This window comes from Xenopus laevis, chromosome 1L, assembly GCF_017654675.1.
Source record: "Xenopus laevis strain J_2021 chromosome 1L, Xenopus_laevis_v10.1, whole genome shotgun sequence".
Lineage (NCBI taxonomy): Eukaryota > Metazoa > Chordata > Amphibia > Anura > Pipidae > Xenopus > Xenopus laevis.
The window spans coordinates 204138092-204426449 of NC_054371.1; the positions used below are offsets into that span (position 1 = coordinate 204138092).

Sequence of the window (288358 nt, forward strand, 5' to 3'; positions counted from 1 at the left end):
GGTGGGGGTCGAGAGGGGTCAGGGTTGTTGTCGGAGGGGTTGGCTTCCAATTTGGGTGCGCCTGTGTCAAATTCGGCGCACTGCATTCATTGTTCGACGGCCCAGTTTAGAACTGTCCATGCCCAGGTTCTGGGCCGCGGCCCAGTGAATTAGTAAACTGGTTCAGAACCAGCAGTGAGTGTCATTCTGAGTGAATCAGACTCACAGTGCATAGTGCACCTTCAAGTGTAAGTGTTCAGGAGTGTAGGACAAGATTGTTTAACTGTAGCGTTACAACTTATCATATACATTTCTGTGCTGCACCAACTATTAGCAGTAATTCCCCAACATACAATGCAGAAAAGGTACCTTGCCCTTAAAGGAGAAAGAAAGCTACAGAGGCATTTCATTGCCAATAGATTAGCCACAATAGTGCAAGCTAGAATGCTATCTTTATTCTGTAGAATGTATTCCCATACCTGAGTAAAAAGCTCTAGAAGCTCTCTGTTTAGGATAACAGCTGCAGTATTAGCTTGGTGTGACATCACTTCCTGCCTGAGTCTCTGCCTGCTCACTTATAGCTCTGGGCTCAGATTACAGCAGAATAGTGGGGGGGGGAAGAGAAGCAAACTGAGCATGCTCACGCCCGGGGCAAGGAGGTTTAAGCTGAAGGCAGGAAGTCTGATACAGAAGCCCATGAGTACACAATAGAAGGAAAGAAATGTGGTGTTTCTTTTGACAAAGGACTCAGAGCAGCATTACTTTGAGGTTTTTATTTAGGTAGACCTTTCTGATAAGGCTTACTTAGTTTTAACATTTCCTTCTCCTTTAATCCTAAGGGGGAAACGCAGAATGATTCAGTGCACTACTTTTCCTGTGCTGTACCACACTCATTAATGCCATCTTTATTGTGTGCAACATCTTGCTAAAGTTATTAGGGACCCTAATATATCTTCAAAGCCTTTTCATATTCTCCTTGGCTAAGGCAAATAGCAGCTATGCAAAGTTGCAGTTATTATACAATATGCTAATAAATATCTAATAAAGTGGATTAGACAACCTTGTTTTTATGCTAGCGGCAATTGCTGGCACAGGCATGTTAATGGCCACATTATAAAAATGCAAGGACCAAGTGATTGGATTGCACTGATCTGATAAAGCCTTACATACATTAGTAAGGGGTAGTAGTGAAAATATAATTGCATAGTGCACATCTGTGGCAATATCACTTTCTTCCAGAAGATGGTGTCATGGAACTATTGGATTTGCTGCTTTGAGTTGGGTGTGCATTTACTAAAGCTTTCTAAACTGATCCCACTTTAACCCTGCAAAATATTTTGCACCAAAATGAATAGTACCAAGGCTAAATTTTAGCTGCTGTTATTTTCCCAAGCGAGACAGCTACTTTTAGAATTCATTTTAGCAAGTTGCAGGGTTTTTGGAACTTATGTAGGTCAACTCCAAATGCTAGTACAGGTATGGGACCACCTGTTCTCCTGAATGCTCGGGACCTAGGGTTTTCCCGATAAGGGTTTTTTCTGTAATTTGGATCTCCATACCTTAATCAACTAAAAAAAAACATTTAAGCATAAACCCAACCGGATCGTTTTGCCTCCAATAAGGATTAATTATATTTTTGTTGGGATCAAGTACACGGTACTGTTTTAGAATTACAGAAAAAAAGGAATTATTTGTTTAAAACTGTGTCTCTGGGGCAAATTTACTAAAGGGCGAAGTGGCTAACACTAGCGAAAATTAGCCAGCGGGACGTCATCTTGGATCTGCTCTAGTGCTACTTCACACCCTTATGCCGGACGAAGTTGCGCTCTGGCGAAGGGACCTAACTACGCTAATTCACTAAGTTGTGGATTTTCGTGAACGCCAGACTTGCCTTTGCCACCTCAGACCAGGCGAAGTGCAATAGAGTAGATAGGAGTTTCTCATAAAAAAAAGTTGAAAAGTCCCTAAAAACGCTGGCGTCTTTTAATTTTTACAGGGTGATAGGCTGAAAAAGATTGTACATTTTCTATCATATGGCACATAAACTATACACTGGGCTCAAGTGTCGGGCAATATAACAACTCTATTTTATTAAGGTTCCCTGGCCATTGTACGTCCATTGTACTTTAACTCCACGCCGTATGCTAATGAGGCATCAATAGCGTAACTTTGAGCTGCTTATCGTATTATGGCTATCGCAACTTCGCAAGCGTTCGGAACCCTGGACGCAACTTTGGATTTTCGTGAATTAGCATTGTCCTGTCTAATCTACGCCTGGCGAAGTGTTGCGATGTCAGCGAAGCCATCGCTGGCGCAATTTCAGAGGTAAGTAAATTTGCCCATTAAATTTTTGGTGAAATTATCATTTACCATCTTACTATAGTGTTTATTGCCGTCATCTTGCTTAAACATTTATGTATCAACGATCCTTTGTCTCTGTGTCACTGATAACATGTCTGAGCTGAGCCATGAGCACCTTTGCAGGGTGGGTCCTTTAACTGAGACTCCTTTATTGGATACACTGAGGACAAGGATCTATTAAAGGGTGATGTTCACCTCCGAGTTAACTTTTAGTAGGATGTAGAGTAAAATTCTCAATTGATTTTCATTTCTTATTATTTGTGGTTTTTGAGTTATTTAGCTTTTTATTCAGCAGCTCTCCAGTTTGCAATTTCAGCAATCTGGTTGCTAGGGTCTACATTAGCCTAGCAACCAGGCAATGATTTCAATAAGAGACTGGAATATGAACAGGAGCAGCCTGAATAGAAAGACGAGTAATAAAAAGTAACAATAACAATAAATCTGTAGCCTTACAGAGCATTTGTTTTTAGATGGGGTCAGTGGAAAGCTAGAAAGAACCAGAAGAAGACGGCAAATAATGCAAAAACTACGGAAAAGAAAAGTTACTTAGAATTGGACATTCTATAACATAGAAAAGTTAACTTAAAGGTGAACCAGCCCTTTTAACAGATTTTATTAGCTTTTTTTAGAATCTGCTGTATCCAAAAAATCCATTCAGTTTATTTATATACTTGCCCAGTTGTTTGACTTATTCAGCCACACTTTATATATCACCTCCAGCTTCAATACATGTCTCCAGTTCTCCCAATCTACCAGGTCGGAGCCCAAACCATAAACCAGGAAGGAACCTCAGACTTAAACATGGAGACACATTATGCCTGATTTTAATAACAAAAATGTGAGTGTAACCAATTGGTTTTTAATGTTATAGAATAAAAAAGGATTTTACACTATATTCTGCGCTTTTTAACTTCTGCTAGCAAGAGGATATTCTACAGCTCCATTTCTGCAAGTTTTTGATGTGCACAAGTTAAAGTTAAACGTTTGTAAGTACTCACTCAAACATCCACACGTGGGGACTTTTAAAGGGTAACTGCACAAAAGGTATAATTGGCAATATATGAGAGTGTCGAACTACAAGTAAATACTACACTATAAATTTTCTATTTTTTCCCTTTTCATCCTACTTCTTCCCCTGAGCTTCATTTAGCGCTGACCTTTTAAACTTTGGATTTTTATTGTCGTGGGTCGGATATTAAAGGGGAAGATCCAGAAACTTTGGTCATTTCTATTGAGCAATATCATCATCATCATTTATTTATATAGCGCTGTCAAGATACGCAACATTTGTACTCCCATTCTACCAGCCAGGTTTTCTGCATTAGAAACATACATTTTTATATTTTTTATTTCTACTTGCCGTATATTATACCCCCGTCAGATCCTGATCTGCCTGATTGTCTGCAGAATTACCCTGAATTCAGAATTCAAAATACACCAAATCAGATTAGTGCTAAAACCATTGTCCCCAGTATTGCACTAAAATGTACACAAAATTTTAAATTTATTTGTGTCAATATGCTTCTTCGTAATTGTTTTTCTTTTACAGACTTGCATTGTCTCGTGTATCCTGTTTTCTGTAGCCGTATCCTGACTCAGTAGTAAGGAAGTTTATGGTATTTATGGTATGTAGTTAATACTGGTATATCAGATAGGGGGGGCAAAGCATTATCTGCAAAGCTGTGTATCAGGAACTGGGTGCTAGCAATGATCATTATCATCAGGGCGGGAGCCTTGAGTGTGTTGTAGAGGTGTGAGTTTCACAAAATCATCTGTGAAATCTGACATGTCCAGAAGTGGCTTATGAATCATAAGTACGTAGTCAGGCTTCCCATATACAAATGAAACAGGAAAGTAGAAGAGCTCGAGAGAAGAAGTTCTGTGCTACACTTGTGCCTGTGCTACTACTTCTCTAACTCCCAGGCTTCTCTAACTCCCAGGCACAGAGAGAACCCCCCGTGCTCTTCATCTGCACAGACATGAATAGCTGTATAATAAGCAGGTAAGTGTGGGGTGCTGTTGTAGAAATTGGCCATTTATTCTCTGTTTAGGGACCCAGTATCACCATGAGATTTCCTGTGGTTTAGTGTATATAGAGGGAAGGGTGGATGGTCCTTCCAGTCTAGGCAGTTGCTTCTATAGTGTTTACTCAGTAACGCCCATCCCTACTGCTAGTGGGAGAATTAAAGTGATTAAGGCTTGGATTATCTGAATCAATATTTATGTTTCCTGTAAATCCAGAAAAAAACACCTTTTTTTAAATGTCATCCAAATACAGTCATCCAAATGCAGTGTATCATCAATTCTACCTACCCCGATTTTAGGTTTTGGTGCATACTACACTGGATTTTTTTTGTTGGTGGTCACACCAATTTTTAATGCATTTCCATGATTTTACACCGCAGTTTTGTCCTTATATTCCCAAATATGGCAGTTCTACTGTAACTGCATTTCACTGCCCTGCCACTGATTTTGGGAAGGATTTACTAAGCAAGTAACGGCACTTGTGCAATTTACAATTTAGTGAATTTTATTTTTTTAACTCTTATTACATCTCACTTTTACTCATGTTGTGAGAGGTGTAAAAATTGTTGTCAGAGGTGTAAAAACACTGTGCGGCCACCACCCCCCAGGGGAAAAAAGAACCTACCTACCTGCTACCTATCCACCGCCCCCTCCTCGCCCACTCACATGCATGTGCTGCTGATAGTTTGCAGGAGATGCAAATTTTCTTTGACTAGAGAGGCTTTAGAGGAAGGAACTACTTCCTCTTTATTTACTCCACTGTTGATTGACCCTACGTCTGACATTGGGGCTCATTTGAAAACACAAATCCGGCGGTGGAGCTGATGGGGTGGTGGGGAGCTGTTAGATCCAGTGCATAGGATGGAACTGGATCTAAATACTGCAATTAAATGAGCCCCAATTCTGTGTCTTTTGCTCATTGCCACTAGTTCCTCTCGGTTACTGCTCGGGTTCATCTGGTACACTGCACTGTATCTATGGGGATGATGATTAACAGAATTCTACAAAGACAAATACAGGAGTATAAAGGAAAACTACCAGCTGCATATTTTGTACATGTTCTTCATGTGTAGCCTTCTCCAAGAGCATTCTGACTGCATGACCTCCCATCATTCCTAACATGATGTGCCGCCTCGGACAAACAGCCATGGGAAGCAGAGTTGGACTGGGGTGTCCGTGGCCACCAGGGCTGCCACATCAGGGGCCCCCACACCCTCAGGGCCCCCAGCTCCAGTTTTGAGCTCCAGGACCGGGCCAAGGTATATTGGCACCCTAGGCAAGGGCATCAATCAGTGCCCCACGCAGTCCTGTATTACCATTTCCCACCTTACCATTCATATTGCCCCGTTCCTGTGCCAGCACCTATCATATGCCCCCATTTGTACCTGTGCCAACGGCAGTCAATCCCTCAGATTGCCCCCAATTTGTACCTGTGCCAGCATAAACCAAAACATCCATCATATTGTTACCCCCAATCTGTACTTATGCCAGCGGCAGCCAAAAAAATCCTTCATATTGCCCCTAATTTGTACCTATGCCAGCAGGAGCCAAAAATCCATCATATTGCCCCAAACATCTGTGTGCCTGTGCCAGCAGCCACCATATTGCCCCATATACCTGAGCCAGCAGCAGCTTATGCCTCATATAGCCCCCAATCTGTACCTGTGCCAGCAGCAGCCGAAAAGCCACAATAGTACCCCCAAATATGTATCTGTGCCAGCAGCAACCAAGAAGTGGGGTGTGCTTCTGCTGCAGTATGAATCACAGGCAAGAAGGGTTGGAACAGGTGGTTTATAAAAATTGAAAAACAATTAAAGGACAAGCAAACCAGAGTTTAAAAAAAAAGTGTGCCTCCCATGATTGCACCCTAGACGGGCACCTACTCTGCCTACCCCTAGTTCCGGCCCTGGTGAGCTCCACCAGAGGCCATACCCACCACCACAACTCTCCCCTGCTGCGCATACCTTCTACTTTCTTCCTTCTGAGTTTCTGGCAAGGAGCAGGTCTGGGTTGGCAATGCCAACCAGGTTTTTTCCAGGTGTCCCACCAGCCTAGTCTGACCCTGATAGGAGTGCATAAAGAACAAAATGGGGACACAACAGAAAAAAAAAAAATTAATTAAAATCACCATGTCATAGAGCTCTTCCAGGTGATTAGAATGAGGGGCCATCTCTGGGGGGTGCTTATGTCAAAAGTTATACCCAATAAAATGGCTGCTGGTGTGCCTCCTATCAAGGTGGGACCCTTTATTAAAAACTGCAGATGTTTCCAACATTTGGAGAAAATCCAGGTGATGTTTCAGAAAGAAATTCTTTTTTTTTTAATATTTAAAGTTTTATTGAAAGTTTTTCAATACAGTAAAGCGTTCAAGAAGTGGTGTAACAGAGAAACATCTACTGCATACTGGTATCAACAATGAATGTAACTTGCTAGTAGAACATTAAACGTTGGTCTCGTGAAAAAGCTTAGTCCGTGACAGAAAGAAATTCTTAATACAACCCAGCTTGCTCTCAGTGGGCACAATGCACACTATCCAACACATTCCAAACTGGCATCATTTTTATCACTGTTATAAAATGGCACTGTCACCTCAACCCTTTTAAACTCATGTCCCTGTTCTAAGGCCAACCAAGTGCCTGTAAGTTTGCAATGTCAGAAATATTTTTATTTGGCATCTGCCCTTTAAAGGGATGGTTCACATTTCAGTTAACTTTTAGTTGGTCTTCATTATTTATTTTTTATAGTTTTATAATTATTTGCCTTCTTCTTCCATCTCTTTCCATCTTTCAAATAGGGGTCACTGACCCCATCTAAAAAACAAATGTTTGTAAGGCTACACATTTATTGTTATTGCTACTTTTTATTACTCCTCTCCTATTCATATTCCAGTCCAGTGTCGGGGCCCACCCAAAAACCTTTAGACCAGGGGCCCACTCTAAGTATTATTTTCTTTCTTTCCCTTACTCAACCTCTTTTCTCCTAGTCTCTTTTCTTTACATACTATAATCTCTTATTCCATCTATTAAGCCTCTTTATTCTCATAGAAATAGGGAATGGCCATGAAATAAGCCAAATGTTTAGAAGCAGGAGGACCCACTGACACCTGGGCCCACCAGGAGTTTTCCTGGTATCCCTGTGGGCCAGTCCGACACTGTTCCAGTCTTTCATTCAAATTAATGCATGGTTGCTAGTGTAATTTGGACCCTAGCAACCAGAGTGCTGAAATTGCAAACCTAAGAGCTACTGAATAAAAAGCTAAATAAGTAAAAAAAACACATATAATAAAAAATTAAAACCAATTGTGAATTGTGTCAGAATATCACTCTCTATATCATTATAAAAAGTATCTCAAAGATTTAACTCAAAGATCTAACCCCTTTAACTTACTTTAGTGAGCTAGGATGCCTATTATTTAATTATCACTGCCTCCCTCATGCTAAGCCTTGACTAATGTCCTTGGGTGTCTACACTGAAGCATGTCAAAGAAGAATGACATTTATATATATTTTTTTCTCTTAGAGCTTTGCTTAGATGGCACCAGAAGGTTGTATTAAGCAGCAAACAGTAAACAGTGGGCTGTTAAAGTAGTAAGGTGCCTTGAGATTTAAAGTTTCTTGGCTAATGGATATTTACAAAAGCCCTAAATATCACCTAGTGAGTTTTATATATATATATATATATATATATATATATATATATATATATATATATATATATATATATATATATATATATATCTATAAATGGCTGGTATGCAGTATAGATATTTTTGCAAATTGCAGTCAAATAATGACTCACTGCAGGAAGCAAGACTATCATGCTTTCATTTTATTAGATATTGTCTAGTTTGCAAATTCCATAGATCTTCAAAGTGTATTTATACACCTGCTTTACTTGAGGAACAAATAAAGATATATGAAAGTGTATTACACACATGCCAAGTAGAGATTTTCTATTTAGGTGGACCAAAAGAAATAAAATAGGATTGCACTTTCCAGACTTTCTGAAGTACCTACAGTTGGACTGACAGCGGGTCACTAAGTCTGATATTCTCTCTCTCTCTCTCTGCACAAGTATTGTATTTCAATTTACTTTTTTAGGTAACTGCTTGGATGTTAAAGTGGTTTAACACAACAGACTCATTTTCAGATAGGGCTAAACTAAAATCATGACTTGAAGAAAGCTGATTGGCCCATGGGTACCACACAGGGGCGCTCCACCAATGAGACACTCGCTTCAGACGGCAGCTCCCGCCTGGTTGCCAAAAATGCTGCTCCTGGTAACTAAGAGCCAAATTCGGCTCTTCTAGTGCAGAGAGCGCAATTGCTGTCTCTGCACTAGCGACTGGCGACTGGACCGCCCACGACCCCCTCCGGCTTAGAAAATTGAGTACCGTGTGGAGGGGTGGCAAAATAAAGGCCACCTCAGGCGGCAAAATGGTCAGAATCGCCCCGGGTACCACAAAATATGTAAATAGATAGTTGGATATAACAGACTCAGAAATAAATGTATTTTTCCAACGCTAACCTCATTCACTAGGGCCCATTTAACGCTGCAGCTGCGGTCGTGTAATAATGGACACAGTTATTGATTCCTTATGTTTTCAGGCTAAAAGAAACACATTTTAATTTTGCCAACAGTGTTATATCCCTTTTAATTAAAAAAAATACAGAACAGGCATTATTAAAAAGCAAAACAATTTGTTTAACTAATGCCTTGTTAGCATGTAAAATTTAAAGAACACGGAGCACCAACGGAAGCCAGAATCCATCCATTAAAAAAGTAGAAGTTTATTGAACATATTTAAAATCCAAACATAGGGTGCCCAGACATATTAGGGGCTGTCCAATAACTATGTTCAATAAATTTCTACTTTTTTAATGGATGGATTCTGGCTTCCTTTGGTGCTCCGTGTATTTTAAATTTTGCATCGCAATCAGCTGTATGGGATCGCGGCTAACGTGTAGCACATCGGAACTCTGCAGTGTCGGTAAGTGCTCCCACTATGTGTATGTTTCTGGACCTTGTCCTACATGTACTTGTATGTAAATATTTGCAATTGCCAACGTCCAGTGACCCAAAATGCATTCAGAGGGAGGAGCACAGGGACTAAGCAGCACTGAGGTACCTCTGTCCTTTTGGTATGATTACTTTTTTTTTTAAAAAAATGTAATAAATCTATAATTGTTTTGTACACCAAATAAACATTTCATGTGTGAGACTGCCTACTACTTGTATTGCTTTATTAATTATTACCTTTCCCCTTAGGAATAAGCTGCAGTTAATTGGATTCATTTTATCATTTGGAATGTTTAAGCAAGGTAGGATGCTGTCATTCTTAGGGTTCATCAATTTATGTTTGAATTATAATATTTTTACAGAATGTTTCTAGAAAAGGAAGAGTGCATGTCATGCTCAATTATTGGTCATGTCTCTCTACTAAGTGCCCATGTAAAAGCTTCAGTCTGCTCCTCCTAAACTGGATAATACAATGGATTCCATCTGTGTAGCGTGCTTACTTTCCAATCGGGCCACACCAGTAGACCAACATGTAACCATTCAAAATAGTGTAGGATGGAGCACACAGTAGGCAGACTCTGCTGCAATAAATTTTATTCAGATCACAACATGTTTCGGATCTGCATGGATCCTTTTTCAAGTGAAATTTTACTTAAAGGACAAGGAAAGTCTAAAATAGAATAAGGCTAGAAATGCTGTATTTTGTATACTAAATATAAACATGAACTTACTGCACCACAAGCCTAATCAAACAAATAATTTATTCTTTCAAAGTTGGCTACAGGGGGTCACCATCTTGTAACTTTGTTAAACATCTTTGCAAGACTAAGACTGTGCACATGCTCAGTGTGGTCTGGGCTGCTTAGGGATCATCATAAACAAAACTGCTTGAGTTCTGCATGGCTGGGAAGTAAGGCGGGGGCTCCCCCTGCTGTTCATAAGTATGATTGTTTCCCTGCTCAGCAGTTAGGGACCATCTGACAATTCCTATCCACAGCAGTAAATGAAGGGAGAATTTCACTGCATACAGTCAGGTTTCTTTTAAAAACGGTACACATTTTTTAATTATAGTATATTGGAGATAGGTTTCTTTTTCATTAAAGAAAGTAAAATTAGGATTCTATTTTTTTGCCTTTCCTTGTTCTTTAAAAAAGAATCCATGCAGATCCGAAACATGTTGTGATCCGAATAAAATTTATTGCAGCACAGTCTGCCTACTGTGTGCTCCATCGTACACTATTTTGAATGCTCCTCCTAAACTCCCAACTTGCAGTTTGAAAAGTTCACTCTTTCACATATAGACAGCATTTAGCAGGTCAATTCTATTATAGTTATTATCCTTAAAGGGATCCTGTCATCGGAAAAATCAGTTAATAGTGCTACTCCAGCAGAATTCTGCACTGAAATCCATTTCTCAAGAGAGCAAACAGATTTTTTTATATTCAATTTTGAAATCTGACATGGGGCTAGACATTTTGTCAATTTCCCAGCTGCCCCTGGTCATGTGACTTGTGCCTGCACTTAAGGAGAGAAATGCTTTCTGGCAGGCTGCTGTTTTTCCTTCTCAATGTAACTGAATGTCTCTCAGTGGGACATGGGTTTTTACTATTGAGTGCTGTTCTTAGATCTACCAGGCAGCTGTTATCTTGTGTTAGGGAGCTGCTATCTGGTTACCTTCCCATTGTTCCTGCTGGGGGGGGGAAGGGGGGATATCACTCCAACTTGCAGTAAAGAGTGATTGAAGTTTAGCAGAGCACAAGTCACATGACTTGGGGCAGCTGGGAAATTGACAAAATGTCTAGCCCCATGTCAGATTTCAAAATTGAATATAAAAAATCTGTTTGCTCTTTTGAGAAATGGATTTCAGTGCAGAATTCTGCTGGAGTAGCACTATTAACCGATTTCTTTTGAAAAAAAAAATTACCATGATAGTATCCCTTTAATTTTAGTTCTGAGACACACAGAGCTTTACAGGGACTGTTCATAAATCTAATTTTTTTGTAACTGTAACACTATTTTTCCAGTTACGTTTCTGCAAGTCGCAATACATACATTTTTAGAGGAAATGTACAATATTTTCTCAGGTTACAGTTGTTGTTGTGTAAATGCAATACAGGGATGGAGTGCTGCTTTCAGTGATACCTGTTTGGTATCAGGCACCTGATACCAAAAAAAATAGTATCCAGGAACAAAACACCAATGGCACATCCAATGCTGTTAAAGGAGAAACAAACCCTTAATAACAAAAACCCTACACATCTACCCTACATAAATGCAGGTCGCAGACAACTGACTGGCCATATTCAATGCCAACCCAGTGCCTCCCCAACTTCTCTGCCCTGTCTCAGCCCCACTACTGATGTTGTATCACTTACATATATACTTGAGCTCTCCCTGCCACCTATGGTGTCATCAGAGATGGGGTAATGTGGGCACAGGGATATAGATCAGCATGGTTGGCCAGGTTGGTCTCGGGTTGAGACAACAATGAGTACAACTGTGTGAATTTTATATTCTCCCACTGCACAGAGAAATCAGCTTCATGGTTCCCTTATGCCAATAGTTGCAGTTGAACAGTATTCATCAGAAAAGGCAGGATGGATAAATAGGCAACCATCTGAAAGTGCTGTTTGGACACAGGTATCTTTATGAATTGCACTAGTATGGGCTCTCCATTGCATCCAATATAGACCACCCACACTGACAGGTGCATCCATAAAAGACCACTATAGACTGAAAATATAAAGCCCAGCTTCACTGACATCCTAGCCCTAACAGTTTATAAACTTTAAATTCCAGTTGATTATTTAAATCCCCTCCGGCATTGTAGCTATTTCTGAGCCAATACTTTCCTGTAATCACACCAATGTTTACAGTATCCTGAAACCTAAAAACCCACATTGGTTTCCACTAGTAGTAACTACCGTACCAGTTCCTCCCCTGTGCAGCTCCACAATTACCACAGTTCAAATATGAAAAAGAAAACTTTCACCATGCTTTGCTTTTGCTCTCACAAGTTTGTAATGCAGTGTTTATGGTTAAATGACCACTAACGGCAAACAATTAAAGTGGACCTGTCACCCAGACACAAAAATCTGTATAATAAAAGTCCTTTTCAAATTAAATATGAAATCCAATTTCTATTTTTTATTTAAGCATTCATAGCTGTCGTAAACTCATTTAAAAATCTCAGCTGTCAATCAAATATTGTCTGCCCCTCCTCTATGCCTGTGGCATAGAGGCGGGGCAGACAATTACTTTCACTTTCAATTCAGCGCTTCTTAGATGTCACTGTTCTCCACACATTCCCTCAGTTCTCTTTACCATATAACTGTGTAGCCAGCGCATGGGGATGGACATCAGGTCCCCCATTCTGGTGCACAAACAAGATTCTGAGATGATGCAAGGCTTGTCTTAATAACAGTGTCCACAAAATGGCTGCTGCCTGCTATAATTTCGAAATCCCAGACTGAAGGCAACAAGATTAAAATAATTTATATAGTGTAATTAAAGTTCATTTTCCTTGACTAATCTGATAAAATCGGATTTTTAATAAATTTTTGGGGTGACGGTCCCCTTTAAAAGGTATTGTATGTATTCAAATGTAACGTTCTGCTTCCCTTCACTAGTAGAAACGGTGTACTTGCCTCAGGACTCCAAAATACACCAAATACATAACGCCAACACCAATGCACATTATAAAATATTATACAGTTGGGGGCCCATTCACTAAGCTCGAGTGAAGGCATAGAGGAAAATACTACTTCGACCTTCGACTACGACCTTCGAATCGTTTAATCGTTTAATCGATCGAACGATTATTCCTTCAATCGTTCAATCGAAGGAATTGTGCAAGATCCTTCGACTTCGATATTCGAAGTCGAAAGATTTTAATTCGGCAGTCGAATATCGAGGGTTAATTAACCCTCGATATTCGACCCATGATACATCTGCCCCTTGGTGTCTTACCCCTTCAAAAATATAGGAATTTACCAGGGTACTCCAAATCACTGTTGGAGATATGGCAAAGATATAGGAGACCTGTTATATATTTGGTGAAAAGATATGAAACGTATGAAACTTTTTCATTGATTGCTTAGTTTACTCAATAAGTTTGAGATGACTCCGGAGGCAATGATACTAAATATATATACATAATACACAAAAGCCATGAATATCTTGTAAATGATATCCTTATAAACGGTGAGTTCTGATGTCATTAGTTATAAACGGTGAGTTCTGATGTCATTTCTGTCACATGACTCACTGAAATTTGTGTATTATAATAAATAAAGTACCCCCAGTTGTAAAATACAGAAAGCCGGTCTCCCACAGACTCTGTTTTATACAAATAATCCACATTTGTAAAAATGATTTCCTTTTTCTCTGTAATAATAAAACAGTACATTGTACGTGATCCCAACTAAGATATAATTAATCCTTATTGGAGGCAAAACCAACCTATTGGGTTTATTTAATGTTTACATGATTTTCTAGTAGACTTAAGGTATGAAGATCCAGATTATGGAAAGATCTGTTATCCAGAAAACCCCAGGTCCCAAGCATTCTGGATAACAGGTCCCATACCTGTACTAAAATTAAAAAAACTGTGTATTTGATTCAGAAGCATTGTTAGGGTTTATATAAATACACTGCAATGTAGCCATTCAGGTGGACATTGGGATTTAGGGCATGGGATATACAGCACATCAGCTCTGTAGGATACAATAGCTTTTATTCTTTCACAGAAAGATAAACAGGAGTCAAATGTCATCCACGAAGTATAGAATGAAAACCTCAGTCTCAATCTTTCACTCAAACAGAACTGTTATCATTTTATGGTCCTTTAAAAGCCATTTACCTTTTATTGCTAATCCAATTATTGAATAATTATTTTGACCCTGTAATATTTATTATACGGCAGAGTAATGCATAACACTTCCAATTGTTTTGTTTTCACAGGACTAATGTGTAAACTTAAAGATTGTATATCTTTACCAGGTATGTTCTTCATTTTTCTTCCTCTGCAATCATCCAAATAATGGATTTTTAATCGAAAACTCCGAATTTATCGGATTATCGGGCTAAATCCAGCGCAGACCATGAAATCTTCCAAATGGGATAGGGACATCTCCCATTGACTTGTACTCGACAGGTCTGAGATGGCGGATTTTCAGATTGAGGCTTTTTTGTAGCATCGGGTTATAATAAATCTCAAAAAAAAATTCAAGTTTTTGCCCTATAAAGCCCAACCAGATTTTATGAGGCTTGGTAAATAACCCCCTAAATCACTGATATATTTTATCACCACATGCTGCCCTACAACAACTAAAGCAGCCAACCAATCGTTGCTTTGTAAGTTGGTTCAATATTATTTTTTTTATTTAAAGGAACAGTAACACCAAAAAATGAAAGTTTAAAGTAATTCATTTATAAAGTACTGTTTCCCTGCGCTGGCAAAACATTGGTAAAACATTTTTTGTTGGTTTCAGAAAGACTACTATAGTTTGTATAGATAAGCTACTGTGTAGCCATTGGGCAACTATTCAAAGGAGAAAAGGCTCAGGTTTACATAACAGATAACAGAAAAGCTCTGGGAACTTTTCAGTTACATAGTTACATAGTTAAATTGGGTTGAAAAAAGTCCATTGAGTTCAACACCTCCTAATGAAAACCCAGCATCCATACACACACCCCTCCATACCTTCACATAAATTCTATACACCCATATCTATACTAACTATAGAGCTTAGTGTCACAGTAGCCTTTGATATTATGTCTGTCCAAAAAATCATCCAAGCCAAGTCATTAACTGAATCAGCATCACAACATCACCCGGCAGTGCATTCCACAACCTCACTGTCCTGACTGTGAAGAACCCCCTACGTTGCTTCAAATGAAAGTTCTTTTCTTCTAGTCTAAAGGGGAGGCCTCTGGTACGGTGATCCACTTTATGGGTAAAAAGGTCCCCTGCTATTTGTCTATAATGTCCTCTAATGTACTTGTAAAGTGTAATCATGTCCCCTCGCAAGCGCCTTTTTCCAGAGAAAACAAACCAATCTTTGACAGTCTACCCTCATAATTTAAGTCTTCCATCCCTCTAACAAGTTTAGTTGCACTTAAGGTGGCCATACACGGGCAGATAAAGCTGACGAGATCGGTAGTTTGGACCGATTAGACAGCTTATCTGCCCGTGTATGGGGGCTTCCGACGGGTCTTCCCGATCGATATCTGGCCACAATATCAATCGGGAAGGTTTGATTTTTAACCGACGGACCGGCCGGAGCCCCTTGGCGCATCGTAATTCGATCGTTCGGCCATATGGCCAAACGTTCGAATTACCCCCGATATAGCCATGCCGTCAGTGGCATATCGGGGAAAGATCCGCTCGTTTGGCGATGTCGCCAAACGAGCGGATCTTTGAGTCTATGGCCACCTTTAGTCTCATCCCTTGAGTCAATGCCCTTTTTTATGCAAGACAGAACTTTATTTGCTTTATTAGCCATGGTAGTTATCTACCATTTAACCTGTGCCTTTTCTCATTTTTAAACTGAATGACTGCCCCCATGGCTACACAACAGCTTGTTTATATAAACTATAGTAGTTTTCTGAAGCAAATACATCAGTTTTACTAATACAGGGCAACAATACATCTTATTTATTTACTTTAAAACACTTTCAATTTTTGGTGTTACTGTTCCTTTAAGCAGGATGGAAACTCTCAATAGCCATTTGCAGCCCAGTCTTGTCTGTGTGACCACCTGCTGACAAGTCTGCTGAGTACTTGCTCTTATAACAAGGGGCTAATTAGTTTAGTCCATGATTTGCAGAAAATGCGCTAACAATTCTTTATTTTCTATTGTGTTTTTCTTTCACTTTCACACAAAATGCAGTCCTTTTTTTTGCAACAAATTAAAAAGTATGGGATCAGTTATCCAGAAACCTGTTATCCAGAAAGCTCTGAACTACAGGAACACAGTCTCCCATAGACTCCATTTTAATAAAATAATTCAGATTTCCCTTTTCTCTGTAATAACATAAAACAGTACTTTGTACTTTATCCCAACTAAGATATCATTAATCTAAATTTGGAGACAAACCAGCTTTATTGGGTTTATTTCATGTTTAAATGTTTTCTAAGTAGACTTAAGGTATGCCATTATTCTGGATAACAGGTCCCATACCTGTCCAGCTATACACATGAAAGAACATGAATAAATAATACCATCCTCTTGAAAGTGGGCTAGGATGAATTTACTTTTGATAAATCTGTACTGTATATTGAAAATATAAAAACAATACAATGATAAGAACAATATGTTTGGCATTTGGATGTTGTGCTTCATAGCTAATTATGATTTCATGGTACAGGGCAGATCAATGTCACAACGTGTGAAGTTGAAGAATTTTCAGGTAAGTGAAAGTCACATATTAGTGCAGGGGGAATGTGTGCGAATGTCTCATCAACTAATCCATTATTTTCCTTCAGCTGTGCCATAAAAAAAAACAGGGGCTGTATTCTCCAATATGTCCAGTCCTTTAGTGGGGGCTACAGTAACTTCTCACCAATGGCTGCTGTGGCTAGCTGGGAGGTTGCTCAGGCTGTGGACCATTGACTTTGGGCCTTCCCAACTACACTCAGTCTCCTTGTGGAGTCTCCCAGGCTGCTCTGGGACTCTTCTGCCTTCTCATATTAAATCACAGCCAGTTGGACAGGTTCTGGGCCGATACCTGCACAAACTATTCAGTCCTGCTGCTACTAATTATAGTGCGAGCAATTCATAGTAAGGGCTCTTACTCATGAGCGTTTTTACCTGCGCTCCCCTGCGTTCCGTTTTTCGGCGTTCAGCCCCAGGGGAGCGCAGGAATAGACGCATTTCATTATTTCAAATGGGGCTGTACTCACACAGGCGCATGTAGTCGCCGAACGCAGGTTGAGACGCAACATGCTGCATTTTTCCTGCGTTCGGCGCCTACACGCGCCTGTATGAGTACAGCCCCATTTTAAATAATGAAATGCGTCTATTCCTGCGCTCCCCTGCGGCTGAACGCCGAAAAACGGAACGCAGGGGAGCGCAGGTAAAACCGCTCATGAGTAAGAGCCCTAAAGATGCGCTAGTGTTCATTTCTGCCTAGCAAAAATTCGCTAGTGATCTTGTGCTTAGGTCAATTTGCATACGGCGGGTAATTTAAAGTTGTATGGACGTCTTTATTATAATTGTTGTCGCAAAAAAAGTTTGTCAGGCAAAAACAGTTTAAGTCGGGACTTTTGCAGGCAATTCCGCTTCAGAAAAGTCACCAGCGTTTTTTGAACTTTGATGCATTTTCGGCTCACAGGATATGATGTAAGTGACAGAAGATTGAGGAAGATTAGCTGCTTTATTGCACTTTGCTTGGTCTGAGCTGGCGAAGGCAACTATGGCAAAAGAGGTAACGTTAAGTAAAATCCGCATCTTACTGAATTTGTGGAGTAACGTTCGCCAGTCGCCTGGCAATAGAGTGTGAATGACCGCTAGCGACGGTCCCATTCGCTAGCGAATTGGCGCCTGCACCTGTTAGTAAATTGTCGATGTCCCTGCGGGGGCAACGCTGGCTTAAAGTCACTAGCGTTAGCCACTTCGCTCTTTAGTAAATCTGCCCCATGGATTTATAAAGAGGTAGTCGGCAGCAGGCCGGGTCGGTTGTGGTGTTACACAGCATCAGGTTAGGGTCAGGGGTGTGGGTCGTAAATGCATCTACTTGCACATCACTAATAGGAACGTATCAGTATTACTAAAGAGTTTTGGAATGAAAATCAAGCTAGCCAAAAGTCCCCAAAGCCACCCCCAGCTGAGTGGTACTCACCCAAGGATTCTTTGCAGTTGGGTCCATCATGCTGGGCTGGAGGCAGTGTGGCCCCTCCATAGGCTGGAATACTGCTTTCATTTGTAATTAACCTACGGAAGGACTCCACCACAAACCCAGAATAGGAAAGTAGTACCCCTGCTGTGCTCTCTGTCATATTTGAGAGGAGCTGGGTTGGGGTGGCTTTGGGGGACTTTTGTCTATACTGATTTTCATGTCCAAAATAATTGTGAATTTTTATAGGAATGTGTCAGTGTCTCTTTATAGGGGTGGTTCACCTTTATGTTAAGTTTTAGTATGTTATAGTATAGCCAATTCTAAGCAACTTTTCATTTAGCCTTCATTTCTTATAGTTTTTGAATTATTTGCCTTCTTCTTCTTCTGACTCCTTCCAGCTCTCAATTGGGACTCACTGACCCCATCTAAAAACAAATGCTCTGTAAGGCTACTAATGTATCCTTATTGCTGCTTTTTATTACTCATCTTTCTATTCAGTGCCTTTTCTTTTCACATTCCAGTCTCCCAATCAAATCAATGCATGGTTGCTAGGGTTATTTGGGCCCTAGCAACAAGATTGTCGAATTTGCAAACTGGAGAGCTGCTGAATAAAAAGCTAAATAACTCAAAAATAAATAAGTGTTTTGATTGGCCATTTGGTAGCCCCTATGTGGACTGGCAGGCTACCAGAGGTGCTGTTTGGCCAAAAATCTGGTTTCTATGCAACTAAAACTTGCCTCCGATCCTGAAATTCAAAAATAAGCAGCTGCTTTGAGGCCACTGAGAGCAACATCCAAGGGGTTGGTAAGAAACATTGCTCATGAGCCATTGGTAGGGGATCACTGCCATAGAGGGTCTTGTTTGAAACCACCCTGAAGGGACACAACTGAGCCCACTGCCTGATCCCAGTTGTCTGAACATGAGTTGTGATATTGAAAGTAAAGTGCAGTGGGAAGGTCTTTAAACGGTTCAGTGGGTGATGTAAAAATGACTAAGAAAGTTCAGTTATGTGGAAACAGGAAAGAAAAGTGTTATTCAAAGCTATTGCTTCCTGTTGTGAGATGTGCCGGCTATGTGTTGTGTTACTATTACATCAGATTTCATTTTCTCTGAGATTCATTTACTCCTGTGCTTCCGGAGACCCTCCTCTGGTTTAAGGTGTCACTTATAATATATGGAAATGATAAATACTTATTGTCCCCAAGATGAGTTTTAAGCAACAAAATAGAAGAATAATGTTAGTGACTTCATTGTGTCTAATGCAATTCATGCAAAGAAGGTCCCCATTGGTTCATTAACTTCGAGTGAAGGAATAGAAGAAAAAATACTTCGAATTTCGAAGTGTTTTTTTGGCTACTTCGACCATCGAATGGGCTACTTCGACCTTCGACTACGACTTAGTCTTCGAATCGAAGGATTTGAACTAAAAATCATTCGACTATTCGATAGTCGAAGTACTGTCTCTTTAAGAAAAAACTTTGACCTAGTTCGCCACCTAAAAGCTACCGAACCCAATGTTAGCCTATGACTAAGTTTTTTTGGCCGAAGGATAATCCTTCGATCGTTGGATTAAAATCCTTTGAATCGTTCGTTCGAACGATTATTCCTTCGATCGTTCGATCGAAGTATTTGCGCAAAATCCTTCGACTTCGATATTCGAAGTCGAAGGATTTTCATTCCCAGTCGAATATCGAGGGTTAATTAACCCTCGATATTCGACCCTTGATGAATTTGCCCCCACATGTTAATATTTGCCTTAGAGGGAGAATTTAGTAGGACAATTGGCTGTTGATTTCTTTCTTTTTTAATATTTCTATTCTGCCATTCTCTGAAGGGAAACTGATACTACTACCTGTTTGCCAGGGTCGTCTAAGCCAGCAGATACATGCTCAGGTTGGATGCTCAGGTTGGACAGAAGGGGGTTCAAGTGTTAATTTCAATTGAAGTCTGCTTCTAAATAGAAATCCCTACACCCCAACTTAGTTCACTGGGCCAGGCTCTGGATAGACAGAGCAGCATCAACAAGCCCAACTCAGTATTGTCCCCTATGGAAGGTAGTCGCTATGACGCCATTGCGCTTGTCCTCATGCACATTGGGGGAGGTAGTTGAGAGGGCCGGCCGGCAATAATGTACTTTGTAAAAAAAAATGAAATGTAAGTAAACTTAAATGGTGTATTAATACTTTTGTTCACACCTACTTTAAACGATGCAGGTATTAAAAGTCAACCTGGAGTACTGGTTCCTGTATGAAAGTTCTCAGCCTTTGGTACTTATGGAGCTCCTTTGTTACTTCTAATATCTGGATATTTCACTGCAGAGAATCCATTAACCCCTATAACTTCCTAACATTCCTTGTTCTAATTATTTGCAGCAAAGTCCAATTTGCTTACAAGAATCAATCTGAGGCAGAAATAGATTAATGGGCAAATTTGTCTGACTTACACATCTTTAAATATCAAATGCCCCACATGTATGGAGGGAACCAATGGGGTTAACTCTCCTACTCACTCAGGAAGTCCCAGTTTCTATTACCACCAATTAGTCCAGGGGTGTTATGACAAATTCCTGCCCATTACAAATATAACAGAAATGAGGGCACATGTGCCTCTTTGGACTCCCCCTTTTAGCAGGGGTGGATACTGTAAGGGAGTCTGGAAGACCAAAAGACCCCAGTAAAGAAGTTGTTCACTGAGGGAACCAACCCATTAGTGTAGTAAGTGAGCAAGGACCCCATGAACGAGGCTTTAGTTAGTGACAGTTACTGCTCATAGTAGACCCCAGTGGAGTAAAACAGACAGGATAGCTTAGCAAGAGCAGCGCTTAGGTCCAACAAGGATTGATAGATTTGAGGTAGATCTCCTAGGTGATACCATGTTTAAAGTGAAGTGACACTTAGCCAGTGGTGTAGCTACAGTACATTTCTTTAATCACAGCATTTAAGTTGCAATTCAACGACACCATCCCTTCCTCCAATCCCCTTCACAAGGGCCCAGTGGTGAGAGAGAGAGTCGGTCGCAAATGCAATGGTCAGGGCCGGAACTAGGGGTATGCAGAGTAAGCGCCCACATAGTGTGCAACCATGGGAGGGCACACTTTTAAGGGAATTTTTTTTTGTTTTTTTAAACCCTGATTTGCTTGTCCTTTAATAGTTTTTTAATTTTATAAACCACCTGCTCCAACCCCTTCGTACTGTGGGCAGAAGCACTCCCCACTTCTCTCTTGGCTGCTGTTGGCACAGGTGCATATTTGGGGGCAATATAATGGATTTTTGTCTCCTGCTGGCACAAGTACATATTGGGGGCAATATCTTGGATTTTTTTGGCTGCTGCAGATTGGGGCAGTATTAATGACTCGGAGCAGCTAACACCGTGATTTGGGCCAAAAAAGTTTTACAAATATATAAAAACTATTACATATAGGAGCTGATGTTATGTACTTATACTGGCAGTTTGGTATTCAGTGTTAGTATCCTATAATCATCAAGAATATGTGCATATATCAGACTGCTATTAGCAACAGCTCTTGCTCCGGAAGGCACTACTACAGCTCTTGCCGCTAGCTTCTCTCTGTATAGTAAGTGTGATTCTGCAAGTGCATAGGTGTGAATGTGTGTGTGTGCATAGTATAGTTTATGTGTTGAAACACGTGGGTTTCCTTGTTTGCATACATACAGTGTTTAATGTATAAGGGTCAGGCCACAAGAGCAGATTTAGGGAGATTAGTCGCCCCATCAATAAATCTCCTCTTCTTCGGGCGACAATCTCCCCGAACTGCCTTCCCCCTGCCCTCAGTTGGCTAAAATGAAAATCGCCTGGGGGAAGGCACATGTGACCCTTCGTTTTCTGAAGTTGCCTCACAACAAAACTTTGGGCGGCTTCGGAAAACAAAGCGCCATGTGTGTGCCTTCCCCCAGAATGAGAAACATTGGGAGTTGAGCAGAGGTATTGGGAAGAAGTAGAGAAAGCGGAAGAAGAGGGAAGGGAAAGAGGAACCAGGAATGCTGAAAACAAGATTAATGTTGAATTTCATTTAAACTGAACTGGAAAGTGAACAATCCCTTTAAGATCTGATTGGCTATAGCTTGGTCTAACCCAGACGTCACCAACCTTTTTTGCCCCACGGACCAGTTTCAAGAAATACAATTTTTATGAGGACAGGGGGAGGGAGATGTAGATGCATGGGTGAATTTCAGGCTTACAAAAAAAACTGCCAAAACAGTATTTTGGACCTTATCGCGATCATTAGAAAGTGCCCATGGCTGCGCACAGGATTTCAGGTAATTAGGGACTTTTTCATTGTTTTTGCAGCTATTATAGTCTGTACTTGGGACCACAAGCAGCCTAGTTTGGCATTGCCCACGGCCCGTTGGTTGGGGACCCCTGGTCTAACCCAAGTCACTTTTAGTTAAAATGGACAGGCATTATTGTTAGTTTCAGCCATACTGTCCCAAAAATCTGCCTAGAATGTACAAAACAAGCAAACCCGCCCATTGGAATATGTTTAAAATCAACCATGTTTAAATTGATGCTTCTGTAGGGAAATCTAAGCAACCATCAGCCAGCAGGGCATTCCAAATCTATTACAATTTCTGGCCTTCATCAACTGCTTGAATAACTATTTAAAGCCGGATTCCTGTTAACTCTTCTAATTTACTTTTGTCCTTCTTCATCTTACTACATTGTACTGAAACTCCAGCAATTACTGTAAGTCAGTCAGTTACCAGAGTAGATACCTGATATCCAGCTTTTTACTGATGAACATGATAAATGTGGGTACATCATATCTCTATATAATTTCCTGTGTATGTCATGCCTCTTCATTTTAGCTTCTGGTGCCCTTCTGTAATGAAGCCTCTTTAACCCTCATGGGGGGAAATTGCTAAAAGTCGATAGGGAAAAATATTTGAATAGGAACATTTACGCCTCGCAATGGGAACATTTATTTTCCTTTATGCAAATTTAAGATAGCTTTTGCAAGAAAGACTGCAATTTGTTTTTTGTTTGTGCCAGTGTGCAGTTTAGGTTATAAAACGTCTTACTGGAAAAGTTTGTTCCAAAAGAGCCACCTTCAAGCATGCGCAATATTACATTGTGAAATGTGAACTTTTAGTCTTATCAATGCACATTTTTCCTCCCTGCAACTTCTATTACATTTCCTACTTTTTTCAGTTCAGTTGCTTTCAGATTGTTCCCCAGAAATAAATCTGTAGGTTCTGACAAATGCCAGAGGGGCTGCTGTAAGGTCCCATAGACAGTCACTAATTAGTGGGCTGGTGGAGGACTATTTGGGCCTCTATGTACTTGGAATGCCAGGGCCTATTTTGACTCCCAGTCCAGGCCTGGTTGTATAGTACATTCATGTCCCAGCAGAAGGTACAGAACAGAACAAACCTGTAAATATTTATGTTGATTTTTAAGTGTATTGCGAACATTCTGCGTAGGCTTCTGTTAGTCGTGCACTAGTATGATACAGGTAAGGGGCCTTTTATCCAGAATGCTCGGGACCTGGGGATTTCCAGATAATCTTTCTATAATTTGGCCTTTGCCTTAGGGGGTTATTTCTCAAAGGTCGAATGATAAAATTTTTCATACCTCGAATGAACTCACAACTTGAATGGTTTAAGAAAAAACTTGAATGGAAAAAAACTCTATTCTGCAAGTTGAGAAACCTGAGAAACATGATTTGATCAAGTTTTCAGCGAAAAAAATCGGAATCGCTCTAATCACCCTCTGAAAAAAAACTTGAACATCATGAAGTCTATTAACATCTTCCAGTCAAGGAACCTCTGCCAATGACTCCTTCATGACCCTTGGTTTAAAATGGTGTATTTTCAAATTAGCGCTATTTCCAAGGTTAGGGTAAAATACATTTGAGAGTTTTTTTTAACCCAAAAATGGGAGTTTTTACCAAAAAAATACAACTCAAACCTTAATAAATGTGCCCCCTAAATCTACTGGAAAATAATGGAAAACATAAATTAAACCCAAATAGGATTTTTTTTGACTTTAATAAGGATTAATTAGATCTTAGTTTAGATCAAGTACAAGCTACTGTTTTATTACTACAGAGAAAAGGAAATCATATTTTAAAATGTGGATTATTTGGATAAAATGGCAACCGTGGGAGATGGCCTTTCCATAATTTAGGGCTTTCTGGATAACAGCTTTTCCAGATAAAGGGTCCCATACCTGTATATAGAGTCTAACTCAGCACCAAGAAGAATGGTTAATAAAGGGCAACAGGTGGCACTTGTATTTTTATATTAATCAATATTAATACTACATGTGCCAAATAAATCTGACATGAAATGAAATATCTTTGGCTAAAAGACAATATTTAGTGTGAGTTTCTTTCTAATCAATGTTTCGTACACAGCCTCAGAGTCCAACAGGATCATTTGATATGATTTTCTATTTACAGGCTGGAATGACAAGTTGTTCTGCAGCATGTCTTTCAAACAAAATAAAATCAGCTCCATTGATTGCTCCTGGGGGCAAAATCCTACATCATTGCCAATCAGCTACACTGTTTATTTAACATGGTAAGTGCCGTATAGAAATACAACATTGTCATGATAATACAGTAAGCAAGTTCTGACCACAACATTCGGGAAAACAAAGGATTCCTGATATTGTGTTTTCAGTTTACGCCATTTAATTCACATTATAATCTGTAGCCGTACAGGGCAGTGCTGATAGCACATAGGAACATAGGAACAAACCAGCTACGTCTGCACTTTCCACAAGTATTCAGTGAGTAATGCCTGTTCCTTTATGTTGTTTTACTTTTGATGGTTGAAAGGAGACATATACAGTAGCATAACTAAAAGGAAAAAAACAATCTTGTAGGCAATCATGAATAATATATGGTGCTGGTTTCACCCTTGGCTAAATGATTTCATTATCTTCAAACATGGACCCTTTATTGGAGTTCCCCAAAGATCTGTTAAGGACCCTGTTGTGTTTCAAATGTGGGGCGGGTATGTCCTAATGGACCCTGCCAGAATCACATTAAGAGGGGGATGGCCAATCACAGTCATGCAACACCAAATCTTCCTTTTCCCCCTGCCTCTCCAGATGTGTAGTGCCGAGTGTTGGTTGGAGGGGTCGGCACCTCTCCCAATGTACTGCAACAAGGAATTACCAAACACTTTAGGCAGGTGTATGCGGGGAGATCCCCTATGCTTTTATTAAAGTCACGTGATGCAATGTTTCGGGGGCCTACCCCTTCACCAGATGAAGGGGCACGCCCCTGAAATGTTACATCGATTGACTTTATTAAACAAGCAGGGGGTCTTGCGCTCCACCTGCCTAAAGTGCTTGGTAATTCTTTGTTGCAATCACAGCCATGCAGTCACACCAACAAAGACAAGCTTCAGTTCCCTATCAGGTCAGCCTAGCAGCTACTCTCCTACAGTACAGTTTACAGCAGCTCCCATGCGCAGCCTGGGAAAGGAGGCAGCAGGATGCTGGGTGGGACTAGTTTTCAAGAAATCAAACAAAAACACTACTTTTCCTTCTGTAGTTAAAAGACTATAATGCGGTGGCACTTGTTTTTAACATTTCTTCTTTATAGTTGCATGTTTATAACATCTCAATTCTCCATCGGTCTCAAATAAACACTTTGGTGCATATGAAACCTTTAAAGGGGATGTAAAATCAGAAACAGAAACTAAAAATAAAACTGTCTCCGAGTGCTCTTGTGCAGTAAAAATTATTTAAAAAATAAAAAAATCCATTTGATGCTGTTAAAAAAGGGCATTGGGCTTTGCATTTCTTTCTCAGGTTCACTGAAATGCTGGGTTTGACTGAATGTGCGTCTCCAATGAGATGCCGCTCTGCATATTACTCTCTGTGTCCCCGTGGGATTTTAGAGCTGTGCTGACAGCCAAGGGGAAGGTGAAGTTTCCATTCAGCCTAGTTCAGCTTTCTAATTCCCTCATTTACTAATTATAAGATCCAGTTAACATAGATGCAATGTCCTTGTTCACTTGCCTTGGGAAATACATAGGTTATTATTAACAGGCTGCTACGTAAACACAAACAGCCCGTTTCAGCTGGAAAAAAATAATATTTTGCAATCTTTGGAAACAGAACAGTTGGGATTTTATCAGCTGCGTCTTGAGTTGGCGGTTGCATCTGTCAACATTTAAACTCTTAATACCACAAAATACCAAGCACTCAAAGGCAGGTGAAGTGGGGACAACCCCTGCACGTTTATTGCGTTAATTCATGTAATGTTTCATGTATGACGAAGGGGTCCACCCCAGAAATGTTACACTAATTGACGCAATAGACGTGCAGAGGTTGTCCCCACTTCACCTGCCTTTGAGTGCATGGTATTTCATATTATCATTAATGTGCAAGAGGTGCCGACCTCTCTAACCAAGCACGAGGCAACGCTACATTGGAGAGGTTGGGGCACAGAGGAATATTGTTTCTTCATGCAACATTTCAACTGTTAACACTGAAAGGGCTACAGAGGAAGCAGACACTGCAGTTGCAGGAGGGCCATCAGTGTAGAGGACCTAGTAAGACCCTAATTAATGAGTAGTTTCAATATATGTTGGTAGAATGGGTCAACTGAGATATGTTTTGGGGGCCTAAATTGAATTTTTCAGTGGGGCCCAGTAATATCCACTGGAACAGAGTTTGCCCAAAGTCTAGTTACTCATAGCAACCATCCCATGTTTCTTTTTTTTAAAGTTCTGCCTACTGATTGGTTGCTATGGGTTACTAGACTAGTCAGGGCTGGAACTAGAGTTAGCGTACAGAGGCAGGTGAAGGGGTGCTATTCTACAGAGGAGAAATGACAAACATCGTGGGAGTAGTGGATGTTGGGAATTTGTGAGTGGGTAGGGGCTTTTGTAAATGGTGAGGGGGCCAAAACAAGGGAGTAGAGAACGAACATCCAGGGCACAAATGGGGTTTGTTGAGTTCTCATGTGAGCATACAGCGAGGAGAGAGAACAGTTTAGGGGGATTTGGTGGAGATAGTGAGAGGGGGCACTGGACCAATTATTGCCTTTGGAGCAAATAATACTTGGCCCAGCCCTGAGACCAGCAGCCAATTTTGCACTTTTTACTGCATTACTGACTACTGTCCTATGGATATCCCAGTGCTCTGCTGTGAGACAGACCTTGGCTATAGCCCTGCCCACTGACTATAATCCTGTCCACCGAATGAAAATCTATTTCTAATAATAAAACAAACCTAAAAATGACAAGTTTTAAATAAAGAAATGCACCTTTTCTCTGTGGTTTCCTTTTGGCCTTTTGGTTACCACTTGTGCTGCTATGTAAGATCTCTCAAGCTATGAATAAATGTATCTGCTCTTTCCTCAGGGCCGAGGTAACAGACTGTAAGCAGTGCGCTCCCACCTCTCCAGCTGTACGGATAAAAAATTCATTTTTGTTCAAAGATCATCAAGCCATTATCTGGCTATCCAACGGCTCGTGCATGGAACGCGTCTCCATCATCACTAGCAGTAACTCATTAAGTTAACTAGAATCCCTCGTTACATTATAGCACTTGCCATAAGTGTGTTACTGTTCCGCCTAATCGCTTTATAGAATTCCGTGTTTCCAGCAGGAACTGTCTATTGCTCAGTTTATGTTTCATTTCCTAGATATCAGTTAATAGATTGGAGCAGAACTTTTTTAAATAGTAAAGGGCCCTTTTCTATAGCACTGCGTAAGGTTTTGGCTCTGTTAGATAGATTTCCTGCTTATTCAATTGACGTTTTTATCACATATTTTTTATCTGATGGAAACACCTAGGTGGTTTTGCATTGAAGCTGCATTACCGGCGATGCTCTTCCTCTCTGCTTGTTACAGACACTATCTAACAGTTGTACTGACGCTACGTTTTATGTTATCCGAACAGTCCTGGAATTGTATTTTTGTCTTATGCCATAAAGGGGTTGTTCACCGGTTAATGTTTAGTATGATGTAGAGAGTGATATACTGAGAGGATTTGCAATTGGTTTTATTTTTTATCATTTCTGATTTTTGCATTATTTAGATTTTTTACAGCAGCTCTCCAGTTTGCAATATCAGCAATCTGGTTGCTAGGTTCTAAATTCCCCTAGCAACCATGAATTGATTTGAATAAGAGACTGGAATATGAAGATGAGAGACCTGAATAGAAAGATGAGTAATAATAAAAATACATTTGTAGCCTTACAAAGCATTTGTTTTTTTAGATAGGGTCAGTGACCCCCATTTGAAAGCTGGCAAGAGTCAGAAGCAGGTGGCAACTAATTCAAAAACGATATAAAAAAAAAAATGAAGACCAATTAAAAGTTGCTTAGAATAAGCCATTCTATAACATACTAAAAGTTAACTTAAAGGTGAACCAATGTTAAACATGGCACTAAATTTACACACTCTCCTCTTACAGAAAACTGCAATACACCCAGCATTATGGAAAGTGAGCACTTATTCAATAGACTGAGATTTAAATTAGATAACGTTGCAGAAATGAGGTATCGAGAGGCAAACTCAACAACCTGGTATTATGTGAGTACCCCATGGCAGCTGCATAAAAAAATCTATTTATTTAATGTTCTGACACTATAAATGACTGGACCTTAGCAGTATAATGCACTACAGACACAAGGAATGGTAACAAATGCCCAGTGATTCATTTCTAGGATGAAGCTGCATTTGTTGCATCGATATAACCTGGCGTCAAATTTGCTCTTTCCATTCGAGGGAATCATCACGATGGTACACGTATGGGATCCGTTATCAGGAAACCCGTTAACCAGAGAGCTCTGAATTATGGAAAGGCCATCTCCCATAGACTCCATTTTATCCAAATAGTACAAATTTTTGGAAATGATTTCCTTTTTCTCTGTAATAATAAAACAGTAGCTTGTACTGGATCCCAACCAGGCCCGGACTGGCAATCTGTGGGTCTTGGCAAATGCCAGAGGGGCTGCTATAAGGTGCCATAGAAAGTCAGTATTTAGTGGGCTGGTGGAGGCTGTTTGGGCCTCTATGTGGGCTGATTGGGCCTCTGTGTACCTGAAATGCCAGGGCCTATTCTAATTCTCTGTCCGGACCTGATCCCAACTAAGATATAATTAATCCTTATTGGAAGCAAAACCAGCCTATTGGGTTTATTTAATGTTTACATGATTTTCTAGTAGACTTAAGGTATGAAGATCCGTTATCCGAAAAACCCCAGGTCCCAAGCATTCTGGATAACAGGTCCCATACCTGTATCTTCAATAGAACATATGCCCCCACATCAATTCATTATTGTAAGTAGGGATCAGTTTCATATTTGGCTCTCTAAATGTATGAGAAGTGGTTATTTACCCCGTTAGAGTTTAAACCTTGCTTCAAGACACCCTAAACACCCTAAGAATTAATTCATATAAACCCTCAGTTTTATTATGTAATATGCAAGAATGTGTTATTGGATTTTTTCTTAATGTAATTCGTTTTCATTATTTACTGTTACAGACATTTTAAATTCCCAATACCACATGCCGTTAAACTGTTAAAGGATCTGATATGTGTCTCTGCCTATGCCAGAAGGGATATGAACTTAAAAATAACTAAATGAAAGTTCTATGCCTACCTTAAAACCTCATATATATACTCATATATATATATATAGAGAGAGAGAGAGAGAGAGAGAGAGAGAGAGAGAGAGAGAGAGAGAGAGAGAGAGAGAGAGAGAGAGAACCTCTTCCCCTATGACACTGCATTAATTGAAACACTGAATTTCTTTGAAATTATCAACAGAAAAATGCAACGGCACTAGAGTTCAATGTCTCGTTACCAGAGCCATGGAAGCACACGTCTGTCATAGCTCAGCAAAGATGTTCTCATGCTTCTTGTTCATACTGTGAATGGGGAAAGGAGACAGCAGTTCCCCACAGTGAGTATATATTTTGATTTAAAGGTACACTGTCACCAATAACCATGAAAACATTTGTGTGGATTATGGTAGAGTCCTGCAGCGGGTTGAGATAAGGCAGTTGTGGGTCAGGTTGGGTAGCATGTCCAAGCAGGTAAAAATGCAGGTTTGAAGGTCTGGGTCAGGTCCAGGTGTCAAAAATTTGTTCCGCACAGGACTCTAGATTATAGCACAATGGAGATTTTGATCAGTATGTATAGAAAGAAATTAAAAAATACTTTGAAAGTCATGTCATAATAACATTTAGTAGTTAAAGGCGTGGTTCACTTTTGAGTTAACCTTTAGTATTTGGAATGACCAATTCCAAACAACATTTCAATTGGTTTTCATTATTTATTATTAATTTTTTTTATAGTTTTTTAGTTACATGCCTTCTTCTGACTCTTTCCAGCTTTCAAATGGGGGTCACTGACCCCAACTAAAATTAAATGCTCTGTAAGGCTACAAAGGTATTGTTGTTGCTACTTTTTATTACTGAGCTTTCTATTCAGACCCTCTCCTATTCATATTCCATTTTCTTATTCAAATCAATGCATGGTTGCTAGGGTAACTTTTAGTCTAGCAGCCAGATTGCTGAAATTACAAACTGGAGAGCTGCTGAATTAAGAAAACGAAATAACTCAATACCTACAAATAATACAAATTTAAAACCAATTGCAAATTGTCTCCGAATATCACTCTCTACATCACACTTAAGGGCCGATTCACTAACTTCGAGTGAAGGATTCGAAGGTAAAAAACTTCGAATTTCGAAGGTTTTTTTGCGCTACTTCGACCATCGAATGGGCTACTTCGACCTTCGGCTACGACTTCGAATCGAACTATTCGAAGTAAAAATCATTCGACTATTCGACCATTCGATAGTTGAAGTACTGTCTCTTTAAAAAAAACTTCGACCCCCTAGTTCGCCATCTAAAAGCTACCGAAGTCAATGTTAGCCTATGGGGAAGGTCCCCATAGGCTTGGCTAACTTTTTTTGATAGAAGGATACTCCTTCGATCGTTCGCTTCGAAGGATCGTTCGATCTAACTATCCGCGCTAAATCCTTCGACTTCGATATTCGAAGTCGAAGGATTTTAATTCCTAGTCGAATATCGAGGGTTAATTAACCCTCGATATTCGACCGATAGTGAATCGGCCCCTAACAGTTGATTTAAAGGTGAACAACACTTTGAAATTGGTATTAATTATGATATATGTATGTGTGATATTACCATACATGTGATACAAACATGGGATAACCTTTGCTTGATTTTTCATGATTTTCTTGTACAAATACTTTTTTTTGTAGAGCTGATTGTTGCACCAAGTATCACAATTACTGCTCAGAAACTATCTCCTGGGAAACAAAAAGTCAGGATTAAGTGGCAGGTATTATGATACATAATTATGATAATAATAATTATGATAAATAAGGGGAATGATTTTCAGTCTCTCAATGCTGGGGAGGGGACACATTATCTGTTGGGCATTTATCAGAAGTTTCTTGGGATACTGGCTCCGTTTGGCAGTTTGCATGAATTTGCTGGTTGGTGAATATTGACTTGAAGATAGAGGATGGTCATTGGGAGTAGACACAGCAATAATTTGTTGATTATAAATATTTAACAGTCGAGGGGACCGGGACCTTCCCTGGTGGGCCCTAGTGTTCTTGTGTTTTTTATCTATGCCCATTAGTGAGAAAGATGGCAAATAGTTAGTTTAGGGGTCAGGGAAAAGCCAAATTAATTTCAAGAGATAAGCAGGAGAACCCAGGGAGGCTGTTAACTGTATATAAGATAAACTGTATATGGGCAGGGTGAGTTTCTCAAGATGAATTTGCACAATGTAAATAGAGCATGAGCCTTTAGATTGGACTGGGATCCAGTAACTGTACTTTCTAGACATAGTGGAATATTCCTGAGTTCACCCCTGAATACTGACTGTGCTTGTGCTCTGTGTCATTTCTTTTGCATGTTTGCAGTTTGCACAAAGTGACCATGCAGATGAATACATTGTAAAAGTTCAGAGGGAACCATCGAGCTGCAGAAACAGCTTTCTATCCGTGAGGCTTCCCAGTACTGTGTCCCAGCACCAACTCAATCTTTCCATGGCATTTTTCAAAGTCTCTATATGTGCCCGAAATAAAGCAGGGGAGTCACCGTCAGCCACTTCCCTGGTCCCTCTCTTGCCAGCACCAGGTAATTTAGTGTCTTTATACTGTTCAGTATGGGATTTCATTTTTCTCTTATTATGAATGTACAACTGGAATGAATTTGTATTAAGCCCATAGTAGGCATGGCATTTTGAGTTCAATGGGAAGCAGGCACCACCACAAACCATTGTGGCGCAATTGTAAGCGCTAGTATAGGGTGACGGCCACCAGCAGGGCTTTCTATCCCATCATGGAGGTCAAAATGCTGTGTGTGGCTTAGCCCTTTCCCTTATGGCATATTTATATTCCTATTTCTCTGGATGCTGCCCTCCTTTGGAACCTCTGCTCCTCCTCTCCTTGCATTATAGTAGATAGTTGTCTATATTTAATTATTCAAAATCTTATTAATGAGCCAGTAGCCATCTAGTTACTCCACTGAAAACTGGCACACATTAAGTATTGTGCTAGGAGAGCATATACATCAACATTAGTGATGGGCGAATCTGTGCCGCGAAATGACAAAAAATTTAAATGCATTGAAGTCAATGGGTGCCAAAATAATTTTGACGCAAGCATCAATTTTTATACGCGTGACTATTTAGTCCAAATTCATTCAATTCAAAGGGCATCGAATATCGAAGTCGAAGGATGTACCGCTATTCCTACGATCGAACGATCGAAGGAATAATCGTTCGAAGGATTTTAATCCATCGATCGAAGGATATTCCTTCAATCAGGAAATTGTTAGGAAGCCTATGGGGACCTTCCCCATAGGCTAACATTGGCCTCGGTAGGTTTTAGGTGGCGAACTACGGGGTCGAAGAATTTTTTAAAGAGACAGTACTTCGACTATCCAATGGTCGAATAGTCGAACGATTTTTAGTTCGAAACGTTTGATACGAAGTCGAAGTAGCCATATTCGACCATTTGAAATTCGAACTTTTTTTCCTCTATTCCTTCACTCGAACTAAGTAAATGGGCCCCTTAGTGTCCACTTTAAAATTCCTGATTTGAATTCAAGTTTTGGAAGCATATGTTGGAGATGTTTACTCCAGCAAAGCCTCCTGAAGTTAAGCAGTCCACATCGATTGGCCAATCACAGCCCTTATATGGCATCCTAAGGAATTATTTCTTACTTGTGTGGCTCTCCAACAATTTTTACATTTGAGTGAGGCTCACTGGTAAAAAAAGTTGAGGATCCCTCTGCTAGACACATAAGGAATTGAGCTGCTGGTGCTGGACTCTGGCTCCTTGGTTCATCTGGTGGAGGTTCTGGACTTACAACTTTCACACTGGGCTGAGAGTTGTAACAAAGTCTGCTAGGACTATCCCAGTCTACTGGTATTGCCATACAATCAATGCAGCTGCCATGTTTGTGGAGGTTTGGAGGCCTATACAAGCAGCTACAGGAGGGCTAAACAAAAAATAAACGTGTGTGTGTGTTGGGGGTATTAAAGGGGACCCATCACACAAAACAATTATTCCAAATCCTATTTTATCATGTTAGTCAAGCAAAATGAACTTTAATTACACTATATAAATTATTTGAATCTTGTTTCCATCAGTCTGGGAATTCATAATTATAACAAGCAGGCAGGAGCCATTTTTTGGACACTGTTATTAAGACAAGCCTTGTATCATCTCAGAATCTTGTTTGTGCACCAGAATGGGGGACCTGATGTCCATCCCCATGCACTGTTTACACAATTATATAGTAAAGAGAAAAGGGGGAATGTGGGGAGAGCAGTGACATCTAGGAAGTTCTGAATGGAAAGTGAAAGTAATTGATTGCCCCGCCTCTATGCCTAGGCATAGAGGAGGGGCAGGCAATATTTGATTGACAGCTGAGATTTTTAAATGAGCTTACAACAGCTATGAACACTTCAACAAAAAAAAGAATTTGGATTTCATGTTTATTTTGAAAAGGACTTTTATTACACAGCTTTTTATGTCTGGGTGACAGGTCCACTTTAATACAACTCACAAAAGTAATCTTATGAGCTGATTATATCACATTACAAGCAACTATCACTTACAAATGTATGAAATACCTTTATACCGTCATACCATATGATAAGCAGGTTGTGGGAGATATCATCAGTCCCCAAAACCACACACATCAGGCAATGTTCTACTTATCATGCATAGGGCCTGATTCAATTCAGTGAGAAAAAGTTATCTCTTGGTTTATCACGTGGGCGAGATTCAATTCGAAGAGAAAAAAAAATATCCAAATTCAGTTCCCGTTTCCCCATAGACTTCAATAGAGTTTTCCAAGGCTAAAGTGTGAGATACGTTTTCTGAATTGAATTGCATCTCAAATTGAATCTCATTATGACTTTTCACGTGATAAACCTTTTTCTCACTGTATTGGCCCATAATGTTAATTGCAAATGCACAGGATATAAAAAGTCAGTTATCACTACTAAATCATATTTTTTTTGTATTTTTTTTTTGAATTCCCAGATCTGCCAGGGAAGATATTTGCTGCAGCTCAAGAAAACAGGATTTTCCTCACATGGACTCCCAAGTTTCTGGATAACTTTTTTGTGGTTGATTGGGGTACTGACCCTTTATTGATGACCAACAAGATAGAAATGCAGCAAATGGAAAATTACTCATTATCAGGTATGTTTATCTGTCATTTCTATGCTTGCAGGTTCAGCAGGGACTGTTCCCCAATACTGATTGTTTTACCAGGACTTTTTTCCTGTGGTCTTTTGAACTTGTCTAGTCTTTACTGCTCAGCTATAATATGGAAACTCAATGGGCCATGTTCATACAGAATGAAGCCCCTAACTATTCACCCCAAAAACATGGTCTATGTTTCTACACCGGTTCTTCATTGTATTTTCCACAGATTGTTGGAAGAGGTATTTGACCTGTTCTCTAGAATGCTCAGGACCTGGGTTTTTTCCCGGATAATGGGCCTTTCCGTAATTTGGATCTTCATACCTTAAGTCTACTAGAAAATCATTTAAACATTAAATAAACCCAATAGGCTGGTTTTGCTTCCAATAAGGATTAATCATATCTTAGTTGGGATCAAGTACAAGCTACTGTTTTATTACAGAGAAAAAGGAAATAATTTTTAAAGATTTAGATTTGGGTAAAACGGAGTCTATGGGAGGCAGCTTTTCTGTAATTCTCTGGATAATGAGTTTCCAGATAATGTATCCCATATCTGTATTATTATATGTGATCCCTAAATACCTGTCTATAATATAATAATATCCACATTAATTGCCTTGTTTCTATCTATTCCAGCTTTAGAACTACATTCTATCTGGAGTTATCTAGAAACCCATCATCAGGAAAGCTTTGAATTATGGACCACCTCAGATCAACTCCATTTTAATCAAATAATTCAATTCCAGAATGCTATGGACCTGGGGTTTTCCAGATAAAGGATCTTTCCATAATTTCAATGGATCCCATACCTGTAGTTCTAAAACTGGAATAGAGGCAATTAATGTGGATTGTATCGGAATTATAAACAGGTATTTAGGGATCATATGTAACAATACAGGTATGAGATTCATTATGGGAAATCAGTTAACCAGAAAGCTCCGAATTACGGAAAGAGTCTCGCATAGACACAGTTTTATCCAAATCTTAATTTTTAAAAATCATTTCCTTTTTCTCCGTAATAATAAAACAGTAGCTCGTACTTTATCCAAACTAAGATAAAATTAATCCTTACAGAACACTTAAAGGGGACCTGTCACCCCAAAAAATTATTCCAAATCCTATTTTATCATGTTAGTCAAGCGCAATTAACTTTAATTACAATGTATAAATTATTTTAATCTTGTTTCCATCAGTCTGGGAACTCATAATTATAACAAGCAGGCAGGAGCCATTTTGTGGGCACTTTTACTAAGACAAGCCTTGTATCATCTCAGAATCGTGTTTGTGCACCAGAATGGGGGACCTGATGTCCATCCCGATGCACTGGCTACACAATTAAATGGTTAAGAGAACTGGGGGAATGTGGGGAGAGCAGTGACATCTAAAAAGTGTTGAATGGAAAGTGAAAGTAATTGTCTGCATAGAGGAGGGGCAGACAATATTTGATTGACAGCTGGGATTTTTAATGAGTTTACAACAGCTATGAATGCTTTAATAAAAAAAAAGAATTTGGATTTTATGTTTAATTTATTAAGGACTTTTATTATACAGCTTTTTATGTCTGGGTGACAGGTCCACTTTAAGGTATGAAGATCCAAATTGTGATCCGTTATCTGGAAAACCCCAGATCCTGCTCATTCTGAATAACAGGTCCCATACCTGTATAATATTTTCCTGGAGGATCTCATATCTGTAAATACAATGTTATTTGTATAAAGAACATTTTAATATGTTGTTTCAGGGACTGGTGTGGTTGTCAATGGATAAACTGAAATCCAAATAGGATTTACTTGAGAAAAATGTTTGAACTGCTAAGGATAAATTTTGTGCATTCATACCAAGTGCAAAAGCTTTATTTTAATTTGCTTAGATATGATACATATAGCCTAAACATAAGCCTGGCGGTGTAGGTGCTGGAAGGTGTGTGTGAAACTCATTTTGTTATGTATCTTTTCTTGAGTGTGGTTGTGTAATGAGATGTGTGAATGAGCCGTTGGAAGGTGGCGGTTTCGGTGACATTATTAACTTTCTTGGTAGATATGTACATTCATAGTGAATTCATCTATGTAAGAAATGCATGGTAAATTATCTTCTACTGCATTTAAAGGTTTAACCTTCGAGTTAACTTTTAATATGATGTACAGAGTAATATTCTGAGACAATTTGCAATTGGGTTACTTTTTTTATTATTTGTGTTTTTTGAGTTATTTAGCTTTTTTTTTTGCCCTAGCAACCATGCAGCGATTTGACCAAGAAACTGGAATATGAAATGTGTAGCCTTACAGAACATTTGTTTTTTTAGATGGAGTCAGTGACCCCCATTTGAAAGCTGGAAAGAGAGATGAAAAAGGCAAATAATTAAATAATGACGGTCAGTTGAAAAGTGGCTTAGAATTAGCCATTCTATAACATACCAAAAGTTAACTTAAAGGTGAACCACCCTTTTAAGCTGATTGTGATCCCTCAGCTTTCATTAAAGCTTTTGAGAAAAACACCCTCATTTCTTATTCAAGTTCCTATAGGGCCTGGGTCGGACTGGGGGGCCCGGGGCCCACTGGGACTACTGTCCAGGGCCCCCTCCGACCCCCCTACCGTGATTCGCTGAACGCGCTCGGTGCACCTTTTTGAAAGTCGCAGATCGGCGTGCCTGCTTGAAAGGCGCCACTCCTGCATGAATGCCAGATGGTGCTGCCTGTGCCTAAAGAAAACTTTTTTTTTTACAAAACGTCGGGAGAGGGGTCTGGCCTGGCGGGGGCCCATTAAGGGTCGGGGCTCACCGTTTTTTTTTTTCCCCGTTTCCCGCTGGGTCCGACACTGTATAGGGCTCATTTACAAAAGCAAGAGCAAGTGCAAGAAGCTAAGAAGTATGTAAAGCTGAATGTGCATTGATGCTATTCAGAAAGGACCTGGAGGAAATTCCAGGGTTACCTTAGTGAGTTGTGTCAATAGCAGTTGTATTGCGCAGTTGTTAATTGCTTAAAGTTCTGTGCTGCTGTCAATTACCTGTGCTTATGAACGGATGTACAAGATAATGACTATATATATAATATAAATGGCATAATATAAGGCCGATTACTAGTAAATAATTCCGATTATTGGCAGCTCACAAACCAGCTCAATTAGCATCAGAATGTAATAATCAGCCCTGTAGCATCAGCTTATATGACAGATGAATCCAAGGAAACTGTAGCACACTGATCCAGTTTTTAAATTGCAAAGGTGATTTATTGGCAAAGTAAGGCAACATTATTTCGGACAACACTGGGCCCTTTATCAAGGCTTGTGGTCCGAAACGTTGCCTTACTTTGTGTACTAAGAGCCAATAAATCACTTTTGCAAATTAAAAACTGGATCAGTGTGCTACAGTTCCTTGGATTTGCTGACCCTGAGCAGGGGGTCTGATAGACTATTTAGCACCTGAGGGTATTTTTTTACAGAAGAACACTCTTATTTTGAGATGAATGTTCTGCTTGATAATTTGCAACAACCACTAAATTTAGCTTCTCAACTGCTGCCCGGAGCGCACTGAGCATGTGAGTGTCACTGACCGAATCCAAGATGGGAAACTCCTGACAAATTTGAAGGCCTGGATCATTACTATTATAGAGATGCTAAATCTTTAGCCCAACACAGTAAGTTTAGTATATAAAATGTAGTATTTCTAGCTATATTGTTCTTTACTGGTTAATAATCTTTTATTGAACTTAGGAACCACAACATGGAATAACATGACCTGTCCTTGGAACAAATTGTATTGTTCCACATTCAAGGTTCTTTTTGTCAATTCCCTGTGCATAGAGTTGTATTCCTTTAGAACTCCTCAGTTCTGTGAGACTTTTTAATAATTGTTATTTATCTTCTCACTTCTTTGGCAAGTCCCCAATGCCTCAAAGCCATACACAATAAAGATACACTTGTACGACAGGCAGACCTGTGGGAATGTTACTCAGGAGACCACATTCGGAATAACGCACATCTACGGAGAAGAAGGAGGTACTGTAATTATATTGTAATTTCATTTATTAAAGGGGTTGTTTATCTTTAAATGAACTTGTAGTACGATGTAGAGAGTGATATTCTGAGACAATTTGCAATTGGTTTTCTTTTTTTATTATATGTGAGTTACTTAGCTTTTTATTCAGCAGCTCTCCAGTTTGCAATTTCAGCAATCTGGTTGCTGGGGTCTAAACTTTCCTAGCAAGCAACCATGGTTTGATTTGAATAAGAGACTGGAATATGAATAGGAGAGGCCTGAATAAAAAGATGAGTAATAAAAAGTAGCAATAACAATAAATCTGTAGCCTTACAGAGCATTTGCTTATAGATTGGGTCAGTGAACCCTATTTGAAAGCTGAAAAGAGTCAGAAGAAGAAGGCAAATAATTCAAAAACTATAAAAAAAAAAAAGGAAAAATGAAGGCCAATTGAAAAGTTGCTTAGAATTAGCCATTCTATAACATACTAAAAGTTGACATAAAGGTGAACCACCCCAGCCTTAGTTTTCTGTAACCTTGTGAGTCATTTAGATAATTGTGTTTCCTCTCCATTGCACTTATTCATGCTGACATAAGCCATATCATGAAATAAGTCATATCATGAATGGAAGTGACTAGTGATATGAGTGGCCTACACAGTCAGTTCTGACACACCACTCAATAGCTATTTGCCACAATATCACTAGTCATTTATCATATGTGTATACACTTCCAGAGGACGGCTTAAGTTGGAAGCCGAAACGTTGAAGTAACTAAAAATACTTTATTTTTCACGACCAGATGCCCTGTGAGTGCGGTTTACTGGTTGTATTGGATATTTATCTGTGTTTCAACCAGCACCCAGGCAGTGACCTTGTTTTTCTGAGTGCACCAGCTCATTGTTTGATATACATCTATATGATATAGAGAGCGCCGGCTGAGCGTGCGCATAGGCGAAATGATGCTTGCATGGATGAATTGACACGCACATGGAAGACCAAAAAGGCGGAGAAATGACACAAAGAGTTGGGGAGAGAGGGGATTGGACTGGGGGTAGGCGGCAGAGAAGATACGTGCCTTGCCACAAAGGCCTGGGCTTAAGGCGGCAGAATAATAGGGGCTGCATGCCGCCCAGCTGCTTACCGGGGAGAACAGCTCCCCAGTGCTCCGGTGCAGGTGCGCATGTGCGCTCACACCCGAGGGGGGTATACGGGTGAGAGCTAGGACCGAGCGGCCTCAGGCTCCCGTCCACTAAATCCGGCCCTGCTAGGCATGTGCCTACTATGCCTACCCCTAGTTCCTTCCCTGGATATAGTTAAAGTTTCCCAAACAGCAGAGATTCTGTATGGATAGTGCCCACCTTACATGGTCCCATTTCATTTAGAACAAGAGCCACAGGTCATGATTAACCCAGAATTAAGACCCTCTCTTATGTTTTACTCAGAGATCTTTAGTTATAGTGGCTAGACAGGTATAGGATCTATTATATGGAATGCTTTGGGGTTTTCCAGATAAGCAATCTTTCTATAATTTGGATCTCTATCTCTTAAGCCTGCTAACACTCATTAAAACATAAATAGGATTTTGTTGCCACCAGTATGGAGTCATGCAGCGTAGTTACCATTAAGTACAAGCTACTGTTTTATTATTACAGAGAGAAAAAAAAGAAAATGATTTTAAAAACCAGAATTATTTGTTTAAAATGGACTCTGTGGGAGAGATCCCCTTTCCTTAAATGGTTTTCTGGATAAGGGATCCCATACCTGTACTATATTCAGAGCTGAGCTGGGGCCCTGTGCTATAAGGGAAAGTCAGAGCCCCAAACAGAGAAAGATTTAGTAAATTGTGAAAATCAAACTTTAACCCTCCTGCTGTAATAAACTATATACAGGTAAAGGATCTGCTATCCAAAAACCTGTGTAACCCTTTCGACACCCTTTTGTCTGTGTTACACTCCATGTGTGGCGCTTACCTGATGACACGGGACAAACCTGAGCCACTCCCCAGTGGTATTGGGAGAGACTGGGTACCTGGTACTTACTAGCGCAGTGCCTCCACCTAGTGGGATCCGGGAATGACCTACGGTTGGCCCCACTAGGAATACAGTAATAACACACACACACTATTGGTTAAACTAAATAACAGTTTATATAAAATAAATGGGCACCTAATACATGCAGCACTCCTAACCAGTGGCAATAGGGCCTCACTAACTAACTTGCTAGCGCAATCTGTCTAGCTAACTAAGAAAAACTATAAAGTCCTTTAATGTCCTTTATTACACAGCCTGTTTATCTTTAGCGCTCTTTAGGGTACTGTCCCTTTAAACAGGATACTCACAAATCCTCTTTGGATACTTCAGAGCTCTCTTTAGGTTAGTCCAGCACATTCAGTCACACAGTGCGATTCAGTTACAGCACTAAGACACAGGCTCTCTGCCCTTACAGGGATAAGTGCAATGATATTGCACGGATTCCCTACACCTGTTATCCAGAAAGCTCTGAATTACTGGAAGGTTGTCTCTTATAGACTCCATTAAAATGAAATAATTCAAAACACATCTCTTTTTTTGTAATAATAAAGCAGTACAGGTATAGGATCCTTTACCCAGAAACCTGTTTTCCGTTTATTTAACCAAAGAATGCAAAAAAATATGTTATTTTTCTCTGTAATAATAAAACAGTAGCTTGTATTTGATCCAAACTAAGATATTAATTAATCCTTATTGGAAGCAAAACCAGCCTATTGGGTTTATTTAATGTTTACACAATTTTCTAGTAAGATCCAAATTACAGAAAGATCCATTACCCGGAAAACCCCAGGCTCCGAGCATTCTGGATAACAGGCCCCATACCTCTACCTTGTACTTTTTCCCAACTAAGATATAATTAATCCAAATTGGTGGAAAAACTACCCTATTGGATTTATATGATGTTTAAATGGTTTTTAGTAGACAAGGTATGGAGATCCAAATTACAGAAAGATCCCTTATCCAGAAAACCCCAGGCCCCAAGCATTCTGGATAACAGGTCCCATACCTATACCAGCATCCAACTGGACATCCCCTTACATAAGTGACCCTTCATGAAATAGTAACTGGGAAAATGAACCCATACAAATAACTTACTGTGCAATTGTTCACAGTACTCTTCTTCCATTGGGATTAAGCACGTATTTTCATTTATTTTTCAGGATACTAGCAGTTCTACACCAATGCTTTAGTTAATTATGCAGAATGCATCTCCTGATGAGGTCCATCCCTCTTGTCCTATTGACTAGAACGGGGCAGAGAAGCTTCGAGAGATGCCTGGTCATCCAGACAGGGGTGCTCCTGTTACAGATACAGTCTAAAACTTTAAAATGCAAAGTATAGGATCCATTATTTGCAAACCCGTTAGCCAGAATGCTCAGAATTACAGAAAGGCTGTCTCTTTTGACTCCAGTTTATCCAAATAATCCAAATTTTTAAAAAATGTATTTCCTTTTTCTCTGTAATAATAAAACAGTAGCTTGTACTTGATCCAAACTAAGATATAATTAATCCTTATTGAAGCAAAATCAGCCTACTGGGGTTATTTAATGTTTACATGATTTTCTAGTAGACTTAAGGTATAAAGATCCAAATTACGTAAAGATCTTTTATCCGGAAAACACCAGGTCCCAAGCATTCTGGATAACAAGTCCCATACCTGTACAGATAAACACTCTATATTATATAAACAAATCACTATTGTTTTCCAATACTATTGTTTTGCATGCTATTTATAATTTTGTCATCTAACTATTTGCAGATGCTGTTACATTATGATAACATATTTGAGCAGTGTCGGACTGGCCCTCTGGGATTCCAGGAAAACTCCCGGTGGGCCCAGGTGTCAGTGGGCCCTCATGCTGCTAACCTTTTGGCCTATTTCATGGCCATTCCAACAAAAGAGGCTAAATAGATGGAAAAATAGAGTATAGTATGTAAAGAAAAGAGACTAAGAGAATAGAGGTTGAGTGAGGAGAGGAAGAAAAATAGTACTAAGAGTGGGCCCCTGGTCTAAGATTAATTGGTGGGCCCCTGGCCAAGATTTTAGGGTGGGCCCCTAGTGTCCCAGTCCGACACTAGCTTCATTAGTCTCTTAGCATAGAAAAACTCTAACTGACAGTTTGAGAAGGGACATTCAGTTTGGCAAAACAGTCAGGTTTAGGAAATTCAAGTAACAATTACTTACAAAAACAGATCTATCAGTGAAAAACGATCAACATGACCTATAGGTTTTGAAGAATAATTTTTTAGGCAGTATCACTTTAGGTAACATGGTATTATGGCTCACCAGTGTTCTCCAGCTGGCAGAAAAACGACCCAAATACGTTTTAAAAGAATCTACTTGGTTATATCTCAAAAAAATCGGCCTATTATTTGAAACAAACAGGCTCTTCAGCAGGATTGCAGCGCTTCTCTGACAGCTGGACACCACCGGTGAAGAATACACCAGGAAAGAGAAATCTATTCTTTTCTACTTCCATTTCACACGCATTGCACAGTCTTCCATTTTGCTGCAGCTTCAAATATGATATTTTTATTTCCCATGATTGATTTTAATTGGACAAAATTATTTTTGCTTCAAAGTTCCTAGAACAGGGCCGGTAAATATCACCATAAGAAATATAACCGCGCACTCTGCGGCCGTTCAGTGGCAAGAGATACCCGAAGAGGAGCGGCTGGGATTTCTGGTGGGATACAGAATATATTTCGCAGACATAACCCGGAACCAAACTCTGTGTAAGGCATATTTCTATTAGCAATTCTATATGTGTTTGCAGAAGACCAAGGTATCTCTCTATGTATTTACAAACATATTATAGGGGTGGTTTACCTTTAACTTAACTTTTAGTGTGTTATAGAATGGCCAATACTAAGCAACTTTTTAATTGGTCTTCATTGTTTATTTTCTATAATTTTTTAATTATTTGCCTTCTTCTTCTGACTCTTTCCAGCTTTCAAATGGGGGTCATTCAGGGGCGATTCTCAACCAGGAACCACCTGAGGCTACTTTTAATTACTTATCTTTCTATTCAGACCCTCTCCTATAAATACGAATCAATGCAATCCTAGCAATCAGATTGCTGAAACTGCGAACTGGAGAGCTGCTGAATAAAAAGCTAAATAACTCATAAACCACAAATAAGATAAAATTAAAACCAACTGCAAATTGACTCAGAATATCACTCTCTACGTCATAGTAAAAGTTAATTTAAAGGTGAACCACCCCTTTAGCATAGGTATTCCTCTTCAAGGTATAGTAGCCCTTTAAGAGGATATTTAACACTTAGCAGTCCATCTGTGTTTTTTTTTAACTAAAATTCCTGGCAGCATCTTATGAGATTGATTGCTACTGTGGGTGGTGGGGACTGCAGTTAGGGCAGAGACAGACGAGAAGATTCGGGGAGATTTAGTCGCCCGGCAACAAATCGCCTCTTTTTCGGGGCGACTAATCGTGCCTCACGAGGAAACTTTGAGGGGACTTCGGAAAACAAAGTGATCCGAGTGCCATCCCGCCCACGATTTAGATTCTAGCCGGCAAGGAGGCAGTTTGGGGAGATTAGTCGCCCGAAGAAGAGTCGATTTGTCGCTGGGTGACTAATCTCCCTGATTCTTCTCGTCTGTCTCTGCCCTTAGAGGTCAGGTGAAGCAAGGACCAATATTCTGCAGTCGTTGTGAATCTCCATTAAACTTCCAGAAAAGAATAAAGTAGAAATATGCACACTGCTAGTAAATCAGGTTCCAGATCTGTAAGCTGCGAGAGAGAAGCATGACAAGCAGTGTGGTTTCTAATGGGCTTTATCTCTGTGCAATTCTTTATCTGCTACATCTGGAAAATTTCACAGTCTCACTCTGAACTGAAACATAACAAAGATACGATAAAAGGCAAATAAACATTTCCATGCTCTGACAGCCACTCCTCCTGTAGAAAATAGAATGGACATGTCCAGCTTCTAATTCACTTGCTGGAGTTGCCCGACTGACTATATGTGAGGGAGCAGCTGTGGGCACATGGTGTGAGTACAGGAGAGAGAACTATTCACAATAGCGATGTGCAGGTCGGGATTTCCTCAACCCGCACCGACCTTAACCCGCCCTAACTTGGCCTGCGCCACATCCGACTTCCGCGTTGCTTTTATAGACCCGCGGTGACCCATTGATGACATCACAAAAGGGGCAGGTTGAGCAGGCGCAGCGTCTATAAAAGATGACGTCGGAAGCCGGTATTTGACAGTCGCCACCCACAAGGAAGAGTGCGAGGTTGGCCGAACCCGCGGATATCGGGCTGGCCCGCACATCACTAATTCACAACATTCCCAGCAGTGGGGACACAAAGCTGGAGCTCAAGAAACAGAAAGATGTCTTAAGGGATAGTTCACACAAGGAGATTCTGGGAGATTTTGTCGTCTGGTGACTAATCGCCTCTTCTAATGGGCGACAATCTCCCCGAACTCCCTCTGCTTGTCTTCCCATCCGGTATAATGAAAAGTCTCCTGCGCTAAAGCACACGCGACGCTTTGTTTTCCAAGTGAGGCAACTCCGGGCGAATTCTGAAAACGCATTTCAGAAGTCGCCAGGGGACAAAATCTCCTCCAATCTCCTCGTGTGAACTAACCCTAATACTGTAGCTCTTGTGTTACCCTATGTTATATGGCAAGATGGGACTTTTTGGAATTTATCATGTAAATATTTACACACACCCCCCCCCGTCACTTGTAGTTCCATATATGACTGACGGTCTAGTCCTTACCAGAATCATTAACCTCACAAGACAAACATTAAAGGAGTGGTTCACATTTAAGTTAACTTTTAGTATGATATAGAATGGCTAATTTTAAGCAACTTTTCCATTGGCCTTTGTTTTTTCCAGCTTTCAAATTGGGGTCACTGACCCCATCTAAAAACAAATGTTTTGTAAGGTTACAAATGTATTGTTATTGCTACTTTTTATTACTGATCTTTCTATTCAGTCCCTCTCCTATTCATCCAGTCTCTTATTCAAATCAAGGAATAGTTGCTAGGGTAATTTGGACCCTAGCAACCAGATTGTTGATATTACAATCTGGAGAGCTGCTGAATAAAAAGCTAAATAGCTCAAAAAACACAAATAGTAGAAAATGAAAACCAAATGCAAATTGTCTCAGAATGTCACTCTCTACATCATACTAAAAGTGAATTTAAAGGTGAACAACCTCTTTAACGCTTTGCCTTCCACGCTCATATGGGATACGTGCTGGCAGGCAAGTGCTCTAAGCACCAAGAAGAACGTAATAGATATGTTCTGCGCTTTAAGAGCAAAACCCACTGCATTGATGTAGCAGAGGGTTAAGCAGTGACACAATCCCCTAGGCAACGAGCCAAGGGGGCTGCGAACTTTGTAGGATCCAACTTCTTACTGGCAATGTCACAAGAAATAGAAAGATCCCAACTTCAGCATCCCCAGTGTCCGCCCACTCACTTCCTGCTGCATAGGCTCTGCAGATCCTGGGACCCTCAACGCTGCCAAGGACCCAGAATGTGTACTTTACAAAAATACATGCTTTTGGGGTGTCTTTGTACTGTTAGGGGGGTCTTGTGGCACAGAATACACAGTCAGGGGGCTTTGTTCACAGAAGTCAAATTAGCAGCCGAGAAAATTCATATGCACTATTTTCACTTGGAGTCCACATTTGCCAGCTGCTTTGGTATATCTATGCATATTGGGAATCAAACTGTTCAGTAGAACATTGGCAATCTTATTTAGGGTGTTTTACCAGTTTACCATTGTATGTAAGAAATTGGGTGAAATAAATCCAGCCAGGGTCGGACTGGGGGGCCCGGGGCCCACCGGGACTACTGTCCAGGGCCCCCCTCCGACCCCCCGCCTCCCTACTGTGATGCGCACCCCTATGCTCAGAGCCACTGCGTGAAGGCGCCGCTCTGCGCTCCTGTGTGTTTTTGTCCAATCCAATCGGGAGAGGGGACTGGCCTGGCGGGGGCCCTTTAAGGGCCAGTCTGACACTGAATCTGGCAAATTGCAGTAGTTGTAGGCGATTTTCAGAAATGTCATAAAAAAAAGATGCCTTTAGCGTAGCTTTGCAGTGTGGTAGTATATGCATAACCAATTTGGATTCAAAGGAATGTGTACTACAAAAATATATGGTTTTCTGGGGTGAATGTACTTTTCTGTACCTTTGCCCCTCAAAAAATGCTGTAAATGTGTTGGTTTTGCAGTATCTGGAATTACAGAACCGATAGCACACGTATTCAGCATAAAACTATTCAGCAGATCCCAGGCTTTCATATTTAGGGTGCTTTATCTGGATAACTAATATGTGGGAGATATGATGCTGTAGACAGGAAGCTTTGAGGTAATTGTTCAAATATTTCATACATTTTTATAAAAAATTATAACTTTAGAAAAGAATTGCAACTTGGTCATTTGGAGTACATAAATATATTTACCCATTTTGGATTTGTCAGAATCTGTTCTTGTGTTGTTTTCTAGGGTAAAGCTATTGTTAGCAGAATGTTTGGCCTTAAAATCAGAAGTATGCAGTTTTGTGGAGCGGTACTTTAGAAATTTGGTAGTGTACTGACTGGAGATTTTGATCTATACAAGTGAGAAATCTCCATAAAACTATACATATTTGGTATTGATGTGTTCAGGTGACACATAACTTTCCAAATCTGCTGTGTTCTTGTGCATAAACTAAATTATGTTTCTGGTATACTGCATTTGTTTGTATTATGGGAAACATGATTTTGTAGACACTTATAAGCCTAAATCTTTTTACAGAAGTGGAATTACACCAAAATTCTATCATATTTTGAAAGCTTAGGTTGTCCTGAAAAAAAAAACAATATATTGTTTTTCTGGGTAAACTTAAAGACCCTCCCAGGAAAGGCCCCTAAATTGAAAGAGTTCAATTTCAAAAATGGTTTGGCAATTACCAAATCAGTTGGCAGTAAAAGGGTTAAATGTATATCTAAACGAGGGAGGGAACTGTGCCCTTTGGTACCAGTCAGCTGCCCACAGTAGCATCTCAGCATCACTGGGAGAAAGCATAATTCTAGCAGTGAAAAACTGGTAATATCATGAAAAAAACATAGAAAAAATCCATGTAAATTGCAAAAATGCTCAGAAGAGCATGTTAATTAATTTTGCATACAACTGTTGTTTAGTTCACCTTTAATATTGTTGAAACTATAATATATAGTTTCAACAACTATAAACTATAATATATAGTGAATAAAGTACCCCCTTTTGTAAAATATAAGGATATTATAAGTTACCGAGGAGTTTCATGACCATATAAAAACACGAGGCCGAAGGCCGAGTGTTTTTATACAGGTCATGGAACTCCGAGGTAACTTCTAATATCCTCATATTTTGCAACTGGGGGTACTTTATTTATTATAATACACAAGTTTCGGTGAGTCATGTGACAGAAATGACATCAGAACTCACCGTTTATAACTGATGACATCAGAACTCACCGTTTATAAGGATATAATTTACAGGATATTCATGGCTTTTGTGTATTATATACTATATAACTATAATGCTGCATCCCTAGATGGCCTCTGTTTTTGTGTAGCCCCAATAGTAAATACCCCTTTAAAGCAGCAAGGTTCTCAATGAAATGAATATGCAAGTATCAGTGCTGCTATACAAAGCTATGAGACTGGTCTGGTTGCTTGCAGTCACCCCAGAGCTAATATAACCAAAAGATACATGTCTCTACACATGATTTCAACATAAACATCTTGGAAATAATTTTTTATTTTTCTATATGTTTACCTAAATTTTTGTAATTTAAAAATTCAGCTGTGACTGCAAAACATCCCGTGAGTTCCTGCACCTAAACACCTACACTGTTCCCTGTTCCTATAGATATCGCTGTGAACGACTCGTCCCAAATGCATTATGAGCTAACGCAACTCAGAAGCGGAAGCGAATACGAAGTAAGGATATCGGGAAGAACCAAGAAGGGTGATGGGATCCCAAGCATGGCCTATGCATTCAGGACTCTAAATAACAGTAATGTCCTTCTCTTCTCCTAAGTACAAAGTATATTTAAAGCAATTGATGCAAAAGTGCCTGACCCTATGATAATGCTCTTCTACATGAGCACGGATGAGCATTTCCACACCAGCAGGAGCCACTCTACACCAGTGATTTAATAAATGGTCCTGTGGACGGCTCTGTTAGATCAGTGCAATTCGATTGACCAATGTGCTGCTAAACTGCACACTATTAGCCACCAGTGTATATCTGTGACCTGTTATCACCTTTATACTTCTTGCTTAGCACAATATATGCCCTCAAGCTCTTAGGGCAGGGGCACATGGGCAGATTCTGCCTCCTGCCGGCTAGAATGTAAATCGTTGGCGAGAAGGCACTCAGAGCACTTAGTTTTATGAAGTCACACAAAGTTTTCTCGTGAGGCAACTTCGGAAAATGAAACGCCCCGAGTGCCATCCCACCAGCAATTGACATTGTAGCCAATGGGAGGCAGTTCTGGGTAGATTAGTCGCCCCGAAGAAGAGGAGATTTGTCGCTGGGCGACTTATCTTCCCAAATCTTAGTGTGTGCCCTGACCCTTAAACTTCAGTCACTCTAACTACTGCACTGCAGGTTGGAGTGATATCTCCCCCCCTTCCCTTTCCCCCCAGAAGCCTATCAGCAGAACAATGGCAAGGTGACAAGATAACAGCTCCCTGACACCTGCATTGCTAAAAATGCTCTCATGTCCCACCTAGTGTTAGATATGAGAACAGCATGCGATACTAAAAATCCAAGTCTGGCTAACCCAACTAGCCACTCCTTCAGTTACACAAGGAGAAAGAAAAGTTCATCTGAAAGCAATTCCATTGTGCAGTGTTGGCTCTTTCTGAAAGCACATGACTGGGCACTATGACCTGAGAATACACTTATTGGTTCAAGAATAGAATTTTAAATGGTAAAATGAATTACATGCAAAGTACACGGTGTAATCTAGTTATAATAACTATACCATAAAAATCATGCCATAATCCCCGTAATAATATGGTTTCTCTCTCCTGGATTTATGTTAGGACAGGGTTGGGCCTTTATGCTCTTTATATATGTAGTCTGCTAATATATCTTCCTCTGATGTATAAAAACAGAACATTGGACTGTACAGGATTTGGATAATCATGCTTATTCCATCTTGAAGGCACCGAATTCTTACCACTTGAAAGTTCTGATGCATGGGTGTCACCATGGGTACTATCTGACATAGCATCATTTTTGTTAGAGAGTCAGAACCAGCTGGGAAATGAAGGATGTCCAGATCCAACAGTTTGCAATAACCCAACTTAATTACCTACAGTGCAGTTTAAAGGACTGTTAGAAGCTAACCTAGTGATGAAGAGAACGCTGTTACTCTTAGTAATTGTTGTATCTTCCTACAGCTCACACAGAATTAGGCATCCTCACCTGGATTGGCGTTTTGATACTAGTCCTACTGTTCGTCAGCGCTGGTGCTGTTTTACTAAGCAAGTAAGAATACAGAACGTGCATTTCTCATTTATATTGTAGAGTGCAGATCTACCTTGCAGCTCTTTATTAAAATATTATACAAGTACTGGATCTTTTATAAAAATTATTATACAAAAACATTTCAGCCCTCCTCTATTCATATTCCAGACTCTCTTACAAACCACTGTCTGGTTGCTAGGTTAACTTGGACCCTAGCAACCAGATAGCTGCCAAAATGACAAAAATGTGCTAAAATATTTAGCATAAAAAAATTAGAAATGATAAAAAAACACATAAAAATTAAGACCAATTGCAAACTTCCTACATCATACTGAAAGTTAAAGTTGAACAATCCCTTTAAGGCACAGCGCTCCATAATACGTTTATGGAAAAGCCCAGGCCCAAGCATTTCAGATATTAGATCCCATACGTATATAAGATAGCCTTATTGTGTGGACATTAGGTGGTTCAGTACAGAAAGGGTGACCATAATGAACAAAGTAGATACTGGGCTATGATAGGAAGACTATCTGAAGGAACTGTGGCAGGTTTAGAATCCTGCTTGGGAGAGGCCCAGTCTGAAAGGCAGTTATGGACATATTTGCTCTTCAAAATACTCCCGAAAAGCCCATCTCTGAACACCAGTTAAAGCAATATTTGAGATGAACAATTCTGATGTCCTAAATATTCTTGGAACTATGGCTGATTGATAAAACAATCCTTTTAAAATGTTTGCAGCCCTGAAATGAGCTTAGAGGGGCTTTGGCTAAATGTTGGGAGTAATATAGGGGCCTAAACTAAATAAGCCAAACAGCCCTTTACTGAGAGCAGACAGTGTTAGTTAAGCACAGTATGTGAACAGCAAAGTTCCTTATGGGGAATAGAATTCCAATTGTGTTGTCTGGTGTTTCAGAATGAAGGACTGGTTCTTGCCAGATGTTCCCAATCCTCAGCACAGTGACATTGTCAACATCACCAAGGAGACTACTGCAAAGGTACATCCCACACGTGTGTTTCATTTAAAGTTCCCCAGGTGCAAAGTAAAGGGGACCATACACTAAAGGTGGCCATACACGGGCAGATTAAAGCTGCCGATATCAGTCCTTTAGACCAATTCAGCAGTTTATCTGCACGTGTATGGGGGCTTCTGACGGGTCTTCCCGTTCGATATCTGGCTACGATATCGATCGGGAGGTTTCATTTTTCAGGAGATTGACCTGTCGGAGCCCATTGCTCCTTGTTGTAATCTGGAATATGTCGCCAAACGAGTGGATCTTATAGTGTATGGCCATCTTAACCCAAGATCTTATTGGATAGGGTTGCCAAATGAGCAAATCTTTTTTTTTACCAACCACAGGTGCCTGTCAAGAAGGGAGTGCCCCCAACATGTTACTTTTCACATAATTCACAAAGGGGGTTACCCATTTGCAATTGCTTTGCTGTGCTGTCCTTTTTCCTGTAAAGTGAATCTGTTAATGTTCCTTTATAGCAACGTGAAAAGGTTCTGTCATTTTCTATCCTACAAGAAGATTGTAGCTGTGATGCTGTTGGAGTGGAAGTGATAGAAAATGACCCAGGAGAATCTCTGCTGTTGGGTTTATCCACTAACAAAAACAATTTCCTAAACATGGAGGAGATCCCATTGCATGCATCAAAGCCAGACTTCAACACAGGACTCAGTGCCAGAAATTCCACTGCCAGTTTCAACATGGCATCCGACTCAAAATCATTAAAAGATGTGCCACTACCAGCTGATCGATCTGCAGGCAGAATGGATGTGACCCTGGGTTCTACTATTAAGGCAATGGCCTTTTCGGATTATTTCAGAGAGATCCCAAGAACAGACATGCTAATGTATGAACAAGCAGAACATGTGCATCTTATCTCTGTGTGTCCAATATCTCACAACTGAGCTGGTATTATTGTTATATTGTCTGTGTGCAAACACCAGAATGAAAAGAGGACTATTGGCAAGCGGGAATACTTGTTTTATTAAACATACAAACAGTATCCCAGGCACTTTTATGTTCGGCATCTTATTCCAGAACTCAGGGAATTAATATGAAGTTGGTTCTCCTTTTGCTACTGGATCATCTTCTACACTTCTTGGAAGGTTTTCATTAGATGTTGGGATATGGTTGGTGGGATTTACTTTGGATCAGCAACATGAGCATTAGTGAGGCCCTCATGATGGGGACCAGGCCTGTCTCACAATTGGCATACCATTATATCACAGAAGGTTTGAGCTCAGGGCTTTAGGCAGCCAGTCAGGTTATTCCACTCCCATCTCAGCAAACCAATTGAGTACAGATCTTGATTTGTTTATGAGGGTATTAACGTAGCGGCAAGCAGGTCTGGAATGGGAGTCAAAATAGGCCCTGTCATTCCAAGTTCACAGAAGCCCAAACAGCCCCCTATCAGCCCACTAAATAGTGACTGTCTATGGCATCTTACTGCAGCCTCCCTGGCAGGGCCGGAACTAGGGGTAGGCAGAGTAGGCACGTGCCTAGGGCGCAAAGCTGAGGGCGGCGCCAGGCACGTACCTGCTCTTTCACCTACCCCATGTCCGGTCCTGTGTCTCCCTGGATGCCGCTGGTAATTTGCGTTTAAATGCGCTTGTGCGCATGCGCGCTGGGGCGTATTTTCGCACATGCGCGATTGAGCACACACTAAGCCGGTGCCCGGCCAGGTTGCCCGGCTCTGTTCCCTGGCATTTGCCAGAACCCACAATTTGCCAGTCCGGGCCTGGTGGCAAGAGACTTCCCCAAACTGTAGCCACAGTATAGTAAGCATGGAAGAATACTGTAGCATTAAAGGAGAACCAAACCCTTAATTATAAAAAAACCCCTACCCTACATAGACACCCTTACGTGCTCCTCCCCCGCCCCAGCCTAGGTGTTACCCCTGGAAAATGCCCCTACCCCTTAACCTTCTCCTCTGTCCAGATTCTGTGCAGCAGAGTTCCCGCGTGCCATCTTCTTCTCTCCGGTAATCTTCGGGTCTTCTTACAGCAGTTCTGCAATTTCAGTTAATTTCGGCACATGCGCAGTTGTCGCGAACCATTGCTCTAACTCCACATGAGCTGATCCACCACTCTCTTCCCAAAGATTACCAAAGAGAAGATGGTGCCTATGAACTCCCCTGCACAGAATCTGCACCGAGGGGTAGAGTCCTGCGGGGATCCATTTTTTGGGACCCGCGTCTATACTCGCACTGGAAATATCAGCAAATTGCAGGTTTTTGCGGGTAACCCGTGGGTACCCAACCCACTGCAGGACTCTACTGAGGGGTATGTAAAGAGGTAGGGGCATTTACCGGGGGTAACAGCTAGGCTGAGGGGGAGTATGGGTAGGGGTTTTTATAATTAAGGGTTTGGTTCTCCTTTAAGGTTTACTTTTACTTGAAGCAAGGACCATAGCCAAAATAGAGAAAAACACCCCTAGGCTGGTATTCCTCCTCCACTAACTTCATAGTTAGCCTCTTACATTTCAGCTCCAATACCATGTTATTTTATTTATATTTTAACTCCATCCACAAAGAAATATCTAATGATATTAATACCATACCTCCCAACTGTCCCGTTTTTTGCAGTTCAGCCCGCAGTCCCGGATTGTTATTGAAATGTCCCGACTTTCTCTTTGATCTCCTGCACTGAACAGCCAGAAAAAGATGCAAAGTTTCTACAATTTGATTAAATAAGAGGCTTTTGGCAGAGAGCCCAGAATACATAGCAGCTGCATGTAGGTACATTTGTAACAATTTAAGATGAGCAAAGAAACAATTGTAACTATTTAAGATAAGCAGGTCGCTTGGGGAAACAGTGACTTGTAGCTTAAAGGGCAATTTCACCTTCATTAGCAAAACTGTAATAACATATAAAACCTGACCCTAAACCCCCCAGAAATTTGTTCAAACTTTCCATAACCTGCCAAATTTTGTAACATAGATGTGGTATTTAGGGGTGTGTCTTTAAAATGGGCATGGTCAAAAATGTCTTTTTGTCCCTCTATCTATTTTCCAAATGTTGGGAGGTATGGAATAGTGTTGCCTGACAATTAGCATTTTAATTCAGCCGACATCTGGTATTAAGGACATCTGGATATTAACACATACGCTTAAGCTTTATGCAGTGGCCTTCTCATTTACTAGTGATGTAAAAGTATAATGGGGAATATAGAACATCAACGATGCCGTGATGTGTAGCTGGGGAATGACTAGAAGATTGGACGCCGGTGATTTAGGTATATATATATATATATATATACATAATGATAATATAATGCTTTTTTTTACTCAGGTCAGGTTTGTATATATATTTATTTGTATGTATTTAAGCATTAAGCCCATAATACTACTGCCCAAGATTTCCCATGATGCCATGGGCCAGTTATTCTACAACAAAGATGTTTTTTTGGAAAAGAGTTCTTAAAATCAGCGTCCCTTCATAGTGCTAATGGGCACCTGCTTTCATTTTCTATATATAAAATCCAGGTATTTGTGAGGGACTCTGATTCTATATACAGTTATGGGATCCATTATCAGGAAACCCATTATCCAGAAAGCTCTGAATTACGGAAAGGCCGTCTCCCATAGACTCCATTTTATCCAAATCTTTAAAAATGATTTTCCTTTTTCCCTGTAATAATAAAACAGTAGCTTGTACTTGATCCAAACTAAGATATAATTAATCCTTATTGGAAGCAAAATGAGCCTTAAGCTGGCCATAGATCCTCATCGTGAGACCACGATTTTCTCGGAACGATCGCACTAATTGACCATCAACTAAAAAGACGAATTTTCCAAGAAAACAACGGGGAGCTGCCTGCTTAGCCCTGCAAACATAGATAGATTGCACTGGGACCGACAAAGATTTTTTAACCTGGCCGATCAATTACCTGACAGATGTCGGCCGAAAAATCGTAAGATGTCGTTCGAATCCCACTAACCGCATGATAATTTCGAAGGATTGGTCGGACTTCGCTAAAATCGGTTGTTCGGCAAGAAGAATCGTTGCGTCTATGGGGAGCTTTACATGATTTTCTAGTAGACTTAAGGAATGAAGATCCAAATTACAGAAAGCTCCGTTATCCAGAAAACCCCAGGTCCCAGGCATTCTGGATAACAGGTCCCATATGTGTATTGAATATCAAGTACAGTATGTGCAGCTATCAGTTTCTTGCAGTTACAATGCCTACAGTCAGGATCTAATCATTGCTGCATTGTACGGATCCCAATGTGCTCAGCCAACAGCTAACTGAGGATAAATAGGAGTTGTCAGTGTTCACAACTGGATTCATGAAGGAAAGCTACTGTGTGCTGTATATTTTAAGTCTAACTGCTAGAGTTGTTGTACAGCAGCAGATAGGGAGCTTTACTGTAATTCTTGGGAAGCTGCCTTATTTGTTGAGCAATTTCTCTGCAATGAGAGCCTTTGCCCCTGAGAGAGCAGATTTACTTGCCCTCTGTACACCAAGGGGTGCTGTGCCACTTTTTGGGGAGCTCCTGTTTAAAGATCTCCATATCTGGACACAAGGGGTTCTGTCATTAGCACAAGTGAATCCGTCTGGCACTGACTGATCTGCTGGAGTCCACACAGGGAGCGCTTCACAAATGCACTGCTGTGATTAGATCTCAGCTCAGTCTCAGAGGTTTCCTGAATGCAGCAAGTACAGTGACCCATTTGGGCACCCCTTAAAGGAGAAGGGAAGGTGAAATCACTGGAGGCTGACAAATATTAGGCACCCCCAGTTATTATATTTAAATACCTGATACCCCAGGCCGGTGCAGAAAACTGTATTGGCCCTGGGTCCTACTTGGCTTTTTTTTTTTTCAAAATCCCAGGGATGCTGCATGCGCAGTAGATTGAAAATGCCGGCTTTTTTGTTTTTTTCCACTCTACTGTGCATGTGCAAGTGCAAGAAGCAGTAGGAGGAAGAGGATCACTCCATGGTGCTCACTGACAGGACCATGAGCCAGTGCAGTTTTCTGGTAGACAAACAGAAGAGATCGTCTTCACTCAACCCATTACCAATATATTAAGGACAATGAGACATTTTGTGCCTTAAAGGGGTTGTTCACAAAAAGCAAAAAGTAAAAATACCATTGTAAAAGCTAATTTTTATACCTATTAACTCAGTCCTTCTCCTGTCTCTCTGACCAGGGGGGCGGTAATTTACCTAGGAAAACGATACCTTTTTTAATTGTTTAAGTGTTCCACTTCTGGAACAAGATGTAGAGCTCTAAATACCAAAAAATTAAAAAGTTATATGTTTCATGATATAGGGATCTATACCAGAAACATATTTTACTTTATGCACAAAAATTCAACTCATTTGGAAAGCCTCAAGCTCATACAAATAGTCCTGGAGGTCGCGTCAGCTGCTGAATAATGATTTTTTTATGAGGTAAATACACAAAATAATACATGGACCCCCCCCCCCCCCAAATAATTTATTTCTGGAAAGTACAAGTGTCGTCTCCCATAGTATCCATTATAATCAAATAATTCAATTTTTTAAATTCAATTCAATAATAAAACAGTAGCTTGTACTTGATCCCAACTAAGATACAATTAATCCTTATAGGAAGCAAACCCAGCCTATTGGCTTTATTTCATGTTTATATGATTTTCTAGTAGACTTAAGGTATGAAGATCCAAATTATGGAAAGATCCATTATCCGTAAAACTCCAGGTCCCAAGCACCTTGATCCCCCCATCTGCACAGTTGAAGTCTCTGCTGCACAAGCCCACACTCCCCCTCCCTCTCACAAACTTGTAACAGTTTCTCTTCACTACCTGAATGCTGCTCAAATTCCCCAGCACAGCCCAGCACAGGAAGTAGTGGCAGATTGACAGCAGACACAGCCAATAGGAGTTAAGTTAGCTGCCAGTACAATGTGTGATGTCATATAAGGAAGTGAACACTGTAGTGTTTTTGGGGGTCAGTGACCCCCAGCACAGAGTCTGTGTGGAACTGAAGGATTAGTACAGGGACACTTCTGAGGTGAATATCTCTTGAACTGTACTTTTTCTGTTAACTATTTCTAATGGAAAAGTTTGTTCTATACATGTGAACTGTTAGATTTGTCGGTTTGTTGCCAGGGATCCCCAACCTTGTGAACCCATGAGCAACATTCAGAAGTAAAAGGAGTTGGGGAGCAACACAAGCATGAAAAATGTTCTTGGGGTGCCAAATAAGTGCTGTGATTGGTAATTTAGTAGCCCCTATGTGGATTGTCAACCTACATTGAGACTCTGTCTGACAGTGCACCTGGTTTTTAAGAAACTGAAACTTGCCTCCAAGCTTGGAATCCAAAAATAATCACCTGCTTTGAGGCCACTGGGAGCAACATCCAAGGGGTTGGAGAGCAACATGTTACTCACAAGCAACTGGGGATCAGTGCTTAAGCTATCAAAAAATGCCTTACCCTTTAAACAAAACAGTTATTGTGTGTCCACAATTTTATCTGCAATTTAACAATATTCTGCTAACAGCAGCACCGGGCCCGGGGTAATCACTTGGGGTGCCTAACTTTCGGTACCCTAAATGATTTTGCCTTTACTTCTTTAACTGCCTCTTCAATAATTCTTCTCCCATCCATGTTCTGTGTCATTTATTTCCTTCCTCATTATCATCTTTCTCTTTTTGACAATGTATCCCCCTTTATAATATTTCTTTTTTTTCCCATCCTTTTTCCTTCTCCATTTTTTGCCTATCCCCCCATCACAACTATTTCTATCCTAGGTTTTCTGGATTTTTTCCTCTTGCCAATACCTTGTTCCTATTATACCCATTTTCCCCACCTCTGACCTACTAAGCTTTTGCTTCTGCACTGGTCATACTATTTGCCTGAATTGCTATAAACGAATCCTTCCGTTCAGGGGCATGACATGCATGAACCTCTCAAGCAAACTCCTTGGTGCAGCCCAGCATGGGATGAAAAACAGCCGAATTCTGCATACCTGCTAGTGCCCAGCATGTAATGTAAAAGCATGGATAATAGCAGCAGAAGTATTCATATTCATGGCTCCATTCATACACAAACCCACAAAACTCATAGGACACAATATTCACACGCTGCACAGCTTGGCAGACCGGAATACTGTATAATCTCTTATCTCCTATCCTTATTTTAAACATCATAGATGCACGGCACCAAGTTTAAAAAAACAAACAATACGCAATTTTATTGTTGCTCATTTATTTTATGTGTACTTTTATACTTTACAGACAGCTTCCAATATTTTCACCAGGGCTGGTCCTATCAAATGTGGGGCCCAATTGGGACCATGTTGGCGGGGCCCCTAGACAAAGTGTTGCTGGCTACTGACACACCAAGTATTTAGGAAAATAAGGGCATACAGGCACAAAATAGAAAGGAAAGGGGCAGACAAGGTAACATAATAGGGGCACACAGGGTAAGAGAGAGAGGGAGGAAATAGGAGAGTGGACTGGGCCAATTAGTTTGGGGCTGGGCCGATTCAGCTTGGGAGCAGGCTTGGTTGGATTGGGGGCAGGCAGGGCCTATCAAGGTTGGAGGAAAGCTGGGCCTATGAGAGTTGGGGGCAGGCTAGACCTATGGATTTGGGGATGGGCTGGACTCTCAAAGTTGGGGGCAGGCCAGGCAGCATCATGTGCTGAGGGAAATATTATCTGTGCTGCCCTGTGGTGCGGGGCCCCCCAGAGGTGCGGGGCCCAATTGGGCCCAATTGGTCCAATTGGCCTAAGGCCGGCCCTGATTTTCACAACTGATATCCAAAATGATTGTCCTGTATGTTACGTATCTTGGAACAATTATTCACTGCTTTCTTCTTCATTTTCCTGCACCTTCCGTTTCTTTATCCTTTTTACAGTTTTTTTCTTTTTCATCACTTTTGTTCTTTCCGGAGCCTCTTCAGCTGCCTCCTCAATTTCATTTGTTGCATCAATAACTTTCTTCTTTTTCCTCTTTACTTTTACCCTCTTTTGGGTCTCTGCCTCAACTTCATCGTTATTTTCATTCTTTTTCACTTTTTTCTTTTTTTTCACTTGTACCCTCTCTTGGGTCTCTTCCACTTCTACCCTCTCTTGGGTCTCTTCCTCATCATTTTTCACTTTCTTTTTCACTTTCTTCTTTCTTTTCACTTGTACCCTCTCTTGGGTCTCTTCCTCTTCTACCCTCTCTTGGGTCTCATCATCATCATTTATCACTTTCTTTTTCACTCTCTTCTTTCTTTTCACTTGTACCCTCTCTTGGGTCTCATCATCATCATTTATTACTTTCTTTTTCACTTTCTTCTTTCTTTTCACTTGTACCCTCTCTTGGGTCTCTTCCTCTTCTACCCTCTCTTGGGTCTCTTCCTCATCATTTTTCACTTTCTTTTTCACTCTCTTCTTTCTTTTCACTTGTACCCCCTCTTGGGTTTCTTTTTCATTTGTATCTATGGTGACGAGTCCTGCCTCGCCTTCCTCTGCTTCCTTTAATCCATCTGTTTTAGTGTCAGTTTTTCTGTAATAGGAAACAGGAAAAGAATAAGATAAATGGTTTATTTTATGGGGGTACAAGATAAAGAGGAAAAGGAGAAAGCCATACTTACTTCTTGAAGAAGCGTTTTATCACAAAAATATATATCAGCACTGCGACGGCTATGAAGCCAAGTACACCACAACCACTGTAGATTATTAACTTTTTAGTGCTGTCCATTTCATCAGCAAATAGGTCTGGAATTTCTGTAAGTAAATAAGATTACATGGCAGCATGAAATATCATTAAAGTAAATGCAGATACAGAAAACATTAGGCATTTTAACCCTACAGAATAGAATGCAACTTACATTGGAAGGTTGAGGAAACACACTCATTGCATGTTTTAAAAAAGGGGAGAAGGAAAGTTTGGTGCATATAAGAAGTGTATTTGTACTAATAGTCTGAGCAAGGGAAAGCCTAAAGCATATTAATATGAGTATTTAAATCTTACCTGGCTCATCCGGAATGCATTTCACTTCGTCGTCTCCTGCATTAACAGGAGGAGCAACGCTTGGTTTTCCTTGTTCTGCAAGAAAAAAAAAAAGTATAAATGAAATCTAACTAGGGTATGGAGCTTTAAATGACTAAATATCTATGGGTGTTATTTTTGTCCACATGAAAGGATGAAAATCCCATCATTTAACTGTCCCACCTCTGTATCTCTCATATGGTCACTAGGGGGCACATTTACTTAGGGTCGAATATGAAGGGTTAATAAACCCTCGATATTCGACCGTCAAAGTAAAATCCTTCGATTTCGAATATCCAAGTCGAAGGATTTACCGCATTTCCTTTGTTCGTATGATCGAAGGAAAAATCGTTCGATCTAACGATTTTCCTTCAATCAAAAAAAGCTAGGAAAGCCTATGGGGACCTTACCCATAGGCTAACATTGATGCTCAGTAGGTTTTAGGTGGCGAAGTAGGAGGTCGAAGGTTTTTTTAAAGAGACAGTACTTTGACTATCGAATGGTTGAACGATTTTTAGTTCGAATCGAAGTAGCCATAAAAATACTTCGAAATTCAAAGTATTTTTTATTCTATTCCTTCACTCGAGCTAAGTAAATGTGGCCCTAGGTATGTGTAAATTCTATAGCTCTACTATTCAGCCAATAGAATTAGCTATGGTTAAATAAACCAGCAATTAGAAACATATGTATCTCTCTATACTAGGGAAAGAAGCAGGATTCCTCTTCAAATATTTATCATGTATCCTCATCAGCATTAGCGCATTTTCATCTGCTTCTGTATGTAAAATAGAATCCTTTATACCTTATGTACAAATAAGCCACGGGCTCCCTAACAGAATATGTGATCTGATAAGTGTATCGCTAATGGGACTGTCATTTAGGATTATATGGGCCTAGTGTGTTGATTATAAAGATAAGAGAAGAGCAAATCTTACTAAATATATGATTCTTCTTTGTTCGACTCAGAGCAATTACATTTTCATCTGCAGGGAAAAGAAAAGAGATGGATTTATTCCTTATATACCATCAGCATAAATAGTTATAGAGGATACAGGCAGAAATGGTTCATCTCAGCTGAATTGTTCTTATCTATATAGTCCTCATCCTCACCATTCTTGTTAAATGCTTCTGCAAAAGAGAGAAAGAGAACAATTTGTTATTCTTCAATCACGAAAACCCACATCTGCTTCCCGTTTTTACCAATAAACATTTGAATTCATTAATTCTGAGCCCAATATGTTGGGTGTGTAGTTCAGTATTTGTTAATATATTCAGTTTACACACACAGTCTCATTTACTGTATCTTATTGGAATCAGGTATATAAAGTATAAATACAAGTGATAATAACATTAAACAGGAATAGAAATATAACATATTCACTGGCAAATATTCTATAAAAATATATTTACCTGCAATCTGGAATTTGCTTGTTTGAATTAAGAATAATATAAAAAAAATAAAGACTAATAGATGTTTAGATGTTTCCATGGTAAAAAATAACTAGAAATGACTCAGGATTCCCGGTGTCTCCTGACACCTAGGCTGCTAATTTGCATAAAGTATGATGTCACAATGTGTGGTCATAGGAATATTTTGAAACACCTGGCTCCTGCTCATTTGCATACGGTGATGTCATAATGTTCTACCAGTTCATTGTGATGTCACTAAAGTCAATGGAAGTGAGAACCAATATACACAGGCACTAATAACTAGAAAAGCTTAGTTGATTGATCCTAGGTTTTTATCCAGTAATTATTTCAGCAAATATAGGTTTAGCTAAATATCAGTTATTTTTTACAATTTATTGTACGGGCACACAAAATAAAACAAAAAACAGCTCTGATTTGAACTGGAGCTGTTATTAATAGTTTACTACAGGCTCGGGACCTGGGGTTTTCCGGATAACGGATCTTTCTGTAATTTGGGTCTTCATTCCAAAAGTCTACTAGAAATGCATTTAAACATTAAATAAACCCAATAGGCTGGTTTTGCTCCCAATAAGGATTAATTACATCTTAGTTGGGATAAAGTACAAGCTACTGTTTTGTAATAACAGAGAAAATGGAAATCATTTTTAAAAATTTGGATTATTTAGATAAAAAGGAGTCTATGGGAGACAGCCATTGCGTAATTCGGAGCTTTCTGGATATTGGGTTTCTGGATAAGGGATGCAATACCTGTATTAAATTATTAAATTACTATTTGAGAGTGGCTTGGATGATTTCTTGGACAGAGATAATACCAAAGGCTATTAACCATGGGCTTAATAAAATAATTCTTTTTGAACACAACTGCAACCTGACTCAGTGTGCTACTGGCTTTCTTTTTGAATACCAAAGGCTATTGTGATACTAAACTCTATAGTTAGCATAGGTATGAGTATATATAGTTTATGTGAAAGTAGGGAGGGGTGTGTGTATGGATGCTGGGTTTTCATTTGGAGGGGTTGAACTTGATGGACTTTGTCTTTTTTCAACCCGATTTAACTATGAAACATTTGTAATATTTGACATTTATAAATACAGGTATGGGACCTGTTATCCAGAATGCTTGGGACCTGGGGTTTTCCAGATAACGGATGTTTCCGTAATTTGGGTCTTCATGCCTTAAATCTATTAGAAATTCATTTAAACATTAAATAAACCCAATAGGCTGGTTTTGCTTCCAATAAGGATTAATTACATTTTAGTTGGGATCAAGTACAAGCTACTGTTTTATTATTATAGAGAACAGGGAAATCATTTTTAAAAATTTAGATTATTAGATTATAATGGAGTCTATGGGAGATGGCCATTCTGTAATTTGTAGATTTTTGGATAATGGGTTTCCCGATAACAGATCCCATACCTGTACAGAGAAAAAGGAAATAGTTTTTTAAAATTTGGATTATTTGGATAAAATGGAGTCTATGGGCGACAACCTTTCCGTAATTCATAGCTTTCTGGATAATGGGTTTCCAGATAACAAATCCCATACCTGCACAGAAAAAAAGGAAATAATTTTTTAAAATTTGGATAAAATGGAGTCTATGGGAGACAACCTTTCCGTAATTCGGAGCTTTCTGGATAATGGGTTTCAGGATAACGGATCCCATACCTGTACAGAGAAAAAGGAAATCGTTTTTTAAAATTTGGATTATTTGGATAAAATGGAGTCTATGGGTGACAACCTTTCCGTTATTCATAGCTTTCTGGATAATGGGTTTCCAGATCACAAATCCCATACCTAAACAGTAAAAAGGAAATAATTTTTTTTAAAATTTGGATAAAATGGAGTCTATGGGAGACAACCTTTCTGAATAACGGGTTTCCAGATAACAGATCCCATACCCATGTAGAATATTTTTATTTACAGACTCCAACCCTTGTGCCAACATTATCCCATAGTTGTTGCTTTCCAAACAGACACAAAACAAAGTCTTATGGACACCAATTGTACTAGAGAATCTATGATGAGAAGCAACATTCAGGGCAGCAGAGGAGGAGGGATATACTTAGGTACATGCCTGGCTTCTATTAATAAGGCCTTCCCTTCTATTAACTGTCATTAACTGTCATCTGTGTATCAGCTTTACAGATAAGGAGGAGAGGGTATTAACTGATCCAGTTACAATAAACGGCCCTAGAACTATTTACACATAACGTTCACTTAGTGTGTACTTTTGAAAATATAGATAGTATTGAAATAGTAATTTCAACCCCCCAAAAAGTGCTTGTTTTGTACATCACTAATTCTTTCAATATGTCTCTGCTTCAACCTATAGCCTAAATAGCCAGTAGCTCATTGATTGCTGCTTGAGGTCACTTATAGTTTAGCTAAAAACAATTCCATCCAGCGAGGTTCATGTGTGGCTGTGGACTTGATCCCCCATTTCACAAGGTATGGGATTTGTTCCCCCGGAAACCCGCTATTCAGAAAGCTCCCAATTACGGAAAGGCCATCTCTCATAGGCTGCTTTATAAGACAATAATGGTTTGAATGAGAGACTGCAATATGAATAGGGGAGGGCCTGAAGAAAAAGATAAGTAATAAAATGTAACAATTTTTTGGCTATAAGAATAAATTAAAAATAAAGAATCAAGACCAAGTGTAAAGTTGCTAAGAATTTGCCATACAGGTATGGGATCTGTTATCTGTAAACTCGTTATCCAAAAAGCTTTGAATTATGGGAAGGTCCATTTTATCCAAATAATCCAAATTTTGAAAAATTATTTTCTTTTTCTCTGTATTAATAGAAAAACCTGGTTTTATGTAATGTTTACATGATTTTCTAGGAGACTTAAGGTATGAAGATCCAAATTACAGAAAGATCCTTTATCTGAAACATTCCAGGTTCCGAGCATTCTGGATAACAGGTCCCATACCTGAATACAGTCAGTTACTGACCTTATAATTAACTAGGGATGCACCGAATTCACTTTTTTGGATTCGGCCGAACCCCCAAATCATTCAAAAGATTTGGTCGAATACTGAATCGAATCTTAATTTGCGTATGCAAATTTGGAGACGGGAAGGGGAAAAAAATTTTATTTCCTTATTTTGTGACAAAAAGTCTTGTGATTTCCCTCCCCACCCCTAATTTGCATATGCAAATTAGGATTCAGATTCGGTTTGGCTGGGCAGAAGGATTCGGACAAATCTGAATCCTGCTGAAAAAGGCTGAATACTGGCCTAATCGTGGATTCGGTGCATCCCTATGATTAACCATCCGCAATTCCCAAAATTGCTCAGAGAAAGTTTAAATGTCAATGGCCCTCACTATAATAAAGATATAAACTCCCATATAGATATGTTAATTAAACTGTGTAACTGCCACAGAGTGCAGAATCTATAAAGAAACTATAGTCAGCACACTACACTCTATATTTCCCATCCACACTTTGATCAATGTCAGAAGCAAGTTAATTACAAGGCCTTCATATTTGTGCTCATCACAGGTTTTTGTGTTGCCCCTTTAAAATAAAAGAAATGCATTGGACTCATAGCCCTAATACTTGTGTCTTTCTGTTATTTTGATGAACCTTTTATTTTAACCACCCTTCCCCACCCTCTCCTCTTTATACCCTATACTCCATGGTGTGTGTTGTTATATATAAATTGTTGTTGTTATAAGATAAAGGCTTAATAAAATTTCAGTTATTAAAAAATAAAAGCAATGAAGAAAACCTCATGATCAGACACAGCTGCCAACATATTAAAAGGAGAATTCAACCCTAAACTTGAAAAATCGCTATCCTACATAGACCCCCGTCCCCCCCAAGTGTTACCCTGGGCCCCTAACGTTTTACTTACCCCTCAGTGCAGATTCAGACATCAGAGTTCAGGGGAGAAAATTGCTCCAACTGCGCATGCACCATGACGGTCTCATTCCGAAGATGAATGAATTGGCCTAAGATGGCGCCCATGAACTCCAATGCCTGAATCTGCACCGAGGGGTAAGTAAAACATTAGGGGCATTTGTCCGGGGTAACACTTAGGCTTGGGGGGAGGGGGGTCTATGTAGGGTAGGGTTTTTTAAGTGTAGGGTTGAATTCTCCTTTAAAGGAGAATTCAACCTGTAATAAAAAAAAAAACCCTCTCCCCTACCTTGGCCTCAGCATTCACGGCAGCCATCTTCTTTGTTCGGGCTTTTTCAGAAGTTTCAGTGCATGCGCAGTTGGAGTCAATTTCTAGTCCCGAATCAATGCACATGTGCAATTTCCGAAAAAATTTTGTGACTTTCAGCTCATGCGCAGAAATGCCGTCAATACACGAATTAGAATATGGCTGCCGTGAACTCTGAGGCCAGAATCCGCATGGAGGGGTGAGTAAATAATTAGGGCCATTTGCCCCGGGGGGCAGGTAGGCTGGGGGGAGGGAGGTCTACCCAGGGTAGGGTTTATTTTTATTAAGGGTTGAATTCTCCTTTAAAGGCCGACGTCTCCATCTGAAGCAATCATTTCCATTTGTGGAATTCTAGAAGAAACCCAAATGGCACAAGCCTAAAGTAGTGATAATTATGTCACCTTGGAGTTAATGAAAGTCAGAGATAAAAAACAACGGCAGAGACGGGTATTTACATTAGGTTTTAATGACGGATATCGGCAGAATATTTTCAAGTCCTTGAAAGAATAATGTGTAAAACACTTGCAGAAGGTGCTCAGTAACGATGATTATTCCTTGAACGGGCACTTGAATATTTTAATTGGACAAGACCACGTATGTCTAACCCATGGACTTCTATAGCTGCTGGGAGCTGCAACATGTCCCTGACAGTCTTTCAGAACCTGACAGACTCTTGTTTTTACAAAGAAGTGTCAGCCTCTGCGTCACATTCAGCGTGGTCATTGCCTTGCAGGATTCCCGTATTATATGGATTTAACGGAACAAGTTAGCTGCATTGTTTATTGCTACTTCATTTACTTGGTTAAAAAAAATAAGATCTTTTTGATGCAATATTTTGTGTCCAACTGCCGATCATTCCTAAACATATTAAAGCTCAAAGTAGTAGGGAGAGTGCCCAAACATACATAAAATTAAATAAAAAGGACCAGTCTCTTTACCAGTAATTCCTGCAACTGTTTCAAAGTCACAAAAGAAACACCAATGGAAAAGAATGATGTCTGGTGCCGATAAAGAAGTGTTCTGTAACGTCTGCTGATGTCATGGAAAATGCCTTCGGATTCTGTGATAGAATGAACAGTTTCATCAGTCCACTTGTTAAGCAGCTCCAGACACAAGCCAACACTGTGGCAAACATACAATACTAGAGAAAAGGATGCGCCGGAGGAGCTTACATTCTGGGCGTCACATACGGTCACATAAGAGTGCCAGCGGGACGTCAACATTAAAACAGAACCATAGTTTTTAGCTCCAGGTTGCCACTAGGACGATGAGCTTGCCATTTCCTCTGTCTGTGGGGGGCTTTCTTCTGTAACTTGACAGTCCCCATTGTGCTGTGAATTCCCTTTATCGCGGAGAGCTTCCTTCATGTTATTCCGTTCATCTTTAATGTGATCCGTTTCCTGGCAAGCAGAATGGTTCAATTAAAAAGGGAACAACTAATGAGAGCAGGATAAAACCAACATATATTTAGGAGGCAACTCCTGCTTTAGTAAATGTAGCGTTTGCCATTCTGTCTGCTCCTTGTTTGGGCCGAGCAGCAGGGGGCGCTACAGTAACACATTCAGGATATTAGTGTACAAAATGCTATTCATAGAATTGAAAAAAATATTTAATGTAAAAGGAAAAGCGTTTAGGGAATCTCCTAATTGACATCACTGACTACATTATGTGCAGTTTTTTTTAACAATTCTGTTTATTGAAATGTACAGAAAAGAAAAGTATTAAACACAGTGGTATGGTAGTACATTTCTGAGTTTAGTTGTTTTACAGAACATCACTAACAATAAACAGATTACACTAAATATTGTGTGGAGTGCCCATTTATTTTATTTATTTCTTTAATCATTTGCACCACAACCTTGTGGACGATGTGGGGTCCCTTAAGACGTGTCTAGGGGTTGTCGGATCTTTTAAGAAATGTCTAGGGGTTGTCAGGTCCCTTAAGACATGTCTAGGGGTTGTTGGGTCCCTTTAGACGTGTCTAGGGGTTGTTGGGTCACTTAAGGCATGTCTAGGGGTTGTCGAGTCTTTTAAGACATGTTTAGGGGGTTGCCGGATCCCTTAAGACATGTCTAGGGGTTGTCGGGTCCCTTAAGACGTGTCTTGGGGTTGTCGGATCTTTTAAGACATGTCTAGGGGTTGTCAGGTCCCTTAAGGCATGTCTAGGGGTTGTTCGGTATTTAAAGACATATCTAGGGGTTGTCGGGTCCCTTAAGTCGTGTCTAGGGGTTGTTGGGTCCCTTAAGGCATGTCTAGGGCTTGTTGGGTCTTTTAAGACATGTCTAGGGGTTGTTGGGTCCCTTAAGACGTGTCTAGGGGTTGTTGGGTCACTTAAGGCATGTCTAGGGGTTGTCGAGTCCCTTAAGGCGTATCTAGGGGTTGTCGAGTCCCTTAAGGTGTGGCTAGGGGTTTTCGGGTCCCTTAAGGCGTGTCTAGGGCTTGTCGGGTCCCTTAAGGTGTAACTAGGGGTTGTCGGCTGAATATAACACTAGTGGCATAGAAGAGCGTCACGGGGGTAATATCATGGGATGGGGAGTTGGTTACCAGGCTACTGATTTGGGAAGATTTGGGTACGTGGCCTTGCTCCCTTGGGTGGGGTCTTCTTCAAGGTCTAAACAAGCACCCCATACTTTATGAAATTTATCAAGACAGTTGTTCTCATATATGTTAATTTGTATAAAGTTGTAGCTTTCCAGATAAGATCTAGCCTGACTGTTGGTCCAGAGGTAGCCTTCCAGTGCAGCATTATGTGCATAGTTAGTTTTAAGGTGACCTCCCATTTATGGACAGTGTCCTATAGAGGCCATTGTGTACTTACAGTTAGCTTAGTGTCATACTGATCAGCTGCTTCCTTCATCTCTTGGTCTTTACGTTTCTGGGATACTGAGTGATTCCTCTCATGTCTGTTACTGCTGTGGTCAAGTTCTTTCCCTCTTTTTTTCTCTTTCTTTGATTTGCTAAAAGATATCCCAAATACAAAATTTTAGCATTTATGTAATCAACAATAAATGAAAAGCCGATACCTTTTATGCAACAAACGGGGTGATCCCAAGCATTATTCCATGGTGCTCTTGACACAGTTCAACAGATCAAACATTTGTGTACTTGCATATTACACTCAACTACAACACACAGATCACAGGTCAATATATAAAATCTCCTGTAGATAAATGTCATCCCAGAATATCCTACCTCCTAGGAGATGGAGATCTAGAAGACTTTTTTACTGTTTTGGAACTTCTTGGCGATTTTGAAAGACTCCTGCTCCTCCTTTTGCGCCTCTCTCTGAGAAGAAAAAAGAAATTCAATTTTGATATATTTTTAGAAAAAATTCCCCTGGGAGGAGAAATGGAGCAGGACAGGGCAATGACAGACAGTAGGAGAATATTCTCTGCTAACTCTGGCCACATACCTGCTGGTACTTTGAGACCTTTTAACAGAAGAGCTGCTCTTGGAAGGATTTCTGGACCTTTTCTCTTTCCTTCTTTTATCATACTTGTCTTTCAGCCTCTCTTTTTCCCGGACTTTACTCTTGTATTCTTTCTCTTTCTTTTTGTCCCTGCAGAATGATCAGGGAAATCAAACAGACACATAAAACCTTTCAGCTCAGCCAGTGCAATGAGTTTTATCTGCTGAATTATTAGGCAAATAACACTTTAACTTCCTTGAAGGAAGAAAGCAGAGGGTGGGCCTATCTGAATTATTATCTATATTGTGATGACATATTCAGCGGTACTTTACAAAGAATATACTGATATAGTGATGTCATTGTGTGTCTGTAAGTGACCGTGCTAGCTTGTGCTAACTATAAAAAATCTGTAAGTAATGCTTATAGCTGGCAAAGCCTTAAGGTGGCTATAGACGTAACAATTATGATCTTTCTTGGAAAAGATTTTTCCCAAGAAAGATTGTTCGTTTCAATACACACGTGTAGAGCTGAATCATCAGATATACAGGTAGAAACAATAGAATTCTACCTGTATGTGACGATTCAGCACTAACAATGGACGATGTTTGGGTCCCTTCCAAGGCACCCAATCAAAATTTTCCACCCAGCCCGATCGACGAGCCAACCGATATCAAGTCTTCTGCCAATAAATTTGTTTTGTACGATATTATCTGTGCGTCTATGGCCACCTTTAAGATGACCATACATGCAGAGATCCACTCGTCTGGTGACACTGCCAAACGAGTAGATCTTTCACAATATGCCCCATGGTAATCCGAACATTCGGCCCTAGGGCTGAACGATCGGATTACAACGAGGAGCAATGGGCTCCGACGGGTCGGTCGGCGGAAAAATTAAGACTTCCCGATCTATATGGTTGCCAGATATCGATCGGCAAGACCCGTCGGAAGCCCCCACAAAGGACCAATATCGGCAGCTTTATCTGCCCGTGTATGGCCACCTTTAATGTTTGCAGCAGGACATTGGCAACTACTTGCATCCCCTACTCAAATCATTTAATTTGAAGCCAAGGGGACAGGGAGGGAGTAAGTCCCTGGAGCAGGAGAAGCTCTTTTTTAAAACCAGATATTCAGTTCTTCAAGCTCAAGGACCCCTAAGCCACGTGTGCCTGAACTGAACATGCAAAGTTGCTCTTTTGCCTCAATATGTTTGATGAGTAGGTTTTGGGCAAACTTAAATACCTGGAGCGTGAGCGGCTTCTCGACCTGCGACGGTCTTTAGACCTAGAGCGCTTCTTATGCGGGCTTTTCGACCTGCGTCGTTCTTTGTGCCTGGAAGGTGATCGGTTACGTGAGTGGCTTCTGTTATTAAAAACAAGGAAACCTCCAGTTAGTAACTGCTCTTTGCAAATCTTCCACTGAAAATGTTCACACTTGTAAAAGGAACTCTGGTGTGGATACTCTCTAATACTGTGGAGTTGAAGTCTTGGGGTATCTGGAGTCAGAGTCGCCAAAAATGTACCGACTCCTTAAATGCAAAAACTAAAAGTAATCAAAGCAGATTTAAGAGCTTCTATGGAGGAGGATATGGCAGAAGCAATTCTGTTTCTAAGAACAATTCTTAATTTTGGATTGTATTTAAAAGCTATTCTACAGCTATATGCCAGCTTCAATTCATTATTTTCAAACTGTTTTTGGTTAATGTAGTTGTGGTCACCTTGTCTAGTTAAAGAAGCCCAAAACATAAGGCACCACATTTCTAGACAAATTCTTCTATTTGTTGTCTGTCACTAGTTTAGCAGACAAAAATGGTGATGTTGGTGACACTCTGAGGCAGCTAATTGCATTAATAGCATTAAAAGAAAAATAATATAACTACCCCCACCTGAAACTGTTTCCTATTAAACTCTAGTCACTGAAATCTTTACCAGGCAAATTCCAATGAAGAGTCTCTTCTCACCTGTGCTTTGAATGTGACCTTTTCCTTCTGGAACGCGACTTGGAGCGAGATCGGGAACGAGTTTTGGAGTGCTCCTTTATGCTTTTCTCATCTGGTTTTTCTGTGTCTGAATAGAAATGTATATCAGCATAAACACACTCAGAACATGTAAAGAAGCACTGTGCTTGTATGGGCAGAAAGAACATGGAGCGTGATGTATACCAGTGATCCCCAATCAGTATCTTGTGAGTAACATGTTGATCCCCAACCCCTTGGATGTTGCTCCCAGTGGCCTCAAAGCAGGGGCTTATTTTTGAATTCCTGGGGAAAGTTTTGGTTGAATAAAAACCAGGTGCACTGCCAAACAGAGTCTCTGTAGGCTGACAGTCCACATAGGGGCTACCAAATAACCAATCACAGCCCTTATTTGGCACCCCAGGAACTTTTTTCATGCTTGTGTTGCGCCTCAACTCTTTTTACATCTGAATGTTGCTCATGGGTGAAAAATGTTGGGGACCCCTGATCTATCCCAAAAACAGCCAGAAATAACATAACTACATATTCTATTGGCAGAATTAGACATTTATTGTGCAATAAAAAAACACCACCACCAGAGGTACCTTCATTTAATCCATGTATAAATGTTCACATTACCGGATACTTACATGGGGTATATTATAACACCATACATTTAGATAACATATACATTAAGAAAGATATTAACATTAAGGAGGTTATTTATCAAAGGTCAAATTTCAGAGCTATGTGAGCTTTTTTCAACCTTGAATGAACTTCTGTTTCTTATTTAAAGGAGAAGGAAAGGCTAAAATTAAGTAAGCTTTATCAGAAAGGTCTATATGAATACACCAGTAAACCCTCAAAGTAGTGCTGCTCTGAGTCCTCTGTCAAAAGAAACACCACATTTCTTTCCTTCTATTGTGTACTCATGGGCTTCTGTATCAGACTTCCTGCCTTCAGCTTAAACCTCCAGGGCTAGGGCTTGAGCATGCTCAGTTTGCTCCTCTCTCCTTCTCCCCCCTTTCCTCCCTGCTGTAATCTGAGCCCAGAGCTATGAGTGAGCAGGGAGAGACTCAGGCAGGAAGTGATGTCACGCCAAGCTAATATGGCAGCTGCTATCCTAAACATAAAGAGAGCTTCTAGAGCTGTTTACTCAGGTATGGAAAAGCATTCTGCAGAAATATTATAGCTTGCACTATTGTGGCCGATCTATTGGCAATAAACTGCTTTGCTAGCTTTCCGTCTCCTTTAAGAAAAAACGTGAATGTAAAAAAACTCGAATCAGTGAGTTTGAGTTGCGAAACCTGAATAAAGGTGGCCATACACTATAAGATCCGCTTGTTTGGCGACATGGCCAAACGAGCAGATTTTTTTCCTGATATGCCACTAACGCCAGGGCTATATCGGGGGTAATCTGAACGTTCGGCCCTATGGCCGAACGATTGGATCACGACGAGCGCAATGGGCTCCGACGGGATGGTTGGGAGAAAAATCAAACCTTCCCAATCAATATCATGTACAGATATCGATCGGAAAGACCCGTCGGAAGCCTCCATACACGGGCAGATTAGCTGTTAAATTGATCTAAACGACCGATATCGGCAGCATTATCTGCCCGTGTATGGCCACCTTAAGTTTTTGGCACAAAAAAACCTCGAATTGCTCCAATTGATTGGGTTTTTGAGTGAAATCCACTGAAATAAACCCAAAAACTATCAATCTTCAAATGGTTGAAGGAACTTCTGCCATTGACTTCTACATGATCTTGACAGGTTTTAGATGGTGTTATTTGAGCTATTTCCAGGGTCAGGGTATTAAAAATCTCAACAACAAAAAAAAACCTTGAAACTCGAATTTTTCATGGAAAACACAACTCAACCCTTAATAAATCTGCCCCTAAGGGTAACAAGTGAAGTACCTGGTTCAATAGCCGCTGAAATGAAGGACTGCGCTTCCCTTACTCGCTTCATCACTTCCTCCAGTTCTTTCGCTGCAGCTTGAGGAGTCATCTCAGGCGGCTTTACAATTGCATTGTTTGAGTGATTTATTCTGTATAAAGAGATAGCTCCTTTTAGCACCATATGGACAGCAAACAGACCCTGGACTCCAAAAGGCTGCCATTCTCCCTTCAGTTTGTCATGTTTCCACTGAATAACGGCACAAGTAAATGTATGAGTATTTCACTGTTGCTTTTGCCCCCCAGCTTCTTTGAAGGTGCTGATTTTCAACCAAACTGCCTGGCATTGGTCTAATTGGAATGTGTGGACTCCTAATAGGCAAGATGGTTAATCCATTTATCTGATGTCTGTATTGTCACTCAAATATGATCATTGGTTTGTTATATTAATGTACTGGGCCAATGAAGCTACAGGTGAGTGCAGACAAACTGGCCATTGATCTGCCCAATTAGTTAGAAGCTGAAACAAGCACCGAAGGGATGCACCAAATCCACTATTTTGGATTCGGCCGAACTCCCTTTGCGAAAGATTTGCCCGAATACCTAACAGAATCCTAATTTGCATATGATGGGAAAAACTATTTTAACTACCTTGTTTTGTGACAAAAAGTCATACGTTGCCCTCCTGCCCCTAATTTGCATATGCAAATTAGGATTCAGACGGGCAGAAGTATTCGGCCACATCCGAATCCTGCTGAAAAAGGCCGAATCCCGCATCCCTAATATCTACTAAGCTTTAGTAACTAATTTTGCACTCTTTTCTGCACTGAACCTTACTTTTTTTCATGAATATGAAACTCAATTTTCTCCCCAACTTCACTTTTGCATACACAATGGTAAATATAATGGATTCTACTATACTCTCAATGCAACACAGTATCATTTTGGGTGCAAATCAACTGGCAAAGGGATTCTGAGTGCAAATATGCTGCCAAACTGGCCAACATTTATATGCCATTCATCAGCTTTGATTATCCCAGGTCTGACAGCCTTGTTTTTATGATTTTATAAAGATGGCTTGTAGTGATGAGGTTGTCTGCATAGCTCACCATTCTGTTTACAGTTTCAATTTGCAGCCCTATTTCCAAACTATAATCAGTTAATATGTTGTCACGCTAAAAATACACAATAATAATAATAATAATATGAAATTGTTCTCATGCTACAATATTTGTTTATACTGGATGATGTCTAGACATAAACTGCAGCAAATCAGTCAAACAAATAACAAAACCAGTTACTGTGTAACTTACTTAAGTGGCCGATCGCCAAACATAACGCCATTGAAGGTAAGCGCTCGGGTCACGGAATTTTGATCGGAAAACTCGACGAAAGCGAACCGCGTGGGCTGTGTCTCATCTCCAGCCATCCGTACAAATCGAACATCGCCGACTTGCTTAAAGAACTCCAGCAGCTGATCTGCTGTTGTGGTCTGGAACAGTCAAAGTGTTAAACAATACAAATGAAAGCATTACCAAATACAGGGCCACTGTGATCTGTTATAGAACCATAAGAGTAGCATTCCTGAGCATTCTATTTGCTTAAAGGACAAGGATTGTAGTTACCTGAAACCCCAGGCCGGTGCTCCTATCAGCAGAAAACTGTACCGGGCCTGGGTTATACCAGTGAGCACCACGGAGCGATCTTCTTCCGTCTTCTTCTGTCTTCGCATGGCGGCGCATGCGCAGTAGAACAAAAAACTGAGCTTTAACTAAAAAGTCAGCTATTTCATTCTTTTACTGCGCATGTGTTTGCCCCAGGAAATTTGAAGTCGGAAGTGGATCACTCTGTGGTGCTCACTGGTATAACCCCGGGCCGGTGCAGTTTTCTGCTGATAGGAACACCAGCCCGAGGTTTCAGGTTAGTAAATACAATCACTAGGGGGTGCCTAACATTTGGCACCCCCAAGTGCTGCAAGCCTTTCCTTCTCCTTTAATGGTATCCTCCACTTGAAATCAAAATAGCAAGTTACATAGATACATGGTCACTGCAATGTATTTTTATTTTCCTTTTTTAGCTGGATTTGGGTACTCTGGTACCCAATATTAGTGTTTTTGCATCTGGATTCTGACTCCTAGGGGGTTTAAAAAACTGTAACCACTTAATCAGCCAATTTGCTGTGCCTCCGATTCACAGATTTTCCATCTGGACAGTCTTCTGAACAGCCCCAAGTGGTGCAAAACATACCCAGAAGGTATGGGTTAAATTGTCTCAGTATGGGTATGTACGGCTCTCAGGGATTTGCTGCATTTACAGCTTAGATCTTCAGATGTGCCATGAGTTGGGTAACAAAAAAGTGGGATTTTGACTTACTAAAAAAATCCTTTTCTAGTAGGCTCGGCCTGTCAGTGCACAAATTAGGGGTTTGCATACCTCCCAAAATCTTGGAAAGAAAAAGAAGGGCAAAAAAGTTGGCACTCGTAGAGCGGCAAATTTTTTTATGACCATGTCCATTTTGTGGCCACACCCCCTAATTACCATGTTCAATTTACAAAATTTGGCAGGTTATGAAAGTTTGAACATATTTCTTTTTTTTTCTAGTTATTACAGTTTTGCTAACGAAGGTGAATTGCCCTTTAAGCTGTGAGTCTAACTTCTCCCAAGGGACCTGTTATCTTATATTGTTACCATTACTTATTTGATTATCTCGAAATTGTTACAAAGTATCTTATCTGCTGCTGTGGCTGTTCTGGGCTCTCTGCCAAAAGCCAATTAAGTTAGAAACTTTGTTTCTTTTTCTGGCTGTTCAGTGCACAGAAAAGCGAGACTTTTCAGTATAAATGAGGGACTGCGGGTTGAGCTGTCAAAAGAGGGCCTGTCCCTCTAAAAACAGTTGCGAGGTATGGGTTTGTTTGCCTTCATATCTGGACGCAGGACAAACTTCTCAACTCCTCTCTATGCTTTGGGCTGGCTCCTCCTCCTCTTCAGTTTGTTGCAAAGTAAAGGAGACAGCAGCAACGAAGAGGAAGAGTTGATGGTAGAATAGAAGGCATAACAAGAAGCATGCTGCATAACCTAATCAGACAGGGTTGGACTTACTGCACCAACAGTCCAGGTGCACGAGAAAAGGATTTTCGGTAAATCCAAAATCCCCCTTTCTCTAGCGGCCCTTCTTGTCAAAGCTGTCCCCTGTAGGGTGGGTCTTTAGTCCCAAGAAGTTATGACAGCTTGCAGCACCTTGTGTATGTAGACTGCCTGTGCTGAATATATGAGGCTATAAAACATAGTGAATGTGTGCATTGACTCCCATGTGGCTGCCTGGCATATCTGTTCTTCTAATTCTAGTCGCCCTTGTGGAGTGGTTGCCGTAACCTATATTCGGACTGGTTTGTACTTGGTATAGGCGTGGTTAATTGTGCTATTGAGCCATCCGGCAATTGTCCACTTCGATACTGCCCTCCCTGGCGATGGGCCGTATGTGACCAGTAGCGAGTCGGACCATCTGTAAGGGGCTGACCTGAGTGGACTTCATCTTGAACTTCGGTTTTCTCAGAGGGTGAGGCTTTTTAGGTTTAGTACTTAGCCAAATGTTCCCTCCTTTTTCTTGACCAGAAACAAGTTTGAGTAATAGCCTCGAAACTGCTGTGAGTGGGGAACTCGTGCCACTACTCCGGCAGTGAGAAGGCAGTGCTGCTTGTTTTACTGGATAGTCTCTTGGTATTGTAGATGGTACGAACCTGTTTGGTGGTGGGCCGGATAAAAAAGGTAACCGTCTTGTATGACTGATAGAACCTCGTAATCTGACGTGTTGGCCCACCATGTGGCTATGAAGTGTTGTAGCCTGCCTGTACATCTGGGCCTGCTCTCATTGGGTCATGCAGATGTGATTTTTATGGGGGCTTACTGGTGGTCTTGCTCTGGTGGGCCATGATAACTTCCCCCTGCTACGTGATGTTGATGGTGAGGTGCTTCTGTGGTTGGTGTTCTGGAATCTATTATAATGATCATTGCGTGGCCTCTTGAACATGGGCAAGAATGTGCTCTTACCGCCTGTTCTGTCAGAGAAGACCTGCTTAAGATTGGGCCCAAACAGTTGCTCACCCATGAATTTGAGGGATAGTACTCTTGATTTGGGTGTGGAGTTCCCTGAACATTGCCTCACCCATAGGGCTCTCCTAGCTGTAACCTTATTGGTCGATGATTTCACTGCTAATCTAATAGTATCCATCTCTGTGTCTGCGATGAAAGTTAGGGCTGAGTTGATCCATTGTAGCTCGGATACCAGCTGCTGGTCTGAGTCTGGAGGGTTTGCGATCAGTTGCCAAAAAAATCACTGTCCTGGCCATGTCCAGAGATGCTGTGGCTGGTGGAAGTGGCATGCACGAAATTGTTCCTGAGGGGGGTGGTTTCCATTTTGCGATCCATGTGATCTTTTTTTTTTTAACAATTCAAGTTTATTAAGTATATCAGAATAACATCAGTATGACACAGGTAGGTATCGCAAAGTCATATTGCAACGGTACACTCGATGATAGCATGTATAACATACAGGTTATAAGCCTCAGCTAAACTAACACCTTGCTGTATCTACCTTGTGTATTGGGTAAATGGGTTGTTAGGTGGTATAGGAGTTTGTATATGCGACTGAGTTACATACCCACTTGCCACAAGGACTCATACTTATACCTTAACTAACAGGGAGGGATTTTTAACACCTGCTTAAGATAACTAAAGAATATGTGAGAATCTTTGGCACTTTATGTGATTCATTGCTTCACTGTACCAGTTGGGGTGGACCTTCTAGTAGATTACAAAGGGGTTATCTAAAATTAGGAATAACTAGATCCCTGTATATTCTTCATGTAATCGCATATTTTGCCCTATACTGTGAGAGTTGGTTGAGCCTCTAGCCACATGTCCCATGTCCTTTTAAACTTTTCGGGGCATCCCCTTCTAATATATATCAGCTTGTAAAGAGGGATTACTGAGTTAACTTGCTTCTGCCACATGCCAAGTGATGGAGGGTCTTGGGCCTTCCACTTCATAGCTATACATTTTTTGGCCGTAGTATATAAGATTGCTAAGAGAGTTCTTGTTGCCCTTGTTGGGACCAATTCCTCCACTTGGTTAAGTAACATAATCAATGGGTCAGGTTTAATTGGGATACTTATGACCTCGGATGTGTAATCAGAAACAGAGTTCCAGAATTGTTGGATTTTGTCACATGACCAAAACATGTGCATAAAATTTGCCGGGGTCTGGTGGCATTTTGGGCATTCCTCCGAGTATTGCATTGAGATTTTATGTAATCTGGAGGGAGTGAGATAGGTCCTATGCAGAACCTTAAATTGTAGTAATTTGTCTCTAGCTGCAACCAGATACTCGTGGTGTGAGTCCAGAATATCTAGCCAGACCTCCTCAGTTATACTAGGAATGTCCTGCGACCAGTGACGAAGAGGAGTAAGGTCTGAGATTGAGTACGATAAAATTAATTGGGCATAAAACGTAGACAGTGGTTTAGTGAGTTGAGGGTTGTGCACCCCATCTTCTATGCGTCTCGAGGATGTGTCTACGGTGTGGCCCTTGACTTGAGCGGATAAGGCATGCCTTAACTGGAAAAACCTAAATAACATATAGTTCGGGACTTGGAACTTGTCTTTGATCCATGTGATCTTTGAATGCAGCATCCTCATCCTAGTTTGTCCAACAAACTAACACTGCTGCTCAGGAAAGGGATATGTGCTATGGTTTTGACCATTCTGTGTTAATAACCTGTTTTGGATATTGGGAAGGTCCTGTTCTTTTTGGTTAGAATACAAATCAGTGGAGAGCACTCCAAGTGCAGTAGAAAAAGAAAAAATCTTTTGACACAAAGATTTTTTTTTTTTAGAAGATATACATAGAATATATCAGGGGTACCCCAACAATTAGTGGCCCAAAACCATATACAGCATATATTGGGTACGCACACTATGTATAAACAAAGGTGGCATTAAAAAAATTATTTTATACAGATTATAGCAATTAAAGCAAACAAACGGATATCTTATACAGAACAGTTTATACACAGCAATATTGCCAAAAATATACATACCACCTAGTTATAAGTTCAAGGCAAAAAAGAGACAACCCACAAGGGACAGATACACTTGCCAGTGATGAGAATGCCCCAACGTTTTGGCACTATAGACTTTGTCAAGGCCTCTTCTGAGTGTGTATACCCAATATCTGCTCTTTTTAGTTAGAATGCCATGAACTTTGTCCACGTTGGATAGCGTTTCAACCTCTTCCTTAATCTCCAGTGTTTCTAACATCTGTTTGAGTAATGACTTTATGGCATCTGGATGGGTAACGGTCCGACCTCTTTAGCTGAATCAGTCAGGTGTGGAAGTGCTTTGATCAGATTCACTTAATTTGCCTTCCTTACTGCCCTCTATGTCTAGTTCAGATCTATCTGAAGCAATGGAGGAGGAGGAATCATCTCTTTGCCTTTTACGAGAGGTTTTCTCCTTGTGTGATATAGAAGATTTAATAGTAGACTTAATCCATCCTATTAGTGCTTCTAGCTGCGCTGTAGGTGCTGCTGAAATGTTATATTTGGTGAAGAAATCACCTCTGTTTCCTGCTCCTCACTATGTTGTTGGGGGGCATTGTGGTTGTCAGTCCGTGTATACAGTATCCTGATTCTTGAGAAGGTTATGTTTGCACATCAAGTATTTATTAGTTCTCACTGTCTTTTTGTTGGCTGCCTTCCCTGTAGATGTTTTATTTTTTTTGTCTGCAGTGGATGGTGAACTGCCATCTTGTGGTCGTTAACTGTGCCATGGACATCGCTAGGCCCTAATAAAATCAAACGCGCTTGCCTGTTTATCCATTCTCTTATGTGGGCCGTATTGGTCTCTTCTATCTATTAATTAAGTGGCAGGAACTCCGAACTGCACGTTCAGATTAGGAGCTATGGGGTAGATTTATCAAAGAATGATGTTCTGCCACTCTCCATTCATTTCTATGGGATTTTGAAAGGCGTATTTATCAATGGGTGAAAGTGAAAGTTCACCCTTTGATAAATACGCCTTTATAAATCCCATAGAAATGAATGGAGAGTGGCGGAATTTCACTCTAGTGGCGGAACTTCCCTATTTACTTCACTCTTTGATAAATATACCCCTATGTTGGGTGCATTACCCAACAACCTTAGGTTGGTGATCTAGTTGGAAGAGAGAGTCGAAGTTCTTTGCTTGTCCAGCAATAAAGGATTTTTCCAAGCTCACCACCGTTTCTGGTTGCTCTGTGAACTCTTCTGCACTTGCTATTGTGTTATTAGACAGGGAGGGGGAGGGTTGCTCCACGAACCCAGCTCGTCTTAGTGCACTTGCTGTGTGAGGGGGGTTGCTCTGTAACCCCTTTATATCTCACGAACCCTTCACTTTGGCACCTGTTGAGTGGGCTATTAAACAGTGCTCTGCGAACCCTGTATATCCATGTACTACTCCTTATTATAAGGTAGTGAATAGCCCCAGTGCTTGGACTTCTCAGCTATTCCTTCTCATAGAATCCTCTGGAGTCTAAAATCTAGTTGTCCTAGAACATTACATAACATTATTAATATAAAATAAAATCTTTAGTAAGATAATCTTCTGAAGAGGAGGAGGAGCCAGCACCAGACATAGAGGAGTTGAGAAGTTTGTCCTGCCTCCAGATGTGAAGGATAACAAACCCCTATCATCTGCACTGACAGGAGGGGCCGATAGAGAAATATACATTTTGTGTAAAAAAAAAAAAAATGCATAAAAAGCAGCTTCACCAAGGCACCCTGTGGCCACATGAAACACGTGTGTATAGACAGTACTCATCATGTATGTCCGTGGCTGTACCAAACATGAATAGCGACTAATACACTGTGCAAAAGATAATTAGCAGTTGAATATACTATGGATAAAGCTTAATAGTCCATCATTTTGTAACCTTGCCTAAAAACAAGGTTGCATCCGATGTCATGGTAGACAGTTGCCTGGGTTATGTAAACATAGCAACTGTGAGACCCAGTGCTGATCAACAGATCAATACGGTCACTGATAAAATTACCTGGGAATTTAGGTTTCCAACGTATATGGTCCTCCTAATTTCGTCAACTTTTGTGGGGTCCACATTGCCCATAAGAGGGGGCTGTGGAAGCTCAGAAACTGCCGGTATGGCTGGGGTCAGAGCTGGTAGAACAGGGGCTAAAGTTGGTATAACAGGTTCCAACGGCGTGGCTAAATTTACTCCCAAGGAGGTAAGCGGAATGCTCAGCTAGCAACAAAAAAGAATGAAGTGAAAACACATAAAAAAAAAATGTATCAGTTTCAAATCAATTAAAATAACCTGAACATACCGCCACTTGACTGTGGCTTTCATTTAGCTTCTGGCAGGACAGGCAAACATGAAAGTTTTCTCCTCAGAATGGCTGCTTTAATTAGAATTCTTTTTCCCAAGGACTACATCACATTTTATCTACAAAATCAGCACCCCATATAAATGTATGTTGTTGTCTTAGAAACACTGCACACTGGAGACTTCAGACACACTAGGGAATAAAGATATGTGTATAGATTGTACAATGCATACTTTTACCCCGCAGGGTGTATGGACTTATACCCCGTATTCCACCAGCAATACTTGAATATAGGCAGACATGGGAGATGATGATCAGGAATAGGAGCATATTAATAGTTACATTATATAGGTTCCTTACCAGTGGCACTTCAACCTTCTCTCTTCTTAGGACCTAAAAAAAAAAAGTTATTTTAATTAATAACAAGCAAAGACTTTTAAGCAAAAGACACTAAAAGAATACACATAACACATGAGTCAGTATATGGAAAGACATTGCATGTGCATTTAAATTGGTGCCATCAATCTACAGAGGTAGATCTAGTACAGTGAAGTTGTAGTAGTACTTCTAGATACAGATACAGTTACTCTACAGCAGTGGTCCCCAACCAGTAGCTCATGAGTAACATGTTGCTCCCCAACTCATTGGATGTTACTCCAGGTGGCCACAAAGCAGGTGCTTATTTTTGAATTTCAGGCTTGCAGGCAAGTTTTGGTTGTATAAAAAACAGATATACTGCCAAACAGAGCCTCCTGTAGGCTGCTAGTCCAAATAGAGGCTACCAATAGCCAATCATAGCTTATTTGGCACACTCCCAGAAACATTTTACATGCTAGTGTTGCTCCCCAACTCTTTTTACATCTGAATGTTGCTCACGGGTGAAAAAGGTTGGGGACCCCTGCTCTACAGGTATGGGACCTGTTATCCAGAATGCTCGGGTCCTGGTGTTTTTTGGATAACAGATCTTCCATAATTTGGATCTTCATACCTTAAGTCTACTAGAAAATCATGTAAATATTAAATGAACCCAATAGGCTGGTTTTGCTTCCAATAAGGATTAATTATATCTTAGTTTGGATCAAGTACAAGTTACTGTTTTATTATTACAGAGAAAAGGGAAATCATTTTTAAAAATTTGGATTATTTGGATAAAATGGAGTCTATGGGAGACAGCCTTTCCGTAATTCTGAGCTTTCTTGATAATGGGTTTCCAGATAATGGATCCCATGTCTGTATAAGCTACTGTTTTATTATTACAGAGAAGAAGGAAATAATTTTTAATCAGAATTATTTGCTTAAATTGACACTATAGGAGATGGCCTTCCGGTGATTTGAAGCTTTCTGGATAACAGGTCTCTGGATAAGGGATCCTAAACCTGTGTTTGCTTAGGGGCAGATATATTAAAGATCAAATTGGGGAATTCAGCATTTTGATCCCCCCCCCCTTTTGACCTATTTTTCTTAAATGTTCCTGACAGTCAGGAAATTAACAACTTGACACATTAATCAAGGCAGCCATATTGGCTCATACAGATATGTGTTCCCCTGTGGTCAGTTTTCCTGCGTTTCACCACAGATGAGCGCAGAATGAAATGCAGCCTGTCTGGATAGTAGTAATTAGATCTTCATACCTTAAATCTACTAGAAAATCATGTAAACATTAAATAAACCCAATAGGCTGGATTTGCTTTTATAATTAATATAATTATATATTAGTTCAAGTACAAGGTACTGTTTTATTATTACGAAGAAAAAGGAAATAATCCTAAAGTGCTGGTGCTTTCTAAAAACAAGACCAGGCAAAATAACGTGAGATGGCGCCTACACACCAATATTACAACAAAAAAAAACACTTATTGGTTCAGGAATTACATTTTATATTGTAGAGTCAATTATTTGCAGTGTAAACAGTGTAATTTAGAAATAAAAACAACATCATAAATCATGACAGAATTCCTTACTAGTATTCTAGTATGCCTAGTATTCTATTGCCATTTTGACGCATAGAGAGCAAGGTGTAGCACGTACCGAAGCAAGGGAAGATGCAATTGGAGGGGTTGGAGTTGGTGCAGGAATAGGCAGTAAGCCGGCCCCAGGAAGCAAACTTGACAATGGCGGAGCAGGAGCCAGAAGAGAGAGCGCCTTTGCTTCTTCCGGTATTTTACCTGCGAAAGGGGCAAATATTAAAGTTAAAACTCGGAAGTGTAAGATGTAGTGAATAGTTTTTACTTTTTCCCTGGAACTAATAAAGCCATAAAAGAAAATGCACTAGCAGTTCCCTAGTACAAAAGAATAAAAAACAGATTTTTCTCTCTCCCCTACTAACTTATTACCCTACTCTTGTGGAAAACAAACAAAAAAAGAAAAAAAAGTGATCAAAACTCCATATATTTAATCTCATTATTGGAAAATTACTTTAAAAACTGAATAGACAATTTATTGAACACTTTGAGCTATGGGTCACCTGTACAGGAAACTTAAGGTTCATGAACCAAACGATATCAAGCATGGAGACTTTTCCCAGGGCGGTGTTTTCACGCTGATCGAAAGTTGTGTTACACAAGACAACCGTTGGTGTTGACTGCATCACTAATAGCACACAGAACATCAGATACAGAAAAGAAGAACATTTTTTAAAGTTCAATTCCCCAGAAATGTCAAATTTCCAAATTGTATATAAAAAAAACAAACAAAACAAAAACAAAAAAAGAGAGAAAGCAAATTAAATAAAATAAGGGAGGGGAAAAAAGGAAAATGAAGAAGAGGGAGACAACGTGCTTCTCAATGTCCCATGTTTAATCCGGCACACTGGCTTTAGCATTTCCTTAGGGTTACTCGACTGCAAGCTATAGAGATTACAAGCCAAAGATGCAGTGTTTAATATAAAACTCAGCTGATAAATGTAATGCCTATAAAGCAGAGTAAATAACATCATGCAGGACAGAAAAAGGAACGAGGCAGATCTCCTCCTGCACCTCCTAATAATGAAAGGATGTTTCCCACAAAGCAAAGTGGTCATAGAACTGATCCAAAATATTGGGGAAGAAGTAGACTGGGAAAAACAGGCTGATTCCACCTGAATTACAACAGTTACCTCTTACCATTGAGAAATAACAGTGAGGAGGGTGGTGAATGCTTCCTATTTAACTTTACTGCCCTCCTACATGTAAATCATGATGCCAAGTGCATGTATCAGGCAGCCAAACTTATAAACCCCAGCTTTTCTATCTTGCATCTTTTCACCAATGCAATAGCCTGCCATAAAGCAATGCCTGGAATTCCCTAAAATGCACAAAATAAAAACCCAGGTAAATACTTTAACAACTAAACACAAAGATCTGTATATTCCATTAATATGATCAAACAAGAGTAACTGGATTTAAAAAAATACGAAGGGGAACTAAAGCCTGACATCACTAAATGTGTAGAAAGTGATCTACTCATCTTTACGATGACCAGTTTTTAAAGGAGAACTAAACCCTAAAAATGAATAGGACTAAAAATGTCATTTTTTATTTGCTGAACTTATTGCACCAGCCTAAAGTGTCAGCTTCTCAATGATCCCGGACTTCAAACTTGTCGCAGGGGGTCACCATCTTTAGAGACACAGATCTTCCCTGCTAAACTGCTGTTGTTTCCTTGGGCTGGTACACAAGCCCAAAATATGTACAGCATTTGTAGCCTACTTCTTTAGTTAAGCTTTAGTTCTCATTTACGCTACGAAGATGGTGCCAGTGAGCTCCGCTGCACCCCCATTCTGGGGTAACACTGAGCAGGGGGGAGGCCTTTTGACCATGGGGGTTTAGTTCTCCTTTAAAGGAATTGTTCAGTATAAAAATAAAAACAGGGTAAATAGGCTGTGCAAAATAAGACATGTTTTCAATATACAGTGGAACCTCAAATTTATTTTTTTCTGGTCCCCTGGAAAATGTAAAATGGGGATTCTACTGTAGTTAGTTAGCCAAAAAATGTAATGTATAAAGGCTGGAGTGACTGGGTGTCTAACATAATAGCCAGACAACTACTTCCTGCTTTTCAGCTCTCTTGGTATACACTGACTGGTTACCCTGGCTACCAGGCAGTAACCAATCAGAGACTTGAGAGGGGGCACATGGGCCATATATGTTGCTTTTGAATCTGAGCTGAATGCTGAGGATCAATTACAAACTCACTGACCAGATATGTCCCATGTGGCCCCCCTTCAAGACGCTGACTAGCTCAGAGAGCTGCAAAGCAGGAAGTAGTGTTCTGGCTATTATATTACACATCCAGTCACTCCAGCCTTTATACATTACATTTTTTGCTAACTAACCATATTAGAAATTTTTTTTATTGTGCACAGCCTATTTTCTATTTATTTTTACACTGAACTGTTCCTATAAAGCTGATACCAGGGCTCACGTTGTAAAAGCATATCTAATGAGTGACTGAATGCCCACTTTACAGCATCGAAAGTTTCATATAAAAAAAATAACTTATTTCAAAAGTTCTCTCTTTAATTTTATGACCTTTACTTCCCCTTTAAAAAGACCAATGGGTAGATATCAAAATGTGCTGTGTCCTTGCTCTGATTATGTGCACTATGTTCTATAAGATAGAACAGTTTCCCTCTACTGCCATCAGACTCTACATTCCATATCTACACTGCTAATAACATAACAAAAGCATTTTATTTCTAATAAAAACAACTGAGGTGTATGCATAGCTATCCAGCAGATAAAAGGCCAAGTACCATATCCTATTTCCACCAACAAAGAAGCAAAAAACCAGAATAACTTGAGCAAATTCTGTTACACACAAACCACAGTCAAATTTAGAAGAGAAAAGAAATATCTTTCAAAAGCAGCCAGCTGTTTCCATCACCTAAAAACTTAGCCTCAACCCATTTGAAGGGGTAGTTCACTTTAAAGTTAACTTTTAGTACAGGCATGGATCTGTTATGCGGAATGCGCTGGACCTTCTGCATTAAAGATCTTTCCGTAATTTGGATCTTCACACCTTAAGTCTACTAGAAAATCATGTAAACATTAAATAAAGACAATAGGCTGGTTTTGCTTCCAATAAGGATTAATTATATCTTAGTTTGGATCAAGTACAAGCTACTGTTTTATTATTACACAGAAAAAGGAAATAATTTTGAAAAATTTGGATTATTTGGATAAAATGGAGTCTATGGGAGCCATCCTGTAATTCAGAGCTTTCTGGATAACAGGTTTCCGGATAACGGATCCCATACCTGTACATTATAGAATGGACTATTCTTACCAACTTTCCAATTGCTCTTTATTTTCTATTTTTAATTTCTTTGGACTAGCCAAAAAGTGTAATTGTTACATTTTTTACTTATCTTTTAATTCAGACCCCCTCCTGTTCCAGTCTCTTGTTCAAACCACTACCTGGTTTTCAGGGTAATTTAGACCCTAGCAACCAGATAGTGCTGAAATTCCAAACTGGATGAACGAGTTGAGCAAGAAACTAAATAATAAAAAAAACAAAACCAATTGCAAATTGTCTCAGAATATCACTCTCTACATTAAACTAAAAGTGAATGTTAAGGCGAACAACCCCATTAATAATAATAATAATGAACAGCAGCATCACACCTACAGCCCAAACTGGAAAAAGGTCCAAACTTTACAATATACAGTACTGCCATGATCAGAAATAATATACTTATAACTCTTCTCTGCTTTTGTTCTCTCTGCAGTTATCTTGTATATTCAGGGCAAGTACACAATACTGAAAAAAATACATTATTAAAGAAACATCTGTGAAAAGTTCTTTGAATTATAATTATTATTACAATAATAAACATTTTACTATTATGTTCTCTATGTTTTACTTTATTATTGTTAGCAATAAAAAGATTTCATGCCAATAAAGGATCACGTCTTTATTACATCAGGGATCCCTTGTTTCAGTCTCAGCAGGCGTGGGGCTCTAATGTAAGTACTTCAGGCTGGAGCAATTTTAGAGACGAGGGGAATTGGGTTCCTGGTTTGCAAATTACACACATGCACTTGTTGAACACGGGGGAATACTGGCCATTTAATAAGACTCCACCCAACCTGTCTGCATTGAATAGGAGCTCTGATTATACATAATATGGACACATGGTGGGTATAAACCAGGCCAAGTCTGGGCGACTATAGAAAACGCATCGCCGCGTGTACATTAGTGCAGGCGACTTTTCATTGTAGCCTATGGGAAAAACCGCTGAGGCAGTTTGGGGAGATAGTCGCTCAGAAAACGAGGCGATTAGTCACCAGGCGACAAAATCTCCCCGAATCTCCTTGTGTGAACTAACCCTAAGGAGACAAAACTCCCAGATGTAACAAAAGGCATTACATTTGCCCTGGAGCAGTAACCCATAGCAACCAATAAGTTGTTTGCTTTTAAACATGTGACCAGAAAATGCTACCGGCTGATTGATTGCTATAGCTTACTGCCTCTGGGCAGACTTAGGGGCAGATTTATCAAGGGTCGAATTTCGAAAGTAAAAAATACTTCGAAATTCGACCATCGAATTAAAATACTTTGACTTCAAATATCGAAGTCGAAGGATTTTTCACCGAATTTGGCAATCGAATGATCGAAGTAAAATAGTTAACAATTAAATCGTTTGAATCAAACGAATCGAACGAATGGTCTAGAAGGTCCCCATAGGCTAACATAGCACTTCGGCAGGTTAAATTTGCTGAAGTATTGAAATCGAAGTATTTTTAAAGAGACAGTACTTCGATTATCGAATACTCAAACTATTTTTACTTCGAATCTAATTCGAAGTCGTAGTATCCTATTCGATGGTCGAAGTGTCCAAAAAATTACTTTGGATTTCGAATTTTTTCGAATGAAGGACAATATATTGTAGTGATGTGCTGCACTGGTAAAACTGGTGTGTTTGCTCCAGAAAGACTGTTATCTTTTATATAAACAAGCTGCTGTGTAGTCATGGGGGAAGCCCATGACTATACAGCTTGCATAGCAGATAACAGATTAGCTCTGTAGTATACAATGGGATTCTTCAGAATTTATCTGTTATCTAATGTGTATCCTGTGCTTGAATGGCTGCCCCCGTGGCTACAGAGCAGCTTGTTTATATAAACTATAGTAGTGTTTCTGAAGCAAACACATACATTTTACCAGTGCAGGGCAACACTACATTATATTGTCATGCCTTTAAAACACTGAGCAGAACATTTGTAGGGTCTTCTATTCGCATATCCTTTGAAGAGATGTTCATCCCGGAGAGTTGCCATTCACTTCATTGCAGGCCTAAATTTGGAAAAGATGTCGCTATAATAACTCTGGTCTTTGTTCTATTTCATTAGAATAAACCTTTTCCCTTTGGAATGGACTTTATACTGAGGCATCAGAGACATATGGTAGGAGAAGAGCACATGTTCAGTAGATATCTGCTGCAGCAATGCATTGCTTTTATTATAGATACAACTTTCCAAAATTGCAATCTGTAAAGGCTGGATTTCCATAACCATAGAACTCATATTTTAGAAAAGGGGGTATATTTTCATGCAAGAAAAAGTACATTTATTAGACTATATATATATATATATATATATATATATATATATATATATATATATACACACACACACACACACAACAGGATATTCATGGTTCTTGCATAATATATAATATAAATACAGATATATAATTAAAAACACTACAATACCACAGCAAATAAAAAGTAAATTAAATATTGAAAATAGTTTGTAGCCTATATAGTTTATGGCTTTGGCTTGCCATTGCCTGTAGCCTTTAATAGTATAAGTGGTGGACTGGGTTTGCTAGGATAAAAAAACAATACAGGTATGGGACCTGTAATCCAGAATGCTCGGGACCTAGGGTTTTCCAGATAAGTTTGAATCTCCAAACTTTGTCTACTAAACAATCAGCTAAAACCAATAAGGGTTAATTATGTCTCATGGAGTCTATGGGAGCATCATCGGCGTAATTAGTAGCTTTCTGGATATCAAGTTTGTGGATAATGGATCCCATACCTGTTCTGAGATACAATTTTTTTTTTAGACATTACAAAAGCACATAAAGAACAATAAGTTCATTTAGTGGGAACTCAAAATGTGTATTAAAAACACCATTCACAAAAACTGAAAAGGTCATATTAGCCTAAATATATTATTATTGTAAGGACTTAGCTGTGTGCACATACAGAAATGATAATTGTCTACGCAAACCCTGATTAACTTACAGGTCAACACACAGATAAAAGTAAGTTGCTTTGACAAAGACAAAAAATATTTAATACAGCCATGAAACCTGTGATCCAGAATGCTTGGGTTTTCCAGATAATTTGGAAATAATAATTTTCCGTAATTTGGATCTCAAAACTAAAGTCTGCCAAAAGTCATTAAACCCAATGAGATTATTTTGCCACCAATATGGATACATGCAACTTAGTTACCATCAAGTACAAGCTTCTGTTTTATTGTTAGAGAAAAAAATTCTAATTATTTTATTAATTTGGAATGTAATTTGGAACGGATAACAGATCTCAAACCTGTATAAATGTTTTTTTTAAAGTTTTCTTGAAATATTATAGTTGAAATAAATTAAAGAACCAAGCACATATTTTTGGTTTGTTATTCCTTACCCCTAATCACTTGGGGGAAAGTAGGGATGCACCGAATCCACTATTTTGGATTCGGCTGAACCCCCGAATCCTTCACGAAAGATTTGTCCGAATACCGAACTGAATCCTAATTTGCATATGCAAATTAAGGATGGGAAGGGGAAAACATTTTTTACTTCCTGGTTTTCTGACCTAATATGTAAATTAGGATTAGGTTCGGCTGGGCAGAAGGATTCGGCCGAATCCGAATCCTGCTGAAAAAAGCAGAATCCCGAACCGAATCCTGGATTCAGTGCATCCCTAGGGGAAAGGTGCGTGGTTATTGATCATTATCCACACAAGGTTCTCTATCCTTCCTATTGCCTTGAAATACCCCAATGTTGCCCATTTTTTGAGCATTTATTGTAATAATACCCAAACTAAATGCATACAAACCCATTCTGTTGAATGTTCCTGGCCATTTTACATTGCATTTCAATTGCCAAAGCAAAACAGGCTCTAAACTGTCACCAGTAAGAAGGTGGCACTTAGTGCTCTCTCTGCCAAAAGCCATAGTGCGTCAAAAGAAGCATCAGTTTGAAAGAAAATAACACAGAAGTAAATGAATTTCTTATTCACATTCTTAGCACTGCTAATATGAACTAAAGCCTACCTTTTGTTAATCTAAAAGGGGGAGAGCAGGGATACTAGTTTTAAATTTAAAAAAAACAAAAAAACACAAAGAAGCAAAATAAAATGTACAGGAAAAGAAAAAACAAGAAAAGAAAAAACAAAAAAAAAAGAAAGGAAAACAAAATAACAGAGACAGGACGTCCATCTTCTGCCACAGTCTCCGAGCTCATCCTCACATGAAGTTTTCCCCTTGTCGGCAGGTTTAGTGGCATGGCAAACAGTGCCCTACTCAGGCAAGTGTAACAGGTCTGCCTTGGCCAGGCTAGTCATCTAATAATGCACATATATCACACAGAAAAAAAACATACAAAACCAAATTGTTAAAATTCTGTCTACTGTGAAATGCGGACATAAAAAAAGAAAACGAAGGGCATAAATGATGCTCAGGTTAGTGGAGTAAAAACACCACTCCCAACTAGTTTCAGTACATATATATATATATATATATATACGTATATTTTACTATCACACATTTAACAGGTATTTGATCATGTGAAAGATGGAGACAAACCAATATTTTATACTTTTATATAAACAAAACTAAAAAGGTTCTCTCATTTTAGGAAAGTGGTTAATATGTAGTGTGTTCTTCACTGTGGTAAATTCACAACAAGCTTTACTTATTATTTGCTTTACTTTAATTAGTATAGTAGAACAAGTGTAGAAATGTAATGGGCACAAAAAGGGGGAGAAAAGAAATAAACCCTAACAGAAAACTATACCCAAGCCAGTCTGCATTTTAGAGGAATTGTGGGACATTTTATTTTTTTTCCCCTTTAAAGGAACAGTAACACCAAAAATTAAAGTGCTTTAAAGTAATTAAAATATAATGACATGTTGCCCTGCACTGGTACAACTGGTGTGTTTGCTTCAGAAACTCTACTATAGTTTATATAAGCAAGCTGCTGTGGAGCCATGGGGGCAGTCATTCCAAACACAGGATACACAGTAGATAACAGATACGTTCTGAAGAATCCTATTGTATACTACAGAGCTAATCTGTTATCTGCTTAATTACCTGTGCCTTTTCTCCTTTTTTTGATTCAGCCGAACCCCGAATCCTTCGTGAAAGATTTGGCCGAATACCGAAAGGAATCCTAATTTGCATATGCAAATTAGGGGTGGGAGGGGGAAAATATTTTTTACTTCCTTGTTTTGTGACAAAAAGTCACAAGTTTTTCCCTCCCCACCCCTAATTTGCATATGCAAATTAGGATTCCGATTCTGTTCGGCCAGGCAGAAGGATTCAGCCGAATCCGAATCCTGCAAAAAAAGGACGAATCCTGGCCGACTCCCAAACCTAATCCTGGATTCGGTGCATCCCTACCTACAAGTATCGTGAAAGGTGACACATCTACCACCATTAGAATAATCCCCGTTACTAAAATATTAATTTGCCCATATAGCTAAATCCTGACTGATTGAACAATGGTGTTTTGTGGTGCTTTTGTATAGAAAGATATAATTAACTTCGTTTGAGCCTCAGAATATGCGCTAATGGGATGCTGTTATTCCTTGTTATGAGCAGTGACTGAGTTTGTAGAGAACAAATGTAAAATATAGAAGATCATTCAGTAATCTTTTCTGTAGATTAAGATTTTAATCAGGAAAAAAAAAGTAAAAAAATATAACATACAACAATTCACACTCTAGGAGCTTCTAATGACTTCTCAGGGATTATTAAATATATAAAAAACCTGGGCAAATAGTGGCCAACGGTCATTAAACTGTAAGGGTAAGGGCAAACGGGCAGATTTGGGAAGATTAGTCACCCCGGAGACAAATCGGCTCTTCTTCCGGGCGACAATCTCTCCGAACTGCCTTCCCGTCGGCTGTAGTGAAATATCACCAGCAGGATGGCACTTGCGGCACTTTGTTTTCTGAAGTTGCCTGAAGTTTCCTCGTGAGGCAAACAAGAAGAGGCGTTTTGTCGCCGGGTCAACTAATCTCCCTGAATCTGCCCATGTTCCCTTATCATAAGGAACATGGGCAGAAACTCTTGCTTTTCAACACCTCTGGAAGGATTTTAGGAGTAACACTAAAATGCCTCAAAAGTTCAAGCCAGTATATAAGGGCACAAAACAATCAATCTTCTAGCTCATCAGTTGTGAAACCAGGGTTGTCTCCTGCCACTGAACTTTCATGACTCCCAATGCTACAACTTCCTATGCAACAAACACATCTCAGTTGTTTATCAGCACTGGAATGCAAGTGCTATCTTGGACTTCAAGTATCTTCCAACAAGTTGTTGGCAAGAGAGATGCAAGTATAAAATCTATGACGTATAAATTGGGACTGGGTGTGAACCAGAGCAAGGAGCAAAACTGCCACAGGTGAATAACATTGCTCTTGTGACCCTTATATAGTAGTTCCCAAACTGCATTCCCTAGGGTGGATTAGAGCTGGAGAAGTCCAGTGTGGAGCCCAATTAGGTTGAGATTTGGAGCTCATGTCTAGTTGCTTTGCCACATACCAAACTTGCTAGTAATTTAGTGAGATATACTCTTCAAAATATGGCTGAATGTCTATTTCATGTAAACCGGGTATAAGCTAATGGAACCTGACCAAACAAAAGGACTTTACCCCCAAAAAAGCTCAAGTTCAACTAAGGGGCTTGGATACTACCCCCCTGGAGAATTTTATAGAGTCAGCCTACCAAAGATCTCACCATTTTTAAAGACTCATGAAAAGACAGAAAAAAGAAAGCCTGTCCTACACCTAAAAAGCAATGCTTAAAGGGGTTGTTCACCTTTGAGTTAACTTTTAGTATGATGTACAGTGTGCTATTTTGAGACAATTTGCAATTGGTTTTAATTTTTTATTATTTGTGGGTTTTTGAGTTATTTAGCTTTTTATTTAGCAGCTTTCCAGTTTGCAATTTCAGCAAAACAAATTACCCTAGCAGCCATGCACTGATTTCAATAAGAGACTGGAATATGAATAGGAGACTGGAATATGAATAGGAGAGGCCTGAATAATAATAATAATAATAATATAAATTAGCAATAATTATACTTTTGTAGCCTTACAGAGCATTTGGTTTATTTTAGATGGGGTCAGTGACATATATTCGAAAGTTAGAAAAGGTCAGTAGAAGACGGCAAATAATTAGAAACTATATAAAAAAAATAATGAAAACCAATTGCAAAGTTGTTTACAATTAGCCATTCTATAACATACTAAAAGTTACCTTAAAGGTGAATCACCCCTTTAACATATAACTATCCTTGGCTCAAAAGCTTAAACTCCCAGATTCCCTAAACAAAAGAAGCCAAATAGCAGGAGCTCGGCACACACCTAATTGTTGGTAGTCTTTATTAGCATAAAGAAATCTTACAAGCAAAGATGTTACTAGGGAATATTACAGCTAAATGGTTACCCTCAATTTATATGAATGAATGTGCCTAATTGTACCACAGAAAATAAAAAAAATGCAGCACTTGTATATTCTTTTAATTATAGCTCTTTTGGTAATTCTAGGGAACACTTACAAAGAAAAGTTCTTTACAATTTACCCATCAAGATGTCTGCTTACTTTCCTAACCCAGTTATGAGAACTAATAAATCACATTATACACAAAAATGGATGTGGATTTGCAAAGCATCATGTACAGTTGGATTAGGGGCTAGAAGTCCTCTTCAGTAAAAAGCAGTAAAGTGTGTAGCCCATATGTCATTGCTACTGAACTCCTCTTATGTTTGGGAAATGGGCACATTTTTGGCCAATAAACATTCCCTGTTCATGAATTTTCCCAGAAAATATTATTGAAACAAATAACACCAAGGGGCAAATTCATCAATGGTCGAATTTCGAGGGGTTAAATCCCTCGAAATTCGACTGGGGAATAGAATCGAATAGGCAATTCGGGCGAATTTACGCGCTGGCGAATAGTCGAATTGGCGAATATTCGCCAGGCGAAAAGGCGCCCGATCGAATATTCGCTCGAAGGATTTTCGTTCGATCGAATGCCTTTTTATTCGATCAAAAACTTGGAAAACAAGTTTATGGGACTTTCCCATAGGCTTTTAAAGCAATTCGGTAGGTTTTAGGTGCCGAAATAGGCAGTCGAAGTATTTTTAAAAGAGACAGTACTTCGATTATCGAATGGGCGAATATTCGCAGCGTTTTTGCGCTCGATCTATTCGAATCATTCTACTCAGGCGAATTTACGCCAATACGATAGTCGAGGAGCACAAAAAAACACTCGAAATTCGAAGTTTTTTAATTCGAATCCTTCACTCGAGCTTGATGAATCGGCCCCCAAGTGTGAGATAAGCCTAAAGTCTAAAGACACCTGTCCAGTTCGGGTGAGAGCACATTAAAACGGCGTCCGTACATTGGCCAGTGAAAGCAGTCCAAATCAGCAGCTTATTGGCCAGTGTATGGGGCCTCAGGAAGGCCTGCTGGATTGATATCTATGGGGTACGTTTGACAAGGACTGTGTCAGTACAATTAGCTTGATTTGGCCAAGCTCATGAGTGGTCAAATCGATCAGAGATGTGCTTGTTAAGCGAGCTCTCAGGCTTAAAGGGGTTGTTCACCTTTAAATTAACCTTCAGTACAATGAGTGATATTCTGAGACTTTGCAATTTGCAATTGGTTATGATTTTTTATTATTCATTTAATTAATTAACTACCCTAGCAACCATGCACTGATATGAATAAGAGACTGAAACATGAACAGAAGAGGGCCTGAAAAGAACTATAAGTAATAAAAAGTAGCAATAGCAATGAATGTGTAGCCTTACAGAGCATTTGTTTTTACATGGGATCAGTGACCCCTATTTGAAAGCTGGTAAGAGTCACAAGAAGGCGGCAAATAATTCAAAAACTGTAACAAATAAAACATAAAGGCCGATAGGAATGTTTCTTAGACTTGGCCATTCTACAACATGCTAAAAGTTAACTTAAAGGTGAACCACCCCTTTAAACAGGTAGTGGTGTCTAAAGCACATGTGCTGGTGACTGAGGGACCTCTGTATGATAAGCTGAAGTTAGAGATAGCGTGGAGGCTGTCACAGTTATTTCTGTCTTCATCAGTGCATTGCTATAAGTGACACCTTTTTTCTGTAGCACAATATTTTACATCTGATAGGTAGACCAAAGTGAAGGCAGCTGACATGTATATACAAACACCTCCACCCAGTGGCGTAACTAGATATTACTGGGCCCCACAGCAAATTATTTTTCAGGCCCCCAAAATTTTTAGCAGTTGACTTGTTTTACCAATATTTATTGAAACTGTATATGAATTAGGGCCTCGTGGGACCCCTATACCTCCTAGGCCCCCCTGCAGGCGCAGGGTCTGCTTCCTCTATAGTTATGCCCCTGCCTCCACCTCAGCAGTTTATGTGCTATATAAAATGCTTTCTGTGTGCTAACTCCAAAGTAAATTTTCCAAAGACATTTCAGCTCCTAAAGTGCTTTCTTGGCCTTATGTCACACATGGTGTTTTGTCCCCACAATTCTTCAAGGGACACTTTATGTCATTACATAGATAGTTCACATTTGAAGTACCTTTCAGCATGATGTAGACACTGGCACTCAAACACTTTGCAATTACTCTTCATTTTCATTTCTTGCAGTAATTGGGATATTTACTTGAATTATTCTGTACTTTAAAAGGAGAAGGATAGTAATCTATATTTGGGGTTGCCAAAAGTTAGGCACTCCAAAGTGATTGTATTTACTTAACTCTGGCCAGTGCGCCTTTCAGCAGAAAACTGCTGGTTTGGCGTTCTTCCAGCGAGTCCCATGGAGCTATTGTCTTCTCCGTGTCTTAAATTTAAAATTTCCCGAGGCGGACTCATGAGCAGTAGAACAAAACAGTCAGCTCTTTGGCTAAGGTTTGGCTTTTCGCTCTAATGCACATGCGCAGTCGTGAGAAGAAAGAAGATGCCAGAAGAGGATCGCTCGGTGGTGCTCGCTGAAATACCCCCGGATCAGTGCAATTTCCTGCAGATAGGAGCACCGGCCCGGAGTGTCAGGAAAGTAAATACAATCACTAGTGGCTAACTTTTGCCAAGATCTGATATTGGTCAGGTTGGAAATAGGCAGAATAAACAACGAGACCGAATTAAAAGATTAGAATTGATATATACATACTAAAAGTTATTTTAAAGGTGAACTTCCCCTTTAAAAGTTGACTTCTGCTCACGTCCCATTATGGTCCAAGGAAATCTCTGTGCATTTGGTGCAGGGACAAGTATCCTGCATCATTTGTGTCTGACCATGTGTTCCACAACAGTGCAGTGTCAGAATGCAATGTGCTCCAAAAGCCAAAGATCTGATTGGATATGAAGCCCTGCAATGGCTGATGTTCTTGGCCCTTTAAAGCAAACTGCTAATACAGGCAGGTTTTTTGTAAAGTGTGATGCATCACTCTTGTATATCTACAGAACAGCAGTTCAAAAATTACTTCTGAAACACCAACATACATATATGTCAATGTACTACCTTGATGTCATGTGAAGTTTCCACTAGAAAAATACTACAGAGGTGAAAAGGGGTGAATGGGATTCACAAAGCTATAATCAGAACGTACAGTAAGTTTTCAGCCTCTAAATATAATATAAGTGTGTGTTAAATATTAAGGTGGGTTGATGCTGTATACTAATTACTTTCATTTGCATCTGATATTATTCCAGGTGCAGGCGAGATGATTCATGACATCACCCGCTGTAAAACACAGACTGAACAATGACATCACATAAAAACATCACAGATACCAACCTTCTGCACAGGGCACAACTATCAGAGCTCTGTCAATAAAAACCGTGTTAGTTAGATGCTGGGCCACTCCGACACTCGAGGGGTCACGATACTTAACATAACAAACTTTGGAGGAAAAAGCAAGGGGAGCGTTGCTGAAAAATAAGAGAGAGACACAATTAGTCTTGGGAGACTAAAACTCACAGTAAGACATTTTCGAGTTGCCTTTTCTTTTAAATTGCTTTTTTTTTGTGCTAACGGGGCAATGATAAATAGATAAAGGAGATGTTTAAATACAGTATTTTTCAATACATTATTTAATATTATTATTGCAATTCCTCAACCTAAAACATTGTCCCTGATACAACTAGCTCAATCATGGTTTTTGCTTTGGTAATAGGGTTGGGATCCAGGTTGGAGTTGGGTGCGGGTCTGCAAAAACAGACTTACACAGGTCTCGAACCCAATGTGATGGGTCCAATCAGGCTGATTAGACCATCATCACTATGTCCAACAATTAGATCATAGAGAGAGGTCTACAAAGACTTGTCTGACGGGAACCAAATCAACAAGCCATTGCATTGAGCATCCAAAAGAATTTTCAGATCTGCCCTCTTCCCTGTCAGATATACATTGGGCAGGTATGTCGGTGGGCCCTATACACTGACCAATAAATTGCTGATTTGTTCTGAAGAAACTGAAGCTTTTATAGATCTGTGTGTGGCCATGTTTATGGCAATTGTATCCTAATATGAGCAAAAGCTGCTCTCTCTCTCGCAGGGGATTACATTCCAATCAAGTAAGAAAGCCTGTGATAAACAATGACAAAAAAACAGAACCTCTTGATTATCTGTTTCACATATACTGCACCCTGAAGCAGAGAGACCATGAACGGAACACCTTCCTGGGTCTAAATATTGAAGGAGTTGTTGATCTAGAGTCAATATGATTTTAAAAAGATGTAGAGAATGATATTCTGAGACAATTTGCTATTGGTTTTCATTTTTTATTATGTGAGGTTTTTGAGTTATTTAGCTTTTTATTCAGTTTGCAATGTCAGCAATCTGGTTGCTAGGGTCCAAATTACCCTAGCAACTATGCACTGATTTGACTGGAATATGAATAGGAGAGGCCTGAATATCAGATGAGTAATAAAAAGTAGCAATAACACTGCATCTGTAGCCTTACAGAACATTTGTTTTATAGATGGGTCAGTGACCCTGTTAAAATGCTGGAAAGAATTAACAGTTAATAAAAAAAAACCTAACAAATAAATGAAGACCGACGGAAAAGTTGCTTAAAATTGGCCATTCTAGAACATACTAAACATTAGGGCAGGGGCACACGGGCAGATTCTGGGAGATTTAGTCACTTCGATTTCCGAAGCCACCCGAAGTTTCCTCGTGAGGCAACTTCAAAAATCGAAGTACCGCAAGTGCAATGGTGCTGTTGTTTTCTCATTATAGCAGACAGAAGGCAGTTCGGGGAGATTGTCGCCGCGCAGAAGAAGTGATTAGTCACCAGGCGACTAAATTGCCCTAAATCTGCCCGTGTGCCCCTGCCCTTATCTTAAACTGAATGCCCCCTTTCATGTAAACCCAGAAAGGATTTAAAAAGGTTAAATTACCCCACCCTCCCACTGTATTGACATGAGCGTATTCAATTCGATTTATCTAAAAAAATGTGCATAAACACTATTTCAACTTCCAAAAATAAAGTTTTTTTTTACACATATATACCTAATTCTGAGAGGAAACCATGATATCATACCCTGTATAAAAAAGGATAAAGAAATGTGCAAGTCCCTTGTTGGGTACAGTATTACTGTAAGTTGTTGCTTAGTGGTAGTTTTTGGTACAGAAAATCATTGCAGAGAGTCAGAACTAATAACAGTCCCTACAACATACAGGAATATGTCACTTACTTCCCACTCCCTTGCAACCTTTTCATGCAAATGGTTTAGAGTTAGACAATTGCCATATATAACACTGCCTTGTTAGCAGGAGCACATCACAATAAATCAGAAACTTTTCAGAAAATGAACCAGAGTGCTGGATGGGATTTATTGCTTCCAAACTTGCACTAAAGGAATCTATCACTCAGACATATACAATATATAAATAATAATACACATAAAAAGTGCTTCACTTGTGCCAAAAAACGTTTCAGGCCCTTTATCAAGCCTGACAGGGGGCTTTACAGCTGGCACCGACGCTACAAAGGAATTCTGAGACTCTGTGTAGCGCTTTCTGCAATTATTGTTGCACATTCTGTGTGTCCTTACAATCAGTCAGCAGACCCCAGGGTTGGCAGAAGATCAGCAGCCGCTGGTGAAATGTGACTACCAGAATAAAACAAAAGGCTTCAGCTATCAGCAGATGTTGGGGAGGTCACAGATTTGAGGTCCCTGCCACAGATACCAGGTCATAAATGTATATAGAAGAAAGCTTGTAAGTTTCTATTAATAACATTGACATCAATTATATTGGGCAGGCCAGTATAATACTTGTTAGATGGCAACCCTACATGCAATGGCTTAGCATATCTCAGGGCCCATCTCCTGTGTTATTTCGTATTTCCACAAAACATTGGCTAATCCAAGAGAAAATCAAAACGGACCAGTAATATCAAATTATTTTTTTTTTTAAAAAAAAAAAATTTGTTAGTATACAATGAAAAAAAAACCACAAAGACAAATGAAACTTTGAAATCGCTAAGTCTTTATTAAGAAATAAGTTACCCAAAGTCCACTTGCGCTCCTCTTCAGAAAAGGCGATCCGTTGATCCATCAAGCTACGCTTGATTTCTCCTCCCTGTTTTCCTTATAGGAGATAGCCAGGGAGGAGAAATCAAGCGCCGTGCGATGGATCGACGCCCTGTCGCCTGAAGAGGAATTTCAGTAAGTTATTTCTTAATAAAGACTTAGCGATTTCAATGTTTAATTTGTCTTTGTGAGGTTTTTTTTTTGTTGTATACTAATGAAATTAAAAAAAAAATAGATTTGATGTTATTGGTCCTTTAAGTTCACAAAACTTTGGCCTCGCCACTCTTTCCCCGCTAAATAAAAGCTTAGATTGGCCATCAATTTACTCAGCAGCGCATTGTGGGAAAAGACAAAATATGTTTTGAGAGGTTTGCAAAGGTGCTGAGCTTCCTCCAACCCCCCCCCCCCAAACTTGGTTGATCAGATTGGGCCATTCCACAGCACTCCAGAGTAGATCATTTCCCCAAATGAGGCAACCTAGGGGTCTGGACTGGGATTCAAAATAGACCCTGGCATTCCAAGGACACAGAGGCCCAAATAGGGTTGCCAGCTTTTCTGGATAAAAAATACCAGCCTTCCTATATATTTATCTTTTTTCCCTATTTATAACATTCGAATCAAACATCATTTTTACTGGCCAGGTGGCAACCCTAGGCCCAAACAGCCCCCACCAGCTCACATAAGAGTCACTTTCTATGGAATCTTACAGCAGCCCAATCAAAAAATATGGGATTATTTACTTGTAATTTAAAGTGTACTCACTCTTGCTAAACCAGTTCAGGAAAAATGTGGAAGGATAAAAACCAACCAAAATTGTTTCAAAAAAGAGAATAGCAGTAAAACCCCACACGTCCTTAAATTATCAGACTTAATTAGGAATAAATATAAAGTGCTTCTGTGTTCTATAAAGTGCTTAGTGCCAATATAATCACGTCCAACGACTTCCAATCAAATCCGTGCCTGTGCACAATTCATTAACAACAGATTCAAAAATCTATTTTATCCCTGAAGGCTAATTAATTGAACAGAGTGCTTCTGCTATAATTAATTGTTTAAAGGGGAGTTTATGATTAAAAAAATATATTAAAACAAGCGCCAGCAATTCATGAGTAGAAGATCAGAAAAGGAAAATAGTATGGAAGTGGAGCTGTCCCAAAGAAACTGTCTGTAGATTTTTCTAAGCCCTGGGACACCACACGGAGGAGAAGGCAGGACGCTGAGGATTGCAGTCTTGATATATTACATTTAGATATCTGTTGTTAGGGAGCTGACTCTACTATAAAACTAGCAAATCCCCAGTGCCTTAGAGTAAAAGTGATTTAAGGAGAATGAATGTCGCACTTAAAAGATGGCCACAAGGCTAATGAAGTTCTACCGATCCGTTAATTAATATTTAAAAAAGGAAAAGGTGAAAGATTCTTATATAAATATTAAAATAAATAAAAGTAGAAGGCTTTCCGATGCGAGTTTCGCATACACTTTATCATGGTTATTTACGGCTTCCGCATATTACATCACTACGGTCAGGTTGCATCAATGCGCACCGCCGGTTTAGATCTATTGGCTTTCCCAGCAGCCCCTCTGGCATTTGCCATAACCCACAGATTGCCAGTCACGCCCTGGTTTTCAAGGGTGTGAAACAGCAGTCTGCCATCCTTGTCCCCCAAAATCATATGTATCTCATGTGACCAACCAGATAGCACCAATCCATAGTTTCATGCACTACAGGGCAATACACTTTGGAAAAAGATAAAACATATACATTGAGGTATTTAATCTTTCAGTGAAAGATTAAATACCTCAATGTATATGTTTTATCTTTTTCCAAAGTGTACTGCCCTGTAGTGCAAAGGGGAGCGCAGCTAAAAACACTCGTCTGTAAGATCCTCTATGGACCTAGCCTTAAGCAAAGGGGCATTATTGTACTAAAACAGGACACCCCTACTCTAAAATATTGCCAGCAAGAAGGAAGCAAGGAATTGTCAAAACAGTCATTGTACACTGTGGCTATGAGCTCCATGGGAAACAAACAGCCCCAGGCCATTATTTCTTCTTCACCAATATAGATTCAAGCAGGTAACGTTCTTCTGGCATTCACCACTGCACTCTCAGACTGACAGGTGGTGAAATGAGATTCATGGATCCAGAGAATGTGCTTCCACTGCTCCAGAATGTAATGGCATTTATACAGCTCCACCGGACACATGGCAGTACACATGGAGATGGCAGTCTTGCGAGCAGCTACTCACCCATAAAACCTCACACAAACACTTGCCACCTGCCTGCTATTTTACTGGCCCAGCTATAAAAAGCACAAGATTAATTATAGGGGAGAGAGAGAACAGTGACTGCAAAGCCAGTAGAGTTGCTCCCAACATTGGGACTCAATCTATATTCCCTGTTTCAACAGAAAACATAGTAAGTTGAGGAACGCAGAGAACAGATACTGCTTACACTAGCCTATATCAATGTATTAAAGGGGTTGTTCATCTTCCACCACCAGTTCAGTTGGTTTCAGATTGTTCATTAGAAATAAAGACTTTTTCCAATTACATTCTACTATTTTCTATGTGGGACAGTTTTTCTAATATTGAAGAGTAAAGTTTTATTTTTCACCTTTTAAAGCAGCTCTAGGAAAGGGAGGGGGGTCGCCGACCCTGTAAACTGTTCTAAATTGATACATTTAGTTGACACATTTCTTATCTTTGTACCTGCTGAGCACAATCTCTGGGTTAGAATTGATACAATAGTTGCTAATACATTACTGAGAAATGTATCAACTAAATGTAAATGCAAAATTGTAACAGCGCAGAATCTAAACGTGAATTGCTGAGCTGCCAGACTAAAACACCAGTCAGGAACTTTAAGGGTCATTTTACACAAGCAGATTCGGGGAGATTTAGTCGCCTGGCGACTAATCGCCTCTTCTTCTGGGCGACAATCTCCCCGAACTGCTTTGCATGTCTTCCCGTCCGCTATAATGAAAAGTCGCCTGCGTTAAAGCACACGCGGCACACGCTTGTGCTTTAGCACAGGCAACTTTTCATTATAGCGGACTGGAAGACCCGCAAATGCAGTTCGGGGAGACATTGTCGCCCAGAAGAATAGGCGATTAGTCGCCAGGCGACTAAATCTCCCCAAATCTGCTCGTGTGGACTGACCCTTAACTTTCATTTTTGAAATACGGTAAAAAACAAAAAATGGAAACTAATGGAAAAAAGTCTTTATTCCTGGGGAACAATTTGAAAACAATTGAAGTGAAAAAAAAGTGTTTGGAAGGTGAACAACCCTTTTAAAGAAACTTTTGGAATGAACGCACATCAATTAATAGCTTAGAATTATCTTTAGAACAAATGTTATATTTGGGTTTCCTATCCAGATGACATTTCAGTCTGACAAGTTTTGGCTAACAGATGATGCCACGGTGATCTGTATATGCAGTTTGGGAGGGGGGGATTCTGCTCGCTGTTTGAACAAATGGTCTCTGAAGAATTCAGCTGAAGCAAACACTAGAGATTTGGTGGAAGTGTAATGTGGGGGTGCAAATGGCAGCCTGGCAAACAACAATTGGATGCACTGATACAAATATTCAGCTTGTGATCCCTCTGGTCTGAGCATAGAATTCCTATCCAGATGGCTCAGCCTCTGCACTCCAGTTGTTGGACGGAAGACTAGATTTAAGGGAACAGTAAAGTCAATTAATAAAAAGTGTTTTAAAGTAATAAAATTATAATTCAGTGTTGCCCTGCACTGGTAAAACTGATGTGTTTGCTTCAGAAACACTACTATTATTTATATAAATAAGCTGCTGTGTAGCAATGGGGGCAGCCATTCAAAGGAGAAAAGGCTCAGGTTACACAGCAGATAATCTCTGTAGAACATAATGGTGTTATCTGTTACCCACTATTTAACCCAGTGATCCCAAACCAATGGCTCACAACACAAGCAACATGTTGCTCACCAACCCCTTGGATGTTGCTCCTAGTGGCCTCAAAGCAGGTGTTTATTTTTGAAATTCAGGCTTGGAAGCAAATTTTGGTTGAATGAAAACCAGGTGTACTCCCAAATAGATACTCCTAATTGTAGCCAGTCAACACAGGGGCTACCAAATAGCCAATCACAGGCCTTATTTTGCACCCCCAGGGACTTTTGTTCATGCTTGTGTAGCTCCCTAGCTCTATTTACATTTGAATGTGTCTCACGGGTAAAAAAAAGGTTGGGGACCTCTAATTTAACCTGTGCCATATAGCTTGTTTTCAATTTCTGCCATTGTTACACAGCAGCTTGTTTATATGAACTATAGTAGTGTTTCTGAAGCAAACACATCAGTTTTACCAGTGCAGGGCAACACTACATGATATTTTAATTACTTTAATTTTTTGGATTTACTGTTCCTTTAGTTTAAGCCATAAAGAGCCAATTGTCATTCCCATTATTATGGCTTAACTTCCCACGGGTCTGACTGGGGTCATACTGAGCATTCTACCAGATTGTGGGGCGCCGAGTTTGGTTCTGAAAAGGGTCAGTTTCCACCCAAAGCAATCACACACCATTACTGGTTCCCGGTAAAAACAAACTAGTGTGATTAGATTGCAAGCTCCAGTGGCAGGGACTGATGAGAATGATGTATAATCTCTCAGTGCCATTATACAGGATAATACATTCTAAAAGAATGAGCAGCAGATGAAGGAAAGCATGTGGCAATGTATCTGTTGAATGCAAAGCACATGCAAGCTGTGCAGGAACTACAACTCCCAGATCTGGGCAGCAGCCATAAGCAGTGAAATAAAAACATAGAGTTTATATTGGAGATGTGTATTGAGAGGTGTGTATTGTTGTGCAGCTGTGATGATTGGATAGCAACTCCCAGCAAGCCCTGATATTGGATAGCAACTCCCAGCAAGCCCTGGTATTGGATAGCAACTCCCAGCAAGCCCTGGTATTGGATAGCAACTCCCAGCAAGCCCGGGTATTGGATAGCAACTCCCAGCAAGCCCCTGTATTGGATAGCAACTCCCAGCAAGCCCGGTATTGGATAGCAACTCCCAGCAAGCCCAGAGATTGGATAGCAACTCCCAGCAAGCCCTGGAATTGGATAGCAACTTTCAGCAAGCCCTGGTATTGGATAGCAACTCCCAGCAAGCCAGGGTATTGGATAGCAACTCTCAGCAAGCCCTGAGATTGGATAGCAACTCCCAGCAAGCCCCGGTATTGGATAGCAACTCCCAGCAAGCCCCGGTATTGGATAGCAACTCCCAGCAAGCCCCGGTATTGGATAGCAACTCCCAGCAAGCCCTGAGATTGGATAGCAACTCCCAGCAAGCACTGAGATTGGATAGCAAGGCCCAGCAAGCCCTGAGATTGGATAGCAACTCCCAGCAAACCCTGAGATTGGATAGCAACTCCCAGCAAGCCCTGGTATTGGATAGCAACTCCCAGCAAGCCCCGGTATTGGATAGAAACTCCCAGCAAGCCGAGATTGGATAGCAACTCCCAGTAAGGCCTGAGATTGGATATCAACTCCCAGCAAACCCTGAGATTGGACCGCAACTCCCAGCAAGCCCTGAGATTGGATAGCAACTCCCAGCAAGCCCCAGTATTGGATAGCAACTCCCAGCAAGCCCTGAGATTGGATAGCAACTCCCAGCAAGCCCCAGGATTGGATAGCAACTCCCAGCAAGCCCTGAGATAGGTTCGCTACTCCCAGCAAGCCCTGAGATTGGATAGCAACTCCCAGCAAGCCCTGAGATTGGATAGCAACTCCCAGCAAGCCCTGGTATTGGATAGCAACTCCCAGCAAGCCCTGGTATTGGATAACAACTCCCAGCAAGCCCTGAGATTGGATAGCAAATCCCAGCAAGGCCTGAGATTGGATAGCAACTCCCAGCAAGCCCTGAGATTGGATAGCAACTCCCAGCAAGCCCTGGTATTGGATAGCAACTCTCAGCAAGCCCTGGTATTGGATAGCAACTCCCAGCAAGCCCTGAGATTGGATAGCAACTCCCAGCAAGCCCCAGGATTGGATAGCAACTCCCAGCAAGCCCTGAGATTGGATAGCAACTCCCAGCAAGCCCCGGTATTGGATAGCAACTCCCAGCAAGCCCCGGTATTGGATAGCAACTCCCAGCAAGCCCCGGTATTGGATAGCAACTCCCAGCAAGCCCTGAGATTGGATAGCAACTCCCAGCAAGCACTGAGATTGGATAGCAAGGCCCAGCAAGCCCTGAGATTGGATAGCAACTCCCAGCAAACCCTGAGATTGGATAGCAACTCCCAGCAAGCCCTGAGATTGGAAAGCAACTCCCAGCAAGCCCTGGTATTGGATAGCAACTCTCAGCAAGCCCTGGTATTGGATAGCAACTCCCAGCAAGCCCTGAGATTGGATAGCAACTCCCAGCAAGCCCCAGGATTGGATAGCAACTCCCAGCAAGCCCCAGGATTGGATAGCAACTCCCAGCAAGCCACAGGATTGGATAGCAACTCCCAGCAAGCCCTGAGATAGGTTCGCTACTCCCAGCAAGCCCTGAGATTGGATAGCAACTCCCAGCAAGCCCCGGTATTGGATAGCAACTCCCAGCAAGCCCTGAGATAGGTTCGCTACTCCCAGCAAGCCCTGAGATTGGATAGCAACTCCCAGCAAGCCCTGGTATTGGATAGCAACTCCCAGCAAGCCCTGGTATTGGATAACAACTCCCAGCAAGCCCTGAGATTGGATAGCAACTCCCAGCAAGCCCTGAGATTGGATAGCAACTCCCAGCAAGCCCTGAGATTGGATAGCAACTCCCAGCAAGCCCTGAGATTGGATAGCAACTCTCAGCAAGCCCTGGTATTGGATAGCAACTCCCAGCAAGCCATGAGCAAGAATGTTTAGAGCTGCAACAAGCCAGAACCTCCTCTAGCGAGAAGCGCCCGCCTCCCCGTGTATAGCAGCAGCACCTGCACTCACTCAGGCGGGTAGAGCCTCACTTCTTCAATATCCCCCAGGAAGGAGAAGAGAGTCCGCATTTGCTCGCTGGTAACAATTGCAGAAAGGTTCGTAACCTGGATGACCGCGGTCTGCCCGAAGCTCATGGCGGTAAAAGCTGCAAAACGAGAGCGCAGTGAACAAGGGGGGAGCGCCGCTCCGGCGCAGCCACCACAAAGCACAGGCAGTGAAAGGTGCAGAGCGCCGCCGGAAACGGAAACGCAATCTGTCCCGCACTCTGGTGCTGGAATCTATCGCACTCAATAGAGAGGCGGCCTGGTGCTGCAGCCAGAAAAGGAGAGTTAGTTCAGAGGATATTTGCTACACTGCGCCCCAGGGTAGAGAGGAAGAATTAGCGCTACACTGCGCCCCTCCAGCAAAACTACCAGCTGCACCGTCGGCTTATTAGCAGCCCGCTCGTAACTCCCTGTGTAATACATAGAGGTTTAGTGAGGATGAAACCTCGAAAAAAGTTCAATAGCAGTTTCCTCATTGTCCTGTTATGCTGCCCTGCTGATTCTGTTACTTAAACCTTTAAATTAATTTCGGTATATTACAGTAATCATTTTTTATAGTTTTTGAATTATTTGCTTTCTTCTTCTGACTCTTTCCAGCTTTCAAATTGAGAAAAACAAATGCTCTGTAAGGCTACAACTGTATAGTTATTGCTACTTTTTATTACTCCTCTTAATATTCAGGCCTCTCCTATTTATATTCCAGTGTCTTATTCAATTAATGCATGGTTGCTAGGGTAACTTGGACCCTAACAACCAGATTGCTGAAACTGCAAACTGGAGAGCTGCTGAGTAAATAGCTACATAACTCAAAAATCACAAATAATAAAAACTAAAAACCAATTGCAAAGTGTCTCAGACTATCACTCTCTACATTATACTAAAAGTTATTTTAAAGGTGAACAACCCCTTCAAAGCAATGTATCAGTGCTGAGCTCTCCCCAGCCTAGGCAGGTTTGTGAATCAAGATACAATAATAATTCAGCAGCTCTCCAGTTTGCAATTTCAGCTATCTAGTTGCTAGGGTCCAAATTCCCCTAGCAACCAGGCATTGATTTGAATAAGAGACTGGTATATGAATAGGAGAGGGTCTGAACAGAAAGAGGCGTAATACAAAGTAGCAATAACAATACATTTGTAGACTTACAGAGCATTTGTTTTAAAATGGGGTCAGTGACCCCCATTTGAAAGCTGGAAAGAGTCAGAAGGCGGAGGCAAATAATTAAAAAAAAGTATATAAAATGAAGGAAAAGATGCTTATAAGTATAATCTACTAAAAGTTAACTTAAAGGTGAATCACCCCTTTAATGGGGCTGAACTTCAGGGTATTACAAATTTACCAGCAATCTACGGATTATTGAACGTAACCCAGCACAGATCAAGATATCTTTGGGACTTCTCCCATTAACTTATGTATATACAACCTCGGCAGTTCTGAGATGCCAGATTTGGACTTTTTCCATTCTCGGAGTATAATTAATCCCGAAATGTTTTTTTTTTCCCCACTAAAAATTTGGATATCATAGTAAAAAGAACACATTTTTCGGGTTTTTGGCATTCGGAGTTTAATAAATAACCCCCATAATGAATCCTTATTGGAAGCAAAACCAGCCTATTGGGTTTGTTTAATGTTTACATGATTTTCTAGTAGACTTCCGGTAACTAAAGGAATTGTTTAACCAGTATGTGCTACATTTAGAAGTGTTTTGTATAAAGTTACTGCTGTAAACATGGGGCCCAGGTGCACACGCCCCAGGGGAGTCAAACACCAGAAAACTTCAAAAGAGGCTGCCACAAGCCTGGACCCACGAACTAGTAAAGCCGTAGTCAGGTTGTAAAAAAGCTTACATTTATTTTCCATAATTAAGAACCAGGCCTGACACGTTTTGTGTCTACCAAGGACACTTACTCATAGGCATTCATAGGCACAGGTATGAAGATCCAAACTATCAAGCAGCAGCTCTGGCCTGATTTATGGGCCACATCAGTTTGGTATGATTTTTGTTTTGGTCCTAAGGCCAAAGATTGGATCACACGGGGCACCCATCAGGATTGGACCACAGCCACGTCTTGATGTGACTCTCCAAGGATTTTGATTGCCTTACCAATAGATGTCTGACCAAGATCTGCTCCGATATTGGTCAGGGAGGACAATGTTTGGCTGCTATACTCATCAACAAGGCAGACAGTTTAGTCTTTATATAGCCAGCTATTAAGTGTTCCTCAAAAGATAAATTGCTTCTAACACTTTCCTTTCACTACTGGCAGTATTACCATATCTCCCAACTGTCCCATTTTTCACGAGACAGTCCCGATTTTGACAGCTCAATCCACAGTCCCGGATGGTTAATGAAATGTCCCTACTTGCTCTTTGTTCTCCTGCACTGAACAGCCAGAAAAAGATACTAAGTTTCTAAAACTTAATTGGCTTTTTGGCAGAGAGCCCAGAATACGTGGCAGGTGCACTTCAATACTTTAACAATTTAAGATAAGCAAAGAAACAATTGTAACAATTTAAGATAAGCAAGTCTCTTGGGGAAACTGACTTGCAGTTTAAAGGGCAATTCACCCTCATAAGCGAAACTTTAAAATATAGTATAATGTAGAGAGATATTCTGAGATAATTTGCAATTTTATTTTTTTTTATTATTTTTGGCTTTTGAGTTATTTTAGCAATGCTCCAATTTCAGCAATCTTGTTGCTAGGGTCCAAATAAACCTAGCAACCATGCATTGATTTGAATAAGAGACTGGAATATGACCAGGAGAGGCCTGAATAGAAAGAGGAGTAATAAAAAGTAGCAATCACAATAAGGGGCAGATTTTAAGGTTCAAATTGTAAATTCAAATTTCAATTTTTGAGTTTGATTTTTGGTCAAATTTGAGTTCGGAATAATCAAAACTTGAATACTGGATTTATCTTTCCTAGACTCTTGGAACAACTCGATTTGGACTATTTGCCATCTAAAACCTGCCGAGTTTATGTAGAAGTTAATGGCAGAGGTGCGGTGTTCCATTTGAATATGTTAATAACCTTCCGACATTCGAGTTTCGATTTGAGTTTTCGGGTTGGTAATATTCGCTCGAGTTGTTGTTTTTTCTTAAATACGATACTATTCAAACTTCGAGGTAAAAAAAACTCTTAATCCACCTTTGATAAATCTGACCCCAAATGTGTAGCCTTATAGAGCATTTGTGCTTTTTGGCCCCCATAAACGGGTCGATAAAAGCTGCCGACAGACTAAGTCTTATTGGCCCATGTGTGAGGCCATCCAACAGGCTTCCTCGATCAATATCTGGCCGAAAATCGGCCAGATGTTGATCATACAGGGTAAAAAATTCCGTTGTATCTCGGCCGCACCTGTTTGTTGATGTGGTCCCGTGATCTGACCGCCCGTATGGCCTATATTCTGATCCGATCGTTGGGCCGATGGATCAGCCCGATATCGCCCAGGTCAATGTGGGCATATCGGGGAAAGATCCGTTTGATTGGTGACATTCCCGAGCTGATCTTACTGTGTATGGCCACCTTAAAGGTGGGGTCAGTGACCCCCATTTGAAAGCTACAGAGGAAGGCAAATAATCAAAAAACAATAAAAAGAAATAATAAAGATCCAATGAAAAGTTTCTTAAAATTAGCCATTCTATTACATAAGTTAACAAACATGAACTTCCCCTTTAATCTAACAGACATCAGCAGTGTGGATCTGTTTGGCCCTATGTTTTTCAACCAAGTTAAAAAAAAAAGGAAAAAAAAACAAAAACACAATTTGAAAGAGCATTCGTTTATTTGCTAATTTCCATGTGTTGCTAAAAGAAACATTTTACTTATATACAAAAAATTTGGAATGTTGAATAAATGCTGATCATTAAAACATTACATCGCCGCCTACAACAAAATGATTCAAGAAAAAAATCCGCACGGCATATCTATCCTCGAAAGCTGGATTTTATTTGTCCTTTATTGCTATGTTCTGCAAGTTCGTACAAGGCCTTAAAATTATGTACACATTTCTCCGAAACTCCAGTCAAAAAGTGACAAGACTATTTACATAATAAATAGGGAATTGAACCGATGTTGATTTCTATTGATTTTATATATGCTGTGAAACGACGGACACATTGGGTGCTCTAGATGAGCCCGTATCTGCATAGTTGGGTGTGATATAAACCAGGCCACTTACCTGCATACCACAATTCCTTGTACATAGATCTCCAGTGATATACAGTGTACACACATTACACAGACTATTGTGTTAACTCAATGCCTCCCCCTTTAAGAGGTGAGAACAGAAAATGTTGCACTGGGAATATTTTGCAATAGTTATGGAAAAAGTATTTATTATTTATGGAAGGTGCATGAATCTGTCCAGTAAATTGTATCCTATACACACACTAGGGTTACCACCTTTTAGCCGTCTAACTCTGGGCAGGGGGCGGGGTTGTGACATAATGGGGGTGGGGTTATCATGTGGCGATCGCCAATTGGCCGTGTCAATCATAGGGAGGGTGCACTCCATGTGTTGCAAAAAAACATGGGTGGTTGTACAAAAAAAAAATACACCGGTCCAATGACAGCTCTCCAAGGGTTTAGAACTGGCAAACAAAAAATATCAATGCACAAAAAGATTTATTACTCTATTGAAACGTCGAGTAATACACCTATCTTTGTGCATTTATATTTCAATTCCTTAAATCCTGGCAGTGCTGTCATTGGTCTGGTACACGTGTGTGTGACCGGTCATCCAGAATGCTCTGGACCTGTGGTTTTCGGATCTTTACGTAATTTGAATCCCCCATACTTTAAGGGGCAGATTTATCTAGGGTCGAATAGTCCATTCGAATTTTCGAGTTTAAAGATTTACACATTCCAATTTTAATCTTCTTATTCGAAAGTAAATTCAAATATGAGATTTATCACAACTCGACCATGGAAACAGTCCTAATTCGAATCTTCGCCACCTAAAACCTGTCGAGTTCATGTACAAGTCAATGGCAGAGGTCCGTTAAGCCATTAGGAGATGTTAGTTGCCTTCCTAACATTCGAGGGGTTTTTTTTCGGGAGAAAATTTTGATTTGTACGAATCGAATCTGATTTGAATTTTCTGGCCAGAACCATTCGATTGAATCTTAGCCATTCTATTTTTTTCTTACATAACCTTCCAGTCGAATTCTGAGTATATTCGAATTTAAAAAAAAAATTCACATGAATGAAAATTCGACCTTTGATAAATGGGCCTTCATGTGTAGCAACAAAACCCGGGCGCTAGTACAAAAAAAAGTACACCGAACCAATGACAGTACTTTTTGTGCATTTTTATATTTTTGCTTTAAATCCTAGGAGTGCGGTCATTGGTCCAGTATGCGTGTGACCGGTTATGCTCTGGACCTGTGGTTTTCAGATCTTTACGTAATTTGGATCCCCATACTTTAAGGGGCACTTTTACTTAGCTCGAGTGAAGGAAGAGAATAAAAAAATACTTCGAATTTAGAAGTATTTTTTTGGCTACTTTGACCATCGAATTGGCTTCTTCGACCTTCGACTACGACTTCGGATCGAACAATTTGAACTAAAAAATCGTTCAACTATTCGACCATTCGATAGTCGAAGTACTGTCTCTTTAAAAAAAACTTCGACCACCTAAAATCTACCGAGCATCAATGTTAGCCTATTGGGAAGGTATTAGGCTTTCTAGGCAATTTGGGATTGAAGAAAAATCGTTTGATCGAAGGATTTAATCATTCGATCTAATGATTGCGCTAAATCCTTCGACTTCAATATTCGAAGTCGAAGAATTTAACTTCGAGGGTCGAACATCGAGGGTTAATTAACCCTCGATATTCGACCATTAGTAAATGTGCCCCTAAGGCTACGAAAAAATCAGTGAAACCTATAAATAAGCCCAACGGGGTTGTTGTGCCACCAATAAGGATTATTTCTCGCTATGCTGTCTGATCAAATTGAGGAGACCATTCCCCCTTTAGTTCATATGAATTGTGCTCTCGCTTCGGCAAATTGAATTTATGATGCACGGAGGCAGCGAAGAGAAATTTCACACAATACAGAAAACAAATACTCTACAGTAAATGACGATGCAATGGATGTGGGGGATTGCTAGGTACATTTTTTTTGAGTATGCATCTCTATTGAAAGAACAGAAGGACCTTGGAGGCTTAGAATACAAGGTAAGATTAGCAACAATTTGTTCGTTTTTGAACACTCACTCAGCGTGTATTTGGTAAGAAAATATAAGACATTTTTGTGTATATATATTTATATTCCAAAGTATTAAATTCCTATGTCAATATAATCCAAATTCCGCTAAAACAAGTTAAAATACACAAGGAGTCGTTAAAGGGTTTCAGTTAAAATGTTTTCGTGAGGAACCTAATAAAAGTATTCTGGATTTAACAAAAAGTGCAATATCATGGGCGACTATTGCAACGGCTTCATGGTGCATGTATTTTCCTTTGTTGGATCCGAATAATCTCACCCTGTCGTCAGTGCTGGTAGAAAATGAAAGCAAACATCCCCCAGTAAAGAAAAAAGAAAATGAACTGCAGTAATATTGGTGTAAAAATGAAATAGCCCTAAAGCAAACAGCTGTTGGTCGTCTATGGCACTTGTCCCTGGTCGTTAGCAACCTCGTTTTATTAAGCAATGCAATTAAATGTACAAGAGCCGAAGCACAAGAAAAGAAAAAAAAAAAAATCACCGTGAAACAATTTCCAAAAATATATTTACACTATTGAGTAACAAAGGCAGCATGTGGTTAATCATCAGTATAGTTAAAAACCCTTTAATCACTCTATAAAGCCTAGTTCACATTACAGTGTTACCAGTAGAAGAGCTCTTTCACTACAACCATGATCATGCACAGAACCTGCTTAGCACTGAAGATCTCCCTCTTTATTGGTTTAACCCCAACGCTAGAAGTCCCACCTCTGGCCAGCCCCCCTTTAGCTCATAACAATTTTACAGATATCGGTCTCATTCATACTTCCAAGAATTTCTCGGGCAGCATGTTTTCACCCCAAAGATCAAAGTAGCAGACCTTCAAGCAGGGCTTTCAGAAGTACCTACAGTATAAAAGCAAATACCATATATACTCCAGTATAAGCCGTCCCGAGAATAAGCCGAGGTACCTAATTTTACCTCCAAAAACTGGGAAAGCTTATTGATTCGAGTATAAGCCTAGGGTGAGAAATGAAGCAGCTTCTGGTAATTTCCAACAAAAACTTGAGGGTTTCTGCTCCCATTGAAGGTGCCGGCGTCTCGTTTTTGGATGCCGGCGACCATTCTTGGACGCCGGCGAATATTCTTGGAGACTATTCTTGGACGCCGGTGATTATTCTTAGGCGCCGGCGACCGTTTTTGCGCTTGACCCGAGTATAAGCCGAGGTAGAGTTTTTCAGCATATTTTGGGGGCTGAAAAACTCGGCTTATACTCGAGTATATACGGTAAGCATTTGCCCCAAAACTCTCCCTACTTGGCCTCAGTCATCCCAGGAAGGCCAGCTCCACAGTTTGGGAACCACTGCTCTATTCTAACTTAGCTGCATTTTCACAAACATACTTTGGTTGCCTAGCTCCAAGCAAAGTCAATCCCCGGCAAGAGGCTGTTCTGCTACATGTGGTATAATTCCCATGAAACTTAAAATACTACTTATTAAAAACAAACCGTATCAGCCTGGTGCATCTATCTTCCTCCAAACGCAACTGATTCAAGGAACTGAAGCCCAGCGTAATCTCAGTTGAACTCAATGACTTGTGATAAGAAGGTTAAAACGTTTTCACCGACATATCCAGGCACTATGTACAAATGCATGTGGTTTTTAGAACAAGTATAATAATATTACCAGACTTAAAGTGCCATGTTCCTTCAACGCCCTGTGGGCCACAAGAAAATTACAGTGATAAAGGCCAGCCAAGATCAGCCAAGCCCGAAACTCATTACGTCGGCATGAATAAAACAGATACAAGCACATTAAAATCAGCCGCAAAACATTCTTACTATAAAAAATATACCTGGAAAATAAAATCAGAAATAATAAAAAAAGATCAAACACTACTGTTAAAAAAAAAAAAAAAAAGAACAATTCATTGTGTTAATTTGGGTGCTCTAAATATACTCATTGATGGGTTCATAGTAAGAAGTGGTTGTATCTCCTGCAATAACCTGGCCAACCTTGAAAGCTACTTTCCTTTTCAATCACCCGCTCAATCGAACACGTTTTTTTGCCGTTTCACGTCCACATCTTGTTTGGGATTAAAACAGTAATATCAGGCGTAGATGAAAGATGGAAGTAGCGTCAGGAAAGTCCTACACTTGAGGCTCATTATTATTTGACAGCGTTCGGTAATAAGCATATGAATTATCAAAAAATAAACCTACATTCAGTACAAAAACAACACAGGTTTGTTCTTGTAGGCAAAAATGATCGCACATTCAACACCCAAACGGCCATGTTGGGAACCGAGACATTTTACATTGTTTTTATCTACAGTGGTTTGTTCCCTTAAACCACACATTTGCTACTTAGTTCTTTACAATATCAAAATCCATGGTTTTGTGTTCAAGTTGGTTCGACTTATATACATAGAAAAATAAGATCTTTATGCGAATTGATTTGTTGAAAGACATGCTGGCTTTTGCTGGGGTTACACCACTTCGTTTTCCTTTCCTCTTCTATACAGAGCCCTGCCGTAAAACAATCAGCTCCACCGCATTCTGGAATTTCTTCAGTAACGAGACAGCCTGGGCATGATCAATATTAATGAAGCTGAAGCCATTTGCCTGGAGGGAGAGACAACGAAATGAATATGTTTCAGAGAGTATGTTATATTCTATTCAGCCAATGAATGAAATGAAAATGTTTGTATAGATGAAAACAATATAAAGTACAATATACTGACAAATGTTCTTCCTCAGTTCACCCCATTTTTTCATTTGATTTCTGTTTTGTTTTTTTTACTTAAAGGGGAACTATCAGGAAAATGAAAATTTAATATAAGCTTCAGCATACTGAAATAAGAAACTTTTAAAATAAAATCAAACATTCTGCATTGTTTCTGAAATAATCAAGTTTATATTCACTATTCCCCTCTCAGCATCTTCTTCAGCAGTTGGGTGTCAGATATTCATTGACAGTTAGATCCAATATATCTTATAGGGGAGCTCCTTTTGCCTAAAAGATGCATTAGAGCTCACTCTATTAAAATTAACATAAATCCTGTCTCTCTACATGTAGAATTTGTGCAAAAGGCAGTTATTTTGTTAGTACTGGAATCAGCTATTTGAGTGAGCTCTAATTCATCTTCTAGGCAAAAGGAGCCCCCCCTATAAGATATATTGGATCTAACTGTCAATGAATATCTGACACCCAACTGCTGCATGACGAAAGAATAAAGAGAAACAGATGCTGAGAGTTGAATAGTGAATATAAACTTGATTATTTCAGAAGCGATGTAAAATATTTAATTGGTTGTATTTAGAAAGTTTCTTATTTCAGTATGATGAAGCTTATATTACATTTTAATTTTCGTGATAGTTCCCCTTTAAAGGCATATAGTCACGTGATAATAGTAAATGTAAAAGTCACTGGTCTGGCTGAGAAGTAAGCATATATACACACTATAGTGCAGCCTTATGGGGTTTATAACAGTGCTATAAATGCTTTCCTTCCATTTATTGAATGGATGTATGTCTTATGAATCATTAATATACTCAATGGAAAGAAGAGAGTTGGCCCACATAGTAAAAGAGGTCACCATGCTGCACAGCAGAGCAGCAGATTTACACAAATGAGACTAGATGAGCAGCTGAAGAAGTCACAATGTGACTGCTGGGAGAAAAAAAAGGTGCTGCAAATGCAAACCCATGCTCACTTAGGGGCACATTTACTATTGGTCGAATATCGAGGGTTAATTAACCCTCGATATTCGAACATCAAAGTAAAATTCTTCAACTTCGAATATCGAAGTCGAAGGATTTACCACATTTAGTTCGATCGAATGATCGAAGGAAAAATCGTTAGATCGAACGATTAAATCCTTCGAATGGAACGATTTTAATCCATTAATTGGTGCTCGGTAGGTTTTAGTTGGCGAAGTAGGTAGTCAAAGTTTTTTTTAAAGAGACAGTACTTCAACTATCGAATAGTCGAACGATTTTTAGTTCGAATCATTCGGTTCGAAGTCGTAGTCGAAGGTCGAAGTAGCCAAAAAAAAGTCTAAATTCTAAGGTTTTTTCATTCGAATCCTTCACTCGAGCTTAGTAAATGTGCCCCTTAGTATCTTTCTGCCACATGACAGTGCAGTATACAAAACTGGCAATTGGCTTTGCTCCCTATGCTTGTTCTTTAACTTGTACATCCAAGGTACTCCTGCAACCTAGACTAAGTACAAGTACAAATTACAGTAGTGATATTGATAAGGGATTCGTTTATTACCTATTCATGTTGCTGCATAGCAAAACAACAGGTAATAAGGAGGGTGTCAGATGTTTGTATTCAGTTCCGTAAATGGGCATATCTTTAGGATTTGATATTCGGTTCAACACAAAAAATATGGATTTGATTAATTCTTGTTATTTGTAAAAGTATGTATGGGTACTTTCATACCACCACCAATGATTAAAGGAGAAGGAAAGCTCCCAAGGCAGTTTATTGCCAATAGATTAGCCACAATAGTGCACGTTAAAATGCTATATTTATTAAAAAGAATGCTTTAGTATACCTGAGTAAACAGCTCTAGAAGCTCTCTCTATTAGTTTAGGATAGCAGCTGCCATATTAGCTTGGCGTGACATCACTTCCTGCCTGAGTCTTTAGCTCTAGGCTCAGAGACAGATTACAGCAGGGAGGAGAAGGAAGGGGGAGAGAGGAGCAAACTGATCATGCTCAAGCCCTAGCCCTGGAGGTTTAAGCTGAAGGCAGGAAGTCTGATACAGAAGCCCATGTGTACACAATAGAAGGAAAGACATGTGATGGGTATTTTTTGACAGAGCAGCATTACTTTGATGGTTTACTGGTGTATTTATACAGACCTTTCTGATAAAGTTTACTTAATTTTAACCTTTCCTTCGCCATTAAAAAGACAAGAGTATAACAACCTGATCATTACCTGAAAAGGCACACTAAAAAATAAACAAACCCCAAATTGCTGGGGAATCTTGAGAAAGCTGTGTGTGTTGTGGTTAAATGGCTGAGCAGACAAATGGCGTATAAACAATGCTACCCGGCATTGTAAAGCAGCTAAAGTCTTGTGTTACCACTACTGAAGCAACATGTGGTTGCATCACGTGAAAGAGAATGTTTCATTCATCAAATAAATGATAGTTACTATTACGGTTCCATGCTATGAATGCAAGGTAGGAAATGTATACGCAATGCTGTACTTGCCTGAAATTCCCCACTAGCCAGTAATGGAGATGCATGGAACAATGGAGAAGATGAGTGTTAATGATTATGGTCAGTGTGCTGATGTATTCATGTTATGGGGATGGACAGAAACAAAAGGAATGAGCAAAACACTATATTATATAAACTTACCTGTAATATTTTATCCCCGGGCTGCAAAAGCTTGGCTGCTGGACCCTCAGGCTGAACTCTTGTTACAAATATACCCTAAAAAGGAAATTATACCATTTAGATTTTTGTAATTACGTCTGATTGAAATGGTGCTGACATAATGCTGTAATTATACAGTTTAATACATATATGACAGTAATAGGGATGCAACAAGTATAGAATTTGGCCGAACCCAAGCCTTTACATGGATGCAGTTACAGTTACATTTTCTTGCACTATGTAATTGCCCTCTGTGTCAACATGTAAAGAACTCTCAGGAGGAGACCGTTTCTATACAAAGTGTACAAATATACTATGTATAAGGACTTATCATGGGTATACAGTGCTTACATCATCTCCTGGGCGAAAAGGATTCCCTCTGCCTCCAACTCCACCCGATATACTGAATCCAAGCTCAGGATCTTTCATAAGTTTTATGCGAATCTTAAGAAAAAGCAAGTAAAAGTAAGTCAAAGAAGAAAATGAAATACATGTGCTGACTTAATAAAAGCAAGTTATAATTTAGAAGTTCATATCTTCAATCAGTGATTTCCAGCCTATTATGGTGGAAGCCCCCAAACCATTGTCTAAAGACAGACAAGCATATCTATCTATCTTAGGGATGCACTGAATCCAGGATTCTGCCTGCCGAACGGAATCCTAATTTGCATATGCAAATTAGGGGCAGGGAGGGAAATTTCGTGACTTTTTGTCACAAAACCAGGAAAATGTTTTCCCCTTCCCACGGACGAATCTTTTGGGAAGGATTCGGGGGTTTGGCCGAATCCAAAATAGTGAATTCGGCGCATCGTATATATATATATATATATATATATATATATATATATATATATATATATATATATATATATATATATATGAATGACCTGAACACAATAATCAGATGCTTTCATAGGACTCCTCGTCTACCATTGCCCTCATAGATAGTCACCCACATTAACTCTCCTATTCTGCAGGCGACTAATCTCCTCCAAGTGCTTTCCCACTGGAGATAAAGTGAATCGCCTGTGGTAAAACATATGCATCGCTTCAGCTTTCCGAAAGTCGCTCATAGAAGAGATTTGTCTTGGATGACTATTCTCCTCAGCTACCATTGCCCTAAATAAAGGATTGTCTATCAATAAACAAGGTACATTTTGCCTTTAGTAGCACATAATCCATAGAACTAATCATAAAAGCACATTCATATTCATGCACAGTTAGCCATTGTACCTCTTGAGAAGAAAGCTCATTGATTTGCTTTGGAGGACACGGTGTCTGAGAATATGGAGGCTGCTGGGCAACTTTAAGCGTATAATAGTCAAGAAGCTGTTCCCTGGAGGGGTGTCTTCCTACTGTTGGCTGGGCTGGGTGGTGATGGAGTTGGTTATAGTTTGCTTGAGGCCTTGGCGCTTGGCACAACTGTCCATTACTCATGTGCATCTGCAGAAAAAATGTGTTTCACATCATGAGTTTTAGTGAGTCCTGTGACAGAAATGACATCACTAAGCTCTGATTATAACTGATGACATCACTCTGCACCATTTATAAGGATATAATATACTGGATAATCATGGCTTGTGTATTATATGTTTATTCAGATTATGGTGTCATTTTAAAGGGGTGGTTTACCATTGAGTTAACTTTGAGTATGGTATAGAATGTCTTACTCCTAGCAACTCTGCAGCTGGTCTTCTTTAATTTTTCAAATTTTTAATTTTTTTTTACTTCCACTTCTACATCTTTCCAGCTTTCAAATGGGGGTTACTGACCCCAGGAGCCAACAACACATCTGCTCTGTGAGCTTACAATATTATTACTGTTACGTTTTATTACTTATCTTTCTTTTCAGTCCCTCTACTGTTAATATTACAGTCTATCAGGCAAACCACTGCCTAGTTGCTAAGGTAAACAAGACCCCAGCAAACAGATAGGTCCTGAAATTACAATTACACAATAAGCTAAATACATTAGTCTAAAGGTGACCATAGACGCACAGATATCATACTAAATTTATTTTTGTACGATATTCGGTGCGTGTATGGTGGAAAAAGAGCCGACCAATATTGGTAGAAGACTTGGATATTGGTCGGCTTGTCAATTGGGCTGGATGGAAAATTTTGATTGGGTGCCTTTGAAGGCTCCCAAACATCGGCCATTTTTAGTGCTGAATCATCAGATACAGGTAGAAATCTATTGTTTTTCTCTGTATATCTGACAAATCAACTCTATACGTGTGTACTGAAACGAACGATTGGGCCATGAAACACCAGACTTCAGCCTTTTGAGACTTGACATCATGCAAAGTACATCCTTGATATTTCTAAAGCTAATCATATAACTAGTATAAGTGCAAATAACTAGCATAATTGGCAGCAGCCAATTAACATAGAAGGTTACCTGGGCAAGCTTTACAGCAGATTAAAAAGGAGGTGTGTTAATAGATTCTATTCTCACATTCATATGCCTTGCCAGGTACATTTTTCTCAAAATCTTCACAAAAACTGTATTTCATTTTCAGAAAGTTGTGGCCTTTACGCTAACTTCTTCATCATAAGCCTTTGTCACAGGGATCCAGAACAAATGAACATAAAGTCTTATGAACATGGAAAATACTGACCTTTTTTACACTGTCTGCTGTGCTTTCCTTTCGGGCGATGGTGGGATAGCTCTGCTGTCCGATTACAAATACATCATCTTGCATAGGCTCCCCAATGCTGCCTGGCTGAGGATACTTTAGGGTGTAAATAAATAAGTTATCACATATTATATTTACTTGTACACGCCTATATATATATATATTATATATAGTAGATCAGTGCAAGAACTGGAGTCCGATTGTGTATTGGTGCTGAATTACTATAACCCAAATACAAAGTTGTGCATAAAGATGACATTGCTCGGTTTATCAATGCATGGTAAAGGAAAAAAAACAAACATGCACCAATGCCTTTTTAGGAGAGAATATATTGGATAGCAAAATAATTTTCCCCCATTCTGTCCTTGCGTCCTTCTAGTTTGCAGAGATAACAGAGGCAGCCAGCAGTGGAGCATCATTACATTGAGCGCTGTGTTCACAACTAATTTTAAACTTTGTTTTTTCCATCACGTTTACTCACAGGAGTATCTTGGAGAGCAAACAGGCCTTCTCCTCAAATCTCACCCTTACTGGTACTCCCCCCAGCAGTATTCCCACATGGGATGGACAGCCCTGCAGTATGGCTAAAATAATAACTGATCTTTTGCCTAATACACACACACGCACACACAAATACATAACAACTAGTTTATGCGTATGACGATTAAACTGCGGTTATCATCTGAAACTGCTCGAACAACCAAGACTGCAGCTCCCAAAACTAAAGACTCAATCTCAAATCTCAATGACTGCAAATCTGACTTTTCATTTGCAATTTGTCATTTGCCTGGTTCTTCTTTTGAATCAAACAAAATATGACTGCAATAATGATCATGTCACTTATATAGGTTTTTATGTAGGACCATGGGGAAATAAGGTTTAGCTGATCGTAATTCTTCTAGGCTGGGGCCTGTGCCCCTGGGAGATTCCCTAGGACTCTGTTAGGCCAGTTCAACCCTGGTGCTGGGCTTTGGTCTAACAGGTCCCACCAGTATTATGTATCTGACAGAGAGAAGATACTTGTAATGAGGTAAATCTTTAGTGACAGCTGTCAAAACACAGAGCTACGGTCCAGGAGCATGGGACAGCTGTACCTGGGTAGACCCTCCTCCCCCCAGCCTACCTGCCCCCCCTAATTTTTTACTCACCCCTCCATGCAGATCCTGGCCTCGGAGTTCATGGCAACCAATCTTCGTGTCTTGATGGCATTTTCGACGCATGCACAGTTTGAGTAAATTTCCGGTCCTGAACAATTGTGCATGCACCGAAAGAGACTTTCGGCGCATGCACAGTGGTTTGGGACCGGAAATTTACTCCAACTGCGCATGCGCCGAAGCTTCCGAAAAAAGAGAGAAAATGGCTGCCGTGAACTCCGAAGCCAGGATCTGCACGGAGGGGTGAGTAAAAAATTAGGGGCATTTGCCTGGGGGGAGGGGGGGCAGGTAGGCTGGTGGGTTGAGGGAGGGGGGTCTACCAAGGGTAGGGGGAGGGGTTTTTTTTATTACGGGTTGAATTCTCCTTTAAGGTTTGATCCTTTGGACAAATGCTGCTCATTTTTTTATGTCAATTCAAATTTGCAGCTTGTTTAGACAACACTTTTGTGGACATTCAGCAGTCATCCTGACGCTCGTACCCTCATTTTACACGGCAAATTTCCCCATCTTGGAGAAAATTGGATTTTCAGTTTTCACTAATTTTAACAGTTAGTAAATTTAGTTTAGAAGGGGTCAGTAATGAAACATACATCATGTTAGTGCTTTTGAGTAGAGTGAGCAAGGCAATCTCCAGGCAGTTCCACAAGTATCATTGAGCTTGTTACCTGTCCCTCCTGTCAAGGACTGAAACCACCCTATAGTTTAGAAGCAGAACGATCCGTTAAATGAATCAGAAACACTACAAATGGGATGGCCACTGCAATGATAATGATAATGTTATTTTGGCTGACAGAAAAAAGCACAAGCCCATATGGGATGCTTATAATATACAATATAGTCCATAACTCATTAACTGAATTGATCTCTGCTGATAAGAGTCCTTAGATGGATAATTATCAAGGCGTCACTGGCTTATCCTGGTAATGGGTGGGAATTCGTCTCGAAACTACCAGATAAGCCAGTGTTGGTGGTAAGAAAGCATGACTTGCTACATGATATATGTGTCACTGAGCCCATTCTCCTAACACACTATAAATCTGCAGTCCTACAAAAGCTACTGTAAGTTGTTACTCACACGTAGTATGTGCCCACCAGAACCTCTTCTGTCACGAGCAAGGCTCAAGGCAACACTGCCCTGGCTGCCATGCAGATCTCTACAACTGCCATAGAGAGAGCTGCCAGTTGCACTGAAAGTGGAATTAAAGGACCTAGACAGCATGCTCTGAATAAAGAGGGACAGATGTAACAACAGGGATTAGTGAAGCATGCATTAACAACACAACAGGTTATTACAGGAGCACTCAAACAGGCAAGCGGATATGGCATGCGGGTGCCCGTGCACACAGATACACAGAAGCAGTGCAGGAAATATACAAATGTTTGGCCACGCCCATTTTGTGGCCACACCCCCTAATTACCATGTTAATTTTACAAAATTTGGCAGGTTATGAAAGTTTGAACATATTTCCGTGTTTTGCCCTTTAAGTTGTGAGTCTAACTTCTCCCAAGGGACCTGTTATATTATATTGTTACAATTACTTATTTGCTTATCTCAAAATTGTTACAAAGGTATCTTATCTACAGCTGTGGCTGTTCTGGGCTCTCTGCCAAAAGCCAATTAAGTTAGAAACTTTGTTTCGTTTCTGGCTGTTCAATGCAGAGGAAAACTGGACTTTCCAGTACAAACAAGGGACTGCAGGTTGAGCTGTCAAAAGAGGGACTGTCCCTCTGAAAACAGGACAGTTGGGAAGTATACTTTGTATTGTTCACTGGCACAGGTGTGTTATTGCTGCTGTAGCCTGGTATAAAGTTTATATCACCTGTGCATTACTATATAGCAAGGACATGCAACCTTCCCACCTCACTATGCACTAAACCCATTATAGGCATGAGAGCTGCTATAACCAAAGCACCCATGCAACTCATTCTCAAAACACCTCGCTATGGGGTGGATTTATCAAGAGTCGAATTGAAAATTCTAATTTTTGAGTTTTTTTCATGGCCAAAACTGTCAAATTTGACTAGGGAATTGTTAAAATTCAATTTGAGTTTTTTTTATTTTTTTATTTTTTAAAGAATTCAAATTAAATTTTTCGAGATTTATCATTCTCTTGCCCTTTAAAAACCTTCAAAACACCTTCAAACAACTAGTTGTTTTCAGATAGATCACCAGAAATAACTTTTTCCAATTACTTTCTATTTTCTATGTGTCACAGTTTTTCTAATATTGAAGTGTAAAGTGTCTTTCTTTCACCTTCTGAAGCAGCTCTGGGAGGAGGGGTCGCCGACCCTCTAATTTACATTTCTTATCCAGAAAGCTCCGAATTACGGAAAGGCTGCCTCCCATAGACTCAATTTTATCCAAGCAATCCAAATGTTTAAAAATTATTCCCTTTTTCTCTGTAATAATAAAACAGTCCCTTGTGCTTGATCCCAACTAAGATATAATTAATCCTTATTGGAAGCAAAACCAGCCTATTGGGTTTATTTAATATTTACAATTCTAGTATGAAGAGCCAAATTACGGAAAGATCATTTATCCATAAACCCCAGGCCCAGAGAATTCTGGATAACAGTTTCCATACCTGTATATGAAAAATCTTCCAAAAGTTCCTATTTCATCCACGTGTGACTTGTGTGGGTAAAAAACAATGAACATTTTTTTTGTATCAGTTTTACAGTAGCACTACAAACAAAATGGGCAGAGTGCAGTGCTATGGAAGTTCATAGTTTATTATCATTTCCTGACTCACACAAAAGAGAGATTATGTTTTGTATTCATTCATTACTAAAGGAGAAGGCAAGAGCACTATTACTATACACTATACTATTACTATACTACAAGTATGGGACCTGTTATCCAGAATGCTCAAGACCTGGGGTTTTCCAGATAACAGATCTTTCCGTAATTTGGACCTTCATACCTTAAGTCTACTAGAAAATCATGTAAATATTAAATCAACCCAAAAGGCTGGTTTTGCCTCCAATAAGGATTAATTATATCTTAGTTGGGATCAAGTACAAGCTACTGTTTTATTATTACAGAGAAAAAGGAAATCATTTTTAAAAATCTGGATTATTTCGATAAAATGGAGTCTATGGGAGACAGCCTTTACGCAATTTGGAGCTTTCTGCATAACGAGTTTCCAGATAAGGGAACCCATGTCTGTACAACACAATGTTTTTGTGCACTGGAGCTTGATCGAGCCAGACTTATGAGAAGCATCAGCTGTCCAAATTACTGTATTAAAACTGTAACCTTGCCAGTCTGAGGCCTATAAAACAAACACGGAAATTGGAAAATGGTCAAACACAAAAAGCGACGAGTATTTCCTTCCATTGCAACATTAGACCTGTGCTAGTCTTTAGATCCCATTATATTTTACTGAAGTCTAAACAACTTATAAACTCAGGTGGGAAGGCTCAATCGCTTTTCAACTCTGGCGATCATTTTTGTGTGTGTTTCCTTTTAAAGGAGAACTATACCCCCAAAATGAATACTTACTATCATATTAAGTGACATATTAAAGAATCTTACCAAACTGGTCTATATATTTAAGTAAATATTGTCCTTTTACATCTCTTGCCTTGAACCATCATTTCGTGATGGTCTGTGTGCTGCCTCAGAGATCACCTGACCAGAAATACTGCAGCTCTAACTGTAACAGGAAGAAGTGTGGAAGCAAAAGACACAACTCTGTCTGTTAATTGGCTCATGTGACCTAACATGTATGGTTTACTTGGTATGTTTGTGTGCACCGTGAACCATACGATCCCAGGGGGTGGCCCTTATTTTTTAAATGGCAATTTTCTATTTAGTATTACCCAGTGGCACATACTACTAAAAATATATTATTATGAAAATGGTTTATTTGCATGAAGCAGGGTTTTACATTTGAGCTGTTGAGCCCTACATTGTTTGAGAGGTATAGTTTTCCTTTAAGTAAATTGGAAGCATTGATGAAGCACCGGACACATTACACGTAGCAATCTAGAGTAATTTTTCCTGCAGAAATAGCCACGTGAAATGTGCTTTACATGTAGAAATCCAAACAAAACTAAAGGGGCAGGTATTGTCAGGCACTTCATCGCCCACAGCAGAGATTTCCCTGTGTGTAAGGGCCTATTTATTCATATGACCCATATAGCAACATCTTTTACTGTTTTATCTTAAAGGGGTGGGTCACCTTTAAGTAAACGTTTAGTATGTAATAGAATGACCAATTCTTTCATTATTCTTTTTTTTTTTATAGTTTTATAATTATTCGCCTTATTCTTCTGACTTTCAAATCTATAATGCTCTGTAAGGCTACAAATGTAGTTATTGCTAATTTTTATTTCTCGTATTTTTAGTAAGGTCCTCTCCTATTCATATCCCAGTCTCTTATTCAAATCAATGCATGGTTGCTAGGGACATTTGGACCATAGCTACCGATTGTTTATAATGCAAACTGGAGAGCTGCTGAATAAAAAGCTAAATAACAAAAAAAACACAAATAATAAAAAATGATAACTAATTGCACATTGTCTCAGAATATCAATCTCTACATCATACTTAAAAGTTAACGCAAAGGTGAACAACCCCTTTAATTGTTATCCCAAACCCAAAAATTTCTACCTAAAACCAAAACTTTCTCTACCCTTTAGTTTCTTGGTAAGTACTGAACTGAGCTGTGTGTCTATTACAAAACGGAGCTCATGGTAATCATAAAGCACAGAGGAATGTTTTCCATGGCAACTACATGAGCTCATCTTATGGAATTCCAAATGTAAAATTCTGGAAATATTTACTTTGAAAATACTTAAAATAGGTAAAAACAAACAGTGACGTCAAACTGCAATTCCTGTACTTCCTTTTGAACACAAGAGGGCAACACAGTATCACGGTCATGAAATCTGAAAGTAGAAAAATGAACACTGGTACTGGCAGAACCAGCCCTTTGTGTGCTAGGAGTAGGACTTTCAGCACAATAAAGTGACACGTTTAGGGTGAAGACACATGGAGCTACTTGTAGCAGTTACTTTTTGTGGCTACAAAATACCAAAAATAATAAAAAAAATACCCTGCCATAGACAATACTGAGAATTGCCTATGCTAAAACACACGTAGGGTCTTAGCAACGACAATTATCACTATTGTATATTTTGTAGTCTTGACAAGTAGCTGCTACTAGTAGCTCTTTTTTTTCACCTGTAGGGTCTGGCCACACGGTCAGATTCGGGGAGATCAGTCGCCAGGCGGCAAATTTCCTCTTCTTCAAGGCGACTAATCTCCCGATCTGCCTTCCCCCGGCTAAAATGTATATCACCTGGGGACAGGCACACGGAGCGCTTTGTTTTCCGAAGTCGCCTGTAATTGCTTCACGAGGAAACCTCGGGCGACCTCGGAAAACGAATCACTCCGTGTGCCTGCCCCCACACGATTTACATTTTAGCTGGCGGAAGGCAGATCGGGAGATTAGTTGCCGCGAAGAAGAGGAGATTTGTCGCCTGGAGATTCATTTTCCAAGTTGGCTTACAAACCTCGGGCGACCTCGGAAAACGAATCACTCCGTGTGCCTGCCCCCACACGATTTACATTTTAGCTGGCGGAAGGCAGATCGGGAGATTAGTTGCCGCGAAGAAGAGGAGATTTGTCGCCTGGAGATTCATTTTCCAAGTTGGCTTACAAGGAAACTTCGGGCGACTTCAGAAAGCGAAGCGCTCCGAGTGCCATCCCGCCAGCGATTTACATTCTAGCCGAAGGGAGGCAGTTCCGGTAGATTAGTCGCCCCCAAGAAGAGGAAATTTGTTGCTGGGCGACTAATCTCCCCGAATCTGAGCATGTGCCCTGACCCTTAGGTGAATTTTGACTTATCACTTTTGTTCCTTAATTGCTAGTGATACTGACTCAATGAAAGAAATAGGTCAGGTTTCTTTTTTAAACACAGAAAAAACAAAAAGAATAAAACAATGATAGAAAGCCTCTTCGGCTCACAGTGCAATGCAAGCCCTACCCATTCCTGTTCCATTGTGAAGCTATGGATCCTGGGCCATAATGACCTCTGCTTTCTAGAAAATCTGTGTACCATCTACTATAAAAAAGCAGAGAAACTTCAAGTCCCTGAATCTATCACCTCACAATGGAACAAGGAGAGAGGGTTTGCATTTCACAGTACTCTAGTGATGTGTGGGTCGTCCGGGTTTATGCACAGGTTGGCCTGAAACCTGCAGGACTTTGTCTCGACCCGCTTATCACTACTTTGCTCTTAGGAGGATGGGGAACTGGTCTCAATGAGCACAGACAATCACAGCTTGCTTTGAATCTGTTAAAGTGTCTTTGTGCCTTTTTTACATAAGCCCAACTGAATGAGCTTATTTAAAACAGGGGGCATCATTTCCCTTTAATGTACAAGTAGGTAAAATCAAAGTGTTTCCGTGTCTAACCTGTAGCTTTTTAACTGTTGTTAAGTAGGCAAAATCAGATTGGATATAACAAACCGAATACAAAGCAACAGGTCAGCTTACCTTCTCTAGCTTTTTTGCCTCAATATGCCGTAAGACCTGGTCCCTCCAGTCATGAGGAACTTTACTTCTTCCTTGAGTGTCTAACAACGAGTGCTCGGAGTTCACCCTGGCATGTTGCTTTTTATTGGGGCTAGTCCGGGAGTAATTAAAATCACTGACAGACATCGTTCTCTCGGGAATGTCATTAACGGACGGCCGTGCACTCTGCGGCCTGGGCACATTTGGCCCATCAATACTGTATGTCCTGGCAGACGTTGGTCTCTGTGGACCAGGCATCATGTGATTTCCTCTGCTCACTGAATGTAGCTCTCTGTAAGTCATATAATCTCCCTCTGGCACAAGCACCCTTCTTGCAGGTCCTGCCTCCCCAAGAGATACTGATGCATTAGAAGAAACGCTGCCTTGTCTTTGAAGTGTACTTCGGGGTGCTATTTGAAGAAGTCGATCGTTCGGTGCCGAGGTCCATGCTTCCGCATGCCTAGACCCCATTCTTTGATGCACATTATACTGGTTACTTGATCTAACATTGTTGTGATTGGAAAAATTTAAGTTAGCAGGGTGTTTGACATAGTTGGGGCTATCTATGCTATCCGACGGATGGAAGCGTGAAGAAGGCAGCAAACTTCCTTGTTCAACAGGGGCACTTTGTTTCTGTGACCACAGGTTATCTTTGGCTGTAGCACTGGTGCTATACTGTACATTGTATTGAGGCACAGCAGACATTTGCGATCCTTGGGGTCCTGCCACTGTGTATGACCCCTCTGGATTATGGTTGGAATCAAATTTAAACAGCATTTTCTTCATGGATGAGGATGATGCTAAATCAGAGGAAGATGACGATCCGGTGAACACTTGTAAGGGCTGATCACAAAGAAGTGTAGCCGACTTACTTCTGACAATGTTTTGCCCTTCAGCATTGGCAGATGACATCATTGTAGCAAATTGGGGGGCACTGTTTTCACTTAGAACACTGTAGATCCTTAGTGCTCCAGTCTCCATGTTTGTGATGCTTTGAGACTTCACTACTGAGCCCACACTGTCCCCAAATGACAGGTCATCCGTGCTTTTTGAAATGCACATATCAACAGAAGGCACTGAATCCTCTGAAGCACTCCGTACAGGCTCACTGCTATCTGGGGACACTAGCGCTTCAGGCAAATGGCCATTTACTCTATTTATGACGCAGACTTCAGAGAACTTATTCCCATTTTCTATATTGTCTGTTTCTTCTTTTTCGCTGTAATTGGCAAAACTTTTATCCGAGACCCTGTCTTGAGAAATGACTGCGTTTTCCACAGAGTTAGAATGTATTTGATCTTCACAGGCAAGATTGTTGTTGTTTTTGTTTATTTGATTTAGGTTATGTAGCTTTTCCATGGAGTTACTTACTCGTCTCTCTCTCAGAACTAGTTCAACATCGTTGCTTAAATCTGGTAGTTCAGCAATTTCCCTTTCATCAGCAGGCATCAACTGGTCTCCATTTTGCATAAGGTTATTAAAGTTTTCATCTTCTTGTCTGAAAAGCAAAACTAAGTTAGAATCAGTATTATATTAAAAAAACTTTAAAAAAAAAAAAATCAGTATACACAAGTAAAATATAGCAACACCAATTGGAAGAATATAATACACATACATGGTTATATATATTCTGTGTGAGTTTTATTTTTGTGCTTCTATATATGCTTTGTAAACACATATATGCACACAGGCTGCAGACTTTGCAATGATAAAATTGTAGAAAAACATTAATAACTTGAAAACGTTCTACCGGTTGAACGAAGCAAACTTAGAAACTGATCCAGCCTTGACATCCCATATAATTATATAAGGGCAGTGATAACATTTTGTCCCCAAAAAGCTTGCTCTACAGTGTAAGTCTAGGTAAATAAAGAAAAACCCTTGGAGAAGAACTACATGAAAATGCATGAAACTATCAAATTTTATATAGACACAATTTATAAAATAAATAATCTGTTCACCACAAACCTTATCTTCAAATTTGCCCCAACGCTGGATTCTTTCTCTGGGGAACATAATGAAGTATCATGGCTGCTGTCAGTGTTTAGTGAGACAGAGTCTGACATCCGAGATGGTGAGGAGCAATTACTGTTGTTCTGATTACTGTTGCGGGTCACTTCATCAGACAAGGAGTCTGTATCTTTGATATCATCTGAAACCATAATAATAATATAATAATGTCTCTGGCAATTAGATTTGTTTCTGCCTTTTTCAGCAGGATTTGGCTGAATCCAAGTGCCTGGCCAAACCAAATCCAAAAAAATCATGTGATATTTGATGACACAAACAAGGAAGTAAAACATTTTTGGACGACATGCCGAGCACACGGTTCTCCCAAGTTTCCCCCCTAGTTTACTTAATTCACATTTGCAAATTATGGTTCGGATTCAGTTTGGTATTCAGCCAAATCTTTCACAAAGGATTCGGGCGAATTATAAAATAGTGGATTCAGTGCATTCCTACTGGTAAGATGCCATTAGTCTGGAAACATTTTTTTTATTAGATTAATTTATTAATGTTCTGCATAATGAGCCAACACCTCAACTCATTTTAAAAGGCTGATATTGAAAATTCATATTATAATTATTATACAGTGTACAAACGTTTTGTAATTACAGGTGGGTTTAATAAATTTAAAAATCAGTGTAAAACCCAAAATAGTGTGTTTTTGCTCCATTTTAAACTTTCCATGCTCACGGACATTCCCACAGCAGCTGCCCCATGTAGCCAGGTAATAAGTAAATATCAGTTTGGTGCTTACCGTACCTTTTTTGTTATTGCTTAGTGCTACTACTTTTGGGTGATTCATGGAGGTCTCTATTAGAGGTGGCCTCATTTCAGCCATCTTCATTTCATCATCGTAAGACAAGTCTTCTGATCCCTACAGCAGAACAAGTACACAACAAAATAATTGTTTTAATTCTAGCCTGCAACACCCACAGGTATTTTGTAGGTGATTAATCTCCCTAAATAATCATCCCACAATGTATCCCACTAAAGTAAAGTAGCAATCAGCTTTCTTTCTAATTTTTTGGTCCTGCACACAAACTGTATCTGCTTTGTATTACTATTTTGTTTGCAAAGTGGTAGATGGATATCAGCAAGGATGGCCTTACGGTATAGACAAAATTTTCTAGTGCTAAAAAATATTATTGTGTACACTGGAGTCATAGTTTGTATACACGCACATTATCCACCGTGGAAGCTACACAGAAAAAAATACAATTGCTCAGTGGCTTACAAACATTGTGGAACAATTTTGGTTATATAAGTTATAATATGTCATCTGCCTTTTTTTTCCAGTTTTGGCAGATGATGCAAATATTTGTAGTTCAACAACAACTGATAGCCATAGCTTGGAACTATACTGAAGTACCAGAAATGTCCCAGCACATAGATTACTCACTAGATGGTTATGAAGGTTTCATATTAAGCAATGAATAAATTAACAGTGCAGTAAATATCAGGTTACTACATGGGAAGGCAGATTTATCAAAGGTCGAATTTCGAAGTCATGTTAGTTTTTTTTAAACTCCCTTGAATTCTAATATACTTGAAATTCGACTGGGGGGTTATTTGATAAAATGTATATATCTTAGATTTTACTGAAAAACTCAAATGTCAGGAAGGCTACAAACGACTCCAAATTGACACTGCACCTCTCCCATCGACTTATACAGTAATACGGCAGGTTTTAGGTGGAAAATAGTCGATTTTGAATTCTTAAAGGGCCAACATATGATCAATCCCGAAAATTGAATTAGAATTTTTCAAAAACCGCGAATCGAGTCGAATTTGACAGTTTTGACCATAATACAAATGCTTTTCATTTTCATTTTGACCATTAATAAATCCACCCCATAGTAACAATGCTGTACCTCAAGTGTGTCTTCATGGTTGACTGTTTTCGCGTTCCAAAAATTTTTCACAAGTGTAGTGGACTGTGAATTTCCAATGGCATTTTCTGTGCTCGGTTCATTGGGTCTCTTTATACAGTTTACTGGCATGCTTTTCTCCTTATCCTCTGTATCAATTTCAACCAAGATTGCCTCTGAGGTCTAGAAAAAAAAAATCAAAGAATGTGGATACAATAAAAAAAAACACAAAGAAAAAAACCCACCTACTAAAACTGTTGTGCTGCACGTTATACTCACAAAGTCAGTTACAACGTCACACAACAGCTCTTTATGCTTATGCACAGCTCTATCCCACATGAAGCAATTTTGCTGACAGACGCTAGTAAATGAAGGGGAACCATTTGTAGCATGTACAATAAATATATAATAATAGATTGCATTTGTTGGAAAAGGGGCAACAAAGGAAGCATTCCTGCTTCATTGATGGTATAAAGAGTATGTGGGAATATTTTCTCCTGTTGTAAGGAAATGCAGTCTATAAATTAATAGCTGATTTTCTTCTTTGTCGGTGGAATGAACAATGAAGAGTTAATAGCAAGCATACAATACACGAAAAATAGAGCTGGCACTACTCCGGTACCCCAAAAAAATTTGATCAAATCAAGTAGAATCCAGGAGTCTCAAAATATTAATAAAGTAATACAAAAAAGTTTTACTGCATCTTGTATAAAAAATAAAAGCCTGACGCGTTTCGTGTCCACACAGGACACTTAATCATAGGCTAACTGGTAAGTATTACATACAGAGTATTTAAAGGAGTAAGAGCCAATAGGAAATCACATGGGCGGGATTACAATCAATTTACAAAAAAAGCATGTATTGCTGCCCCTAGTGGCTCATTATCTAAAATGCAAAGCTAGTACAAATAGTAATTCCAATAAATGTACTTAGATTATTCATACAAGAAGATAACAATATTTTTCAAATATAAATATGTATCAATACAAAGTCACAAATATAATGTAAATAAATATGAAAAGCAAAACAGGGGTTGTTTGTTAAATAATAAACTCCGCTTGCGCTCCGCTTCAGATATGCGATCCATTGTGCAGCGCTCAATTTCTCCCTGTTTCATTATAGGAGATAGCCAGGGAGGAGAGATCGAGCGTCGCATAATGGATCGTCGCCTTCTCTGAAGAGGAGCGCAAGCGGAGATTCGGTAAGTTATTTCTAAATAAAGACTTAGTGATTTTAAAGTTTAATATGTCTTTGTGGTTTTTTTTCGTTCTACACTAATACATTTTTTAATAAAAAAATTGATGTAACTGATCCTTTAAGAACTTTGTTTTATAATATGTAATTTTCTAAGCCAATTCTCTATACAAGCTCCAATAATTATCACCCTATAACAGGATACCTCAGACAGGTATGGGATCTGTTATTTAGATAGCTCAGAATGTAAGTCATTTAAACATTAAATAAACCCAATAGGATTGTTCTGCCTTCAATTAGGATTAATTATATCTTAGGATCAAATACAAGCTACTGTTTTATTATTACAGAGCAAAAGGAAATCAATTGAACAAATTATTTGATTAAAATGGATTCTATGGGAGATGGCCTTCACGTAACTCGGAGCTTCCTGGATAACGGGTTTCCGTATAAGTGATCCACCACCAGTACTACTACAATACTTCAGTTTGAGAACTGTGTAAGTGATAATGGTAGCTAACCATATGAATTCACAAGGACAATGCAAGTAGGTGTAACAACCTGCTTGGAGTTGAACTAGAGACCCGGTGTTTCTGTGCTGTCTGCATTACTGCTGCACTATGTGAGTAGACAGCTAAGGCCCTGGTTCAATCCTATTGCTTTCCGTGTAATTTCAAGTGGGCTTGGCTTGTTTCACCTGTTGCCATTTGGCTACAAGTGATCTGTGTAAGCCATAAAGCTGCCTATAAAAGCCCCCTACTCTGCATTGACTCATTGCCCAACATAGTTCATAGTTCCTGGGTGTGTTATCTTGTCTGATCCTGTTAATTGACTACTGCCTGACCCTTGCTGTTCTGCTGACTGTACCGACCTCTGTCCTTTGACTATTCTATTGGGTCTCTTTACTGCACCGTGTATATGTTTTGTTTGACCCTGGCCTGTGACCTCGATTATGCTTATGCTTCCTGATTTGGTACAGCAGTCTGTTTGGTATTAACTTGGCCTGTCCCTTGACCATGCTCCGTGTTCCCTGTCCTTTCTGTATACATTACGGTTCCCTTGTCCGCCTAGAACTTCCCCCTTGGTCCTCTCAATTTAAGACCTGTCGGCATCAGCATAGCAGAGGCAAAAGGCTGTTGTTAGACGCAGAAGTGTGAACAAAGACTAGGACCTTGTGGTTGGTTCTGGGTTTTGGATACCATAAGTAAATGTAGGTATAGGCTTCTTGGATACATTCGTTCAGAAGTGGAGCAATGGTAAAATGTAATCATTTCTATTACTACCATCATAATGTACATTTTGTCTGCCATCCCACTGTAACGTATATAGTTTAAATAATTGCAAACAATTGACTTCCTGACCTTGACACCAACATCCTGCAGTGTAATGAGATCACCATCTCTTTGCTTTGTGTCTTTATTGGCTTCTTCTGCTTTTTCCTCATCTTTTTTGCGATGGACAATGGTCTGAACAGTCTTCACCATGTTCTTAAGCTCGTCTGGATATGGTGTTGGGTATCTCTTCAAGTTCCCTTCCTAAGTGACAAAATTAAATTCATATTAGTGTTTTAATATTTCAACAGGCAAATGGCATAATTTTCCCCACCGAATATTTATAACAAAAGTATCAAGTGTGTTGAGCTATAGGGTACAGTGAATTACCTTACCAGAGATATATTAAATTCCTATATTGTAATGCAAGGTTCAGCCTTCCTTCATCCTTCCTTCATCCACTAAGCCACATTTTTTACTGAAGTTTATTGAACGTTAATTGGGATACATAACTGGTTTTACCACAGGTAAATAGCCGTTGGCTGAACATTTGGATTAAAAGATATGTGAGTGTCCCCAAACATAACAAATAAGATCTAAAAGTACAAAAACATTTATCGGGTCATGAGAACAAAAGACTAACTCGTTTCATGCCTACTTGGGCCACTTACTCATAGGTAAGTGTACCAGTAGGCATGAAAAGCGTTAGGCTTTTGTTCTCAAAAATGTTTTAGTATTTTTAAATCTTGTTATTTTTGGGGACGCTCACATATCTTTTGGTTTGCATTATAAGCACCCTGTACTGCAGGGTGGCAATATGTATACCGAGAACTAATACAGTAGATATATTAAAAAAACACATAAATTCACATGAGCCAGACTGCATAAAGACAGCAAACTATCTGGTTGTTTTAGAACAAATCTCAGGGGCACCAGATGAAGAAAGGTAATCCGCAACTCTAATGCCACTTCATTAAACATTGGGTATCGATTTCTTAAAACTTTAGCCCCATTCTGAAGTTAGGGCCTGCATATAACAAAGTCTAAACTCTTTATGAATACTGACTCGTGCTGGAGCTTCCCGATCATCTCTGTTTTCATCACACTCAAAGGCGACCTGAGCCCGTTGCTTCCGCTGCTCTTCCCAGAGAGAGAGGTTAAAGCTTTCATTGTCTGAAGAGAAGATAACTGCAAACATAATTTACAAAGCAGAGAGGACATCATAAATTTGCTAAATAATTTCATGTAGGTCTTGAGATTTAGTTGTCAGTGGCTAATTTTGCTGTGCAGGGCTTTTAACAAAAAGAAGCCACAGTTTGTGTTTTTTTTTACACCTATTACATTATGGTTTATTACAAATTAATCAAAGAATAAATATGGGGCATTCTTTCTGAATAATATCAGTATATATCTTAATAAAGTCCACCGCATAGTTACTATAGAACTACATGTGTAATCCACGATGTGCTACATTTCACAAGTTATAACTGCTTTACACCTGCCTGCAACTGTTTTGTCTGCCAATTCATCTTATTTGCAAATATAGCTTATTAATAGTAACAGGTTATGCCACAGTGCTGCATTAAAAGCAGAATGTGAATAACACTTCTTATAGGATCTTGACATTTCTTACAATCCCTGACTTTGCATACTTTCTGGGACAGTTAGGAAGTTAGGTTGAATACGGCCAACCAAATCGGGTTGTGGTTCACCTTCAAGTTAACTTTTAGTACGCTAAAGAATGGCTAATTCCAAGCAACTTTTCAGTTGGTCTTCGTTATTTATTTGTTATAGTATTTTAATTAATTGCCTTCTTCTTCTAACTCTCTCCAGCTTTCAAATAGGGGTCATTGACCCCATTTAAACAACTATTGCTCTAAAAGGCTACATATAGATTGTTATTGCTGCTAATAATTACTCGTCTTTTTATTCATGTCCTCTCCTATTCACATTCCAGTCTCTTATTCAAATCAATGCATGGTTGCTAGGATTATTTACATCCTAGCAACCAGATAGCTGAAATTGCAAACTGGAGAGCTGCTGAATAAAAAGCTAAATAACTCAAAAGCCCAATAATAAAAATGAAAACCAATTGCAAATTGTCTCAGAATATCACTCTCTACATCATACTAAAAGTTGATTTAAAGGCGAACAACCCCTTTAAAGGGATACTGTCATGGGGAAAAATGTTTTTTTCAAAATGAATCAGTTAATAGTGCTGCTCCAAAGAATTCTGCACTGAAATCCATTTCTCAAAAGAGCAAACAGATTTTTTTATATTCAATTTTGAAATCTGACATGGGGCTAGACATTTTGTCAATTTCCCAGCTGCCCCTGGTCATGTGACTTGTGCCTGCACTTTAGGAGAGAAATGCTTTTTGGCAGGCTGCTGTTTTTTCTTCTCAATGTAACTGAATGTGTCTCAGTGGGACATGGGTTTTTACTATTGAGTATTGTTCTTAGATCTACAAGGCAGCTGTTATCTTGTGTTAGGGAGCTGTTATCTGGTTACCTTCCCATTGTTCTTTTGTTTGGCTGCTGGGGGGGAAAAAGGGAGGGGGTGATATCACTCCAACTTGCAGTACAGCAGTAAAGAGTGATTGAAGTTTATCAGAGCACAAGTCACATGAATTGGGGCAGCTGGGAAATTGACAAAATGTCTAGCCCCATGTCAGATTTCAAAATTGAATATAAAAAAATCTGTTTGCTCTTTTGAGAAATGGATTTCAGTTCAGAATTCTGCTGGAGCAGCACTATTAACTGATTCATATTGAAAAAAGTTTTTTTTCCCATTACAGTATCCCTTTAAGGTGTAACAGTAAATGATGCAATCTTGATTTGATAAAAGTCTTTTACAGTTCAATGGAACAAATGGAATTAAATATTTATGACTTTAGAAACAGTTGACTACTGACTAAAACAATTTTGCTTTAGCAGTTCCGCTTGCATACCTTTACCCGTCACAGAAATATCAGTGTATTATCCATACCTTCCTCTGTTCTTGGTTGCTGAGGGAACATATAGTTCGTAAGAACAACTTTTTGGGTGTCTTGATCAGTTTCTTTCTGGAGTGGTATAAGTGGTTTAGACTATAAAGAATAAAACAACGTTAATGATTAAACACTCCATAATCAATAATAATCTAACAAGTGCACTACTGCACCTATCAAAAAACAGTGATGAATTTAAAAATTAGAGTGCAATATGGGCTAATTGCTAATTACCTTGTTCTGTACACACACATAAGGATGATGTTTCAAATAGATTACGTGTTTCTGTTTAACAGCATACTGGTGACTTTGAACTAAAAAGCTTTATAAGCAGGTTACATTTAAATGAATGGCTGTTCCAACTAGAGGAACATTCTGCAGTTAAAAACAATGGCTAATATGCAGTCAATGTCACACAACACTGCATTCTGAAGTCACAACGGTCTCTTGCCTTCAGAGGGCTTGACATGATTTGTTATCTCTATAAGGCCAGAAATCCCCAAAGCACTACAAGGCTAATACTTCAGAGGGCTAGGCTGCGTTACATCATAATCGACAGTATTGTATATGGAAGTGATTTAATTTTATTTCGATTTTCTGTTACATATAATCTATATTGATACATTTTAGAAGATGGATATAAATTATTACAAAGAACACTAACGTATGGAACTAATAATAAAAAATACGATTTAGGGGCTTAAAGTGCCATCTGAAATTGTTTCCCCACCCCAGAAACAATATATATATTGTTATATAAATATATATGTCTCAAAACATTGTGTATCCTGTTTGATACAATAAATCACAAGGGTATTGATATTACTGGGCCCCACAGCAAATTATTTTTCAGGCCCCTAAAGTGTCTAGAAGTTGACCTGTTTTACCAATATTTTTTAAAACTAGAGATGCACTGAATCCACTATTTTGGATTTGGCCAAACCCCCGAATCCTTCTCGAAAGATTTGGCCGCATACCGAACCGAATCCGAATTTGCATATGCTATTTAGGGGTGGAAAGGCGGAAACATTTTTGTTACTTCCTTGTTTTGTGACAAAAAGTCACGCAATTTCCCTCCCTGCCCCTAATTTACATATGCAAATTATTATTTGGTTCGGCCAGGCAGAAGGATCAGAATCCTGCTGAAAAAGGCTGAATCCTGGATTCGATGCATCCCTATATCTATATGAATTGGACCTCATGGGGCCCCTATACCTCCTGGACCCTCCTGCAGCTGCAGGGTCTGCTTCCTCTGTAGTTACGCCACTGTCTGATAGTAAAGGCATAGATAGGCCACATTCAGTGCTTGTGCTATTGCAGTAGTTTGAAAGAGCATAGATGCATAAATACTGAGTTTCAAAGACTATGGTAGTTGCCCCGAGCAGAAAGATAGTTACGTGTTTCTGAAACCTACTGGATTGCAGCCCTCAGTGCAAAGTGTGATAAGTCTCTTTCTTCCTTAGCAGGGGTATTAAAGGAAAACTATACCCCTCAAACAATGTAGGTCTCTATAAAAAGATATGGCATAAAACAGCTCATATGTAAAACCCTGCTTCATGAAAATAAGCCATTTTCATAATAATATACTTTTTTAGTAGTATGTGCCATTGGGTAATCATAAATAGAAAATTGCCATTTTAAAAAACAAGGGCCATCCCCTGGGATCGTATGATTCACGTTGCACACAAACAAACTATACATGTAAGGTCACATGAGCCAATTAGCAGACAGAGTTCTGTCTTTTGCTTCCACACTTCTTCCTGTTACAGTTAGAGCTGCAGTATTTCTGGTCAGGTGATCTCAGAGGCAGCACACAGACCATCACAAAATGGTGGCTCAAGACAAGAGATGTAAAAGGGCAAGATTTACTTAAATATATATTCCAGTTTGAGAAGATTCTTTCATATGCCACTAAATGTGATATAAACTATCTGTTGTTTAAATATTCATTTTGGGGGTATAGTTTTCCTTTATCACCACAAAATGAAAGGGTTTTAAAATAATTAAAATATAATATAGTCTTGCTCTCTATTGCTAAACCTGGTGTGTTTGCTTCAGAAACATTACTATAGTTTATATAAACAAGCTGCTGTGTAGCCATGGGGGCAGCCATTCAAGCTGGAAAAGGAGAAAAGGCTCAGGTTACATAGCAGATAAGCTCTATAGACTATAATGGTTTTCTACAAAGCGTTTCCGTTATCCGATATTTAACCTGTGCTATTTAGCCCTATTGCAATTGCCGCCATTGCTACACAGCAGCTTGTTTACATGAACTATAGTAGTGTTTCTGCAGCAAAGAGAACAGTTTCACTAGTGCATGGCAACAGTATATTATATTTGAATTACTTTTAAACACGTTAATTATTGGTGTTACTGCTCCTTTAGGGAAGAAGTAAGAAACCCGTAGTAAGACTCTGGCATGGATTTTTGGGAAAAACCACAAAGGCCTGGGACTAAGGGCAGCTTGATTTTCAGCGGGGCATGACTCCCAGTCGCATTTACTAACTAATTTGAGCACGGAGTACATGGGAGATTTTAACGGTTGTTTAAAACTCCTGTGTGTAAAGTCCACAGTGTGCTAGGTGCTGATGGAGCTGTGAGAACATGCACACTCAAAAGGGGCTGGGGGACCGAGAAATACAAATCATGCCCTTGTAAAACTGCAAATCTCATAAGCTTCTGGGGAATAAGGTCGAACGTTAAGAAATGTTTCGCACCTGATTGTCTGACAGCCACATAGCAGTGAGCTGCTGAAGCCTGGTGAAGCTAAAGGGCAAATTCTTCAGTCTGAAAAAGAAAAAAAAAATGAAAAACAAAGATTTGTTTTCCCCCATTTCAAATGAAGAGTGGGTGGTGCATCGGTCAAACAATACAACATATTCTCTGTGGGTTTAGAATTGAATTACACATCAGTGGAATCCCTTTCATATTTTTCTAGCAATAGAGAGGCGGCCTTGGCTGCTATGTGAATGGCACTTTTATTTCCTTGGGGTAAAATATTTGGAATCAAGAAAAATGAACTGTATATGCATGCTGTTATAAAAATATATGTTTATTTTGTCATATTAAAATGCATATCGAGTACTCCTCATGGAGTATCTTGTTTCATGCTTACCCAGCACTTAGTCATTGGCAATCTTAAAAGAGTATGAATATAGAATTCTATACTCTAAACTAGGGATGCACCAAATCCAGTATTTTGGATTCGGCCGAACTCCCTAATCCTTTGTGAAAGATTCAGCCATATACCGAACCAAATCTGTACATGCATATGCAAATTAGGATTCAGATTCGGTTCGGCCGGGGAGAAGGATTCGCCGAAACTTGCTGAAAAAAGGCCAAATCCTGGCTGAATCCTGTATTGATGCATCCCTACTCTAAACTAATATAAATTCTGTAGCCAGCCTATCTTTTGAGTAAAATATTTGGAGACTGACAAAGCCACAAACGTTAAGGTAAGGCACAGTAACAGACCAAATGACACACACACACGCGTCACCTCCAATTTTAAGGGTAAGTCTTAAGTCATAGGTCCAGTAGAGGGGTGCAGTGGGAAGCAGGAATGCTTACTTAAAAAAGTTTATTAATACGGACACCCAAGAGAATGCTCCCTCTTGAACAACTGCCTTGAACAGACTACAAGTCAACTGAAATCCTACAATGCACAAGTGGCAAGGTGTGGTTTGTTCTACAAGTCCAAAAGTATTATTGGCTTAAAAAAAAGTATATAAAAATAGCAGGCTGCTGGTAAAACACCTAACTCATTTCAGGATTATCTCCCTTACTCATAGGCTTCTGGAAAAGGCTTTATTGCAGCAGGCTGCTGGTACACACACACAAATCTTTTACATTTATGCTTACACTTGTTACTAACCTGTTGTCACTTAGATTAACGACCTTGAGTTTTTGCATATCGCCCATGTCCTCAGGCAGAGATTCTAGCTTGTTGGAATGAAGGAATAACACCGTAGCGCTCTTCCAGTTTCCGATCTAAAGAACATAATAGGTTAACATGTAACAAAGGCAGTATAACAATTTCATGACAGTGCAGCGTCATCCCATTACATTCACATACATTCACTCTAGTTCTGCAGACTGCCAGTGTCACATTTTATGGTCACAGTGAATTCTGCATCTTTAACCTTTTGAGGTCCAGTTCTTATTCTCCAATTCCACGGTAAAAACACACAGTGAACACTTCCCCAGTGAATACACAGACTGAGCACTACATAAGAGAAATGACAATTTTTCAGCTATTTCACTAGGCACTTTTTATCTTCATGAGGCAACAGAATACATCTGAAACTTGGACTGCTGCGATCACATTTTAAATTAAAGCTATGTTCTATGAAAGAACATTTATCTGAGTCCTTCTAGCCTTATTCCTCTAGAACAAGCAAACAAGGTCATGTACTGATAGCCTTTTAATACCAAAGGATAAAAAGCTATTACTTCCCTCAGCTCATCCATCTTCTTCTGATAACAGCAGCTGAAACCAGAAACGATACCTTGTTTTCCCCACAAACTGCAGACACGTTAAAACAGTCTGGCAATAAACTGAACCACAAAGTTCTTACATAAAGCTAGTAAACCCTTTCAAACGTGCTAACCATTTCTGTTCTTGCTATTTTTCAAATTGCGAAATGCCGTAAAGTATAAATTAACGGAGCTCAATGATCTTTAATGTGGACTTGATTTCTTAGGTTTTGTTTCGGGAAATTATTTTATGTTTATTTACTAAAGATCTTCAGAAGGCAATAATATTGTAGCCAAAAAAATCCCTCTTCATTGATATAATGGTAATGAAAAAAAAAACATTTTCTGTAGGTAGTAGTACATAACTCAAAAAATGTTATCCACTTAATAATAATTTATGGGGAACATTGCCAGCCTCAAATGTCCAAAACACTTGTGACTGGAACTCAATGATTCTTTGTGTATTTTCTGATATTGTTTTTTCTTAAGAAGAAAACATCTGGGAGCAGCTTATTCTAATCTTTTACTAATCTTTCTCTCCAGACAAAGTTACCCTACCAGCTGCAACAAGACAAAGGGAACACTGCTTACAGCATTGATGTACCAGCTTCTTTTGGAATCACCCCATGCTAGGGCCTGTCATTATATATATCCAACGATTTACTGGTGCACTCCAAAAAACATAGCAATGCCTGTGTGCTGGTTACAAGTAGATAAATATCAAACACAGCAAAAAAAACTCACTCACAGGTCTTCTTTAGTGAAGAATATTATTTCAACGTTTCGGCTTACAACTGAAGCCATCCTCAGAAAGAGCCAGCACTTCAGGATGGAACTGCTTTCTGGCAGGCTATTGTTTCTCCTACTCAATGTAACTGAATGTATTACAGTAGGACCTGGGTTTTTCCATTGAGTGCTGTTCTTAGATCTACCAGAGACCCGTTATCTTGTGTTAGGGAGCTGCTATCTGGTTACCTTCCCATTGTTCTGTTGTTTGGCTGCTGTGGGGGGGGGGGATCGAGGGGGTTGATATCACTCCAACTTGCAGTACAGCAGTAAAGAGTGGCTGAGGTTTATCAGAGCACAAGTCACATGACTGCGAGCAGCTGGGGAAACTGACAATATGTCTAGCCCCATGTCAGATTTCAAAATTAAATATAAAAAAATCTGTTTGCTCTTTTTCGAGAAATGGATTTCAGTGCGGAATACTGCTGGAGCAGCACTATTAACTGATGTGTTTTGAAAAAACAATTTATACCCATGACAGTATTCCTTTAAAGGAGAAACCCACCCGAGATAGGACAGTCCCCTCAACTGCTCTTGATCTACCCCCTTTAGATCCGCCTCCCCGCACACTGTATTTCCTACATAAGCACTCCTATTAGGAATCCTGAGTGTAAGCAGGAGAGCAGCATGTCAGTGTCACTCGGCTCCATCTGCTGTCAATTCGTATCGGGTCTGAATACTGACATGGAGCCTGCAGACACATGGGCAGTTTGGGCTAGTCAGGAATCCACTTCAACCGAGGATGTGCCTGCAGGCACTGTGACATCAAACAGACCCGAAGCGGATACGAATGGACAGAAGATGGCGCCGAGAGAACCTGCTGCGCTGCTCTGCTTCCTGCACTCAGGATTCCCAATAGGAGCACTACTGTAGGTAATACACTGTGCGGGGAGGCAGAGGTAAAGGGGGCAGATCGAGGGCAGTTGAGGGGGCTCTTATATCTCAAGGGGTTTAGTTCACCTTTAAAAACAATATAAAAGACAAGCTCTCCTCTAGCCAAGATTCAAATGACCCAAATGCCTTGCATGCTTCTTCACTGGTCTGTTAATCAGCTGGCATTTGTTACATTGTTTCGGTAGTAAAAACCAGGAAGGCAAAAAATAGCCTGTTACAGTCAAGACATTGCTTTCAGTAAAAAATACATTTGCAAATAAAATATGTAATTAATGTATATTGCACATATTAGGCAACACTTTTTTTTTCAGTTTAGTTTTACAAACTCTTTAGAGAAATGTCTGTATTTTATATTTCTGTATTTTACAGACACCTCATGTCAGAATATTGGTGATATACAGTTAAAAAAGTGTTAATCTGAAGGGTGCATGCAGATTCAAGTGTAAAGCTATCACCAATGTGATTTCCTTCAGAAAATGTTTTAAGCAATCAAGGAAAACTGCTCTTCTAAATATATACAAATTTAAGTTAAAGCTATTCAGTGAGATCTCAGTAACAGGGCCTGTAAATCATTCCACTTACCTCCGGAGGAAGCCGAGTTAAGAAGTTGTGGTCAGCAGCAAAAGTCCGGATTTGGGTCAAGTGTCCAATTGAGGAAGGTAAGGCTTCAATTTCATTGAAACTGCAATCCAGATCTTCGGTGGCTGTAAGACTAGAGGGAACATATATTTTTATTACAAAACAGTAATACAAAATTCCCATTTACTTAAAAGCAAAGGATATACAGCACAGAAATGTTTCATCAACAAGTTCTATCAGCAACCATCAAATTATTCTTAGATCAGTATTTCCCACCCCGAATTCAAATACGTTAGAAATACAACTTCTTTATAAGCGGAGTTTCTCTATAATTTTTTTACCACAGACAATCCTAAACAGCATAGCTATGAAGCCAGGAAGTTTAAATAGTAAAATAATATCTCCAAAAGTGACCTTTAAAATTTCCCCTGATTCACCGAGGAGCACTACAGACATATTTATAAATAAAATGTTCTATATACCTGCCTAACATGTCATTGCTATTCTGGGAATGCTTTCAACCAAATTAGAACATTTGTGGCGGGACTTGCTACTGTTCAGCTGAATAAAGTAGAGTATAAATGAGGACTTTGTTGCTACATAGTTGGAAGCATAGAAGTGACAAAATGTCATTGTATACTGTATAAGATTTTACATTTATTCCCAACCTGTAAGTGCATGCTTCTACCCCTTGGCAGCATGAATGACCGTAAGGCTCCAGAAACCCCAGTAACAGTGGTTTTTTTTTTTTTAAAGTAATGTAACAATGATTTTTTTTAATGTTTTTATTTCTAAATGACACTGTTTACACTGCAAATAATTCACTCTACAATATAAAATTTAATTCCGGAACCAGCAAGTGTATGTTGTAATATTGGTGTGTAGGCAGCCACCTCGGGTCATTTTGCCTGGTCATGTGCTTTCAGAAAGAGCCAGCACTTTAGGATGGAACTGCTTTCTGGCAGGTTGTTGTTTCTCCTACTCAATGTAACTGAATGTGTCGCAGTGGGACCTGGATTTTACTATTGAGTGCAGTTCTTAGATCTACCAGGCAGCTGTTATCTTGTGTTAGGGAGCTGTTATCTGGTTGGCTTCCCATTGTTCTGTTGTTAGGCTGCTGGAGGAACGGGAGGGGGTGATTTCACTCCAACTTGCAGAACAGCAGTAAGAAGTGACTGAAGTTTATCAGAGCACAAGTCACATGACTGGGGGCAGCTGGGAAACTGACAATATGTCAAAAATGAATATAAAAAAATGTGATTGCTCTTTTGAGAAATGGATTTCAGTGCAGAATTTTGCTGGAGCAGCACTATTAACAGATGTGTTTAAAAAAATAAATAAACAAACATTTTCCATGACAGTATCCATTTAAAAAAAGCTTGTTGTGCGATATGTCCACCATTATAAACAGCCTTTTCAGATCATCACCTAGTAACAGAATTATTAAGGGTTGAATAGTAAATTAGAATTTTCAAATAGTTTTTTGGTGTCAAAATTCACACATTCGAATTTTAATCACCCAATGCGACCAATTGAATAGGTCTTTCTGACATTCAACTTTTTTCTGGAGGGAAAACTCGATTCGAATTTGATTAATATTTTTGGGTCGTTCGTATTCGAATATTAGACGTTCAAATGTTTTCTTAAATAACCTCCCATTTCTACTTATGAACCTATTCTAATTTATTAGAGTAAAAACAATTCACATAAATTCAACATAATTTCACATAAATCTGCCCATTACTAGTCTAAATTCTTTCTTAAAATTGTCATTTTAACCTGTTACTTCAAAGTCATAAGACCAAAAGTCTGTATATAAACATTTTACACTTAATTTCATGTAAAATTTTCAGGCCTGGCAGAAAATGTAGTGTTGCTACACACACAAAAAATGTGGCCTTGAAATAAAGCTTAGTCCTTTGGTATAGACGCAAAGATAAAGTCGTACAATATCTTGGTTTCGTGCTTTTTTTTGGGCCGTGTGTGGATCATCTCGTTCATTGGACAGGTTAGAAAATTTCTGTCTGCTAATGATAATATCTATGTATTTATTACATATCTAACAATATCAATGGGTGACTGTCACTTCTATTTGTTGGATATAACTGCCTGTGAGTTAATTTGTTATTTTTAATACTTTATTTAATCTGAATGGTTAGCGGTAGGCCAGGAGATTGCAACGGATGATTGTTCATCAGACATAAGGATATACCTGCACGTGCTATGGTCAGCTTTATGTTTAGAAAAAGGAAATACCACAAACAACAAATACAAACACCTACCCTCCAATAGAGTCTGGTAAGTACATTAACTGGTTTTCATCCACTTTCAGTGTAGTTAATTTCTTAAGTGCTCCTGAATTAAGAAAAAAAAGGCACAGTCAAACATTTGAAGAAGGTTCCAGGTATACTGATGTTCGCAGATTTGCACAATTTTGTTAATATGAAGACCATGGCATAATGAACAAATTACATATACCATAAGTGCCAATCAGATTAATAGGTCAACAAATATTAGGTCCTTGGTTCTCTAAACTATTCGATTGGGAAAATCCTGCTGACAGAAAACTGGAACTGCTGCCGATCTGTTTTTATTATGGTCAAAAGGAAGAGCTTGACTTATAGCCCTCAGGAAAACAGTTTTATGTAGCCACCAACTATTTCCTTCTTACCGGCAGAATAACAATAAGCAAAATGACAATGGCAAAATTACATTTTTCCAAAGTTCGCAATTTAAAAAAAACAAAGTGCAGGTAATTATTATTGTTTTAACTTTTTGCTTAGCAAAAGGGCACTGTCTCTGCCGTTGCAATCAATTTAAGTGGGTCAGATTGAGCAGCTGTCATCAAAGGCAGCAATTAGAGAACATTCAATGACTTTAGCGTTTAAAGATTGCTAATAGATTTATCTGCTGTAATTTTTTAATAAATATAGAGTTCTGGGGATTTCGTTGCAAGGTAGTATCAAGACTTCACTCAGTGTGGCAGCCCCACATAAAAAAAAATGTACATGTTCTGATGGGGAGCACATTTATCAAGGGTCGAATTTCAAATTCATGTGAACTTTTTTTTTTTTTTTTAACATTAATTCGATTGTACTCGATATTCGAATATTCGACTATTTATTAATAAAATCGAATATGTAAAACTCGGACAAATTTTACAGACTCCAAAACACGAATAGAATTCGACCAAGCTCGATTCGAGTTTATCCTCAGAATTCCTGGAACTCTCCCATTGACTTAAAACAGTAATTCGGCAGGTTTCAGGTGGCAAATAGTTGAATTCGAATTCTTAAAGGACCAGAGACAAATCTGGAAAATCAAATGCGATGGATAATTCCCATGTCGCATTTGACAGTTTTGACCGTAACATTTTTTTCAATTCGACCATTAATAAATGTGCCCCTTAAAGTAAAACTATAATCTCAGAGTTTATTTTCTGCTTGCCATTTAGCCCATTTATAAAAATTTCACTCTTTAAGGCACATGGGGAAATGTTTGGCATTTTGTGGCCATACTTTAGTAGCATTGGAGGCAGGACCAAAACTGTCTCCCTATTCAGTTCAATTGCAATGGACTGAAATTACTCATGCAGGTCTGTGCCGAATAGAAATGTGTTAAATTAAAATAATGTACAGAGCCCCTTGAGCAGTTTTATTCTTAACAATACATTTGGCTATTTAGCCAGTTACACAAAGTAATTTTTAGAAATCGGGGTAGAGGCATTACAACAAGATACCAACCGATAGATTCTGGCAGCTGCTGTATTGCATTACTGGACAATAAGAGGTCCTGTAAACTTTCACACCCAGAGATTCCATCCTCCACCATCTCTATATTATTCTTTGAAACGTCCAGGTATGTCAGATGTTTCAGACTGCCAAGAAACTGAGGTCAAAGAAACAAGCCCATTAGACAAATCTTATACACAGAAATCGTTTGGAATTAAAATATTCCTATACTGATGGTGTGTGTGTATGTATGTATGTATGATATATATATCCACAATATATTTCTGTTATTCTTGAAATTCTGGACACACACAATGCATACCCCTGGAATATATGTCAATTTATTGCCATCCATCCAAAATTCCTTCAGACCACTCAGTTGTTCAAGTACTTCAGGCTGAAAGAAAAATATATTTGGCCATAAGATGAAAAAAACATAAGGTAAAAGCATCAGGTATTCTACAGCTACATTAGGAATCCTATTCATTTGTGAATTATATGCATTTTCCTATACAAGTATTCAGAAAGTAAATAAAAGAAGAGGGCAGTAGAATAGTGTACATACTTTGCAGAACTGTGCTGTGAATTACAGATGAATCCGATTGTAGTCATAATTTAACAGTACATAGTTCGCTTTCAATGGGTTAATGGCATTTTTTGTAAATCTTACCACTTCTGTGAATTCATTACTTCCCAGATCCAGCCTCTCGAGCTGTGTAAGCCTATTCATAGTTCTGAAAGAGGAAGATATCAATAAGGTATTTTAAGACCTTTTTGCAGAAATAACTTGAGTTGCATTTTTGATCAGTCTCGCATTCCCCTCCTTATTACTCTTCTCTGCTTCCTCCATGGTTTATTCTTCTTTGGAGCTTCATTACCTCCATTACAATTTTTTTTTCCTGCTGATTTATTCTTACAGTAGTATTCTGCTACTTGGCTTTTGTTTCACAATCTCTGTTCAAACTTCCATGTTTTCTGTGCCTGTTCTGCTACACATGGTTCCCAATGCCCTTTATTCATAAGTTCTTGCCCCTCACTTGCCCATAAATTCCTTCCTACTTTTTTTTTTTTTTTTTTTTTACTTCATCCATCTTAGAAACTAACAATCTATCTAAAAATACATTAAATTGGAAAGTGCAGATTTATCAAAGGTCGAAGTGAATTTTCAAATGAAAAAACTTCGAATTTCGAAGTAATTTTTGGGCACTTCGACCATCGAATAGGCCAAATTCGACTTCAATTCGAATTGAAAAACCTTAGAAAATTCGACCAATCGAAGTACTGTCTCTTTAAAAAACTTTGACTCTTCGCCACCTTAAACCTGGCAAATTGCTGTTTAGCCTATGGGGGACCTCCTAGAACCTATCTGAGGCTTTTGGGAAGTCAAAGGTTTTTTTTTAAAAAAAAAAAAAATCCTTTGAATCGTTCAATTCGAAAGGTTAAATCGTTTGATCGTGCGATTTTACTTCGATTGTACTTAAATACGGCCATTTTCACTGGAAAAAATACTTCAACTATTGAAGTACTCAAATTCGATGGTCGAGTTTCGAAGTTTTTTTTTACCTCGAAATTCGATCCTTGATAAATATGTCCCTAAGTCTACTAGAAAATCATGTAAACATTAAACAAACCCAACAGGCTGGTTTTGCTTCCAATGGGATTAATTACAGGCAGTCCCCGGGTTAGGTACGAGATAGGGTCTGTAGGTTTGTTAAGTTGAATTTGTATACAATTACTTATTAAATGCAACTTAGCTAGATGTCTGCCTTAACATAGTATTTATTTTTACCTTTCTGTGCTTCGCCACAGACAATATGTGCCAGAAGGGATTGGGGAAGGTGGTTTATTAAAGCTAAATGCTAATAAAAGCCAAACAAACCATAGTATGTTACTGTAATAGCCTCTGTTTGTAAGTGTGAGTTGAGGACTTCCTGTATATCTTAGTTAGGATCAAGTACAAGCTAGTTTTATTATTATAGAAAAAAAGAAAACCATTTTAAAAATGGGAATTATTTGATTAAAATGTAGCTTATGGGAGACGGCCATTTCTTGATTTGGAACTTCCTAGATAAAGGGTTTCCAGATAAAGGATCCCATACCTGTACTTGTTTTCTCACCCTGCCAGTGTAATGAACAAGCAGATTGAAGGTGGAGCAACGCATGCCCTCTCCTTTCCAGATCCATTTGCCACCTACACATGATGATGCAAAGCATCAACAGAGCAGATTTTTTTTCTATCAAACAGAATTGTAGCTTAGAGTCTTAGATAATTATAAATTACAAAGTATCTTTTTTTCCAAAAGCTACATATGGAATTTTCTGTAGCACAACCAGAACTGTAAATGGCACTTTTATAGTAGGGACATAACTCCTAGGTTTTCACTTAACCTTTAAGTGAGAACTTAGCCATTCCCCTGTGTTAAGCACTATTCATCTTGAAATTTTATAGTGGCTTTGTAATGTTATCAGTCAATATTGCTACTAACTGTAATTTTGCAATATAATTAAAGAAAAAAAAAAATGCTGTGGCACAAGAGCTGATTTACCAGTATATGATGATCAAAATGCTGGATACTTCCAGTTTATCTAAGGATGCACCCAATCCATAATAACTGTATTTGATCCAATACATACATATACAGTAGCGATGTGCGGGCCGACCCGATACCCGGGTCGGGCGGGTTCGGTTCGACCTCGCACTGCTCCTCGCCACCTTCAAATGCCGGCATCTGGGTTCCGGTCATATAGTCTCGCGTCTGCTCGCCCGGCCCCTTTTGTGATGTCATCGGCGGGGCGGGTCGGCACGGGTCTATAAAAGGACCCGGAAGCGCGGGTGCGGGTCAGGAAAACCCTGACCCGCACATCACTAATATACAGTCATCACTATGTCTCTACAAACTCATTCATTTCTCCAGTCTTGTAACATTTCTTTAACTTAAAAAAGGAGCCACCTTGTGTCCCTTCTTGAAGACCTGCAAGAGCACAATTATAGCTCCATTATTCTATACAGTTTTGATATTATATCAAGGCACTTACTTTGGTAACATTTTTAGCTGGTTTTCTCTAAGCTCCAAAATCTGAAGTTTTGTTAACCTAAGGAAAAAAAGAAACAAATAAAATGATCAAATGTCCCACATCAGTAACAGCAGTGTGCATATCTGGAGGCAAAGATCATTACTGCTAAAGGACTGTGGTTGCCTTGGGCTGGTACAGAAGACCAAAACATAATGTACAACATTTGTAGCTACTTGTTTAGCTAAGCTTTACTTCTCCTTTAAATAAATTCTTTATGGCTTTCCTTGTTGGCAAATGCTAAATTTTTAAAAATAAAACACTTTATAAACTAAGCTTTCATTCCTTTATATTCCATCACAACAAGATAACCAACAGCTTCTCATCCATGGTTTCCTTTTTGCTCTGAGGGAAAACAATATTAAGTGCTTAAAAATAAACAAGCTGTAGTTTGCATGGAAAGAACCACTTAGCTTGCAATACCTATAAAATATGGACCTAAAATATATACAATAAATTTCCTTAAGATTTTAAAACCAAAATAATTTGCACATTTTTTAAAGGTAAAACAGCTGTCTGAACTCAGACAATGAAGGATCCAAACGGTTGGTGTAACACCAGAAGGTGTAATTTAATATTTACATTATGGGGAAGATTTATCAAGGATCCCCATGTGCCTTAAAGAGCGAAAATTTTATAAAGGTGCTAAATGGCAAGCAGAAATAAACTCTGTTTATCATGAGGAGTTTTTCTTTAAGGGTTGAATTGAAAATTCGAATTTTCGATTTGTTTTTTATGGTCAAAATTGTCAAATTCAACTAGGGAGTTATCCAAACTCAATTCAAGTTTTTGAAATAATTCAAAATCCTTCCTATTTTTCGAAGAAAAAAACTCAAATTGAATTTGAGGCTTTAGGGTCGTTTAAATTCGTCCAAGAATTAAAAATGTGGTTTTATTGGTAAGTTTCGACGAGTTTATGGGAGTTTTAAAAAACTCACATGAATTTGAAATTCGACCCTTGATAAATGTATTTGATCTATATTTTCAGGTTTTGTAAAAAAATGTTGTCAAATGCTTTTGTGTAATGGGGGCATTTGCATCTATTTACCATGAACCCATTTTTTGAGCTTATGATAAATACAGGTGTATAAGCCCCTTTGTGTGTTAAGAGGAGGCAAACTGTGAATTGGATTAACAAAAAATAAGTCACAAAAAGAAAGGAAAATATTAAAAAAACATTGGCCTCTTTTTGCACCTGTTTGAAAGTTAAATAAATGAAGAATCAATAAGCATATAGCCCTGTGAGAACATGGTTACCCCATCAGTCAAAACTCTACTGTATACAGTTTAGCAAAGACCTGTTTTTCTTTATGATACAGGTTTTTATACTGTAATTTCACCAGTACATTTTTGACAAAAATTAAAATGTTGTAAGGACACACACAGCACATAGAACAGAAGCTAGCCTGAGATATCTGTATATGTACAGCAGTAAATAAGGTAAATATGATGTACTCTTACCTGCCAAAATTTGCTGGCAAGAAGTCAAGGAAAGCGTCATTTAGGTATAACTGAGTAAGGTTCAACAGCTGGGAAAATCCATCTGGGAGTCTACAGAGAAAAAACAAGAAAATGAGTAGGAAAATGAGCAGGAAATATTTTGGGACATACTAGCCCTAATGAAGATTAACTAATAGATCCCTAATTATATTGGCAAAGTTTTTAATAGCGGAAATAAATATGTCCCATCAAGCAACTCCAGATAATTAACACAGAATTGCTTCATGGTCCATCAAAACAGTTTAATCAATGAGCTTCCCTTGCAGACTGGTTCAAGTCAAATCAGGATAATATAGGGACAGGGCCGGATTTACATAGCGGGAGCCCATAGGCCCACTGCCGTTCGTCGCCCCTGTCCCCTCCCCTTTTATTATCTGGACCGGAGCAATGGGGATTGGCGCAGGGGAAATTTAAAAAAATGATCGTATCTCCAGCGCATCCCCCACTGTTTTTGAACCAATGTGGGTGTGGTTGGGCAGCATGCCGCCCCCTAAAATCCTGCCGCCTTAGGCCCGGGCATAGGTGGCCTTTCCACAAATCCGGGCCTGTATAGGGAACAGGAAGAAATATGGACAGGATTTGACCATCCTTTTAGCGGTGGAAGACACATATACTACTAACTGAAAGAGATAGCATGCTAAATACTTGTGGTGTTGTATGTGGTTTCCAAAATAAATTACTTTATAGATTTAAAATGTAATTTTGTTCCGCTATTGATATGTCTCGTGTACCTTTTGCACATTTATTGACTAGATGGACCTTTGCTTCTTTTTCTTTACCCTCTCTTTTCTTGGTTTTACTATCCACTCTTCTTTTCTCCCTCTCAATACCTGGAGGAATTGCAAGTGCTATTGCTGGACCTCCGCTCTCCACAGTAAATTTCACTCTATTTTACTCACAGGTACGGAGGACTGTTTCGTCTTCAAACCCTCTCGCTCTTTCCCTTTCCTTTCTCTCTTTTCCTCACTTTGATCTTTCTTTTCCCTTCTTTTATTACGCGATGTATCTGTGTAATTTCTGACTTGTTATTTGCAAAATACTTTCAATAAACTTGAATTAAAAAAAATAAATAAAAAAAAAATTTAATTTTGTAATTGAATTCTGCAGATGATGTAACCCATAAACCACATGGCAGAATATTGGACATTTAAGATTTTCTCTCCTACACATTCCCTGTGGGGACGTCACTGAGGGAGTGAAGCAGAAGAAGTCACAACATCAGTGAATTAATGGCTGCAACTACAGCTGCAAACACAGGGGAGGCTTCAGAGTCAGTAACTGGAAATACAAAATGTTACTGTGAGTGCAATTTATTGTATCTGTTTATCTGTTTAACCTGCTACCTTAGATAAAGGTATAGTAAAAGAGACATGATTATGGTACTGGACTGGTCACATCTATCTGAGTCCAATTTATCTTAAATTTCTGAGGTTTTATATGTACACAATAATTGAAAATTTCAACTGTTTTGTTTCTCTCTGCCATAAAGCTGCTCCTTTTGTCAGAAAATAAGAATAGATAAGTCTATAAAGATTCTCATTTATCCAGGTCATTAAATATAGAGTATCTAGTAGAACTGAGGAAGCCACTCGGTGAGTGTTGAAACGTTTTCAAGGGAGAAAAAACTCAATGTCCAGTTGCCTTTGACTTAATTCTACTTGATACTGTAAGAAGAGATAATCACCATGGAATACACAACCACCTCCTCATGATGAATGATGCATAAATTATGCAGAAAGCAGTAAATGGACGCTCACCTACAAGTTAATTTTATTTAATTTTTCAGGTAGCTGAACAATTTAAAGTGGTCCAAAGTAATTGTGAAGACTGCTTTTGGGCTCTATCATATACTGTTGATTTTTAGCATTTTCCTTTTTCAAGGCTGTATATTTTTGCATAATCTGTAACTGACATTCAATAATACTACTCAGTATATAAATGAGCAGACTGTAAAATATATTGGTTTCAAAAAAGAAAAAAATAAGGGACAAATATGAAGCACCTGGAGGACTGAACCTCTACAACCTTTCGCCAACTGATGTTTATTACCAGGGCTGCCTTTAGTAGAATGTTATAAAAGCATTCATTTCCTAATCATTCCTTGGTGGCTTTAGCTGATCCATTAGCCTTGTCAATCTAACACTTCTGCATGGTCTGGCTCCTCTGATTACTCTTCCGAGACTAACTGTAGAAGCTTTATCAATATTTTATCATAATTGCTCTCAAGTGCCCAGTACTTGGGCAGAGTTTAATACTAAAGAAGTTCTTTACATAAAGACACAGTGTCCACAAATGATTCATTAGTGTAACACCAGAGTAACCACAAGTTTGGTTGAGGGAACATTTTTTTTTTGCAAAGTTTTCCTATATAGTATACATAAAGAAAAGACCATATCAAAGTAATAAAAGGTACAAATTTTGTCTAGAAACTACAGTTATAAGACAAGATAATGGGACTGTCTTTCAGCCTCTTCAAAACATAGTAACATAGTAAGTTAGGTTGAAAAAAAGACACACGTCCATCAAGTTCAACCTTTTATCTTTTTTTTTCTAACCTGCCTAACTGCCAGTTGATCCAGAGGAAGGCAAAAAAACCCATCTTATGCCTCTCAGAGGGGGGGGGAATTCCTTACTGACTCCAAAATGGCAATCGGACAAGTCCTTGGATCAACTTGTATTATGAGCTATCTTCCATAACCCTGTATTCCCTCACTTGCTAAATAGCCATCCAACCCCTTTTTAAAGCTATCTAATGTATCAGCCAGTACAACTAACTCAGATCTTATTTATTGGAGCACTAGCATGGTATTATTTTTATTTTTACTACTAGCATTACCCTCTCTAAATTAAGTTTCACTACTAATAACTTTACTTCACTCCACAGAGATGATGTAAGACTTTCAATGTACAAGATCCTTCCACTGCATCCTCATTTAAAGGAAAATTATAGAAAAAAAACTAGGAAATAGTTTTAGTCATAATAAGTCATTCAGTCTTTTACCAGAAAAGGGATTCTAGGTGTCTGTATAACAGAGAACTAGGCATGATAAACAGTCCTTGTAACTTATTAATTACTACTTCATAACACAGAAAGGAAAAGGCACCATATTCTATCCCATATTTTTCCTTTTTAAAGTCATCTCATATAATAAAGAGTGCACAATTAAGTGCTGGTAATTCTGGCATATAGTTTTTGTATGATAAATTGATCATTTGGCAAACAATTTATACTATTTAAAAAGGTTTGATGATTTTTCTATACAAGTTATATATATTTTTTTTTATCAACCCAACTTTTCTTGTGCAAATGATCAAGCTGTTGTGTTGTGATAAATACACAAATACATTTTTAGACCTTGCATCATTAACTGTTTATTATTTAAAGGAACTGTAAAACCAAAAAAATTCAAGTGTTTTTTAAAGGAATGATAATATAAGTACTAAGTACTAGTATAATAAGTACTGTTGTGCTGCACTGGTAAAATTGGGGTGTTTGCTTCAGAAACTCTACTATAGTTTATATAGACAAGCTGCTGTGCAGCCATTGGGGCAAACATTCACGAACACGATATACAGTGTAGATATACGTTCCGAAGAATCCCATTGTATACTACAGAGCTTATCCGTTATCTGCTGTGTATCCTGTGCCTTTTCTCCTTTTTCAGCTTTGAATGGCTGCCCCCATGGCTACACAGCAGCTTATTTAAGTAAACTAGAGTAGCGTCCCTGAAGCAAACACAACAGTTTTATCAGTGCAGGGCAACAGTACATTATATTTTCATTATTCTACAACACTTTCATTTGCTGGTGTTACTGTTCCTTTGACGGACTAAGATTCACCGGACTAGCAGCAGACATAGAGAAGTGTGTAGTAGAAAGAAGTTAAGCAAAGAAGTGGATATAACTTTTTCAAAATGAAAGTAAAACCTATTTTTACTTCTTCACTAAACCAATAAACACACTTACTTTGAAATAGGGTTGACGCTTGCCTCCACGATGGTCAATACTTTACAGTTCTTTATGTTTTCTGGAAACTCCTGTATACCTGTAAATAAATAAGAGTGGTGTTAGTTCAGCAAGCAACAGATGTGCATAAACAATCGTATGAAATAAAGTTTAGTGCAATTTTAAGACCATGTGTAGGCTTCTAATAATTACTCGAAGGATAGAAAGGCAGCACTCCGGCTAAATGAAAAAAAGTGGTTTATTCCAACAAGTCACTGACCAACATCACCTGATGCATTTCGGGAGTAACCTATGATTAAGGGAGTTACTCCCGAAACGCATCAGGTGATGTTGGTCAGTGACCTGTTGAAATAAACTACCTTTTTCATTTAACCGGAGTGCTGCCTTTGTATTCTTTGAGCAAATATTATTTCAGTGAGAACGCTGATGGCAGAGCACCCGGAATACAAAATAGAGCTACATTAAGAAGAACATACAGGGGGCGAGTTTGGAGCTGCCTAAATCTCTTTCTTCTAATAATTATCCCGACAATTTTCACACCATGCCGATAGGTACACTGAAATACTTGATCGGACAGGTTAGAAGATTACTGATGGATAACCATAACATCTTTGTACATATTGCCTATTTGATGATAGCCATGGGTGACAGTCACCACTATTTCCGGGACATAACTAAGAATTAATGGCCAGAACATTGACCGATTTGTAATTTTCCTGTGTTAATCCTAAATCAGTTAGTTTTACAGTCTGCCCAAGTCTGGAAACATAAACGTATACGCTATTTAACAACTGGCAATAAAATACAGAATGTATTAGTATTTGCTAAGAGAACACGATGATCCCATGCATGCCTAATTATGCAGCAATGTAAAAGAATGTTTGATTCACATGTGCCCCAGCTGAGCTTACATTCTAATTTCCCAAACACAGGCCACCAGCAAGGGTCAATGTCATTGGGCTTGGATTGTGGGGAGGAAGCCTTAAAAACCCATCACAAACATGAATAGAAAACACCCAGTCTATACTGCACCGGCTGGAACAGAACAAGGCAACAATGGAAATCACCAAATCACTGGTCTGTTGTAAGCAGATATATTTGCAACACATTTTCATATCAAGCTCGTTTACTGGTTCCATAAAACACTGTACAGGGCACTGAGGAACAACGTTTGATGCTACTGAAAGCAAAATATAAACAGTGAATAAGCCGTACTGTTGCAAGGAACCAAATAAGGATATGTTTAAAGGTCCTACTGCCCTTGGCTTCAGGTCCATTATGGCATTACATGGCTTCAGTTTTATAGGTGAGCTCCGAGAGTAGAATATAACACGGCTCTGTCATTTACCTTTCCTTTTTAACTGGATGATTTGCAAATAGCAAAGAAAAAACAAAGGCAGTCTCTTACAGGTAGCAGGATAGTTACGTTGCAGCCTCAAAACTGGAACTGTAAGCCAGTTGCATAAATATAATTTGCTGTTATGATTGGGTGTAATTTTACAAAATAATACACCTTGTAAGAAGCTAAGAATGAGTCAGGGAGGTATCACTTGTAACAAATGTATACACAAGAACAACTGTACAGAGTAAGAGAAGAGGATACAACAGAGACCAAGGTTGAATTATGATATACACTTAAAGGAGAACTAAACCCTGAAAATGAATATGATTAGAAATGCCATCTTTTACATAAAAAACTTTTTGCATCCGCCTAAAGTTTCAGCTTGTCAATAGCAGCAATGATGCATGACTTCAAACTTGTCACAGGGGGTCACCATCTTGGAAAGTATGACACTCAGCTGTTGAGAAGCTAAGATAAGGAGTTTTCACTAATAATCAAGCAGAAAATGAGGTTTGTCTGTAATATAAGCTGATGCTACAGGGCTGATTATTAAATTCTGATGCTAGTTGCACTGGTTTCTGTGCTGCCATGTAGTAATTATCTGTCTTAATTACTAAGCCTTATATTGTGACATTTCTATTCTATATGTACTGTATATTGTGAGTGGGTCCCTAACCTCAGTAAGTGACATCAGCACAGAGCATGTGCAGCAAATCAGCAGAAAAGAAGATGGGGAGCTACTGGGGCATCTTTGGAGACACAGATCTTTACTGCTGGTTGCCTTGTACATAGTGTACAACATTTCTAGCTACTTCTTCTAGTTAGGCTTTAGTTCTCCTTTAAAGAGAATGTCAACCCAAAAAAATAATTTTTTGCCTATAATAAAAGAAAACATAATTCTAATTAACTTTGCAATATACATTCAGCATGGTTATTTGTATATGTTATGCTATTAAAATCAGTGTTTGTCTGTCCTGATGTCTAAAACTGTTGATACAATGCAAGACAAGGCAGTTGATTAACGGACCTGTTTTTGCTGGGGAACTAAGACTTTTGCAACATTGTTTAAAAAGTAACAATCAGGAGTTATCCAAATGTTGCTTTCAATGACAGCTTTTTCTACAAATAATTTTAAAAGCACTGAAAATGTTTATTAAATTTAGATTAGAAAGTTGTTTAGAATTACGTTTTCTTTAATTGGGCAAATTTTGATTTTGGGGTTGACTTACCCTTTAAACGAACCTTTTTGTCTTACGTTTCTTGAAATTTGCATTCCAAGACTGGATTCATTAGGCAAAATTTCCCGTCTGTGGTGCTGTGGGAGATTGGCTTTGACAATGCAGTACCTGAGCTGCCCATTCAATCTATATGACAAAGCAGGAAATTCTATACTCTAGTATAGTACGGCTTAAAGGGGTAGTTCACCTTTCAGTTAACTTTAGTATTCTATAGAATGGACACTTCTAAGCAACTTTTCAATTGGTCTTATATTTTATATTTTTTCTGACTCTTTCCTGATTTTAAATGGGGGTCACTGACCCCATCTAAAAACAAATGCTCTGTAAGACTACTAATGTATTGTTATTGCTACTTTTTACTACTCAACTTTCTATTCGGCCCCTCTCCTCTTTATATTCCAGTCTCTTATTCAAATCAGTGCATGGTTGCTAGTGTAATTTGGACCCTAGCAACCAGACTGCTAAAATTGCAAAATGGAGAGCTGCTGACATGTGAATTTAACCCTTTATTGACTGCGGCAGAGGTTACCATTGCCCAGGAGAGGAATGTGCCAGCAGGGATAAAGGGTTAATATAAATAACGCCAGTGCCATTGCTAGCTATGGGCAAATAAGTCTCTTGCCAGCATATCTGTTCTCCCTTTAGGAGATGCATTTCTGCAGTAGGTGTAGGGCATTGCTATTTCCTGAAGTGAAGAAGCCCAAGGGGCTTGGGAAAGGAGACCTTCAGACGTATGGATTTAGCATATATGACTGCCTCCTTTTTAGTTGTTGACCCAAATAAAACTATAACTATGTCACTTTTCATCTAAAGGAATGGAAATGGCGCATATCCATCAAATGATTCCACAAAAACGACTGAATAAAGCAGCCATTTGTGAAAATAGTGATAGCATTAAGGTGATAAAATTAAAGTAATAAAAATATAATGTAGTGTTTCCCTGCACTGGTAAAACGGATGTGTTTGCTTCAGAAACACTACTATTGTTTATATAAATAAGATGCTGTGTAGCAATGGGGGCAGCCATTGAAAAGAGAAAAGGCTCAGGTTACACAGCGGATAAGCTCTGTAGAACATAATGGTGTTATCTGTTATCCACTATTTAACCTGTGCCATATAGTCTTTTTTTCAATTGCCACCATTGCTGCCCAGCAGCTTGTTTATATGAACTATAGTAGTGTTTCTGAAGCAAACATCAGTTTTACCAGTGCAGGGCAACACTACATGATATTTTCATTACTTTAAAACACTTCCATTTTTTGGTGTTCCTGTTCCTTTAAATAGGATTGGGGCCTTGCAGACAAGCAAAATACAATAATAAAACATACACGGCAATATCTTGTCAACCGAAATGTACAGAAAGAGCTGCATATTTGCAAGAGCTCTGCTGCTCCTTTAATCCTTTCTGTGTCAAACTGAGTTTTGGGGTTTTTTTGTTCTTTTTACAAGTGGCAACTTGCAGTTCAGTATGGCATAACCATATACAGGTATGGGACCTGTTAACCAGAATGCTGGGGACCTGGGTTTTTCCGGATAAAGCTTTTTGATCTGCATACCTCAAGTCTACTTAAAAACAAACATTTAAATATTACATAACCCAATTGGATTATTTTGCCTTTAATAAGGATTAATTAATTAATTAATTATATATTGGTGGTTGGGATCAAGTACAAGGTACAGTAGTGTTTTATTATTACTGATAAAAAGGAAATCATTTTAAACATTTGGATTATTTGGATAAATGGCGTCTATGGGAGACAGCCTTCCCTTAATTCGGAACTTTCAAGATAACAGATCTCATACAGTACCAGGAAACAAAACCTAGAGCTCTGGCAGTCTGTAACACAAGCATCAGCGCTTTTGGTCGTCTATGGCAAGTAAGTGATTTACTACCAGCAGCCCCTCTCTCCTTATTTGTTGTTGTAGGCCTAACTTTTTTTTTTCTTTGACTTTGCCAAGGTTTCCAGGAGAATAAAAGTATTGCTATTATTATAATTAGCCTTTGTTTATACAGAGCCGACAAATTTATGCAATGCTTCACAGAGATACAACACGCTGTAAGAGTAGAACTCCACGGGCGATTTTACCTGCGATACCTTCAGTTCTGACGCAATGAGACATGTCGGATGTGCCAAATCTAACGTAAGTGTTGGATGCATTCAGCTTCTACATGCATACATTTGTATTACTTACATTAGATTTGGCGCATCCGATGTGCTGCCTGCGATTAGTTATATCGCATCAGAACAGAAGGTATCACAGGTAAAAGTTCTACCCTAAGGGTTGGCTTCACCGGAGGTTGATGATGTCTGAGCGGGAGTGGATCTGTGATGTAGAGGGCGGGGCTGTTGACATCAGGGGCAGGCTATTGACATCAGGAATGATGAAATGGCAATCAGCGATTGGTTGACCGCCATGTTATAACCTTCAAAAAAACCTTAAAAGAGAAGATTTCTGATTTCCATTATGAAGTAGTGTGCAAACCATTGGACATTAGAATTCCAGATTGATAGCCCCGGCATTTTCCAACATTCCAAGTAGAAAAGGCTTATGAACAGATGTCAAAACATCATAATTTGCCTTCTGAGACAGTGGCAAATACAGGTATGGGACCTGTTATCCTGAATGCTCAGGAGCTGGGGTTTTTTGGATAACAGATCTTTCCGTACTTTTGATCTTCATAAATCAAGTCTACTAGAAAATCATGTAAAGATGAAATGAACCCAATAGGCTGGTTTTGCTTTCAATTAAGACCAATTATATCTTAGTTTGGATCAAGTACACAGTCCTTGATTACTAGGGATGCACCAAATCCAGGATTCCATTCGGGATGCTGCCTTTTTCAGCAAGATTTCATTTTGCCCGAATCCTTCAGCCCGGGAGAACCGAACCCGAATCCTAATTTGCGTAAGCAAATTAGGGAAGGGGAGGGAAATCTGGTGAATTTTTGTCACAAAACAAGAAAGTAAAAAATGGTTTTCCCTTCCCATCCCTAATTTGCATATGCAAATTAGGATTTGGTTCGGTATTCGGGCGACTCTTTTGCGGAGGATTCGGACAAATCCAAAATACTGGATTCTGTGCATCCCTATTGATAAGAGAGAAAAAGGAAATCATTTTAACATTTTTTCATTATTTGGTTAAGATGTTGTCTATTAGAGACAGCGTTTCCAAAAATTTGGAGCTTTCTGGATAATCGGTTTCCAGATAATGGATCCCATACCTTTATACCACTCTTCTATAATCAGAAGCAGGATATTTGTAAGGCTCAAAGAAATGGGTTCTCTGTGGTATGAACCCAGTGCATGAAGTTGTTCACACATGTAAAACTCATCACTCACAATTATGGACTTTGAAAAATTAAGTACATGGAAAACTTAATTTAACATAAAGGGGAAAATGGCACATTCTGCAACTGCAGCAGCTTGAAGCATATTGGAAAGGAATTCCATTAACTCATGAAAGAACTTACCATTCTTGCTGACATCTAGTTCCCTGAGATTAATGAGATTTGCTATAGATGCTGGCAATATTGTTAGGTCATTGTCTGGCAAACTCAGCTTATGCAGAGACTGGCAGTTGAATAGTTGCTGTGAGGGAAAACAAGAAAAGCGTTCATCAGTTTCTATTTTCTACCTAGATAATTTGTGCTGAGAAGTAACAATATCCATGGGAATAATGGATTTCTATACAGAGATTATACTGCGGCCCCTTCACCAATGACAGTTCCTTCATTTATGATCAGCAGAATCTTTTAGAATGGACGTTATTACAGTCTACAAGTAACATCATTAATGTTCTGTTCACCTAAATTACAACAGCGTATATCCCAGTGATGGCTGATCACAAATGTCAGTCATCAGCATTTATGCTGTACTAAAGCAGCTTTATCTACATTAAAGCAACAGTAACACCAAAAAATTTTAGATGTTTACCGGAATGTACTGGTAAAATTGGTGGGTTTGCTTCAGAAGCACAACTATAGTTTATGTAAAGCAGCTACCGTGTAGCCATGGGGGCAGCCATTCAAGCGCAGGATAAACAATAGATAACAGATAAGTTCCGAAGAATCCCATTGCATACAACAGAACTTATCTGTTATGTGTCCTGTGCATTTTCTCCCTTTTCAGCTTTAAAGGAATTGTTCAATGTAAAAATAAAAACTGGGTAAATAGATAGGCTGTGCAAAATAAAAAATGTTTCTAATATAGTTAGTTAGCCAAAAATGTAATGTATAAAGGCTGGAGTGATTTGATGTATAACAAGTCAGTCAGGACTCTACTTCCTGCTTTTCAGCTCTCTTGGTTTACACTGACTGGTTACCCTGGTTACCAGGCAGTAACCAATCAGAGACTTGAGGGAGAGCCACATGGGTCATATCTGTTGCTTTTGAATCTGAGCTGAATGCTGAGGATCAATTACAAACTCACTGAACAGAAATGTACCATGTGGCCCCCCTTCAAGTTGCTGACTAACTCAGAGTTAGAGAGCTGAAAAGCTGGATTCTGGCTGTTTTATTAGACATCTGTTCACTCCAGCCTTTAAACATTACATTTTTGGCTAACTAATTATATTAGAAACCAGTGGCGTAACTAGATATTACTGGGCCCCACAGCAAATTATTTTTCAGGCCCCCAAAATGTTTAGAGGTTGACTTGTTTCTCCAATATTTATTGAAATTGTATATGAATTAGGGCCTCGTGGGGCCCCTATACCTCCTGGGCCCCCCTGCAGCCACAGGGTCTGCTTCCTCTATAGTTACGCCCCTGTTAGAAACAGTTTTTATTTTGCACAGCCTATCTATTTACACAGATTTTATTTTCACACTGAACTATTCCTTTAAATGGCTGCCCCCATGGCTACACTGCAGTTTGTTTATATAAACTATTGTAGAGTTTCTGAAGCAAACACGCCAGTTTTACCAATGAAACGCAACAGGAAATGATATTTTTATTTTAAAACATTTATTTTTTTTGGTGTTACTGTTCCTTTAATGGATTAAAATCAATGGTTATGAAATGTGATGGGATAAGTGACACTGTAACAGCTGATGGATTATAAATTAAGAGGGAACGCACCTCCATGAAACATATTTTATATGGTACATGACTAATAGAATTTTAAATTGCTTTTTTGTTTTTTATTATTTCATTCAACACTTACATTTTAAAAATAAATTTGTTTTCTCCCCCTACCCAGTTTTATCAGTACAGGTATGGGACCTGTTATCCAGAATGTTCGGGACCTGGGGTTTTCCGAATAATGAATCTTTCCATTATCTGGATACCTTCATAACCTTAAGTCTACTAGAAAATCATGTAAACATGAAATAAACCCAATAGGCTAGTTTTGCTTCCAATAAGGATTAATTATATCTTAGTTCGGATCAAATACAAGCTACTGTTTTATTATTATTTCAGAGAAAAAGGAAATCATTTTTAAAAATTTGGATAAAATGGAGACAACCTTTATTACGCACACCTTGACGTTGCACATACACATACTAATGTAGACAAATATTCATGTACTTAAGATATTGGTTGGATTGTGGAATGGCACTTTTTGAAAATCTATCCTGCCAATACACCATATTTGCCAGTGTATGGTGCACTGGCAAATCAGGAAGAGAATAGGAGCCATGGCCCCAGGGCTGTATTTAGGTCTGATGCCGCCCTAGGCATTGGACTTAAAAACGCCCCTATGTTGTGCGCGCTGATGTCACACGATGGCGCATTGATATCACGTGACTTATTCAGCGGAAGTGATATCAGCTCCCCGTGCGCGTGACGTCACTTACGCATTCTTCCTCGGCCCCCTACCCCTCACCTCCGTCACCGGAATTTCTATGGAAACGTGTGTGTCTTTTTGTATGGTCTGTAGATTAGTCAGCATGTGCGGTTAGTTGCAGTGTGTTTGACTGATTTACACTGGCACAATGTCATAGATTAGTTGCTGCCATTTCCCAGAAGCTTTAGCCACTACTGAGCTGACAACTACTATATCAAATGCAACAAATTAGATATCTTGAAAAAAATCGAGTGGTTTTCTTTAATCTGAAAATTTTATTTTGACTCCAAAATAACCTTGAAAACTTGACTTTTATGTGGAAAACACAACTCGAGCCTTAATAAAACTGCCCCTTAGATTAATATAATAAAGGTAAAGGGATGTGATAAAAGAAAATGAACTAAAAGTGAAGTGAATGGATACTCTCCAGTGATTTACAGGAATTATGTCCGAAACCTTGCCTGCTGCTGCAAAAAGAAAAAGTGTCTCCTTGACCTTCTAAAGTGATTTCTAAGGTCCGAAGGCTGCGCTTCATGCTGGGCTGCAGGCACTGTGAGTCACTGATAGGTTACATTGCGAAAATAGGGGGAAATCATCAAATTACATTACTAGTTCATGTTGTATCCATTTTTCATTTTAACAGCTTGGTAAAAATATAAAACATATTTGATTTAGAACAGATATTGAATATGAGCCTTAGGCCAAGGGCAGACAGAGAATTGGCTCCGTTGCTCTCATCCTGCGTATTTTTTATCATATAGAGAAATGCAGTTGGGAGGCGAACACCCAGTAAATAAGTGTGAGGTGCAAATTCTAAGGAGGCTCCCGATGATCGTCTCCAAATTAAGCATAGCCAAGAATCCAAAAGCATTATTGCACACTCTAGATCCAAAATAAAGTATTACATCTAAATAAATAAATATATATACAAAAATAAAACCAAAATGAGTGACGTTAGCCCAACACGTTTCGACCAAAGTGGTCTTCAGGGGCAAAAAAATAAGAAAAAAAGGCAATGTGTGCAATCCTTCTTTTGAATTTTTGCATACTTTTATCAGGCTGAGAAAAGCGGGTCTGCTCTGTGCCCTCTATAGCCTCCAATCTCCATTATATGAATAGGATCTGCTTTTGCGTATTTGGGCTGGCCTCTGCTCCACTGTGTGCATGCAAGTGGATATCAATGGAGATGGGGCATTAAGCAACACTCTGTCTGCTCTTGCCATTAAATTATTTCCTTACAATTACAGATTGTGGTATCAGCTGACCTACATATAGTGCCAATATTTTATATACAGGTATGGGACCCGTTATCCAGAATGCTCCGGACCTGGGGTCTTCCGGATAACTGATCTTTCCATAATTTAGATCTAAAGTCTACTAGAAAATCATGTAAATATTAAATAAACCCAATAGGCTGGTTTTGCTTCCAATATGGATTCATTATATCTTAGTTGGGATCAAGTACAAGGTATTGTTTAATTATTACAGAGAAAAAGGAAATAATTTTTTAAAATTTGGATTATTTAGATAAAATGGAGTCTATGCGAGAAGGCCACTACTATGCACATAACAAATTGCTATAATGTGTTTAGACTATGAGGTGAGATGGCATTCTCCTGTAAATTTAAGGCAAGTGGAAACAAGATTGTTCATCTGCTTTTCGATGGCTCCGTTTTATTTTTATAAAAAGCCATTGCACTCCCATCCTCTCTTACTCACAAATGCACAGGTGCAAGACTGTGAGTGCGCACAGAGTGGTGCCTAAATACATGCCAAAATCCACAGGGTGTGTGGGGACAGGTGCATTTGTAAGGAGCACACTGGCTTTTCTCCACCTGCAAATCTATGAGCACTCCAGTGTGCCACTAACCTAATAGCCAAACTCGTATATTAGTAATGTGTACAGCAGTGAATCCAGAAGTTGATCCAGGGACTAGTCCGATTGTCATTTTGGAGTCAGGAAGGAATTTTTCCCCCTCTGAGGCAAATTGGAGAGGCTTCAAATTGGGGTTTTTGCTTCCTCTGGATCAACTGGCAGTTAGGCAGGTTTTTTTAATCTAACTTAGTACTACGAATCACTTTCCCTCAACTTGGCTTAAGGAGGGAGGCAAAAAGTGGAGAGAAGAGGGAAGGTGACTGGGAAAACAAATGCACAATTGCAAGTGTGCAAAGTCATTTAAAGCATAAGAAAAGATAGTGGGTCTTTTTCTTCTAAGTACTTCTCTGTTGGAATCTCATTGTTGATCACAATGTTGATTTACTGGACCTTGAAACATCAATAAAAATCTCAAATATAATGTGTATCTTTTGACAAGATTTATTTCCAAAGATGAACAAAATTACCAATGTCTTGCTTGATACCAGAGAGTGGAAAACACCTCAAGGACAGGCTACATGCATCAATACATACTGATGCAATGCTGAATTACACAAGTTTTGAATGGCCCAGATAGGACATGAATTTTAAGTATACTGTATATATACTTTTTTTGTTTGTTTAAAGGTGCATCTTAAAAATATAAGACATACCTATATAACTACTTATTATATATATTTATATATTTATATATTGACTTATTTTCTGATCTGTAATAATGACCAGTGCAGGATACCAGAGAGCAGGCATGTCACTCAACAAAAACTGTTTAATCGCCTGAATAAACAGAGTTCGTCAAACATTGGCTTTGTAGCCACAGTAACATGGCCATCTGCCCACTCTTCTGTAAGCATACTATGAAAAATTCCTTCACTCCTCCTAAGAACAAACAAAAGCACTGCCATATTACATGACGTGACATAATGCATCGCCATATTCCAGTTTGGATTGTACCGTTTTGCATCGCTACAAATCATTGGAAGGCTTTTGGTCAAAGCCTAGAAGCTCAAAGTTCCCTGTCAAGAACCTAATGGAGAAGGGGATTATCGGGATGCAGAATTTTACTGATAAGCGTCACTGCAGGATATTTAGCTTATTTGATAAGAACATTATATTCAGAAATAACCAAGTATAGCTTGTTTAATCTATAACATTTATCAGCTGTCAACAAAGAACATTTATCAAAACACACACACACCGGGCCGCCATCAGGGGGGGACAGGGCATGCTGCACTTACTTGATTAGCCAGGCCCCCCTGCTTTCTGAGAGCTGCCGACTTCGGGAAGGCAGGATGGGAGCATAATGGGAGGTATCTTCTGTCCATTCCTTTCCCTTATTGGTCACAGAGTTTAAGTCCCAGTTGAGCTGCTCAGGGATTGGATAGCTGAGGTTTGAAATTCCCCTCCAGCTCATCCAATCACTATGCAGCTTTACCGGGGATTGAAATTCTGTGACCAATAAGGGAAGAAAATGCTGTCACTGGAAGATGCAGCCACCTGTGCTCCCCTCCTCCCTTCTGTAGTTGGCAGCTCACTTATAGCAAGTGGGCCACACTAATTAAGTAAGTGCAACATGGCAGGGCCCCCCTAAAGGTAACCCTTTTGTGGTCCCTGTTGTGTGGTGGAGACCTGGGAACCAATTTTTTTTAAACTTCTGGGGGCAAGTTTTTTTCATAATCCATTTGAAGTTCTTATAAAGTGGGGGGTGGGGTCCTGGCCACAAATTTTTTTTTTTATGGAGGGCCCTGACCACAAATGTTTTTTTTTTTATTAACATGTGGGAACCCTAACCACCAATGTTGTTTTGTTTTTTTACTGTGCGGTGGGGGGTGGACCTGTGGGATGGGGTGGGCGGACTTGTAGGTGGGACTTGTAGTGGGCGCAGCCCAGGGGGCCCAGGAAATTTTGTCGCATGGGGACCTGCGATTTCTGATGGTGGCCCTGCACACACAATCACATTAACACATGCCTACAGCTCCTGCAACCCAAAAGATTATTTTAGAACTGCATTTATAACTTATAAGAAATTAACTGACAAATTGTGCATGAGGGCGTGCAGAAAAACACAGGAGTTGCAGGTAATTCCACAGCTTTCTTAGTGGCTTGAGACTTTAATGTCACGTGCCAGACTTGATGTTATTCATGGAAATGTTCACTGTAGTGTTTGCACATTTTTTAAAAGATGTTCAATTTGCTCCCATGTTGGTGCACTGCATGCAAGCTGCAGCAGACACTTCTTAGAAAGATTTGCACCTGAAAATTGCACTTTGCATTGCATTCATAAATGAGCCCTAGTTAGCAATGCAATAAGAGAGCAATTAATTCCATGGCAGAATTAGTGGTAACAGACCATATAAATCCAGTTTTCCCTTAACATGACTGTCAGATCTTGACAGGCACCACAAAATCCATGTATTGTCTAAGAAAGGACTAGAGCTGGTTTATGTGCCTTCATTAATTCATATTTGTGAGATTATATGGATTCTAAATTCCATATATAATATAAGGCACAAGGTCCGTCAGTGAAGCTACACACTCTTCTCTCCGCACACTCTGTGTGCCCTTAGCCAAAGACTTGGCCAAGTCCACTGAATTGTAATGTTTTGTTATAAATTCCAGGAGAACTGTGGCAAATATAATTTAGCATACTGACATTTATGAAAAAGGATCAGAGTATTTAAAGGGATACTGTCATGGGAAAATGTTTTTTTTTTTTTTTTCAAAATGCATCAGTTAATAGTCCAGCAGACTTCTGCACTGAAACCCATTTCTCAAAAGAGCAAATAGATTTTTTAATATTTAATTTTAAAATCTGACATGGGGCTAGACATATTGTCAGTTTCCCAGATGCCCCAGTCATGTGACTTGTGCTTGGATAAACTTCAGTCACTCTTTACTGCTGCGCTGCAAGTTGGAGTTATATCAGTCGCTGCTGCTGAAAATGGCCGAATCCCGAACTGAATCCTGGATTCGGTGCATCCCTACTTTAAATACAAAATTCAAACCAATGGAGAACCTTGGCAGGCATTATTTTAAAGCCGTAACATTATTCTTATGTTAATTTGCTCTTTTGCACTTTTTAGCATAGAATACACTTCACGTCTTTATTAATTTTTTATTATTTGTGGTTTTTGAATTATTTAGCTATTTATTCAGCAGCTCTCCAGTATTCAATTTCATACATCTATTTCTAGGGTCCAAATTACCCTAGCAACCATGCACTGATTTGAATAAGGGACTGGAATATGAATAGGAGAGGGCCTGAATAGAAGGACAGGTAATAAAAAGTAACAATAAATGTGCACATTTACAGTGCATTCGTTTTAAATGGGGTCAGTGACCCCCATTTAAAAGTTGAAAAGCTTTAGAAGAAGAAGGCAAATAATTCAAAAACTATCAATATAAATTGAAGGTTTTCAGGATTGGCTGATAGATGGGAACCTCCAACTTCTTCACTTTATGGAAAACAAAGCACTTCTTCCCAAAGAAAAACTGCAAAACTCAACACACTTCAAACAGATAGACCACCTCAAGGTTGCGCAAATCTCCCAATATTTTCATAGTCTGGAAGGAACCTGCCAAGACATGTCATTTCTCTCCTCTATAAACGACTACAATTTTCGACCAATTGGGATCCAGTCTCCTTTATCAATAGATGGTCCCAAGATCTTAATATAAAGCTAGAGGAGGCACAGATAGAAAATATACTCTCTAAATTACTCAAAAGCTCCAGAGGTTGCCGGTCCAAGAACTAAACTATAAAATAATCACAAGATTATTATACACCCTCCAAGTTACAACATATATTCAAAACTTCAAATGGCGTGTGTTGGCGTTGTACTAGAGAAATAAGCACCCTGTACCATATTTTTTGGACGTGTGATCTTCTAAAACCTTTTTGGGAAGAGGTGTGCTCATTGTCTGGTCAAATCTTGGGGTTACCATAACAGCAGATCCTTCACAAATATTACTATTCCACAATCCACAGCCTGTGGCAGTCTTTAACTCAGGCCTAGAGCCCCAACTGCTCAAAGCAGCAAAGCTTTTAATTCTGTTACACTGGAAGACTACAAACATTCCCACTATCAAAGATTGGTTCAATAAAATTACAGAAATATGCAGATTCGAAGAAATGTCATCCTCTATCCTGAATCAATTTGCAAAATTCTCAGCTGTCTGGAAAAGATGGTTTCTATTCAAAGAAACTGACTCCTACAAAGCTTATCAGTGATGAGGCGCGGGCTCACCAACATCCCGCTGCACCCCCCTCTATACCTTTCTACTCTAACCCCTTTCCTTGTTCACACTCCTACTGTGATTCCTATACCATATGGCCTTTTCTATAAAGGAGATTAATAAAACCTTTTTATTAGTTGTTGAGCACTGATCATAGACAAACTTGTACGAGACACTGAAGGTACTAGCTCAACCGTTACTGTTTTATATTAACCAGAATTGTAACTGCATTTAAGGCTTTGTACTGCCTGAAATTTACAATAAAGCTTTTTGAAAACTTAAAAAATAAATGAATAAATAAATTGAAGGTGAAACACCCCTTAAACAATGGCTGACCAAATACACTGTACACTTAAAAATGTTTAAAAATGAATTTTTTTTTAGCACTTCAGAAACAGCAATGGAACTTGGTGGGGGGGTAACACACAGGATAACCCCAAGCTCAAAGCTTCTCTAATTGTGGCTAGTTTCTTTCTATTACTGCCAATAGTAGGCATGTGGTTCATGGCACAATTGAACAAAAAGAAAATTGGGTCCCCGTACACTTTAGTCTCTATAATTCATATTACTCCAAAGCCGGGACACAATTAGAAACCTACTTTTGAGTTGAAAAGCCGATTTCCACATTTAGATGTTAAAAAAAAATGTGTATTAATCAGTAGTGGGGTTGAGTAGCATTCTGATTAAAGCAGAAATATTATTTATTATTAAGTCCCTACTGCTTTAATAAACTTGCTACTTACAGCTTAGGAAAGAATAGTCACTGGCAGGAAATTATTCTGCCAAGAGTCAAGTCACCGGAAAGGAACAGCTTATAATACTTAATATAAACCACTGACTGACAGGCATCTACTGCAGACTATTAGCAGTCACAGGCATAATGACATTTAATGACAGGCAACACATTTTTTGTTAAGCTCTGTACCAGCTCTGTTCCCAAAAGCATAGCTGGTTATCAGGCGTTGCATTCAGTTAGGAAAAGACTTCTACATGGGACAAGAAGATTTATGTGTCAAATAATGAAATCCTTGAAACTCTTGATCAGGGATCCCCAACCTTTTGAACCTCTGAGCAACATTCAGAAGTAAAAGGAGTTGGGGAGCAACACAAGCATGAACATGTTCCTGGGGTGCCAAATAAGTGCTGTGATTGGCCATTTAGTAGCCCTTATGTGGATTGTCAACCTACATTGAGGCTATGTTCTGCAGTGAATCTGGTTTTTATACAACCAAAACTTCTCTCCAAGCCTGGAATTCAAAAATAAGCACCTGCTTTGAGGCCACTGGGAGCAACATACAAGGGGTTGGAGAGCAGTGGCGTAACTACTGGGGGAGCAGGGGGTGCGATTGGGCCAGGGCCCTCACCCCCTCAGGGCCCCCCCGGCAGCTTGCACGCCACTCTCTTCTAAGGTAAATGCAGCCGTAAATGCGGCCTTTCTGGCCGTACGGAGGGGGCGGGGCCCGGCTGCACGCCCCGTGCCCCTCTAGTTATGTCTCTGTTGGAGAGCAACATGTTGCTCACAAGCTACTGGTTGGGGATCACTGCTCTAGATCAAATGCACTTGTTTAACTAGATGTTACTGGGTCCCACCGCAAAATATTTTAGGGCCTACCTAAATTTTAAGAATAAGAAACAAACTCAGTGATTCAATCAGAGGTCACAGGGTCTTCCTCTATAATAACACCCCAGGAAAACAAGAAAACAGCAATGTGGTTAAGGTGTTTGAAACTACCGGTAAGTGTGTCACTGGTGCATTTATTATTATAAATCTTCACTGCACTTTAGGGCTCCTTTATGAAGGGCAGTGGCATAACAATAGAGGAAGCAGACCCCGCAGTTGCAGGGAGGCCTGGACCACGGGGTCTGCTTCCTCTAAAGTTACGTGGAACACCCCCCCTCTCCAGATTTTATCTTACCTTTTGCTAGGGAAGGGGGATGCAGGCTGCTCCGATGCTGGAAGGGGGGGGTGGGGAGTGGGTGGGCATGAGGCGGGAGTGGGAGGTGCAGATGGGTGGGCAAGTTGTGAAGTGCAGTGCACCGGCCCTCCAAAGATTTATTTTGCCGGGGGACACGGCACACTGTAGTTACGCTGCTAACTGGGGTGTAAAGTCCCAAAACTTGGCACAAAGCACCTAGACATTTTTCCCCCAAAAAAAATGTACTCTGACCACTACAATCTTACCTCCAGCCAAAACTCCTCTGCACTCCCTGCTCTTCTGATCACTGGAGTGGACAGCACAAACAAATAGAACAACTCACAAGTGGCTATGCTTATGAACCATTGGCTGATCAGCTGCAGTACTGGACATTTTGGACCATGTACAAACCCTTTTACAAAACCCTTCATAGTGCACCATTGACCGGGTGCAGCAAAGGTTGCAAGGCACAGCTGAAGCCCTGTACTTCAATAAATTCAATTTTAAATAAATATGATTGTCACATGCATAACAATTAAGACTAATGTTAAAATACAGGTCACAGAAACAAAGACAAGCAAATAACGATCCACATCACAAATCAAGCCCTGACCTGCAGTTCACGGATAGTTACGTTTCCTGTAAACTTACGATTAGCTGATGTTCAGATAGTCGAGCAATATCAAGGGCCAGATAAGGTCATCTCATCTGTACAAAACGGATTTTCCAAAATGTTGCAAAATATGACGTTTGCTTTTAAATGATTGCATTGTTTTGTTCTTATTCACAAACATATATCTGTATGCCAATAATATTGAATGGGATGGTGCTCCTTCTCCTCAATAAATGGTATTGATGTACAACCTGTAGCCTTCCAGAAGTTATAAACATGTGGAAGGTGTATATTTCCTACCATAGGCCTCAATGCTTAATCTATATAATATCACGCCTATTTAGGAATTAATGAACTATTTTACAATGTGGCATCTGCTTGGTTAACCATGCCCCCACTTAGGGCTATTCCACACGGGGAGATAGTGACGCGTTTGCGGTCGCCTCGCCAGGCTTTTTCAGGCGACTGTTGAAAAGCGCATCGCCTCGTGTGGTTAGCACAGGCGTTTTTACATAGGCGCCCATACAAAACTGTCGCCTGCGCCGGTCGCGGCGACTGTCGTGGCGCTTTGTCACCGCGACCGCAAACGCGTCGCTATCTCCCCGTGTGGACTAGCCCTAACAATATACTACACCCCTGGACTGCAAGGCAATGGCTCTTCTGAAGGGGAATTCTGGTGGCTTGAGATAAGAAAGCTTGTACCAGTCAACCACAAAAAAAAAAAAAAAAAAAAAGATAATGGCTGCTTAGGCAACAAGATAAGAAGTGCAAGATAAGCCTGCAATTTAAGTCAGTAATACCTTCACAGAAGGATGAGAAATAATCAAATGTTCAGCTCCTAGGTCAATAACACAAGTGCTGTTTTGACTGGCATTACTTGTTTCAGCAATCAAAATGCCACCTATAGTTTCCCATTCAGTTGAAGTAGCAGGTACCAGACAACCCACAGTTCCTCCCTTTCAAGTTTATGGGATGCAGTTTGAGGGTTATTAGTGGTCTTCTTAACTCTATTATAAGCAGCAGTGATCAAAATGCTATGTGTGCATTATTATTACCGATAATTAAAAAAAAATGAACATAAAGAGCGTTAAAATAACTTAGTCTGTTATAGATGGACCTATTATATAAAACCTTTTCAACATATTATTAATTTTACATGGTTTTTAAATTATTAATATTCTTATTTTGCGTATTGGCAGACTGCAGATGAAAACACTATCTGGTAGTTGGGAGGGTCAGGGACCCTGGCATGCCAAAAATAACAGATCAACGGTCAGGGTTCAGTTTTAATGTTATAACGGTTGAAGTTCCGATAATGAAAGCTGCAGAACAATATATTTACTATAATAATTACTGAAGCGATTATTATTTTTACTATGATTAAAAATAAACCATTAAATGCAAATTTTAACTGCTGCTGCCGATATGATTGTAAATGTTAATTTTAAGGTGTACTACCCCTTTAAAGGAGAACTAAAATGTAACTAAAGAAGTAGCCTAGAAATGTTGTACATTATGTTTTCGACTTCTGTACAGCCCAAGGCAACCACAGCCCTTTAGCAGTAAAGATCTGTGTCTCCAAAGATGCCCCAGTAGCTCCCCATCTTCTTTTCTGCTGATTCACTGCACATGCTCTGTGCTGCTGTCACTTACGGAGCTTAGAGACCCACTCACAATATACTGTTTATTCAGAATATAAATGTCACAATAGAAGGCTGATTAGTTATTAATACAGATAATTACTACATGGCAGCACAGAAAATCATGGATTCGGTGCATCCCTACTTTTAGCATCAGCTTATATTACTGGCCAACCTCTTTTTCTGCGTCAACCACTAAGCTTAGCTTCTCAACAGCTGCTCAGAGCCCACTCAGCATGTGAGTGTCGCAAACACTTTCCAAGATGGTGACAAGTTTGAAGTCCTGAATCATTGCTGCTATTGGGAAGCTGAAACTTTAGGCTGGTGCAATAAGTTAATTATATAAAATATGGCATTTTTAGCCATTCATTTTTAGGGTTTACTTCTCCTTTAAAAGACTCCATTAGAGGAGACGCACGCACATAATAGCTGGATCAACGCCTGCCAAGGCCAAATACACGTTAGGTGAAGTTTGCAGCTGGACTGGACCCAGGAAAAAGGAGCTGCTTGTCATCAATGTAATGGAAAATATGATTCTCTTTTGTAAAAGCAATACCTTGGGAAGCTCTTCAATCTGGTTGGCATCCAAATAAAGTTCCTCTAAGGTTTTTTCAAAAGTGAAAATCTCCTTCGGCACCTGTTCCAAGCTGCAGTGAGAGTAGTCAAGTGAGGTGACAGTTTCTTCTTCTCCCCGCAAACAGCGGCATGGTACCAAGCGCACCAGCAGGTTCCTTTTTGCTGTCATTTTTAGGCACTAATAACACAGAAAAAGAAAAAGATGTAATAGAGGAAACATATATCCTAGCTTTAATTCATAGCTGCTTGGACACTGCTGAGCATTTTTGCAATTTACATGAAATAATGATTTTTCTGCGCTAAGGACAGTTAGCAGTTTTTACACTAAATATATCATGAAGGTGTAACCTGAGCAACCCCTGTTGTTCAGAAGAAATTCTTGACACGACCATGCGCAGTTCTATTGCAGCCGTCACAAAATAGTAAACTGCAAAAGTACATATAAATATATTTTTTCTTCATTCAAACATACATACATAATTACTCAGACTAAGGGGCAGATTTATCTAGGGATGATTTGAAAATTCTAATTTGACTAGGGAGTTATTCAAATTTGAGTCCAGTCTTTAAAAAAATTTGAATTACATTTTTGAGATTTATCATATTCTGGCCCTTAAAGAACTCAAACTCGACTATTCGCCACATAAAAACTGCTGAATTGCTGTTTAAGTCAATGGGAGATGTCCAGGGATCAATTTCAAGGGTTTTAAAAATTCAATTTTTTAAATAAATTTTCATTGGTCGAATTACGAATTTATGGGAGTTTTTAAAAACTCACATGAATCTGAACTTTGACCCTTGATAAATGTGCCTACAAAAGTAAACCATGACTATCTGCCTCTGACTCAAAGGGACCATTTATCCACCCCCTCCCCTTGGACAGAAAGTCATTCAATCTAGGGTTACCACCTGTCCAGTTTGGACCTGTTCATCTTGTTGTTTTTTTTTTTTTTTTGACAGATTAGGAAATCCAGACAGTACTTTCATTGAATGATGCCATGATGATATCATAAGGCTGTACACAATACATCATCGCCTGCCTGCACAAACGTCTGAACACAGAAAGGTTACCCTATTTCAAGCTCTCCCTCAACTGGTTCCATTGTGAAGTAATGGATTCTGGGACTTGACGTGCATCTACCTTTCAGAGAACCTGTGCACCACCCACTATGGAAAACAGAGGGACTTCACAGAACACATCACTTTCCCATGTAACAAAGTGAACCTGGTTGTGAAAGGGATGGGGACCCTTTATGTGGAAAATTCTTGGTCCCATGCACTCCAGATAATAGAAGCCCATACCTGTTTACATATCCTCAAGCAAAAATCAGTATAATTATTGGGCTGATATCTCCTGTAGAATGTGGAGATGACAGGATATTAAATGGATAAAATATAGCTGCTTAGTACAAAATTGTAATTACACAGGACAAGACATAAGGGACCAAGCTGGATGCATTTGCCAGCACTCTGTGCCAAACCAGCTTGCCATCCTCAAGTACGAACAGTAATTTTATACCAAGAAACAAGTTCAATTAAACATCTCAAAAAATCAATGAAAACCTTTCACACACACAGTATTACTTGGAAAAATTCTCCCATAGTTACGATGGCTCAAAGCTCAAAATTTATCAGATCAGTAGTATGAGCTCGGCACTGCCCCTAGTCCAACCCACTGATTTGCCAGCCCCACAGTTTGGAAACCACTGCCCTATGGTGACCAATAAACATAAGTTAAACCGCAAAAAGCAAAACAATCACATTTATACTAAAGGGAAACTCTTGGCATCTGATTTTCTTCATGCATGAGACGGAATCAGAGTTTGATTGACAGCTAGGTCTAATACATCCTTGGGGGGGGTCCCTTTGATCTCTGACACCTTGTATGTTGCTCACAGTGGCCTTAAACGGTAACTATTGCGAAAATGAAAATTTTATATAAGCTTCATCATATTGAAATAAGAAACTTATAGATACAATCAGATAAATATTCTGTACCGTTTCTGAAATAATCAAGTTTATCTTCACTATTTCTCCTTTTGCCTAGAAGATGTATTAGAGCTCACTCTATTAAAATCACAAGACATGATATCTCTCTACATGCAGAATTTGTGCAAAAGTCAGTTATTTTGTTAGATTTGTTTATACTGGAATCAGTTATTTGAGTGAGCTCTAATACATCTGCTAGGAAAGGAAGGCCACGGCATTCGGATTGCTTCGGCTTTCTGAAGTCACCGGAAGTTTCCTTGTGAGGCAAATTCGGGCGACTTCGGGAAACAAAGTGTTTCGAGTGCCATTCCGACGCCGATTTACATTCTAGCCAGCGGGAAGGCATTTCAGGAAGATTAGTCGTTCAAAGAAGAATCGATTTGTTGCTGGGCGACTAATCTCCCGAAATAGCAGTGTGTGTCTCTGCCCTAAGGCAGTAATTCTACTGTCTGTAGGAAGAAGCAGTTGATATCAATACATTATATGACAAGCCTTAGTATTCACATTTTCAATGCAAAAAGTGAAAGTCATCTATGAGTTTCTACAATTTTAGGATCCATAATTTGTATATGTAAATTAGGGAAACAAGGGGTGGGGAAGATATCTAGGGGAAAGAGTGTGCAGTAAAGGGTGGTGGCAGACGGGAAGATTAGTCACCCATCGACAAATCTTCGCTTCTGTGGCGACTAATTTCCTTTGAATGCCTTCCCGCTGGCAAGAATACGAGTTGCCGGCTGGATGGCATATGAATTGCTTCGGATTTCTGAAGTTGCCTCACGAGGAAACTTCGAGTGACTTTGGAAATTGCCCGCAGAAGCGAAGATTTGTTGCTGGGCGACTAATATTTCCGTCTGCCACCACCCTTAAACGTGTTTGACTTCCTTTTTTGTGTGATGAAATGTCATGTGATTTTTTTGGACAAGAAAGCACAAGCATGTCAGAAAAGTCTGTATGACAAGATGATATTTGCACTTATATTAGGAGCCAGTGGAAAGTTATTTTAGGTGTTCTGGCATTGCATAGGCTACTAAAAACGTGGTGGGAAAAAGTGCCAAAATTCTACACATTTACCTTTGAACTACAGATGAAGAACCACTGGGAAACAAACCATCTCCAGATATTGAAGAACTAGGGAGGCCAGAAAGAATCTAAATCACGAAGGCACTGACTGAGCAAAGTGCAAGTGTTGATAAACAATTAAAACATATATGTAGCAATAAAGTAGATGATGTAAACATTGGTAAATGTAGCTGCTGTTGTGCAGCAACATGTGGAAAGCTTCACATATTTCTTTATCTCATCCTTCAATGGATATCATCGCATGGGAAAAGGGCCATAAGGCAAGACTTGATTTACACGGTAAAACAAGCTGAAGAGATCAACTACCGACACAGGCCAATATAACAGAACAAGATTCCTTTATCTTTCTTTAGTGATAATCACAAATGCAGGAGGTGTTTTTCAATTCATTGCATTCCAACATGACATACAAAGATTATGTTGGCTTAAAATTCCAGGGTCTTCTCATAGCAGTTGTCTCTATCTATTTAGTAAGATGTGTTGATGCGTTTTATAAATTTAATGTCAGACATGGTAGTTTCCCACCCCCCCAAAAATACCCGGAAAAGAAATGTGCTATACCAGCCATGCCTTATGTCACTGGTTTCCATGAAATCTTCATTTCACTGTGAACATAAGATAGATTTTTACCTGGAAATGCACAATTCAGCATGTTCCATATGAACTCAGAAAATGAGCATCTGACATTAGCTGGACCCTTGACTTCATTTAATAGCTAGAGTGATCTATGGCACTAATTTATGATTTTAGACAAAGTAGATCCTATCCTTGGCCACTTTGGGTAAATGATAAATAATATAGCAACTCTGATTTGTGAGTCATGTGTGATGCCTGGTAAATTACCTTGAGACAGGTTATTGCTGTTCTAGGGGCACACTTTTATCTGGAATGCCTGGGATCTGAGGTTTTCTAGAGAAGAGTTTTTTTTCTGTAATGTGAAGCACCATGATTAAAGTAAGATGGTACACCAGGTGTATGCTCAACCAGATTATTTCCAGGAACGGAAAAAAGCAAGTCACCTCTTGGGCTGCTATAGTGAAAGACAAGGGTGCAAAATGTGATTGTTTTCGGGCCAAAATCCAACTGCCATGCTCGTAACAGGAGGTTGCCACGCAAGTTTATTGCAGGCAGCCATGACAGGAATTCTCCTGCTGGTGGAAATATACCAGCAGAGCAAACACCTACCTTAGCCGTAAGCTTAAAGGAGAACTAAAGCCTAACTTAAGAAGTAGCTAGAAATGTTGTACATTATGTTTTGGGCTATTATTAATGCGGCATTGAATGAACTGATAATGGTAGATTTAGTGGCAATAAGGCTCTATCTGACTAATTAAGATACCACATCTCACTATATTTTGTGCATGGTGTTTGCAAGACAGGCACTGAACGATTAAGAGATATTTGCAGGGTGTTCTAAACCAAAAAAATAATAATTAAAACAAAGAAGCATGAGGCAGGCCAGTCAGATTAGAAGCCATAACATTTTGTATCAATGTATGGAAGTATGAGTATAGTCAAAAGTAGGGATGCACCGAACCCAGGATTCAGTTTGGGATTTGGCCAGGATTCTGAGATTTTTATAACAGGATTCGTATTCGGCTGAATCCTTCTGCCCGGCCGAACCAAATCCTAATTTGCATATGCAAATTAGGGGTGGGGAGGGAAATCGCGGGACTTTTTGTCACAAAACAAGGACGTAAAAAAATGTTTTTCCCTTCCCACACTAATTTGCATATTCAAATTAGTGTTCAGATTCATTTCAGTATTCTGACAAATCTTTCGCGAAGGATTCGGGGGTTCGGCCAAATCCAAAATAGTGGATTTGGTGCATCCCTAGTCAAAACAGAATAACCATCATATTAACTGCATAAATATTGACAAGGCCATTAAAAACTCATTCAAGTGAAATCCAATAGCGAAAGGGATGTCCAATACGATCAGAGAAGGTCACTTTGGGACTAAAAATATTGATGGCACATGACCCTCATCAGCATACATTGGAACTCAATAGTAACTGGCAGATATTCAGGGTCGTTCCTGCCATGATGCAAGGTGAGGATCTTGCCTCAGGCGGCACGGAGCACCAGTTACCAGGCAAAAAGCCGCCTCTGGTAACTGTAGGAGCCGAATTTTGTTTTTTAAAACGGAAATTCGGCTATGCTAGTGCAGCGAGCACAACAGTCATCACTACACTAGCGCTGTGGCCCCTCCTGGACCAGCTCCGAACTAGAAGTTAGAAGCAGCAGCCTCTGAGATGCACTTAAAGATAATCCCTTTATATTGCAATAGATTTTCCAATCCCAGAACCAAATAATTGAAATCGGCACCTGTGCTGCCAGCTTTAAAGAGAAAAAGCTTTATTTGTGAAATAGTTTAGTAAACACGATTGGACTGCTTTTTAGCTGCTTAATGAATCCAGACCTCACTGGATAGAGAGGAAACTTATGAAGGCATCTTATAATTAAAACTCATCCTAGAATGTATATAGCTTAAAGAAAACACTCAGATTTGACATCAACATGAAAAAGCACAAAAGCAACAAATAAGTTCAACCTACAAATACAGAACAGCTTCAGGCCAATGTATTGAAGAAAATATCCAACAATTCCTTTAATCCAGCAAATGTCACATTTTCAGTATTGCAGTTGTTGTTGTGAACTGGAACGTACGGTAACCTCATGGGAGGCGTAACTCGCAATCGCTGAAGGCCAGAGAGAACCTGACAGAGCTGCTTTAATCTGTTAAATGCTAGTCACTTCTATCCCTTTATAGGAGAACACTAAAGCTTGCTTATGAATACTCTTCTGCATCTGAAACAGCAAATGCAAAGTGGAATTTAGGAACAAAGCAGTTTCAGTCCTGGTATATGGAATGTACCCAAATTTTGGTAAATGGGTGTATAACTGGAAGGTGATAGAGGAAACATGTTTAGTGAACATATGACGTATATAACATCAAAAAAATACATATACAGGCATAGGATTCCTTATCTGGAATCCCATTTTGAATTATAGGAGGGCCATTTTGAGCAAGTAATTCTTATTCTGAAAAATAATTTCCCTTTTCTCTATAATAATACAAAGTATTAATGATTTTTAACAGACTTAAGGTAGGAAAAATACAGAAACATCCCTTATCCAGAAAACTCCAGGTGCCAATAATACTGGGCAATAGAGCCTATAGCTGTACAATTAATCAACTCCGACAAAACAAAACAAAGATGTCTCAAGCTGGTCATAGACATGCAGATTTTTGCAAAAAAATTTACGCGCCGCACTGTGCGACAAAAAAAAATTGACTTCAATGCAGTTTAGCCAATTTTCACAGTTTATTGATGTTTTGGCAAATCAAAACGGGTCAGATCCGTCAATCACTAATATAGAGCATTTTAAAGAATTGGTGACCCACCCCAGATCAGCTTCAGAAAGCCATAAGAAGGGGAAAATTGAACTTTACATTTCAATTTTAGAAAATCAGTTACAAATAGAAAGTAATTGTTGGAAGATGAACAACCCCTTTAACTGGCCCATCTGATTGAAGCAGTTACACAGCATTCTAAAGTTCATTGAAATGGGACTGTGTTAAAACTTTAGTTGCTTCATTTGTATTTTGATTTATTTCTTGCACTAAACAGGGCCAAATCAGGACTTGAAGTTACATAGTAACATAGTTACATACATTGGGTTGAAAAAAGACAAAGTCCATCAAGTTCAACCCCTCCAAATGAAAACCCAGCCTCCATACACACACCCCTCCCTACTTTTAATTAAATTCTATATACCCATACATATACTAACTATAGAGCTTAGTATCACAATAGCCTTTGATATTATGTCTGTCCAAAAAATCATCCAAGCCATTCTTAAAGGCATTAACTTACATTGGATGTCCTCTTCTTATAAGCAGGGTAAAAACAAATCAGCTGTCCACTAAGAACCCCTCCATGAAATCACAACCTTCCCCCAAGCTGTGGCCTTTGGTAGGCTTTAAAATAAGGAGCAGCTTATTAGATACTGGTCATAAGACCACAAATCCTTATTGTAATTTAATTTTTTTCCTTGTTCAGTGCAAACAAAATATTTTGGCTATTTCTTAATTAAAACAGCATGCCAGTGTTCAGCAATAGCCCTATTTATTGAACAAAAGTTGAAAATGGGCATACTACTCCTTTAAAATCACCAAAATGGTGTATTTATTTAAAAAGTTGCAAAATTGCTTATCGTACCTACTGTGGTTATAGTTATAACTTTAAGAACTATTAATTAAGAACAAACGGTTATTTAAGAATGTTAATAACAAAGAGAATGCATATCTTTCCTAATCTATTTTAACAATAAACATCTGCTGTGTCCAGAATATAAAAATATTGGGGCAGCCCAAGAGCAAAGCAAGGGTGTTGGAAGTTTCAAATTACAGGATGGCCATCTCAGATCTACGTAATGAGCACAATAGAGTTCTGCTGCAATCGCTCTAACTACGGCAGTACTAGTGAGAGAGGGTTTTGACTGCCAGATTTGGCAGGGAGCCCTGAAAGAACATATTGAACGGCTGGAGATGCCATGTTGGTGACTCCAAGCAAAACATTCTGGATGAAGCTGTAAGACAGCAGAAAAGAAATTGCCAACTGCCGCATCTAAGCGGTTAATTAGACACTTACCTCTCTGTTGTAGATTCCTCCGTGCTGTTTCTTCCCTGAGCTTGCAAAGCCAACATTCTGAGGAAAGAAATAAAAGCAGATTTTACTTTGCTGTGGGAACAGGTTGATATCGGAAATGTAACGCTGAGGCAAAGACAATTAAAATAGAGAGCCGCTTAGGTTAACAACATGCAGTTCTGAGCTGCCTTTCAACTTCCACTTGCCTGGTAACTCGCATAGAGCAAACACTGACTCATAGTGGTTTCCTTACCTCATCAGATCACAAACGAGCATGCTGGCATTATTTAATTAGATATGTAACTCCAAGGGACAATGACCTACACTAAAAGAGTTTGTAGAGCAGGGGTGTCCAAAAGGTAGATTGGGATCTACCAGAAGACCTTTAGGGTTATGGCACACGTGAAGATTCAAGGGAGATTAGTCAACCAGTGACAAATCTCCCCTATTTCAGGCGACTAATCTCCCCAAATGCCTTTCTGCAGGCAAGAATAAAAATCGCCCGCGGGACGGCATACATACTTGAAGTCATGAGGAAACGTCGGGTGACTTTGGAAATCCAAAACAATTTGTATGCCATCCTGCCAGCAAATCGTATTCTTGCCGGCAGGACGGCATTTGGGGAGATTAGTCGTCCGAAGTAGGGGAAATTTGTTGCTGGGCGACTAATCTCCCTCTGAATCTTCACTTGTGCAACCACCCTAAAGGTCTACTGGTAGATCCAGATCTACCTTTTGGACACCCCCGGGGCAACTTCGGAAATCTGAAGTGATTCGTATGGCATCCTGCCGGCAATTCGTATTCTTGCCTGTGGGAAGGCATTTCGGGGAGATTAGTCACCCAAAGAAGAGAAAATTTGTCGCTGGGCAACTAATCTCCCCCGACTCTTCACGTGTGCCACCACCCTAAGCTGGTGAGTAGTAGATCTCAAGACACTGTAAACAAACAGCTTGACTAAATCACCCTCCTGTTTCATGCTTTTCATTCACATATTTATTATGTTAAAGTTACATAATGTTTAAATATAACAATGTACATTTTCTCATAAATTAATATTTAAATAATATGTTTATGGCGTGCTAATAATGCTTTTATGGATGTAGATCATAATGGGACAAAATCACTAAAAGTAGACCTTGGTAGTAGTAGTAGTAGTAGTAGTAGTAGTATTAGTATGAGCACTCCTGTTGTAGAGCAAAATAAACAATGCTAAAGCCACGAATAATTGAGCCAGGGACACCGCTTCCAGCTCTGTCATCGGATCACCAAAGCCTAAAGTTGCAAAGGGAATTTATGTGTAGAGAACATATTGATCAGCCATAACTAAGGGCTCTGTAATGAAAGAGCATTTACTCATAAATCAGCACAGACAAATTAAATGGGCTTACTGCACTTTTATGCACTTACAGCGACTCTGGCACCTCTAAAATCAATGTTGTGACTTTAGGGGGATGTATATGAGGCATAATAGACATTAGAGGTGCAGCTCATGTTCCAATAAACAAGACACATATGAAAGGACTCTGTTACGACTGTAGAAACCGCCATGTTTCCTGCTACTTTGTTATTAACACAATGTACGATAGGAACTGCAGTTTAGCAGTATCTGCAGAGGAATATATTTCTACTTTGTAACTTAAAGAAGGAAAATCATCAGGCACCAAATTCTATAACACCGTGCAAGCACATATCTTGCTGTCAACAAATATAGAAAGCACTAATCAAAAATTGTTTTTTTTTTTCTTCTAAACAAAACACACGCATACCATTCCCCAATACACCAATCAATTTGTTGTAGAAAATGAGCTTTGTATAAACAATTAACTACATTCCCCCAAGCTGCAGCTGATGTTAGGCTTCTTTGAGATAAGGAGCAGCTCATTAGGGCAGTGTAACGGGGGAAGATTTAGGTGTGGCTGCAAGCGACAAATCTCCCGAAAATGCATCTCCGTTGCGAATAATTGAAATCTCTGTCTGTATGCCGAACTAATCACGAAATCGGCCGAAGTTGCCTCAGCAGGAAACTTTGGGTGATTTAGCGATATGTTGGCAATGGAGAGGCATTATCGGGAGATTTGTCGCCTGCAGCCGCTCAAGAATCATCACAACAAATCTTCCTGTGTGCTATACTCTAAGGGCTAGATGATTTATTATACTTTACAAACAGGAAGTGAAATGATAGACTGAACGTGATTGTGAGTGCAAATATTAAAAAAAATTTTTAGGTAACAAGTGTGTTTAGCACAAGCATCATTCACGGAGCTCATGGTGAAAAGGGGCAGCTACCAATACCCCTGCTATTTGCCAACATAAATTTCACACTCATGTTAGTGGAAAGTGGGCAGGAAGCCATGGTAAAAAAAATATGATTTTACTGAGCCACATTCATAAAGCAAGAGAAATACATTTTAGTCATTCTTCCTCTTACAAATAACATCCAAGGCAACTAAATTACAAAAAAAAAAAGAGCCAAAACGCACATGGCTATATATACACGTAGTGAAAAGTATCCACTGATCAGGCCGGACGAGTGTTGAGTGGCAACTATCTTGATTAAGGAATTGCCTTAAGCTGGCCATAGATGTTGAGATTTTTAAAAGATCAGATCCTGATCGTGAGACCAATATCTTCTCAGAACGATCGTACGATCGTACGAATTTACCATCAACTAAAAAGACCAATTTGGCAGGAAAACAAAGGGGAGCTGCCTGTTTGGCCCTGCAAACATAGAGAGATTGCACTGGGGCCGACAAAGATATTTTGACCTGGCCGATCAATTTCCCGACAGATGTCGGCCGAAAAATCGTAAGATGTACGATCGTTCGAATACCACTAACCGCACGATAATTTCGAAGGATTGGTCGGACTTCCCTAAAATCGGTCGTTCGGCAAGAAGAATCGTCGCGTCTATGGGGACCTTTACACTTTATTATTCATAAGCCTAATTAAGTAAAAAAAAACTGTGTGCAAAGATAAAATTCAGCAAAAGTAAAGTAAATTTCAGTGACAAGCGATGAACACAGAAGCAGCCTTTACTGCAACCCAAGCGAAACTCCACAAAATTCGAACAGTATTTTTATACTATTGTCCATTATGACGTTATATAAAGTTCATAAACTCATTTTATACAGAATGGCATTGTAAAGACTTTTTTTTTTTTTTTTTTGATATCAGAATTTTAAAAAAATACTCCGCTTTTTAACCTCCGTTTTTGAACCAAAACCACATCCTGGCCCCAGTTGCATACAAGTTGAACTGTTCAGCTTTATAATAATACTTTAACCTGCCACCATAAACACTTTTGAAACTGAAATTTTTTAGTTTTGTATAATATAAAACTTAAAGGGATAGTTCACCTTTGAATTTACTTTTAGCATGATGTAGATAGGGATATTCTGAGAATGTGCAATTTTTTTTTATTGTTTGTGTTTTTTTGTTTTAATTATGTAGCTTTTTGTTCAGTAGCTTTCTGGTTTGAAACTTCAGCTATCTGGTTGTTATGGTCTAATTTATTCTAGCAACCAGGCAGTGGTTAGAATGGAAGATCAATAGGAGAGGGACTGAATAGAATGATAAGTAACAATAACAATAAAAATGTAGCCTCACACAGATTAGTGACTCCCATTTGAAGAGGAGGCAAAGAGGAAGGCAATAAGTTAAGAAAAGTTGAAAAGTTGCTAAGAATAGGACATTTTAAAACATACCAATGGTTAACTAAAATGTGAACTGCTCCTTTATTAAAAAGTAGAAAATAAAGTTCCTACATAAAAAAGAAAGAGATATTCTGATTTGCAATTGATTTTAATTTGTGGGTTTTGAGTTATTAAGCTTTTTATTCAGCAGCTCTCCAGTTTGCAGTGTCAGCAATCTGGTTGCTAGGGTCCAAAATACCCTAGCAACCATGCATTGATTTGAATGAAAATACGGAATATTAATAGGGGAGGGTCGGAACAGAAAGATTAGTAATAAAAAGTAGCAATAACAATAAATGTGTAGCTTTAGAGAGGATTTGTTTTTAGAGGGGGTCAGTGACCCCCTTTTGAAAGCTAGGAAAAGTCAGGAGAAGAAGGCATATAATTAAAAAACTATAATAAATAAATAATGGAGAGTAATTGAAAAGTTGCTTAGAATTGGGCATTCTGTAACATACTAAAAGTTAACCTGAATGTGAACCTGAAAATTTTATGTTCTTTAAGCAGCACCTTTCCTAATAAAAAGCTGACCGTATCCACGTTCATTTCTCACCTTTCTTCAAGTGTATGATTGGCACGTTTGCAGTAAAGCCAATCAATGGCCTGAACCTGCACAGAGGAAATCACGGTTACCTCTAAAGGGCACCTGTTGGGTAAAAATGTTATCCCCAACCAAAGGTGTGGGCTAATAGAGCCTGCATTCCAGATTGCTGATTGGGGATTTTTTTTAAATGCCCCCCATCCACGCTGAGCTACTTGCACCGGGAGGGAGCTCCCAGTGCGAGCAGCCATGTCCAGTCACTCGCATGCGTATAACGCACATGTGACGTCACATGCATGCGCATAATTAGTAATTCGGGGGAAGCTCCCTCCCGGTGTGGGTAGCCTAGCAATGGCGGGGGGGGGGGGGCATTATTTTTTTTAAAAACTACTGTTATGCCCAACCGGAATGCAGGCTCTATTAGCCCGTATCTTTGGTTGGGGATAACATTTTTACCCAACAGGTGCCCTTTAAGACGTGCAGATTATTAGCCTATATCGGACGCATGAACGTCCGTGCCAATCTTCCGAACTGTAACTAAACATTCAGATTAATATTAAGTAGTAAAGCGAACAAATCACACAAAGCTAGGGCCATAATTAACAGACAGCAATTGTATTAAACATATGTCTGACAAATAGAACCCACACACACTTTCACTAGACCCATTATATTACTACAATTCATTGCACTTTCAATATCATCATAATTAATTATGCAATTTTATAGAAAGGTGGATCTCATTCCTTGGTCACGGTGATGCTCATCCTAAGCATTGTTTAGTTTAGGGAATGCCTGACACTTCTAATAACAATGATAACTATTGTAAGCAATTGTGTTGCCTTCCTATAGGAAATGCCACTGCCATTCATTTAAATCTGCTGCAAAAAGTCAAATATTTTCTCTTTACTAAGGACAACACTACAGCTTCCCTCAAATTTCAAGCGCTAATAATCAGTGCCTGAGGGACAGTGAGATAAAGTGACACAGGTATCAAAACAATATGTCCAATATCTAACCCTGATAACCCGGCTGGCACTGTCTCAAAGAAGCAAAGCCAGAGAGGAGGTGTTTTTATCCACGGTGGCAATAAAGGAACAGTAACACCAAAAAATAAGTGTTTTAAAGTAATGAAAATATAATGTAGTGTTGCCCTGCACTGGTAAAACTGATGTGTTTGCTTCTTGTGTTTCTGAAGCAAACGTCAGTTTTACCAGTGCAGGGCAACACTGCATTTTATTTTTATTACTTTGAAACACTCATTTTTTGATGCTACTGTTCCTTTAAAATGCAAGCTTGATTAGCACTGTCAAAGGCATTGCACTGGAATTGTGCAAGGAAAAGGAAACCTTGGAATCTGCAGAGTGTGGGTCCAAGGGAATACTAATGTAATTATGGCATACAGCGGCTGTGCAGTTTCCTGAGCAGTGATTATTAGAAAAAAGCATGAGCGTTAAATGTATATTCCCAGAATATGAGGAGGAAGCCGTTTTAATTAATGTTCACATTATATCCCTAAGTCTAAAAAAGAATAAATGCACAAACCATTCATTCTTTGCATCATACAGGAGTAGGAGGTGGCATAAAATACAGACAGTTAAAGGGGAAATATTGCCCCCCACAATTCAATGCAAAATTCTTAGAAGCACCAGTTTCTCCAGCAATCCGTGTGCACTCAGGACCGAAGTGGGCATGTGCTAATCGCCGAGAGAAGGGGTAGGCTAACATCCAATAGCTTGCTGGTTTTGTATTATTTACATTTTAAAATTAATATAAAGGAACATATAGCAATATAAAATATGGCTCCTTAGTGCCGTCTGCACATGTCCCAATCGCCGAGAGAAGGGGGTACTAACCCCTCCATACACATATGCATCAAGGCGTCCCCTCACCTAACCAACCTTTTTGTTTTTTTTATCAATTGTGTCTTTATTGATTTTACATCTTAAACAGTACAGTCAAACCAACAGTTTTGGCATCAGTTGCGTACATACAATTGCGTAATGTTACATATAACACTTGAAGCAGTAGCCCTAATAAAGCTGAGGAACTGCGTTGCCAATACTGGGAAAGGTAGGGTAAAGGGATGCGGGGGGGGGGGACATAGGGAATAGCCAAGGATAAACCAAGGTAGCATGGAGGTCTATGCCTATATCACACGGTAACATTAAAGTAGACCATTTTGATATTCCTGTTCTCCCTTAAACAATACACATGTGACCCACTGAGCCCTATAATCAGCTGCGTGTTTTGCTGTGAGTGCCGAACGTTCCTCGAAATTTTGTATCTCATCTACTTTCAATAACCAATCCTTAACTGTGGGCACTTGTGGTGACTTCCAATACAAAGGGATCAGTAATTTGGCAGAGTTGAGTAAATGTGGAAGAGCCGAATTGTGAAAATGAGATCTATCTTCTGGTGACATATGAAACAAGAGTGAATAGGCTGGGTCATCTAGGTTCCTACCATTAGCAATATGTGAGCAGAGCCTAAGGACTGTGTTCCAATACGGTACAATCAAGGGGCAGGTCCAAAAAATATGGAGTAGGGTGCCCTCTCCCCCCTTACACCTCCAACAGGAGCTTGTTGTATTTGGGAACATCTTATGGAGCCTGGAGGGTGTGCGATACCACTTAGTCAAGATTTTATAATTCAGTTCTTGTATCCTGCTGCATCTAGAACTTCTCATCAAGGAGCATATTATATCTCTTGCTTCATCTTCTGTGAGGCTGATGTCTAAGTCCTTGCTCCACGCTTTAAAGAAAGGCAACTCAAGTAGGCTTCCGAGATCTAAAAGATTCTTATATATAATCGAGAGAGTATGCTTGGGTGGTTCTTGAACATTACATAGGGCTTCAAATCGTGTAAGATTCCTGTCAAAGGTACAGTCTTCCCCTTGTTTATTATAAAAAGTTTTGAGTTGATTGTACTGTAGGTGCATGAGGGGTGTGAAAGGGCGTTGCTGCTCTAGCTTATCTTTAGCCACCAGTTTACCGTTGTCTTGCAGGTGGATGATTTGTAGCTGGTCATCTATAAGCCAAGATTTATACTGTTCCCGTTGGAGTGCTGGCAGGAAGTCAGGATTGTTCGTAAGTGGAAGCAACGGTGAGGGATATGTAGTAAAACTTGTCTGTTTGAGGCCGTCCCAAACTTCCAAAGTGTTGTTCAGCAAAGGATGGGTTTTGGTTAGCAGCCTTCTATGGATTTTATTGATCCAAGGGAGATGCAGGAGGTGTTAACCAACCTTTTTGAAGATAAACTACCTGCGATGTGGCTTGTGCGACAAATCGGTCAATTTATCATGGTGTAAAATAAGGAAAAAGAAGGAAAAAGGCCACAATTAAAATTCAAAAAAGCAGTCCATTATTTGTTAGTTAAAAAATAACCTGCTGGGCCACAGCAGTCACTCATGCTTTTAAAGGAGAAGGAAAGCTAACAAGGCAGTTTATTGCCAATATATTAGCCACAACAGTGCAAGCACCATTTTTATTCTTTATAATGCTTTTCCATACCCGAGTAAACAACTATATAAGATCTGTTTGTTTAGGATAGCAGCTGCCATATTAGCTTGGTGTGACATCACTTCCTGCCTGAGTCTCTCTGTGCTCACTCATAGCTCTGAGCTCAGATTACAGCAGCGTGGGGAGGAGGGAGGGGAGAGGAGCAAACTGAGCATGCTCAAGCCCTAGCCCTGGAGGTTTAGGCTGAAAACAGGAAGTCTGATACAGAAGCCCAAGTGAACACAATAGAAGGAAAGAAATGTGTTTTTTCTTTTGACAGTGGACTCTGAGCAGCATTATTTTGAGGGTTTACTAGTGTATTCATATAGACCTTTCTGATAAAGCTTAATTAGTTTTAACCTTTCCTTTTGCTTTAACAAACAACTAAAGGACTGTTTTTTAATTTATATTTTGGAGGAGTACGTTGTGCACCCTATCCTCCAGGATCCTTCCCCAGCCATGAGCAACAAAGGAGGTGAGTCTGTGTGGGTTTTCTTTCCTACTTTGTTTTCATGGTCTAAAATGACTTTCCACAATTGCTAAAATGCTAATATTGTCCATGTGTTGTGTTAGACAAAATGTGGGATTATAGTATAACGTACTGGAGAGGATTCTGTGCTAAAGAGAATATGATTCATCACTAATCCAATTGTGGCATGTGTGTGACATAGCTGATGTCTCTACAAATGCCAGGAAAAGCTGCTAGACTATGGAGCAATGTGTAAATACCACCCTGATGAATGCATATGTCATTTGTAGATCACACCTGCTGCGTGGGTGCTAGAAGTATTTTAAGATGGTAAAGAGGAAGTCATTCTGCATGACTACAGATCAACACCGGTTGAAGGAGCCCTAATGGGGAGCTACTGTGCAAAGCAAATTGTTTATTAAAGGGATAGTTCACCTTTAAATTAACTAGTATTATAAAGTATAGTATAGTTAACTATTAGTATAATGTACACATTGGTTGCTAAGGCCTTATCTACCCCAGCAACCAGGCCATGATTTTAACGACAGACAGGATTATGAATATAAGAGGGCCTGCTTAGATAGATAGATAAGTAATAATAAGCAATAATAATAACAGTTGTGAACCTTGGAAAAAAGCAGATGAAGGCAAATAATTTAAAAACTATATAAAATAAATAATGAAACCCAACTGCAAAGTTGCTAGGAATAGGGATGTATTCTATAACATAGTAAAAGTGAAGTTAAAGGGTGAACCACCCCCTTAAATTACTAGCCAACATGATACACAAAATTCATTAAACATGGCAAAAACTGAAATTGAAAGTAAGACCCACTCCAACTTTGTGGTTCTTATGTGCTGGTGAAAATACCAGTCCACTGAAAAGTTATATGTATAACGAGCTCCTCCTTATCTCAAGACTTGCACAAGGTTGCACGTGAGGGATGTTTGGGGTTTTAAAATAGAGGGTTCCTCCCTTTTCTAATTTGTTTTAGGCAGCTCATCAGAAGCAGGAAGTTGGAATGTTACTTACAGTTTTTGTCATGTTTAGTGAATTTGCTGTATTATATATATTAATTTCAGTCATTACCCTGGCACTCACATTTCAAGTGATAAGTGCTTGTCATTTGTCAGCACTGGGCATTTGCAGGCTATTTCCAATCAAAGTCAATAGGAAGGGGGAAAGTGAAGAACTCTGCTTCATACCACTGAGCTACAGCCCAACCAGGTTATAAAGGGCTTAAAGGGATACTGTCATGGGAAAAGAAATTTTTTTCAAAATGAATCCGTTAATAGTGCTGCTCCAGCAGAATTCTGCATTGAAATCCATTTCTCAAAAGAGCAAACAGATTTTTTATATTCTCAATTTTGAAATCTGACATGGGGCTAGACATATTGTCAATTGCCCAGCTGCCCCAAGTCATGCGACTTGTGCTCTGATAAACTTCAGTCACTCTTTACTGCTGTACTGCAAGTTGGAGTGATATCACCCCCTCCCCCCCCCCCCAGCAGCCAAACAAAAGAACAATGGGAAGGTAACCAGATAACAGCTCCCAAACACAAGATAACAGCTGCCTGGTAGATCTAAGAACAACACTCAATAGTAAAAACCCACGTGCCACCGAGACTCCTTCAGTTACATTGAGAAGGAAAACCAGCAGCCTGCTAGAAAGCATTTCTTTCCTAAAGTGCAGGCACAAGTCACATGACTGGGAGCAGCTGGGAAATTGACAAGATGTCTAGCCCCATGTCAGATTTCAAAATTGAATATAAAAAAATCTGTTTGCTCTTTTGAAAAATGGATTTCAGTGCAGAGTAGCACTATTAACTGATGCGTTTTGAAAAATCATGTTTTCCGATGACAGGATCCCTTTAACTTGCCCCTTGTAATGTTAAACTAATTGTGTGCTTTCTGGAGCCTCCCCATATTAGTCATATACCTGCTGTATTTATGTTTCCGAAGCAAGTTTGTGCAAGTGAAGCAAACATTACATCTTGTTTAAATACACAGATGTTAAACTAACTATTACATTTAATAACACAATAGAATAGATGCTTCTGAATAAATCCCTTAAGTCTTATTGCCAGACGATGAATAGGATAAACCCATATATAAATACATTTGCAGTCAGCCGAGCATTATTCAATATCACTTTCATCTAAAGAAGCTTTGGATATGTAGCATTTGGATATATAGCATTATTTGACGATAGGTCAGAGGCCTGACGTTATTTGCCTGAGCCTGCATGTTGAAGCTGGCAAATTTTTAATGCAAAAACTTAAGCAGCATATTACACAGAGTCTCCTAGAAATGAGCCAATCATCATCTAAAGTTTAGTTTTATTGCCGGAACATTATAAAGATTAGGCAGCTCAGATAGGAACATGGCTGTTTAATGCAGTACATTATCAAGAGAAATCTCATTTGTAACTACTGTGTTGACAGGCGGCCAGCAAGCAGGGTATTTAGAATCATTTAGCGGCAGGCCTGTTTCATTTTTTCCATTGTATACCCAACTCAATTCTATGCTTTGAGAGCTACAAATCAGAGCAACCGTTGAAAGATTGTTATCAACGTATTTCAGTTTAAATGAACTTCGTGACATAGTAAGTTAGGTTGAAAACAGTTCAAGTTCAACCTTTTAAAGGGGAAGGAAACCTAGTTGGCGCAAAAACCCTCCCCCCCTCCCGTGTTTTGCCCACCCTCCCTCCTCCCCCCTGGCCTACCCGTCCCGCTGGGCAAATGCCCCTAACTTGTTACTTACCCTTCTGCGCAGGTCCAGTCCAGGGAGTTCACAGACGACATCTTCTTCCACGCGATCTTCTTCCTGCTTTGAACGGCGTTTTGGCGCATGCGCAGTAGGAGCATTTCGCCGGTACAGATCTACTGGGCATGTGCCAAAAGTCACGAAGTACTTTTGGCGCATGCACGGTAGATCGTAGCGGCGAAATGCTCCTACTGCGCATGCGCCGGTCAAAGCAGGAAGAAGATCGCGTGAAAGAAGATGTCGTCTGTGAACTCCCTGGACTGGACCTGCGCAGAAGGGTAAGTAACAAGTTAGGGGCATTTGCCCAGCGGGACGGGTAGGCCAGGGGGAGGAGGGAGGGTAACACATGGGAGGGTTTTTGCGCCAACTAGGTTTCCTTCCCCTTTAAGTCTATATATAACCTGACTAATTGCTAGTTGATCGAGAGGAAGATAAAAAATAAAAACCCATCTGAAGCCTCTCCAATTTGCCTCAGAGGGGGAAAAATCCTTCCTGACTCCCAGATGACAATTGGACCAGTCCCTGGATCAAGAGATTATTATATGACCCCATTATATATTTATACATAGTTATCATATCCCCCCTTTAAAGTGATACTGACAATAAAAAACTAGTTTTTATAAGAATGTACATCAAAAGTTACCTATAGGTCATGTTTTTTGCCGAGAGGTTGGTTTAGTAGTTGAGTAATTGTTAGTGGACGTTCCTAAACCTGACTGTTTTGCCAACCTGACTGTCCCATCTCAGCCTGTCAGTTAAAGTTTCTAATGCTAATGGACTCCTGCTGCACAAATATGGCAGCCCCGTCATAGGTGATCACAGGGAGTCAGATAGGTAATGTAAAAGCATTGGGCAAATACTTTATGGCAAAATTATAAGAAGCATGCAAAGTCAATTTTACAGTAGAAAAAAAGGTTACATTTCTGGTGTCATTATCTCTTTAAGCGCCTCTTCTCCAGCATGAACAACCCCGACTTGGCCAGTCTTTCCTCATAGCTAAGATTTTCCATACCTTTCACCAGCTTAGTTGCCCTTCTCTGTACCCTCTCTAATACAATAATGTCTTGTTTGAGTGCAGGACATTAGTGGATTAGAGAGGGTGCAGAGAAGGGCAACTAAGCTGGTAAACGGTATGAAATGTAATTTAATAGTGATATTTTCACCTGCTGCTGGTTTTCATTTTTTTGAATTGCTTAGCTATTGGTTCAGTTGAGCCTTGCAACCAGGCAGTGGTTTGAATGAAAGCCTAGATGATGAAAAGGAGAGGGACTGAATAGAAAGAGCAAAAAAGTAACAGCAACAGTTTTGCCTAGGTTGGTCAATAACCCTTATCTGAAAGTTGGAAAGAGGAAGACAAGAAATTTAAAGAATTTAACTGTAAAAAAAATGAAAAGTTGCTATGAAAGGGACTTTATTCAACATACTAAACGTTACCTCAAAGAGGAACTACCACCTTAATATTGGGTTATTTTACTAAATATATCAGTCTAGCAAATATTTTTTTTTTTTTTTTTTTTTTATTAACAATTTTTGAGATTTTACAACAACTCCTATCAGGTAGGAGAGATTTTAAAGTAAAGGAGAGGAGGAAGGAAGGTATAAGGGGGGGGGGGAATGTGGAGAACTGGCAAGTTTCTCTGTATTAGCAATGTACAATAAGCATTCGGATATCCCATAATACCAGCATTGAACACGTAAATGAATATAGGAGCACGCACGGGCCATATGTAATCACACATAGATATATACAGAATAACCCTCATAGGGACATATATGGTTTATGGGAGGAATCAAATGATATAAAGAGATCACCCATAGAATATGTATTAAGGTAGCCGCAACCCAGATCAATCTCCAGGACTATCATTGCCCAAGAGAGAGGTAGAAGAATGTACGTTCATATAGTTGAATCCGCTCAAATTCAGCTTTTATCTCCGCATATGTGGGTAAAGAGGGCTGTTTCCAGTTCCGTGCAATCAAGATCCTGCCGGCTAGTAACAACCGAGTAAGAGACCTCCTGGTTTGTTTATCTCTTTGTTCAGGGTCAAAACCTAACAGTGCTAGTGCTGGATAAGCTTAATGTGAGGGTCCTAGCAAATATATTTCCTTCAGTTTATTTTGGGGAAGGGTCCACCTGACATCTATGACCCTATGGAAGGGTGCTTCAAGGGTTGAATGAATCAAACAAAATTACGTTTGCTAAAAGCTCACTTCATTGTATTGAAACAATCCGCATGCCTTTCCAAAACAGCCATTGTTTTTGCTCAGATATTTTATATTTTGGTATCACATTTGCTTACCTCCACCTTAAACCATTCTGTTTAGACCCTGTCACACTCTGCAGACAAGAATAATCATATTCTGCCACTGTACGTGTTTGATTGAAAACCACATGATAACATGGGCTAAACCTGAATCAGTCTTTATATTATTTTTAATTTGCTTAGTCAGGTAGAATCCTCTAAAAATATATGCTACTTTAAGTTTTTTTAAAAAAAAATACATAAATGAATAAATCAGCAACCACATGGTTAAACCTGATAACCTGGTGTTTTTTTATACCTAATGGAAGATAAAGGTCATTCTAACCAATTTTCCAGTATACATTAAGGTGGTCATTTATTAAGGTTCCAGTTGTGTTTCCATGAAAATTTGAGTTGTTGAGGTTCATTTTTTTAGTCAAAAATCACATTTTCAGGTTAAACTCATGATAAAAAAAAAACTCGTATTTTTCGAGATTTATTTTACCCCGACGCTGAAAATAGCTCCAATCCGTAAAATACACCATCTTAAATCAGTCGAGGTCATGTAGGAGTCAATGGCAGAAGTCCCTTGAACCATTTGAAGATGTTAATAACCTTCATGATGTTCGAGCGATTCGAATTTTTTACTGCCGAAAACCATATTAATTAAAGTTTTCGGGTTTCGTAACTAGAACTCAAGTTTTTTTCTTAAATCAGATACCGTTCAAGTTCATCTGAGGTATAAATAAACTCTAACTCTGACCTAAGATAAATAACTGCCTAAACGTGCTCAGTGGTGTTATTTGTAAATGTAAAATGCAGTTGAAAGGAGTATTTGCTTTTCTGAAAGAATGTACGTAGCCATTCTTCTGGTCTGTGAATCAGCTGGCATCTGCTACAAAGTTTGCTATACGTTTGTCTTATAATTCCAGTGCAATTGTGGTCAAAAAGTGGCGATGCTTCCGACGCAATGTGCTAAAATGGGCATATGCAGTTAAATTACAGTTAAAGTGGAGGGCACATTTTTATCTACAACAAAGACAATTTTAAATTTTTTTTTTTGCCTAAATATCAAAAGAACAGAAATGTAAAAGAAAATGTAATTACAGTTCACCAGGATTAACATGCCATGGGGATTAATTTGTTCTAATTAGTTTATACTAAGCTCAATGTAATATGCTCTCTTTATTTTAAGGACTTGGAATGAAATTAAAACCAGGGAAAATTCTAGAGCCATTTCCTAAATCTTAACTATGCCCAGACCTCTGGATCTCTTTGCTATAAAAGCATTAACCTGTACTACTCAAAAAAAAAAAAAAGGAAAGCCAAAATGAAACTGCTCTGAGGACTCATTTTAATGTTTGCATTTAATACTAATTCTCCATAAGGTGCTGCTGCACAGTTTTTCCTGATTAACTGCATGTTTCAGCCTCATTACATTACAATGATTATGTTATAAAAAGAATTACTGAAACCTTGGGCAGGCTGGAAAGACCATAGAAATCGCCTGGAGAGACCAACTGGGCAAAAGGCCATCAGATGAACAGTGTTGCTTGGAATTAAAAAAAGGGAGAGTCTACATAGCCCTTAGACTGCTATGGGCATCGCTTATTCTGCTGTTCTGGATGACAAGCATATTTTTTTTCCTCATTTTACAAAGAACTGCTCTGTAGACATTTGGGCGCACAGCAAGTAAAAATCAGGACAGCTTTATCCTAGGGCAAATTCTTTAGCATCAGTTCTTTAATATTTAAAAAAGAGGTTAACTGTACTGCTTGTTACATATACCCAAGGACACATCATGAACCAAAAACACACAAACCCATCTAAACAATGTAGAAAGACTAGTCTGTGATCTGCCGAATACCAAAGCATGTTCCCTACATTCTTCTAGTTGTGGGACGAGGAGATTGCCTTAGTAAGCGTTGTCATGTGGCCTGGCACTGCTGTGGAGAAAGAAGGGCAGGGCACATAGGTGCCCATATTTTTGCAATTTGTTCCCTGCCCTACACTTTGTAAACAAACCTTAAAGGAGAACGAACCCTTAAAAATGGATATGGCTAAAAATGCCATATTTTATATAATGACCTTATTGCACCAGCCTAAAGTTTCAGCTTGTCAATAGCAGCAATGATCCAAAATTCAAACTTGTCACAGGGGGTCACCATCTTGGAAAGTGCCTGCGACACTCACATGCTCAGTGGGCTCTGAACAGCTGTTGAGAAGCTAAGCTTAGGGGTCGTCACGTATTATCCAGCAGAAAATGAGGGTTGTCTGTAATATAAACTGATGCTACTGGGCTGAATATTAAATGCTGATGCTAATTGCACTGGTTTCTGTGCTGCCATGAAGTAATTATCTGTATTAATTACTAATCAGCCTTATAGTGTGACATTTCTATTATATGTGTACTGTATATTGTGAGTGGGCCCCTAAGCTCAGTAACTGACGTCAGTACACAGCATGCGCAGTGAATCAGCTGAAAAGAAGATGGGGAGCTACTGGGGCATCTTTGGAGATACAGATCTTCCCTGCTAAAGGGTTGTGGTTGCCTTGGGCTGGTACAGAAACCCAAAACTTAATGCACCACATTTCTCACCTACTTCTTTAGTTAGGCTTTAGTTCTCCTTTAAAAGAGTGGTTCACCTTTCAGCAGTGTCGGACTGGGACACCAGGGGCCCACCCAATAACCTTTTTAGTTCTCCTTTAAAAGAGTGGTTCACCTTTCAGCAGTGTCGGACTGGGACACCAGGGGCCCACCCAATAACCTTAGACCAGGGGACCACTCTCAATACTAATATTCTTCATCTCCTCAATCAACCTCTATTCTCCTAGTCTGTTTTCTTTACATACTATAATCTATTATTCCATCTATTTAGCCTCTTTGTTCTCATAGAAATAGGGAATGGCCATGAAATAGGCCAAAAGGTTAGCAGCATGAGGGCCCACTGACACCTGGTATCACAGTGGGCCAGTCCGACACTGCCTTTCAGTTAACTTTTAGTATTTTATAGAATGGCTAATTCTAAGAAACTTTTCAATTGGACTTCATTTTTTCTTTTTTTTATCGTTTTTGAATTATTTGTCACTTTCTTCTGACTTTTTCCAGCTTTCAAGTGGGAGTCACTGACCCCATCTAAAAACAAAGGCTCTGTAAGGCTACACGTTTATTGTAATTGCTATTTTTTATTACTCATCTTTCTATTCAGGTCCTCCTATTCATATTCCAGTCTCTTACCTAAGTCAGTTTGTGGATGCTACGGTAATTTGGACCCTAGCAACCAGATTGCTCAAACTGCAAACTGGAGAGCTGCTGGATAATTTCTAAAAAAAAATAACTCAAAAACCACATATAATAAAAAATGAAAACCAATTGCAAATTGTCTCAGAATATCCCTCTCTACATCATACTAAAATTCAAAAGGTGAACAACCCCTTTAACATGTTTCAATACAACTATAATAGATAGGGATGCACCCACCGATCCAGGATTCGGTTCAGGATTCGGCCAGGATTTGGCCTTTTTCAGCAGGTTTCGGATTCACCTGAATCCTTCTGCCTGGCATATGCAAATTAGGATTCAGATTGGTATTCGGCTGAATCTTTTGTGAAGGATTCGGGGGTTCGGCCGAATCCAAAATAGTGGATTTGGTGCATCCCTAATAATAGAACCAATAAAATAGGAGAAAGGTGACAAGTAAGATTAGACTTTTGGGTGGTCAATTGTTTTTGCCCAACTAGGCTGAATAAATGAATGAAAGCTGCTTCTACCAGCATGAATGTGACGGAGTAGCTGTCTTCTAATTTCAAGGGAAAGAGACAAGAGGCAATGGCTCCTACGCATGGGAACATCAGTGAACTCTTACTGAACCCAGGTTTAGAAATTCACCTCATTATTTCTGATTTTATATACGTCATTATTCGCATAATACCAACAGGCAAGAGAGAATACATCTGACAGCTGAGAAAAGAAAGGCACTCAATAGGCTTAAAACCTTGGGAAGAAAAAACCCAAAAGACTGCCCCCTCTTCTGGCCAGCATTAATGCACCAACACTAAAATATCTGCCACCCCAGATGCTGGCGCCTGTAGCTCGGCCAACCTACCCTTCCCAGCTCATTTAGTGCAGCAGCAAGAGAGGGAATTCATAGTTATTAAAGTGGTGGTTCACCTTTAAGTAACTTTTAATATGTTACAGAATGGCCAATTTTAAGCAACTTTTCAGTTGGTCTTCTTTATTTATTTTTTATAGTTTATTAATTATTTGCCTTTTTCTTCTGACTCTTTCCAGCTTTCAAATGGGGGTCACTGACCCCATCTAACAAACAAATGCTCTGTAAGGCTACAAATGTATTATTATGGCTACTTTTTATTACTCAGCTTTCTATTTGGGTCCTCTCCTATTCGTATTGCAGTCTCTTATTCAAATTAGTGCAAGGTTTCTAGGGTAATTTGAACCCTTGCAACCAGATGGCTGAAATTGCAAATTGGAGAGCTGCTGAATAAAAAGCTAAATAACTCAAAACCCACAAATAATAAAAAATTAAAACCAACTGCAAAATGTCTCAGAATTTCACTCTCTACATCATACTAAAAGTTAGCTGAAACGTGAACAACCCCTTTAAGTAGATTATAAAGGCAAAGATTTGCTTAGTTGCTATACGCAGAACTGCCTAGGTACTGTATAATGCAGGTCCATTTATTATCTGCAGCACCACTGTACAGAGCCAACAGGTCCCATTGCTTTTGCGTTGCCATGTCTCTTTCAATGGAGCTGTACAACTGGGGGGCCCGAGGGTCAGATGTGGCCCTCCAGTAAATTTTTGTGGGCCAGTAGACTGCTCGAGAGACACAAAGATTTCTCTATAAAACGTCAGCATTTCATTACAATCTGGTCCTTGATTGCCCAGTATATTGGATAACTGGCCCACTACATTAAAAACTTTGGACAGCAAGTGATTATAACAGATGGATCAGAAAAAAATGATAAACCATGCCAGGCTCCTGCCATCTGTCTTTAGTCTCTCAAGAAAAAAATCTAAATGGTTAAAGTCTATTGGCAGATACAGAAAGGATATAAACGGAATGGAACTGCAGCCAGCACAGAAAATTAGTTACACATACAGTGAGAAGAATCTCCTTTTTGGCATCACATATTTACAGGTAAATCCTAGCTCAGGTGTAGGATCCGTTTTTCGTGAAAACCCGTTATCCAGAATGGTCCTAATTACAGAAAGGCGTCTCCCATAGACTCCATTTTTAGGGATGCACCGAATCCACTATTTTGGATTCCGTCAAACCCTTCATGAAAGATTCGGGCAAATACCGAACCGAATCCGAATTTGAAAACGCAAATTAGGGATGGGAAGGGGAAAACATTTTTTACTTCCTTGTTTTGTGACAAAAAGTCATGTGATTTCCCTCCCTGCCCCTCATTTGCATATGCAAATTAAGATTTGGATTCGGTTCGGCCAGGCAGAAGGATTCAGCCGAATCCAGCTGAAAAAGGCCGAATCCTAAACCGAATCCTGGATTCGGTGCATCCCTATCCATTTTACCCAAATAATCCAAATTTATAAAAAAATTATTTCTTTTTCTCTGTAAAAATAAAACAGTACCTTTTACTTGATCCCAACTAAGATATTATTAATCGTTATTGGAAGCAAAACCAGTCTATTGGGTTTATTTACTGTTATTTACATTATTTTCTAGCTTAAGGTACAAAGATCCAAATCAGGGAAAGATCTGATATCCCAGGTCCCGAGCATTCTGGATAACAGGTCCCATACCTGTACTCAAATCCATCAAAACCTTGATAATAGAGCAAATGAGGCAATAAGATCTAGTTCCCTTGCAAAAGGAGCAGCCCTATCAGACAAAATCCAGGTTTGGAACATAAAAAGAAAGCCCTGAACAGGTTAATCAAAATTGAGTTCAAATTAATTATTTACATTCCCAAATTAAAAATATCCACTTTCCACTCATTTTTATGGTATTTGAGCAGGGGAGGTGAAACTTGGGATCATTTAGAATTCATTATGTCTTGAAAATCGTGGAATCTGAATTGCAAAACCTGGAGCTACCAAGCATTTATCTGCAAAGCCTTCATAAATAAAACAGACCCATGATTAGCTGCATTAGCCTACATTATACACAAATGTCTGACCTCAATGTTTAACAAATGTGCCCCTCAGTGTCATCATGACTGGCAGCTCTAGAACAAATCTAATCGGAAAACATTTTCATATTTTGGAGTCTGAAGAAAAATAAAACCTTTCCCCAAAGTGAATCTTTGCACAGAAGCAAAGTATATCCCTAGAACATGTTCTTATCAAATGAAAAATAAAAATTCTAGACGTGAACCCATAATGATTCTTTATGCCTCACATTTACAGCTTCCGTCTGTGAATTTTAGCCATTAGGTACTTTACACATTCGCAAACTGAATCTGGAAAATATTTTATAGGCGACTGTAGCTGATCTGACTGCTCGCACATAACATCAGATTTAAGCACTTGCATCCATAGACCTGCCTTGAAACTGAGCATTTATAGTCTATGAGGAGGTGTTGCAAATATTTCACATGAAATTACATAATAAAACACAAACGTGTACAACTCAGAAAGTCACAGTTTATTGTCTGCATTTTTAAAATATTAGGAGGAGTAGGAGTTACCATATTGCTTACATTATTGCAGATGGAAGCAAGGTGAAAGTGTTCTTCAAGAATCAGCTTAAATGTTACTATAGTGTTCAGCATGCTTGGTTTTTGGACATATTGCTTAAATAGGCTGTGGCAGTATACATATACAACAGCACTAAGGATCCAGAGTAACCGACTATACAGAATTTGTTAAAGTGTTGGTTCACCTTTAAGATAACCTTTAGTATTTCATAGAATACCCAATTCGAAGCAACTTTTCAAATGTTCTTCATTATTTATATTTTATAGTTTTTTAATTAATTGCCTTCTTCTTCTGCCTCTTTCCAGCTTTCAAATGGGGGTCACTGACCCCATTTAAAAAACAAATGCTCTGAAAGGCTACGCATATATTGTTACTTTTTATCACTAATCTTTTTATTCCGGCCGTCTCCTATTCCTATTGCAGTCTCTCATTTAAATCGATGTATGGTTGCTAGGATTGTTCGGACCCTAGTAACCAGATTGCTGAATTTGCAAACTAGAGAGCTGCTGAATAAAAAGTGAATTAACTCAAAAAAAAAAAAAAACACAAATGAAAAAACTAATTGCAAATTGTCTCAGAATATCACTCTCTTCATCATACTAAAAGTTAAAGCAAAGGTGAACAACCAACCCTAAACCATTGATGTCAGAAAATGACTATGTTTATCTAGTACCCTAAAAATTAACTATTTCTTGGCTACATGATGTAGTTCAGTAGGCAGCCATCAATGGCATTTGACCTTATATACCTTTCTGTGTCAGAACCAAAACCATTGTATTCTACACAGTTTATCTGTTATCTCCTTAGTTAAGGTTAACATACACTGCAAATTCCCAACACTGGGCCACGACAGGCTGACTGATTGGTTCATACATTAGGTGCTACTGAGACCCATTGGACAAGAATAACGACACATTGATGCGACACTCACTCGGGCAGCCCCATTGGTAAGTCCCATACACTGGCAAGAAAGCTGCGACTTGATCTGGAGTGACCAAGTTGGGAGCTTTTATTGGCTGTGTCCCCTATACACAAATTAAAGGAACAGCAACACCAAAAATGAAAGTGTTTTAAAGTAATGAAAATATCATGTACTGTTGCCCTGCACTGGTAAAACTTCAATAAAGATTATTGAAAAAATCTTCAGAAACACTACTATAGTTCATATAAACAAGCTGCTGAGTAGCAATGGCGGAAATTGAGAAAAGGCTATAGTGGAAAACGGATAACACCAATGTAGAGCTTATCTGTTGTGTAACCTGGGCCTTTTCTGCTTTGAATGGCTGCCCCTATTGCTACACAACAGCTTATTTATATAAACAATGGTAGTGTTTCTGAAGCAAACACAGCACTTTTAACAGTGCAGGGCAACAATGCATTTTATTTGTATTACTTTCATTTTTTGATGTTATGGTTCCTTTAATTACAACTTAAATGGCAGCCCTCTAGTTACACAGCAACTTATTTATATAAACGGTTGCAGTGTTTCTGAAGCAAACACTTTTTCTTTTTACCTGCAACAGTGCATTATAATTAAATGCATACCGATTAAGTTCATGCTTTGGTGTTGCTAGTTCTTTACCATTGCAGGTTCTAAAGAATAAAAATGAGTGCACCTGGATGAAGCAACACAGCAGAATTTGCTTGCATTTACAAAGGCAAGTATGCTACTATGTATGGAACGCTCTGTGAACACAACCTGTGTTTTCATGATGCATAAAGAAAATAAACAAAGGTAAATACCAGATATAAATAGGATGTATTGTCCGTTTTATGAAAAAGCAACTCCTTAAGGTGTGGCTCTGAAAGCAGGAAAAAAAACACCTTCACTGTGAACTGCACAATAGTAAACCTTTTACTTCTATTGTCTATTATTCCTGTATCCAAGCACAGTGACAATTCCAGTGAAATGTGCTTTAAAAAGTTGTGTTTCTGGTTACTTTATTGAAAATTTCGGCAAAAACCCTACTGGTCCCGCCCATCCGTTCCACTTCCTGCTGCCTCTTTTGAAGGCTGTGCAGGGGAACCAGCACTGTAGGATAGGAACCAATCAGCAGCTAGGCTGACCTGACAGGGAACTGAGGCCTGTCTTTGCTTGTGTGCATGTATGGCTGTGATTGGCTGTCCCCCTCCTACTGTGCTTCTCTTAGGGACTGTTAGGATACACCCACCTCTCATTTGAAACATGGACAGTGACTGTAGCAGATTCATAGGGAGCTCCAATAAAGGGGGCATTTTTGAAGATAATATTAATTTCCAGCCAAAAGTAAAACCAACACCATATAGTAAACATTATTGCCTACAGAAGTGTTTTTTTTTATTTATCCTATGTCTCCTTTGATATAATCAGGCCTGCAAACAAAATTCAATAATTTGCCAAATAAATGTAAAAAAAAAAATACTCTTGGCTAGGTTACACTCCACGGAACAAAGGAGTCATATGCAATCCCCCATGTAGTGTGCAGCAAGTCTTCAACTACTTCAGAGCGCAGAGACTTGCAGACTGAACCCTGAATGGAATGCTTCTTGTGCTAGGCAACGTTTAATTAAAAAGTGGCTTGAAGGGGGTGCCTGTTTAGCAAAGGATAGCATATAAAACCCTTCTACTAACATTCAAAGCCCTTCACTCTTCTGCTCCTTCCTACATTTCTTCTCTAGTCTCACTGTACGGTCTTAGTCGTCTTCTCCGCTCCTCTCATCTTCTCTTCGCACCATCCACATTCAATTCCACCTCTCCTCTCAAACCCTTCTATCTTGCTGCTCCATAACTTTGGAATTCCAGCCTGAATTCCTCCGTAAAGAATCCTCTCTCAATCTCCCATGTTCTCTTGGAGCACAAGAACATTAGCCTAGTCCTGTGCCTACTGACTATGCCTTATGCACTTTTTCATCTCCAATTTCTGCCTGTATGTCAGCCTCCCATCCTTTTATATCGGGATCTACCAGTAGACCTTTAGCTTGTGAGCAGTAGATCTCAAGACACTGTCAACAAACAGCTTTTCTAAATCACCCTTCTATTTCATGCTTTTCATTCAGATATTTATTATGTTAAGGTTACATAAGGAATCGTTGTTTGTTAAATATAGCAATATACAATTTCCAATCATCAATATTTATGCAATTGTTTCCATGGAACAGAATGCTCACAAAGCTTTTATGGATGTAGATCCTACTAGGACAATATCACAAAAAGTAGACCTCGCATTAGAAAAGTATGGGCATTCCTGACTTAGACTGTAAGCTCTACGGGGCAGGGACCTCCTTCCCACATAGCACTTATGCTCTTTGTCCCGATATGAATTCCATGTATATTATGTGATTTGTCTTCCCTGTGTATACTTTTACATATATTGTACTTTTATGGATTGTACAGCACAGCACTTTACAAATAAAGTTATACATACGTTAAAAAAAGGCACCCTTCTCCAAACGTACGGAACGGGCAGATGTTCAACTTGCATTGTGGCCCTAAGCCACAATCTCTACATTGAGCTCCAGATTTTTCCTCCATGCAGAGTGCTGGTTTCGCAATGGAGCAGGCATGATGGGAGCAAGTGCTTAAAATATTAGCACTACAGGGCACGCTCTTGTACCCCCCCTTAGAATTTTAGAACTGATCAACAAATGCAGGAAGGAAAACAATTAAAACCTTTAGGACTGTATCAAATGTGTGTTGTAAATAGAGAAGCCACACAAGCCCTTTATTCTTGGGGATTCAATGTTAATTTATATCCAACAGCCCCAGAAAGGCAAAGAGAATTGAGAACCTCACAGATTGAACTTCAGAATTCATTATGTACACCAATACCAATCCATAAAACCGGCAATCAGCAGACAATGAACTTAAGGTATGTAGCATCCAGAGGGACATCCGCAGTTCAGTTAACTACAGACAGGTAAAATGGTTAAGACGTTTGGCAATTAATAGAGAAATGTATGCGGTTCATGGCACAAGCAATAGGGTGATAGAATATTCAGCAGCGATTACTAGAGAAAATAACCAACAAATAGGCGTGAAGTGTATTGTTCTGTTCTCCTTAAAGGAACAGTAAAGGTGGCCATACACGGGCAGATAAAGCTGCCGATATCGGTCGTTTGGACTGATTTGACAGCTTATCTGCCCGTGTATGGGGGCTTCCGACGGGTCTTCCCGATCGATATCTGGCCACGATATCGATCGGGAAGGTTGGATTTTTACCCGACCGACCCGTCGGAGCCGCTTGGCGCATCGTAATTCGATCGTTCGGCCGAACGCTCGAATTACCCCCGATATAGCCACGCAGTTTAGTGGCATATCGGGGAAAGATCCGCTCGTTTGTCGATGTCGCCAAACGAGCGGATCTTTGAGTCTATGGCCACCTTAACACCAAATAATTAGTGTATTGAAGTAATGGGAATATAAATATTGCAGTGCTGCACTGGTAAAACTGGTGTGATGCTTCCGGAAAAAAAAAGTTGGGACACCGTAAAATGGAAATCTGCACGCCTCTGGATGCTACTATTCCCTTATATTGTTAGTAGCATTCGGTTTCTGGGGTCTCAAAAGCAGGGGTGTAACTACAGAGGAAGCAGGCGGCCCAGGAGGTATAGGGGCCCCATGAGGCCCTAATTCACATATAATTTCAATAACGATTGTTAAACCAAGTCAACCGCTAAACATTTTGGGGGTTTAAAAAATAATTTGCTGTGGGGCCCAATGATATGTAGTTACTTCACTGTTTAGAAAGGCACCACACACAGTCAGGTTGATATAAATAAATTGTAACAAGATCTCCATTAGTGGATCTTCTACTTCCTTTATTCTTATTATGTGCTCTGTGCTGACCTGTCACCCATTGTGTAATCCTGCAGAAACCATCTTTGTGACAGAGGGATTTCTACTTAAAGGGATACTGTCATGGGAAAAAAAATTCAAAATGTATCAGTTAATAGTGCAGCTCCAGCAGAATTCTGCACTGAAATCCATTTCTCAAGAGCAAACAGATTTTTTTATATTTAATTTTGAAATCTGACATGGGGCTAGACATATTGTCAATTTACCAGCTGCCCCAAGTCATGGGACTTGTGCTTTGATAAACTTCAATCACTCTTTACTGCTGTACTGCAAGCTGGAGTGTTATCCCCCCCTCCCTTCCCCCCCCCCAGCAGCCAAACAAAAGAACAATAGGAACCAGATAACAGCTCCCTAACACAACATAACAGCTCCCTGGTAGATCTAAGAACAACACTCAAAAGTAAAAACCCATGTCCCATTGAGACTCCTTCAGTTACATTGAGAAGGAAAACAGCAGCCTGCCAGAAAGCATTTCTCTCCTAAAGTGCAGGCACACGTCACATGACCAGGGGCAGCTGGGAAATTGGCAAAATGTCTAGCCCCATGCCAGATTTCAAAATTGAATATAAAAAAATCTGTTTGCTCTTTTGAGAAATGGATTTCAGTGCAGAATTCTGCTTGAGTAGCACTATTAACAACCTTTAAGCAACCTTTCCCGTGACACACACTATTCCTCTAAATATAAATAATTGCTTCCAATTGCATTATGGTGAACACAGACGTACCATCTGCCAAGCTGACATGATGCGTCCGACAGAGGTATTATCTCATATTTCATAAAAATAATGTTAATTTAAATTCTCTATCTTTTTAGCTAATTCTCAGGCATTAAATCCTGACTACTGATCAGATTGCCCAGATATACAGAACTATAAAAATAAGGACTATAGTGTACCTTAAGTGCAACAGCGAACATTTTATAAGCTTTGTTATTCAAAGGAAAAGTAACACGAAAAAGGAGCATTTTTCATGCATTTCAATATCAGTCGTAATTATCCTACAATGTAAAAAAAAATGTAGTCGGGTGAAAAAATACTTAAATTAATTGAGTTTTCAGCAAAAAAAAAAACCTCTAATTGCACAAATTAATCTAGTTTTCGAGAGAAACCCACTGAAAAAAAAACCTAGATCATAAAGGCTACAGATATCTTCAAATGGTTCAAGGGACCTCTGCTTCCTCTGCTACCTCTGTTTCAGCTGGAGTATTTTCGGATACAAGCTATTTCCAGATTCAGGGTATAACAAATCTCAAAAATTCTATTTTTCTTTTTTTTAAAAAAAATTTAACCCCAAAATTCGAATTTAGACTAAAAAAAATACCCTGCAAAACTCAAATTTGTTGGGTAAAAATCAACTTGGCCTTTGATAAATAACACCCTAAATGTACATAAAATATTTTTTTTACTTTTAGATGGAAAAGGTACAGCTATGGGATCTGTAAGAGCTTATAAAGGCCATATAAACTGACTGACCCCCCCCCCCCCTAAAAGATCTGACATACTAACTCGTGGGCAAAATGGTTGGATATAGGGTTGCCACCTGCCCTAAAGGCCTGGCCAATAAAAATAAAGTTTGATGTCAATTAATTAATAGGAAAGAAAAATAAAAATATAGGAAGGATGGTATTTTTTCTACAAAAAGGTGGCAACTTCTCAAAATTACCTGATAAATATTCACTACTGGATTCCCAGCATCCATGTATAAGACAACCCTGAACTACACCAACCTCCAAAGCTAGACAAATGTCCTGGAAATCACAAAAAGGAACTAATACTGGAGTTGAAGCCAACTTGCAAGGGTTAAAGGCAGTCAGGAAATGGTTAAGCTGAATGCCAAGAGCAGCAGCCACATCCTCCCCTACAATGGCAGTTACACCCTCACGGAGCACCACGTAGATTCTCATTATCATCAAAGAAACACCATTTAAGAGAGATGTAAAAGGACATGCAAGTTCCAAATCTACGAAAAGTCTATTTATAAGGTGTTTTGTGCTTACTATATTAAAGGGGTGATTCACCTTTAAAGGGATACTGTCATGGGAAAACATGTTTTGTTTTGTTTTTCAAAATGCATGTTATTAGTGCTGCTCCAGCAAAATTCTGCACTGAAATCAGTTTCTCAAAAGAGCAAACAGATTTTTTTTTTATATTTAATTTTGAAATCTGACATGGGGCTAGACATTTTGTCAAGTTTCCCAGCTGCCCTCAGTCATGTGAATTGTGCTCTGATAATCTTCAGTCACTCTTTACTTCTGTACTGCAAGTTGGAGTGATATCATCCTCTCACTCCCCCCCCCCAGCAGCCTAGCAATAGAACAATAGGAAGGTAACCAGATAGCAGCTCCTGAACACAAGATAACAGCTGCCTGGTAGATCTAAGAACAGCACTCAATGGAAAAACCCAGGTCATACTGAGACACATTCAGTTACATTGAACAGGAGAAGCAACAACCTGCCAGAAAGCAGTTCCATCCTAAAGTGCTGGCTCATTCTGAAAGCACATGACCAGGCAAAATGTCCAGCCTACACATCAATATTACAACTAAAAAAAACACTTGCTGGTTCAGGAATTAATTTTATATGATAGAGTGAATTATTTGCAGTGTCAACAGTGTAATTTAGAAATAAAAACTACACCATAAAATCATGACAGAATCCCTTTAAGTTAACTTTCAGTTTGTTATAGAATGGCTAAGTCTAAGCAACTTTTTAATTGGCCTTCATTATTTTTTATAGTTTTTGAATAATTTGCCTTTTTCTTCGGACTCTTTCCAGCTTTCAAATGGGGGTCACTGACCCCATCTAAAAAACAATGCTCTGTAAGGCTACAAATGTATTGTTATTGCTACTTTTTGTTAATCATCTTTCTATTCAGCCCCTCTCCTATTCATATTTCAGTCTCCTTTTCAAATCAATGCATGGTTACTAGGGTAATTTGAACCCTAGCAACCAGATTGCCGAATCTGCAAACTGGGGAGCTGCTGAATGAAAAGCTAAATGCTTAAAAACCACAAATAATAAAAAACTAAAACCAAATGCAAATTGTCACTCTCTACATCATATTAAAGGTTTATTTAAAGGTGACCAAACCTTTTAAGGCACCACTCTTTGCTGACAGTTATAGCTAATAAAAAAAAGATATTTCATTTCAGCCGCCGCTGTAAAAAAGAAATACTGCCTTCGTCAGCTCCAGTTACCTTCTAATTCACTGCTGAACTGATTTTAGGCTTGTCTCATTAACAGAGGTGGGCGATCGATACTCGCAACATTCATGTGTTAATTATTATTAGACACCAACATATTCTGCAGCGCTGTACCATAAATGGGTGTATACACCGAACATATGTGTTACTGAATTTAGAGTAAGTAGATCAGATTGCTAACTATAAAACCCTGCTCTGCTGCATTGCTATGTATCTGGACAGTTTAAAGCACAAGCTACAAAAAGAACACTCAGACGGAGGAGTAATTCTTGATACATTCTAACACTGGATTAATCTATTTCCATGTACTCAATGGAAAATTATAATACACAAAGCATTAGGGAATACTGTAGCACACAGCTTTCTCCAGCACATCCCCACATTATTGGCATTCCCTTCATTACTATTCAGCGAGTTGATTTCCAAGCCCCTTAAAGGCCATCGCAGACAACCTTGCGGAGAAAACAGCAGTAATATGAAGCTAGAGGTCAGCGGTGCAATGAATATACAAAATGAACATTTCAGGCCGTTGCAAGGCTGAGTAAAACGTAGACTAGAGAAATCAATGCAACATTATAAGCTTACAGTAACCACAGAGATGAACTCAAGTGAAGACAACACAACGCTGTAATGAGGATTCATATACAATTACCAGCCTGTGTCTTCCTGTCATTTAGTAAAGGCAAATTGAAGTCCAAAGCCAAGTCCAGTGAGAGCCAGAGCTACAATGGCAGGGTAATTTGATTCAGCACAAGCATTCATAAGTTTGTATGTATAATGATCATTTGCCATCTGCGGAAGCTTATCCTTACATTACACGTACTGTGCATTGCATGCCCTCAAGCCTGTAATTTGTTTCACTAGAACTCTCATTGGTTTATGCTGCAGTCTGTTTTTTAAATCTTTGTTATCTTCAGCCTGTGAATCACTTGCTGTTGCAAAGCTGCACCTCACAGCACTCCACCACCAACCACAAGCAGCTCCTTCTGTAACAGCTAGGTTTCCACAGGTTGAGCATCAAAAACACACACATACACACAGATATATATATATATATATATATATATATATATATATATATATATATATATATATATATATATATATACATATATACATATATATATACATATATATATACATATATATATATATACATACATATAGATTTGTTCACAAGGATCCGCACACCAATGTTTTTCATCAAAATAAGTGTTTTATTCGGTACATCTATGTACCGAATAAAACACTTATTTTGATGAAAAACATTGGTGTGCGGATCCTTGTGAACAAATCTCTATATGAATTTTTGGACCCTGCACCCACAAAGATTATACTAAGTCCGGTCTTCAGACACAGAATATATATATATATATATATATATATATATATATATATATATATATATATATATATATATAATACACAAAAGCCATGAATATCTTGTAAATGATATCCTTATAAACAGTGAGTGTCATCAGTTATAAACGGTGAGTAGTGATGTAATTTCTGTCACATGACTCACTGAATCTTGTATATTATAATAAATAAAGTACCCCCTGTTGCAAAATATGAGGATATTAGAAGTAACCTCGTAGTTCCATGACCTGTATGTGTGGTCACTTATAACATATATATATATATATATATATATATATTTATTGAGAGTAGCTTAAATCTAATACAGGTGTGGGATACGTTATCCGAAAACCCGTTATCCAAACAGTTCAGAATTATGGAAAGGCCGCCTCCCATAGACTTCATTTTACTCAAATAATCCAAATTTTTAAAAATGATTTTCTTTTTCTCTGTAATAATAAAACTGTAACTATAATAGAATTAATCCTTATTGGAATCAAAGCAAGCCTATTGGGTTTATTTAATATTTACATGATTTTCTAGTTGACTTAAGGTATGAAGATACTACGAAAAGATCCATTATCCAGAAAGCCCCAGGTCCAGAGCATTCTGGATAACAGGTCCCATACCTGTATACAGGGCAGCCATCAGGTGGGGACAGGGGGGGGAGAGTTGTAGGGGCCCGAGGGTAAGGGGGGGCCCGGCCACGCCACACTTACTTGATTAGCCGGGCCCCCCATCTTTGTGAGAGCTGCTGACTTTGAGACGGCATGGATGTTTAAGGGGCCCTGGCCACCAATTTTCTTATAATGTGTGGGGGGGGGGGTGGCCACCAATTTTTTTTCTCATGTGTGGTCCTAGCGACCAATATTTTTTAATGGGGGGGGGGCCCTGGCCACAAATGTTTTTTTATGGGGGGCCCTGACCACCAATATCTTTTTATTAACATGTGGGAACCCTAGCCACCAATATTTTTTTTGTTTTTTTACTGTGTGGTGGGGGGCGGACCTGTGGGTTGGGGAGGGCAGACCTGTAGGTGGGGCTTGCGGTATGCGCAGCCCAGGAAATTTTGTCGTATGGGGCCCTGCGATTTCTGATGGCGGTCCTGCCTGTATATATACATATACCATAAAGCTATTTGGATCTTCATACCTTAAGTCTACTAGAAAATTAAGTAAACATTCAATAAACCCAATAAGATGATTTTGCTTCCAATAAGGATTAATTACGCTATATCTTAGTTGGGAGTAGAAGCTACTGTTTTCATTTTTAAAAATTTGGATTATTTGTAGGGATGCACCGAATGCAGGATTAGGTTCGGGATTCAGCCTTTTTCAGCAGGATTCGGATTCGGCTGAATCCTTCTGCTCAACCGAATTCTTCTGCCTGGCAAAACCCGAATCCTAAATTGCATATGCAAATTAGGGGTGGTGAGGGAAATCGTGTCGCGTCCCCTTCATACACCTAATTTGCATATGCAATTTAGGATTCAGTTCGGTATTCGGATGAATCGTTCGCAAAGGATTTGGGGGTTCGACCGAATCCAAAATAGTGGACTTGGTGCATCCCTAATTATTTGATTATAGTGGAGTCTATGGGAGACGACCTTTCCGTAATTTGGCGCTTTCTGGATAATGGGTTTCCAGGTAACAGATCCCATACCTGTACAGAGAAAAAGGAAATAATTTTTTAAAATTTGGATTATTTGGATAAAATGGAATCTGTGGTAGACGGCCTTTCCTTAATTCAGAATGGGTTTCCGGATAATGGATCCCATATACATACTAGGTTCAATTATAGGCAGGGAACCACCTGCACGGAGATTGTATGTTTTTTCTAAGGTTACATGTGTTCCCTCCAGGTACTCCAGTTTTCTACCAAACTCCAAAACATACAAGCAGCTTTTTATTGATAAAATAGATTTTGTTTGTGGATGTGATAGGATACTTACATTGTAAGTAAGATGAAGATGTGATATTTATAGAGTGAATCACTTGAAAAATAAACATGCAGAAAATCGATCTTGTCGAATATATTTCCATTTCATCATCTCAACAGGAATGCGCAAGTTTAAAACTAAATGTGATGAATGTAAAGAATAAACTTGGCTTTCATGGGTGGTAAATAAATTGAGAAATAAACTCGGCAACTTGAATAACAGCTTTCCTGAAACCATAGCCCGCACTAAATATTAAGGCGATGTGCATTGCAATCTGTTCACAAGTAACATATGCCCAGTCGCAACCAGACTCCAGACGGGCTCAAAAGGAACAAGAAAAAAAACTGGAAGCAACACAGTAGATCTGGTAGGACACCATCTGGGTGAGTGTATATTTATATAATATAGGATTATCAAAACTGTCATATGCAACAAAATAAAGACAATAAATACTAATTCCAGACAGACGTTATTTGTCCTACATATACTTAATGTAATGTAATTTTATTAAGAAAACTCATATATATTAAGACTGGTACTAAAAGTACATATGTCAAATAGCATCAGTGATTGTACAGGTATGTTATTCTGTTATCCAGAATGCACGGTACCTGGTGTTTTCCGGATAACGGATCTTTCCGTAATTTGTTGCTTCATGCCTTAAGTCATGTAAACATTAAATAAACCCAATAAGCTGGTTTTTCTTCCAGTAATGATTAATTATATCTTATTTGGGATCAAATACAGGTATGGGACTTGTTATCCAGAATGATCGGGACCTGGGGTTTTCCGGATAACGGATCTTTCCGTAATTTGGATCTTCATACCTTAAGTCTACTAGAAAATCATGTAAACATTAAATAAACCCAATAGGCTGGTTTTGCTTCCAATAAGGATTAATTACAGTATATCTTAGTTGGGATCAAGTACAAGGTACTTTTTTTATTATTACAGAGAAAAAGGAAATCATTCTTTAAAAAATTTGGAATATTTTATTATAATGGAGTCTATGGTAGACAGCCTTCCCGTAATTCGGAGCATGCTGGATAACGGGTTTCCGGATAATGGATCCCATACCTGTATATCTACATTTATCAGCAGGAGCATCTGCTCTCACAAATGAAGGTCTTTGAAAGGAACAAAATATGATGCCAGGTGTAGTCATTCTGTGTTTATACGACTTCAATATGCAGTTGGCTTTCTGTAAATCTCAACAACACTGTTGTCCTTGAAGCTCATAAACACTTATTTATTTTTGTCTCGATATTTCACATTTCCTCGATTTTAAGCGTAAAAAAAAAAATGTTACTTTAAGGGCAGAGACACTCAGCAATTTGGGGAGGTTAGTCGCCCGCGACAAATGTCCTCTTCTTCGGGGCGACCAGGGTTGGACTGGGCCGGCGGGAGACCATGAAAAAACCCAGTGGGCCCCTGGCTTTTGTGGGCCCCGCTGACCCAGATCCGCACCCACAAAAACTTCTTAATCCGGAAAACCGTTTACATGCAGATGTGGCGTTCCGCCGCATGCGCACAGGCGCGACGTGCCGGCACATGCGCCCACTGGTGTCGCATCGGCGCATGCGCACATATTCGTTGTGCTGGTGCAGCACAGGGGGGGGCGGAGGGGGTACCTGGGATAGCAGCCCTGCTGGGCCTCGAGCCCCCCAGTCCGACCCTGGGGGTGACTAATCTCCCTGAACTGCCTCCCCTGCCAGCTAGAATGAAAACTGCCGTTGGGATGGCACTCGAGGCGCCTCACGAGGAAACTTTGGGCGACTTCAGAAAACGAAGCGCCTCGAGTGCCATCCCGCCATCGATTTTCATTTTAGCCGGCAGGGGAGACAGTCCAGGGAGATTAGTTGCGCTGCAGAAGAGGAGATTTGTCAGGAGGAGATTTTACATAATTCTTTCCTGGTCCACTGAAAAACGTAAAATGGTGGTTCAACAGTATTCCAAACTGGCCACTCTTTGCATTGTATCTGCATGTTCATCCAAGTTCAGGAGTAACGAAGGCCAACACAGCACTGAGTAGTCAAATAGGCATTCTTTCTACATGACACGCTGATGTAAATCTGGGGATTTTCCAGTGATGGGTTTTGTTCCTTTTTTTAACGAACATGTTAGCAGCAAAACATGAACCTTAATCCTCAGGTTTCACATGCTACAATGGATAAACTTCTGAGTTCGATCAGGAACAGACTTGTCTAACAAACTTTTCAAGCTAGGACCAGTGGAAGCATGTTAGTAAAGGTATAGATCAGTTATCTGTAAACCCGTTATTCAGAAAGCTCCGAATTATGGAAAGGCTGTCTCCTATAGACATGCACATCGCCTTAATATTTGCTGCGGGCTATGGTTTCAGGAAAGCGGTTATTCAAGTTACTGAGTTTTTTTTCTCAATTTATTTACCACCTGTGAAAGCCAAGTTTATTTTTTACATTCATCACATTTAGTTTTAAAATTGCGCATTCATATTGAGATGATGAAATGGAAATATATTCGACAAGATCGATTTTCTGCATGTTTATCTTTTAAGTGATTCACTCTATAAATATCACATCTTAATCTTACTTGCAATGTAAGTATCCTATCACATTCACAAACAAATTGGTACATTTTATCAATGAAAGCTGCTTGTATGTTTTGGAGTTTGGTAGAAAACCGGAGTAACCGGATGAAACACTTGCCACCTTGGGTAAAACATACAGGTGGTTCCTTGCCAATAATTGAACCTAGAATGTGTATGGGATCCATTGTTTCGGAACCTGTTATCCAGAAAGCTTAGAATTATGGAAAGGCTGTCTCCCATAGATTCCATTTTATCCAAATAATCAAAATTTTTTAAAATTATTTTCTTTTTCTCTAATAATAAAAAAGTACCTTGTTTTTGATCCAAACTAAGATATAATTAATCCTTATTGGAAGCCAATCCAGCCTATTGGGTTTATTTAGGGCAGAGACACATTGTCAGATTTGGGGAGATTAGTCACTCGGAATGCTTTGTTTTACGAAGTCGCCCAAAGTTTCCTTGTGAGGCGACTTCGGAAAACAAAGCGCTCTGTGTGCCATCCCGCTAGCGATTTAAATTCTAGCCGGCGGGAAGGCAGGTCGGAAGATTAGTCGCCCCAAAGAAGAGCCGGGCGATTAATCTGCTTGAATTTGACGTTGTATCTCTGCCCTTAATGTTTATATGATTTTCTAGTAGACTTAAGGTATGAAGATCCAAATTACGCAAAGATGTTATCTGGAAATCCCCAGGTCCCCGGCATGCTGGATAAAAGGTCCCATACCTGTATCATTGGCAGAAACACAAAGTATTCTGCTTAAAGGAGAAGGAAACCCCCTGGGCCCAAAAATCCCTCCCCTGTGTTGCCCCCCCATCTCCCCCCTGGCCTACCTGTCCCGCCGGGCAAATGCCCCTAACTTGTTACTCACCCCTCTACGCAGGTCCAGTCCACGGAGTTCACAGGCGCCATCTTCTCCCAAGCGGTCTTCTTCCAGCTTTGACCGGCGTTTTTGGCGCATGCGCAGTAGGAGCATTTCACCGGTACGGATCTACTGCGCATGCGCCAAAAGTCACGAAGTGAAATCGAAAAACTTCGTGACTTTTGGCGCATGCGCAGTAGATCCGTACCGGTGAAATGCTCCTACTGCGCATGCGCCAAAAACGCTGGTCAAAGCTGGAAGAAGACCGCTTGGGAGAAGATGGCGCCTGTGAACTCCGTGGACTGCACCTGCGCAGAGGGGTGAGTAACAAGTTAGGGGCATTTGCCCGGCAGGACAGGTAGGCCAGGGGGGACAACACAGGGGAGGGTTTTTGCGCCCAGGGAATTTCCTTCTCCTTTAACTCTGCAAATTAATATTTTTCCGCATTGAAGGAAAGGGCTGCATTAGACAAACAAGGCAGGCAAAGCAGTTTCTGTGGCATCACATAATTTATTACAAATTCCCTGTGCAATGTATTGAAATCCATAGTCATGGTATAACAGTCTACAACAAAGATGTCAAAACAGAGGTCACTGGTTTGGATAAATCCTGTAAAAGTATTAGCCTGTTTTTCTTAGGAATGGGCTGGTAAGACAACCAGTTATCCATATCAGAGAACAGAGAGGAAGCCACCAGTACATGCACAGCATCCCCACTGTTTAATAGACAAAAATATACAGGATCTATACACAAAGGCACAATTTGGCGCTCTAGTACAAACACTTTAATGTTTATCTAAAGAATCCTTAACTGTGATCCAAACATTCAGTGGGGCTAAGGCTTTGTGTACAGTGTTATTTATATCCTCACAGTTATCAGCCTCACAGGGGTTTCTCCCCACTGTCTAATACACGTACACATGGAGTGTGTGTGTGTGAGTGAGAGCTCTCCATGTCCAACGAACACTCTTTCCATTTATGTCTGAGCTCTGTAACCCCATGAGAACACTTGAATGGTTACAACTTGATATGGCACAATAGTGGGTTGTGTGTTCTGATCTTAAACACGGCAACATGCTTCTCTTTGAGTGCAAAGATATAAGCCGTTTATCTGAATCAGTAATCAGGAACGTTATGAAACTTCTGGGCCCATGGATCTCTATGCTTATCATGACCATCTGACATGGGCAGCTTGTTTTCTATTGAAGGAAATAGTAACCAATTGCCAACAAAGGCTGGTATTTTGAATATTATGGCTACCCCTTGAGGGCCAAGTCCATCGCAAATGCCCAACTGCCATTAGCCTGGCTACAGAAATTGTATATGCTATTAAAATGACTGCTCCATATTTCAGAAACCAATTATTAAAACTGAGTTTTCCATTAATCCTCAGCATTTGCCGGGACAAGTATAAGTGAAAGATCCGTGGTGTGTGTGTTGTGTGTGTTGTGTGTGGTGTGTGTGGAGTGTGTGGTGTGTGTGTTGTGGTGTGTGTGGTGTGTGTGGTGTGTGTGGTGTGTGTGTGTGTATATATATGTTACATTGTACACATGGTCAGTAAATGAGGTTGAATGTATAATAAGTGAGCTCTATAACACTAACTGATAAATATCACAAATAATAATAATGGTTCACTATACCATTAAATTGTATTTTCCCAATTAATTAATCTAATAGAAAGTCTTGCATAATATTAAGCACCAGTTGAAAATGGGAGTGGATTAGCAGTTTCTCTGCCAGCAACACCAGGAGTGAAGTTATTTTAAGGTTATTTGCACAATACAGATGTTTGCACCATTTCAGTTGGACCACTTATCTGTACCATCCTGAGCTCTTGGGCCCAGCTTAGCAAAGTGCCCATACACAGGCAGACACATGACAGTTGGGGTATTATACACAAATACAGTAATTATTATAACATTCTTTACAATAACATATGATATAGTTTAGAATTAATGATTCCCAATCATTAGGGGGGTTTCAATAAAATTGGTAATTTTGTTTTTTATTAAAACAAAGTTTTCCACCCAAATCGCTCGTTTTTTTTCTAGTTGTCGTCTGAAAATCCTGGCTTTTTCAGGTTAACGTAGAAAACCCAGCACAGATCATAATGTCAAGAAACATCTTCAGTAGGGTTGCCACCTTTTCCCTGAAAGAAATCTGGGGGGAGGTGCAGCAGTGATGCAGCAGGGGTGGGGCCATGGCAGCAGGGGTGGGGCCATGACACAATGGGTGGGGCCATGACAGGACGGGACTGTGACGTGGCGATCAGCCACTCACCACGTCAATCTCAGGAAATCCTGCCCGGTTTTCCTAACCGGGCATTAACCCAAGGCAACCAATCAAATACTTGCATACATTGTTTAACCAGCAGCTGGCTGAAAAAAAGGCAATCTTTGACTGGTTACTATGAGTTAATGACCATGGGCAAATTTGCCCAGTGTTTATAAATGAGCCCTACAATGGTCAGAAACTTGTTAGGAGTAAAGCTTCAAAATGAATGAATGAATTTAACATTGAGGAGACAAACACAGCAAATTGGTTTATCACTCACCCGATGACAAGGTCCTTCCTGGGTTCTTCTTTCCAACTCACAGCCTGCCAGCAAGAACCTCTTTCTGACACTTGGTCATCCAGCCAAAATATAGTCCTGCAAAATATAGACACACGGGTGAACATTTGATACTGGTCAGTCAAAGTGTATATGTTATCTATGCAACATGTACCAACAATGTACAAGTACTAAAAACCATATATATCTCACTAGCCACAGTTTTGCTTGCTCCACACTACAAGAGCAATGTCCTCAATAATAAAATGTAGTTCAGAGCAGAATTTCAGGTCAGCAAAGGGGTTTGTTTGTACACAATGATAAGACTAAGTTTCTCTCTATAGATAAATCACACACAAAACACGTGTAAAGGTCGCCATAGACGCAAAGATTTATCGTTGGTGAATGATCGATTTCAGTGCAATCCGACCAATCCGTCAATTTATCGTGAAGTTAGTGGGAATCGAACGATCGTGCATGTTACGATTTTTCATCCAATTGATCGGCCAGGTTAAAAAGTTTTCATCGGTCCCAGTGCAATCTATCTATGTTTGCAGGGTCAAGCAGGCATCTACCCTTCGTTTTCCCGGCAATATTGCCTGAAATGGTCTTTTTAGTTGATGGACAAATCGTACATTTAAACAATCGTTTCAAGATAATCGTGATCTCATGATAACGAAAAGATCTTTTAAAAGTCTTTATGGCCAGCTTAAGGGGGTTCACAGTCTAACCCCTACAGCAGGTTTTTTAGTGGTTGTATATTACAGCCTCTGTCAGTTCTCGCGGTTGGCACCAGGAGTTTAGAGGGAATGTTTCTTTCCCCAATATTTCTGCCTCTGTTATAAAGTGAACACAAGCCCAATATGACAACAGCTAAAACTACTGCTACCCATGTTCATCACAATATACAGTGTTTCAAGTATAGTGTGTATAGTACAGTGTTTTATAGTGTGTGTGTGTGTGTGTGTGTGTGTGTGTGTGTGTGTGTGTGTGTGTGTGTGTGTGTGTGTGTGTGTGTGTGTGTGTGTGTGTGTGTGTGTGTGTGTGTGTGTGTGTGTGTGTGTGTGTGTGTGTGTGTGTGTGTGTGTGTGTATATATCGCTTTAAAGCAGTGCTCCCCAACCTTTTTTTACCCATGAGCCACATTTAAATGTGAGAAAAAAAGAGTTGGAGAGCAACACAAGCATGGAAAAATCCATGGGGATGTCAAATAAGGGCTCTTATTGGCTATTTGGTAGCCCCTATGTGGACTGGTAGCCTACAGGAGACTCTGTTTGGCAGTACACCTGGTTTTTATGCAACCAAAACTTGCCTCCAAGCCAGGAATTCAAAAATAAGCACCTACTATGATGCCACTGGGAGCAACATCCAAGGGGTTGGTGAGTAACATGTTGCTCGCGAGCTACTGGTTGGGGACCACTGCTTTAAAGGAACAGTAAGACCAAAAAATTAAAGTGTATTAAAGTTATGAAAATATACAGTGCTGATTATGCTGCACTGGTACAACTGGCATGTTTGCTTTAGAAACCCTACTATACCTACTTTAGTTTATATAATCAAGCCATGTGTAGCCATGGGGCAGCCATTCAAAGCTGAAAAATAAGAAAAAGGCACAGGACATGCTACTTTCATGTCACAATGATACACCCATCATGTCCGACGTTTAGCATTATTAACTTAACATATTACATCTGCTGAGCACTGTGTTGTCCTGTCCCTGCACTATGCTGACCTGTCTTGCAGGAGTTGCAGATTTTTGCACTTGCACTTTTTGTCTGTTGTCCGGTACATCTATTTTGTGTGTGCAACTAAATAAACTAAATAAAAAAGTGCAACTAAAAGTGCAACTAAATAAAAAATCACTTGTTTGATGGTTATGGTTCTCCACAACAGTATATTATATTGGCATTCCTTTAAAACACTTTTATGTTTTTGGTGTTACCGATCCATTAAGGTCTAGCTAACATCACAATCTAGCTAACATCACCTCGATTAACACTAAAAACTTGTGGTCTGATATGGCCCAATTTCTTCCTCCAAAGAAACAACGTTAAAGGGATGTTCACCTTTAAACACTTGTATCAGTTAGTTTCACATTGTTCACCAGAAATAAAGACTTTTTTCCAATTACATGATGTGTCTTGTGTCTACTGCAGAGCACAGAAAAGTAAACATAAATATTACATTAAGACAAACATCTGTCTAAGTTGCATTTAATAAGTAAATGTATGTTTCAATTTTCATACAATTTCAAACCTACAGACCCTGTAGTATCTGGAGTAAAAACCAAAAAAAACTGTACCGACTCAGACTCCCAATAACTTATAAATACAAGCACTGAAAATTATTTTTTTTAAGAGCTTCTATGAAGGAGAATATGGCAGAAGCAATTCTCTTTTGTTTCAGGTTTTATTGATTAATCTGATAACATACTCGACTTGTGAGTCAAGATAGGAGGGGACATTATAAATTTCTTAAGCTGGCCATAGACGCAAAGATCCAATCGTACGAATCATCGTACGATCGGACTTTCCCATCTCCCAACCTGCCACTAACCATTCCGATCCAATAAAGTTTATAAAGAACAGAACAAATAAAGAACAGATCAGCCAATGTTCTGCCCCTGACAGCAATCGTACGAAAGTTATGTCTGACCAAAGCTGGTGACAGTCTCCCACTGAAAATCGTACGATCGGCAATACACGCAGAGATATTATCGGCAGCCGACAGAAATCTTTTAACCTGTCCGATCTCCGCCGGACAAAAAAAGGTCGAGTTGTGTTTTCCCATAAAATTGAAGTTTTTCAAGGGTAGTTTTCAGTCAAAAACTTGAATTTTTTGGGGTTAAAAAAAAAAGACAAATTTTTCAAGATATATTATATCTAGATAGAATTTGTCGAGGTCATATAGGAGTCAATGGCAGAGGTCCCTTGTAGGGATGGGAGAATTTGACCTGTTTCGTCAAAAATTCGCAGCCGGAAAAAAAAAACGCGTCTTTTTTTTTTTTTGTCGCACGACGCCATACAAGTCAATGGGCGTCATTTCCACTGTGAAACAAGGTGAAAAAATTATGTTAATAGCCTTCATGATGTTAAGAGTTTTTTTTCAGTGGGTTTCTCCCCTGAAAACTTTGAGTTTTGAGTTTTTTAACCGCAGAAAACTCAATTAATTCATGTTTTCATGTTTTTCACCCCAAATTCACTGATTTGAGCTTTTTCCATTTCAGTTTTTTCTGAAATCGGAAAGTATTCCAGTTCTGAGTTCATTCGTATAAAAAAATCTCACACACCTCTAAAACTCAACCTTTGATAAATTAACCCCTAAATCTCTGCTTGTTGAGCAAATAGTCAAACCTTGTATGTTTCGTTACCACAAGCAGTTATCATACTGTCACAGTAAAAATGTGGTAATATTTTATGGGGTAGAAAATTGGAAGCCTACAATTATAAGCAAGGGAATAGTGAATTAAGTGCCTTTGTAATAAATGACAGAACATTCATTCTATTTTTAGTATCTTAGTTGATTGTGATTTCATACAGAACAATGATGATAACTGTAAAGAGTCACAAAATGTAACCATCCAGTCAGTATAATTAACATATTTTCTGTAATATGTTGCACAGTACAGATGGAAGAAATATTTTAAACAGCCAAAAGCAGCTGGAACTATGTGGTATAGGTAAGTTATACTAGGTTTTGCCCAGATCCTACAATTTATCCACCACTTGACAGAATTTCAGTGGATGGCTGCTGGTACATGCCCCAGACCAAGCTGAAACCAAAATCTACCATGTTCCTCCTACACCAAAATTCTCTTTGCCAAACATAAGTTTACAAAAAAATTGGGGCACAGACATCACAGGGGACATGGACACATTGGTAACAAAACCTTAAGACAAAACAGAGGAAGAATATACATAATACCATATAATACCATGCCCAGTTTTTTTTTTGGTAAAAAAATAACCAGTTAGATATACGCGTAGCTGGCCCCTGGGTCGGGCTGATTTCTGCCTTTGTGACGTCAGAAATGGGCAGCTCGGGCATGGGTCTATAAATAAAGCCGATGCACCTCGTGGGATAGGATTCGGGTTGGGAGGGCCCGTGGTTAAGGTCGGGTGGATGGGAAGACAATGTGATCATTATGAATAAGATTTCTCTCACTATGTTCTTAAAAAGACAGTTTTATTAAGGATCAAGTTGTGCTTTCCACGAAAATTTGAGTTTTTGAGCTGTATTTTTTTGGTAAAAACTCACATTTTCGGATTCAAAAAAACTAGACTTTTTCTAAATAGTTTTTTAAAAAAATAGAATTTTTCGAGATTTCGAGACGGGTTTAGGGACTCAAACCCGCAGCATTGCGTTTTTACCATTCAAGTTTTTTCTTAAAGGAAAACTATACCCCCAAAATGAATACTTAAGCAACAGATAGTTTATATCAAATTGTATGACATATTAAAGAATCTTACCAAACTGGAATATATATTTACATAAATATTGCCCTTTTACATCTCTTGCCTTGAACCACCATTTCGTGACTCTATTTGTGCTGCTTCAGAGATCACCTGACCAGAAATACTACAATACTAACTGTAACAGGAAGAAGTGAGGAAGCAAAAGGCAGAACTCTGTCTGTTAATTGGCTCATGTGACCTTACATGTGGTTTGTATGTGAGTACAGTGAATCTTACGATCTCAGGGGGCGGCCCTTATTTTTTAAAATGGCAATTTTCTATTTATGATTACCCAATGGCACATACTACTAAAAAAGTATATTATTATGATAATGGTTCATTTACATGAAGCAGGGTTTTACACATGAGCTGTTTTACTCAGTATCTTTTAATAGAGACCTACATTGTTTGGGGGGTATAGTTTTCCTTTAAATAAGATACCATTTGAGTTGTGAGTTCATTTGAGGTATTAAAAAACTCTAACTCGACCTTTGATAAATAACCGCCTAAATGTTAAGAGGACCAATTAACATTGTGCTTCTCAGAAGCAGCGAATCAGAAAACAAGAATTAGGAGAGAAAAACAGTTCAAACTAGAGAGGTACATTTCCTGAAGAAAATGTGAGTGGTGCTTGCCGTGGCAAAACTCAGGCCCAAATCTGATTGGCTGTTGTTGCCCCGCCCCTTTTTTTCCTAATTGTGAACCACAGTCACTCAGTGACTAACATACCAAAGTTTGGGAATGCTGTCATTTAATGTGTAAAAATGGCAGCATTTCTATTTTTTTCTATTGAAAATCAATGAATGAAATTTGATTGGTTGTTGGTGGCTCCGCCCACTTTTTCTAAGCTTGAAGTGGAAACCCCCAGCGACCACATTTGTGATATTCAAGGTCCCTGACATCAATACTGAGAGAATGGCAGCCTTCTTAATTTTTCCCATTAAAACCAATCAAAGAAATCTGATTGGTTGGTTTTGGCTCCACCCACTTTTCTTAATTTTAATCCCAGTCCCCCAGTGACCAACTGTGCCAAGTTTGAGGACCCTGCCATTAACCGTCTAAGAGCGGCAGCAGTTTAAAATTTTCCTATTTAATTGAATGGCTGAAATTTGATTGGCTGTTGTAGACTCCGCCCACTTTTTGTAAATTTTGGCTGCAGTCACCCAGTGACCCACGGTGCCAAGTTTGGGAGCTCTGGATTTATTACTGTGAGAATTACAGCTGTTTACATTTTCTCATTGAAGTCAATAGGGAAAATCTGATTGGTTGTTTGCGGCTCCGCTCACTTTTTTTTTTTGGGTCCCCAAAATAGGACAGAAAAGTCACAACACCCCATTCCCGAATAAGCTGAACGGTTTGACACCTCATTCATGGGTCTGCGACAAACTAATTATTCGATAAATTCCCCATTATAAGTCAATGGGGCAAATTTGGGGACCTCTCCTGCCCCGGGGGTAAAACTTATACCCTCGTGTGGGGTATCATCTGACACAGGTCGCAAACCTCTTCAAATGTGGTAAATTTAACGTTTCTACAAGATTCCCTCTCTGCGCTAGAATCCGTCAAATGTTGGCCTCAATGTTAATCTATGGGACTTTTCGGGGTGGTTAATTGCCCCCGCAAGGGGCAATTAACCACCCACCCCTTACAAAAGTCATACCACCCCATTCCCGATTAAGCCGCACGATTTGACACCTCATTCATGGGTCTAGGACAAACGGTGCGGGACTAGTTACGCGCCAAACTTTCATACGGAAGAAGAATAAAAATAAGTTTGCAAGATAACAGTAGTGATGCTTTGCTTCGCAAGCACCACTAATAAGTTTGCAAGATAACAGTAGTGATGCTTTGCTTCGCAAGCACCACTAATAAACAGGCTACTCTCCAGGTTCTGGAGGTTTTCAGATAAAGGCTAATGCCACACGGCATGAAAATCGGCCTTCTGAAAAGTGGAAAAGTACAGAATGGGCTCCCCACAGGGAAGTATACTTTTTTCTTTTGTGTTTTCAGTTTGTGACCGCTGTATACAGGCTTAATGGCAAATGCGCCCCATATATAACAACTATTTAAAGGTAGGAAACACAGCCTGATTAAAAGTAGGATTTACCTCACAATGAATGCTAAGAAATATACAGTAACTCAGGCTCAGGGAGCCTTTTTATGAGATCAGCCATAAGAAAGCCACATGCAAAGACTAAAATGAAAATACTGTGTAATGAAAATAAGATTTTTTTGGTATATTGATAATCCGTTTGCAGGGCTTTCCATGGCTTTTGCTAAAGCATTTGACTCCCAAAGCCCTAATCTTCATCATGTGTGATAATCCTAACAAAATTGCTTGGGATTATGAATGAATGCCCAGGTGTATGGTATACAGTAACTGGAACAGCACAGTGTGTTGTACCTTCAACAATGCACTCTACACAAGAATAAACCCACTCACTAACTGGAATAGGGATGATATATTTACATTCTAAAGCAAAGCTGTTAGGGTTTCCTTGAATAATGGAACAATGAGGCAAACATGACCTTAATTCCAGGAATGTTCTTTTCCACATGCATACCGGCATGGTACAGTGTTTTCACCATCAGTGATACATCTCTGTGATGAGCAAAACATGGCCGGGATCAAGCAAATGAGAGTTAATTTGCTTGAAATCCAAACAGAGGGCAAACGTATTCCTCTCTGTACCAGGCAGAATGCCGCAAGAGTTTTTAGATAATTGTGGCTAAATCTAGGCTCCCCCGTAGAGGCAAGAAATATGACACATATCTATAGATGAAAATATCTAGATGATTAGAAGCCAAATTATGCCAGCTTTATTGTTCTGAATCTGTAAGTGTTGCCTAATTGACACACAGCAGGCTTTAGAAAAACAGAACAGTATGAAAGCCTACAAGCTCAATGATATGAAAAGGGAGGCTCTTTTCTTTATACAAATGCTTATTAAACAGCATTTCTATCAATGGCACCTACCGTTACAGCATTGATGTTGATTATAGCTTTGGCACCGAAATTAAAGTAGAATTGAACTAACCATTGAGATTAACCAATATGAGTGAAATAAAACAATGCAAGAGCAGTTCACCTTGAAACATTTTAGTACTGCAGGCCTCAATTGACCAGTTGTAGTTGTTGGGGTTTGTTTTGTAGTGGTTTGATACATGAGCATAAGGAACTCTCTGGTAGAACATGATCAATCAAAATGCCCACACGCACTGCCAATTGCTTCCTGAAGCAGCCATAAATCTAATGTATAGCAATCTAATGCATATATGGAGTCAGTGACTAAAGTAGAATTGCATGAATCGCAATATGCAAAGTGATCTGTCTATCAGATTTGTGCCCTGACTTTAGGTTTGCCACCTTTGCCCCCAAAGAACTCAGGGGGCGGAGCCTTGACGTAATGAAGCAAGACCGTGATGTGTAGGGGCAGGACTGTGACATCAGGGGCGGGGCTATGACATGGCCGAGTCAATCTCAATTCTGCACAGTTTTCCTAATTTGGAAAATCAGGCAGCCAGCTTTGACTGGAGCAACCCTTCAAAAAACCTGGCTGTCCGGATCAAAACCGGATAGGTAGCAACACTTCCACGAGTATCAAATATCTGTCCCATAGGATGAAAGGTTGTCTATGACGGAATATGGACCATGTGTGCCAGAATCAACTATACCAAAAACACATAGGGGCAACATTTATCAAAAGTAATGGTGGTATTGAATGAGCTCACATAATTACGATGCCTCTCTACTGTGCCAAACTATTTACAAAATTTCTTCAGATTTTCCTATATTTAAGAATTAACATGAATGGGTTTATCACGATCAAACTTAATCGATGAAATTGTAATATTTATTTATTTTATCTCAAATCTCAACATACATTGTGGTCTCCAGCTTTAATATTTTTGTTTTCTGAAACAAAAATTTTTGTAAGTCGATCTGGGCTGGAGAGAACAATTCTGAGTTACATATATCATAAATCTCAAGCGTCTTTGAGCCTAAAAAAAATACTAATCGTGCAGCGTCGATTCAACAAATCAGTCATAAATCAGTTTATTAGCTGCCATTAGGTTTAATACACACTCAACTCTGACCTTAATCTTTTATACATTTGTCCCTCAATAATAATCATTTAAACTAGATTCTTAAATGTCACTCTGTGCATGCCTAAAGAATATACAAGAAACATGTAATTACAGTGGAACCTGCAAATCTGCTGAGAAGATAATGTGTCAGGGGGAAGGAGAAGATTCCCAATGTCAATAATTGTCTTGAATGTTATAATTATTAGACGTTATTGGCATAGCAGTAACACAATTTGCATAGTTTTACAGAGAATGTTTAATCACTCCTGGCGGAAGTGAACAGCATGAGTCATTTAAAGAATACAATGAAACATGAAAACCTAAAAGAAATCTATGAGGAAACTTTGTGGTTATTTATTAAGGATCGAATTGTGTTTTTCGGGACAAAAAAAAAACTTCAGTTTTTCGAGATGTATTATATATATCCCCTGACCCTGGAAATACCTTGAATCTGAAAATACACCATCTAAAACCTGTTGAGGTCATATAGGAGTTAGCCTCCATCATGTTTCTAGGTTTTTCGGAGAGTTTTGCCTGAAAACTCGATCAATTAAGAGTTTTTTCCCGCTGAAGACTCAATTAATTTGAGTGCTCGGGTTGTTAAATTTTTTCCTTAAAGGGGTACGATCACGAAAATAAAAATGTAATATAAGCTTCAGCATACTGAAATAAGAAGTTTGCTTATATATTCACTATTTGGATTAGAAAGTGACCCGTGTGATAAGCCTCAGTCTTATGGCAAAAAGGTTTCTTACAAACAGCTGCAGTAGTCGTAATGTAACATTAATCAATACCACTTGGTGGTAATGAGAGGATGCATATTTTCTTTGCAAATTATTTTGAAAAATTCCCTTTAAAGTAACCATTACAGCCACACATATATTTTCACTACAATACAGATTTTGTTAGGATTGCCTGTAAGGTGCAATTTATTTTTCTTCACTTTCCATTGCACACATCATCATGTACTTGGCATACAAAGTGACCGTAGACCAAGAATACATGGGAAGGGACCAAGGGTCGGCTTCCAGGGTGAATGCTTCTGCTGAGCAATCACCACTGTACAAACTGGGAATGGACCAGACTGTGCATATCTGACGTTCTTTAGCTGTGATGGGCAATTGTTGAGCTGGGTGTTGTGTAGGCAATGCAGTTGGGAAGGGGGCAGAGTGGAACTTGGACTGACCACAAAAATATTTTTAAAAAAAACTGGAGAGGGGTTAAGTTCCCCTTTAAAAGAACAGGATCACCTAAAAAATGAAAGTGTTTTAAAGGAATGACAATATAATATACTGCTGAGCTGTACTGGTAAAAATGGTGTGTTTGCTTCAGAAACACAACTATAGTTTATATAAACAAGCTGCTGTGTAGCCACGGTGGCAGCCATTCAAGCACAGGATACACAGCAGATAACAAAAGTTCTGAAAAATTCCATTGTATACTACAGAGCTCATCTGTTATCTGCTGTGTAGCCTGTGCATGAATGGCTGCCCCCATGGCTACACAGCAGCTACATAATTTAAACTATAGTAGAGTTTCAAACATCAGTTTTACCAGTGCAGGGCAACAGTAAATTTAATTTTCATTCATTTATGACACTTATTTTTTGGTGTAACTGTTGCTTTAATTAACAGCCTGTGTCAGCAATGGGTGTGGCATTTAAACAACATTTCCACTCATTATAAGGGATTTCCAGATAGTGTTGTCCATATAGTTTAACTGTACAGTGCTTTTATATAGTTACTGGAAAACTGAAGCTTAATGGTTAACAATATAGACAAACAGAGAATTTACGCCTGTGAAAAACAGAGAAAGGATCGGCTGCCAAATTACAGTCAGTCCATAAGTAATCTAGGTGTGTTTCTACTGCTGTGCCTCTCCTCCCAACAGCCAATTGCATGCAGTCTGCCTGGCATGTCATCAATGATGCCAGTTACTATGCTGCATCTAAACCTCAATACAGCATAAAATGTAGAGGGTACTTAACATGCAATCAAATGATTCATGCTGTGATGATTAATTTCCTCGTCGTATGATCTAGTTTATTGGCAGAATATGCAATTGTAAAGGTGAAGGCATTTAATCTGTAAAGTTGCAGAGGATGGGGTGGAAAGGGAAGAATCGGTCTAATATTATATAGACCTATTACTAAGCTATACTAAGCAGGGATGCATCGAATCCAAGATTCAGCCTTTTTCAGAAGGATTCGGATTTGGTGAATCCAAATCGAGAAAAAAATCACGTGACTTTTCGTCACACAAACAAGGAAGTAAAACTTTTTTTTTTTTAACTGCACGCTCTGCGCATGGTTCTCTTTTCCCCTTTTTCTCCTAATTTAAAATACTAATGCAGTTTAGGGTTTGGATTTGGTTTGGTATTCGGCCGAAACTTTCACAAAGGATCCGGGATTCAGCCTAATCTTAAAATAGGGGATTTACTGCATCCTTACTAAGCTTTTATGCTTTACACAGACAAAGCAAGAACTTGCTGAGGGGCCTGCTGTTTTAATTAATTATTCTTTTTAAGCTGGCCGTACATACAGAGATCTACTTGTTTGGCAAAGTTGCTAAACAAGAGGATTTCTCCCTGATATGCCAACCTTGAGGTGGTCGAAATCAGGCTGATCCAATCATGGACCATAGGGCCCAACTATCAGACCACAACAAGGAGAACAACTGTCGGATGATGCACTCCTCAATCCGACAAGGTTTTTAAACCCTACCTGATCTACATCTGGCCCACTTTCGACCAGATAACGATCAATGTAGTCTGTCAGAGGGTCCCATACACTAGCCAATAAGACAATCTGTTGGCAGTTTATACCTGCCTGTGTATGGGGACCTTTAGAATGTCCAACCTGCCCCAGACCACTCTGGGGCAGGTTGGAAAGGACTAGATTACACTGCGCATCTGAAGATAGATCACTAACTAAAGGTGGACATACACAGAGATTTGCTCATTTGTCGATGTCGCCAAACGAGTGGCTCTCTTCCCGATATCAGGCTGATCCGACCGTTGGGCCCTAGCGGTCGGATTGCGGGACTGTATCAACGAACAGATGCTGCCGCGATCAGACGGGATTTTTAGTCCTGTGCAATCGACACCTGTCCAAATTTCGGACAGATATCAATCTGGGAAGCCCTTCGGAGGGCCCCATACATGGGCCAATAAGCTGCCGACTCGGTCTGTCGAAAAGCTTTTATTGGCCGTGTATGGCCACGTTAAAGGGATACTGTCATGGGAAAAAATTTTTTTTTCAAAATGAATACGTTAATAGTGCTGCTCCAGCAGAATTCTGCACTGAAATCCATTTCTCAAAAGAGCAAACAGATTTTTTTATATACAATTTTGAAATCTGACATGGGGCTAGACATTTTGTCAATTTCCCAGCTGCCCCTGGTCATGTGACTTGTGCCTGCACTTTAGGAGAGAAATGCTTTCTGGCAGGCTGCTGTTTTTCCTTCTCAATGTAACTGAATGTGTCTCAGTGGGACATGGGTTTTTACTATCGAGTGTTGTTCTTAGATCTACCAGGCAGCTGTTATCTTGTGTTAGGGAGCTGCTATCTGGTTACCTTCCCATTGTTCTTTTGTTTGGCTGCTGGGGGAAAAAAGGGAGGGGGGTGATATCACTCCTACTTGCAGTACAGCAGTAAAGAGTGATTGAAGTTTATCAGAGCACAAGTCACATGACCAGGGGCAGCTGGGAAATTGACAAAATGTCTAGCCCCATGTCAGATTTCAAAATTGAATATAAAAAAATCTGTTTGCTCTTTTGAGAAATGGATTTCAGTGCAGAATTCTGCTGGAGCAGCACTATTAATTGATTCACTTTGAAAAAATTTTTTTTCCAATGACAGTATCCCTTTAAGGCAAATCAAGCCAACGTGCCTTTCTTCTTGTGCTGTATACATAATAAGTGAAATTGAACACAGGGTGATGTGCTAACCTTTCTATAGAACAGTGAATGCGGAAGGTTAAGAAGCAAAAGCGGTGACACTTGCTCAAAGTCCAGTATTCTTAGATTTTTCTAAAGATTTACAGGTTCTGATCAGTTGGTTGCAACTATTGGGCACCATTGGTGAAAGTGTGAATACTGGTTTGATGATATTCCGATCACAGACAATTTATAGAAATGAATGTGCTGTTTATACACCCTTCTTTCTTACTGGCTTTACTTGCTACACTATTATACAGTATAAGTAAACAGGTATGGGATCTGTTATCTAATGCTGGAAAACCTGGGGTTTTCCGGATAATGGATCTTTCTGTAATTTGGGTCTTCGTACCTTACTAGAAAATCATGTAAAAATGAATTAAACCCAATAGGCTGGTTTTGCTTCCAATAATGATTAAGTATATCTTAGTTTGGACCAAGTACAAGGTACTGTTTTATTATTAAAGAAAAACTATACCCCCGAACAATGTAGGTCTCTATAAAAAGATATTGCATAAAACAGCTCAAATGGAAAACCCTGTTTCATGTAAATAAACCATTTTCATAATAATATACTTATTTGTAATATGTGCCATTGGGTAATCATAAATAGAAAATTGCCTTTTTAAAAAATAAGGGTCGCCCCCTGGGATCCTACGATTCACAGTGCACACAACCAAACCATACATGTTAGGTCACATGAGCCAATTTTGCTTCCACACTTCTTCCTGTTACAGTAAGTTGTAGTATTTCTGGTCAGGTGATCTCTGAGGCAGCACACAGACCATCTCAAAATGGTGGTTCAAGGCAAGAGATGTAAGGGCAATATTTACTTAAATATATATACTAATTTGGTAAGATTCTTTAATATGGCACTTAATTTTATATAAAATATCTGTTGCTTAAGTATACGTTTTGGGAGTATAGTTTTCCTTTAAAGAGAAAAAACATTTAGAAATCTACGGGAGATGGCCTTTCTGTAATTCGGAGCTTTCTGGATAACGGGTTTCCAGATAACTAATCCTATACCAGTATTGTTATTTAAAATTTTCAGTTGTATGTAGAGTTACTAATACAGTTTTTGACACACTGTGTAGTATAATGATTTGTCTAAAGAAGAATTTGGCACAAAAGCCAACACAAGAATCAAATCCAAGACTTTCGAAGTCAGAGTCCAAGTGGATCAACCACTATAAAACTCCTCAAGCACATTGTGGCATGTGTAATGCAAATTGCTCTGGAGTAACAGTAATTGAGCAATTGTTGTTTCTGCGGGCACATTTACCGACAACTGCAAACCTTGTGTGGGCACTGTCTTATATTTTTTTACGTTATAATTAGACTAATGTTACAAAGTTGAACCATGAGATGGAAAGAAAACGATGGTGCTGAGGTTAAGTTCTTCCCACTGACAATATGAGCAACTCTAAATAATGTTCTTGAGGCTCACTTTACTACACAAACCAGATACATGATTAGATGTCTGATTCCAAGCGCATTTAATGATTTCCTGCAAAGCTGCGTTGCTTTTAGGGGTCCCTTGGAGGATCCGGTTTCCGAAAAGTGAAAAATACAAGTTTATTTCAAGACCCTAACCTTCTGAGCCAAGTATTCACTGGTATTCTGACCAATGAATAGCTGATGGAGAACATGTAGACTATGGATCCCCAAACTTTTTTACCCATGAGCCACATTCATAAGTAAAAAGAGTCAACACCAGCATTTAAAAAAGTCCGGGGGGTGCCAAGTAAGGGCTGTGATTGGCTATTTGGTAGCCTCTATGTGGACTGACAGGCTACAGGAGGCTCTGTTTGGCAGTACACCTGTTTTTTATATAACAAAACTTAATTCTCCAAGCCAGGAATTAAAAAAGAAGCATCTGCTTTTTTTGGCTACTGGGCGCAACATCCAAGGGGTTGGTGAGTAACATGTTGCTCAGGAGCCACTGGTTAGGGATCACCGATGTAGACCCAGAACAAACTTGGAACTTGTGTCTGACGTGCTTTCATGCTTTCACAGATGACAAGTTCCAAATCGGAGCTGGAATGGTGCTAAACAATGGGCGAAACAGGTAAAAGATGGTTTCCCACCCTTAATTTGCATATGCAAATTAGGATTCGGATTGGTATTCAGACAAATCTTTCGCGAAGGATTTGGGGGTTGGGCCGAATCCAAAATAGTGGATTTGGTGCATCCCAACTAAGAACATCAGGATGCATTATAAAGTGAACAATCAAAGCAGGGTTAGCTACACTATAGGGGGGCTATTGTTTTAATAATCAAAATAGAATAGGCAGACCGAAATCACTTCAACAAATATTTTGACCTGGATTAGGAAAGAATACATTTCATTTGTTAACCTTGTTGCTGAATGTAACAAATGTCCAGGCAGTAGTTGTACACTGTAAACAATCATATCATGAAATTCACACTTGGATCAGTAACTTCACAGCCGTTTAGTAGCGATATTAATGGCCAGGTATACAAAAAATAAACAAAAAAAGACTAGGATTAAAGAGATCTGACTAGAACGATATAAAAGCATCGGCATATTTTTCTCTTGCGGCTGTATTGAAAAAGTTGTATTGTGCTGCTGTCAGTGGAACACTCGGCTGGCTGATTAGGAGGGCCAGTTTAGATCTGCATGCCTTCCAATGAACAAAGAGCTCCACTGTGTGTAAGAACAAGGCAGGAGAAAAAATGAAACCCCAGAGCAATCGGCCATGCCCCCACCCCTTCTATACACCCACACACTCCTTCTGAAGATAAAGTAAATGGAAACTTCTTCAAACATACAAGAAATATGTAAAGTTTACAGCTATGTAAAAAAGCTGTCAAGGCCCTGATCTCAGCAGTGGGGTTAATGTAACACAGGCCAATGAAGTAACACAGGAAAGTAAAGAGCTTCTCTGCTGGCCTCCCAACAAACACTCCATTTTTATAGCTTCAAAACCGCATCAAATCTTGCTCTGTATTACAGCCAACATTCCTTCCTCATAATGATGTAATTTCAGATTTCCTACATGTAAACTGGTAAAGAATAGGTACAGTAGCATCACACGGTGCACAACATTATTTATCAGAAAGATGTATTATTTTTAGTGTTATCATTGTGCATGTCTGTGCTTCTAGGATCCTCTGCAAAAACAACTGGGCCACTCGTCTGCTGTTCAGCTAATTTATAAAGAATAAAAAGTTATGAGGGATCAAAGCCAGACTCAGTCATACTAAAAAACCCCAGTCTTTCATTCTACCAGAGCACTTTACCAAATATCTCCCTGAAGGCAGAAAATTACTATACATCATACATAAAATTATATTAATATCCCCCTAATTTGTGTTTGTATGTTGCCCTGCCATTTAGATTGTAAGCTCTACAGGGCAGGGACCTCCATTCTTTTGTCTCCTTGACAATAAGCATTTAATATGTATTGAAACTATACTTTTTATGTATGCGTATTGTATTTTTATACAGGTATTGGATCCTTATCCAAGAAATCCATTATTCAGAAAGCTCCAAATTACAGAGAGGCTGCCTTCCATGGACTCCATTTTAGTCAAATAATCCAAATTTAGAAAAATTATTTCCTTTTTCTCTGTAATAATAAAACAGTACCTTTGATTTGATCCAAACTAAGATATAAGTCATTCTTCTTGGAAGCAAATCCAGCCTATTGGGTTTGATTAAAGGTTTAGATGATTTTTTTAGTTGACTAAAAGGTATGAAGATCCAAATTATGGAAAGATACATTATCCGGAAAACCCCAGGTCCCGAACATTCTGGGTAACAGGTCCCATACCTGTACTTATTTGTAATTATTATTGTAATGACCCTGTTTCTTCTACAGGTATGAGATCCATTATCTGCAAACCACTTATCCAGAAAACTGGACTCCATTTTATCCAAATAATCCAAATTTTTTAAAAATGATTCCCCTTTTCTCTGTAATAATAACAGTACCTTGTACTTGATCCAAACTAAGAAATAATCAATCCTTATTGGAAGCAAAACCAGCCTATTGGGTTTGATTAATGTTTACATGATTTTCTAGTAGACATAAGGCATGAAAATCCAAATTATGGAAAGATCTGTTATCTGGAAAACCCCAGGTCCCAATTTCTGGATAACAGGTCCCATACCTGTATTAGTTTATTGTTCTGCTATACAGTGCTTTGCCCTCAAGGAGCGCTATACAAATAAAAATATACATAATTCTAAGGAAACAGCTGCAGGTCATTGCAACAATCAGTTCACATGTTTCAGGTCAATGCAGACACACATATAGGTAGATAGCAACACATTATAAGTAGCAATAATAAAGTTAACAACAATAAAAAGTTCTGTTATTTGACTGACACTCAGACTTTCATTTGTGCAGAACTTCCCCATTCCTTGTAATGACATTGTATTCATTTACTGCATTGACAGAAAGTCTACTTCAGCAAAAGCACTTGAAATCCATTATATAGTCCTGTTAAGATGCAATGTAATTTCGGGCTATTGTTGCATTTACAGAACTACTAAGCAATGACTGCAATCAGAGCAGATCAACCCCCAGAACATGCAGACAGGGCCCGCTGAGCAGAACGACCAGAGTGAAACTGAGTTATAGCAGGGATGTCTGTAACCTGGGAACCTCCAGGAGTTGTGTAACTACAACCATGGACACCTACTGGTTAGAACAGCGGGAGTTGCAGTTTCAGAACAGCTGGGTGGCCAAAACATCAATGACATGCATGTCCAACCTGTGGCCCTTCATCTATTGTGAAAATCACTATGGTACAACGAGGACAAAGGGCCCCAAACTAGACATCCCTGATCAACAGTAGCCAAAATGTCCAAACTGTGGTCCTGACCAATAGACTAGCTGGGGCTAGAGGTGAATAATGACTTTTTGCTTACTCCTGTAATTCCAGTATGATAATAAGATGTATGGATAAAACATATAGAGCAATGCCATGTTTAACATTGTTACATGCTAAGGAGGGTCCCAACCAAATGTTTAACACAACTGGAGCGGCTGATGCTTGAAAACCATCTGGCCTAAGGAAATTCTACCTTGTTTATGAGCAGACATATTCTATGAGATTAGGTATGTCCTCCCTATTGGCTTCTCCTGTAAGGTCAAAGAACTGCTGGAAAGCGAGAAATTATATACGTTAGATGGTAAGCTCTCAAGACAAAGCTCTGATCATACGTTTCAGTTTGTCTTTGTTGGCTACATTGCAGTGTAGAATTAGCCTAAAATGTATTCATAAGCACGGTGAAAAATATTAACCGTTTATGAACAGTTCCAACGGCAACAATAGGAGCATCTGGTTGCAGCACAGAGAGCAGTCTGCCCAACAACTCAGACAACTGCAACATGCTGCTGGACCATTTTGTGCGGCAGCAGACTTCTTATATCAACTGTGGTGAGGTCTCAGGATCCAGACAACATCGTGGTCCATATGAACTCACCAGCATCCTTCAGACCCAGACTATTTGGCAAAGCACTTTTATGGCCAGTATGAACACCTGCTAAGTTGCCCTGAGCGCTAACACTGAAATCATACAACCAAAACAACCTCCTCCAACTCCCCAGTCACCCCAAGCATTACCTTATTCGAGTTTGCTGGTTAATTCAGTGTATTGTTCCACTTCCTCCTGCATTGAGTTTATTATACATCCAACAGGCTTTTTCTCTTCTCAGCTCAGAATCCACAAAGGTGTAGCTGATCCCAGAAGTGTACAGAATTATCCGCAGAAAGATGGCCAGAGAAGAACAAAACGGAAGGCCAGGCGAGGGGAAAGAATCACAAAGGGGCTGTAGAAGTTCCAAACGGAATGGGCTCAAGTTCGTTTCCCTCCAATGCCTCCGCCGTTGCTTAATCCTGGGAGGGGGCTGGACACATCCTAATGAGAGAGAAGCAAAGGACAGTCCTTTACTATGGGCAGGATTAAAGGTCCAAGTTTGGGGGCAGTAGAAAGAGAGAGAGGGGGGGGGGGATCAGACAAGAGGGGATAGGAAGTGAGGGAGACGTAGAGGAGCAGCAGGGGTCCCGGGGTATACACTGCTCCTACTAGAGACACCCATACGAGTCATGAAGGGTGAGCCCGAGTCCAGTTGTAGCTATTTAGTGGCACGATAGAGCCGCACCCTCAGCTCACACACACACTCACTCACATACACACACACACACATATACATACACAGGCCGGCCAGGCAGCTCTGTCTCTCCTCCCAGTACTGCTCACAGCCGCACACACTCTCCCCTCCCCCTCTGTCTCTAGTCTCTCCTCCCCCCGCTCGGGAGGGCAGTCTCTTTGCTACTCTCACTTCCTGAGGCGTCTCGTTTCTCCTCTATGTGGCCCCTGCTTGGGCTCTCTCTTCCCTCTACTCTCATCATGTCACAGATTTCTATTGAAAAGATGCAGTAATGCTGCTCTCCCCCACATGTTTCCAGCACTACTCCTCGCCTTCTCAAACAGCCTTTGTGGGATTTCAGTGTTGTAGTTCTGCAACAGCTGATGGGGAGGGGGACAAGATCCTGTTAATCCAGTTTTTGATTGTCAGCTTATGGGACACTGAGACACAGTCCAATTGTTTGCACTGCCACTTTCAAGCCAGTCAGATGTGGCTGTTTGTACATATATACTCACAAAAGTGCAAATTGGTGCATATATATATATATATATATATATATATATATATATATATATATATATATATATATATATATATATATATATAGTGAATAAAGTACCCCCTCTTGTAAATTATAAGGATATTATATGTTACCGAGGAGTTTCATGACCATATAAAAACACGAGGCCGAAGGAACTCCAAATATCCGAATATCCTCATATTTTGCAACTGAGGGAACTTTATTTATTATAATACACAAATTTCAGTGAGTCGTGTGACAGAAATGACATCAGAACTCACTGTTTATAAGGATATCATTTATATATTCATAGTTTTTGTGTATTATATATATAAATATATATATATATATATATACATACACACATTACAGTGTCGGACTGGGATGTCTGGGGCCCACTCTCCAAATTATTTTTCGTTTTTTTCCTTTATTCACTTTCTTTATTATTTTAATCACTTCTCCTTACATATTATCATCCATTCTTCCCTCCATTTCCTCTCTTAGGGCAGGGGCACGCAGGCAGATTCGGGAAGATTTAGTCACCTGGCGACTAATTGCCTCTTCTGCTGGGTGACAATCTCCCTGAACTGCCTTCCGCCTGCTATAATGAGAAAACGCCTGCGCCAATGCACTCGCAGCTCTTCGATTTCTGAGGATTTCCTTGTGAGGCAATTTCGGAAATCGAAGCGCCGCGAGTGTCATTGTGTTGGAGTTTTCTCATTATAGCAGGCGGAAGGCAGTTCCAGGAGACTAAATCTCCCCGAATCTGCCCGTGTGCCCCTGCCCTTTGAAATGAGGGAATGGCTCTTGATGAAGGATATTTAAATGGGCCAATAGTAGCAACACAAATGAGTAACAGATTAGTCTGTGGCTCATACAAGTGTCAAGGGGTATCCTATAGACACCCAGTTTTAAATAGCCAACACAATCCGTTGACCTGTACCTAAGGGTCATGGCAATATAAGTTAATGCCCATAGGTACATAGCCTTTAGGCAGTCATATACATCCCAAGTTTGTACAGTGTCCGACCAATCAGCTGGCAGGTGCCATACAAGGTTCTTATTATTATTATTATTATTATTAACATGTGTTTATAAAACACCAACATATTCCACAACATATACAGATTACATACAATAAACCACCAATGTAAGTGTAAAATAGGGGCAGCTAAATAGAGCTTACAATAAATCCATACAGGTGCGCTCCGCCAATGAGGCGAGCTGAGGCGCTCGCCTCAGGCGGCAGCGCCAGATGAGTTTTCAGGGGCGGCAAAAAGCCGCTCCTGTCACTTTAAAGGGCCGAATTTCCGGTTTTGAAACCGGAAATTCGGCTTTACTAGTGCGAGAGAGCGCAGTTGCGCTCTCCGCACTAGTGTTTCTGCGAGGGGAGGGGCGGCATTTAAGGAGCCGCCTCAGGCGGCATCTTCATTAGAATCGGCGCTGAATCCATACATTGTCTAAATTGAATTACAGGACAAGCCTATACAGAAGAGGATCTGCAGCTCCTCATCATTTTCTCATCTGTCGGTGCAACACACACTGGTATATATGGTGCATCGGCAGATTAGATTTGTAAACATGCCCAATCCCTGAAACAACTGCTTATTCAGATCCAGACTAGGATTCAAAATAGGCCCTGGTAAATCAGGTACAGAGACAAATGGCCCTCACAGACTGTCTATATGTCATTTTGCATCACACATATTCCAGAGTCTACAGATGTTATTCTAGGCCTAGCTGCCATATATGTACTGAAAGTTGTAGATTTTATTAGCATATGGCCACCTAAAGTCTTGCATTAGCCACTAGTAAAGAATGCACCAAATCAGCAAAGCAACTCGATTTTTCGGCCGACATCTGTCAGAAAATTGATCGGCCAGGTTAAAAAATCTTTATTGTTCCCAGTGCAATCTATCTATGTTTGCAAGGACAAGCAGGCAGCTACCCTTTGTTTTCCTGGCAAATGGTCTTTTTAGTTGATGGACAATTTGTACGATCATACGATAGTTTCGAGATAATCGTGGTCTCACAATGACGATCGAATCTTTTAAAAATCTTTACATCGATGGCCAGCTTTACAATAGCATGTCAGACTCAATATGAGAATAATAGTTATCCAAAGCAGGCTCATACAGTACCACTGAGGAAGGGAGCGTGAGGCTCCTGAAACGTTTATCTGTATTCCTCACAAAGTTTGGTGGTACAGAGGGTACACCGTTTGCTATATCATCGCTTCTTCAATTCTTCTGTCGCAACTGTTGATATATCTCGTAGGGTCACGTGATCAGGAGTAAGCAAGGCTGCAGCGTATCATTAGTGTATTTGAATCTTCTCTTATTTGGAAAACCATGCAGGAAGTTTTGACCCGGGCAGCCCTTCAAAATACTGGGCTGTCCGGATCAAAACCAGAACAGATGGCAACCCTACTCGGATCCCCCAGTCTGATGCTGCATATACAGTGGAAAAGAAATACTGTACAAGTATGGGATCCGTTATCCAGAAATCCATTATCCAAAAAGCTCCAATTATGCAAAGGCCATCTTTCACTTCCATAGACTCCATTTTATCCAAATAATCCAAATGTTTAAACATTATTTCCTTTTTCTCTGTAATAATAACAGTAGCTTGTACTTGATCCCAACTAATATACAGTAGAACCCCCGTTTTAGGTTTTCTTTAGGGGACCAGAAAAAAATGGTGTAAAATCCAGGAAAATTTTAAAGCAGGGAAATGTGTTATGCATAATATATAGGTAAGACCACAAAACAACAATGTAAAATGAGGGAAAACTTAAAATCAGGGGATGTAAAATTGAGGTTCTACTGTATAAGTAATACTTATTGGAAACCAAACCAGCCTATTTAATGTTTATTTAATGTTTACATGATTTTCTAGTAGACAAAGTATGAAGATCCAAATTACGGAAAGATCCCTTAACCGGTAGACCCCAGGATAATTGGTCCCATACCTGTAGTATAAATGGATAAACAAACCCTTTAACTACTTTGTTGAGTTCGTTATTGACAATATATTTCTTTTATTACTTCATTTGTACCTTCTGTTAAATAATATGGTTAATTAAATAAATAGACACCCCAAAAATTAAGTATTACAAAACAGTGTAATAGCACGGCATTTGGTACAAAGAATAATATGTGTCTTTGGTAGTGTTGCCATCTGACCGGTAAAAAGTGATGCTAATGTAATCTAAAATATTTACTAAGTTGTCTCACGAGGAAACTTTTGGCGACTTCGGAAAACGAAGTGCTCCGAGTGCCGGTGATTTAGATTCTAGCCAGCGAGAAGGCATTGCGGGGAGATAAGTCGCCTGAAGAAGAGGCGATTTGTCGTTGGGCAACTAATCCCCCCGAATCTCCCGAATCCCTGCCCTAAGTGTTTTCAATTGCAAAATAAAAAAATGGGCCCTCATGTGTATATACAAAAACAGGAACTATAAAACACAAAGTAAATTCACTAAAGCTATGCATATATGTATAAAAATATTAATGATTTAACAATTCTCTCATTCGCATATAAGCAGTTGCATCTGATACATATACAGACAATATTGTTCATCTGTCTGTAAAGCACTTGACATACTCACTGGCTACCATAGTACATATAATACCCAGAGGTAACAAAACACTACAGGGATCAAAAGGGGTCATGGGACTTGCTGTGATCACATGTAGTTTCCTTAACCTCAAGGTATAAAACAGAATCTGAATAAACGGACAACAAAAGTACAATAAGGGGCCGATTCATGAAGCTCGAGTGAAGGATTCGAATTAAAAAAACTTCGAATTTCGAAGTGTTTTTTGGGCTACTTCGACCATCGAATGGGCTACTTCGACCTTCGACTACTACTTCGAATCGAACGATTCGAACTAAAAATCGTTCGACTATTCGACCATTCGATAGTCGAAGTACTGTCTCTTTAAGAAAAACTTCGACCCCCTACTTCGGCAGCTAAAAGCTACCGAAGTCAATGTTAGCCTATGGGGAAGGTCCCCATAGGCTTGCCTGAGATTTTTTGATCGAAGGATATTCCTTCGATCGTTGGATTAAAATCCTTCGAATCGTTCGATTCGAAGGATTTAATCGTTCGATCGAAGGAATAATCCTCGATCGTTCGATCGCAGGATTTGCGCTAAATCGTTCGACTTCGATATTCGAAGTCGAACGATTTTAGTTCCTTTAACCCTAATTAACCCTCGATATTCGACCCTTCATACATCTGCCCCTAAATGTTAGGTTGCCACCTTTTCTGGAAAAAAAATACCTTGCCTTTTTCCCTATTAGTAACATTGGCATCAAGCATCATTTTTTACCAGTAAAATACCGGCCATATTGCAACCCTAAATATATGACAATAGATGAGTCCAGGACTAGATTTTGTACATACACTGAAAGCAGCATAGAAACTAAGGTAAATCATGAATGTAAAGTACATCATTTTAATGTAGTTCAGTATGTTACATGTTAGAGGGAGCTTAAATTATGAAAAAAAAATTAAACTGACGACCCTCAAATTGTGGCTGAAAGTACCGGACTTTTTTTCTTTGTTCCCTACCCCCCTCCCCCTCACACACAAACACACACTTAGAACAATAGATATGCGCAAGGTAAGCATATGTGGAATACAAAGGGAACAAGTGTATTATTCATGAGGGGCCAGTGACTGGACATAGTATAAAGACTGTGCTGTAAGACAGGGTGGTACACCTGGAGTCCATATGAAGCCTCGTATGGCCCCTAGGACTGTGTCCAGGTCTTCTATAGATCTACTGTAGTGGATAAATTACCCCCTACTGTAATTTATAAACATAAGTCAACTGTAGAAAAATATAATTGCTTTTGTTAGGCTTTTAGGCAAGTGACAGGAGAAAATTCTCCTCCATCACCATAAGTTTTAAATAGTATGTTTATAATGACATATGAGCGAGCTGTTTATATAGTGAATAAAGTACCCCCTATTGTAAAATATAAGGATAAGTTACCAAGGAATTCCATGACCATATCAAAGCACAAGGCCAAAGGCCAAGGGGTTTTTATACAGGTTCAGTTCTGCTCCTGAACATTAGGTTTATAGGTCATATGCCAGAAAACCTGCAACCCTTAAAATATTTTCACTCTGTTTAGCCAGGGCAATGTTTCCTCTAAGCTGCGTGCTTGTGAATGTACACAGCATACACAACAAACTGTACTGCACATTAAAGGAGAGATGCATAGGATAAATGAAAAACCCCTAATTTTGTAGGCAATTATAAGTATTGGTGTTGCTTTTACACGGGGCTAAAAACGAATATCTTTAAAAATAGCCCTTGTTTTTTTTAATTCTCTTTTATTTTTTGTTATTCAAATACAAGTTATTTTGTATATCAACATCAACATGTAAAGTTCCATTGTTGGGGGGTGGGGAATGTTAATATGGGGAAATACACAATTTACCATTTTGACTGTATCCTGTCAGTATTGTTGCCGGTCTTATTTAATGTTATTGTGCTCATCATATAGTTTTGTTGTACATATTCCAGGGTGTCCATATTTCAGTGTGTTTTCCACTTTATCCATCAATAAAGCTGTTAAATATAACATATTCTGTGTCAGAGTAATTCTTTCATTTAATCCATGTGTAGTTATAGAGATTTGTAACCATTGCTTTGCCAGGTTGATTCTGGCCACTGCTAGGATTTGACTCAGAAGTTTATTTTGGGTATTTGTGTATTCTTTCACAGGAAGAGCCAATAATGCTATACGGGCATCCATAGGGATAGGTTTATTGAATTCCTTTTCTTTAATCTCGAAAATATCTGTCCAATATGCTGCTGCTATAGGACATGACCACATATATGTTTGTAATCAGTTGTGTAACTACAGAGGAAGCAGACCCTGCGGCTGCAGGGGGGCCCAGGAGGAGTAGGGGCCCCATGAGACCATAATTCATATATAATTTTCAATAAATATTGGTAAAACAGGTCAACCTCGATACATTTTGGGGGCCTGAAAAATTATTTGCTTTGGGGCCCATTCATATCTAGTTACACCACTGTTTGTAATCCCCGGTGTCTTTGCATCCTCGGAAACAGGTGTTAGTGGCAGATGGGTCAAATTTATGTTTTCTTGCCCTATAGTTGTTCTCTGGTCCCTGTTTTAAATGAAACAGGGACCAGAGAACATCTATAGGGCAGGCGCCCCAGGCAACCCGACCTGCAGCGTCGCCCCCTACACTGAGCACGCGCAGGCACGCTGACAAAAGCGTCACAGCACACGCCACCCTCAATCACTTAGGCGCTCGTGCACATCGCACGCAGAGCAGGAATGAAGACCAGATGGGGGTAGGCAGCAGTTAAAGGTATGTGCTGGGCGCCCCCTAAGCTTTGCGCCCTAGGCACGTGCCTACTCTGCCTACCCCTAGTTCCGGCCCTGGGTCGGCGTGTCCTAATTGTCCCTGCCAGAAACACAGTAGGAGGGGGACAGGTCCTGCTAGCAGCTGATTGGTTGCTGTCCAACAGCGCAGTGAGCTGAGAGCCGCCGGCTCCCCTCCACAGCCTTGGAATTCAGGGAGCAGGAAGTGGAAGAGAAGGGAGGGATTATTTGGGTTTTTGCAGAAATATTCAATAAATCAGCCTGAAACACTTTTTTAAAGTACAATTTTTCTATATATAAATGAGTATAACACAATGTTATGTTATTTGTATCCTTTAAGTGTGAATAAAAAGATCATATTTTCTGTCCTACATACAGTGAAATGAAATCATAACGAACATATTCCCACAGGTGCAACTCTTTATTTGCATCATGCCCACTCCCACCCCTCAAATGCAGGAAGCCCTTCCGCGCTGATTATAACAAACCCCTCTCACATCAAATAATATATTTCTTTGGGTTTAAGAAAAATGCGCTAATAAATGTAAGTTGATTCAGTCAAATTGCCTATTGAACCAACGAACCCTAAAGCACATTAATAGTGATACACAGAAACTGCAGACACCCTTTCTTTCCCCAATGTGACAAAATGGCGACCACCGCCGCCTCCTAAAGACTGTCTATATGTAAGGGACCAGCCAATCAGTGCGCGACCTGAATATTGTCGCCTGCACCCCGCCAATCAATGACAACGCTGAGAGTTGTGGGTGGGGATTTAGTACTTGGCTGCGAGAGGGGCGCATAGGCTTAGTAATTTTTCACGGGTTCAAACAATAAATTTGCGTTTCCAGATCGGTTGTTGAATCTCAATAGAACTTAGAGCCTAATAGTTTCCTTCTCCCTTTACTCGCTGAGGCAAAATATTTGATAAGACCGAAAGTACAGTGGCGGGGAGGGACAATGCCGAAATAAAATCGCTAAAGGGAAGCTGAGGCTTTTTACACGACACGAGGATTCTTTTATTTGTGTCTCGATTATAATATAGTTTATAGCTTATAATACTGTGACCTGCTGACGAGTAACGGGGAAATATGGAGCAGCTTCCTACATAGTAGTGCCCACAAAGCAGCAGTTGAGAGTAGAAAATGTGAGGAAGAATATCACAATTTGCAGTTTCTTCACTGCACCACCTAAGTTGCCATTAAAGGAACAGTAACATCAAAATTTTTTGCAAAAAAATTCGTTAGGATACAACGAGAAAAAAAACACCAACACAAATTAAAATTTAAAATAGCAAAGCCTTTATTAAAAAATAACTCCACTTCCTGTCCTCTACAGAAAAGGCGAAAGGGCGACCATCCATTCTGCAGTGCTCGATTTCTCCTTCTGGCTATTTACTGACAGCGTGTCTTCTGCCCTGATCTCCTTCTCCAGCTCTTCTTCGTCCTCCTTCATCCAGCAGCAGTAGAACGGTGATGTCTGCGGCTCCCCATTTAAATGAACCAGCTGGGCGATTGCGCTTGGGGCTGAGCCTGATTATACGGAGCTGGGCAGATACCTGCGATGGGGAGACCGGACAGACCGCTGGGGAGACCCAACCCAGCCTTCTCCTGCCTCATTCCCTGTCTGTCTCATCCCATTCACCGGCCCCCATTCACTGACGCTTTCCAGTCCCATAACAGGTCCCATACCTGTACAGTTAAAAAAGAAGTGTGTTGTTCATACTGAAATGTAGTGCTCACCTTTGTACTAGCTATATTTTATAATAACAACATCAGTGGCAGCTAGCTTTAGAGTCAAAAGCATTCAACAAGCACAGAAAAGCGCCTGCAACTTTTAATTTTCAACTGCATAATTCCATATGCATTTCAGAAAATCACTTTTATTTTAATCTGCTCTTGTCCCTTTCCAGTATAAGAAGAGGTTTTGTTTGCCACATATTTTCCTGAATCTTGCATGCCCATGTCAAATGGTCAAATGTCATTTGGAGGGGTTGAACTTGATGGACTTTGTCTTTGGACATATAGAGCATACTATATGAGGTCCGGGTTGCATAGGATGTTCCGACAAACTTCCCCCCAATGTCAAGACTGTAATACTCAAAGGGACCCTAATATATACACTATGGGATTGCCCTTAAATAGTGGCGTACTGGAAAAGAGTACTTACAAAGCTAGCAGATATTACTGGTACTGACATCCTGAAAGACCCTAAATTGTGTGTCCTAAACATGAACAAAAACCTGAATTGCTGAAATCTCATGCAGCAGTAGCATTCCTATGCCAAGCACTGTTTTTAGCTCGTAGACAGATTAAACTTTGGAATCTTGCCTCCCCGTATACGAAAATAAATTGGGAAACTAGCATGAACAAGCAATGTGAACTAGCGAAGTACATGTATACACAATCAGGTTGCATGGGTAAATACAATTCAACATGGCTGTATTGGTTAACCCTTAGAGGAAAATAAGGTAGCTTAATCAATATGGTGGCAATTTACTAATAGGTGATGCTGTTGGTACTGATGATGTACTGGATTGTATAAACCTCTGTTCCCCCTAGAAATTGATATCCACAAATATGTATATTGTCTCTGTATATCATCTGTATATTTAATATACCAATAAACCTTGCCTGAATGAAAAAAAGAGAGTTGAGGAGCAACACAAACTTTCCTAAGTGATGCAAAATAAGTGCTGTGATTGTCCATTTGGTAGCCCCTATGTGGTCTGGCAACCTACAGAAGGCTCTGTTTGGCAGTATACCTGTTTTTTATGCCTCCAAACCAGGAATTAAAAAATAAGCACCTGCTTTGAGGCCACTGGGAGCAACATCCAAGGGGTTGGTGAGCAACATTTTGCTTATGAGCCACTGGTTGTGGATCACTGGTCTAAAGTCATGTAATTTGGTTTGGCCGAAAAAGTTTCTGATTCAACCAACCCCAAACCAAATCCTTTATTTGGTGCATCCCTAGTTCAAAAAAACTTTACTACTCAACTGCTGCAGTCTATATAGGCCTGTCAAAAAGGGCCAAATGAACTACTTGGTCACCTTGGATCGTCATGTTGGAGTCGGAATCCCTTCCTCCTACCTACTCGGACTAGGAGCATTCCGAATGTCTTCCTTTTAAATTTTAGGATTTTCTATGTGATCCTACATTCTGTTTGCTTTCTGCTGCTGTGTAAGGCACCACGGGACAGCTGGACTTTTTCCCTTTCTCCCCTTTCTCCCCTTTTCTCCCCTTTTCTCTTTTCCTTTCTCATCTCATCTTATTATTTCACTTTCTTCCTTTTGACTTCTTAGCTTTCTTTTTTCTTTAATTATTGAAAATATTGCTACAGGAGGCTTTTACATGGCTAACTACTGTTCTCATTATTTTTGCATTGTAGACTACTGAAGTGTTTATTGGGTGGTGTATGGATAACCGCTTCTGTGTTACTCTTTTCTCTGAAAATTTTTTTTTATCTATACTACTTGGCATCATTGTGTTATTTGCCCACTTGTTTGACTATTGTGAGACTTGTATGATATCTCATTTTATCGTTGTGGACTTGTCCACCCACTTCATGCTGGTCGTTTACCTGTGAAATGCTTGTTGTACTGAAAATAAAGAATATATAAAAAAAAAAGGGCCAAATGCTGGAATATAGCCCCCAACTCCAAAGGGCACTCAATTCAAAAATTCAAAAATATATTTCCAGTCAATTCTCAAAGTTAAAAAATCACTTTTTATTCATCATAAATATTAAAAAGTAGGCATACAGACCAATTGATACTCCGCCTTACGCGTTTCGCACCCACAGGCACTTATTCATAGGCATTGATGCCTATGAATAAGTGCCTGGGGGTGCGAAACGCGTAAGGCGGAGCATCCCTAGTTCAGACAAATATTCCTTGTGCATGATGATAGCTGGTACAGAACAGAATATTTATGCTTTTTGGCATACATACTGTATGTAATGGAAGGAGCTGCTATTTTACTATTAGTATAACTAGTATCCCCCCACCATCACCACCACCATGAAAATATTCAGAGAAGGATGCTTTGTGCATACAATAAGCTGTGCTCCCTGGTATTACTGATCTGTACAGATATAAATAAAGGGAGCAATATTTTTCTCATATAGAGGATATAGTTCCCCTTTGACAGGATACAAGCCCATGTGTGTAATTATTTCTTTACGCTACTGTAAAAATACTGACACCATAGTAAACAAAGATCTGTAACATTTGACAATTCTGTTTTAAGTTGCAAAATACTCAACTTGTTCATGTTTGTCACACATATAGCAAAATATAGAAATATATAGCAATACGTAATGCAACACGCTGGAAAAGCTGTGGTCAAGGGTGAAAAACAAAGTTGGGTAGAAAGTCTTAGAGAGTCACTTCTGCTTTTTTTAGTCAGCTTTACATTGCTACATGTTCCTGTTTCTATAACACTCTAATTGGAACAGAGGCGGGCCCTCCCACTTTACCATGTAACAGCAATAACTGAAAAGGAAATAACATGAAGCACACTACCATAAAAACAATTTACAATTAGATTTCTAGGGTAATAACTGCACTTAAAAAGCACAATTCATAGTGGAAAACGGTTATCAGCATCTTCTAAAATGCCCCTTCCTTGTGTGTTAATTTTGATGTACATGGAAAGGGCACCACTCAAGAAGCTTAGAGTTCTGTGAGTGCAAACAGCAGTAGGGAGCAGAGTGCTTTTCTTTTCTAGAGCAATATTTCTTACAATGCTGGAGAAGTACCACATGAAGTTTTGCAGTTCTATCACAGTCAAATGTTAAATGACCCAAAGGAAGCTAAATGATAGCTATACTGTCGAACTACCTGCAGGGCCACTACTAGAGAGCTGCCCACTAAAGCAAAGAGTTAAACCAAAACATATCTTTTTCATTAGTATGCCTAAAATAAAACAAATGTAATTAAAAGGGTGGTTCACCATTGAGTTAACTTTTAGTATGTTATAGAATGGCTACATTGAAGTATCTTTTTAATTGGCCTTCATTGTTTCTTTTTTATAGTTTTTAAATTGTCACTTTCTGATTCTTTCCATTTTTCAAATGGGGGTCATTGACTCCATTTAAAAACAAATTTTCTGTAAGGCTACACATTTATTGTTATTACTTCTTTTTATTACTCATCATTCTAGTAAGGCCCTCTGCTATTTATATCTCAGTCTCTTATTAAAATCAATGCATGGTTTCTAGGGTAATTTTGACCTGAGCAACCAAAATGCAACTGCTGAATATAAAGCTAAATAAATAAAAAACCACAAATAATGAAAAATGAATATTAATTGCAAATTGTCTCAGAATATCACTCTCTACGTCATACTAAAAGTTAATTTAAAGGTGAACAACCCCTTTAAACCAAAGGTAAGCATTGGTGGACAATGAAACAAATAGCAGGTTGCATCTAACTAGAATAGCCCTGTCTGTGTCTAAACCACTGAAGCATTGGCTCTGTAGTTTAAGCACTAGCACACCCAATGCCCGACATGTCAATTTAACTTTGTTAGCCAGAAAAAAAAATTGTGGGCAGTAAAAGAATGGGAGTTGTAATTTGAAGACAGTAAACCCAGACATCACAATACACTGAGAGCAAGTAGAATTTGTAGTGACCGAGAGGATAGGAAGAAAAGAATAGATGACATGCTGGGACGCGATACATAATGATGAAAATTAAGTTGAAAATAAGGTTGACAAACATTGGCATCAACATTGGTGTATTATTGAGATCAGTCCTGCATTGGTTCTGCAGGAACTATTCTGTGTGCACATAACAGTGTAATATTGTGCTCTGAATTAGTAAAAGCAAATATGAGAAGTCTAGACTTATGTTTTCTGATAAAAGAGGATATTATAGATGTAACAGTTGAATGACTGCATGTTTATTATTCAAACCACACACATGCTGCACCCTTACAGCTGTAAAAAGTACTAGATCAAAGGTTATTGTGCATGTAACATACACAGCAGTGTTTATGCTCTTAAATGTCTTGGCTCCAAAGTATATATTTGACTAAATTAAAGGAAACAAAATCTTAAATTGAGTATTCCCTAGCATCTGCAGCTTAATAGTAATAACAGCATAAAGAACGTTTCGCATGCACTCACACAGAATCCCATGAACAGGTATTGTAACCGTAACTGTATAAATAGATTGTGGGATAGCCTATCAAGAGATTTACACATTTAACCTGTGCCTAGACAACTAGGTAGAAATGATGCCATCTTTTACCTCTTGGGTGGGGCTTAGGGGTTTTAAGGCATTGGGTTTTCTACATTAGTCTGTCCTGATAAGGATGTGTATCACTACATGCAATAAAAGGCAGTCAATTCTAAAGTTTCGTCTTGACAAAATTCAGATCATATCCTGGATTCAATACATACCCCCGGCATCCCACTGGCCTTACCATGTTCTAGTTCAGTCCCCCCAAGGCACAACATATGTGGTCTTGATAAATAAAAAAAAAACAAGGCTATCCTAAATGGGTGAGGCACATATGAGGGTGCATGTACATCTGCAAGTGGAGTTGTGGTGCCTGCACATTCTCCGCAGTAAGTTGGGTGCAGCACCAATTTTATTAAAGGTACAGTACTTGCTCCTTGCAAAAAAATAGTTATTTCAATTGTAATTACAATTTGTTCAAAGCACTTGAGGACATACAGTACATGTACCCTGTGCACATGCTCCCAGCATATGCAGAGGTTTAAATTACTCATTAATTAGGGCCTCACGTGGCCCCCAATATCTCCTGGGCCCCCCTGCTTCCTCTGTAGTTATGTCCCTGCAAACAGTTAAATACCAATGCTAGGGCTAATAGACTACTTAGCAATGCCTTGTTGAATCTTGGGATTTCTCGTGGGTCACAGGAGCCTCAAACCACCTTGAAACATGACCCAACTGTAGCTGAAATCGGTTTAATAATAATGTCCTTAGTAACCACAACAGAAAAATTCCTAGCAGTTGTTCATCTTTACGTTTAAGTTTTAGTATGTTATATGTTAATGGCCAATCCTAAGCAACTTTTCAACTGGCCTTCTTTTTTTTGTATTATTTGCCTTCTTTTCCCTGACTCTTTCTAGCTTTCAAATGGGGGTCACCCTCTGCAGCCAAATAACTATTGATCTGTGAGACTTATCTCATTAAAACCACTCCCTGGTTGTTAAGGCAACTTTAATGCTAGCAACCAGATATATGCTTTGTTATTAATGATAATGGTAATAATGTGATATTGCAATATAAGCTAATGAATCAGTTTACAAGGAGTTCTTGAATGTGTTTTAAAACCAGCAAAAAAGCGTGCATATCATCATCATTTATTTATCATCATCATCATTTATTTATATAGCGATGTCAAGATACGCAGGGCTTTACTGCAGTTATAGCAAACAGGGAATAAATGGTGGATAACAGACAAGGATTACAGACTACAATAGGGTTTACAAACTAAAGGTTAGGGTACAATTGAGACATTAGGATTATATAAACACTTTGTCATTTTTGATATAGCAATGATTAATTAAGGTACATCGAATAGGCCTCTTTAAACAGATGGGTCTTTAAGGAGCGCTTGAAAGTTTGGAAGGAAGGAGAAAGTCTGACAGCTTGTGGCAGAGAGTTCCAGAGAAAAGCATAAGCCCGAGAGAAGTCTTGTAGACGAGAATGGGCAGAAGTGACCAGAGGAGAAGTGAGGCGTAGATCTGAAGCAGAGCGTAGGTTTCGTGAAGGAGTGTATTTGGAGATTAGAGATGAAATATAGGGAGGGGTTTCATTATTAAGGGCCTTGAATGTGAGTGTAAGTAATTTGAATTTGATTCTAGAAGAGATTGGGAGCCAGTGAAGGGACATGCATATGGGAGCAGCTGATGTTGAGCGGCGCGCTAGATGAATGAGTCTAGCGGCCGCGTTTAGAACAGATTGGAGTTGTGAAAGGTGACTTGTTGGAATACCTGTGAGGAGTAAGTTGCAGTAATCAAGGCGGGAGATGATGAGAGACTGAATCAGTGTTTTAGTTGATTCTGAGCTGAGATAGGGTCGTATTCGAGCAATGTTGCGCAGTTGAATACGGCAAGATTTTGCAAATGTTTGAATGTGTGGTGAAAAAGACAGATGAGAGTCTAAGATGACTCCTAGGCAGCGTGCCTGTGTGGTGGAATGAAAGGTGGTGTTGTTTACGGTGAGTGATATCTGAGGGACAGGGGAAGATTTTGGAGGAAATATAATGAGTTCTGTTTTAGAAAGGTTCAGTTTCAGGTGGCGCTGTGACATCCAGGAGGAGACAGCAGAGAGACAGTCTGTGACTTGGGAAAGGACAGAAATAGAAAGATCAGGAGTAGACAAGTAGAGTTGGGTGTCATCAGCATAAAGGTGATACTGAAGTCCAAATGACTGAATGAGTTTTCCTAGTGAAGTTGTATAGAGCGAGAACAGCAGGGGGCCAAGAACAGAGCCTTGAGGAACTCCAACAGAGAGTGGGAAAGTAGTAGAAGTAGAGTTAGAGAAGGAAACTTTAAAGGAACGGTCAGACAGATAAGATGTGCATATGTTGTTTTTATAGTAAAAAAATAATTTACTGAGTAGAGTGACCTCCAATAGGAAATGAGTAGGCAGAAACTACTTATTACTGATTTGGAGCCATTCTGCTCAGTAGAAAGGAACACTGGTGGCAGTTTCCTGCAGTTAGGCCAGATTGCCCCGACTAATGATTTCTACTTGCGGTACTCCAAATATTAGGCAATAAAATGGCTATTTTGGGAGATTTGTCACTTGTGGTAGCTCAGATTTTATTTAGCCAGCTTAAACTTTTTGTAACCAGTTGTGCATATATTTTATTGTTTTCCATTATATCTCGATTTAACATAAATCCTTGATTTATTTTATGTTGCCTATTACATTTTGCTTAAACTTAATCGTTAAATGTTGTTAGGTAACTTATATAAGTGGCAATGGGATTCTAATGCATCTTGATTGAACTAGATGATCTTTTTTGTGTTATGGATCTCATTTTTATTATTAGTATGTGGATGGCAGCAGAGCTTCGCTGGAGTGCTGGATTTAGCAGCCAGTAGGAATAGATCTGACCAGCTGGGAATGTCTAACAGAAGTAACAACTTTCAGAGGTACTTAGCCAACATATATTATCTGGTTCCAAGATTATTGACTGCATTTCCTATTACATTGGGTTCTATTTGTAACCTGTATGTATTTCCTTGTATTTATCAAGGAACAGTGCTCTGACTGGAATCAAACTCAGGACCCCAGCACCGCAAGACATCAAGTGCAGCCCTCTGAATTACTGTGCTGCCTATGTAAATAAATTATTGTTTCCTAATAAGCTTACTACTACTTATACAACTATAAAAGTATATCCATTAAGGCAAGGGCATTTTAAAACACATTCCGATTCACTGTCCTTTCCATCATAGTTCACCAGTATTCCGTGGGTAACCCACTGTGTACCCGGCTAAGGTGCAAGATTGGGCTCTTCCCCTGAGCTGTGCCCAAAATTGTCCCCTTACCAATCTGTTTCGGCTCCAGCGCAACGTCACTTCTGGTGCACAGTGACATAATTTCTGGTTTCACGGGTCCCAGGTTGGAAGGTAAGTAAACTATTGCAGGTCGGGTCGGTAGCGGAAATTTATTAGGTTGTAGATCAGCGGGTCCAGGTCGGGTGTGGTTCTGCCCGACTGGACCAGCACAGGACTCTACACTAATGTCAACCACACAATGTGGATTATAAATAGATTGTGTATTTTATCTGCAGTTTGCATAGTTGGGTTGAAAGAAGATCAAAAAAAAGTGCATAACCTTGCATTCATTAAAGGGATCCTGTCATCGGAAACATGTTTTTTTTCAAAACACATCAGTTAATAGTGCTACTCCAGCAGAATTCTGCACTGAAATCCATTTCTCAAAAGAGCAAATAGACTTTTTTATTTTCAATTTTGAAATCTGACATGGGGCTAGACTTTTTGTCAATTTCCCAGCTGCCCCTGGTCATGTGACTTGTGCCTGCACTTTAGGAGAGAAATGCTTTCTGGCAGGCTGCTGTTTTTCCTTCTTAATGTAACTGAATGTGTCTCAGTGGGGCATGGGTTTTTACTATTGAGTGCTGTTCTTAGATCTACCAGGCAGCTGTTATCTTGTGTTAGGGAGCTGCTATCTGGTTACCTTCCCATTGTTCTTTTGTTTGGCTGCTGGGGGGGAAAAGGGAGGGGGGTGATATCACTCTAACTTGCAGTACAGCAGTTAAAAGTGATTGAAGTTTATCAGAGCACAAGTCACATGACTGGGGGCAGCTGGGAAATTGACAATATGTCTAGCCCCATGTCAGATTTCAAAATTGAATATAAAAAATCGGTTTGCTCTTTTGAGAAATGGATTTCAGTGTAGAATTTTGCTGGAGCAGCACTATTAACTGATTCATTTTGAAAAAAATGTTTTTTCCCATGACAGTATCCCTTTAACATTGAACCTTATTTGCCAGTTTGCTGCTCAATTGTCCAGTTTAGTCAAAATTCCCTGCAAAATGTCAAAATCCTGCATACACCTGTTTTGCACAATTTTCTGTCAAGATATGTATTTGTTCTTAATGCAAAGGTTTTTGTATGTAACTGCTTTCTTTACATGATTCACACTGGTAATATAGTTTTATTATAATGTTTCTATATACTCATTGTTGGATATTTATCAAGTAAGATCACTGTTTTAGGTAAACACATCTGTTGTAAACAATGTATTTCGTTATGCAGTAACATGATAGTTTTTCTTACCACCAAAAAGTATAGGAGTATAAATACACAACAGATTTATACTATCTGTAACCTTGAAAAAGATTTTCAATACATTTTTTTACCGTTATAAATTAAAAAAAAAAATTCAATGCAATTTCTTTACCCTTTTAAATTCTGTGTTTATAAGTTATTCTTGTATTATATATATACTATAGCTTCTAGGTTTTTATATTATTTCAAGAAATGGGACAGCTTATTTTCTTTTTAACTATAGATAAATCATTTGTGATTCTGTGCTGAAAACACTGTGTCCTATTATTGCAAAATACACAAATACCTTAAGAATTGTTTGGAATGCCTTATTTACGTCAATGTGTTCTTTATCAGTTATACTATAACCTGTGGATTTGTTTCCTTGCCAAAACTTTTACACAGCCGTTTTCACTTTTGTCAGTGTTTTTCTAGCACAGTTAACTTGTTACGGCAATATCAATCTCCTAGGTCTAGACATCCCTCCCAATTTGACAGCTCAGCCCACAGTCCCGGGTTTCTTACTGAAATGTCCCGACTTTCTCTTTGATTTCCTGCATTGACTCGAGAAAAAGATACAATGTTTCTGAAACGTAATTAAAATAAGAGACTTTTTAGCAGAAAACCCAGGACAATCAGCAGCTGCACTCGGATACGTTTGTAACAATTTAAGAAAATAAAGAATTTTAACAAGTCTCTTGGGAGACTAGCAGTTCAAAGGGCAATTCACTTTCATTAGCAAAACTGTAATAACACATAAAACATTCCACTAAAGCTCCCAGAAATGTGTTCAAACTTCCATAACCTGTTACATTTTATAAAAAGGACATGGTAATGAGGGGGTGTGACCATAAAATGGGCATGGCCAAAATTTTTCTCTGTCACTTTTGTCTCTCTTTTCATTTTTCCAATGTTGGGAGGTATTTCACCCCCAACAGAACTGTGTGAGCAGTGATATATGTTTTATAAGCAGTTCATTCCTCATCAGACATCAGATGAATCAGAGAATTATATGGACAATTTTTGGTAGACTGTTTTTTGGGCTCCATACATGGGCAGTAAGCTGCCAACTGTGCGTGGAGGGCTCTTTTGTTGTCACGTGTTTGATCACCCTAAATAATCACCTGAGAGATTTAAAGTCAACATACCAGACATTTAGGGCTAGTCCACACGGGGAGATAGCGACGCGTTTGCGGTCGCGGCGACAAAGCGCCGCGACAGTCGCCGCGACCGGCGCAGGCGACAGTTTTGTATGGGCGCCTATGTAAAAACGCCTGTGCTAACCACACGAGGCGATGCGATTTTCAACAGTCGCCTGAAAAAGCCTGGCGAGGCATTTTCAGGCGACTGTTGAAAAGCGCATCGCCTCGTGTGGTTAGCACAGGCGTTTTTACATAGGCGCCCATACAAAACTGTCGCCTGCGCCGGTCGCGGCGTCTGTCGCGGCGCTTTGTTGCCGCGACCGCAAACGCGTCGCTATCTCCCCGTGTGGACTAGCCCTTAAAGGGGCAACATAGGCTCATATACACTTTTAATCAACATTAGTATCCATTGAACTTGTGTTGCTAGAATTACTACCTTGCAAGAAAAACCAGAACATTTGTATATATCAAAGGTACAACTACGAGAGAGTTTGTTTATAGTTAAGGCAGCCTATATTTAAGATATGATGCTGACAAATGTTGTGATCCATCGATCACCTTTTTAAAACCAAGCTTGACCAAACTCCCATTCACGATTTTATATTATTTATCAATAAAATAACTCAAAAAAGTTGGTAAAAACTCGATAAAAACAAGCGAAAACTCGAATCGCTCCATTTTTTTCAGGTTTTTGCCCCTAAAAACAGAATTTTCCGGATGAAACCCAGTGCAGATCACTTTTCAAATTGTAAAGGGATAATCTCCCATTGATTTAAGGTGGCCAAACACGGGCCGATAAAAGCTGCCGACAGACCGTGTCGCCAGTTTATTGGCCCGTGTAGGGGGCCCCCCGACGGGCTTCACAGATCGAGAAAGTCGGCCAGATCTTGATCGGATGGGACGAAAAATCCTGTCGGATTTCTATTCGTTGATGCGGTCCTGCGTTCCGACCGCCCATTGCTATTAGTTAGGATTCGATCGGGGCCCTAGGGCCCACGATCGGATCAGCCCAATATTGCCCACCTCAAGGTGGGCATATCTGGGAGAGATCCGCTCGTTTGGCGACATCGCCAAACGAGCGAATCTCTCAGTGTATGGCTACCTTTATACTGTACATGACCTTGAAAGGTTTGAGATGGTGGATTTTTGCATTCTGACTTTTTGCAGCTTTGAGGTATAATAAATCTCAAAAAACTTAAGAAAAATTTTCCACTAAAAATTTGAGTTTTTGCCCAAAAAACCCAGACTGAAAAATCTAGGTTTAGTAAATAACCCCCTAAATATAGTCTTACATTTTTAGCTTTTAGCAACACATGGAAACCGGAGAATACAAACTAAGCTATTCATGACAACCAGAGACACTAAAAAAACAAAGAAATGGCTGTATTAGATTGGGAATTAGTCCTGGATAGGTTTTTATCTGTACATGTACTACAATGTCAGCAATTTGCTGCTCTACTGGATTGCAGGTATGGCATTGGTGCATTTATTAACATCATATTTATATCATCATATCATATTTAATAGTATTTAAAATGTCTATGGTCTTGGGTATTGTGTTCAAGGAATACTGCTGATTCACCTTTGTAATCAAAAAAAGAGGTGTGCTTATAATGACAATGGTAGTGATAAAATAAAGAGATAAAAATAAAAGAGATAAAAATAAAAAAAAGTCGAAAGGAAGGTATAAACCTGTTGACTAAAGATAGATTTGGTGGGGGGGTCCCGCCATGGTAATATTAGATTTTTTTATTCTTCTCTTTATTTAAATAAGAGCATGTGAAACCAGATGTTATTGTATAGGTGTATTGTACATTGTTCAAAATTCAAGGATTTAAAGAAATTAAAATATGTTGCAAAGGAGGCAAAGCAGAAGTCCCAGAATCCACTTGACAACGGTACAAGATGAGGGAAGGGTATTACACTGCAAAGCTAAAGGTTGTTGAAAATGGTTTGTTCCAACCAGGTATACAATTTTTATGCACCGTTTCTACAAAAACGAGTGTGAATGAGGCCATCTCATAAAGAGAGGTATAGTTTTATCTGTTGCACATTCAAAATGTGCCCGTAGTCTGCTTATGGGACCTCATGGTCACCTAGCCTTTGGATATAGTGTTTAGCTTTTATCCAGAGTTGTTTGGAAACTTACCGTAAAGCTGGCAAATAATCAAGCCACAAAATAAATTTTATGCATAGTGCTTCTGTACCAGTTTTTAGCTACATGAGCATTCATATTTCCAAATTTGTACTATAAAGCTCCAAATTGTCACTGATTTCAACTGCAAACAGCGAATTCGATTCCGAATGAACAATACTAGGAGAACAAAGGAACAGTATTTTGAAGCCCATGGCTTCTTCAGTAAAAAGAATTGTGGGTACAGTTTATATATTTTGTCATATTATATCAATGTACTCAACAGATTACTGTGCAAAATATATCTGGTTATCAAAACGCAAAACACAGAGACAGAAGTTTAAACAAGGACTTATTAATAATTATAAGTAGTGCAGGAACAGAGTGTGAGGGCGATGTGACATGTTTTATTCATCTCTAAACATATCCATATCCACAGAAATATTTCAGCAATTCACTATCCTTTCACAATGCAACAAATTCAGAATAATGAATAAATGGAAAGAACGACTGAGTAAGACATTGACAGATGAATATGGCTAAGCATAGTAAACTCATCATATTAATGTTTGTAAGCATTGTGTTTACTCAACAACCCTTTTATTGTGGTACCAGCATTACTATTTCAGATTTACATTTTTTTAACTCTTAATACACAGAAAAATAGCCAGCTTGTAAGTGTAAAGAATGAAAGAAACTGGGAAAATTTAGAGGCCTATTAATTAGTCGTCTTTTTTTAATACTAGTTCTTTTAGTCGACAGCCCAGTCTGACCCTGCCCACTCTCTAGTAGGAAACTAGGGTGTGAGGTTCTCGTTACAGATTCATGTTAATCCATTAGCTCTATATAAAACATTGCTGTGCTATATTTTCACTGATGTGGGTCCATAATCTGAAAGACATTTTGGGCCAAATTAAGATAAAATGGTGATATCAAGCAAAAAAAAAAACAAAAACCTGTAGACAGATTGAGAGGCATAAAAATACCTTTGAGGTCCACATCAATCCTATAGGCTTTTAGTTGGAGAGATTGATAGAAAGCATAGCAACATGGGTCTTCTTATTAAAAATTAAGATGAATACAGCTGACAGTAAAGGTCTTATTTTTTTGTGCTTCTCATTCCTACACTTATTTTACTATAATGTACTTGTGCCATACTGAGGTACAGGTATGGGATATGTTACCTGCAATCCCATTATCCAGAAAGCTCTGAATTACAGGACAGCCATAGGGGCAAATTCACTAACATCTGAAGTTGCGACAGCTTTGCCGCACTTCGCCAGCCGTAGTTTCGCCAGCGCTACGCAAATTCACTAAAATGTGAAGTTGCGCTCAGGGAGGCTACCGTCAGGCAAAGCAAAGCTAATTGGCATACGGGGCGAAGTTAAAATATAATGGACATATATGCTGCAGCAACTACATTACACTACACAAGCCCAGGAAAACTTTAAAAAATAAATGTGTTCTATTGCCCTACACATGTGCCCACTGTATTGTTGAGTTATCATATGTATATATATATATATATATATATATATATATATATATATATGAAATTTAGGGGAGGAAGGAGGGTACCCCCCAAAAAAATTCCATCTTTTCCAGCCTATCACCCTTAAAAAAGTAAAAGACGCCAGCTTTTTTTGAAGCAAGCCCTATCTACTCTATTGCACTTCGCCTGGTCTGAGCTGGCGAAGGCAAGTCTGGCGCAAGAGTAAAACGTTCAGTAAAATGCGCAAGTTAGTGAATTAGTGTAGTTACGTCCCTTCGCCATAGCGCAACTTAGCCTGGCGTAAGGGTGCGTAGTAAAAAACAATCTTATTGGGTTTATTTCATGTTTAAATAATTAAGTATGGAGATCCAAATTACAGAAAGATCCTTTTTTCTGGCCCGAGCATTCTGGATAACAGGTGCCGTACTTATCAGTAAGTAATCTGATCAGTAATGTGATCAGATAACACAAAGCGGCTGATTAATTGAGTTGCATAGACATTATTGATTCACATATGTAGTAAATTGCATTATTATTTGATTTCGGCAAGTCCAGAGCAAATGAAATAAAATGAATGTGTGGTTGTATATTATCAAGAATGTTAGCACCATGACCACCAATCAATTTTCAGGGCAGGCCATTGACAAGAAATAAGGATTTTATATTTTTTGTCCCTGAAAACCATGTTCTCAATGTATAGCAAGGTTGAGTAGTGTTGGAAACAATTGATTCTACTTACATTTTGAAAACGATATGGCCACCTCTACCTTTATATCAGAGCCTTTGTAACCACAGAACCACAGATATTTGAATCTTTTTACTATAGGATATGGGAACTTTGGCATGATTAATTACCAGAGAGAGAGAAATTAATATGAAAACCAAGTCAAGGTAATATGTACTACTCTCTGCTAAGAGCCATTACTGTGAGCCTACAGGAAGAGCTGAGTTAGCAGCTTTTATCAACCCGTACATGACTGCATGACTGCAAACTTAAAGGCCAGAAAAAGCTCCGTATCACCCACAGGGAGAGTTTTGTGTTTGCATTGTGTTTCTAATCTCATTTTTAGAATGGGTGTATTGTATGGTGACTTGGGGGTGAAATTGGTCTAACACGTGCATAAATGGCACAAATGGTGAAATAATAATAAGTCTTTATTGGAAAAAAATATGCACAATGCAAAAAAAAACGTGTTTTAAAACCGCAATTGTGGTTTTGCAACCATTCACATAGTTTGCACCAGTGCACAGTAATAATTCTTACTGAAAAAGACCATATTTTTCAAAAAAAACTTTATGGACAATGGAATATACAGGCTACAGAATATAACAGGCCAATAAACAATATTACACTACAAAATGCATTTTTTTATTAGTTTTCGCAATGCACAATTTTAAAATCTTTCTCCAAATCTATTTTAAATGTTTATTTAGTACCTAACATGCATTCAAATGCTAGGAAATATATATTTAAAGGGTTTTTATTTAACAATTGATCTAAATGTGATTATAAAACTGTGGAGGTAGCACTAACACCCAGCTTCTCTTTCTGTGCAAAATGTATTTACAATTTAGTCATATGTGTAATCAGGAGAAGGCAAATGAGCACAATGTGTGTATTACAAAATATTTTCGTATTTCTAAATGTGGTAGGAGTCATTATCACTATTTCATGTAACACCAAGGGCATAATGCATGAACTTTCACATATCAAGCAGCTTTGCTTGTATCTCTGTGTCTCTCAATATTGTGTTTGGCCAAACGCCAATATACATAACATTTTTTCTGATAACATTTAATGGTTTCTTTTTAGTTCTTAAAAATCAATTTACATGATGCTGGTTAGAGACTAGGGTTGCCACCTGGCCGGTATTTTACTGGCCTGGCTGGTAAAAATTATGTTGATCCCAATGTTATTAATAGGGAAAAAAGATATATAAATATATATAGAAAGGCCCGTATTTTTTTCCAGAAAAAGTGGCAACCCTAGTTGTGGCTACTTTAGCACATCATGCAAGTGCTAAGGCACAAAGAAAGCCTGTACCTAACATCTAAGACTAAAGTCCAGCTATTGAGAGTATAAATGTAACCCTTTATTATGTACATTTGTGGTATAAAATACACTTTATTTCATAATACCTGTAATTAAAGTCAAAGAAACACCCCAAAATCAGCCTCATGTGATTCATGCTTACCCAGCACTTAATTATAGGCCCAAATGAAAGGCACATGATCACTACTACAAACCCACCACCTATATCATCATGAGTTTGTAACCTTTATAACCTCATGATAATATGCCTTCCTTATGGAGCCTATGATAAAGTGCTGGATAAACATGGCTAGCTGTTATTTGGGGTCCATCTTCCATATTAATTATAATTAGGGATCGGCGAATTTGACCCGTTTCACTCTTCACCAAAAATTTGCCGCCGGCAAAATGTCGATGACGCCCATTAAAGTCTATGGGCGCTGAAAAAATGTTGTCTTTTTATTTTGCCGCACAACGCCATACAAGTCTATGGGCGTCATTTTTTCGCTGAAACAAGGCGAAAAAATTTGCCCATCCCTAATTATTATGAAATTAAGTGGATTTTTATATTTTAGTCTTGTGTGGACCTGCCTTTACCAGGCAGGCTGTAAATACAGTGCCTTCTTTGTATGTTGTATCTACAGGTGGTAGATACTGTACCAACTAAACTAGACATGCCTCTTACCTTGAAGGAAAAATGTGTGCACAGTTTTTAGACTAAAGGAACAAAACTTAAAGGAGAAGGAAAGCCTGTATTTACCTGGGGGTGCCAAAAGTTAGGCACCTCAAAGTGATTGTATATACCCTGGCCCAGTGCTCCTATCAGCAGAAAACTGCACTGGCCCAGGGTTATTGCAGTGAGCACCACAGAGCGATCAGCTTCCTTCTTCTTCTTTCTTTGCACGGGTGCGTATGCTCCGTAGCGTGAAAAGCCTATTTCGTTCTACTGCGCATGCGTCTGCCCGGGAAATTTAAAGAAAGAAGAAGAAGGAAGCCGATCGCTCTGTGGTGCTCACTGGAATAACCCTGGGCCAGTGCAGTTTTTAAGCGAACTGCAGTTCTAAGGCAGCCAAGCAAGCGTCATGTTTTCCATTTACCATAAAAAACCCCAGAGATTTTGCTTTTGAATAAAATTTTTGTTATAAGCCTCGAATATGGCGACAGTCCTACATTTTATTGCTTTTACCCAAAGTGCAAGGTGATTTTTTTCAAATGCTGATAAATACTCCAAGCACATTCAACATATTCTAAGCCATTTTAGAGGAGAAGAATGGCACAAACTGAATAGAATGATATTCAGAGGCATTGTTTGTTTTATCCCCCTGCTTAGACCTTTCTCAATACAAAAGAACCCAGCCAGCCGCAAATCTCTGTATTTAAATCCCACACTATCGCTATTCAGCTGTGAGGGAGCAGATGGTTGTGACATCCAAACAACTAATCGTCAACATGAATTACAGAGGTAACAGCATTTTAGCCTCACGAAAGAACAGTATAAGGAATTAACACAAACCACGAGTAAGTGTCTAAACCAGGGATAATATGAATATGGTTTATTTAATTGTATATATCAAGGTCTAATTAATATTATTCATTGGTCGAGTAGATGTAATCAGCTTCTGAAAATAAACCAATCCTTGTCTAAATATTAGATGTCAAAATAATATATATTTTTTAAGACAAAAGTATAATTTTGTTGGTACATTTACATCTTATTGCCTGGACTATTATTGTTTATCTAAAGGTTGGAGCAATAATCAGGTGCTCATATGGGACTTGGAACTTGATGAATATAACATTTTAATAATATAATAGTTTGGGATTTATATTACAATTAAAATATGTAATTTTTAGTATATGTATATTCCCAGAGTTGTTTTTTTGTAATTTGGCTGTTTGGTATACAGTATCTCCAGGGGTTATTGTATATAATACAGCACCTTTTGGTATTGCTGTGCAAGGAACCAAACAATTTAAGTCAAGGGGGTTGTTAACTTTACATTTGAGTTGCACAGTACTGAGGATTGAGTCAATTTTAAGTCTTGGTAGTGGTGAAACTATAGAGGAGTCATGTGTGATTCCGTGGGGGGGCTCAAAAAAAACTTTTGAGACGGGGAGCCGGGCCCCTGAAGTTACACCCCTGAGTTTTGGGTTTGTGGATCACGATAAGACAGCATGCTTTTTTGTAAAACCTGCTTTGGTATTAGTATTTTGTGCAGATCCCTTTATTCCTTAATGGGGCTTTAAAAGATAAAATCCCATTAATTTCTGTACCTGTATAAGTGCAAGTAGGTTCAGAGTCACCACTGACATATAGATCATAGTGACTGGCTGTTTTTAACTGTGAATAGGGTAAAGTGCAGGAATTTTAAATATTTTTACTTCCATGCTATTTAGTCCACCTGCCTGTGCTCAGATATTAATGCTTTTCAGCTTAGTGACTAATTAGGCTCATTTACAAGCAAAGGTGAATACAAGTGCAGTGTGTAATTTTGAGTGAAGTCATCTTGTTTTGTTTGTTATTGTGTCTCTCTGAGGTTGGTGATAGATGGAAGATGGAATGTCAATGTTAGGTTTCATGATGATGTAACCTAAAATGTAACCTAATATGTAAATAAAAGAAGTTGCTTGAAGTGAACTGCATAAAAAGAGGCCCATTAATCTTCTGCAAAAACAGGTTTCTTAATATCTGCCCCCTCTATCCATATCCAGTGTCTCCTTCTTGGAGGCTTTCACATTGAGGCATTAAAGTGGACCTGTCACCCAGACACAAAAATCTGTATAATAAAAGTCCTTTTCAAATTAAACATGAAATCCAATTTCTATTTTTTATTAAAGCATTCATAGCTGCTGTAAGCTCATTTAGAAAATCTCAGATGTCAATCAAATATTGTCTGCCCCTCCTCTATGCCATGGGCATAGAGGCGGGGCAGACAATTACTTTCACTTTTCATTCAGCACTTACTTGATGTTACTGCTCTCCACATATTCCCCCGTTCTCTTTACCATTTAATTGTGTAGCCAGGGCATGGGGATGGACATCAGGTCCCCCATTCTGGTGCACAAATAAGATTCTGAGATAATACAAGGCTTTCTTTGAAAACAATGTCCACAAAATGGCTGCTGCCTGTCTGCTATAATTTTGAATTCCCAGACTGAAGGAAACACGATTCAAATAATTTATACAGTGTAATTCAAAGTAATTCAAGTTCATTTTGCTTGACTAATGTGATAAAATAGGATTTTGAATAATGTTTTTGGGTGACGGGTCCCCTTTAAGGTGGCCATACACAAGGAAATCCGCTCGTTTGTCGATGTCGCCAAATGAGCGGATCTCTCCCCTATATGCCCATATTGAGGTGGGCAATATTGGGCTGATTCGATCATGGGCCCAATGATTGGATCAGAACAGAGGCAATACGGGCGGGCGGACCGCGGAACTGCATCAATGAACAGATGCGGCCTCGATCCAACGGGATTTTTTACCCTGCCCGATCAACATCTGGACGACTTTTGGCCAGATATAGATCGGGGACCGTCATTGGATGGCCCCACACATGGGCCAATAAGCTGCCGACTCCAATCAGCAGCTTTTATTGCCCTGTGTATGGGGGCCTTTAGACCTGATTGTACATATAATCTATTCTTGTCTTATATCCTAAACTGGGATATGGCCAGAAAAAAAAAAACCTCAGGGCAAACCATTGCAGCATGATGACTCAGTAGTTAGCATTGCTGCCTTGTAGGCCAACGGTTTCATTAACATGCTGTGTGATTCCTACGGGTTCTCTGGTTTCCTCCCAAGTTCCAAAAACATACAGGAAGATTAAATGCTCCTGATGAAATTGACCTTTGTGTGTGTTGTACGAACGTGAACAATAGGAGGACTCCTTGTGCAGTATAGAAATAACAAAACCTTATTAAAGATAAATTGCACAGTAATAAGAAGTATAAAAGCCTTATCTTTTATGGTACAACTCGCAGCATTTTATAATTTTTCTGGCACTTCCTCAAGAGACATAGAATGTAATAGGGACCCTAGATTGTAAGCTCCTCTGTGAAATGCTGCAGAATATGTTTGTGCTATATAAATAAGGAATAATATGTATTAGACACAGAGCATTACTCTCAGTTACTGTATTATTGAAATACCCCTAGCTGCCAACAAGTTTGGGTAGAGAGGAATAGGCCTAGGGGTGATTAGAGAGCTGTGAGTAGATTCTCATTGCAAAGGTTTCACAGTTCTGCTCATTGCTTTCAGTGAATACACTTATATATTTTCCGCTCCAGCGAAGACTTGACCCATTCAATTCTTGGACAGAAAAAATACAAAACAACTTTCAAAGCAGTGTTTCTTTGTTGTAGATCTAAAAGAAAGGCTTACAATGTCTGTGCACACATTTCTATATGTAGAGATTTCTATAGCTAATAAGGGATAGTATGTTCATATTTTCCCTGTCGTATAGAATACCTTTGTCTCCCTGTTTTTATTCTTTTTACAAAGTTTAATTCTAATTTCTGTGTATCCTTATGGTACCGAAGAATGCATTTGTAATATGCAGCCTTTTGTGTAACCCCGCCACTTGGGTGATACAGCACTGTGAATTCATAAGCCCTGAAGAAGTGTGTTTATTATGGCAGTGATAATATCAAAGCACAAGCTATAATTAAAAAAAGTGCATTTACATATTACATACAGTCATCTTTATATCTGTCATCTGTCTGTGTATGTTACACACTCTTGGAACGCATTGCTTTAAATAAATTTAAAAAACGTAATACAGGACACATCTAGGAAGCAGTGATCACAACACCATGATATGGATGGACTCAGAGCATATCGTTTGGTCCCAAACTTTGGACCAAGGAGTGAAGGGCAACCAAGATTACAGGTTGTCTGAATGCTTACTTGGAGGGTGATTTATCATAAATTTGAAAAATTTCTTAACTTTATAATTAAAATTTTTAACTTAAAGAGAAGGTCAACCCAAAAAGAAATTTTTGCCAATAAAACAAAATATAATTCTAAGCAACTTTGCAATATACATTCATACATTTTCTATGGGTTTTAAGTTATTTGTATATGTATTGCTATTGAAAACAGTGTCTGTCTGTCCCTTTCTGTTCTCTGACCTGGTTGCTCAGGCTGACTTTTACAAACAATGTAAGACAAGCCAGCGGACAGACTTGTTTTTCTTGGGGAACTAAGACTTTTGCAAAATTGTTTAAAATGTAAGAGTAAGGAGTTGGGCAAATTATGCTTTCAATAACAATGTTTTTTACAGGTAACTTAAAATGTTTAAAATACATATAATATATATATTATATATATCAAGGTAATTTTCAATTTCTTCACAATATTCAAAATCCAGAAGATGGACTTGGAAACATTCATAAGAAAGGCCTTTGTGTCTGAGACACTTTGACTCTCTGAATACGTAACTAGAAGTTATGGTCCTCCTTGCCCTCCAGACCCAGAAAAAGCACAATTTCATATCCATGTACCACTTTTGATAACTAGTATTAGATATGTTGTGCTAAGGAGTGGATGCGAGTGGAATATTTGCAACCTTGCGGTGACTTCATTCTAAAGACATATCCTCTTAAGAGTATCAGGAATAGCGTCTGACTGATTTGGAACCTTATGGCAGATGGTAGCGAAATCCATTATGATCTGCAAGAAAAGAGACGGTTAGCCATCCTTATTAAGAACAGACATGAGAGGAGAGACACTTCATTGTTTTGAGATTAATAGGTGCTGACTTCTGTCTATGGCCTCTTGTGCTACTTTAATCCAAACAGAAATAGATTTCCAAAAAAAAAGTAGAGGACCAATTTTGCAAAGGTTTGTAAGATTTTTATTTACCTCTTTTAGACAACAAGCATTTTGTGCTATTGTCATATGGACAAAATTATGCAGCAAAAATGATGTTCCCAACATATGTAGTTGTATATAAACAACAATACTATCAGAATAATAATATACACATTATCTATATATAGATAGATACTTGTGAATTATTTTTTTTATATATCTTGAAGAATGGATATGATGTAAAGCGATACACACACACATATATGTACTGACCATTTTTCATAGTATCCAAGATAATTTTGAGCTGGAAAAGGCACACAAATATCATTATAAATAAAGTTCTTTTAAATTGGTATGTGCTGAATTGCTAATGATTGTATTTATTATATTATTATTATTATATTATTTTAATTGGCGACCCACAGAGGGCTAATAAGTGTGACCCCTGAGGAAGGACCCTGCCCCATGATTAATGTTGGCAGCCCTGTATTGGGCTAGTATTTAAAATAAAAGGGTTGCATTTCAAGAAGAAGCTCACTTTAGTGAAGTGTTATGGCCAGTTTAAATCTACTTCTATTTTGCATTGGTTAGTTTTAAAACCATATAAATTAAACAAAAATGTCACATATAAGCAGACAGATAATCTATACATTTCATATACCCTAGAGACATATTGTGTATGTATCTTATTAATGAAGATACAGTAAATATCAGTATTGGTACAGAGTACTGATGTAAATGTTCTTGTAATGTTCTTTTCACACGGAAATACACCAACGTACCTACAGACACACACCTTTAAACGTCCTGTCAGCTTTATTCGTCATGGTAAAGTCAAAGTTCAAGGGAAAATGTTACCTATATACTTTATTTGCACTTTCTTTAAATAGCTAATACAACAAAAGGCCATAGGTTTTATTGCCTTGTATTTGTTTTTGGGTGTGTGTTACCACAAGGGGGATATTTTCTAAATTGCATAATACTGCTGCCTAACCCAAGGCAATAGCTTTGTAAAGCCTCACTCAGTTCTAGGAGGAATCTTATATTGTTCAGCTAAAATCTTCCGGATCCATAGATGAATGATATCACTTACCTATGGCTGATAAGGTTATCATTAGTGATGAGCAAAAGTGGGCCTTTCGCTTACCTGAAAAATTTGCGAAAGCCATGAGAAAATTTGCAAAGCAGCAAAACTTTACTAAGATGCATTGGAGTCAATGGGAAAGCAAAACTACATTGCAGTTAAAGGAGACGTAAAGCGTAACTAAAGAAGTGGCTAGAAATATTGTACATTATGTTTTGTGCTTCTGTACCAGCCCAAGGCAACCACAGCCGTTTAGCAGTAAAGATCTGTGTCTACAAAGATGCCCCAGTAGCTCCCATCTTCTTTTCTTTTTTTTTAACAATTCAAGTTTTATTGAAATGTGTACATGTGTAAACAGAGCATTTTCAAATATTAAAGTTTGTATTGCATATTACACAAGGTTGGTACAATATTTCATTTCACTGGAATAAACTCTTATGAAATGACATCAAACCTGTATGGAAGTGTGTCTGTTTAAGTTAGTAAGGAGGACTGCTAACCTTACTGTACTGTATAATAATATTCATGCTGGAGTATAGTTGTCATGCGATCTATACTAGATTCCTATCTTTTGCTTAAATGGGTGGGGGAAAAACAAGGGAGTAAAGCTGGCCATAGACACAAAGATCCTATTGTACGAATCGAGGATTCGTACGATTTTCAGACTGTGTGTGGAGAGTCCCGACATTTTTCGTCCGGCGGAGAACGGACGTTTGGTCGATTGGACAGGTTTGATTTTGTCCCGACCGTCCCGCCGGAGCCCATTGCGCGCTCATCGTAATCTGATCGTTCGGCCATAGGGCCGAACGTTTAGATTACCCCTGATATAGCCATGCCCGTTAGTGGCGTATCGAGGGAAAGATTAGCTCATCTGGCGATGTCGCCAAACGAGCAGATCTTTGCGTCTATGCCACCTTAACTGGGAACAACAAAAGGGAAAAGGAAGGGGGGGGATCTCCTCTTATGGTAGATTTTTATGCTCCTGAGCGATCAAGATGACTAGTTAGTATATATCGCTCTTCTATAGATATACTGGGTGAGTGGACTAAGTAAAACCTGTATTTCCCTGAAGGTGGTTCTCAACTAGACATTTAACCACGGGTCCCACACTTTTCCATGTTTGTCTGGGCAGCCCCTTCTTTCATAAATTAGTTTGTACCTCGGGATCGCCTGGTTGACATGGTGTTCCATAGTGATAGTGACAGGGGGTTACCATTTTTAAATGCATGACAATACATTTCTTGGCTGCCGTTAGTACTATAGCTAGGAGAGTTCTAGCAGCTCGAGTTTGAACCAAATTAGAGACTTGATTTAGTAACATCAACAAAGGACCAGGTTGTATATGGATCCCTATGGCATTTTTGAGAAATTTAGCTAAATGTATTTATTCTAGGACAGGACCACATCATATGCATGTAGTCAGCTGGTGAGTTATAACATCTGGGCCATTCATCAGTGTTGATCTGAGATCTTGTGTAGGCGCTAGGGGTGAGATTGGTTCTATGTAATTTAAATAGGAGTAGCTTGTCTATGGCTCCATCCATGTATTCAAACTGTGAACCTAATATTTTTCTTCCAGTCCTCTACCGTAATTCCTGGGATGTCCTGGGACCATTTGCGTAGAGGCGTAAGGTCCAGGGAAGAGCTGGCTAGAATCAGTTGGGCGTAAAATTTTGAAAGAGGTTTGGTAAGCATTGTGTTTTGCGACATATCCTCTAGGCGCCTGGGTATTATGTCTACTTCATGACCCTGTATCTGTGTGGTTAACGAATGCCTCAATTGAACAAATCTGAATAACATATTATTAGGCACCTGAAACTTTTCCCATCTTCTTTTCTGCTGATTCACTGCACATGCTCTGTGCTGCTGTCACTTACTGAGCTTAGGGACCCACTCACAATATACAGTACACATAGAATAGAAAGGTCACAATATAAGGCTGATTAGTAATTAATAAAGATAATTACTAACTGTCAGCACAGAAACCAGTGCAATTAGCGTCAGAATTTAATAATCAGCCCTGTAGCATCAGCTTATATTACAGACCAACCTCATTTTCTGCTGGATAATTAGTGACGCCCCTAAGCTTAGCTTCTCAACAGCTGCTCAGAACCCACTGAGCATGTGAGTGTCACAGACACTTTCCAAGATGGTGACCCCCTGTGACAAGTTTGAAGAAATACATTTTGAGGGTTTAGTTCTCCTTTAAGTTATTCTGATAGGGACCAATTCCCCTTTCTGCTCCTTTGATTGACACTTGGCAGATGACAACGTAATATCGATCTTGAGACAAGGACATTCGATGCGTCAATCTTGACACAGGATGTTGGATTATCAATCTTGCTGGCAAAATCACAAATACTGTTGCAAAGCTGTACCAGGCAAAACAATTCACTCATTGTTATGTTTTGGTAGCCGAGGATGAGTAGAGTATAAGAGTGCTTTATTAGCAGGCTCATGCAACCATTACACAACAGTAAGCAACTCTAACACCAGTAGTCATCAAAACACTTGAATGAGCAATTTTGTTCCTAGATTTTAATGTTTCTGTAATTCTTTTGCTTGTTAACCTGCACAAACGATAAGCTGAAAGCAACAAGATCGACAAAAGACAAGAAAGGAATGTGCAATGATTGTTTCATTCTTTTATTTGACTATAATGGAACTGAAGCACCTGCTATAGCCTCAGCAGGCATTAGTTCCATCTTGCTTATTTGTGTGTGTAAAGAAAGAATATAAACCCTTGTACAACAGTATTCCAATAAATAGGCTTTGTGTTGAAAATGTCTTCTGCCTATTGCTTTAATAAAAAAAAGAAGTTAAACAGTGCAGAATGGCACAAAGGAACAATGTTTGCATTTAACAATGGCACACAACTGATCTCTAACTCCAACCAGGCTGGATGGCACTCGGATCGCTTCGTTTTCCGAAGTCGCCTGAAGTTTCCTCGAGAGGCAACTTTGGGCGACTTCAGAAAACAAAGCGCACCGATTGCCATCCCGTCGGGGAGATTGGGACAAAATGCTCAGAATCGCAACCCTGTTTCACTTCTGCGGCTATTACATGGAGGTGTAGCTGCAATCGTTAGTCAGATGAAACACAGGCAACATCACCCAAAAATGCCTGCATTTGCCATAGAATTAAAGGGGTGGTTCAACATTAGTATGTTGTAGAATGGCTAATCCTAAACAACTTTTTCTATTATCTACCTTCTTCTTCTACCTCTTTCCAGCAGAGCTGGGCCAAGGTAGTTTGGCACCCTAGGCAAGGGTCCTGATCAGCGACCCCCCCCCTCCTATATTAGCCGTTCCCACCCAAACTCATTATTGAATGAAATTTTTAATTTATATAAATATGTAATGTTTACAAACAAAAATAAGGTACACCAAAAAAGAAACATTTTTTAACCTGGTAAACAAACAAAAGCAGCCCCCCCACAGTACCAGCAGCCAGCCCATCATGGCCCCCAAGACAACCCCCCCCACAGGAATAGCAGCCAGCCCATCATGACCCCCAAGGCAGCCCCCCCACAGCAATAGCAGCCAGCCCATCATGGCCCCCAAGGCAGCTCCCCATCTGTACTACCTATGTGCTAAGCCAAGTGCCAGTGCCCCAAGGCCCCCAACCCAAGCCCCCATGACCTCAGTACCTGAGCCAGCAGCAGCCCAGCAAGCGACTTCAAGGAAGGTAGGAACTACAGCAGGGCCCCAGCCAGCAGTACAGATTACAGAGTGTCTTCAGCGCCGAGTTACTGCTCCCAAGTCCCTCTAGACTTGCGCCGCAGTCCAATGTGCATGCTCGCCAGTGAGTCATCGCGACAGCGCGTCACAGAGGAAGTCACGCTCCCAGGGTGGGGGAGCGCTGCGGCTGTTCTATAATACTAAGAAGATTAAACAGACCCCAGAGGGGTTTGGGGCCCTTGGGGGCATTCAATTTCTTTATAAGTATGATTAAAGCTGGCCATAGACGCAAAGATCTGATCGTACGAATCGAGGATTCGTACGATTTTCGAACCGTGTGTGGAGAGTCCCGACATTTTTCGTCCGGCGGAGATCGGTCGTTTGGTCGATCGGACAGGTTAGAAAATTTCTGACGGCTGCCGATAATATCTCTACGTGTATTGCCGATCGTACGATTTTCAGTGGGAGACTGTCACCAGCTTTGGTTGGACATAGATATCGTACGATTGCTGTCAGGGGTAGAACATTGCTGATCTGTTCTTTAACTAATCTGACTGGTAAGACTTTGATCTGAATGGTTAGTGGCGGGTCGAGAGATGGGAAAGTCCGATCGTACTATGATTCATACGATCGGATCTTTGCATCTATGGCCAGTTTAATACTAAAGGCCAGCCATGTGGAACTAAATTTTAATACTGAACAAAATAAAAAAAAAAAAAAAATTCTCCCCTGATAAGTGCGCCCCCCAGTTATTGCGCCCTAGGCGGTTGCCTACCCTGCCTACCCTGCCTACCCCTTGGCCCAGCCCTGCTTTCCAGTTTTCAAATGGGGGTCACTGACCCCATCTAGAAAACAAATGCTCTGTAAAGCTACTACTTTTTATTACTCATCTTTCTATTCAGAGCCTCTCCTATGCATATTCCAGTCTCTTACTGAAATCAATGCATGATTGTAACTAGAACCCTAGCAAACAGGTTGCTGAAATTGCAAACTGAAGAGCTGCTGAATAAAAAGCTAAAAAACCCCCACAATAATAGAAAATGAAAACCAATTACAAATTGTCTCAGAATATTACTCTCTACATCATACTAAAAGTTAATTTAAAGGCCAACAACCCCTTCAACTAGGGTTTGTTTTATAAGTTATGGAAACAGATTAAGGATGGGTAACCTTTCAGTTGTCGAGGAGCTATATTCAAACCTCTTAGTTTATGTTTCAATACTTCCCCTTAAAAATCCTTGGCTAACTAAAGGTCCAAAACTTCTGGGCTAACTTAAGGTTCAAAACTTCTGGGCTAACTTAAGGGCCAGCTCTGTCATTGAGTATGCTTGGCAATTTTCCATAGGGGAAGTTTGCTCCTTTTCCCAGCAACTTAAGAAAGGATATACTTCCATGCAAATTTGTGCCCCACTGAATGGGACACATGGGGCAGATTTATTAAGGGTCGAATTGAAAATTAAAATTAAAATTTTCGAATTTCTTTCTATGGTCAAAACTGTCAAATTCGACGAGGGAGTTATCCAAACTCGATTTGAGTTTTTAAAAACTGTGAATTTGTATTTCGAGATTTATCAAACTCTGGCTTCGAATTCGAGTATTTGCTACCTAAAACCTACCAAATTACTGTTTAAGTCAATGGAAGAGGTCCAGGGATCAATCCTGACATTATCAGAGTTTGATCGAATTCGAATCGAATTCGATTCGAGTTTTCAGGTCATCCGAGTTTTATTAATTCGATTTTATTAATAAATTTCGAATAGTCGAATTTCAAATTTATGGGAGTTTAAAAAACTCACATGAATTAGAAATTCAACCCTTGATAATTGTGCCTCCCCGTGTTTAAAGGGGCTAATCACCTTGAGTTAGCTGTTCTATATTGTAGAGAGTGATATTCTGAGACAATTTGCAATTGGTTTTCATTTTCTATTACATGTTTTTGAGTTATTTAGCTTTTTATTCAGCAGCTCTCCAGCAAAAAGATTTTTTTATATTCAATTTTGAAATCTGACATGGGCCTAGACATATTGTCAATTTCCCAGCTGCCCCAAGTCATGTAACTTGTGATAAACTTCAGTCACTCTTTACTGCTGTACTGCAAGTTGGAGTGATATCACCCCCCTCCCTCTTCCCCCCAGCAGCCAAACAAAAGAACAATGGGAAGGTAACCAGATAACAGATCCCTAACACAAGATAACAGCTGCCTGGTAGATCTAAGAACAACACTCAATAGTAAAAACATTGAGAAGGAAAAACAGCAGCCTGCCAGAAAGCATTTCTCTCCTAAAGTGCAGGCACAAGTCACATGACCAGGGGCAGCAGGGAAATTGAAAAAATGTCTAGCCCCATGTCAAATTTCAAAATTGAATATAAAAAAATGTGTTTGCTCTTTTGAGAAATGGATTTCAGTGCAGAATTCTGCTGAAGTAGCACTATTAACTGATGCGTTTTGAAAAAAACACGTTTTCTGATGACAGGCTCCCTTTAACTCAAAGGTGAACAACCCCTTTTTAAAGGTTTTGCACATCAATTGTTCTCTTTTCAGGAGATGTCATTTTATCTAATTGTGGCTTATTAAGCCCTGTTTTGCATTTTTAGTCTTAGAAAATCAATAAAAAAAAATTAAAAAAAAAAAGAACTCTCCAGTAGTATGGCTCACTGTATTTGCAGAATCATCTCTTTTCAGAATAGTACATTTTAAATATTTGCATTTTTGAATTTGAAACATTTCTACACTTTCAAATGTGCACATAGACAAAGTGCCATTTACATGTTTAAATGACCCACCCTCAGCTTAAATGGTAACCGCATCCTGCTTATAGATATCTCTGAGTCAAATCTAAATCTCTTGAATGCCTTTGCTTGCCTACAGTAACCTAATATTGGCTCTTACTAACTCTCTTGTTACTGGGCTAATATTCTAAAAGCCTCACTCATACAAACTTCCTGTGATTAAATGGATCACATCTTTTAATATCCCTCTTTCATTTTTATTTACTCCAATCATTTCTGGGCACTAAACGTCTGTTACTAAATTTGTGTGTTTTCAGAAATAATGTATATTTAAACTGCTGAGAGGTTGTTAGTTACCCCTTGGCTAAAATTTCTCATCTCATTTACTTTGCTAATTAATTATGTTATGGGACTGGCACACCAGGAGATTAGTTACTAATCTCCAGCAATAATATAAATTGTTTGTTCTAATTTATGTCATTTTTAGTATTTTGATGATAAATATTACACATTGATTTCTGTTCAATATTTAAAGGGGTTGTTTACCTTTAAATTAACTTTAAGTATGATGTAGAGAATGATATTCAAAGACAAATTGCAAATGGTTTTCATTTTATATTATTTGTGGTTTTTGAGTTACTTTTTATTCAGCAGCTCTCCAGTTTGCAATTTCCTCAATCTACAGTAGTTGCTAGGGCCCAAATTCCCCTAGCAACCATGCATTGATTTTAATAAGAGACTGGAATATGAATAGGGGAGGACCTGAATAGAAAGAGTATTAAAAAGTAGTGATAACAATAAAGTTGTAGCCTTAAGGTGGTCATATACTACAAGGTTCACTTGTTTGGTGAGGTCACCAAACAAGCAGATCTTTTAACGATATGCCCACCACCAATATGTCCGATATCAGTCTAGTCCTATCATTCAGCCCTGGGTCTAAATGATCAGTTTACAATATCTGGAATAATCGCCGTAAAAGAGTCAGAAGAAGAAGACAAATAATTTAAAAACTATAAATAAGAAAGCATGAAGACCAAATGAAAAGTATCTTAGAATTGGCCATTCTATAACATACTAAAAGTTAACATAAAGGTGAACCACTCCCTTTAAATATAATATTTGTTTGAAGATAGCGTCCCTTTAAAATTGTTGTTTGCTTTTGCGTTCAGTAAGTCTAGTCTATGCTCGGCAGGAGTATTAATGAGTATATTATACAGGATGAATTGTACAGAGTGATTGCTTTAGAGTAGTTCACAACTAGGAATGTATATATTTTCATAGACTTATCTTATGTTCATGTTGACTGGCCTATTCTAAATTCCATGCAAATAGCCAAAAGGATTCCCAGCATTTTAACTGTCTCCCCTTTTATCAACACCTGCCTCAATTTTAATGCACTGATACATTAGTCAAAACAGATAATTTTTGTTTCATTTGGCAGAATGTGTTGCTGTGTTAGAGTTCAACAGAAGCAATGAGCTCCAACAACGCTCTGAATCCGAATTAGAGCTTCCACTGCTGTAATCTCTGTATAGGGGCATACATATTGAATGCCAGCGCCAGGTTGGCTTTCATTGGGCATGCTTCACCTTGGTGATCTCCGCAGGTGGAGCACGATGTGACGCAGCTATGTGTGGTGGCTCCCAATCTCACCCTACCAATCTACATTTTGGGCACAGGTTTAAGGTACAATTTTGGGAGCGATTGGGGTGGGGGGTAGTAACCTGTGCAAAGTCACTATGGGTTAAAACAGGTTTCACTTCTCCTTTAAATCCAAGAGATAAAAAAGATAGAATGTAGAATGAGATAAACAAAGGGAAAACATAATTGTAGCTGAGTATTGTATGCAAATTCATGGTGAGCCATTCATAAAAAAATACTTCAAATATTATATAAATGTATATATAGATATAGATATACATATATTATATATAGATATATCCTTTAGAACGAACCGAAACATGTAAAATCCAATAAATCCTTGAATATTAAGACCTGTGAGTGCCACCACTCTCTACAATTATGGAATGCATTTTGGGAGTTGCACCTGGGACCTGATTGAAAACTGGGTCGATATTTGATGTGACTATATATATATATATATATATATATATATATATATATATATATATATATATATAACAAAAACGTCCAGACCAATTCAAGGTAAAGAAAAAATGAATTTTACCAGTATACAGGTAGTCATGCAAACATGCAACGTTTCGGAGCTCCCGCCCCTTTGTCAAGCATCTATTCTCACAATGACATCATATCCTATTTAACATGTCCCATAACATAGACACACCTACTTCTTACATGGTATTAATTATTTAACATACACAAATAATAGTTCAATAGTTTCACTCCTAGCGTATTATATCAATACTACATAGGTATCACATAATTACAGTCATTACGCATAATGTGTCTAATTCTCATAGTATAGTACTGTCTTACTCTTACACCATTTACATAAATGCATAAAGATCATGCTCTCTGTTGAGTCCTTTTGGATGTAGCGTCTGCAGGGTATGGATCCAAAATTTCTCCTTCTTTTGGAGTTGTAGGAGTCTGTTGCCCCCCCGTCGTGGGGGGGCAACAGACTCCAATACAAGAAATCTGAGGGATGCAGCGGTATGTCTGGCCAATTTAGTGGAGGAACCTCCACTGTTATCTTATAAACGACCACAAAACTTGAGGGATAGATTGGTGAAGGCCGATTTAGGCACTTCACGTATCACCACACAGAGAGTGTTAGCTCCACTTAAAGATGGCATGTATCCGTGTGGGAGATGTAATCAGTGTTCGAGTGTAATACGCACTAATGTTTTCACACACCCACACTCAGGAAAAAAATTTGATATTCGTGGCCACTATACGTGTGATTCAGGATACGTGATATATATGATCAAATGCCCGTGTGGGCTAGCGTACATAGGGGAAACAATACAGCCGATCAGAGATCGAATAAGTCAACATAAATCTACAATCAGGAAGGAAGTGGTTAAATTACCAGTCCCAGCTCATTTTAAATTGGCCAGACATACCGCTGCATCCCTCAGATTTCTTGTATTGGAGTCTGACTCCAAGTTGTAGTCAGACTCCTACAACTCCAAAAGAAGGAGAAATTTTGGATCCATACCCTGCAGACGCTACATCCAAAAGGACTCAACAGAGAGCATGATCTTTATGCATTTATGTAAATGGTGTAAGAGTAAGACAGTACTATACTATGAGAATTAGACACATTATGCGTAATGACTGTAATTATGTGATACCTATGTAGTATTGATATAATACGCTAGGAGTGAAACTATTGAACTATTATTTGTGTATGTTAAATAATTAATACCATGTAAGAAGTAGGTGTGTCTATGTTATGGGACATGTTAAATAGGATATGATGTCATTGTGAGAATAGATGCTTGACAAAGGGGCGGGAGCTCCGAAACGTTGCATGTTTGCATGACTACCTGTATACTGGTAAAATTCATTTTTTCTTTACCTTGAATTGGTCTGGACTTTTTTGTTATATATATATGATTTGTCCATGTAAGTGGACTAAGTCACGGACGGGTTAAGTGCTCCACTCTACTTTTGTACAGATATATATATATATATATATATATATATATATATATATATATATAGATATATAGATATATATATATATATATATAGATATATATATAACCTTTACATTTTCCAGATCAGGCTAGGACTCGCAACCTAAAATCTGCAGAAATGATAGCTTTTCTGCTGCCAATACTGCACAAAGCTGAGCTTTCTAAAATAGAAAACTATTCAGCATGCAGCTGCCAGCAATTCCTTTGCTTTTAGAGAAAAAATGCAGATTTTGTAATTATTAACTCTCTGGTCTTTGTGGGAGCTTGAATTTAAAGGAATAGTGTCACTGAACTGAAATAATTGTGGACTGCTTCATACTGAAACAACATGTACACAATGCAGTAACAACCATTAGTTAATTTGTGCTTTGGTGTCTCAAAGGTTAGGCATCGTAGGCTACTGCAGCACTGGGGGATTCTCAGCCTGTGTATAAATACATATTACATTGAAGAACTCAGAAGTAGATTATAAAATATATTTTAAAAAAATCTATACATATTCTGTACATCTACTATAGCTTAGTGGGTCATCTATGTTACAAGCTCAGAGGCTGGACAATAAGAAAAAGATGTCACGCACAGAAGTAAGTGAATTGGCTTAGTGCAGGGGAATATATCTGTTTTATGATATAACAGACTAAATCCAAAATCAAAGGGCTATTCCTCCTGCTGCTTTGCATGTGGCACAAAAATTTTGGACACTTTTGGCAGACCACATCTCTGCTGGAACAGAACAGATTAGTAGGGTGTCTTAGACTTAGCTCCTGCTGATACTAGAGGAGTACAATATGGTCTTAGAAACTGCAAGCATAGTCAGTTAAAGCTATTAATGCTCGGAAAAATAAACAGTACCGTATATCATTTCATCATCTATTTCCCCCAACTACAAGGGAAGAAAGGGATTCTGACCAATACTTTAGTCAAGGATAAAACCCTAGCTATCGCATCCCACCTACTCCCACTGATCAAGGAATCTAAGACAGCCTGCTACTCATTCATCTATACAGACATGGAGTATCATTAGAACTAAAGCTTACAAATCCTTTAAATATTCTCTATATTTACAAAGGAAAGGCAATAAGAAGATTCCTTAAAAGCATTCCAGATAGCACATAGATCCCCTAACTCCAAGTCCAGAAGATGGCCATCCAGATAGGACATAGATCCCCCTAACTCCAAGTCCAGAAGATGCCATCCAGATAGCACATAGATCCCCTAACTCCAAGTCCAGAAAATGGTCATACAGATAGCACATAGATCCTCTAACTCCATGTCCAGAAGATGGCCATCCAAATAGCACATATATCCCCTAACTCCAAGTCCAGGAGATGACCATCCGGATAGCACATAGATAATATCTTATGCAGTTACTGAGACATAAAATGGGAAAAAGACAAGAAAATGACTGCAAACAAAAGAGAACACAATAGAACTTCTACTTGGGGATTAAGGGGGTCTCAGGCCGTTCTATAACTTTTGTTCTGATTCAACTTGAAGCAAAGTTGGCTGTGCTCAACTGAGTGATGGTTGAACTGTTTAAACAACAATAGGAGAGGACTGTTGTTAAATGTATAATGACATATTGGACGTTACTTATAATTGTAAGACGTGAACAATTTATGCTGTCATGCAGTTGACCTGAATACATTTATACTCTCAATAAAAAGGTCCCAAAAGAACCACAAATGTCGTTGCTTCATGCAGTGAGATTCTTCATTTAGCATTTTATTCAAAGGTGCATTCTTTAAAAAAAATCTCTTTGCTAAATGGGAACTATTCAGTTTAAATCCCCTTTATGCCATTAGCTATTCATAGCCCTTTCCTGAAAATCTTTTAATGCTCACTGCTGCCTGACTTATTGCTTCTAGAACCATTGTAAGAGGTGATTCCTTAGGAATGAAGGAGCATTCAGCTGGACCAGGTCAAAGAGGGAAACTATTTTATTTGACACAGCAGTGCTGGCAAGGACACATCCAGTCTAATGGTTCTGGTGTATACCTTCAGGGATAATAGAAAAAACTTTAAAAGGACAACAACAAACCAAAAACTGCCCTTTTCCCCTTATCTTCATTATACAATATGTTTCCCTAAAGCTAACATTTCATATCCAACAGTGGTATGTGGCAGAAATCTACAATTATTCTGTATATCAGCAATATATCACAAAATGTCAGAAAACCTTGACCTCAGTTAATTGAACAATAGTTAATTAACGTAATCAAATAATACAAACCAATGCTAGGAGGCATTGTCATAACTAAATACTGCTGGGCCCCATACCTTAATCTTAGACAAGATGGTCTATTTTGTATAGTGTAAACTGAAATTGTATTCACTTAGAATGCCTACTGGACCATCAATAGCTACTGAGTCATTGTCTCCTTAGCAATGTTGCTACTTAGTACTAGGGTCCTGAAATTGACTGCAATCAGGCTACTAATTGCAAAAAGTTTACTGGGTTTTTTACTCTGCCTATTCTGCTTTTCCCCAAAGTCCAAAAATTAATTGAACCACATTGAATGTGTGTGTGGCAGGGGCCTTAGACTATAAGCTCCATTTGGCCAGGGATTCATTTGAATAAAAAAATAACGTAATGCTTTGATTAATATACAAGTGCAGTGTAAATAAAATATACTTAGGGGCATAGAGGTATGTGCTATCCATATAAAATGGATAATCTGCTTTAAAAAGCTGGTTTTCCGGAAGCCTGAAACAATCTGTTTCCAATTTGACTTGGAGGTACGTATATATAATTTTAGACTTGTTGATTAGGAGGTGGATCTGCCAGAAGGCCTGAGGAGGAGGTAGGGCTCAGTACAGGAGACCATCACCAAGCCCTGCAGTAACTTCTGATCTCAGAAGTAATGTAACAGGGATCCCATGTATGAGGTTAGTCGTTGACAGTCTAGGTGACGTAGTATATTCCATGGTTGTAAGATAGTCAGGGCTATTAAGCAAGATCAGTCCTATGCTCCACCAAGGAGAAGTAGTAGTGTTAGTATTCCCTAGTGACTACAGCTAAAAAGGACAATATTTATCCCTTAGAATCAGAGATCCTCAACCTTTTTGTACCCATGAGCCACATTTAAATGTAAAAAGAGTTGGGAGAGCAAAACAAGCATGAAAAAGTACCTGGGGTGCCTGGGGTGTTATTGGCCATTTGGTAATCCCTATGTGGACTGGCAGCCTACAGGAGGCTCTGTTTGGCAGACACCTGTTTTTTATGCAACCAAAATTTGCCTCCAAGCCTGGAATCCAAAAATAAGCACCTGCTTTGAGGACACTGACAAACAGGCGCACCCCTTCCAAATATACATATACAAAGACCAACATTACAATACAGCTATAAATTTAAAGGTATTCTTCTATAATCAGGAAGAAAAGGTTATGGAATATTGTGACTTTTTTTTCTGAAGCACAGCAGAAGAAGACTACATTACTATAAAAACAAATCACTATGCAGACAGCATTCCATATGAGACAAATAATTACACACAGCTGGGTAAGCATTAAACTAAGTGCTTCTTAATATTTGTAGGAACCCTCTAAGCCATTTAATAGATCCCCCCTAGCGATCTAACTTAAGGCATACCAGTTCGAAAATAGCAGCATTTAAATTTTCCTGCAAATAAATCATCAGTGCACAAAATGTAAGCTTTGCATAACCAAAATCCATTTCAGTTGTATCTGTTTTTATTTGAAAGGGATATATATATATATATATATATATATATATATATATATATATATATATATATATATATATATATATATATACTGTATATAATTGCTGTTTCATATTATTTAAAAGGTTTGCTCACCTTTAAATTAACATTTAATATAATGCAGAGAGTGGTATTGCATCTTGCAATTGGACTTTATTTCTGTTTCTTTTAAATTATTTAGTTTTTTGTTCATCTGCTCTCTGGTTTGGAATTACATAAGCCCTCTGGTTGCTAGGGCTCAAATTACTTTAGCAACCATGGTTTGTGGTTTGAATGAGTGACTGGAATATAAATAGAAAAGGACCTGAACAGAAACAAAAGTATTACAAGTATTAAAAAGCAGCATTAACAATACAATGGGTCTCTGTCATTTCACCTGACCCTTCCTCTCTGTCTTCTCATAAACCCTCCTGTCAGTTTTAAATCTATGATAGTCCTTAGAATGGGGGTGTGGTTCAACCAATGTGGGACTATGGTGGCCGCGGCCTACTGGGGATGCCACCTCAGGGGTCTTCCCAGTTGCTACATCTAGCGACCTATACCCACTGTGCTATAACCCACTCCCAGTGCAGCGTCACTTTTTGGTAACTTCATTAGAAGTTGGGTCGCTCAAATTTACTTGTGGACAGGGTGTGGTGCCCAAAGTCCAGGCAGTGGGCCTGGGTCAACTGGGTTGTTTGGTGGGGGGGCGGTTATTATAAGTCAGTGGCCAAGCAAATAATACAATGGCATTGAAGGTTGCCTTTAATTAAAAATCTGCCTTGTGTTCTGTGCTAGTAGCAAATAGTACTAGCATGAGTTTAAGTAATAGCCTCTTCTTTGATCACATCTATTCCAACTTCTTTGATCACATCTATTCCAACTAATAACAAAATCCTACATAAAGAGCCAATGATCCTGTTGCCAAATGATCTATCTTTTGTAATTTTATATTTATTAACTATAACCCAAATTATCTTGGTTGTGAAACTGAATTTTCAAGTGGCTAATAGGCCAGCCTGCCACCACTACCAGTCCCTCTGACCGTAAAGATGCACATTTCTTTTAGATTGTAAGCTCTAATGAGTACGGTACTCTTTGCTTCCTGTATCATTTAATATCTGTATTGTCAATGTTTGTCTGATGGATACAACCTTGCAGATTATGCTGGCACGTTATACTGTAAATACTCTTTAATAATGATGCAAATCTATTGTGGGTAGTCAGGACCATAGGCAATATCTAGGGACCTTATCTTATGTACTACTGAGAGCCAAGTCAACTCAATAAGTAAGACTAATGCCATGGGCACACAGAGTGTAGGCTCTATTGCTCACATTCTCCGTATTTTTTGCAGACTTAGAAAAGTGTATCTGCTCCATGGTAAAGACGCATCTTTGGCCTGACCTCCACTCCGCTGTGTGTGTGACTACACGCAAGTGGAAGAGGTTCCGTTAAACTGAGAAGGGGTATGGAGTAGATCCACTTTTCTCAACTGGGAAAAAATATGCAGGCTAAGAACAGCGAAGCCTATGCTCTGTGTGCCCTAAATGGGCTGAAAACTGACCTGCTAAATTATGCTGGACGAGAATCAGCCCCTATGCTGGCAATAGCATACTGTCCTCCCTGCATCTGCCTGCACCAGGGCCAACATATTTTTTCTAGATGCAGGGAGGACAGTATGCTAATGCCAGCAAAGGGGCTGATTCTCAACCTGGGTATTTCAGCAGGCCGATTATCTGCCCCATCTGACATTAGCCTAAAGGTTAATGTTGTTAATGTTGTACCTGGAACCATTCAGTAAGAAAATGTATTTTTAGCACCACTGTTTTGTTTAGTTATAGATGGAAGTGAAGGTGTTAAGCTTGCTCAATAAATGAAGTCTCTTGTGAATTCCAGAGCTGTTATCCCTTTGCACTGGGATTTTTCTCTATGCGTATGATAACAACACAGCTGGTGCACACCTGCATTACACATATTCATCCAGAGCAGTATCCTGTTATAAGCCCAGAACACTCCTGTGTGATGTCATGTGTCTATTCCTGATCAGTGACAAGTCCCTAGATACAGTGGCCTGTGTCCATGGCATCTGGGTGATGCAACTATTACTATGTAGTTGTATCAGACAAAATAATCACAATTTTAAAATAGTACTTACCTGTAAAATGTCCCTGTATTTTAAGGGTTCTTATATTATAGGTATCAAAGGTTTCTAACCTATTGAAATGGTTGTTAGTGGGATCATGAGAATAGGCAATAGAGAGAAATAAGAACCACATAACATTGCATGGATGAAAAAGTTGTTCTACCTATTTATTGTCAAAGCAAGATAATGTTTTGGGTGCAGCGCCATTTATCTATCAGGTTCAGTGTCCGGGAACCAGTAAATCAATCCTGAGGGTAGGGACACTGGTGGGCTATTTGTCACCTGAACGCTCAGATTATGAATAGTTGTGACATAATGTAACAGTGTGTAATTTATGCTTTTGCCAATGACAAATTTTAGCCAAGGGGAGCCCTCTTTATTTGAATACCAAAGGAAAATTCCCGGTGTCTAGCCTACGCCACAGTAGCCTGGATCATAAAATACATGACATGATACAATGCCCAATACATTAGGATTACTGATGCTTGCTGCTGCTTAATAAAAGCATTAGACAAAAACCTTTTCACAGAAGCCATAATGCTGTTCCCCCAGAGATAAGCAATTTGCTAGTCTGTTTGGTACTGTCAGTCTTATAAAAGATGCTCCTGGTACATTTAAGAGATGAATTTCCATTTTTTTAAAACAGAGATATGTTTTTTCTAGTGTGCAATTGTGCTCTCCGCACTAGCAATGTAGCCCCCCTGTGCAGGAAAGGAAAGCACTGGGGGGGCAAGGGGGGATCACTACAGAA

General features: G+C 39.3%; 4 protein-coding genes across 7 annotated transcripts; 1 reads left to right on the forward strand and 3 right to left on the reverse strand.

The window, feature by feature from the left end:
• The first annotated feature begins 4079 nt into the window (after positions 1 to 4079).
• Positions 4080 to 52432, forward strand: LOC121395519 (interleukin-31 receptor subunit alpha-like). Its single transcript, XM_041569105.1, has 17 exons — positions 4080 to 4342; positions 9634 to 9686; positions 14347 to 14385; positions 16756 to 16797; positions 24647 to 24767; positions 27570 to 27712; positions 28627 to 28745; positions 29985 to 30120; positions 31451 to 31530; positions 32123 to 32339; positions 34760 to 34921; positions 38801 to 38917; positions 43513 to 43665; positions 48803 to 48949; positions 50347 to 50434; positions 51327 to 51408; positions 51903 to 52432. The coding sequence occupies exons 1-17, from the start codon at positions 4320 to 4322 to the stop codon at positions 52323 to 52325; spliced, it is 2145 nt and encodes a 714-aa protein (XP_041425039.1). The 5' UTR covers positions 4080 to 4319; the 3' UTR covers positions 52326 to 52432.
• A 6776-nt stretch (positions 52433 to 59208) lies between these two features.
• LOC108695745 (uncharacterized protein DDB_G0283697) lies at positions 59209 to 61878 on the reverse strand. Its single transcript, XM_041585087.1, has 7 exons — positions 61799 to 61878; positions 61499 to 61516; positions 61324 to 61371; positions 60371 to 60445; positions 59991 to 60123; positions 59710 to 59902; positions 59209 to 59643 (listed from the first exon to the last, which is right to left on the reverse strand). Exons 1-7 carry the CDS (start codon positions 61875 to 61877, stop codon positions 59209 to 59211), a joined length of 981 nt encoding a protein of 326 aa, XP_041441021.1. The 5' UTR covers position 61878.
• Positions 61879 to 66443: 4565 nt separating this feature from the next.
• On the reverse strand, positions 66444 to 107880 carry LOC108718083 (splicing regulatory glutamine/lysine-rich protein 1). Of its 2 annotated transcripts, XR_001935967.2 has the most exons (14): positions 107335 to 107880; positions 97646 to 97779; positions 83658 to 83794; positions 81990 to 82022; positions 81341 to 81547; positions 74569 to 74747; positions 73277 to 73407; positions 71362 to 71467; positions 70644 to 70763; positions 69406 to 69552; positions 69186 to 69278; positions 68812 to 68950; positions 67166 to 67393; positions 66444 to 67053 (listed from the first exon to the last, which is right to left on the reverse strand). XR_001935967.2 is itself a non-coding variant. In XM_018265680.2 (13 exons), the coding sequence occupies exons 1-13, from the start codon at positions 107457 to 107459 to the stop codon at positions 67253 to 67255; spliced, it is 1692 nt and encodes a 563-aa protein (XP_018121169.1). In that variant the 5' UTR covers positions 107460 to 107880; the 3' UTR covers positions 66444 to 67252. The 2 variants fall into 2 exon arrangements, 1 of the variants encoding a protein (XP_018121169.1); XM_018265680.2 differs by having other exon boundaries at positions 66444 to 67393.
• Positions 107881 to 113622: 5742 nt separating this feature from the next.
• Positions 113623 to 240654, reverse strand: LOC108718091 (erbin). Of its 3 annotated transcripts, none has more exons than XM_018265713.2 (29): positions 240540 to 240654; positions 239821 to 240115; positions 221745 to 221840; positions 184537 to 184593; positions 176791 to 176988; positions 163639 to 163756; positions 157587 to 157665; positions 153582 to 153671; positions 152085 to 152141; positions 149719 to 149782; positions 149371 to 149445; positions 149061 to 149205; positions 147600 to 147672; positions 145321 to 145450; positions 142457 to 142572; positions 141300 to 141369; positions 138582 to 138681; positions 136659 to 136780; positions 135683 to 135856; positions 133131 to 133310; positions 132019 to 132133; positions 131221 to 131404; positions 129235 to 130750; positions 123803 to 123949; positions 121556 to 121669; positions 120169 to 120378; positions 119287 to 119379; positions 118918 to 118992; positions 113623 to 116163 (listed from the first exon to the last, which is right to left on the reverse strand). In XM_018265713.2, the coding sequence occupies exons 5-29, from the start codon at positions 176977 to 176979 to the stop codon at positions 116056 to 116058; spliced, it is 4344 nt and encodes a 1447-aa protein (XP_018121202.1). In that variant the 5' UTR covers positions 176980 to 176988; positions 184537 to 184593; positions 221745 to 221840; positions 239821 to 240115; positions 240540 to 240654; the 3' UTR covers positions 113623 to 116055. The 3 variants fall into 3 exon arrangements, with proteins under 3 accessions (XP_018121202.1, XP_018121185.1, XP_018121210.1); XM_018265696.2 differs by having other exon boundaries at positions 240413 to 240552; XM_018265721.2 differs by lacking the exons at positions 123803 to 123949; positions 240540 to 240654 and having other exon boundaries at positions 239821 to 240406.
• Positions 240655 to 288358: the final 47704 nt, after the last annotated feature.

What these genes read in the sequence shown, in the direction of transcription:
- LOC121395519 (XM_041569105.1), top strand. Translation starts at nt 4,320, where the DNA reads ATGAATAGCTGTATAATAAGCAG. An exon ending in ATTTGGAATGTTTAAGCAAG is followed by an intron (nt 9,687 to 14,346) that starts GTAGGATGCTGT and finishes TTGTTTTCACAG; the next exon opens with GACTAATGTGTAAACTTAAA. An exon ending in AAGTCAGGATTAAGTGGCAG is followed by an intron (nt 31,531 to 32,122) that starts GTATTATGATAC and finishes GCATGTTTGCAG; the next exon opens with TTTGCACAAAGTGACCATGC.
- LOC108695745 (XM_041585087.1), bottom strand. Translation starts at nt 61,877, where the DNA reads ATGGAAACATCTAAACATCTATTAGTCTTTATTTTTTTTATATTATTC. An exon ending in AAAGAAGAATCATATATTTA is followed by an intron (nt 60,446 to 61,323) that starts GTAAGATTTGCT and finishes TTTTTCTTGCAG; the next exon opens with AACAAGGAAAACCAAGCGTT. An exon ending in AGGAAGAGACCCAAGAGAGG is followed by an intron (nt 59,644 to 59,709) that starts GTACAAGTGAAA and finishes GAGACCCAAGAG; the next exon opens with AGGGTACAAGTGAAAAGAAA.
- LOC108718083 (XM_018265680.2), bottom strand. Translation starts at nt 107,459, where the DNA reads ATGAGCTTCGGGCAGACCGCGGTCATCCAGGTTACGAACCTTTCTGCA. An exon ending in TTGCATCTTCCCTTGCTTCG is followed by an intron (nt 82,023 to 83,657) that starts GTACGTGCTACA and finishes TTTTTTTTTTAG; the next exon opens with GTCCTAAGAAGAGAGAAGGT. An exon ending in AGATCTCCATCTCCTAGGAG is followed by an intron (nt 68,951 to 69,185) that starts GTAGGATATTCT and finishes GATATCTTTTAG; the next exon opens with CAAATCAAAGAAAGAGAAAA.
- LOC108718091 (XM_018265713.2), bottom strand. Translation starts at nt 176,979, where the DNA reads ATGACAGCAAAAAGGAACCTGCTGGTGCGCTTGGTACCATGCCGCTGT. An exon ending in GTAATGAATTCACAGAAGTG is followed by an intron (nt 149,446 to 149,718) that starts GTAAGATTTACA and finishes TTTTTCTTTCAG; the next exon opens with CCTGAAGTACTTGAACAACT. An exon ending in TAACTCGGCTTCCTCCGGAG is followed by an intron (nt 142,573 to 145,320) that starts GTAAGTGGAATG and finishes TATGTTCTTTAG; the next exon opens with ATCGGAAACTGGAAGAGCGC.